Source organism: Cnephaeus nilssonii, assembly GCF_951640355.1.
Source record: "Cnephaeus nilssonii genome assembly, chromosome: 7".
Taxonomy (NCBI): Eukaryota; Metazoa; Chordata; class Mammalia; order Chiroptera; family Vespertilionidae; genus Cnephaeus; species Cnephaeus nilssonii.
In genome coordinates, this window is record NC_137078.1 from 22017351 (window position 1) to 22305708 (window position 288358).

The window sequence follows — 288358 nt, forward strand, 5'->3', positions numbered from 1 at the left end:
ACGTGGTGGGGGACATTTTAATTGGCTAATACTTGTGAAGTTCTTAGAAGTGTCTGGCACAAAGTAAGTTCCACATACAAGTTAGGGGGGAAATAGCAGCCAGATGTGAGGTCCCCCTCCAATTATCTTGGAACCTGTAAACTCCCGAGGGGCCTGTAGGGGCAAGAGGGGCTCCAAAGTGGGCTGAATTCCCAGCTAAACTGTGGGAAGTGGTTGAAGTTTGATGGGGAAAACAAATGTTAATGTAACTTTTTCTTGCACCCGAGTTCTCAGACCACTGCTCTTTAGGGTCCATTGGCACGCTCCAAAGCAATTACATCCATTCCAGGAAAAGTGGTACTGGAGGAAAACCCGGATTAAAGAAAAAGAAAGATGCGGGATTTTAAGAGTCGCCAGTCCTCGGAGCCCTGAAGCTGTTCCCCACGGGCACGGGTAAGGACCTCGGCACCAGCGCTCGGGTTTGGTGGGCTCGCCCGGGAACCCAATGAACCATCGCTGGAAATTGCTGTTCCAGGGAAAGCCCCAGCATTTGAAATGCTCTGTCCTGATTTGTGCGATCCAGCTGCAGGCTCAAGAGGGAAATAGGTAGTAATTCACGACATCACGACTTATCTGGGAAGCTCACAGAGACCAGGCACGGCGCTGTCTCCTCCCTCGCTCCGCCGTCACCCAAACACAGAAAAGCAAAGAAACAAACGTTAATGATGAACAAGACCCGGGACCGGCGCCCACCGCTCCGGAGCCCGGCCAGGTCTGAGTCTCAGGCAGGGGCCGCTGCAGCCCGCGCCGTTGGGTCGCCCCGCCCCGCCCCGCCCCACCGCCCCGCCCCTGCGCCCGGGCGCCGCCGCCGCCGCCGCTTCCTGCAGGTGCGTGTCCGCGGGCCGAGGCCCCGGGGCCTCTCTCAGCTCCGGCCCGGGTCCCGCCGACTGCGCTCCTCCTAGTGCGCAGCTCCCGGTGCGGACCCGGGACGGGGTCGGAGCGCGCATGCGCAGCCCAGTCTCTTCCCTCCCTCTCCCACCCGCACCCCCACCCCCGCGTTCGGGGCTCCCGGCGTCGGCGGTTGGGCGGGGGAGGACGGGCGGGTGCGGGGAGGGGAGCGGCCCGGCCTCTGCGGGAGGGCCTAGAGGCTCCTCGGCCCGCTGTCTTCTGGCCCCGCACTGGGGCAGCTGCTGCACGAGAGACCAGGGAGGGGGCAGGAAGCCAGGCTGGAAAGTCACGCGGCCCGAGCAGGTGGGCCGGTGGGCCGCTGTGAGGGGGGCCCGGGAGCCCCTGCGCGGAGCGCCCCCGCTGAGTGGTCACCCGGTCCCCGCAGCGTCCGGGTGGCAGAGGCTGGGGGCCTGGGGCCGGGCGGTGGCTGTGGGCCTGGGAGGAGGGGTCGGACTCGGGACAGCGTTTAGGGTGCAGCTGTCAGGACGGGGACCAGCCTGGCTGCGGGGTGTGAGGTGTGAGAGGGGGAGAAGCCGGGGCCGAGGAGGGTGATGCCCTAGGCTTGGCGGGCTGAAGGTCTGGGGACCGCTCGGAGCTTGGCCCTGTGGGTGGGAGCCGTCTGTCTGGAGCCCGGGGAGGAGGGGCATGAGAGAGTTAGGTGGAAAACCAGGCGAGGGTGTCCCCTGGAAGCCAGGAGGAGCAGGAGGAGAGGTGAGCAAATGGGTCGGAGACGGGACTTAATCAAGGGTTGACCTGGTGGAGGTCCCCAGTGACCTTGACGGGAGCACGTGGTGGAGGAGGGAGGGGGATGAGTCTGCCAGTGTTGATAGCCTAGGACTGGTGCGTTGCATAAATTTAGCTCGTGGGCGTTCAAAAAGTATTTATTGAACGCCTGTGTAAATTCTTGGAGTTCCTTTGCAATATACTTATCATGTACTTTAATTTTTTTGTGTGAATTTTTCTCTTGCATTCCTGATCTAGCCTTTCATTTATTATATTTTTCAGAATTAGTAGGTTGCCCCGTTTTTTTCACAGGGAACATACATTTTTCTTTTTTTTCTAATTCCATAGGTGAGTTTCAGGTTTCACCAGAAAGCCTGGTTACACTGGGGACTGCCATTTAGACTAATGTCAGTGTTTGGGAGCCTGTACCGCCTCCAGAAAGCTGGTTTGATGAATGAGTTTATTGCCTCCCCTGAGGCTCGCTTCTCCCCCTGAAGATATAATCAAGGCAGAATAATTGGTAGTTTCACCCAGGGCAGTTTTCACCCGGAGGGTTTCTGAAGGGGATAACCTGAGTTCTCCATTGCCCTGTGGCCTTTCCCTTTTCTTCTGGGGACTTGCTTTTACACTTGAACAGGGCTGTGAGCGTGTGGAAGGTAGAACCACTGCCCACCCTGACTCCCCCCAGGAAAGCAGATACATGTTGGCACACAGACAATAAATACTTTGTGGTAGCATCTTTAAAATAGCCTTGTGATCTCAGCATTTCCGATCTTGGAAATAAATTTCTGGTGGCACTGACCAGAAAAGATGTGAACATTTTATTTTCATTCTCTACTTTGCTTTCACATTTACTGAGAAATTTGCAGACCATCTTGTAAATTATCGGGAAATTTGGCAAAACAATTCCCACATTTATTTAAAAAAAAAACACACACATGTGAAATGTTGACTAATAAAACTGGTAGTAGAATGGATTTTGTAACCTGGGAGACCAAAATTTTCTCACTGGCTCATTATGTCAGCTATACATCAGATTTTCAGTAATAATTAGTATGATAAAAGATTTGAAATTTAAAAATACACACTTAGAAAGAGTATTTTTTATACAGTTCTTGAGTGTGTGTATACATGTGTGTGTATAATACATATATGTCATTAAACATAATTCACATGAGAACTAAAGCTGTCTTTACAAAATATTTGCTGATTGCATTGCTTAGGCAAAGGATCTAGAAGCTAGTGATTTTTTGGAAATGTTAAAACATGAGCAAGTAAATTTTTTTTCTATTTTTTTTACTTTGAGTGGAGTGCTATGGTGAAAGTAATTATTACTTAATAATAAAAACATTTGAGTAAAGAAACTTAGATGAAAAATAGTAACATTTTACCCAGATAATACAAGTCCTGATGTTGTCAATCCTACAATTAAAAATTCCTTAATAGCCCTGACCGGTTTGGCTCAGTGGATAGAGCGACGGCCTTCGGACTGAAGGGTCCCAGGTTCGATTCCGGTCAAGGGCATGTACCTTGGTTGCAGGCACATCCCCAGTAGGAGGTGTGCAGGAGGCAGCTGATCGATGTTTCTCTCTCATCGATGTTTCTAACTCTCTCTCCCTCTCCCTTCCTCTCTGTAAAAAAAAAATAATAATAAAAATAAATAAAAATAAAAATTCCTTAATAATCTCTGTTTGACAACTCAACAAATTCAAACTCATGTTCACAGTAGAATGAAGACTTGTCTTCATTGCACAGCTATTCAGCAGATGACCCATCCTTAGATCCTCATGTAGAAGAGTTATAGCAGCAGAGTCAACTGTTTTATGTTGCTGCCTCTGTCCTTGTAAGAGCGTCCACACCTGTAGTGAATTTTTATAAGAATTTATTTGAGCCCAAACTGATGACATTGCCAGAAAGCAAGTTCTCAAATTCTCTGGAGAATGAGATTTGCAGTTTCTTTTTTTTCTTTTTATTTATTGATTCTAGACACAGAGGGGGGAGAGAGAAGCATTGATTTGTTGCTTCACTTATTTATACATTTACTGGTTGATTCTTATATGTACCCTAACTGGGGATTTGAACCCACAACCTTGGTATATGGGGATGATGCTCTAACCAACTGAGCTATCCAGTCAGGGCCTGAAGTGTCATTTTTTTTTTAATCTTTACCCCAGGATATGTTTTTATTGATATTTTTAGAGAGAGGAAGGAAGAGAGAGATAGAAACTTTGATGTGAGAGAGAAAAATCGACTGGTTGCCTCCTGTATGCACCCCTCAAGGATCAAACCTGCAACCTTTTGGTGTATGGGATGACTCTCCAACCGCCTGAGCCACCTGGCCAGGGCTGCAGTTTCTTTTATGTATTGAAATTAAAGGAAGATTACATGAACAAGATTATATGCTTTCTTGAGGGTGATTATGCTTATTTCAAAGGTGTGTTAACCTAGATGCACAAAAACAATGGACAAGTCTTGTTTAAGGCAGAGATAAGCCTCTTACTAAAAAGTTATATGTCTGCAGTGTGACTACCCACCATCACCTGCCTAGTTAGAAATTTATGATGATCAGATCATCCTGTGAGGCTACTTTCCTAGAACCCATTTTTCATCCATACCTCTGTTGATTGGATTTTAATTTTTATCCTCACCAGAGGATATTTTTTCCATTGATTTTTTTAAGTGGTTATCAGTTTCCTCAATTTTTTAAAATATATTTTTAATTTCAGAGAGGAAGGGAGAGGGAAAGAGAGACAGAAACATCAATGATGAGAGATAATCACCTCCTGCACGCCCCACACTGGGGATCGAGCCTGCAACCTGGCATGTTTCCCGACCGGGAATTGAACCATGACCTTCTAGTTCATAGATCGATGCTCAACCACTGAGCCACATCAGCTGGGCCATTGATTTTTTTTTAGAGAGTGGAAGGGGGTGGGCAGGAGAGAGAGACATCGATGTGAGAGAAACACATCCATTAGTTGCTTCCTGCACATGTCCTGATTGGGGCTGGGGATGAACCTGCAACCCAGGTATGTGCTCTTGACCGGGAATTAAGCCTACAACCCTTTGGTGCACAGGCTGACACTCTAACCACTGAGCACACCAGCCAGGGCATTGTTGATTGGATTTTAAATCTTTAGGTTCTTTAAATATATATATCTAGTATACTAGTATATATATACACATTTCAGAGGGAGAGGGAGAGATAGAAACATCAATGATGAGAGAAAATCATTGATTGGCTGCCTCCTGCTTGGCCCCCACTGGGGATCAAGCCCGCAACTCGGACTTGTGCCCTAACTGACCGGTAGGTTAGCTTGCTGCTGGGGTCCATGGTTCGATTCCTGGTTCATAGCTCCATGCTCAACCACTGAGCCACATCAGCTGGGCTTGAGGATCTTTTAATCCTTCTTTTTCTTTTGGTTATTTCTCCATTGATATTTAAAGAGAATGGAAGGGAGAGAGAGAGAGATAGACCGAAACATCAATGTGAGAGAGACACATCGATTGGTTGCCTCTAGCACAGCCCTGACTGGGGCTGGGGATGGAGTCTGCAACAGAGGTACATGCCCTTGACCAGAATTGAATCCATGACTCTTCAGTCCATGGGCCCACACTCAATCCACTGAGCCAAACTAGCTAGCCCTAAATTCTTTTTTAAACAATTTATCTTTACTGTTGAAAGTAATACAGATGTACCCTTTTTCCTCCCCACTTACCCCTTCCAGCCCCACCCCACCCCCAGGCCTTCACCACACTATTGTCTGTTTCCATGGGTGATGCATATCCTATATAATAAAAGCCTAATATGCTAAGTGTCCAGTCGTCTGGTCTTCCGTTCAACCAATCAAAGCATAATATGCTAATGATATGCTAAGGCTGCTCAACTGCTTGCTATGATATGCACTGATCACCAGGGGGCAGACAGTTGACTGGTCAACCAGTCGCTATGACGTGTACTGACCACCAGGAGTCAGACGCTCTGACCAGTAGGTTAGCTTGCTGCTGGGGTCCAGCTGATCCGGACTGAGCGAGACGGGCCGGACACACCCTGGAGCCCTCCCACAGTCCCTCCCCAGCTGGCCAACCTCCCGCATCCCTCCCCGGCTCCGATCATGCACTAATGGGGTCCCTTGGCCTGGCCTGTGCCCTCTCACAATCCGGGGCCACTCAGGGGATGTGGGAGAGCTGGTTTCGGCCCAACGGCAAGACCAGTTGCTATGATGCACACTGACCACCAGGGGGCAGACGCTTAACTCAGAGCTGCCCCCTGGTGGTCCGTGTGCTCCCACAGGGGGTGCACCACTCAGCCAGAAGCTGGCTCACAGCTCACGGCTGGCAGTGCTAAGGATGTCCAACTGCCAGCTTAGTCCCGCTCTCCCCCCCCCCCCCCCCCCCGCCCCGGGAAGCGGGCCTAAGCCATCAGTCGGACATCCCCTGAAGGTTCCCGGACTGCAAGAGGGCACGGGCTGGGCTGAGGGACCCCCCCATCCCGAGTGCACAAATTTTGTGCACTGGGCCTCTAGTATGTATATAAGTTCTTTGGTTAATCTCTCCCCATCTCACCCCCTCACCTCTGACTTCCCTCTGAGGTTTGACGGTCTGTTTCATGCTTCTATGTCTGTGGATCTATTTTGTTCATCGGTTTATTTTGTTCTTTAGATTCCACATATGAGTGAGATCATGTTGTACTAGTCTTTCTCTGACTGGCTTATTTTGTTTAGCATAATGCTTTCCTGGTCCCTCTGTGCTGTCTCAGAGGGTAAGAAATCCTTCTTTAAATTCCTAATGACTTAAAATCCTACCTTCATGTCTGCCCTCGCCAGTGTGGCTCAGCTGGTTAGTCGTTGTCCCAACCGCTGAAAGGTTGCCAGTTCCATGCCCGGGGCATATTCCCTGGGTTGTGGCTCCATCCCCCATAGGGGACATGCAGGAAGCACCTGATCAACGCTTTGTACTCACACTGATGTTTTGGGCTCGCTCTCTCCCTCTCCCTTTCTCTCTCTAAAAATCAATTAAAAAGCCCCCAGTGTGGCTCTGTTGCTTGAGCATAGTCTCATGAACCAAGAGGTCACCAGTTAGGCCTGGCTGATGTTGCTCAGTGGTTGAGTGTTGACCTATAAAGCAGGAGGTCAGAGTTCAATTCCAGGTCTGGGCAAATGCCCAGGTTGTGGGCTCAATCTCCAGTGTGAGGCATGTAGGAGGCAGCCAATTGATGTTTTTCTCCCTCTCCCTTCCTCTCTCTAAAAAAATAACACATTTAAAATATCAATAAAATATTTTTAAATGTAATTTTAAAAACAAAAAAATCCTACCTTCATGTCTGAGAAAAAAATATGACAATATTCAGGAGTTATTCAGAATTCTTTTACCATAAATGGGAATGTTTCCTAACATTTAAAATTAACAGAAGAAAAAAAAATTCTAGATCAAATTAATGTCTCCTAATTAAAATATTAGAAAGCAATAGTGGAATCAAACATCTTTGGGAGAAATAACTAAAGACATATATTAAGCTCAAAATGATAACGTAGTAACTTCATGCAACATGTAAGGAGCTTTTAGTAAGTTAGACAGTATTGAGTAATCTTCACAGTTTTCAAGATGTACACGTTTAACAATATCATCTATGACAATATCTTAAAGCCTCAAATGGATCTGAGAAAACTGCTTTTCTTATTTTTTAATGTAACTTTATTGTTGAAAGTATTACAGATGTCCCCTTTTTTCCCCATTGACCCACTTCATCCCACTCCACACATCCCCTCCCCAGGCCTTCCCAGCACTAGTGGGAGGGGCTATGGGCTATGCGTACATGTTCTTTGGGAAAACGTATGCATGTAAGTTCTTTGGGGAAAAAACCCTTTTCTTGATAATTATTGAAGCTAAGTGATAGAACAATAACTCCTATTTTTGTAGATATTTAAATTTTTCCATAATTAAAAAAATAAACTATAGTAACACCTTACTTATCCATTACTAAGGTATTCCAATAATTAATTTTTGCAAACAAATTGAAGCTTACCATAAGTTTGCCATGCCCCTGCTGGTTGAAAATCATGCCAAGCCGTTTTCTCCCATGGGCTGGTTTTCATGATGGTCGGGCATTTCATTGTTCGAGTCTACAAGCTGCTCACCACTGGGGCCTTCCTGGCGATGGCGTCTGAATCTGCCCACCTTCCCCACTGGTAACCAGTCAGCCAAGGGCCTTTTCTGGCTCTGACCTACATTCTCTGAGTAAATGATTCTGGGCAGCCAGAGGCTCTTGTCCCCTGAAGTGTTCTGGAAACCAACACTACCCCATTTTTCTCTTTGGTATTCCAATCTTCTCTTTCAGTTTTTGTTGTGTGTTTTTTTACAGCAGAGACAGATTACAATGAAAATTTGTTGACATGCTTTCTTCTTGTCATTAAGTGAGGTTTATTGAAATACAATTTATATACTATAAAAATCATCCTTTTTTATTATAAAGTTCTATGAGATTTGAAAAACAAGCACAAAAGACAGAATTTTTCATTGCTTTTTTTTATTGATTAAGGTATTACATATGTGTCCTTATCCCCCCATTACCCCCCCAAACCCCCCCCCCCCACTCATGCCCTCACCCCCCTGGTGTCTGTGTCCTTTTGTTTAGGCTTATATGCATGCATTCAAGTCCTTTGGTTGCTGTCTCTCCCTTACCCCCACCCTCCCCTACCTTCCCTCTGAGGTTTGATGGTCTGATCGATGCTTCTCTGTCTCTGGATCTGATTTTGTTCATCAGTTTGTGTTGTTCATTATATTCCACAAATGAATGAGATCATGTGATATTTATCTTTCTCTGACTGGCTTATTTTGCTTAGGATAATGCTCTCTAGTTCCATCCATGCTGTTGCAAATGGTAAGAATTCCTTCTTTTTTATTCCAATGTGTATCAGTAGATGTACCACAGTTTTTTAATCCACTCATCTGCTGATGGGCACTTAGGCTGTTTCCAAATCTTAGCTATGGTAAATTGTGCTGCTATGAACATAGGGGTGCATATATCCTTTCTGATTGGTGTTTCTGATTTCTTGGGATATATTCCTAGAAGTGGGATCACTGGGTCAAATGGGAATTCCATTTTTAGTTTTTTGAGGAAACTCCATACTGTTCTCCACAGTGGCTGCACCAGTCTGCATTCCCACCAGCAGTGCACGAGGGTTCCTTTTTCTCTGCATCCTCGCCAACACTTGTCATTTGTTGATTTATTGATGATAGCCATTTGGACAGGTGTGTGAGATGGTACCGCATTGTCATTTTGATTTGCATCTCTCGGATGATTAGTGACTTTGAGCATGTTTTCATGTCTCTTGGCCTTCCTTATGTCCTCTTTTGAAAAGTATTGAGGTCCATTGCCCATTTTTTCATTGGTTTGTTTATCTTCCTTTTGTTAAGTTGTATGAGTTCCCTGTAAATGTTGGAGATTAAATCCTTATCAGTGACAACACTGGCAAATATGTTCTCCCATGCAGTGGGCTTTCTTGTTGTTTTGTTGAAGGTTTCTTTTGCTGTGCAGAAGCTTTTTATTTTGATGTAGTCCCATTTGTTTATTTTCTCTTTAGTTTCCATTATCCTAGGAGCAGTATCGGTGAAGATATTTCTTCGGCATATATCTGAGATTTTGCTGCCTGTGGATTCCTCTGTTTTTATGGTTTCCCTTCTTATGTTTAAGTCCTTTATCCATTTTGAGTTTATTTTTGTATATGGTGTAAGTTGGTGGTCTAGTTTCTTTTTTTTTGCATGTATCTGTCCAATTTTCCCAACACCATTTATTGAAGAGACTGTCTTGAGTCCATTGTATGTTCTTGCCTCCTTTGTTTAATATTAATTGAGCATAGTCAATTTCTGGGTTCTCTATTCTATTCCATTGGTCTATATGTCTGTTCTTGTGCCAGTACCAGGAAGTTTTGAGAACAGTGGCTTTGTAATACCGCTTGATATCTGGTATTGAGATTCCCCCTACTTTGTTCTTCTTTGTCAGGATTGCTGCAGCTATTTGGGGTCTTTTTTTATTCCAGATGAATCTTTGGAGCGTTCGTTCGAGGTCTGTGAAATATGCCGTTGGTATTTTAATGGGGAGTGCATTGAATCTGTAGATTGCTTTGGGTAGTATGGACATTTTAATGATGTTGATTCTACCAGTTCATGAACACGGTATGTTCTTCCATCTGTTTATGTCTTCCTCTATCTCTTTTTTCAGTGTCCTGTAGCTTTCCAAGTACAGTTCTTTTACCTCCTTAGTTAAGTTTGTTCCTAGGTATCTTAATTTTTTTGGTGCGATGGTAAATGGAATTGCTTTTTTAATCTCTCTTTCTGTAAGTTCGCTATTGGTGTATAAAAATGCCATAGATTTCTTGGCATTAATTTTGTATCCTGCTACATTGCCGAATTCATTTATTAAGTCTAATAATTTTTTGATGGAGTCTTTAGGGTTTTCTATGTACAGTATCATGTCATCTGTGAATAATGACAGCTTTACATCTTCTTTTGCAATTTGGATGCCTTTTATTTCTCCTTGTCTAATTGCTATTGCTAGCACTTCTAATACTATGTCGAACAGGAGTGGTGAAAGTGGGCATCCCTGTCTTGTTTCTGTTCTTAGGTGAAATGGTTTTAGTTTTTGCCTATTGAGTATGATGTTGGCTGTAGGTTTGTCATCTAAGGCTTTTATTATGTTGAGGTATGATCCCTCTATTCCCCTTTTGCTGAGGGTTTTTATCAAGAAAGGGTGTTGGATTTTGTCAAATGCTTTTTCTGCATCAATTGATATGACTATGTGATTTTTATCTCTCACTTTGTTTATGTGATGTATCACATTTATTGATTTGCGGATATTGTACCAGCCTTGCATCCCCGAGATAAATCCTACATGGTGTATGATCTTTCAGATGTAATGCTGGATCCGATTTGCTAGAATTTTGTTGAGGATTTTGGCATCTACGTTCATGAGGGATATTGGCCTGTAATTCTCTTTCATTGTGTTGTCTTTATCTGGTTTTGGTATTAGGGTAATGCTGGCTTCATAGAAAGAGCTTGGAAGTGTGCTTTCCTCTTGTATTTTTTGGAATACTCTGAGGAGGATAGATTTTAGTTCTTCTTTGAATGTTTGGTAAAACTCCCCTGTGAAGCCGTCTGGCCCCAGGCTTTTGTTTGCTGGAAGCTTTTTGATGACTGCTTCAATTTCCTCCATAGTTATTGATTATTGAGATTTTTAGATTCTTCCTGATTGAGTTTTGGAAGGTTGGATTTTTCTAGGAATATGTTCATTTCCACTAGGTTGTCTAGTTTGTTGGAATAGAGTTGTTCATAGTATTTTTTTAACAATCCTTTGTATTTCAATGGGGTCTGTTGTTATTTTGCCTCTTTCATTTCTGATTTTGTTTATTTGTGTCCTCTCTCTTTGCTACTTGGTGAGCCTGGCTAGAGGTTCATCAATCTTGTTTATCCTTTCAAAGAACCAGCTCTTGGTTTCATTGATCATTTGTATTGTTTTTTTGTTTTGTTTTGTTTTGGTCTCCATGTCATTTCTTTCTGCTCTGATCTTTATTATCTCCTTCCTTCTGCTCACTCTGGGCTTTTCTTGTTGCTCTCTTTTTAATTCTTTAAGTTGTAGAGTTAGATGATTTATTACCATTTTTTTCTTGTTTTTTGAGGTAGGCCTATAAAGCTATAAACTTCCCTCTCGGGACTGCCTTCACTGTGTCCTATAGATTTTGGATTGTTGTGTTTTCATTGTCATTCATTTCCAGGATGTTTTTAATTTCTTCTTTGATCTCTTTGGTAACCCAATCATTGTTTAATAGCATGCTATTCAGCTTCCAGGTGTTTGAATTTTTTTATTGGTTTTATTATAGTTTATCCTATATAACAAAAGCGTAATATGCAAATTGACCAAACTGTGGAACCACGGGTTGGTGGGGGGGCATGGCTGGCAAGCAGGCAGTGCCAGGCCAGCCAAGGCATGTGCCAGCAAGCAGAGGGGATGGCGATTGGAGGGTGGCAGTGACCAGTGGCTGTGGAGGGGTGGTCAGGGGAGCAGGGCTAGCCACTCGCAGCCAGTGTCTCCCCTGATTGGCCAGCCAGTCACCTCCCACAGAAGGAGGCCAGTGGATAGAGCATCGGCCTGTAGACTGAAAAGGTCTCCTATGGGGAGTGGGCCTAAGCCGTCAGTCAGACATCCCCTGAGGGCTCCCAGACTGTGAGAGGGTGCAGGCCTGGCTGAGGGACACCCTCAAGTGCACGAATTTTCATGCACCAGGCCTCTAGTTTCTAATATTATGCCACTGTGGTCTGAGAAGATGCTTGATATGATTTCAATCTTCTTGAATTTGGAGAGACTTTGCCTGTGACCCATTGTGTGATCTATCTTTGAAAATGTCCCATGTACACTTGAGAAGAATGTATATTCCGTGGCTTTGGGGTGAAATGTTCAGAAGATGTCAATTAATTCCATCTGATTTAGTGAGTCATTTTAGGATTGCTGTTTCTTTGCTGATTTTTTGTCTAGAGGATTTATCCAGTGATGTCAGTGGGGTATTAAAGTCCCCTACTATGATTGTATTGTTGTCAGTCTCTCCCTTGATATCTTCCAGGAGTTTATTTTATGTATTTGGTTGCTCCTGCATTGGGTGCATATGTTTACCAGGGTTATATCCTCTTGTATCGATCCCTTTAGTATTATGAAGTGGACTTCCTTATCTCTTGTTATGGCCTTCACTTTGAGGTCTATTTTGTCAGATATAAGTATTGCTACCCCAGCTTTTTTTTTCATATCCATTTGCCTGAAAGATATTTTTCCATCCCTTCACTTTCAATCTGTGTGAGTCCCTTGTTCTGCGGTAGGTCTCTTGTAGACAGCATATATATGGGTCATTTTTTTTTTATCCATTCAGCAACTCAATGTCTTTTGATTGGAACATTTAGTCTGTTTATGTTTGATGTTATTATTGATAGGTAATTGTTTGTAGCCATTTTTATTTTTTGTGCCTGTGTTCCTTATTCCCTTTTTATTTCTTCTTTTTACACCAGTCCCTTTAGCATTTCTTGCATTGCTGACTTGGTAGTGATAAACTCCCTTAGCCTTTTTTTGTCTGTGAAGCTCCTTATTTCCCCTTCTATTTTGAATGATAGCTTTGCTGGATAGAGTATTCTTGGATTTAGTCCTTTGCTTTGCATCACTTTGTAAATTTCCTTCCATTCCTTTCTGACCTGATGTGTTTCTGTTGAGAAATTATTTGGTAATCTAATGGGAGATCCCTTTTAGGTAACTTTCTGTCTCTCTCTTGCAGCCTTTAAGATTCTCTCTTTGTCCTGAAAGTTTGCCATCGTAATTACGATGCATCTTGTTGTGGGTCTTTCCAGGTTCATCTTGTTTGGGACTCTGTGCTTGTGTGACTTTTTTCTTCTCCACATTAGGGCAGTTTTCTGACAATATTTCTTCAAATAGGTTTTCTAATCCTTGTTCCTCTTCCTGTCATTCTGGCACCCCTATTTTTCATTGCTTTAAAAAAGTTCCTTGGGCCTCCTTGCCTCCTCCCTCCCCAGGATCCTGAAAACCACAGATGTGATTTCTGTACTTACAGTTTTGCCTTTTCAGAATATCATATAAATGGGAAGCATTTAAAATCTTGCTCCTGGCATATGTCATCAGTTTGGCTCACATAAACTCTTATAAATATTTATTCTCTACAGGTTTGGATATTTCTTACCTTGACATTATACACTGGAAAGGGCATGGTGATGAAATTGACAAAAGGGTGCAAATGTAAACGTGGTTGGAAGAGACTTCTCTAAGGAAATGATATTTAAGCTGAGATGTAATGCATGGAAAGGGCCAAGGGAAGAATATAATGGCAAAAAGAAAATAAGGTACAGAGGACCTGAGCAGAGACTAAATAAGGGTGTGGTAGGCAACACATTGAATGCAGAAACAGATTTGAGAAGTGAGTTATATTCTATTTAACCCTACATTAAAGAGATTTGCAGAAATGTAATCAATACCACTCCTTTAAGTACATTTTTGTTATTGTTGAAAATATAGGGTTTTTTAAAATAAAAATATGTAATGGGTTAAAAAAACATCTCAATGGTCAAACATGTAGCCTTTCACTTCGTATAATGCTTATCTTTCTTTTTTTAAAGAAAACTTTCTTTTGAAATATTTTTAGGTTTATAGAAATGTTGCAAATATAGTACACAGAGTTCCCATATACTATTTACCCAACTTCCCCTAAGGCTAATATCTGACATAATTGTAGGACAGTGGTCTGAACTAGGACATTTACATCTTATACAGTACTATTAACTAATTTTAAGACTTCATTCAAATTTTGTCAGTTCTCTCACTAAAGATCTTTTCCAAGTTTTGAATCCAATCTAGGATATCACATTGCATTTAGTTGTCCTGTCTCTTCAGTCTCCAACCTGGGACAAGTCCCCAGTCTTTATCTTTCATAACCATGATAATGTTTTTAAAGAGTATTAGCCAGTTTTGCTATAGAATGACCCTAAATTGGGATTTTTCTGATGCTTTCTCTTTTTAAAAAAATATATTTTATTGATTTTTTTACAGAGAGGAAGGGAGAGGGATAGAAAGTTAGAAACATCGATGAGAGAGAAACATCGATCAGCTGCCTCCTGCACACCTCCTGCTAGGGATGTGCCCGCAACCAAGGTACATGCCCCTTGACCAGAATCGAACCCGGGACCTTTCAGTCCACAGGCTGACGCTCTATCCACTGAGCCAAACTGGTTAGGGCTGATGCTTTCTTATAATTAAATTGAGCTAATGCATTTTGGGGGGAAAATACAACACAAATGATGTTTGCATTTCTCATTGCATCCTACCAGGAGCGTACATGAAGTCAGTGTCTTATTACTGGGGGATTGACTTTGACTACTTGGTTAAGATAGTGTCTGCCAGGCCTTTTCACTGCAGGTTACTATTATCTAATACTTTAAAAATTCATCCATGTTGTTTTACGTATGAGCAGTTGGTTCTTTTATTGTTGAACAATATTTCATTGCATGGATAGACCACAATTTGTTTATCCATTTATACACTGATGGACATTTGATTTTCTTCCAGTTTTTGGCCTGGCTCTATCTCATAGGCCTTGTTGTTCTCCTATTAAACATAAATAATTTCACAGAACACCAACATCAGACAAGGCTACCCTGTGACTTTGGTGAATTTGGACAAAAATAAAATAGCTCCATAATGTCTAAACCTAGATTAAAACAAGAACATGTCTAAACCACAAAAATGACAAGACATTCTCCTGTTCTGGCTAATACCAGGGCCTGCTGTATTGACTAATCATAGCTCTAGCCTCACTTCACTCCTTTCACCTTTTAGATAAGATTCAGTAAAATATTCAATCAAGGTATCCTTTTTGCTGACAGCATCCAATCCAGAATAAAGCCTCACTCCTTTGAGCCCTCCCCCACCTTAGCTAACACAAGCCCAAATTCTACAAGAAATCCTTTCTGACACGGTTACTGAGATGCCCTGCAGTTCTTCATGGTTGCTTTTCTCTCCTTGCAACTTGTTCAACTACAAACGTGTTCCTAGTCTTTTGCTGCAAAGCATTGACAATGCAAACAATACATAAACACATATATTGAAAATCCTTGCTTCCACTCTTGTCTACATATATTCTATTTCTCATCCCACCCCCAATTTTTTTTACTAATATCCTGGTAATTCTTCCATTAAGAAATATATAAATGGAAATAAGTACTGTGGTATATACTCACATTCCCTTCCCTTTCTCTCACACAACTTTGCACCTGACTTTTCCCCCACATCGTTATATTTTGGAGATCTCTATCAGATTAGAGAGAATATCTTTATTCTGCTTTTTTTTTTTTCTTTCCAATTTTTTTTATTAAGGTATTATATGTGTACATATCTTACCATTGCCCCCCCCACCCCACTCCCATATATGCCCTCACCCCCCAGAGTTTTGCGTCCATTGGTTATGCTTATATGCATGCATACAAATCCTTTGATTGATCTCTTATCTCCCCCATCTCTCCCTAACCTTCCCCCTGTAATTTGACAGTCTGTTTGATGCTTTACTGTCTCTGTATCTATCTTTTTGTTCCATTTTATAATGTTCTTTATTATCCATAAATGAGTGAGATCATGTGGTATTTTTCTTTCATTGACTGACTTATTTCACTTAACATAATGTTCTCCAATTCCATCCAACTTGCTGCAAATGATGAGAATTTCTTCTTTTTTATGGCAGCATAGTATTCCATTGTGTAGATGTACCACAGTTTTCTGATCCAGTCATCTGCTGACGGGCACCTAGGCTGTTTCCAAATCTTAGCTATGGTGAATTGTGCTGCTATGAACATAGGGGTGCATATATCCTTTCTGATTGGTGTTTCTAGTTTCTTCGGATATATTCCCAGGAGTGGGATTACTGGGTCAAATGGGAGTTCCATTTTCAGTTTTTTGAGGAAACTCCATACTGTTCTCCACAGTGGCTGCACCAGTCTGCATTCCCACCAGCAGTGCACGAGGGTTCCTTTTTCTCTGCATCCTCGCCAACACTTGTCGTTTGTTGATTTGTTGATGATAGCCATTCTGACAGGTGTAAGATGGTACCGCATTGTTGTTTTGATTTGCATCTCTCGGATAATTAGTGACGTTGAGCATGTTTTCATGTGTCTCTTGGCCTTCCTTCTGTCTTCTTTTGAAAAGATTCTATTTAGGTCTGTTGCCCATTTTTTTATTGGATCATTTATCTTCCTTTTATTAAGTTGCATAAGCTGCCTGTAGATGTTGGAGATTAAACCTTTATCAGTGATGCCATTTGCAAATATGTTCTCCCATGTAGTGGGCCTTCTTGTTGTTTTGTTGATGGTTTCTTTTGCTGTGAAAAAGCTTTTTATTTTTATGTAGTCCCAATTGTTAATTTTCTCTTTAGCTTCCACTGCCCTAGGAGCAGTGTCAGTGAAGAATTTCTTTTGGCATATGTCTGAGATTTTGCTGCCTGTGGATTGCTCTAGTATTTTTATGGTTTCCCGTCTTATGTTTAAGTCCTGTATCCATTTTGAGTTTATTTTTGTGTATGGCGTAAGTTGGTGATCAAGCTTCATTTTTTTGCATGTATCTGTCCAATTTTCCCAACACCATTTATTGAAGAGACTGTCTTGAGTCCATTGTATGTTCATGCCTCCTTTGTCAAATATTAATTGAGCATAGTGGTTTGGGTCAATATCTGGATTCTCTATTCTGTTCCATTGATCTATATGTCTGTTCTTGTGCCAGTACCAGGCTGTTTTGAGAACAGTGGCTTTGTAATACAGCTTGAAATCTGGTATTGAGATCCCTCCTACTTTATTCTTCTTTCTCAGGATTGCTGTGGCTATTCGGGGTCTTATTTTATTCCAGATGAATTTTTGGAGAGTTCTTTCAAGGTCTGTGAAATATGCCGTTGGTATTTTAATGGGGAGTGCATTGAATCTATAGATTGCTTTGGGTAGTATGGACATTTTAATGATGTTGATTCTACCAATCCATGAACATGGTATGTTCTTCCATCTGTTTACGTCTTCCTCTATCTCTTTTTTCAGTGTCCTGTAGTTTTCCGTGTATAGGTCTTTTACCTCCTTAGTTAAGTTTATTCCTAGGTATCTTAATTTTTTTGGCGCGATGGTAAATGGGATTGCCTTTTTAGTCTCTCTGTCTGTAAGTTCACTATTGGTGTATAGAAAGGCCATAGATTTCTTGGCGTTAATTTTGTATCCTGCTACATTGCCGAATTCCTTTATTAAGTCTATTAGTTTTTTGACGGAGTCTTTTGGATTTTTTATGTACAATATCATGTCGTCTGCAAATAAAGACAGCTTTACTTGTTCTTTTCCAATTTGGATGCCTTTTATTTCTTCTTCTTGTCTAATTGCAATGGCTAATACTTCCAGTACTATGTTGAACAGGAGTGGTGAGAGTGGGCATCCCTGTCTTGTTCCTGTTCTTAGGGGAAATGTTTTTAGTTTTTGTCCATTGAGTATGATGTTTGCTGTGGGTTTATCATATATAGCTTGTATTATGTTGAGGTATGAGCCTTTTATTCCCATCTTGTTGAGAGTTTTTATCAAGAAAGGGTGTTGGATTTTGTCAAATGCTTTTTCTGCATCAATTGATATGACTATGTGATTTTTATCTTTCAATTTGTTTATGTGATGTATCACGTTTATTGATTTGCGGATATTGTACCATCCTTGCATTCCTGGGATAAATCCTACTTGGTCATGGTGTATGATCTTTCTGATGTACTGCTGCAGCCGATTTGCTAGAATTTTGTTGAGAATTTTGGCATCTATGTTCATGAGGGATATTGGTCTGTAATTCTCTTTCATTGTGTTGTCTTTATCTGGTTTTGGTATTAGGGTGATGCTGGCTTCATAGAAGGAGCTTGGAAGTGTTCCTTCCACTTGAATTTTTTGGAATAGTCTGAGGAGGATAGGTTTTAGTTCTTCCTTGAATATTTGGTAAAACTCTCCTGTGAAGCCATCAGGCCCCGGGCTTTTGTTTGCCGGAAGTTTTTTGATGACTGCTTCAATTTCGTCCATAGTTATTGGCCTATTGAGCTGTTTAGATTCTTCTTGATTGATTTTTGGAAGGTTATATTTTTCTAGGAATATGTCCATTTCCTCCAGGTTGTCCAGTTTGTTGGAATAGAGTTGTTCGTAGTATTTTGTAACAATCCTTTGTATCTCAGCAGGGTCTGTTGTTATTTCACCTCTTTCATTTCTGATTTTGTTTATTTGGGTCCTCTCTCTTTGCTTCTTGGTGAGCCTGGCTAGAGGTCCATCAATCTTGTTTATCCTTTCAAAGAACCAGCTCTTGGTTTTGTTGATCTTATGTATTGTTTCTTTGGTCTCTATGTCATTTATCTCCGCTCTGATCTTTGTTATTTCCTTCCTTCTGGTTACACTGGGCTTTTCTTGCTGCGCTTTTTCTAGCTCTTTGAGTTGTAGGGTTAAGTAATTTATTACCATTGTTTCTTGTTTTTTGCAATAGGCTTGTAGAGCTATGAACTTCCCTCTCAAGACTGCTTTCGCTGTGTCCCATAGATTTTGGATTGTTGTGTTTTCATTGTCATTTGTTGCCATGATGTTTTTTATTTCTTCCTTGATCTCTCTGGTGACCCAGTCCTTGTTTAATAGCATGCTGTTTAGTCTCCATGTGTTTGATTTCTTTGGATTGTATTTATTGTAGTTGATTTCCAGTTTTATGCCACTGTGATCTGAGAAGATGCTTGATATAATTTCTATCTTCTTGAATTTGAAGAGACTTTGCCTGTGACCCAGCATATGGTCTATCTTTGAAAATGACCCATGTGCACTTGAGAAGAATGTATATTCTGTGGCTTTGGGGTGAAATGTTCTGAAGATGTCAATTAATTCCATCTGGTCTAGTGAGTCATTTAAGATTGCTGTTTCTTTGCTGATTTTTTGTTTAGAGGATTTGTCCAGTGGTGATAGTGGGGTATTAAAGTCTCCCACTATGATTGTATTGCTATTAATCTCTCCCTTGATATCCTCCAGGAGTTTTTTTATGTATTTGGGTGCTCCTATATTGGGAGCGTATATGTTTACCAGAATTATTTCTTCTTGTTGGATTTCTCCCTTTAGTATTATGAAGTGGCCTTCCTTATCTCTTGTTATGGCATTTACTTTGAGGTCTATTTTGTCAGATATAAGTATTGCTACCCCTGCTTTTTTTTCATTTCCATTTGCCTGAAAGATATTTTTCCATCCCTTCACTTTCAATCTGTGTGAGTCTCTTGTTCTGAGGTGGGTCTCTTGTAGACAGCATATACATGGGTCGTCTTTTTTTATCCATTCAGCTACTCGATGTCTTTTGATTGGAGCATTTAGTCCGTTTACATTTAAAGTTATTACGGAAAGGTATTTGTTTGCAGTCATATCTATTTTTGTGTCTGTATTCCTTCTTACCTGTTTATTTCTTCTTTTTACAGTATTCCCTTTAGCAATTCTTGCATTGCTGGTTTGGTGGTGATAAACTCCCTGAGGCTTTTTTTGTCTGTAAAGCTCCTGATTTCCCCTTCAATTTTGATTGATAGTCTTGCTGGATATAGTATTCTTGGATTCAGTCCTTTGCTTTGCAACACTTTGTATACCTCCTTCCATTCACTTCTAGCTTGTTGTGTTTCTGATGAGTGATCATTTGACAATCTGATGGGTGTTCCTTTGTAGGTAACTCTCTGTCTCTCTCTTGCCGCCTTTAGGATTCTCTCTTTATCATTTATATTTGCCATTGAAATTATGACATGTCTTGGTGTGGGTCTTTTGGGGTTGATCCTGCTTGGGACTCTCTTTACTTGCGTAACTTTTATCTTTCCCATATCTGGGAAGTTTTCTGTCATTATTTCTTCAAATAGATTTTCTAGTCCCTGCTGCTCTTCTTGTCCTTCTGGCAGCCCTATTATACGCATGTTACTTCGTTTCATGTTGTCCCGAAGCTCCCTTAGGCTTTCCTCCTGCTTTTTAATTTTTTTCTCCAATTGCTGTTCAGCTTGAGCTTGTTTCTGTACCTGATCTTCTAACTCACTAATTCGGTCCTCTGCTTCTTGTAGTCTACTGTTGAAACTTTCCATGGTGTTTTTGGTTGTAGCTATATCACTTTTCATTTCTTCCTGATTCTTGCATAAGTTGTTGATTTTCTCATCCATCCGTTGTATAAATTCCACGACCATTACTCTGAACTCCTTTTCGGTCATGTTGCAAGCTTCAGTTTCACTAATTTCCTTTCTTGGCGACTCCACATTTTCTTTCCTCTGTGAGATATTTCGTTTCCCCATTCTGGCTATTACCAGAAAGCTCAAGTTTCCGTTTGCGTGGACCTGGGCTGTGTGCTGTGGGGACTTCGCTCCACCCGAGTTTCACTGGAGAGCTCTGACACTAGGACGTGTGGCTGCCTTTGGTTGGTGGGAACCAGACTTGCCCAGGGTCAGTGTCCCCAGTGTTCTGTGTGGTCTCGTGTGCACACTTGGAATCAGGGGCCCTGTCTGCACCACACTGTTGGTATGCGCCGAAAATGAGATCCTTAGGATGTGCCAGGAGTCAGAGTTTCCCTGTGTCTGCACCAAGACTCGAGTGTCAAAGTCTCTGTTGCCTTGTGAGGTTTCTCGTTGAGAATCAGGGTCCCTGTGTGTGCATGCACCAACAATTGGGGTCGCTGGCTCTTAGTGTGAATGCGCTGTGAGTCAGGGATCCCAGGCAGCTGTGTCCGGCGTGCCAAATTCCCTGAAGTGGAGCTGCGTCCTGTGTGTGCTCTCTCTACTGAGCCAAACCGGCTAGAGCGCACATTCTTAAAATCCTGAAGGTGAGCTGACTCCGTGGTGCACTCTCCCAAAGTCCCTGAAGGGGGGCGGAGTCCGTCCTGCACGCCAACTTCCCCGAAGGGAAGCCCTTCTGTGCACGCTCTACGATTCCCAGAAGGGGGAGCTGTGACCCGCAAGCCAAATTCCCCAAAGGGGAGCCCTCTGTGCGCACTGACAGATTTCCCCGACAGGGAGCTGCTTCTGTCCAGTGCTGCGCCAAATTCCCTAGTGGGGAGCGCGTCCCTGCGCAAAGCTCGGCAGCTTGGTCGAGGGGCGGGTCTATCAGTTACTATGGCGCTCTCGGTGCGCCTGTGAGCGCTCAGCAGCTTGGGGGAGGGGCGGGTCTATCAGTTACTATGGCGCTCGCGCGCCTGCTGGGAGTGGGGTAGGCTCTTTGACTCACGGAATTCTGCTGAGAAGTCTGGATTCTTGTTTGTTGGTCTGAAGCTGTGATAGCAGTTCTCTGTGCCCAGTGGCTGCAGGGTCCTGGTTTTTGTCATAAGCCAGGATCCGCGTCTCAGGCAGCTCTGTTTCCCAAGATGGCGTGGTCTCCGCGTCCGCACCAGCCGCTGAGAAGTGTCCGCTTTGTGCGCGGGGCTGCGCCGTCTAGGACTGCCCAGTTAGGGAGCCCCTTGGAAGACGTGCAGAATCTAACTGACCCTAGCTCACACACACACACACACCACACACGTCTACACTCTCCTCTATGGGTTCCTCACTCGCACTCTCTCCCTACCTTCCTGCCGGTCGCCATCTTTTCCTCTCAGCTCGGTCCATGGATTTTTTCTATTCTGCTTTTTTAAAAATGTGAAATTTGAATATTGGAATGACTTATGGAATTAAATAATCTGATTTGGCACTAACAGGTTTTTGAACCTCATCTTCCAAACATTTATTTCTAATCTCTGTGCCTATCTTCTGCTCTGCTGAAACCAACACTTACTTTGAAAGCCAATAAACTGTCTGCTTATAAATACTGCATCAACCAACAAATCACATTTAATTAGACTTTGTTCATTTGTGTTTTAAAAAATTTTAGTGAAATACACAAAGTTTGCTACCTTAACCATTTTTATGGGTACAGTTCAATAGTGTTAAGTACATTCACTTATAACCCATCTCCAGAACTCTTGTAAAACTGAAATCCTATATTCATTAGTAATTTTAAAACTTTTATAGTTTACAGACAGTAAAATTAACCTTTTTTAATGTTGAGTTTTATGGGCTTTGACAGGCACAATCCTGTAACTACCACCATAATCAAGATATAGAACAATTCCATTGCCTTATAAAGCCCTCATGGCCCTTTGTGTATTCAGTCTTCCCTGCTAGGGCAACCATGGATATGTTTTCTATCTCCATGGTTTTGTCTAGTCTAGAATGTCATGTAAGTAGAATCATACATAAATTCTTTTATATAGTAGCCATGTTGTACATTGTGAATGTGCCATTATGTCATCCCTTGCAGATGGACATTTAGGTTATTTCTAGTCTCTTGCTGTTAATCACAATAGTCTAAAGAACATCCCTGTAGACATGTCATTTTGGATGTATGTGAGTCTGACTGTTGTAAAAATGTTCAGACTTAGAATTACTAGGTCAAAGGGAAATTGCATTTATAATTTTGATAGGTTGTTTTCCAAAAGGATTGTAAAGTTTTAGAAAATGTTATTTTTCCTTTAATCCTGAGTTCTTCCAACAGTTTGACCTGGTTAGATAGCAGTCAGCTCTGCCAGTACCATTTTTTTTTTTTTTGCCAGTACCATTTTGATGTCATTGATCCAAATATTGTCTTTCTCTGTGTCTCCTTTTCTTTTATAAAATTTCTCAGTAATAGATATTTACTAAATGTGCTTTAAGACACAAGTTTTTTGACATGATGTCACTTTTATCCTGTTTATTGTCATAAAAATATTTTTCTGCTTCAGTTCTCAGAATTTACATTCCTACAGAACAGTATTTTAACCAAAAAATGAGAGGCCAATGGTTTTCACACCTTTTTAAAAGGAGCTGAACCTGTGTTTCAAATGAATTCTCACATCTAATCTTTTCTCAAGCTTCTAAGGCAGGTTCTCACATTTGAGCATCAGAATCACTTGGACACAAATGTGGGCCCCCATCCCCAAAGTGTCTGATTCGTGGGCCTGGGGTGGAGCCCAAGACTTTGCATTTCTAATAAAATATCAGGTGGTTCTGGGGAACCACACATGCGAACCACTGCTCCAGGGCACATAGGTGCTCTTGAGAACCAATTGAAAACAGCTGAATACCATGAAGATCTGACACTAAAAATTATTATAAAGGCCTTCATATATAATATATGTGTATATATATATATATATATATATATATATATATATATATATATAATGTATATTTGTGAAATACAAGTATTTTCTGATTGTTTCTATTTGTTTTTGTGATTTTTCTAAAGTCCATCTCAAGAATTAATACTATAAAGAAAACCTGATGGGACTTCTCCAGATTGTCCCCAGCCGATTAATTTCCCAACTGTATTGTGGATTGAAGTCTCCAGTTGCCACAGGAACCAAGATTTGCCTAACAATGGCTCGTCCAAGTTCAAGTAGGTCTTTCTTAGCCTGCCATCTCCTCATCTCTAATGGAATTTGAAGTACCTGAAAGTTCCTACACTTTGAAGGGAATGTTTATATTGAAGTGGGTGCTGGGCAAGATTTTGGAGGAGGCCATTCTGTCCTTTTCTCCTTAGGCAAGCCCCTTCCAAGACAGGTCAGAGATGATCTCTTAACAGTTAAGGTAAGTCCATTTAAGACTTCGTTGCTTCTCATAAAATATTTGCACTTAAGCCTTTCACACATGATTTGTATTTTAAACCCTTCATCTCTTTGCAGGGGAGAAAAGCTGATGATTGTCCTACAGGGTAATATCAGATTAAATTTTTTACTGGACAGAAATGATTTGTATCTCTAACCAAACACAGGTTTGGCTGCCTGCAGCAACCAAAGCCAAACTTGTAAGACAGGTGCTGGTGAGAAGGAAAGAGGTTTATTCAAGTGCCAGCAACCTGAGAAGATGGGGGACTCTCATCCCAAAGATCATCTTAACATCTCAGTGCAGGCAGAGGTCTTTATTAGGAGGGAGAGGGAAAGCAGAACAAAGGAATCAGGGGTAGGTGGGATTGAAAGTTCTCTATATGTAAGTAAGCACAGTCCATTCCCAATGATTATCTTAAAGCTGGTCAAGTGGAGGTCATTCTTATGGTTGAGAGTAAGCAAGTCTCCTGGAGCCAGAATGTCCTTCCCTGAAGCTAGTTCCTATAATATGCTCAAAAGGCTGTTAGCAATTTATGGCAGGCATGACAAACCTGGCCTTTGTTTTAAGGCATACATCCTCTTCCCTGATTTGGGAAAAATTATATGTTGTTTAATCAAGAAGGTTATTTTGTTGATTAGCATAAGATTTCATGTATTCTCTGTAAATCTCTACCTGACAAAAACCTACAAGTTAACATATCTAGGCCCTTCTTCTGTAATGGGTATAGAGTTTAACAGATTTATATAATAAATGATCCCTTGGTGGGCCTGTTAAGCAGTTCTTCAATGTGGCATTGAAAGGCCAAGTTGAACTCTTTTTGCCTCATTTTCAACTTTTGGATAACTTTTTCTAATACTGCAAGTCTGCTGAATTGTAATAATACCTCCTTACATTTTTCCCAATCTCAGGAACAATAAAGAGCCCAAATAACCCAGTTCCACTCAGCGGTCCAACCCCTTGGTGTTCACAGCTATGCAGGACAGGCTGCTAGAGGCTGTGGTGGGAGCCAGAAGCATGTGCTTGACAAAAAGTGGGCCACCTGGGTCTGAAACTACAAAACATGCTGGTGTGTTTTCCTTTAGCAGTTAGGAAATGTTGTCTATAATAAGATTTCACACAGCTTTAATATTATTATAGTTTACATTTTGTTTTCCAAAAACCAAACCTGAGTTGACTCTTTTATCTGTTTCTAGAAATTGCTTAAAGTGGTACCTTAGTAGAAGTCACTCTGACCTGGGAATCTATTCAACAGAAGGATGACAGACTTTACATTTGAGGTAGAAAAGGCATTCAGAGCGGGGGAAAGTTTTATGGGTGAACTTTGAAGTCCTTAAATATGTTTGTATGGTTCAACCCAGGAGTTATATAAATAGTTCCAAGATGTAGTTAGCATCTTGTTCTCTCAGGGGAGAGATAGATCCACTCAGATTAGATATTTTTTTCAGACATATTCTTGGTTGGACAGCTTTAGCAGGCCTTATTTTTCACATCAGTCTATTTCTGAAAGGGATGTGAGGGTAGGCAGAGTGTTAACATGGCTGGCAGGTAGTTGGGCTGGTTATACCTAAAGGCAACAGTGTGCCTGAACCATCTTCATTCCTTTGAGCCTTGCTGCGGGAAAAGTGATCCCAGAGAGCTCCAGGAATGTGGCCGGAAGGGAGCTGGAGCCTCTGCTTTTCTGTTTCTGAAACCAGTTCCATCTCTTAGTGTGTGCTCAGTCAGCCCAAGGGTTAACCTTGGTTGCTGTTGGAAGACCAGAAAGTACACTCCATCAGCTGTGGAACTCACTTCCATTTTTGCTGAACTTTTCTATTAGCACAGGTTGGCCACTCCTAGATGTCTGCTTTTGGCCCAGGCCAGCCCCAGGCAATGCTGGTCTGGCACTTGCTTTTCCAGGTAGAGAGCAGAGAGGGAGTCTCACTTCTCCCTGAAGTTTATGCTCAGCTCTGAACGGCTTATCTTTGTTCTGCTGGAGCTACAGCACTTATCCCTCGCATGAGGGCCTAACACAGTGATGGGCAACCTTTTGAGCTTGGTGTGTCAAACTTCGCCAAAAAACTGAGCATAACTCTGGTAGTGTGTCACTTTGAGGAAAAAACTAACTCCAAGACTCTAGTCGCAAATGTTTCATCCTCAGGAGCAGCAAATGTTTCATCCTCGGCATGCAGCCACGTGTCATCAGAAATGGCTATGCGTGTCAGTGCTGACACGCGTGTCATAGGTTCGCCATCACTGGCCTAACACTTACCCCTCCCAGAGGGCCTGCAGAGCCGCAGTGTCTGGGAGAGAAGGGTGTTGCTCTCAGCCATATGCTGGGTCCTGACCTAATCTCTGCCACCTAAGAAACACAGTGGCACTGTCAAGTCTGGCTCCTTGTTCTTATCCTGGGATGAGGACATTCTCTTCAGGGGCAAACTCATCTTGTGACCCATGTAAAGTGCTTGGCACAGCCTGGGGTGCAGTGAGCCCTCACTCAGTAATGGCTACTGCCTGTGTTGGTCTGAGATCAGGGTAGAATGCCTGGAGATGCAGAGCAAGGCCTTTGATCTGGAGGGCAAGCCATGGTCTGTGACTATGATTACCTGCTGCCATGTTATTCTCTATGATCGATTCCCTTTTGTTACCCCAAGTCTCTGATGACATCTTGTTGAAAAGTCTAGCTCTTATTTGAGCCATAAAGGAGAAAGTCATGTGTCTAGGTTTAGGGTACAGCATTTGTTCACAGGGTAGGAGCCCTCATCCTGACCTTTGGTAGTGATGCTGAAAGAAGGTAGAATTAGCAAGATCCGCAAAGGGACGAGAAGTTGGAGTGGAAGGGAAAGCTTTGGGGTTCGATGGGCCTGAGGTCACTCCACGCGTGCGTGCGCACGCGCACACACACACACACACACAGCTTGTCTTTACTTTCATGAAGGAAGTTGCATTCCTATCCATTAATCTTCATAGCAGCCCTGTTCTGGGGAGGACAGTATTGTGCACATTAAATTGCCAAGGGAGCCCAGGATAGCAGAAGGTCAGTGATTCACAAAAGATCTCACACATGGGTGTAGGTGGAGCTGAGATTCAGAGCCAGTGCTGTGTGCCTGAAGGCCCTGCTTCTTTCTTGTACATTCACACATCAAGGGCATGGATAGCATTTTCATGAAACAGGAATGATTTTTATTTGAGTATCTTAAAGTATAATTTCACACAAGGTCAAGTTTCAAAATATAGATATCTCCTGCTTTTCCAAAGTTTGCTCTACACCAGTGGTTGCCAACCGGTGGTCCGCGGACCACTGGTGGTCCGTGAGGTCCGAAAGGTTGGCGATCGCTGCTCTACACCACTTTACTATTACAAAAACCTAACTTAGTATCTGTTTTCCCTAACCAAAAGAAAAACTGAAGAGGATTTTGCATTGAAAAAAAGGTTTAAAACAAAAATAGCATTCAGCATTAGTCTTGCAGCAAGTTACAGAGACAGGGCACACCCGAGCAGCGAGAGTGGCCCCCCAAGCTCCTTCTCTGGAAGCTACATTCAGCATCAAGCGCTACAGCTTTGAACTGTGCCTGTGAGCATCTGTGCTTTATCTCCATTTATTTTGTGCATCCATTAGCAAAACGTGCCCTAAGGTAGTTGCTTCTCTGCTTTATGCAAGTTTTCATAAGAAACACTACTTTCAGAGAGCAGGGGAAACCTAGGCAGATGATTGGTATGGGATATAAATATCCAAATGGTGCACTGGATTGATAAAGATTTTATTCTCTCTTTAGGTATGGCTGATTTTCGGAAACTTTTTGCAAAAGCAAACCACATAGTCATCATTTCAGGGGCTGGCATTAGTGCTGAAAGTGGGATTCCAACTTTCAGAGGAGCCGGAGGTTATTGGAGGAAGTGGCAAGCGCAGGTTAGTAGTGTTCCCAGAATATTAAGAGGCTGTTCTGAATGGAGCCATAACAGAGTTTGACTCAGAACCTAGTGATGGCTGAAACCCAGAGAGCAAACTTTTGAAATTGGCAGTGACTCTTGTCCTGTTCATTTTGGCATCGACACAATGTCCATATGATTAAGATCTGTGATTTAAGCAAAGCCACTTCCCTTATTTTTTAGGAATGTATAATTTACATTTTTTCAGATAAAAAAAAGTAGAATCAGAAAACCTTGATTAGCATAATTCATTACTATAGATATTGAAATTAAGTATTACACATTTTTATTTTTATTTTAAAAAAATATATTTTTATTGATTTCAGAGAGGAAGTGAGAGGGAGAGAGAAATAGAAACATCAATGATGAGAGAGAATCATGGATCGGCTGCCTCCTGCACACCCCCACACTAGGGACCGAGCCTGCAACCCGGGCATGTGCCCTTGGCCGGAATCGAACCCGGGACCCTTCAGTCCACAGGCCGACGCTCTGTCCACTGAGCCACACCAGCCAGGGCAAGTATTACACATTTTTAAAGTTTCTGTGAACTTTTCATATTAACACTAAACTTGAATTCTTGAAGGCCTAGAGCTTAATGTTCAAAACTTTATATGAAGGCCATTAGAAATTAAGTTCTTTGGGGGTGTGGATTTTTTAAAAAATTTTTATTGAGGTATATTAGCCATACAATAAAATTCACCAATTTTAAGTATACAATTCAATAACTTCTAACAGGTGTATACAGAGTGTAGCTACCACCCCATCACATGTGGAACATTTCTGTGCCCCGGATTATTCCCTCAAGGCCCTTTGCAGTCAGTCTCCTCTGCTCCCCTGGCAATCCCTAATTTTGGAGGGCAGGGAATTTTGTCTGTTTCATTCATTCCTCCTTCCCCAGCTCTGAGAACTCTGGAACAATGTAGGTGCTTAATAGATGTTTGTTGGTTGAATGAAGGCAATCATAAATAATTACTTCAATACATGACTTCCAAATTTAGCAGGTGATTTCTTATTGAGTGAAGGGTTAATGAACCTGCCCTTCTTTCCTGAATGAAAGGTTTCAGGATGGCAAATGTTTAGGACAAGCATGTTAAACTCAAGGCCCGCGGGCTGCATGCTGCCCACAACGAATATTTTTGTGGCCCAGCCAATATAATGGTATGTAAGAAATGTTTTAGTTTTATTTATTTTTATTATTTTTTAAAAATATATATTTTATTGATTTTTTTACAGAGAGGAAGGGAGAGGGATAGAGAGCTAGAAACATCGATGAGAGAGAAACATCAATCAGCTGCCTCCTGCACACCCCCCACAGGGGATGTGCCTGCAACCAAGGTATATGCCCTTGACTGGAATCGAACCTGGGACCCTTCAGTCTGCAGGCCAACACTCTATCCACTGAGCCAAACCGGTCAGGGCTGTAAGAAACGTTTTAATAAAGATTTCATAACTTAATTTTTACAATATCCTGTTATACATAATTATTAATAATGAACTACAACATTTGCTAATGACTGATTTCTATAATTGTGTTGCATTCATTTCCCTTACGCGACTTACGCGCCTTACGCACAGGTGCACCATTTCTCTCCACTAATACTAGCAGCAAATATTTTAGCAGTCGATTGCCACGTCATTAGTCTTGTACTGACTTGCTTGGTGTGTGCAACAGGAAATATTTCACTTTCAGAGAACAAGAAAAATAGGTTTATTTGCGTTATGCTTATTAATTTGTGCAATTATTCAGTGTCTGGTAAGTTAATGTTCAAGAAAAAATATTAATTTTTATTAAAATGTTCTATTATTTTATGTTAACAATTACTCATTTATTTCAGCCCTTTGTATTCAGCATGTCTCTATGGAAATAAACCTATGTTTCTATTAAAATTGAAGCTTTTGTTTTTTTGTGGCCCACATAATCTTAAACCTTGTTTACTTGACCCAAGTTAGCCTTTGAGTTTGACATGCTTGGTTAGGATGTTCTGTCACCTCTCCACTGCCCTCCAGGCAAAGCCTGGGGATGTAGACATGGCATCATCACCTTAAAGGTGAAGGAGGGGAGAAGGAAGAGCGAGGACCATTAAGGTCCCACAAGAAGAGGAGCCACAGAGAACATCCCCTGATTTAGAGAATCAGGGGATGGGGCTCAGGTGGTGTCAGGAGGAACTACAGAGGGTGGCCAGTCAGGTCAGAGCAGCTGAGTTTGTGGGGAAGCAACAGATTATGTTTGACTCCAGCTGTGTTCCCAGGACATATACAGGGTGGAGCACAAAGTAGGCTTACAGTTGTGAGTTCCCAAAGCACAGTTTATTCTTGTTTTGTTAATTAATTACTATAAATCCACTTTGCCCACCCCTGTATATCCAGGCCACTTGTGCTGTAAGTAGAGGGCTGGAAGGAAGGAAGTACAGGGTTGAAATGGATAGATAATCCACAGCATAGAAGATCCACGCCCCAAATGAAGGCTGACATGGCTACCAGGCAGATAGGGACCTTTACAGTAAAATAAAATGCATGATGCCACCACTGCCCCACTGAGCTACAGAATACTTTGGTCATTGCCAAGGTCCCCTTGTCTATTTCCTGTCAGCTTCCAGCCCTAGACAACTACTTCTCTGCTGACTGTTCACTGTACATGAGATTTGTCTGTCCTAGAAGAGGCATTGCACCTAAAATATATATTTTTATATGTCTTGTTAATATAATGTGTATGGTGAGTGTGTAACTATAAGTGATAAAAACTGAGTTTCTCAAGTATGGCCATTATACCTCAATTGGACATTTTACATTTCACTTTTTTTCCTGGTCAAGTGATATTGACTCATACATTTTGGAGCTCCAACCTAAATTATCTTCTTGCATATTACTTTACTTCATGTTCATAACTTCCTTGAGTGTCAAATGGGACAGGTTGTATTTTCTCTGAGCTATAACTGGGGAAATTAAAACGATTTCTCCAAGGTCCCTTGTTAGTCCCAGGATTGGGACACAGGCTGGTGCTCAGGCCCTTGCCCTGTGTCTGCCGCACTGCACGAACCGAAGCAGCCGTGTGCCAGCTTGCACCCTCCAAAGCTGCCTGCCCATTGTAGGAAAGAGGGGCCTGCCAGTGTTTGCCGCCACTGCCCCTCGCACCCCAGGGTTCCGTCCGCGCCCCCGCTGCCTGTGCTCTGGAAGGAGCATGAGCGCTCTTTCCCTCCCTGACTCCTGCCTCCTCTCACCCCCAGACCCTGGCCACTCCTGAGGCCTTTGCCCAAAACCCGTCCCTGGTGTGGGAGTTCTACCACTACCGGCGGGAAGTCATACAGCGCGTGAAGCCAAACCCCGGGCACCTCGCCATCGCTGAGTGTGAGGCCCGGCTGCGTGAGCAGGGCCGCCGGGTCATGGTCATCACCCAAAACATCGATGAGCTGCACCGCAAGGCTGGTACCAAGAACCTTCTGGAAATCCATGGTGAGAACCCCCAGCCTCACACGGGGAGGGGAACTAGACTTGAAAGCATATGTCCTGCCATTTTACACCTGGACTCACTAAAACAGAATCTGCATGTTGACAACACACCCAGGTGTCTGGTGTGCGCCTGTTACACCGTGAAAGCGCTAGTCTGCACAGCTGCGTGCACGCCCCTCCCTGAGCAGCTCTTGAGGGGCTTGTGCTAGAGACAACTGCCCAGCTGGGCTGAAGGGAACCAGGAGGGGTGGGCCGTTGAGCAGGTGGCTTTAGCAGGATCTGGCATGGGGGATCTTGGCATTCCTGGGGTATCTATTTACTTTCTCTTTGTCCCAGTTGGTTCTGTCTACTGAGGCTGTGCTTCTGCTAAGCCCTGCCGCCTGTAGGGAGCTACCGCTCAGACACCTGCACTGAAGCAAGCCCACCAAGTTGTGACACACATAGGTTTTGTCTTAGGTCCCTCTGGCTTTCCCTCTCTTCCCTGACGACAGCCTCCTTTCCCCTCTTGTCTTCTTACTCCTTTCCCCTCTTTGCTCTCACCAAAAAAATCTAATAACCCATTCATACAAGAGCATCAATGGGCAAGCAAGGATTTTTTTTTCCCGAGGACATTTGCATTTAAGAGCTTACAAAACTTTAATTCCAAGGGATACATTTCTAATAGTGGCATTTCCAGGAACAGTGAGCCAATGGGGATGGTGCTTGTGCGTGTACGCCGTGAGGTTGCCCATTTTTGCCTAAGCTTATGGTCACCCTGATAACGAGAGGTGAGCATTGTTCGCTTGGATCCCATCCCTCTTTTGTGTCCTAACAGTGTCAGCCACCTACTCACCGAAAGTCTTTGGCACCTTCTTCTGTTGGACCTGGGATACTTTCCACATGGCTCTTCTTGTGTCTGTGCTGTGTCGGATTGTAGGCTGGCACTTGCCATGTAGAATGTATAAAATCGAAATCCAGTTACTTTAAGCATTAAATAAGATAATATATACATATTTGTTGGGACGTTTTTGGTTGCAAGTGATGAGAACTCCCTTCACATTCAGGTAAAAACAAAAGGAAGCCCTTTCTTTCATCAAATTGAAGATGCAACATGTTTTTAATGTGATACTTAGAGAGAAAATAATCTGCCCAAACCATGATGTTTTATTACCCCTTAGAATTCACTGTTTTATACATATAGGAAGGGCTTGTTAAAACTTATTTAGATGCACATTTTTAGAAACTATCACTCTAATGCATAAGGAAAACAAAACATGGGTAAAATAGAGTGGCTAAGTATTCCTTCTGAATGATTTCTGAAGGTCTCCGAGGAGGCGGGGACTGTTTCCCACAGTGTGTGGGGTCGCTGATGCAGCATTTCCTCAAAGGGGATCCTCTCTTGTCTCTGGGTTTCCCTCCCAAACTGCTGACACACATTCTGCAGGTTTGACGTTGGGCCTTTCTTGATCTTCCCGAAAGGTGTCAGTGGGAGGGTTCTAGATAACAACCAGGACTCCTTTTTCTTCCCCAAATGGACCTTACATGGTTTGTTGGCTGAAATATGCAGAGGCTGCGTTTGTCCAGTCAGGACACATGTCGGTCACTGTGTAATCCTTCAACAAGTCTGCGCACGTGCTGGCCGGCAACCACGTCACATCCGTCACGTGGCCAGTGGCAGTGCAGGACGCGTCTGAACTTCAGAGATGTTTATGGGAAATAGCCATGCTAAAACTGACACAATAGGTACATTGGCTGGCAACACTGAGGAGCCCTGGGAGAAGCTGACGTCAGCTGCAGGCTCACTGTCTCTCTCCCTGCCTCTCGGCCTCTCCTTCCCTCAGCTTTGCTCATTCTGAGTTACGTTACCTCTCCCTCTGTAGTTGATTGCCTACATGTGCCAGCAAAGGTAACATCTGGCAGCTCCAGGCTCACTCTAGCTTAGCTCTCTCCTCAGAAAATAAACCTCGGGGAGCCTTGCTTAGGTCACTTACCTGCTTTTTAACCAAACACTATCGCTAGAGGGGTGGGGTACTGGGATTGGGCCAGTCCGAAACGTGTATCCAAGCTTGTATTTTAGGATGTGATTGACAACTTCATCAGCTTGGCATGGGATAGAGGAGAGATGGGTCCTCAACAAAGTGACACTGGACAATGGAACAGTGTGTTTCTACCACAGTGTGTGTGTGTGTGACATGCTCATCACAGCACTGGGCAGATGACAACATATAGTGAATTGTGGTCACTATTATTGGGTGAGCTCAATAAATGGTTGCTAGTTCTAGCAGTTATTTTCTTCATTTATTAGTTGATTAATTATTGATTGATCTGGTTTGAGATAAAATATTCAAGTTTTATTAATTTAAAATTAAGATTTGTAAACACATCCCAAGCTACTGAACCTTTATCAATCATGTACTTAGTAAATCATGCCCTTAGTTGGTTGGCTTCATCTACCCTATTGATCAGTTCAGGTCTACCTGAGCATCACTCCGAGAAATGTGAGAGCTCCTTAGTCATGAATGATTATTTCATCTGTCTCTCTTCCCTCTAGAGTACAAAGTCCAGGAGGGCAGATGCTCCTGGCTTGTTCAATAGTACTGCATTCCTTTACATTTCCCATGAGACCTAGGGTAGGCCCATTTGTTAAAATGAACATATAAAATCTAAGTGATTTTGTACCCTTTTGGACATGGAGACAGTTGCTCTTGATGATATTATTTCTGGTCTTGCTTGACTTATGTTTTTCAGGTAGCATATTCAAAACTCAATGTACCTCTTGTGGGGTTGTGGCTGAGAATTACAAGAGTCCAATTTGTGAAGCTTTTGCAGGAAAAGGGTAATTATGCTGTACTACAGAATAAGTGTGTGTTGTTTTCTCTTCTGAATTGAACATAAATGTAAGGAAATGAAACATTAATCTAAGATTTGCATGGATATTTATAAGAAATAGGATCCAATACATTATACCATATTATGAAAGAAATATTTTGCTCACAATTTATATTAAGTGAAAACCACAGAATCTAACTCTATACAGTCTGATCCCAACTTTGTATTTTTTTTAATCCTCACCCAAGAAATGAGGTTATTTTTCCATTGATTTTAGAGAGTGGAAGGGAGGAGGGAAGATGAGAGAGAGAGTGAGGGAAAAGAGAGAGAGGGAAATAGCAACGTGACAGAGAGATATCGATTGGTTGTCTCCCACATGTGCCCAGCAGGGTGGGGATCAAACCTGCAGCCCAGGTACAAGCACTTGAGTGCCCTTAATAAGGAATGGAACATGTGACCCTCGGTTCTCAGGCCCACACTCTAACCACTGAGCCATGCCAGTCAGGGCCCAACTTTGTATTTAAGCTCTCTCTCTCTCTCTCTCTCTCTCTCTCTCTCTCTCTCTCTCTCTCTTTCTCTCCATGTTGATATATTTGTGTATAGATAACAGACCTAAAGAAAACACAGCAAAATTTTAACAGTGATTATAAGGAGTGGTGGAATGATAGGTAATTCTGATTTCTGCTTTATATCTTTTTGAATTTTTCTATGATGAATGTGTATTATTATTATAGTTAGGGAAATTAAGAGTAGACTCAGAATATTGAGAAAAATTCTACCTGATCATTTTAAATCAGTATAAAGTATACAAGAAATATCCTATATAATAAAGAGGTAATATGCAAATTGACTGTCACGCACTCGCACAAGATGGCTGCCCCCATGTGGTCACAAGATGGCCGCCACAAGATGGCCGGCAAGGGAGGGCAGTTGTGGGCGACCAGGCCTGCAGGGGAGGGAAGTTGGGGGGGGGGCAGGCCTGCAGGGGAGGGCAGTTGGGGGCAACCAGGCCGGCAGGGGAGGACAGTTAGAGGTGACCGGGCCTACAGTGAGGGCAGTTGTGGGCGACCAGGCCAGCAGGGGAGGGCAGTTAGAGGTGATCAGGCTGGCAGGGGAGGGCAGTTAGAGGCAACCAGGCCTGCAGGGGAGGGCAGTTGGGGGCAATCTGGCTGGCAGGGGAGCAGTTAGGCATCGATCAGGCTGGCAGGGGAGTGGTTAGGGGGTGATTAGGCTGGCAGACAGAAGCGGTTAGGGGCAATCAGGCAGGCAGGCAGGCGAGCGGTTGGGAGCCAGCAGTCCTGGATTGTGAGAGGGATGTCCTACTGCCAGTTTAGGCCCGATCCCACAATCTGGGATCCTGAGGGGTCCCAGATTGGAGAGGGTGCAGGCTGGGATTAGGGACCCCCCCCCCCCATGCATGAATTTCATTCACTGGGCCTCTAGTATTAACATAATGTCATTGAAGAAAATTCAAATGATAACATATAAAATGTAAGTCACAAAACTCCCCCGTTAGCGCATATGGCTGCTCTACCTCCTCCCCGAATACAAATTCCCTCTTGTGGTAAAACCACTAGTAATTATTTGGTGTCCATTCTTTGAGTAGCTCATGTATTCATTAGGAGTTTTGTACCATATCCTGCCAAGCAAATATACATACTTATTGGGTTATGTTATTCCTTTGTTCTTTGATAATACTAATGACATTTTTTCTTTTCTAATATTGTTTGTTCAGTGCTCCAGAACCTGAAACGCAAGATGCCAGAATCCCAATGGAGAAACTTCCCCGGTGGGTAAAATCTTTAATCTATACTTGGTGTTCCAGGTTGCAAGAAAAGTAAGAATCAAAATCCAAGTTCATTAGGTGAGATGCCTCTTAAATTCTCAAATGTAAATACCAGCCCTGCCCTATGGGGCTAAGGGCAGAAGTGCAGAGGATGAACCAAACCTGTGGAAAGAGAACTGCTGCTTTCCAACCCTTCTTGCTTTTCATTAGTTACTGTCATCTTCATCCTCCTCCTCCTCCTCAGTGTTATTAATCCAGGTTTATGGAGACAGTAAAAGTTCTTGCAAAGATGAAATTATAGGACCAAAACGTTGTAGATTTTAAAAAAAAAACCTAGAAATATTTTTGTCAAGTTTTCAAAGCCAGATATTAAAATAGCACTTCCAAAAGTGTTTCAGAGAGCACTCTATCCCTGTGATGTTCATAGGCATTGCTTGAAAAAAAGATGTTATGTGCTCAGATCACACTAGATTAAACCAAGTCAGAGTATGTTTGCTTTACTGTAGGACTTCTCAGAGCATTTCATATGCTAAAGTACATTGTTACTCTCTAAAAAGTGGTTATAATATGCTAATATTTCACTGGTTTATTTGACCACAGAACGCTTTTTATTTTTCTTAATAAGGCTTTTCATTACTAAATGCTAAAGTTTCTATCTGAAAGAACAGGGAATCCTGAGGGGTTCCTGAGTATGACAATAATATGATGAAAATTATGTTTGGGCGAGGATATTTTAGAAGGTAGAATAAAATGACTAAGAGAGAGTGGGAAGGAAATGGTGACAGATTTCTAGTAATTGATACTGGAGAACTTGGTTATAGACAGCACCAGAGAGACGCGAATCTCGGAGAAAATAAAAGGAGGTCATTGATGAAATTAGGGGATGATTGGGGTGTTTGAGACAAATCTTAGTCCAGTGTGTCCTCCCAAGCCTGGGTCACTGAGCAGAGTCGTGCCCTTGAGTGTGATGAAGTCACTATGAAAGAGAAAACTGTTTAAGAAAGAGAAGACAAGCTTGGCTGAAACACATTTGTCTCTAAATCAACCCAATGCATTCAGACAAAATAGGAACTTTATAAGGCAGTTAAAGTTAGTGCTTCATATTCAGGACAAGGTCCTATGGGCTGGGAGGGCAGGGATGGTGATCAGAGGATGAGGTGACCTATCTAGCAGACTGGATTTGGGGCAGCCCCTTGTCTTCCTCCGACCCGCCTGGGCAGACCTTCGGGCAAGGCTCAGGGTTGAGTTAAGGATGATGTTTTCACAGGTGTGAAGAGGCAGGGTGCGGGGGCCTGCTGCGACCTTATGTCGTGTGGTTTGGAGAAAACCTGGACTCTGCCATTCTGGAGGAGGTTGACAGAGAGCTGGCCCTCTGTGACTTATGTCTAGTGGTAGGTTTTGTTCTTCCCTGATTGTGGGGATTTTCTGAAACCCCAGGACTGGGGTGGAGATTAATGTTGTTCCTTCCCCTCTCTCCCTTCTCCCTCCCTCTGTCCCTTCCTCCCTTCTTGCTTTCCTTCCTTCTTTCCTTCTCTTAAGATGTGTTTTGAGAGTTGTGGTGTTCTACAGAAAAACTAAAAAACAGTGAATAAGAATTTATTTTAAAATACAAAACAATGCAAGACCATGTCTTTGGCTTCTCAAATCCTTTTCTCCCACAAAACAAATATCATAAAAAGAGCATGTTATTGGTTCTAATTTTTAAAATAATACATGCGCATTATTAAATTTAATTGAGAAAACACAAAAAGAGGAAATTAAAAATCTGATAATTCTACCATCCAAAAATAATTCGTTAGCATTTTAGTATGATTTCTTCTAGACCAGGGATGAGCAGACTGTGGCCTATGGGCCAAATCTGACCTGCCACCTGTCTTTGTAAATAAAGTTTTATTGGAACACAGCCATGCCCTTTCTTCTTTGTATAGTCTATAGTTACTTTCACACTACATTAGCAGAGCTGAATGTTTGCAACAGAGACCATATGGCCTATAAAACCTAAAAAAAAAACCCAACAGCACTATTTGGCCTTTTACAGAAAAAGTTTGCATACCCCTGGTCTAGACATTTCCATATACAGATGTACACATATTGATTAAAAATGGGTTCATATTCCCAAAACACTAATTAGAAAGAATATACGCACCCTATGTTCATTGCAGCCTTATTTAAAATAGTGAAGATATGGAAGCAACCCAAGTGCTCATCAATAGATGAGTGGATAAAAAAGATGTACATATATACAATGGATTACTACTCAGTCATGAAAAGAATGAAATCTTACCATTTGTGACAACATGGATGGACCTAGAGGGTATTGTGCTAAGTGAAATAAGTCAGACAGAGAAAAACAAATACCATATGATTTCACTTACATGTGGAATCTAAAGAACAAAATAAATGAACAAAAAAATTGAAACAGACTCAGAGATACAGAGAACAGACTGATGGTTGTCAGAGGGGAGGAGGTTAGGGGACTGGGTGAAAAAGGTGAAGGAATTGAGAAGTACTAATTGGAAGTTATGAAACAGTCCTGGGGATGTAAATTATAGCTTAGGGAGTCTAGTCAATAATAATAAAAGCTTAATATGCTAATTAGACCAGACGACCTTCCCGACAAAGCTGCAGTGATGGGGGCCAAGCCCCTTGCACGAATTTCATGCATCGGGCCTCTAGTATTGCAGTAATTATGTATGATGTTAGGTGGGTACTGGAAATACTGAGGGAAGCACTTTGTAAAGTATATGATAGTTAACTACTATGCTGTATACCTGAAACCAATATAAAATAACATTGATGTAAATGGTAATTTAAAAAAATTTTTTAAATGGGTCTATATATGTTTTGTTTTAAAACTATTTTATTCATGTAGCAATTCACTTAGCATATTCCATGTCAGTACATCATCTTTTAATTGGCTATGCGGTGTTCTGGTGTATGTTTTTAACCAATTCTCTACTGTTGGACATTCAGGCTGTTTCAAATTTTGATATTTTAAACAACATTATGGTGAATAGCCTCAGACATAACTCTTTAAAAAATGTATTGATTAATTTTTAGGGAGAGAGAGAGAAACATTGATATGATATTCCACTTATTTATGCATTAATTGGTTGCTTCTTTTATGTGTCCTGTCGGTGGATCGAACCTGCAACCTTGGCATACCAGGATGATGCTGTAACCAACTAAGATACCTTGCCAGGGCCTCAGACATAACTTTTAACATGCTCATCAAATTATTGTCTTAGGACAAATTTTTTAGAAATTGAATTAACTGGACAAAGGGTAGGCATATTTCAAATTTTCCTTAACACTTCTTTAAAAGCAGAGCCACTTTCTCATGGATGCGTACTCCTTCAGTCAGTATTTACTGAGTGCATCCGAAGTTGAGTATAGGGTCAGTGGCTAGGTGAAAAAAGCTGGTTTTCCCCCAATCACCCTTGCCCCCCGCCCAAAACCTCAGTACTTGAGTTCTGGCTAAGAAAGAATTCAGAGTGAAGACTCAAATACAAGCAAAAGTTTATTTACAAAGTCACAGAGGTAGAGGAAGTGAGTCAGGGAAGAAATAAGCCAGCTAGTCTTCCCATTCTTGTAAAGAATATTTATAAAACTATATCCATAGGGGATAACCTGAAAGAATATACATCAAATTGTGAACAGTGGTTATCTTGGGGTAGTAGGGTTATGAATGATATGTCTTTATTTAAAGGATCATGGATTATTTACATCACTTCAAAGAGCAGAAACAAAAATAAAACTAACCCCAAAAGGTGATGAGTCATTTCGTTGCCACTCTCTCCATTTGCACAACCCTCCTTTTCATAACACATCTTTCTGAGTTCCAGTGATCAGCCAAAAAGATGCCTCCTAACTCCTGATTTGTCCCTTAAATCCTCTGCATTTATCTCATCCAGCTTAGTCCCCCTCGCGCCCCCCCCCCCCCCCCCACACACACACACACCTGCAACCTTATGTGAGATTTTCTAAAAAAAATGTTTCTTCTCGCATAGTGTGGTCATTTGTCTGTTTCCATCTGTTTGCTTTGTAGGTGGGAACTTCCTCCTTGGTTTATCCTGCTGCCATGTTTGCCCCCCAGGTGTCTGCCAGGGGTGTGCCAGTGGCCGAATTTAACATGGAAACCACTCAAGCCACAAACAAATTCAGGTACAGGGATCACCAGGGTGGGAAATGGGAGGCATTGAGCAGGTTTGGACATGGTCATCTAAAGACATTTTATCTATTGTTATGTTCTAATTTTAAAAAAAAAAAGACACTGAATTTGTGTTTTATTTGGTCTGTCGTTGCTTTTTTGGAAGAACAAAATATAGTTAAATGTAGACTAAGGTGGCTGTCTTTTTACAAGGGGTTTGCCATAAGACTTTAATTTTTTCACATTTTGAAAGCTTTCTTTGATTCCTTTGGCTTGGCTTTCATTTGCCTTTTTAAGTAGATTTAGTGATGGCAGGCATTTGGATGTAGGTGAGCTGAACAAATGCTGAGCAGTAAGCCTTGGAGATACCAGCCAGAACTTCTTCCCACTGCTCTCACGGTGAGGCTGCTACACACGTCTCTGGTCTAATTGCCAAGACCATTTGTACTTGTGGCTTTATTATGATACTGATTCTGTTTCCCACGTTTGTGTGGAAAGAGTAGATAGATCATCATAGTATACATTTTTAGCCCCATTCATGTCTTCACCTTTTTTCCTTTCTTGTTTCACCCCTGCTTTTTTTGTCTTCACTTTTAATTTAGTTTATATCTTATTGTCAGTCTGCTTAATTCCTTTCTCGAATGAGATACAATAGAAATAACTAATAAACAAGCATAAATAAACACAATTCTAAAACACCACTGAAACTCTTGTCATTACTTCAATCAGTGGTTTTCAAACTCGGCTACATATTTTTAGAATACTGATGAGTTGATACCACCCATGCCATTCTGATATAATATCTTCTCCAGATATTTTTAATCAGCTACAGCCTGCAGGTGTCCTCAATCCATACTTCTTCATTTTTGTGTAAGTGGTAGGAACTAGAAAGACATCCTTTTTTTAAAAAAAATCACCTTCTATGTAAAACTTATACTCTGAAAACTATAGAATGCTATCAAAAGAAGTAAAGAAAACCTAAATATACAGAAGGACATCCATATATATGGATTGGGCAACTTAATATTATGAAGGTGGCAATAATCCCCAAATTGATTTGCAGATTCACCCATTCTCTATCAAAATTGCTTCTGGCTTCTTTGCTGAACTGACAAGGTGATCCTAAAATTTATATGAAAATGCAAGGGACCCAAAAAGCCAGAACAAAGAGAAGAATGAAGTTGGATAACTTATACTTCCCAATTACAAAACTTACTACAAAGTTACCGTTTTCAAGATAGTGTGGTACTGACATAAGGGTAGACATACAGACCAGTGGAATAGAATTGATAGTCCAGAAAAAAACCCTCACATTTATGGCCAATTGACTTTTGAAAAAGTATGAAGACAAAGCAGTAATGGAAAGAATAGTCTTTTTAACAAATGGTGCTAGAGAAGCTGGATAGCCACATGGAAAAGATTGGAATTGGACCCCTTCACACCATATACAAAAAATAACTGACATGGATCAGAGGCCTAAATATAAGAGCTACAAATATATAAAATTCTTAAAAGAAAATGCAGGAGTAAATATTTGTGACCTTTCATTTGTCAAAGCCTTTTATATGACATAAAAATCACAGGTAACATAAGAAAAAATGGATAAATTATTGCTTCTAGGCCTTTTGGCTAAGATCAAGTGTGGAAAAATGGATACATTGGACTTTATCAAAATTAAAAACTTCTTTACTTCAATGGACACCATCAATAAAGAGAAAAAGACAACCTACAGAATGGGAGAAAATATTTGCAAGTCTAATATTTGATAAGGAATGAGTTCCAGAATATATAAAGAATTCTCACAACTCAATAATAAAAAAACAAACAATCCAATTAAAAAGTGGGTCAAAGATTCAAATAGACAGTTTTCCAAATATATACATATGGTCAGTAAACACATTGAAAACATGCTGAACATCATTAATCATTACGGAAATGTAAATTAAAACCACAAGATACCACTTAACAAACTCTAGTATGGCTCTGCAGAAGTCCCTTCTTATCCATAGGGGATATATTCCAAGACCCTCCAGTGGATGCCTGAAATCACAGATAGCACTGAACCTTATATATACTGTGTTTTCCTATGCATACATAGCTATGATAAAGTTTAATTTATAAATTAGGCACAATAAGAGATTAACAGCAATAACTAATAAAATAGAATACTTACAACAATCCTAATATGTAAAAAGCCAGGGGCCATCACAACCGAAACAACCAGATGGACAACTGAACAGCAGGCTGCGTGGGGCGACAAGGCCGGCAGGGGGGTTAGTGAGGGACGACCAAATGACTGAACAGCAGGCTGAGTGGGGTGACCAGGTTGGCGGGGGGAGGGGCAGTTGGTGGCGACCAGGCTGGTGGGGGGGGGCAGTTGGGGCAACCAAGCCAGCAGGGGTACAGTTGGGGGCAACTAGGCCAGCAGGGGGGGGGGGGGGGACAGTGAGGGGTGAACAAGCCGGCAGGGGGAGCAGTTAGGGGTGACCAGGTTGGCAGAGGGGGGCAGTTGAGGGCGACCAGGATGGCAGAGGGGCAGTTAGGTGTGACCAGGCCAGTGGGGGGGGGCGGTTAGTTGGGGGTGATCAGGCCAGCAGGGGAGGAAGTTGGGGGTGGTCAGGCTGGTAGGCAGAGGTGGTCAGGGGTGATCAGGCTGGCAGGGGGGCAGTTAGGGGCGATCAGGCAGGCAGGCAGATGACCATTTAGGAGCCAGCAGTCCGGATTATGAGAGGGATGTCCAACTGCCGGTTTAGGGGATCGGGCCTAAACCGGCAGTTGGACATCTCCCAAGGGGTCCTGGATTGGAGACGGTGCATTCTGGGCTGAGGGGACCCCCCACCCATGCACAAATTTCATGTACCAGGCCTCTAGTATCCTATCTAATAAGAAGGGAATATGCTAATTGACCCTCACGCCATCGCAAAGATGGTGGTGCCCACAGCCAATAAGGAGCAAATATGGTAATTGACTGCCCCACCCTCAAAAATGGCAGTGCCCACAGCCAATAAGGGGGGAATATGCTAATTGACTGCCCCCCCAAAGATGGCGGCACCCACAGCCAATAAGGAGGGGATATGCTAATTGACTGCCACACCCTCAAAGATGGCAGCACCCATAGCCACAAGATGGCGACGCCCAGTCTCCTCATCCCTGTCGGGGCAGCAGGAGCGCAGCAAGGCAAGCCTCGGATGGTGGTTACCCAGCCACCCAGGGCCAGCCCAAGACTCAGGTAATCAGGGCCGGCTGAGGCTTGCACTACCGGCAGTGGCAGCAGCAGAGGTGTGATGGGGCGTTGCCTTCCCCTGATTGCCAGGTTGCCTCCTGCCCCTGAGGGCTCCTTGACTGTGAGAGGGGGCAGGCTGGCCTGAGGGACTCCCCCTCTAGTGTATGAATTTTCATGCACCGGGCCTCTAGTATTGTAATAAAAGTGATGTGAATAAAAAAGTATGCAGTTACTCAAAGAAGGGAGTTGTTAGGATTCTTTGTAGCTTGTCCTGGGAAAATACGTTTCCTACTCACTCTACAGCTTTATCTGTGTCTCTTATTCCCATCTGAGGGATGGCAGGGCTGATTTTCACTGGCCAAGCTCAGTATTACCTTTTCAATGTCAATTGTAATTCTTAGTTTTTGGTTTTTATAGATGGATGTACTTGGGAGAACTGGGCTACATAAACCCTGACATGAAAAGAATTTCATATGGCATGGCCCCTCAGATTTTGGACCTCCTTCCAAGTTACATGCTAAAATGCCATAGTAATATCTTATTTCATTGTCTGTTAACTGACAATTCTGTCAGACCCTCTTTCCATTTTATTGAAAGCAAGGATGAAAAGGCCCTATTTGAATAAGGATGTGATATCCAGACTTCAGAAAGCATTTGTTTTCTTTATTCCACACCAATATTTCAAATGTCTCTTTAGTTAGCACCCCATAGGTTTTCACACTCTGGGCTAAGACACCATCTAAGATTTGGGGTGAGTGAGGGGTGCAGCCTGCCTTTGTGAAGTGGGGGAAGGGTGAAGTGAAAAGGGGCACTTGAGAGTCACTTTCTTAGGAAGGAGACCATGTGGGATTGAGGATGTGGAAATTCCCTAAAAGCTCTTCGTACCTTGGAGGCTATAATTCTTGGACAGTCCTCAAGGGACTATGACCACTATGCTGGGGAGGAGCTTTCTAGCGGCCAGTGTTCAGCACACTGAGCATGGCAGGAGTGGAAATGCCACTTGGTCAGGGATGCCCATTAGTGGCACTTTGTGACATGAACAGTATTTAAGGGTAAGGCATTAACGATTTGTGTTGCAGCCAAATTGGTAATATGATGAATTACATTGAGCAAATGCTTTTTTCATTTTTAATTGTGCTCAGTTGGTTTTCCTATTAATAATACACTACAAAACCCTGCTATTTTTCTGCCCTAAGTGTTTTCTCTTGAAGGAAGCAGAAATCATTGATTTTTCTTCCTCCTCTTTGCTCTTTCTCTTTTCTTTTCTTTTTCTTTTTTTTCTCCTTTCTGACTACAAGTCAGAGCTAGTTGTGAAATGGTTGGTTTGAGAGGCCTGTTGACGCAGCTAAAATCCTGTGGTCTGTATGGTGCATGAAGTTATTTTTCTCTTTTCCTTAGTACATATGAATGCTGTTTTAATGTAGTATGTAGATATCATAAAACTTAAAACTTTCATTATGGCCCTGTAGCTCAGTTGGTTAGATAGTTATCCCAATTCACCAAGGTTTCGGGTTCAATCTCCGGTCAGGGCACATACAAGAAACAACCAACGAATGCATGAATAAGTGGAACAACAAATCAATGTTTCTCTCTCTCTCTCTCTCTCTCTCTCTCTCTCTCTCTCTCTCTCTCTCTCTTCTCTCAAATCAAATAAAAACAACCTTTTATGAGTTTGGCAATATAATCATGAAATATATTTTACAATCATATCTCCCTCTGCTCTTTAAAATAAAATTCTTATTTATACCACCGAAATACTAGGCATTTCATTTCCTAAATTTTCTTGATCACAAGGACCAACCCATGGTGAAATGTCTATATCTTGAGTTGTCAGAAACTAGATGAAAGAAGTGGGCACAAAAGCTCATAATGCCACATTTGTGAGAATTTGGATTTACTTTGGGTAAAATTAAGAAATGTGTGACTTGCTGAAGGAGTATGTTGGTTTAGCTCCTAACTGCTGTGTTTGTCCTTCTGTTTCAGGTTTCATTTCCAGGGGCTCTGTGGTAGGACCCTTCCTGAAGCCCTGGCTCCTCATGAAACTGAGACGGTTTCTTAATTGTCCTGGGGAAGGAAGAGACTGTAGTACATCTAAGTACCAGGCCACAAACAGATGACACACAGTCTTGTGGATGGGGAGCTGAGTATTGGAAGATCTAAAAATATTCTCTGATTTCCTGGCTGGAATCCAACCTGTTGATAAGTGGTAGGGGCCTTAGAGGTAACAGTAGCAAATATAGTTACAAGAAGTCAGAGAACTGTAAAGTTAATGCATGTTATTTGGTTTGAACTTAAACATAACATACCTTGATCCTCTGATGTGTTTGGTTGGTTATTGAGGGGGGAAATTCTAATTAGATTGTCTTAAAAATGTAATTATCCCAATCGTATTTTTGCTATTTGGCAAAGATAGAAGTAGACAGGTAAAACATTGCTATTTCTGATTTTTATACAAATTTTGGTGGAAAATAAAATCACTCTTTACAGGAGGTAATATATGGTATACAGATGTGACCCTGAGAGATATCTTTGTTGAGGATTTTTTCTTTTCCGTGTTTACCTTGTTTGGCTGCTTTACCTCAAAGTATGTGGGATCGCCTAGAACAGGAACTCAAGAAGGAAAAGTAGCAACAAGGTGGAAAATCAGGATGAGGCCCCCACCCAAAAATGGCACAAATATATAGATTCCAAAGGTATTCACAACTGACTACAATGTGGTACTAGCCTTTTTAAAAAATATATGTTTTTATTGATTTCAGATAGAGAAAGGGAGAGGGAGAGAGATAGAAATATCAGTTGGCTGCCTCTGCATGTCCCCTACTGGGGGACATGTGCCCTGACCAGAATGGAACCTGCAACCTTCTGGTGTATGAGATGATACTCAACCAACTGAGCCACACCGGCTGGGCAGTACTAGCCTTCTTAGCAGCCAAGGAGGAAAGGAAGAGGTGATGGTTGACTATTTCTTGATATTGTAAACACAGAAGCCAAGCTTTCCCAGACACTGAATTCTGGAGGGAGTGTTTTCAATAGGACTTTACCTCAGAGTAAAGTAGCAGGAACATAGCGCTCATCCTCAGGCCCCACACTAATATAGTACCCAGAGCCCAGGGAATGCCTGCTTGCTCTCAGGCAAGCATCAGAGGCCTGACTGGGAGCAGTGGCCTTTAGTAAACAGTGTAGGAAGGTCATACATAACAATGGCCCTTGGATCAGCTGGCCCCCTTGGTGATTACACAGTCTCATCACCTCAGCCCCTTAGAAGAATTGATTTAATGTTATATCCTTGACTTTTGTGGAAATAGATGACAAGACACTATCACACAAAACTTTGTACTGCATTTGCACGCCATCCTATCTAATAAAAGAGTAATATGCAAATTGACTGTACCTCCACTACACCCACAAGCCACGCCCACAAAGCCAATCAGGAGCGGATATGCAAATAAACCCAACCAAGATGGCTGCGGCCACGGAGAGCAGGAGGGAGGCTTGGGTTTCCCCGGCAATGGAGGAAGCCAAGCTTTCCGCCTGCTCTTGCCGGCCTAGGCCTCCACTCAATGCTACAAAGTTTCAATGATAGAAGATAAATAAATCCCAACAAAAATGGCGGCAGCCACGGAGCTGGAGAGAGCAGGAGGCTAGGGTTGCCCCCAGCGATGGAGGAAGCCAAGATTCTGCAGCCCTGGCTGGCCTAGGCCTCCACTCCAGGCTACAAATTTATTTATCTTCAATTATAGAAGATAAATAAATCCCAACAGAAATGGCTGCCACCACGGAGCAAGCAGAAGGCTTGGCTCCGCTCAAGGCTACAAAGTTTCAATTGTAGAAGATAAAAAAATCCCAGATACCAGGGCCTCCGCTTGGGTTACCAGGGGGCGTGGCCGGCCTGCAAACCACCACAGGCCTCTCGCCCAGGCTGCCCCACGCCCCAAGGGAACCCCCACCTTGATCTGGGACACCCTTCAGGGCAAACCAGCTGGCCCCCACCCATGCACCAGGCCTCTATCCTATCTAATAAAAGAGCAATATGCAAATTGACCATCACTCCAACACACAAGATGGCTGCCCCCATGTGGTCAAAGATCCTGCCCCCATGTGGACACAAGATGGCCACCACAAGATGGCCATCAGGGTAGGGCAGTTGGGAGGGACCAAGCCTGCAAGGGAGGGCAGTTGGGGGCGATCAAACCTGCAGGGGAGGTCAGTTAGGGGTGACTAGGCCGGCAGAGGAGGGAAGTTGGGGGCAACTGGGCCTGCAGGGAAGGGCAGCTGGGGGCAAACAGCCTGGCAGGGGAGCAGTTAGGCATCAATCATGCTGGCAGGGGAGTGGTTAGGGGGTGATCAGGCTAGCAGGCAGAAACAGTTAGGGGCAATCAGGAAGGCAGGCAGGCAGGCGAGCAGTTGGGAGCCAGCAGTCCTGGATTGTGAGAGGGATCCCAGATTGGAGAGTGTGCAGGCTGGGCTGAGGGACACCCCTCCCCCCACCCCGTGCACGAATTTCATGCACCGGGCCTCTAGTTTATATATATAAAACCCTAATATGCAAATAGACCGAACAGCGGAACAACAGAACAACTGGTGGCTATGACATGCGCTGACCACCAGGGGGCACGCACAGAACATGGTGGCCATCGGCAGCAGGTGGCAGAGTGCAGAACATGGTGGGTGTCGGCCACGGCAGGATGGTGAATCAGGTGAGCGGGGGCGCCAGACCAAGGCAGGGCGCCGGTCGCTGTCATCGGGGTGAGCCTCTGGTGGTTACTGAAAATTCTTTGCTCCTGTGTGCCGTGGTCCCGCCCTGGCACTCGCACCTGCTGCCGGAGCCGCCACTCGCACCGTCACCGTCAGCCCATCCCCACTCTGCTGGGCACCGTCAGCGGGTGCGAGCAGCGGCTGCTGGCCCCGATCACTCCTCAGGGCTTCTCCACCTCCCCTTGCTCCTGAGGGGCGATTAGGGCAGCAGCTGCCGCTCGCACCCATTGACGGCGTTGGCCCCACTTGCACCCGCTGCTGGTGCCAGCCCCAATCGCTCCACGACATCAGCGGGTGCAAGCAGGGCCGGTGCCATCAGCACATGGGAGCGGTGGTGCCGGCAGAGGGGATCCGGGGGCTGCGGTGGGAGGGGCCAGGCAGGGGTGCAGAGGATGGGCCGAGACCCGCCCCTGTGCTCACCGCAGCCTTGCGGCTCACAGTTCAAGGTGCACGAATTAATGCACTGGGCCCCTAGTACCTTTTAATAAATCCCAGGCTCTTAGCATAAGAGGAATGTTCATAGCCTACAAGGTATCTGAAGGGCCAGCCTTTAGGGTTCACTTCACACTTGACACGAGTGGCTCAAGGCATATAGACTGAAGGGACTTGTAATCCTTATAATGTAGTTTTTGCACATAAAACACAATTGTTCTCTTTTAATAAGTTTGTTGTTGGGTTTCTCTGTTACTTTAAACATTTTCCTAGTGTTAGCAGTGATGGAAGTCAGTATGCTGTCTCAGAGAGTCTGATTATATTTTTAATTTCTATCTGCCCAAGGCCCAGATATTTCAGTACTGTTCTTTGCAACTCCTCTCAAATTGGGCTTTGGTACCAGCATCTTTGTGTGTGTGTTTTATCATTTCTGTTCATGTTTTGGTTTTATTAGAGAAAATGAAAGGAGAATTGAAAATAAAAATGTGAGGTAGAAATTATTCAATTTAGTATTATTGAATGTCTACCACATGATAGGCATTAGAAATATAATTAGTAAGACGTGGGCCTTGCCCTCAAGGACTTGCCAGAATGTTGGGACAACTGTCATGTGCACTATTATTCAATGTAGAAACTGCAGTAATAGAAATTTGTTCAAGATTCAGATGAAAACGTAGTTAAAGATGGGCAGAGTGGGGATTGGTAGATGTTAAGGTCTTTGACTTTTAAAGGAAGTCAGCCCTGGCCTGTGTTTCAGGTATAAATAGTTCCACGTGGGGGAGTGTGTACCATAAAGGGAACAGCACGTACAAATGGATGGCAAGTGTGAAACTTTGGTTTGATCGGAGAATGATAGATGACTCACTTAGTGTTGTAGAATGGGTGGGAGAAGATAAACACAGGTCAAAAGGGCCATGCATATTCCAAAAAATTGAATATACTTAGGAGGACAAAGAAATAGTACTAGGGTTGCATTCACTAAGTGCAGGGTGGCATTCTTTCACTGGATTCAGGATTTGGGATGGGATGGCCATTGTTCAAGGTCCTGGGATTGCACCAGGGAGTCAGGTGGGCTCCCTACTCGCTCACAGAGCTTACATTTAAATGGGGGGTGAGGGGCAGCGTCCGGTAATAAACTGGGAAGTTGTCAGTGATGAACACAGGACAGAGGCATGGACAGACTGGTGGAGGAGCTGGTGGTCGGGCAGCCTGATAAACGGCGGCCAAAGTCGCCTAGCACACGTTTGGTGCCGGGCACTGATTTAATCCGGTGTCTGTCAACTCCTCGGTGACAGCAGGTCCTGCCGCTATAGCGCATTTCTTCCCTTTGAAAGGCCACTTCTTGGGCGGGTGCGGAGTGAAGGGAGTCAAATCTACAAACACTGGTTAACTGGATCGACCAAGAGAATCCTGGTGCTGAAAGAGCGGTGATGGGACCCTGGGGCTTGCGGTCACCGAGTTCCTGGGCACGGGGTGGCGTGACCCGCGCCAGCCCGCCTCGAGGGGGCGGGGACTCAGCCAAACCTGCTCTCAGCCCCCCAGCCTGGAAGGCAGCACGACGTCTGCCCGCTCCCTCGGGCGCCTCGGCAGCGGCGAGGAGGGAATTCTGCAGCCTCGAGCGCCCAGCCTCAGGGCCGAGCGGAAGGAAACGCCCCCAGCTTTCCTGAGGTCACGCCCTTCCCCGCCCTGCGCATGCGCCTCCACTCGCTGTGGGGCTTCAGAACGTGCAGGGAGCGACTAAACCTGTGTCGCTTGTTCTTCGCGTCACGCTCGGCTTGCGGGCTGCTACTTCCGGGTCAGAGGTCGGACGGTCCGGCGCGACTTAGGCCATGGTGCAGCTCCGACCGCGCGCGTCCCGCGCTCCGGTGTCGGCGTCGGCGATGGTGGACGAGGGCCAGCCCGCCTCGGAGGAGGCGGAGCACGGCCTGCTGCTCGGGCAGCCCAGCAGCGGCGCGGCCGCCGAGCCCTTGGAGGAAGACGGGGACGGGGATGACGAGCTGGACGACGAGGCCCCGGAGGAACTGACTTTCGCCAGCGCCCAGGCGGAAGCGAGGGAAGAGGAGCGGCGAGTTCGGGAGACGGCGCGCAGGTTTGGAGCGCACGGCGGGGCCGGGGAACCGTCCCTCCCGCCCCACTGCCTCTCCTCGCGCTGACTGGTCTCCCTTTCTCTCAGGGACAAAACACTCCTGAAGGAGAAGAGGAAGCGACGCGAGGAGCTGTTCATTGAACAAAAGGTTAGGGTTGCAGGGAGGCATCTCCTTTTGTAAAAGAACCCGGCTTGGGGTAGAATTTCCGTGTTTGTTGCAAAACTGGTAGGGTATGGAGGTGGAGGAAAAGTCCTAATGTTTCTGCAGACATCGGTGAAAGCAAAGATGCTCGTACTCTTTGCTGCCCACCTCTTAAAAGTGGGAGTGGGGAGAGTTGTGAATTGGAAATCCTACGGTTAAAAACCAGCCCTGACATTCAGCTCGCCGTGACATCTGTCACTTCTCAGCGGAGGTAGTCGGTCCCTGGGTTGCTGTTGGACTTAAATGAGGTGCTTTGGAAACTCAGGGCTGTGCAGACGGTGACTGCTCTGCTGTCGGGTGTTTGGCAGGTTGGCCACAGAGAACTGACTCCAGAAGGACGTGACTTAACTGCTTTCAGGGTCCACAGTGATTTGGGCCCCCTTTCCAGTCTTCACCAGGTCTTCCAAAGAATGTCGATTGGGTTCTGAGCTTTGTGACCGCAGTTTGCCCACAGCTTAGACAGTGGAGGCAGGGGTCAGCCTAAATCCGTTATTGGCCTAGGTCAGGATATGAGGCAGTCCCTAAGCCTGTAACTTCAGAAGCAACCCAGGTATATTGTCATGTACCTCACTCTATTCTTTTAAAATGTCTTTAAGAAAAGGAAACTCCTTCCAGACACTGTTCTAGAGAAGTTAACTACAGCTTCACAGACAAAGTAAGTAATGGATCTTGTTATATTACTTGCTTACATACACCCATCTTTGACATACATATTGGAGCATTTATTTGAATCCACAAAATTAAAGAAATAATTAAACAGTAAAGCTTAAATTTACACAGATTTTTTAACTTGGTGGGAAAGATGAAAGTATTTTACCTCTTTTCAGTCTTTCACCATTTCTTTTTGTTCATTCCCACTGCCAACTCGAGCTTCTGAGTTCCTAATCCCAGAGTATTTATTAAACAATAGTTGTGCATCTGTATTGTACGGGGCAGGGCGGATGGTGAATAAAACAAGCGCCTTGAAATTTATTTTAGTGGAGTAGCAGACATTTACCTGCAGGCTCCTCCTAAAACTCAACTTGTCCCATACTTGCCTTACCTGCCACCAACCTGTCCTTCCTCCTTGTTCTCCATTTCACTTAGCAGCTTTGCCATCCACTGAATGTTTTAAGCAAATGTTATAGTCATCCTCTTCCTCATCTATCCCATGAAATCAATCAAACCTTACTCAGTTTTAACTTTTAAATATTTGTTTTTCTCTTATCTCCCTTAATGCTTAGACCCATGTCTTTGACCTGGTTTTCAAATGTCCTGTAGAACTTTTCCAGTTACTCAGATCTTGAATACATTAAACATAAAAACAAATGTATTTGGTAGCAGATTCCCCTTTTATCCTTTAAAACCAAACTCCAGTGTCACCTCTCATTCTCTCACTCCACCCTCCCCATGACTTCCTCCTTGTAGCTTTTGTACTGTGTATGGTTCAGGCATCTCATATTGTTTTGTCATTTTTCAGACCAGATTCCTTGAGCCTAGTCCGTCTCCCTGCTTGTCTCTTGTGCTTGAACTGAATTGATCCTTTGTGACTTCTACAAATAAAGAGGCAGGCCTACCACTTTCCACTTTGTATTTCACCTTTCACTTTACCTCCAATCTGCTTCTTTGAAGCCTGTTGATATGCTTTCAAATTTTAAATTCGGAGAAGATACTCCCATCCAATATATACAAGTTTGTTGATTGGGAGTTGGTGGCCATGAATTTAGGGGGTGACTTGCTTTCCAAAACTGATTAAGGATCCTGAGTCAAAACTGAGTGTGGTGGTAATGAAAGGGGGTATCTTATTTGTAAAATCAGATTTAACTGTGTAACGAGTTGAGTAATCTTTGCTGTCTGCCATTACAATCAGTGTTTCTGTGTTCTCCCTTAGCATAAAGAAATCACCAGGAAAGTTAAAAGAAGGTATGAACTATTCTAATTTAAATAACTTCTCATGTAAGTGTCAAGAGTATTTGTAGTCCAATGTTACTGGGAATAGGAATGGCTGGCCAAGTTTAGTTTGGGCCTGTTGCCTTATTTCTTACAAATTGGTGTGAGTAGATATTTAACAGTGAACTCCAGGAAATGTTCTTAATTTATTTTTACGTAAGTGCTAACTAGAAATAAAACTCGGTTTTTAAATTTTTTAGATAATTTGCAGAAGAAAAATGAAGAACGTGAAAAAGGAAATGAGTCCAAGAAAGCTAAAGAAAAAGTACAGTCTATTGGGTAAGAAGAGTCTTTTTTTTATGTAGGATATAAAGGTAACTTTTTGAGAAAAGTGTTGGCTTATGTGGGAAATACTTTAATTAGTAGCAGTTTCAGATTGAATCCTCTGGGAAAACCAATTGTAATACTTATATAAAAACAAAATATTTGCTCTTACTAAAGTGTGAATAAAAACAAAATATTTGCTTACTAAAATGTAGGTATTAGCCTATTTATTATAAAATAGCCTTGGAATTTATTTTTTATTCTATGCATTTTGTTTTCACTTTTTGAGACAACTAAGAAAAATACTTGAAGCATGTTATCAACCTCATTAATTTTGACTTTTTGTTTTGACTACCAGCCAGAATAAAAGCTACTTGGCTCTAAGGCTAAAAGATCAAGATCTGAGAGATTCAAGGCAACAAGCAGCCAAAGCCTTCATACAAAATTCTTTGTATGGTCCAGGAACCAACAGAACTACTGGTAATTTCCTTACGGGCTGTTTTTCTCACTTTATATTGCAAGTAAACAAAGAAATGATAAATAATTCTCTTTTCTAGTAAATAAGTTCCTGTCTCTTAACAATAAGAGGTTACCAGTGAAAAAGGCCGCAGCCCAGTTTTTGAATAATGGTTGGGGTAAGGTCCAGCTTTATTTTCTTCAGTTTTATATATTGAATAATATTTTTAAGGAAATAGTAAATACTCAAGTATGAATTACATTTTTTTCTTATAACGGCTTCTATATTAGTATTTTTAAGTTGCTTCTGGAAAATAGGTCAGTATAGTATGTATGTATATCTGACATAAAATCTAATTTAATAGACCTAATTTTAGTATTTGTATTCATATAGGTCTATATCAGGGGTCCTCAAATTTTTTAAACGGGGGGCCAGTTCACTGTCCCTCAGACCGTTGGAGGGCTGGACTATAGTTTAAAAAAAAACTATGAACAAATTTCTATGCACACTGCACATATCTTATTTTGAAGTAAAAAAACAAAACGGCAAAAACACCCGCATGTGGCCCGCGGGCCGTAGTTTGAGGACACCTGGTCTATATTATAGAGAATCTTGAAAAAATTTTAATTCTTTCTTGGGAATTTTATATCTATAGTATTCTTACTGCACAAACTTTCTATTCTAGGAACCCAGAAAAAACAGAATGCCAAGAGGTTTAAAAGACGGTGGATGGTCAGAAAGATGAAAACTTCTAAGAAGTAAATCAAAGCTAAATGAAGAGTGAGAACTTTGTATGTATGGAACTTACAGTTATTTAGTTTAGAAGATTAATTTAAAATTAATAAATGTAATAAAAATCTAATAAATCATTTTAAAGGATTTACAAAAGTCATAAATCTATTTGGGGAAATAGTCCATCACATTTCATCCTTCTGGAATACAATTGTGCCTTTAGTCTTTGAGGGTCCTGGGAGAAATAGCAATTTAAAAGGAATTGTCTTTCTTTTTATAAATATTTATCCATTTAATTGAATACAAATGATGCTGCTAATGGCACCTCTTCCCAGTCCACAGTGTGGGTGTGTTGTGGCAGGAATGGCAGGGAGGAGGAGGAGAAATGGCTATCCAGGAAGTCTTTCTAACTGCAGCTCTCAGATGCCTTAGAGTCTCAGATGTTTTGGTGCTACTGATGAGAATTTGATTCACAAAATATACAATGAGAAAGAGTAGTAGTAGCTATGAAAATACAATATCTTAAGTATAGATGAATACCTACTTTTCTTAAAGATTCAAACCTCAGTGTACAAAATAATAGTCAACCGAAGTATATGGTCATCCTCTTGAACAGCTGTTTAAATTTTACTTTTAACTGGTTTGGGGGTTTGCTTTACTGTCAAGTAACGTGTCTTTATTGTGATTATGAAAATAAGGACATTAATTTTCCCCTTTCTTTCTGTGTCACCCACATTATCAGGTTTGAACCTAATACAGGGAGGCTAGTAAACTGAACAGTTTTAGGTTATAGAATTCAGACTTCCAGTAAAAATTCTTCATTAAGCTCTAATTTTATATTAATCATAAGAAATATGTAAGTACCTAATATATAAACTCAGTTGACAATAATATCTGTAGAAGTAAATTTTTAATGGCTGGTTAATTATATCACTACATTTTTATTGCAATATAGTACTCATTTAAGCACTTAAAAATGGAAGGTGTACAAAGATTAAATTAAGACACAGTAAATTGACTAAATATTTGGTTTTTATATAAATAAAGGTCATAACCACACCGTTGACATATAATACTGTTATAATACAAGTTAAACTTGTGAGTCTACAACAGAATTCGTTGGTAGTTAAACAGGAAACAAAGTTGAAAAGACCATGTTAAAACAAAACTACTGGGACTAACAGGTCGGGATTGTAAGTAGCAACAAACATATTCACTCAGCTCCTGAGTATTTCAAGTTTTACAGTACACATTAAAAATGATTTCTTCCATCAACACTATAAATTCAAACTGTCAGATGTTTATGCATTTTGCAAGTTACACTGATTGAATGCTTATATGGGAGTGGGGGTCGGAACATCTCCCAATTTGAAATTTACATCACCCACATGCTAACACAACACAACTTGTTCCATTTCCTTCCCCCCCTCGCCCCCCAACAAAGAAGGCAGGATTTTTTGGTTTCTTTTAGGTAATTGTTTTAAAGGATTTGTGATGATAAATTTGAACGTCTGAGATTCAGTAATATTTAACTCTTAGACAACTAAGAGATTAAAGATGGAAAATAATTTCTCCTAACACTAAGTTAGAAAATCATTTGCATCATGCTGTAAACTAGGAAGCAATGTAAAGCGACAAAAACCTGTCCCCAGTACATAATTAAAAAAATCTAAATTTCAAATCAGCAGACCTGGTCTACTTCCATGTTGACTATATGCCACAATATAAGTGTGAACTCCTTGAAAGCATAGCTAATGTAGGTAGTCTTCCACTGTGGCAAATGCACAGGATCCAATTCCTGACCGAGCCATCAGTCCTAAACATTGTGTGGCCTGTCCCATTGCTAGGGCGAGTGGAGGTTGCTTTGGCAGATTGTGGGTTTCTGAGGAAAAATGATTAAAAATGAAAATAGCAATTAGCAAGACATTTTTAAAAACTCATATTTTAAGGGAAATATTGCATTATTTACAAAATTATCAATGCATATATCACTCTTAACTATCAAAGGTAGTTTCTAAGCAAATGATTAATACCTTAGAAATACTACTCTGACGAGGTCATATGGTACTAGGTATTAAACTATAAGGAAAATTCTTGCAGAATTAGACTTTTAAAGCCTTAACTACTCTAAATCTTCTACTTCCATATTAAATATGATGGGGAAAATATTTTTTGGCTGCAATTTTAATGGGGGCATAAGGAATATTTAGTATTTCTCTTCTATCTGACTAAGCTAGCAAAAGGTACCAGGGTTTCAGTAAGTTTCATTGATGGGTTCTTTTTCTGGGGATAGAACACAACTGAGGCTGCCTAACTGTTCCCAGAGCATATTAGTAAATGATATTTGGGTTGGTAAGGAGCAAGGGGTGATGGTCACCATGAGAGACGATAGAGCAAAATTACTTAAAATTTTGGAGGGGTAATTTACAATTCATAGTTCAAACATTTTAACTATCAATAAAATATTCAGGGTCCTACATACCAGAAATTTGTCAGACAGTTATAGTACAAATAATAACATTTGTTCTATGCCAGAAATGAAAAAAAGTGAACGAATGATGCAAGTGGCCAAACTTATAGAAGCTGGTACTTTTTCCTTGTGAGTAGATGAATTTTAAATTTGTATAGATTCCCAATTAATAAAATTAATGATCCATTAACAAAGGGCAAAAACAGTGATAAATGACTGCTAAGGCTCCGTAAGACTTAATTTAAAGGTTGTAATTTCAGAGAAAGAAAAGTTCTAGAAGGAGTGAAGCAAAAATAATGAAGCAAGTTCAGGATTTAAAGTACAAGAGGAAAGAAGGTATAATTAAGAATATAAGAATAAGACTATGCCAAGAAAGATACACAGATTGGTGAGAAGGTGTAGTTTGAAAAGTGGTCTTTGGGTTAAGATTACTAAAATACTGGCTATCCTGTGGCAAGAGGCTATTTAGCTAAATTTTGATAGTGATAAACCTTTTTTTTTTTTTTTTGCCAACTCTACACAGGGTTGACTTTATAATTTTAAATAATTCTGCCTTAATTTGAATTAATTCCTTTCAAAAATATCTCCTGAAGGTTTTCAGGGAAATAACCTCGTTGAAAGGTAAATATCTAGAGGTACTTTATTACAATTTTATTTGGCCAAGTGAGGCACCTGGTTATAAGCATTCAAAAAAATGTTTTAGTCCGGCCACCAGTATGGCTCATAGCTGATCATTTACCTATGAACCAGGAAGTCATGGTTTGATTCCTGGTCAAGACACATGCCCAGGTTGCAGTCCCCAGTGAGGGGCGTGCAGGAGGCAGCCAACAGATGATTCTCTCTCATCATTGATGTTTCTATCTCTATCTCCCTCTCCCCTTTCTCTTAAATCAACAAAAACATTAAAAAAAATTTTTTTTGGATACAAAATTTGCAAGAATTACATACAATTAATATAACTTCAAGCACTAGTTTATAGATTACACTAGAGACTCGGTGCATGAAATTCATGCACTCTGGGGGGGGGGGTCCCCTCAGCCCAGTCTGCGCCCTCTCACAGTCCAAGAGCCCTTGGGGGATGTCCTACTGACAGCTTAGGCCCACTTCCCATGGTTGGACATCCTTAGCGCTGCTGCAGAGGCAGGAGAGGCTCCCACCACTGCTGCTGGGCTCACCAGCCATGCCCGGCTTCTGGCGGAGCGACGCTCCCCCTATGGGAGCACACTGACCACCAAGGGGCAGCTCCTGTATTGAGCGTCTGCCCCCAGTGGTCAGTGCACGTCATAGTGGCCTGTCGTTCTGCCATTTGGTCTACTTGCATATTAGCCTTTTATTATATAGGACTAGTAGCCCGTTTGCACGAAGATTCGTGCAATAGACCTTCATTCACCTGGCTGCCTGCACCAGTTTTCTGCCGGCACTGGGGACCCAGGCCTTGGCTGTGGCCACCGCCTTCTGCCTTTTTCAGGGTCGGGGCTTGGCCCCGGGCAGTGGCCTTGGGCTCAGCCACACCCAACATCCCTGCTAAGGATCGCAGGAGCCGAACCCCAGTGGTTTCCTGCGATCGATGCAGGCTCCCCGCTGGTGCCCAAGGCCGGGAAAGCCTCGGGCGGCTTTCCCGGCCTTGGGCTCCACCACACCCCAACGTCCCTGCAACGGTTTCCTGGTGGGCGTGGTTGGTGGGCATGGCTCGGTTGGTGGGCGTGGCTTGGGCGTAGCGAAGGTGCGGTCAATTTGCATATTTGTCTATTATAAGGTAAGATAATTTAGTATTTATAGATATGCAGACACCTCCGCTACAGTTTAATAATCTTATTAAATTTAAGCACTATTTGTGGGCAAACCTACATAATATGTAGTACAATATATAAGAATACATAATATATTGGATAATGGTCCCAAGTAATTTACTATTTTAAAATTTAATCCCCTTGAAGAACACAAGATATAGAAAACTTTTAAGAAAACTGGTTACTTTTCAAATTTTTCCAGGTTTGAGTGGTACCTAAATGCAAAGCAATGATAGGGCTTCATGATTACTGATAATGTAACTTAAAAAAAATACAAGTATAGCAAACCATAGTATAGCAAACCATAATTTGCCCTACAATCCCAGCACTGCTACTAAGCTATTTTTTTTTTTTTACTAGCAGAGCTACACGAATTTCATGACCAAAGAAATTACAACACAATTTAACAATGCAAAGAAAACTCACATCATTTACTATATACAAATTCTAAATTTAAGAAAAACTACAACACAAAGATATTACTCTTATTCTAAAACTTTAGTATGAGACCTTAACACAATGAGTTAAAAATGAATTTTATAAGGAAAAAAAAAAAAGAACAGATTAAGGCTCAAATATGAATACTTTTATTTGCTTGCTTTATATTCTGGCCATATGAGGGGAATTAGAGAGTCAGGTGAAAAATCACTCTTATCTGAACTACCTTTGAAAAGTATTGCCCAGAAATTAAAACTTAGCTTTACATAATTAACTCTATAGAATTTAAATATAAATGCACAAAATGTACAGTTACATAATTCATAGAAAAAGAGTATGTGTTCAACATATGAACACTATAATCATAATCTGTGGTGAGCTGGCTCATAGGAATGGCAATCCACCAGGGAAACAGCAAATTCCAATTTTTCACTTAATGCTCACCCCTGGCTAAGCTTAAATTGCTGTTCTCTTCCTCACACACTTTTTATTTGGGAAGGGCATGTAGTTGAATATGCTTAACTTTAATGCAACTATAATCTGACACAGGGTTAGTAGTGACAGGGCGTTTCCAAGTCACCTGGAAGCCCCTTTGTGCCTGTATCTGAAGCATGGTGGGAGCTGGAAAATGGGTGGCTCAGGCCAGAAATATTTACGTACACAAAAATTTCTAATTTCCAAACTTCCCAATTACCATTGATATGAATTTGACATAAAAAGGATGCACCCCAATGTACTGTTTTTATTCCATTTGAATCCATTTAATCTGGAACTAAAATAATGGAGGAAGGTTACTATATTCTAAGGTAATCTTAATTTTAAAATGTAGAGAACCTTTCCCTTATGATTTTACTAAAATATAAAATGCCAACACAAATACCACCTCAAATATTCAAAGTATCTAGTTGGAGTTGTGCTTTTTAGCTTCACTTACCTAATATTGCACTGTTAAGAGCCGAGCATACAGGTTCTCTCTGAATTGGGTCAAGCTGATTTCCAACAGGGCTGTTCCAAGGATCTGAATAAGCTAGTAAACTGAATGCATCCTGTTAAAAACAGCAATTTGGTTTTTAGTTCAAATAGTTCAACTACTATGCTCACCACGGTTACAAATTGAGACACTGGTAAAATACAGCTTTCAGGCACTATACTACTGTGACATTTAAACCCATTTACTAGATTATGAAGCAAAGCCTGATTTTTCATTTTTTTCATTCTTTTTGTGAACACATTCTCATTATCTTCCCCCGATCTCTACAATACATACAGAGCAGGAACAAATACTACAAATTTAAAGAACGGATTCCTGTGAAATGGGCTAATACTGGTTAAGTTAAAGAGGAAGACAAGCATTCAGATACTTTACAATTTATTACGACTGATATGAATTTGACATAAAAAGGATAGGGTCCACCTATATCCAACCATCCTCAAGTCACCCCTCCTCCTAAAGTAGCTGACACATCATAGTCTTTTCAAATGACGTTTTTAATGGGAGGCACATACACAGTGGTTTCAGACATTGGCATCAATCACCAGCCTGCATCATTAGTGTAGCCTTTAGCAATTAACGACCTAAGTGTGTTTCATCATTTGTGTAATGGGGATTATAAGAGGTCATACTTCACAATGAGCTAAATGAAATTAGCAATGTCGGTTCATTCTAATCTTTCGATAAATTATGTATTATTATTTTGCCAAAGGGAATACCCTAATCTGGAGTAATATTATAATAGAGGTACAGATATAGTTAGATACAGGGCACCTTCCCAATTCAGAACACATACATGGAGAGGTGCTGAGGAAACTGTAAATCAGTGAATTCAGTAACAACTTTCAAAATGCTGACTCTGGAAGTGTGGATGACAGATTCCTAAAGATGATTATCTCCTAGGTTCAGACAGCTCCAGCATTCCTCTCGGTATCTTATTAGTGTTCTGGGATAGCAGAGGTAGGGGAAAGGCTTCCTGGACAACTGTATTCTTACCCTTTCTTATCCAAACTGGCCTACATATTGTGGAAATAGGGGAATAATTGTCCATAAAGCAAAGCTGTGCCATCAGTCTGCGGCTACCAGACAGGGAATACATGTGTCTCTAAACAAACATGTGGGTCCCCACTGTCGTTATTGCTAAGTATTTCACATCAGACTTCTCACCCCGATTATTATGAAAGTTCTCTGAAGATAAAAAAAATTATTTTACTATTTTGAATCCCCTGCAGTTACTGATATAGGGAAGAAGCGTCACACACCTGGTGATCACAAGACCTGCTTTTTAAAGTTTAAAGGTATTTTATGCATCCCACAAAGCTACTTAGGTTGTATTTCCTGAATGCCCCCAATCCTAATTTATTGATGGAAAGAATATTAATATTCTATATCCGATAAAGCTAACTCTAATCAATCACTTTACTTCTAAAGACTGAGCTTTGCTCAAGCCTTAATTTACCCCACAACTATCTAATGAGGTACCATCCCCAAAGTACGGATAAATTTTAAAAGATATACTAAAGAACTGTCCAGGAAGTAATTCGTACATAAAAATTTTAAGCACAAAACTATCCTCTTGGGTCTATATATGTGGACATGCTACCAAAAAAGGTAAAATGTTCCAAATCTCAAATCAGGACCATTTTTCTGTTTTCACTTTCTAGTATTTAAAACAAAAACACAATGATAATGATGGTAGTAACTTATGCACTAACTTTGTATGAGGCAATGTTTTAAGCACTAATTTGGATCATCTTATCTAATCCTCACAAAAACCTTATGAGGTGGATACTATAATGTCCATCATACAGGGATGCAAATTGAGGCAGTAAGAAGTTAAGATCACACAGCTAGTACTGTACTTCTTTTAGTAAGAGAAGTCCCTTTTAATTTTCAATATAAATTTTAAGAGGAAAAATGTCCAAAATTCTCCCCTATTGTTTTCAGTACAATTAAAACAAATATTTATTGGACACAGCAGACAGACAACTGAGGACACACGGATCACCAGGACCTTGTCACTGTTTCAAGGATTCACATAGTTTTGTGGAAAAAACACATAAATAAATAACACAGCATATTGCTTATTAACGTACAGTGTATTGTGTCACATGATGCAATCACAGAAATAGGCTCAAGCTACATGGACACAGGCTGAGCGAAAGGAGAAAAAGGCATGGTTGGAACCATGGGTAAGGGGTTAAATCCTTAAATGCCTCTAAAAACACTAAAAAGCTTGAATTTTTTGGCCAATAAGGCAATGGAGTTTTAAATACAGGAGTGGTATAGATTAGACTTGATTACAGAAGAATCACACAGCAACACTATGAAACACAGTTTAGAAGTAGAGTGAAGCTGTAACCAAGAAAACTAACAAAACCTTAAAAAATAAAAAGGTTAACAGCATCAAGTTCCCAATAGTAAATACCTAGCACCATATCTTCCTTTACAAAGGGAATGAAATCAACAAAGCAACTTCTAAGTTTAAAACCCTGTTATAAAACTTTATTGGTGATGGTAACCAAAGACATTATGAGTTACTTTTTATTTTAAAAATATTACATCAGTATGAATAATTTCTGAGGGAAATGTGACTTCATTTAGGTAGGATTCTGAAACTACTAATATTTGCCTTAAAATCTATAGCAGTTTATAAAGAGTGAGTCTAAATGGCTCTACTGCTTCAGTTACTGGAGTAAAAGCCCTTCTGGCTGGGCTGCTCATGCACATTCGACTCTCCACACTGCCTATAGCAGTGCCTGGCCACACTGCGTAAGTTCAATCAACAGCTGCTGACCAAAGTTAGGCAGTTCCCAGGGAGCCTCTGGCAGACTTAGGCAGGTATGAACAAAAAGACAACAGGGAAAGAGGAAAGGAAGACGGACAAAACTAGAAAACAGGTCAAGGGAAACGACTACTGCAGGGACTCCCTGCCATTTCACCACAGGTGGGCTACTCGAATGGACTGCAATGTGCCAGTTACTCCACAACTGAGGGGAAGCAAACATTGTACACGTGCACCTTATCATAAAGCATTTTAGGTAATCTTACCTTTGACTTTACCCAAACCATTCTATATATATATGATTCAGAAGTTTATACAAAACCAGAAAAAAAAAATAACCCCCTACATCACATGTGATCTGAAATGAAGAATAAAAAGAAGTAAATTCTAAATATTTTCAACTACAGCAAAAACATTTACTCTTCAAGTTGCTTCAAGTCCTCCAGCCTTGTTCTTTAGGTACTTAAATGTAAGGTTACTTACTCTTTCCTATCTAGGTCAAAAAAAAGTTAGGGGCATGGGAGGAAAGCAGCTCAGAATATAAAGGAAGTCTCTTAAAGCAGTTGGCATTTGCTTAGAAGTCAAGAGATGCAAAATCAAAGCCATCTACATTCTTTAGATGAAGATGAATTACACTTTCACATAATATATAATCAAGGAATATTTTTGAGAATAGGCCATGTAATGCCATTTTCTGAGCTTCATGCAAATTGGAATCAAGGACAGTAAGCTGACTGAGTGAAATCTTAAATTTTCAAAGATTGTGTGCAGAAATCACACATTCCTTCATCATGCTCAATTAGCATAAAGTTTTAGCAAGAAAACAGTGACCTGCTCTAAAAAAAGTCTATGAATTCTTAGAATTATCTCATATTCCCAAATATCCACTCAAACAACAGTTCTTAAAGTATAGTCCAGGGACACGTGGGTCCAAGGCCCTCTCAGAAGGTTTTGTGAAGTCAAAACTATTTTCATAGTAACACTGACATACTACTTTCATTTTTCTCATTCTCTCAAAACTACATAGTGGAGGTAAGTATGAGAATCCAGCTCATCTTGATTAAAATTAACATTAAAAAGACTTGTGAAAATGTAAAGCAATGCCATGCTTCTCATTTTTTCCCCATTTGGGGGAAAAGTTTTTTTTTCCACAAAAATATTTAATTAATGGATTTACTGTTATTTCTAATGAATTGTTTTTAGTTTTAGTTCTAATTTCTAGTATAGTAAAATCAATAAACTCTTTGAGAATCTTTAATAGTTTCTTAAGGTGTCTAGACACCAGAAAGGTTGAGAACCTCGGTATCTAGCAAAATAATTTCCTAAATGGATGACTTCAGCTATCTTAAACTTAAAGGCCAAGAAATAAGTTTCTTCTTGCCACTCGATATGAGAAAAGGTTCTACGAAGTTGATAGTGATGAAAATACCCAATCTTGAAAAATCAGTTATACTTCTCAATGAATTCAATCTCAATTGAATAAACATTCATTGAATACCTAGGTTTTATATGCATAAGATATATTTAAAAGGGGAGGAGTTAAGGAAAGACCTAGCCCAGTGGTCGGCAAACGGCGGCTCTGTTGACTGATGAGTTTGCCGACCACTGCCTTAGAGAAAAACACTTAGAAAACATTTTAATAATGTACTAATGTCTTTAAACTTCTGGGTAAGGGTAATGCCTTACGCAGTGGTCGGCAAACTCATTAGTCAACAGAGCGGCAAACCGCGGCTCACGAGCCGCAGTTTGCCAACCACTGACCTAGCCTGACTTCAAAGAACTCATAAACTTATAGGGCAAATGTGGACAGCTATTTTCCTAACAGTATATGAATGTCTGATTTGACTTTTTAAACAAAAAATAGCTGCCCATGTGGCTCAGTGGTTGAGAGTTGACCTATGAATTAGGAGGTCATGGTTTGGTTCCTAGTCAAGGCACCTGCTCGGGATGCAGCTCAATCCCCAGTGGGAGGCATGAAGGAGGCAGCCAATCAGTGATTCTCTCTCATCATTGATGTTTCTATTTCTCTCTCCCTTCCTCTCTGAAATCAATACAAATTATTTATTTTAAAAAGGATGTTTAAAAATAAAAACAGCTTAAATCACATAACCTACCAATTATCTTTTAAACTTTTTTTTAAAGAGCTGATGATCACTATTAGAATAGCAGTTTGCTATCCAGTAGATGAAGTACTAAGTATAGTGACTACACCTCTCTTCACACCTCAGATACCGAAAATACAAGAGTGCATACCTTTAACTGGAGATGTATATAGGTGTCTCCTTAACCCATCCTAGATCAAGCAGATATGTAGGTGCATGATTTTTGCTGACTTTATGCTATATTCAGTGCTACTAGGTGTTGCTACTGGTGCACTCTCAGTTTCAGTCAGGAGCCTTGCCCTTTGCTACTACGTACATTACACCCAAGCAGCACAACATGAATCTCTCCTTTGTTTTTTGAACTTTCAAAACATTCAGGAGAAAATGTTTATAACTTACCACCTCTGAGCCCAACCTGATACCACTGTAATAACCTGGTTATTAATAACTGGAAAGAAACAAAGAGAAGGCTAGATAATGTAGGCATGCCATTTGTACAGCTTTGCCAGGAAGCTGTAGCTTAACACTCTCCAGGTCTGAGTGATGTGGGAAGGTACTTGTCTGTCAATCACACCGGGGAACAAGCCATAGGTCAGAATAGGCATGGCCACTGCAAGTGTGGGAAGATTTGGTATTCATTAAACTGCTAAACAAAGGAATTCCTGCCTTTGTTTGGCTCTGTTGGCCCTCCTGCTCTATTGGGACTCTTGTTGCAGGGGGCATGCTCCCCTGCATTCTCCCACATGGCCCACACAATGGACTAATGGATTACAATCAGCCTGATGCACTGCTGCACTCAACTCCACCATGGAACAGAAACTTTGGACACTGGTTTTGCTTCTAGCTCTGCTGAACCTCCAGCTGCATATTTTCCGAGACTGGTTTAAGGGAAATGGGACTTTGCAAACCAAAGGATACAATAACACACAAATAAACCTTTCAATATATCTCATTCTCCCGTGCGTCTTAGAAAATTATTTTTCTCAAGATACGAGAACGCCACTCCCACTAGCAACGGAGAAATTCCACCCTATAACAAACCTAACGCAGGATAAAAAAAAAATACAATGGCTAGGTTAATATTTCATAGACTTACAGAGCTCGTAGGACTTTTTTGAGTATGAAAAAGCTTTTAAAGGAATAACATCTCCACAGCTAATTACAATCCCGACTTAAGGTAGGAGAAAACTCCCAACTTCAATGATACACAAAATTGTGCCTAACTTACTAAATTGTTTAAGTTGTATCCATCTTACTAGCTATCATAAATGTCAATCTAAAAAAGACCTGAAAATGTATTAACTAGATGACCCAAATCCTTCACCAATCATCATCAAAATGAAAACCATGTATTAGACTTTCAATTTGCTGCAACTCTGAGCAATGTTTACTAAAATAAAAATACCTCAAATTTACAGTTTTATCAGCATACTCACATTTTCCCTAACTTGCCAGTTTTATAGCTGAGAAAACACTAAGAAAAGTAAGTTGACAAAGTGCACACAATGCTGACAGGTTGCACAAGTGGGGATTGAATCCATACTTTTTACTTGAACTCCAGTGCTATTTCCAGTAGAGCAGAACTGCCCAAACACATAGAACACTTTCACTCTCAAATAGGAAGCCAGGGAGGAGTTCATGTGCAACAAGAATTATTTTGCTAGATACCGAGGTTCTAGCTCTGTTCAGTGTGTTACAAAACTACAATTTAGTTCCTTTGATGCATTTATATTTTACAGGGGAAAACAAATGTACCTTCAGCATTTTTTTATTTGCTGTGTTCTTGCCACATTCTCTCCTCAGCTGTTCACTCATTGCTTGTAGCTCTCTTCCAAAGTGAATCATTCTTTCTATGGCGGCTTGACTTCCTCCACACAACTGGCGTCTTAACTGACTCGAATCAACTTCTGTAACCAAAACAAGTATTTTACTACCTTAGTGAATGAAGTGCAATGGAGAAATGAACATAAATTGTTTATAACATTTTATATGTTTAATTTAGTAACTATTACCTAATGTTTTTCTCTAAATATGCAGATTAATTTAATATGAAACTTTGCAGCTAAAAGGTACGTTTTATCTAGGTCTCAAGAGTCTAGGATCCAATATCTAGCATGCAGTTGAAAGTCAGGTGACAACCTTTCTCAGTGTTAGGATGTACCTATATGTCAAGGGAAATTTTATAAAAAGTTAAGCACAAGTCTCTAAAACTACAATAAGCAACATTAAGAAAAAAAGAAAAAGTTAGTAACTGCCTGTCAGGCTACTTTAACTGCCATAGAATAGAGACAGAATTAAATGATTCCTGGATGCTAAGAGAGGCAAAAAAATTCCAATAAAAACACAAAAGATACCATATTTTACTAATAAAAAAGGGTTAGTTATGCTAAGAATACTACTTTTAGAAAATAATTTTATGGTATATATTTTGGTTGACAATAATCAATGATTAATAATGTAACCATTTAAATTACTAATACATGTGATCACAAATGATTATGATGATAACATGTAATAAGCACTTTGTTCTATTAGCTTTTCACAGATTAGCTCATTTAACTGTCACAATGATCTATGAGGCAGTTATTATAATTCCCATTTTACAGATGAAGAAACCGAGGCACAGAGCTCTTAAGTAATTTGTCCAAGGTTACACAGCTAGTAAGTGGCAGTTGCAGAATTTGAATCCAGGTAATTTGGCTGTATAACTCCTGCTCTTAATCACTATGCTCAAATTACTCCGAATTTTAAGGTTGCTGATTATCTGATAAAATAAAACTAGGCTGCCTTTTTAATCATACTCCTTGCTTGAAGAAAGGATTTATACAGAATACATAATTCCCAACAACAAGGTAGTTGTATAAATAATAAAATAATAACTACATTTATAAAGTAGTTTCTTATATATACCCATAACAATTTGAAAAAATACCGTTTAACCTCAAAATACTGAGAAGTCTAATGTTGGCCATGGAATTCTGACAAAGAAGAATTTATAAGCTTTAGTAATGTTCACTTTCCAGTTGATGGGAAAGTTTGCTGATGATTTAACTTTACAATACAATTTACTACACAAGTGGTCAAGAAAGTAAAATTAAGCATGACATTTAATTTAGGGGGAAGAGGAGGTGGAGTCACACTTAAGTACCTACTAAGTGCCAGGCACTAAACTATGAATAGTCACATATATTCACATTAAATAAATTTAAGAAATTCTGTTTGATTAGAATTTATAAAAGCATCTCTACCCATTTGGCCTTTACTGGCTATAGTAAAATAAGTATAAAACCTTTCTATATTTCCAACCTTAAATATCCTCTAAAGCAGCGGTCGCCAACCTTTCAGACCTCACGCACTGCCAGTGATCCAGGGACCACTGGTTGGCGACCACTGCTCTAAAGGATATTTAACACTAAGTTGGTACCACTGCACTAATGACAGCGCTAAAGTTGAGCCCAAACAGACAGTTCAGCGAAGAAAACTCTGTAGCATTTAACTTCAGAAAGTACTATAAAGTAACTCTGCTCTGTCTAGCAACCCACTCTCACAAGAAAGTTTAAGAGAAGTAATGTGTATTGTCAAATCCAATGGCACATACATCTATCTTTAAATTTGATTTATGCTCATCAGCTGTAAATCAGTACGAGTAAAAACATAACCTTGTAGTCATCATTTTTTATTAAAAATGTAAGAAATATCACTGCAGACCCATTTCGGTGTCACAATCTTCCATTTCGTGGTCATGTTTAGAGCTACCATTTAGGAAACCATTGGATGAAGTTTCTCCAACTCCATTGGAGTAGTGATCTGTTTCCATGTCTACATCATTACTGAAAACGAAAAAACAAACCTAATTTTAGAAATCGCATACTTGCAGTTTAGTTTAAAATAAATTACTACTCAACTTCAAAGTAGGTATTTAGTTAAGTCTTGAATATATTCAAAGCCAAATATATAGCTGACTTTTAACAAAGTTGTACTCCTGGAGATAGGGGAAATAAAATACACGTACTAAAAGTATTGCCAAATCTTAATTTTAAAAATGTTGATTTGGATATTTAGGGTGTTTTCAATTTTCACTCATTTTATATTTACTGAATGAATAACTATGTGCCAATAACTACATTTGGACATACTATAGTAGTCAATGTAGGACCTTCAGATTCATCCGCACAGTAAGCAACAATAAATACCTAATCTTTAAGAATCGCCTATGAAGATCTAGGTAACGATTACACAGCCCAAAAGGCAACACTTGATGAAAATTTAGGAAATATTTAAATAAAAATGACCTTTTCTATTAAAAAAAAAAAGCAAGGGATATTCATTTCTTAGAAAAACCAACAACATTGAATGCAGATGAACAAAAGGCACTCTACGCATAATGCCACCAGAGATGGTTAACACCTTGCGTGACTTGTGTGTGTGGTTTAAGTACCATGTGTGTGGTATGCACACTTCTATCAGTATAACCTATTTGGTGAAAAGACAGAGATCTAGAAAGAAGGTGGCCATTGCCTTAGGACTCTTTCATGAGTCAGAAAAGCTGTGTATTATATTGGTGACCTTTGAGAATTGTTTAAAAAAATTAACATTAAAAATAATGTTTAGTAGAAATCCTTAAGGGCATAGCTTTTGGTGATCTTAAAAATATACTAAACCATTTTTTAAAAAAACAATTCAATATACTATTTGAGAGGAATTCTTTCATTCAATACACATTCAAGAGCCTCTGAGCCATGTTCTCCATGTTCCATGTTAGGTGCTAAGGATATAATGAAACTGCCTCTGCCCTGTAGGAACAAACTACCTGTTAAAAGCTAATAAAGTTGTTCTATTGCAGAGGACTATTACTATGATAAAAGTTAATTGCAAGGAGTGACACAACATGTGGTGGGGATATAAATCAAGGCAAAAATCCTGGAAGAAGTAACGTGAACTTGAGTTTTAACTAGAACAGACATTAGCATGGAGAGGAGACTTTCAAATAGAGGGAAGTATAATGGAAAAAGCACAAGTATGGAAGTCACAAATCCTGGGAAGTAGTCTGAGTTCTGCAACTTACTAGCTACTAATTATTGACCTTAAAAAAAAAAAGCCCACGCATTTACTTTTTTGGTATTCAGCTCTACATCTGTAAAATGGTTTTCATAGTTAATACCATTTTTGCCTACTACACAATACTGTTGCAAGGAAAATCATTATCAACTATAAAATAACTGTTACTGTTGAACAGTTTAAGGGGATTTAAAAGCTTACTTTCTTATACTGAACACAAGGGAGAATGCTGTGTCATCAACCCCTTATGTTATGTTTCCTTCCCTGAACTCAGGTAGTAATAGGTCCCTTTAGCAACTTCCTGCCATGAGGATAGTATTTAAGAGAAAAACTCACCAACTGATTGCAATCCTGATTGCAAAAAAATGGCAGAACTCTATCAATGATAAGTACTAAAATTACCTTTTAAAATTCCCATACATAATTTTTACTACTAAATATTCTAATTTTATGTTTTTAGTATGTCATCTCTACTGTCAAAGAATACCCAGACCTCCTCAGCAAAAGGTAGTTATTTTTTCTACTGTTCTCATATGACTTCTGTGGACCTCCATTAAAACCTGTACCACACACCATTACTTCAGTAAATTTTGGTCACTTGTGAAGGATAACCTGGAGATTCTGATAAATTGCCAAATTTGCAAATACAGATTTTTACATATATTCCTTTTTCTGGAGTCATATTTCCATTAAGACTCCTTGCTAAAAATTAGGTTCTCTCTCCTTTGATAAAATCTGCACTGATGAACAATTCCCCCAAAATGCAGTGTGACCAATCAATTCATGTTATAAGACCAAACCAGCATCAAATTGTAAAATCTATCCATTATTTTTTTGTTATTGTTTAAATTGATTTTAGAACAAGAGGAAGGGAAAGGGGGCGGGGGGTGGGGGGAGAGAAACATCCATCAGTTGCCTCCTGTACGCACTCCAAATGGGGATTGAACCCACAACCTGGACATGTGACCAGATCAGGAATCAAACCAGCAACCTTTCAGTGCACAGGATAATGCTCAACAAACTGAGACACACCGGCCAAGGTCATTATAATTATTTTTAAAATGTTATGAGTTCTAAACCAAATTGAGATTCAAATGCTATATGATTTGGGCAGGCTGAATTCATAAGATTTTGCTTTCACACACTAGTATTGAATTCAGGTAATTACATTTCAGGAACTTTTAAAAGATTTCATGAACATTAAACCTGAGTATGTCATAATATAGTGATACTAGAGGCCTGGTGCACGGCATTCATGCACTGGAGGAAGAAGAGCGGGGACAACACACACCTCAGCCCGGCCTACGCCCTTTCACAGTCTAGGAGCCCTCGGGGGATGTCCGACTGCAGCTTAGGCCTGCTCCCCGCCAGGAGCGCAGTAACCAGGGGGGGCGGGGGGAGCTCCTGCGTTGAGCCTCTGCCCCCTGGTGGTCAGTGCACATAATAGTGAGCAGTCGTTCTGCCGTTCAGTTGATTTGCATATTACCCTTTTATTATATAGGATAGTCTTCTTTTCTCTCAAAGCTCTTCCTGCCTAGCAAAATGGCTAATATCCAATAGGTCCTCAATACTACCCTCATGCTCTATGTTCTAAATCAGTGGTCGCCAACCTTTCGGACCTCACGGACCACCAGTTGGCAACCGCTGCGCCAAAGGTTTCCTTAAACCAGCAGTTGCCAACGTTTTGGACCTCACGGACCACCAGTGGTCTGCAGACCATCAGTTGGAGACCACTGTTCTAAATAACTTAACCACATCTGCTATAATCAAGCAACGTAAAGAAAGGCTATCAAATAAGAGTGTTTTTTTTTTAAATTAGTTAATTGAAAGTCAGTAAACATTCCACATACATTTACAGCAAAAAAATATACACAGAGAGGAAAAATAGTTGTAAACGTATCATATGTTAATACTAGAGGTTAAATGCAATACTTTGACTTAACGTGGAAACATAACAAATAGCATGTGTGTGATCACCTGTATAGGTCTGTGACGGCAGGAAGAGTAGACTGCAGAGCCCTACATTTGTCCTTATAACCTCACTATAAGGGCAAAGGAATGGAGAGAAATAAGAAGGAACAAAGGAAGGAGCCTATGTGCATACTGAGAGACGGAAAAGCTTTGGGAAACTTATTCCCTTAACCTTTTATTCTCTGGGGGCTTGGGAACTCCTAGACCTCCATTATTAGCCATATAACTCAAATTTTCCAAATCATTAAACATGATAACCTGAATTAGGCTGCTTATAGTAACGTAAAAGCTAGAGAAATCACTTACCTGGTGAAGTTATTAACTTGCTGTGATCTTGACATGTTTATACTGTTCAGTTCTGGTACATTCAAATTAGTTGACTGGTGTTTACTATGGCAATATGATTGATGTGCTTTATTTGATATTACACCATTACTACAATTTTCAAAACCTAGAAAAAAAGAAGAAAAAGATAGGTCTTGAAAATAGAAACAAACGTTTATTATTAGGTTGTAAATAATATACCCATATTCTGACTTTTGTATTTAAAATATAGGACTATTTAAATAGTAAACAAACAGTTAACTTCTTTGCAAAGATATATGTACACTTAATTGTGAGCTATAATTATCATCTCTTCTAACATTTATTGAAGGCTTCATTATGGATCAGTCCCCCATGAGGGCAGTGTTATCATCACCCCCATTTTATTGAGGCTAAGAATTTGTCCAAGTCTGAAGTGACTGTATATGATATTCAAGAGGGGAAGCAGCTAAGGATACAAACATGAGAATCATCTGCACTGTACAGGATGGGATATAAAAAGAGAGCTATATGCTGATTGAGAAAAAGCAAAGTTGTTACTCTATGAAAGAAAAGAAAACAGCACTTGACTTCTGTTTTATAAAGTTAAATGAACTGAGGAAGATAACACCATGGGGAAAACAGAATGAAAGAGACAAGCAAAGAAGGAAGACTAAGGAGGATCAGAAATAAACTTGTAGAAATCATCATAAAAACTAAGAAAGGAGAGAATTCTAATCAAGAGAACACCAAAAGCCCTGGAGAATAAGGCTGGTGAGCAGAAAAACAAAACCAAAACCGGGGGGGGGTTGAGGAGTGGAGGTGGTGGTGGTGGTGGTGGTGGTGGTGGTGGTGGTGAACAGGAGAAAATGAACTGGGCTTGGTTGAGAAAGAATAAGATAGATAGCAGACAGCCCAGCTAGATTTGGTGATTGGTGGCATAAGACATCACAGACACATCACTACCTTTAAATTTAAACTTCATGAAAACATGTAATTATGTTTTCATTACCAAATATCTATGATTTAATTTCTAGAGACAACTCAAACATTAGCGTTTGTTTACAAAGATATGCTATAATAACTTATCCTCAGAAATAGCTCTTCAAGTTACTTCCTGGTACTAAAAACACATGCATCTGATCCACCTATAGTTCTTCTTCCAGAGTATCTTTTTTTTTTTAAACATGTTTTTATTGATTTTATTTTATTTTATATATATATATATATATATATATATATATATGTATTTTATTGATTTCTTACAGAGAGGAAGGGAGAGGGATAGAGAGCTAGAAACATCGATGAGAGAGAAACATCGACCAGCTGCCTCCTGCACACCCCCCACCGGGGATGTGCCGGCAACCAATGTACATGCCCTTGACCGGAATCGAACCTGGGACCTTTCAGTCCGCAGACCGACGCTCTATCCACTGAGCCAAACCGGTTTCGGCTCTTCCAGAGTATCTTGAGATCAAGTATACACATGTGCAAAACTGCTACAGAAGTGTCTAGATTTTTAAAAATTTTATTGTGGTTCAAAAATATAAAGAAGGGAAAAAATATAAAGATAATATCATAAGATTGAATCTCACCAGAAAAATGTGCAGCACTTCCTTTGCCTGATGCTAAATTGTGGATATTCATTCCATGGCTGGGGCTCATACTTGGACTACTAAAAGGTCGAGGGCTAACAGGATAACTGTCTTGAGATTTTGGACTCCGGCCTCCCAAACACCGTACTTCACTATCTGTACCATTCACCATTTCTATAAACTGACGCACTCTAAAAAAAGAAAAAAGATTTACTTAGATAATCTTCAAATAGCCATTTATTTAATAGCAACAGATTTCTGAAAGGAGATAATTTAATAACTTGTATTTATCAATAACTTTGGCCTTAAGATAGTATGCTAAAAGCACTAAGTATGATTTTACATACTATACTGGTTAGAATATTTTTAAATTTTCCAGAAAAATAGACTATATGCAAAAGCTGTATGTCCTTTAATCAAAATTTACTAAGAAAATGAAAGCTTATCTATAGCTATAATAAAATCAAAATGGACTACCTTTTTAGCCCCCAAATAATTTAATCAAAATAATATTTGCACTTGGTAGCAAATCAAACTGTATATAAGAACACGACGGAATTCTAACAGATATTTCATCACCCCTATTCATAGCAGCATTATTCACAATATCCAACTGTGGGAGCAACTCAAATGTGTAAAGATGGATGAGTGAATAAACAAAATGTGGTATATGCATACAATGGAATATCATTCAGCCTGCAAAAGGAAGGAAATTCTGACAGATGCTACAACACAGATTAACTTTGAGGACATTATGCTAAGGGAAATAAGCCAGTTAACAAAGAACAAATACTTCATGATTCCATTTATATGAGCACAGGGTAGTCAAATTCAAATTCGGAAAACAGAACGTTAGTTGTCAGGAGGGAGGGAGAGGAGAAATGGGGAGTTAATGTTTAATGGGTACCAAGTTTTAGTTAGAAAGGTTCTGGAGATGGACAGCTGGCACTGATTACAAAACAATGTGAATGTACTTAATACTACTGAACTGTAAATGTAAAAATGGCAAATTTTTGTTATGCATATTTATCACAATTTTTTAAAATGCCACAGACTTACTATGAGTTGCTTTGCAGATAGATTCCCATCTTCTAAGTAAGATTTTCACATTTGGAAACACAGAGATAGAATGACAGAAGACCAAACAAAAGATGCCATCTGTTTATACTCCTCAACACAAGTATTTTTGTAACTGTTACTTAAATGTGCTGTATTACAAAATTTTATGTCAATATTTGAAAGAAGGTTAAACAAAAATTAAAACATGGAAATTATTTTGGTTACATATAACACACATATATAATAAACATAGCATATTTTATTAAACAAACTCACTTCAATGTGAAAAGAAGATTAGGATTTCTTTCAAGTAAACTTGGGTATAACTGTTGTGTTGTTTCAATGGCTTCTCCCATTCTTCCTGCTAACACCAATTTCTGAATTCCTATTTAGAAAAAAAGAGCAAAAGATTAATTTTTTAAGAGTAGAAACACTATCATATAAGTAATATAGGAAAAATATCTGTTAATCAATACTGAAGTAATAAAAACTAAAGTAAAGAAGACGGCCCTGGTCAGTGTGGCTCAGATGGTTGGGTGTTGTCCCATGCACTAAAAGGTTGCCGGTTTGATTCCCGGTAAGGGTGCACACCAGGGTTTTGGCTCAATCTCTGGTAGGGGGCATGGAGGAGGCAGTCCATTGATGTTTTGCTTTCACACCGATATTTCTCTCTCTCTCTCTCTCTCCCCTCTCCCCCATCCCTCGTTCTCTAAAAAAATCAATTAAAAAATCTTAAAAAAAGATGGCTATTTTTATGGCATACATGGTGTGTTGATGGGTTCATGCACATATATTAATCTCCAAACTTATCAAATTACATTCACTAAATATGTACAGCTTTTAATGTCAACCATACCTCAATAAAGTGTTTTTTAAAAAGACCATAGGAAAGTCAAAGAAATAATACTCAAAACGTCTTATCAAATATAATCATTTAATTTTATATCTTTACTGTTGAAAGTAATTATGATAACCTTTTGAACCAGTACTAAAAGAATGCTAGACTTAGTAAGATCTGAATTCAACAGATACTCATTGAGCATTCCTTGTGTCAGGTATTTGTTATATTAGATGATGAGGATACAAAGAATATGTGATCATTTCCTGTTCACAAGAGCTTATTATATAGTGAGACAAAGCATACAGTAGCTACAATACAATGTAGTCAATGATATTATAGCAGTTTGACCTATAAAAAATTCTTCTTTTCATCCATCATGATTTTGTCCATGTTTTGTTTTTATGCCTATACTCTCATCAAGTTATACCCTTCCTGATGGATATACCAATTTTATGATGACTAACTATGGTACAGTTATCATGCTGACTTACCTTTGTAAGAACAGGCCACACTGCTCTGGCTAAAAGCACTAGAACCTAAGCAATAAAGGCTTAAGATAAAAACTATCTTAAATTTAGATAGCAATTAAATGCAAAGGTATTTATCTTTCACATATTACCTCCACTAACATCTAATTATGGGGCAATTTTACTAATAAATAAAACCATTTTATTAAATGTTTATTTCCTGGAAGGTCAATAAAACATTTTTTTTAAATGGTACACATTCTTACAATATGTCTCCAAAATTATATCTTTCTACATCCAAAATGCTAGCAAAGTCCTATGTGAATTTTTAAAAGGTAATCTTAAAAAATATCAATAAAAATAAATTTCAGAGGCATCAATTTTAAAATTTATTTTAACAAATTTATAAAAGTCGATATAACCAAACCTATAATCTGAAAACAAGTGTTAGCCATGCACCATAAGTCCTTACTTTGTCTATTCTTAATGGAAGCTAATTCTTCTAGAACGGTCTGGTCTGTAGATCTGGCAAAGGCCTCTGCTGTGGCACAGTACCCATGGTGAACTAAATAAGATGAAACCATTCTTAAAAAAAGAAGAACACAACTTTTAGTCAAGAGAATACATGCTTCATACTACAATTTACATAAACAAGGTCTACTCTGGTGTTACAAAACTAACCTATTCCCTTGAAATAATTAAGGCTTTAATGACCTCAAGTTTAAAGTTCAAAAAATAATTTTGTTCTTTCACGTAGTATTTCCAAAAAGATAACTGCAAATGCTATGTTGAGACTACTGTCCCTAAAAATAAGTATTATTAGAGAATCAAGGACACCCCATTTTCTCCAGGTCCTTTACAATTGTTTCCCATCCTTATATTCAATCCTACTCACCATAATTCCTGTTTCACGTTTATCACAACTTATCCCAATAAAGTGTTGTCATTTTGTAAAATAAAACAAATGTAAAATAACAGATTAACTCCTTGTATTCTGGACTTCAACCCCTTTCTTTATCTATTAGTTACAGTAGATGGATCACAAAAGTTGTGAACACAAGAAGTACTAAAGTGAACTTGGATAATCCTCCAGGAAAAAAGTCTATGAAGGTGACAATACTAATCAGCCTTCTAATCTAAATCAATTGGTATGGCTATGCACCAGGAGATTAATTATTCAAATGTGATTTTTATGTAAGTGACACTCTTCCAAAGAACAGGTTTATTTTTAATAAGCCACCAAGTGGCCAAAACATGTATTTACATTTAACCACAAACAGAAAAACTGCTGGCTAAACAGTATTAACCCAGATAGTCAATAAAGCCAAATATTCAACTTGAAACCTGCCTTCATCTGGACTACTAAAGACCTGCTAGAAAATGGTAGGAAGAAGCAGTGGTTCAGGGAAGCGGGACTGACCAGAGGGCATTTAAAAAAACAGAATTTTCATTTTATTTCATCTAATGCAAATTATTTTAAGAGGCAGAACCTTTGAAAATAAACTTTCCAGGAGGTCATGGTGAGTGTCTATTTTGTGAATGGGGTTGGTTGGGGTGGGGGCCCTCACACAACTCTGGCTGTAGGATAAGATGATGTTTTCTCTGCTACTATCCTGCCATGATGCTCAGTGGTGACCATTTTAAAGCATTAAAGGGCAGTGACCCCAGGAAAGCAACTTATCCTAGCTCTAATTCATGGCAACTATGAGATTCTGGGTCAAAGTTCACTATTCTTTCAACTGCAGGACAAAAGTACTAGTGCAGATTCTGCAATACCTGATGATAATTGCTCTAGTGAAGAAGCATGCTTTCAGAATCATCAACATATCTTCCAATCATTATCTCCTCCAAAAGGTACACACAAAAACCTTTATTAGATTTTTCAATTTCAGCCTGTTCAAAGCAATTATAAAGACGTTTAAGATGAACTGTGTCAGATTGATGGTATCTGAAAGAATTCGTCATTTTCTTTGGTTATAGTAGTGAAAATGACTAAACTTACTGGTGTTTATTTCATTTTTAAGTTTATACTATTTCAAGCTTTATGAGCTACCATTTAGTACTACTGATATCTGGTGTCATCTTGAGCCTTTCAGCAAAGGTACAGTCTAAAAAGGTGATTGTCATAGGAATTATATTTTCCTGATTTCCATAATGAAATTCTACTTTTTCATAAAAAGTAACCTAATAAAACAAACTGCAATTTTTTGGTAAAAAATGAGTTGTGAGAAAGGTTATTCATTTTACAGTACTTTTATTGACACCCAGTGTGTACTCTGCTGCTTCCCGCCCTCCCCTGCTGCTATTACTGGATCATAAGTATTTGTCCTGAATGTAGGATCCTAACTCCACCTTCACTGTTCCTTGGCTTCATTTCCTTTATCTCCTTTTAAATGTCTAATAATACCACATACAAGCAAATGGCATTAAAATAACCATAAGATTTTTAAAAATTTCTTAAGCCAGAAGTTTTTGGTCAGATTTTTCTATTTAGAATAGAAGCAATTAGAACCTTCCTAAATCTACATGATAAAAAATATTTAGCAAAACAGGGATAATAGTAAACAAAAATAGCTGACATTATTCTTACAGAATAACCCATTCACTAGAAAAATGTAGCCAAATCCTGAAAAGTGAAATATACATATTAAGTCTGTATTCCAGTATATAAACTATCATTATTTTGATGCTTATTCTTATTGGGTAATAATTCTTTTCCCCCCATAAATATTTAAACTACTGAACAACATAGTCAAATTCATATTTAAAAAATTATCCTGAATTATGCAATCTAAATTATCTTTCTGAATTTATATTTTGCACTGGCACTATTATTAGTTGAATGATGTAACCTATGGAAATCATTAAATCCTATTACTAATGATAGAAAATGAATGACCCCAACCTAAGTGATCTAGTGTCACTTTATTTCTTCCATCAAATTAATAAGTCAGACTAACATACTTTTCTGTAATTTCAAATCAAACATTATTTTTAATTGTTCAAATAGAGTAAGTTATTTTTATAGAGATTAAAATATTACTTTGTACCAAAAGAATAACATCCTATATAATAAAAACCTAATATACTACTAAGTGTCCAATCATTAAACCAGTCGCTATGACATGCACTGACCACCAGGAGGCAGACGCTCCGACCAGTAAGTTAGCTTGCTGCTGGGGTTCAGGCGATCAGGACTGGGCAAGATGGGCCGGACATGCCCTGTAGCCCTCCTGCGGTCCCTCCCCAGTCCTGATGTGCACCGATGGGGTTCCTCAGCCTGTCCTGCGCCCTCTCACAATCTGGGACCCCTTGGGGGATGTCGGAGAGCTGGTTTCAGCCCGATCCCCACAGGCCAGACCGAGGGACCCCACCGATGCATGAATCCGTGCACTGGGCATATAGTAGTTTATAAAAAAGTACTTTTGTATAATATCCATTCAAATTTCTTCACTTACTTTTGTATCATGGTCTGCCATTCTCCTTCTCGATCTCCAATAGGAAACCGGTCTATCTGTGCCTGTATTTTGGTTCTCCACTCCCGCATGTAGTCTTCTATATCAAACACAAAAGGATGTTGCCCAAAATTGGCATCAACGACCTCTCCTGGTGTCTGGAGCCCAACAGTCGGATATAAATTTGGCTGTAAAACAACACATTTCGCTAAGCATCTCTCCCTTTTATGTTCAAGACATTCATTCTTTCAAATGCTGTCTCTTTAAAATAACAGAACTACCAATTTTCTTAATCCAAAACTAGTAGAGGAAGACTAAAAGCAAATACTCTAAAATACAATCTATACCAGATGGGAAAATCTCATTTCTTGTAATCTAATCAGGGAGGAAGAAGAAAAAAAAAAAAAAGAAAGGAAGAGAGGAAGGGAGGGGAACCTCAGTAACCTATTTTATTTGTTCAGAGACCACATGAAAACAAACTTTTAATAAATAGTAAGTTGCTCTTAAGAATATGTCATATAGGTGCTGGCCAGTGTGGCTCAGTTGGTTGGAATAGTGTCCCATACACTGAAAGGTCTTGGTTTCAATTCCGGACCCAGGTCCAGGCCCATGCGAAAGCAACTGATTATTTCTCTCTCACATTGATGTCTCCTCCCCGCCCCCACCCCCCCCAAAAAAAGAAAAAAGAAATCAATGAATATGTCCTTGGGTGAGGATTTTAAAAAATGAAAGTCATATACTAGTTACAGAGATTCAAGTATAAACACATAACTCAGGTTTATCCTTTTATATATGATATATGTGATGCATTTCTAGAAATGAATGTGAAAGCTAGTTACCACAGAAGTACAATCCTAACTAGGCAAGTGCTATTTTAAGTTTACTAATTTTACTTATTTGTCTATTTGGGATGCCTTTATAAAAGGATGGTTATAAGCAAAACACAGTCCCATTAAGAGTGGGGATTCTCTATATAAAAATAAAAAACTCAAATGCACATATTTCAAGAGAGGAAAAGGATAAATTTAAAATTCATAAAGAAATGCATTTAGATATACTCCAAGATTTTGAGGCTAATCAATTTAATAGCTTCAAGTATACAAAAAAGATAAAATAAAATCAAAGTCCTTCTTTTGGCTCTATCACTAGTTGTTACATCTAAAGGGAGAATAAGTTACTGAATGTCTATTAAATGGCTATGATTAATCATTATAATAATCCTGTGAAAGAATTACTACTGTTTACAATTACAAAACGACAGAGGTTGAGACTCGGGCAAATTTTCTACACTATGGCAGAGATGAGATTGGAATAGGTTTATCTGACACCAAATCGAAGTCCAATTTTTCTTCATAAAACTCCAAATCCTACTTCATCTTCATTCTCTCTATGTCTTATTTCTTTGCTTTGATTATCACAAATATTTTCTGAACAAAACTATGTAAAGATGATTAGGGCATAATTTGTGTATAAGATGCTTAAACAGATTTCACAGTAAAAAGCTAGAAGAATGTACTTAAAAACAACTTAGCAACCAAATCAGAAACAAGAATACTGTGTTAAAATACTGAGAAATATAGTTGCATCGAGTTAAGGGAGGAAATGATAATGCAATGCACAAAAATGCACTGACTCTTAATAATCAACAAAACTAGCAAGTTACTAGAATTTTAAGCCAAACACAAGTCAAATATTTACTACGACCTTCCCATTCCACCAATGAGAAAACAGACCTAAAGAGTTTAAGGAATTTATCCAATAGAACACCACTTATTAATGACACACATACAGGGGAAAAACCCTTATCTCTCTACTTCGAGCACAGTATTCTTCCCACTAAAACCCATTACAAAATTATGATGTGTTTTAGAACAAAAGTATATAAAGCCAAGGCTCTTAATAAGGATATAAATAGAATAAAAGCAAAAGACTCTTAATAAGGATATAAATAGAATAAAAAGCAATCCTATTCATTAAGCAGAATTTATAATGCTAATATTCAGCAACGTCCAAACAGAGATGCTTTTAAAATGGTTTGCTAATCTTAATTTTTCTTAACAAATTCAGGAAAAGAACTCAGATCAGTACTACAAAAGAAAATCAGCACTCATGAATACTCTGATAAAAAATGTGCCATACAAAGGTTTCAGTAATAGTGTGAACAACAACTACAACAACAAAATTGGGGGGAAAAAACCAAAAACATTTTAGGTTAAAAAAAAAAGTTTCAAACTTCCCTGTGACAAAACCTGCCATAAAGATCAAGAAAAATAAACTTTACACAACAAACATCTGCCACACATGTGAGAAAGGATCATTATTTCAAACATAAAAAATTCTCTGCCGAAACCGGTTTGGCTCAGTGGATAGAGCATCGGCCTGCAGACTGGAAGGTCCCAGGTTCGATTCTGGTCAAGGGCATATGCCTTGGTTGTGGGCACATCCCCAGTGGGGGGTGTGCAGGAGGCAGCTGGTCGATGTTTCTCTCTCATCGACCTTTCTAGCTCTCTATCCCTCTCCCTTCCTCCCTGTAAAAATCAATAAAAATATATTTTTAAAAAAATGCTCATAATACAGGTAGACAAAGATTACTAGTGCAATGACAATAAAGACACTTCATTCAATTTAAAAAAAATGCAAACAAAAACAAGTTGATTATTTTTTTGCACATCAGATTAAGATTTAAGACTGAGAATACCCAGTATTGATGAAAGTTGAGAAAATAAGCCCTCTCTTCTACTGTACACAGAAATGTAAACTGATCTTTTAAGAAGAAATTTTGGCAAAATCTATTAAAATTGACAAAGCAATTTCACTTGTAACAATTTAATCCTACAGAAAAACAAACATATGCAAGGATATATGTCCTATAACATTGTTTGTAATTGCAAATAAAAAATTAAAAAGAATGTCCATTTATAGGACATTCAGCAAAACCCAGACTCCATAATTATGATATGCTATCATTTTACGTCTAAAAAATAACACTGCCCATTAAATTCTGACAGACCACAGATCCTAAGATGCAGCCCCATTTCATAAATGTTAAATTACAAAATTAAGCAAAATAAGTAAAAAAATGTGTACACTGACAAAGATGCCCAATATATATTACTAAATGAAGAAAGCAAGCTATAGAAGAGTGCATAAACTATAACCCCATCTTTCCTTTAAACATTTATACAATGGACATACTGGTTAACATAAGTTTAGAAACAGATTTGAAAGGATATATATATACCCAAGTTAATACAGTCATCATATTTAAAGAGGCTAGCACATTTGTGTATTTCTAAACATTTCTATTATTTGGATGCTAAAACTATATATTACTTTTGTAATCAGAAAGTGATAAAACACTGAAAATTTGTTAAAGTCAGGTGGGCTCAATGAAAAGTAACTAAGTTTTAATACCATTTACTCGACCTTAAAACTAAACAATTTTGAGGACAAGGAATTAAGGACATAGCATTTAACTGGTAAACTATAAATTTAAAAAGTATAATAGAAATTTTAAATTGCAAGATTATAGGTTTCTAAAAGTAGAATATAACAATGCAATGGTTTTTAGTTTAGTCAGAATTGTACAGCCATCGTCATTATCAAATTTTACATTTTCATCCCTCCAAAAAAGTAACCCATACCCATTCACAGTCACTCCCCATTCCTCATCACTGTATCTCAGATGACCATCAATCTACTTTCTGATCCTACAGATTTGCCTGTCCTGGACATTTTATATAAGCAGATTTATACAATGTGTGTCTTTTGTGACTGGCTTCTTTCATTTAGCATAATGTTTCGATGTCCATCCAGGTTGTAGCATGTATCTGAATTATGGATTTATTTAAAACAATGTTTCCCAGGAAACTGTTTCTCAAAAAAAACACACAAAAATCACTCCTGCCCATGCAGAATTAGACAAAGTTAGAATAATTTAAGTCTCTAAGATAATAGAAAAATAGATCTCATTTCTATTGCCTTAGGAAAAAATAGATACTATTCAAAAGCTAAATATACACAATAAAATCATATTCTCAATAGCATAAGCTTTGTTTATTTCATTTAAAATGTTTTTTCTATGAAAATAAAAGCAAACAATGTATCTATAAAAAGATTTCAAGTCAGCCTAAGGAACTGGTAAACTGGATTATTTTAAATGAGACCTGCTTCTATAACAAAAGAACTTTACTTAATCCCATACTGAATTAGTTTATAAATAGACATTTCTCAATCTGGTGAGGTGAACTGGGGAAGAAACATTATTCTGAAGTAGATCTAAGGTTTTCAAGCTGTATAAACACCCTATGCTCCATGATAACTCTAATACAGTCTAGGTTAACTTTTTGTTCTGTAAATACACATACTCTCTACCAGGGTTTAATGCTACAACTAAAGAGTGAGAGATCACAGGTATAAAACATATACATATACTTGTTTGGTGATCCCTTTAAGAGAAGACTCTTTCCTCCCTTTTTTAAGTAGAAGAATGGTGTGTTGCATGTGTAAGTCCCAGAAGATCTCAGTCATAAAAATAAAGAACTCTCCAAATCACAATCACCATAACCACCACTTGACTCACTGTAACAAACTGAGTATCACCACTGGTTAATTATAGACAAGGCAAAACATAACTGAGGATTCTAAAGTGGGACAAAAAGTAGTTAGAAGGTAACATAAAAACATGTCCACAACCAGCTAAGCCTTTTCCAAATAAATGATCACCATCTACCAATGAGAAGAAACAAAAAAATCTGCTCACTCTGAGAAGTTGATTTTACTTTAGTGCCACACAAAAAGAGAGAAAAAAAAATCCATCTAGTAAGTCTTTTAACCAATTCCAAATGAAACTTACAAAACCTTTGCAATGGTTCTGAACATCAACCTACCTACCATTACCCACACCTACCCTCGACCACCCCTCCCTCCTACCCACTTCACCACAGATGCTCTTCTTTTTTAACCCTTGTAGGGAGGACAAGCTTAGAGAGAGGGAGAGAGATGGGGAGAGGGGGAGAGAAAGGGATCAAACCAGCAACCATTTGGTATATGGGACGACACTCCAACCAACTGAGCTACCCAGACAGGGCCTCAGGTCCAAGATCTTGAAGTCAGATACTGTTTCTCATATTTTCACATCTAATTCATCAGAAAATGCTCTTGGCTCACAGTGGGTTTTTTAAAAATATTTTATTTACTTTTATGCATACTCTTGAATCCATCTGGAACTTACTGTGGTATAAATATAAAACAAAACCCTAAGATTATATATATTTTAAAATAAACACTTTTTCCATCACTACTTATTAAATAATGCTTCTTAAAATAAATAAATAATGCTTCTTGGTGGGCAATTTTGATCTGTAGACTCTGGATTTTCTTGGATAGCAATGTATTTTCTATAGCTTTGATTTCTTCTGTTTTTGTAGGATTTTCTTGAGGAATATTAATAATCTATACCTTAGATGTCTATTCTCTGCCTCTGAGTATCCTGTCATCTCAAAACACCTCTGAAACTGGAATGTGTCTTATAATCGATGGCACCCTACATCTGGCCAGGCAGCTGTTATGATGAAACTGTCACTGCCTGCACAGATGTGAATTTGTTAAAAAATGAGCTCACAAAAAATCTTTGACTTGATTATTTTTCCTGATGAAACATCTGGATAACTGCAATCCTAAGACATTTTAGTCAACTAGCCAACTAAAAAAGAAATACAAGAGTCCTAGCTATTGTCAGAAAACCTGTGGTTAATACTTTCTGGCAATATTAAGAAAGTGAGAGCAACAAAACCTGTACAATGCAAGCAGAAGCTTGGAAGAAAATACCAGACATAATGGAGAACTCTTAAGAAATATTCTTGATGGCATAGAAGACAACATCATGTAGAAAACCACAGACATCAACTCTAAAAAAGTGTTCTAAGAACTTGGACACTGAACATAATAAGTTTGGGGAACACTTTAGTCAATTTATATTGCTATTTCATCATTTTTAGGCATACAAGTAATATTGATTAAAAGTATGTTAGCCGAAACCGGTTTGGCTCAGTGGATAGAGCGTCGGCCTGCAGACTGAAAGGTCCCAGGTTCGATTCCGGTCAAGGGCATGTACCTTAGTTGTGGGCACATCCCCAGTAGGGGGTGTGCAGGAGGCAGCTGATCGATGTTTCTCTCTTATCGATGTTTCTAACTTTCTCTCCCTCTCCCTTCCTCTCTGTAAAAAATCAATAAAATATATATTTTTTAAAAATATGTTAAATACCCTCAAAGATCAAAGGGTAAATGTAAAATAAAAGTTCAAAGTGATAAGAAAGCATCTATAGCCGAAACCGGTTTGGCTCAGTGGATACGGCGTCGGTCTGCGGACTGGAAGGTCCCAGGTTCGATTCCGGTCAAGGGCATGTACATTGGTTGCGGGCACATCCCCCGGTGGGGGGTGTGCAGGAGGCAGCTGGTCGGTGTCTCTCTCTCATCGATGTTTCTGGCTCTCTGTCCCTCTCCCTTCCTCTCTGTGAAAAATCAATAAAATATATTTTTAAAAAAAGAAAGAAAGAAAGAAAGAAAGAAAGAAAGAAAGAAAGAAAGAAAGAAAGAAAGCATCTATATATACATAAAAGCCTAGTGACGGGAATGGTGGAACAACCGGGCGCTATGACGTGCACTGCAGTGGCCAACCGACCCGATCCATGCCCCGATCGGCCCCCCACAACCTCCCATGGCCCTTGCCCCCAGACACCCCCCCCCCCAACCCCAATCGGGGATGGGGACGGCCAGCAAACTGCCCAGGGCCTCTCCCCCTAGCCGTCCCCGTCCCTGATGGGCCCCCCCACCCCGATTGGGGGCAGGGCCAGCTGGACCCCACCCATGCATGAATTTGTGCACCAGGCCTCTAGTTGAATCATAGTTTGCTAGTTTTCCCCTCCTAGTGTTATATGTGATGCATATATTACAACTAGAGACCCGGTACACAGATTCATGCACTGGTGGGGTCCCTTGGCCTGGCCTGCGAGGATCAGGCTGAAACCAGCAGTCCGACATCCCCTGAAGGGTCCCAGTTGTGAGAGGGTGCAGGCCAGGCCGAGGGACCCCACTGGAGCAAGATTCTGTGCACCGGGCCTCTAGTATGTATATAAGATCTTTGGTTAATCTCTTCCCACCCTCCCTGCTTCCCTCTGAGATTCATCAGTCTGTTCCATGTTTCCATGCCTGTGCATTGAGAGTCTGCCCCCTGGTGGTCAGTGCTCATCATAGCTACTGGTCGAACAGTCACTTAGGCATACACACACACACACACACACACACACACGAGGCCCAGTGCACAAAATTCGTGCATTGGGGGAGAGGAGTCCCTCAGCCTGGCCTGCACCTTTTCCAATCCAGGACCCCTTGGGGGATATCTGACTGCCAGACATCCCTCTCACAATCTGGGACCAGTGGCTCCTAACCACTCACCTGCCTGCCTGATCGCCCCTAACTGCCTCTGCCCCGCCACCGTGGCTTTGACCAGAAGGATGTCCAGATGACATCCGGTCTAATTAGCATATTACCCTTTTATTAGTATAGATAGACTGATAGAGCCTTAGATTTGGTAAATAAGGTATTTAGAATCACACTTCTCACACCTCACCTGAATTTCTGTAATAGCCCCTCTCAAGTTTGTTTGCCTCTACCCTTACTCTCCCCCCTCCTTTCCGAAGCCTATCTTAATTTTTCCATTCAGCAGCCAGCGATCCTTTAAAAACTAAAGTTGTATCATGATAATTAAAAAACTCTGCAATGTCTCTGTATTTCATTCAGAGTAAATGCTTAAGTCCTTACAATGGCCCCTCAAGATCCAGATAATCTAGCCAATCCCCACCCCCATCATTATCTCTGACTCATCATCTACTATTCTCTGCCTTTCTCATGTCTCTCTACCTCACTTCATGCTATTCTTCAAACATACCAGACATGCTCCTGCTTCGGTACCATTCCCCTAACTGTTCCCTTTGCCTGGAACATTCTTGATCTATATATCCATTTAGTTATCCCCCTTCTTCAAAAGCCTCTGCTCAAATTTTACCTTGAGCAAAGGTGAGCAATAGTATATCCTGTGTTCTGTGTTTGGTACTAGCATGCTCTCTTTTTTCTCTTTATTTGAAAAGTGCTTACAACCTTTTAAAATGTTATAATTTACTTATTTTTAATGTATTGTTTATTCTCTAACTTCTCCAGCTTGAGTATTCTAAGAGGACAGAGACCTTACCTATTTTCTTGACTGATATATCCAAGCACAGAACCTGCCACACAGTAGGCATGCAATACACACTAAATTTAAAAATGACTAGAAAAAAAAGGATGTGAGGGAGAGGAATCAAGATGGCGGCATAGGTAAACACCTGAACTTGCTGCCTCGCACAACCACTTCAAAACTACAACTAAAAGACAAAACGGATATCATCCAGAACCACGGGAAGGCTGGCTGAGTGCAATTTATACAACTAGAAGGAAAGAGAAAAGCACACTGAGACTGGGAGGAGGTGCAGAGCTGCGGAAATGAAGTGCGGAGGTACAGAGGCATGCAGAAAAGGGCTGGCAACTGAGTACACTTGTCTTTTTCAATCGGGAGGGAGATACAAGCTCCTGACTGCTCTGAACTCCAGTTCTGGGCGAGGCTCTGGGGACACAGACTCATACGGGGAGAAACTGGACTGTCTGGCATCCGGCCAGAACACGAGGGCGGCTTTCTCTCAGAGGTGCTTGCAGTGATCATTGTTCCTGCACGGTGCTGTGGGACACAGAGTCCTGGGGACCTCTTGGGGCAGGGCTGACGGTCAGCCATTGCTGTTTGCTCCGCCCTAGTGATTCCCTGAGACCCCGCTCCACCCAATTTACAACCCCACCCAAGCTGTGCGCAGAGGCTTTTGCATATGAATAGCCTGGCCTTTTGCAATCTAAAACCTAACATACTGCAGCTGGATCAGAGAGCCCCAGAGCCTCCAAAAGAAGGCCCAAAGCTGGACAGCAGCTTGCATTGCTTCATAGCTGGGCCTCATCTGGACACCTCCAAACCCCAAACAAAGAGGAGGAATCTGCAGATCTCTCCGTAGCTCCTGCTGGGTGGCTTCAGGCAGTGGCTAACTTTGCACCTCCTTGGAGATCCAAGAGTCAGTGTACCCAGTGGTCAGAGTGAGACATTCCAGATTACAACTTTTCACATCCATAAGAGACACACTCAGGGGAAAGACTCAGTGAGCACCAAAGCCCCAATGAAGCAAGTCCTGCCCCATAAGGGTGTAAGTTCTCCCATGGTAGATACAACTGATCCTAACAGCCAATTGGCCTGGAGGTCAATTCCTCCCAGTGATACCAACAGCAATCAAGGCTTAACTACAATTAAGACTGTACACACAGACCACAAAGGGGTGCACCAAGAGTGTCCACCTGAGGTAATTAGGGAGGCTGAGCCACTGGGCCCTATAGGACACCTAGCACACAAAGATACTCTATCAACACAGGGAAGCAGCCAAAATGCGGAGACAAAGAAACGGGTCACAAATGAAAGAAATGGAGGAAAGCAAACTACTGGATATAGAGTTCAAAACCACGGTTATAAGGTTACTCAAGAATCTTCTAGAATCCTCCAAGAAATTTAGTGAGACCCTCAAGGATATGAAAAAGGACCAACTGGTCCTGGATATGAAATTAAGCATACACTGACTGAAATAAAGAATAATATACAGAGATTCAACAGCAGACTAGAGGATCCCAAGAATAAAGTCAAAGATTTGAAATACAAAGAAGCAAAAAACACCAAACCGGAAAAGCAAAAAGAAAAAATAATTAAAAAATATGAAGATAGTGTAAGGAGCCTCTGGGACAATTTCAAGTGTACCAACATCCGAATTTTTGGGGTGCCAGAAGAGAGATAGCAAGATATTAAAAACTTATTTGAAGAAATAATGACAGAAAACTTCGCCCAACCTGGTGAAAGAAATAGACTTACAAGTCAAGGAAGCACAGAGAACCCCAAACAAGAGGAATCCAAAGAGCACCACACCAAGACACATCATAATTAAAATGCCAAGGGCAAAAGACAAAGAGAGAATATTAAAAGCAGCAAGAGAAAAACAGTTAATTACCTACAAAGGAGTAGGTACCCATAAGACTGTCAGCTGATTTCTCAACAGAAACTATGCAGGCCAGAAGGGAGTGGCAAGAAATATTCAAAGTGATAAATAGCAAGAACCTACAACCAAGATTACTCTACCCAGCAAAGCTATCATTCAGAATTGAAGGTCAGATAAAGAACTTCACAGGTAAGAAAAAGCTAAAGGAGTTCATCACCACCAAACCAGTATTGTATGAAATGCTGAAGGGTATTCTTTGAGAAGAGGAAGAAGAAGAAAAAGGTAAAGATAAAAATTATGAACAACAAAGTGACAACAAATACATATCTATCAACAAATGAATCTAAAAATCAAGTGAATAAAAAATCTGATGAATAGAATAAACTTGTGAATATAATAAAATCAGGGGCATAGAAAGGGAGTGGACTGACAATTCTCGGGGGGAAAGGGGTGTGGGAAGAGACTGGACAAAAATTGTACACCTATGAATGACAGTGGGGGGAGGAGGTAAAGGCAGAGGGTGGGTTGGGAACCAGGTGGAGGGGAACTATGGGGGAAAAAATAGGAACAATTGTGATAATCTGAACAATAAAGATTTATTTTTAAAAAAGACTAGAATTGCTATACAAGCACTTGCTAAAAAGTACGATACCAAAGAAACATATTTCAAATAAACACAGTGACATTAAAAGTATATTTTAATAATAAATTCTGATTTATTTTTTAGCTATAACAAAGTTCCTTTGTGCAACGGTGTGCAGTGAAATTTGGAGCTTAATTTCTGAAGGTCCACACCAATGGTGACTAGAGAAATATCTCTATACTATGCACAGCCTATAAATTGATGTCAGTAAGAATGCATTCTAAACCAATTTAGTACTAGTTTCTTTATACTTTGTTTAATTAAAAATGCAAAACTGCTTTAAAAAACAACAACACACATGTCTTACCGGTAGGTCAGTGAAAGCAATACCTGAAGGGGAAAAAAAAGGTGGCATTAGAAGCTGTTTTGCAAAGGCAGACTATGGTGACAAGCTAAATTTCTAATTAAAATGAAGAAAAAGAATGGCAAAGGCAGAAAAGAAAAAAATTAAAAATCCAAATATAAAATAACGAGTGATTTTTTTCTTAATAACACTAACAGGTCTAACTGAATGCTGACCCTTTTTCAAGATCACACACCAATTTTATTTTGGGGGTCCTGCTATTGACTCCAGGATTTTTAAAATGATTTTAGATATGTCTTCAAAGCTATGTTAGACATCATGTAAGAAAGTCAGTTATAAAATAATCATTTGAATTTTGACCAATATCCAAGATGCTTTATCCAACTTTATCATTTAATCTTCCTCACTTAGATTTAGCTTTTAAGTAATTTTGGAAGGGAAAGATTTTATGTTGCACTAAAAAGGTAAACAATGGAAAATACAGTATGTTTGTCCTTTAAAAAAAATAAAATTCCTTATAAAAGAATATTCTTGAATAACCTTTGATTACTCTGAAAAAAAATTTCTCTTTCAAAGGATAAAGATGTAAACAGTTGAGAATTTCTCTTGAATGTCCTCTGACAGTTATTTCAAGTTATGTTCCAGATACACATAAACAATGATAATATTATTGGAATAAGACTCTTAACATCCCAAAGTGGTTATTTAATAATCTCCCTTAAAATATTAAAATATATTACTTAGCTGAAAATAAGATAATAAACCAAATGTTCCTACAGCACCTTATTCATATGTTTAAAAAACTTGAGTTCTAGAATAATGGCAGCGGGTGATGTTGGTGAATGGGTTAATATAAAACCTTCCAGTCTAAACGCACATTAAAACAAATTGGAAGACCATACCAGCAATACCCCTACAGTGCTGATCACCATAGAAAAAGTGAGGGCATTTCTGTTAAATTATCTTCCCACTTGAGATTCTTTAACTACATAATTGTACTGTACCATCAGAAAACTGACCCTATAAATGAAAGTACTAAAGTTAAGAGATAAACTGACCATAAATCTTTACTATATATGTTTTTAAAAAAATGTGTAAAAACAGCGCTTTGTAGTTAAAGTCCTTTTTAGAACTAGTAAATTAATGCCCTGACACTCGGGTGAAATAATCTGATTACTTTTAGCTTCATTCATAGAAAAGCAAAATAACTGTGGGCCAAACAACTATGAAAATTTATTCTAAAAATTTCAGAAAACTTTTACAGAAAACAATAAAGAATAAATATTTCAATAAAATATTACCATACATAATTGCCATTTTCATAAAAGCCTAATGAATTATTTTTCTCAAAGATTATCTATTTACAACAAAACTGCCAAATTTACATTCTTTTGGTTAAAAATTTCTTTTTACTATTAATTACTGAAATCACTCTTTACTATACACTCTCATGAAAACTCCAACTTAATTTCATAGATTAACACTTTTGACCACTGCCAAATATAGCTATCTAAGCCTATAAATAGTGAGACCACAAAAAGATGCCAGTTTAATAAGTTGGTATAATTACTTAAATACACCATAAGCAAGTTTTTTATATTTCTAATTTCCTAATTTGTCAAGATGCTTTTTGAAAAGTGATCCTTCAATTGATGAATGATACTCATTAAAACTAAGTAAAAAAATTTCAAATTACATTAACCTAAATATTGAAATATTTCTCCTTTTAATTTGTTTCTCAAATAAAAACCTTTCCATTTCTCCTTTTATAGTAAATACATATTTTAAAAACCTTCATGAGACAGAAATTAAAGATGTTATCAGCTTTTGGGTAAAAATTATCCACTTTGGGAAGTACTACAAGGAACAGTAACTGAATAATACTTTATCTTCTAGGTGTTAGACTCTGGACCAGAGGTAAGCACAATTCTCCTATAAAGAGCCAGAAAGTAAATATTTTCTTCTCCTTAGGCCATATGGTCTCTGTTACAACTACTCAATTCTGCCACCGCGGCAGGAAGGCAGCCATACACAGTGCATAAAAATGGATGTGGCTGCATTCCAATAAAACTTTAGAAAAACAGACAGGAGACAGATTTGGCACATCTAAAGAAATTTGGTTCTAAAGAAATAACTTTGCTCACCAATGTTTTACCAACTGCATCCCTGGCACCTTGCCCAGAGTGTGGCAAGCAATGATAATAAACATTTACTGAGCACTCACTTTGTGTCAGGCAATCAGTTAAGAATTGCACATGCATCATTTCAGTTTAGTCTAACAACCTTAATAAGGTAGGCATCATAGTGATCCTATTTTACAAACTGAAGCACAGAAATGTGTTAAGTAACTTGCATAAGGTCACATGGCCTAAACCAGGAGACAAAATCAGGCAACTAAAGAAACCACATTAACCACTATATACTGCTTCTCTATGTGCTTAATAAATATTTATTAATTTATAAATAATGTCAAATGTTTCAAATTTACTTAAAAAGTTGAATGTAATTCAATCATTATGTACCCTTTAAAAAATATCTCACGTTTTAAAAACAGTTTTCTTATTCAGGAGATTTAAATATCTGTAAAAATCTAACAGAAAAATAAAAACACAAAATCACCTCTTCCCATCTTTCAAAATAAAATTTCTTCTCTGGAATAAAGTTTAAAAAACTGTAAAAAGACTGATTTAATTTTAAAATATGCCTTTTGCATTTCTGAACCAAAAGTCATACCTAAGAGAGAATTTCTCCTGGTTTAAGATATTAAATATCTTTAGCAGCCAAGACACCTAAGACTATGCCAGTTAACTGCTTTGATAAGTCAAAGCCAGAATAGTAACAACGAATAAATTGAAGGAGCTGTATCCTTACAGAAACCAGTTAGCCATAACAATCAAATTATAAATACACAAAAAATTTGCATGGCATCCTTAACATTCTTATACTGATAAGAATACTTGACCTTTGAATAAAACAGGGGTTTGGGACACTGACCCCTGTGCAGTTAAAAATCCACATATAACTTTTGACTCCCCCCAAACGCTTAACTACTAATAGCCTACTGTTGACCACTACTCTTACCAATAAACAGTTGATTAACACATACTTTGTACATCATATGTATTATATCCTGTATTCTTACAATAAAGCTAGAGAAAAGAAAATGTTATTAAGAAAATCATAAGGAAGATAAAATACATTTACAGTACTGTATGTATTTACTGAAAAAAATCCATATACAAGTGGATTCAAACATGTTCTATGATGAACTGTGTATAAGGATCTTTTGTGGACTTGAGACAATTTTTAAGTCAGATAACACAGGGCTTCAGAATCAATATTAATAATCAGAAGGAAATATTTTAAGCCAAATATTAATATGAAGACACTAACTTTATATTAAGAATATGTTGAGACACTAATAAAAAATAACTATTACTAATACACTTAGAAATTTAGAATTTTTCTCTGAAATGAAAGAATAGTTTTTGTATTAAAGAATATATATTACATGTCTAAGGAAGCATACTATTTGCAGTCTAATTTTTAAATACTGTTTATAAGTAAATTGAAATTTCTGCCTTCTGGGGTTACTCAGTTTTTGACTCCTTTCACTTTATCTCATCAGAAATAATTTGCTATGAATCAAGTCTATTTCAAACAGTAAAAGTAATGTGAAACCTTTATATTTTTAAAACACTAATCTTGCTACCCTTTATGCTTTCCATAATGAGAAAAAAAAAACAAAACACAAAAAACCCTAAAAGAACTGCTATGAAATGGGAGTGTAACAACCATATATAATTTTAAATTTGAAGTATTATGAGTTCATATTTAACTAAAAACCCTAATTTTCTATTAGTATTACAATGAATAGGTATCTTCATGTTTTCATTAATCTATTTATTTCTTAGTCACCTACCTGTCTTTCATTCTTAGAAGTGTTGCTGTTATCTGCTTGTTTTAATTCTGATCCCTTTTGCAGAACTTATAGTCACCATCCTTTATCAATCTTTGTTAGCAGGCATGACCTTTTATGTGTCAGTGCCCTTCATTTGGTTGGTAGCATCAAGCTTTTCCTTTATTTTACCCCCATGCTGGACTAAAAACTGACAGCCCTTTTTCTTAGCACCTGTTAACCTAGAGAATTGAATCACACTGTGAAGGGCTTTATTCAAAGCAAAGCAGAAAACACTTAACACTTCTATTATTACAATAAATATCTGAGCATAGGAATTATTTTTAGTTATTCCTGTACATGTGATACAATGTGCCTGCACAGAATACAATTTTTCACCATTTTGTCAACTTTCACCTGGAAGGAACAAAGAACTAGCTTCCAGAGGCATCTACTTATAAAGAAGACTATCATAATGCAAGTACGATAATAACAATACTTGGTTATTTTACATGCAATACATTATCTTAGTACCTAAACTATGTCCATTCTTGGTGTAGAAGCAGGTATTGTTGATAAGGTTAACACAACAGCCAATGACATCACCAGTCGTAAAAGTTGGTCCATAAGGTTGTCCCGTTCCAGAAGAACAAAATGAATGTCCATCATCCCCATGATAACCATATGAATGTTTATCCCAGCCTAAAGAGAAAGTTCCAGTATATTTACAATGAAATGAAAAGTTCCACTGTGCTACAATTTATTCACAAAGATTATGGGAAAATAAGCAAGAAGAGTACAACAGATAATACAGAAATAAAATTCCCAAATGTACATTTAAATTCTCAACAATTACACGACAATTTCTTTATTAAAATACAGTTTATAGCCCGCTGGGCAAGACTCAGTGGGTTGAGCATGACCTATGAAACAGGAGGTCACGGTTCGGTTCCTGATCAGGGAACAAGCCCTGGTTGCGGGCTTCATCCCCAGTGGGGGGGCCATGCAGGAGGCAGCCGATCAACAATTCTCTCTCATCATTGATGTTTCTCTCTCCCTTTCCCTTCCTCTCTGAAATCAGTAAAAAAAAAATAAAATAAAGTAATACACACACACACACACACACACACACACACACACACACACTATTTATAACATTAAGGAAAATGAACTCAGCACACAGAATACAAAAACATGTATTAAACTGAGAGGACACCAACAAAAAAAAAAAGAAAAAAGCAAGACACATTTTCCATGCATATTTCCTTTGGTAATACACCAAAAGGAATTTTGGTTTGATTTGATTTACACACACATGCACAAATATACACACACACAGTTTAATATAAAATAGAAGAGTTTTCTACTTTGCTTTCTAGTTTCAAAAAGTTTACCCCAAAATTAATTTTAAACATTAGTAAATAGAACACCAGAAATATAATCATCTGATTAATAATGGTTCTGAGAAACAGTCTGACATATGAATTCACACCTTCCTTAATTTACTTTTAACATCAGGCCTACATTATGAGAATATTAACTGAAATATAAACAACTGAAAATGGGTTAAAAGCCAAGAATATGTTGGGTAGCAAACAGAGCTAACCACATTAAAATGTTTAAAGTTGGTATGACTATGTACTGGAAGTTAAAAATACAAAAGAAAACAACAACAAAAGGCAAAAAACAACCAAAAAATGCATGGTATATATGTATTAAATTATGCCAAATAGCAAAGAAATTTCAATTTATTTTAACTCAGTTTCTACTTTGAACTCATAGTATAGGTGATTAAAAATACAGAAAATCAATATACTTTACTATTTCAAGTTATTAATGGAAAGTTTTAGCCACAAAGAGCTATGAGACTATACAATATAGTTCAATTACAACTGTACCTGGTAGTCTATTCATGTTCACACCTTGAGCAGACAGACCAATTCCCATGTAACTGTTAAAAAAAAAATAGAAAGGAAGAAAAGCAGGTTATTATAGTCATATTATGTATAAATAACCAATACAAAGTTGAAATTCATACGGTAGCTAAAAAAGTTATTGCAATTCTTTAAATAGCAAAAAGGGAAAAATTAAGCAGCACTAAAACTCAGATCACAGCAAATTCCAATAATCATTCATAAACACACCCAAAGTATCCTATACAATAAAAGCCTAATATGCTAACTGTCCGACCGTTTGTTTGACTGTTCAACCAGTCGCTATGATGTGCACTGACCACCTGGGGGCAGATGCTCCGACCAGGTTAGCTTCCTGTTGGGTCCCGCTGATTGGGACTGGGCAAGACAGGCCAACAAGCCCTGGAGCCATCCCGTGGTCCCTCCCCGATCTGGACTGGGCAAGACAGGCCAGACATGCCCTGGATGAATCTGTGCACCACGCAGGTTTCGGCCCGATCCCCGCAGTCCAGGCCGAGGGACCCCACCGTTGGTGCACGACTCTAGTTGGTAATAATTATGCACTCTATTAAACAGAGAGGACTCCTACAAAAAAAAAAAAAAAAAAAAAAAAGACGTCCATGCAATAAAAATCTTTCCAATTTATCTACACATATTTAGGATTTAGACTTCTAACAAAAAGTACTGAGGAGCTTATGAAAGAAAAAAAGAAATCCTATATAATAAAAGCGTATTATGCAAACTATCCCCTCGACTGGGAGTTGCCCAGGAGTTCTACCAGGGGGGCAGATCTGGCTGGGGGAAGGGAGGGAGGCCCTGGCCTGCAGCTGGCAGCTGATAGGGACCCTACCAGTGCACAAATTTCATACACTGGGCCTCTAATGTTAAATAAGAAACAAATGGGGCCCAGCTGGTGTGGTTGAGTGTCAGTTCATGAACCAGGAGGTCAAGGTTCTATTACTAGTCAGACCACATGCCGGGGTTTCGGGCTCAATCCCCAGTAGGGGGTGTGCAGGAGGCAGCTGATCAATGTTTCTCTCTCATCAATGTTTCTTCTACCCCTCTCCTTTCCTCTCTCTAAAAGCAATTAAATTGTTTTAAAAGAAACAAGTGTTTCGAAAGGACACAGTAAAAATCCAGACCATACAACAATACAAAACAACAGATACATACTTGGAAAAAATGTCAATTTCATATAAAAACATCTGAAATCCTTAATAAAATTACACTAAAAAGTATAATCTGTAGAGTATCTATATATCTGTTTTTGAAAAGTGTCTTGGCAAATTGACAAAACTCACCTAAACATAAGACTCTTAATTATTAGTTTTTGAAACTAGAAGAAAATTATCTCTACAAAAGAAATACAAGAGAAGATAATCATTAAGGTATGCAATTAATTTTTAAAGTGGTATAAAATATTAATAAAACCTGATAAAGATAGTTCAAAAGAGAAAAGTCTAAAGCAATATACTTGTCAGTACTGATGCAAAAAGAAAACCTAATAAAAGAGCATCTGAATCCAATTTGTTAAAAAGCTAATTGACTGTGATTGTATCAAGACTTAAAATGGCATTTAACAAATTTCAGGTATGATTCCTAATAAAAACTCAAATAAAGTAAGAATAAAAGTAAACTACTTAAGTATGACACACTTTTTCCCCAAATATATTCAGAGCAAGCAAAATATTCAACAGTGAAACACTTTCCATTAAAATCAGAAACATGGAGCTACCTACAATGGTTAAACACTGTTTTTGAACAATATTTTCAGATAATTCAATAAAATTAGAACCTTAAGTGACCTCTAAAATATTAAAATATAAAATTACCTTCATTTTTAGTTGCTGTTATTCTGTACACAATATCTACTAAACTCTGAATATTCACTGACATCTCACAAGAAAATACGAAATCCAGAAAATAGTGGAATTAAATATATAAAAGTACAGAAAGGGAAGTGGGAGATCCTTGCCAATACAGGGTGTTATATTCACAGAAATAACCTTCAAGAATGGAAATAAAATAAAAACATTTTCAGATAAAACAAAAATAATAGAATGTGTTACTAGCACACCCGCACTAAGAAAAATGCCAAAGTAAGTCTGCCAAATTGAAATGAAATGACATCAGATAGTTGGACTTTCAGAAAGTAATAAAGAGCACTGGAAATAACTCACACATGGGTACGTAATAAAAGATTGATTTCACTCTTAATTTTCTTAAAACATATCACTCTTCAAAGCAAAACAACATGTACTATACAGTTTATAAGACATGTAGATGTAATACATATGACAACTACAGCAAAAACAAGAGGGAGCCAATGAACCTATATAATTGGAAGTTTCTACATTTTATGTGAAATGATACAACATTCTCAGCAGATTATGAAAACAGGCATATATAATACAATATCCAGAGCAAACACTAAAAAACTTCAAAAAGATATAGTTAAAAAGCCACTAGGTAAATTAAGATGGAATTCTAGAAATATATCAAAATAATAATCCTAATATATAAAAACTGATTTCTGGGTCCATCAACCAGAAGTCAGTCCTGCAGTCAGTGCTGGGTTGCCATGGCAACCCAGCACTGACTGCTGTGGCTGCAGGCTTGGTGACTCAGCACTGACTGCCAAGAGTGCTGCGAATCAGGCCTGGAGAGAGGCCTGAAGAGAGAAGCAGGGTCTGATCCGTAGCCTGTGTGGCAGCTATTGATCAGCACTTGCCTCTCTCTTTCTCTCCAGGCTGGGCCAGCAGCCACGCCTCCATTTCTCTCCAGGCCTCCACCAGGGCTGCTGATCAGCCCCACCTTTATGATCAGGCCCTGTTCATAGGCCCAGAGATGCTGACTGGCATAGAAACCGACCAATCAGAACCAAATCTGGGTCAACTGTGAGGAGCCAATGACTGCCTAGGAGGTGGAGCTTTTGACACTGAGTGGCATAGAAACGAACCAAATTGGCCAGCAGAGGAGGGCAATTGGGGGCGAGATCAGGCCTGCAGGGGAGGGCAGTTGGGGCCGAGATCAGGCTGGTAGGGGAGGGCAGTTAGGGGCGATCAGGCCGGCAGGGGAGAGCAGTTGGGGGCGAGATCAGGCCAGCAGGGGAGGGCAGTTGGGGGTGATCAGGCCGGCAGCGGAGGGCAGTTGGGAGCGAGATCAGGCTGGCAGAGGAGGGCAATTAGGGGTGAACAGGCAGGCAGAGGCAGTTGGGGGCGATCAGGTTGGCAGGGAAGGACAGTTGGGGGTGAGATCAGGCCAGCAGGGGAGGGAAGTTGGGGGCGAGATCAGGCTGGCAGGGGAGGACAGTTAGGGGTGATCAGGCAGGCAGAGGCAGTTGGGGGCGAGATCAAGCCGGCAGGGGAGAGCAGTTGGGGGCGAGATCAGGAGGGGAGGGCAGTTAGGGGCAATCAGGCAGGCAGGCAGAGAGGTTAGGGGTGATCAGGCAGGCAGGCAGAGAGGTTAGGGGTAATCAGGCAGGCAGGCAGGTGAGCGGTTAGGAGCCAGCGGTACCATATTGCGAGAAGGATGTCTGACTGCCGGTTTAGGCCCCATCCCCCAAGGGGTCCCCGATTGGAGAGGGTGCATGCTGGGCTGAGGGAACCCCTCCTCTGTGCATGAATTTCGTGCACCGGGCCACTAGTCTATATTAATAAAAGGCCCGTGGCTGTCACGCCATCACGACCAAATGAGCAGCGGCTATTGCAGCGGGCGGGGCGTGAGCTACTAGCGGCAGAGAGCTATGAGCAGCGGAGGGCAGAGGGCTACAAGCGGCAGAGGGCAGGGCGTGAGCTATGAGTGGCAATGGGTGGGGTGGCCAGCTGAGGCAAGTGGAAGCGAGCTACTTGCGCATGAAATCATGTGTGCTGGGCCTCTAATAATATATAAATATCAGGTAGCATTTAACCCAGGAATGCTAGGTTGATTTAACAAACATGAATCAATGTATTTTACTTAATTAGGCAAAAACACGTATGATCATTTAAATCGTTGCAGGAAAAAATTATTTAACAGAATTCAACACCCATTCACAATAAAAATTCTTAGCAAACTAGAAATCAAGGGAACTTCCTCAACCTACATTTACAAAAAACGTGCAGCTAGCATATTTAATAGTAAAATATTGAATGTTATTCCCCTAAGAATAAGACAAGAATGCCATCTGTCACTACTTATATTCAAAATTGTACTGCAAATCTTAGCCATTTCAATAACACAATAAAGAGAAATAAAAGGCATAAATAATAAAAAGGAAGATATAAAACAAACTTTATCTGTAGGAGAAATGTTCATTTATAAATTTATTTAAAAAGCCCTAAGGAACCTACAAACTTATCAGAATTAAATGAATTTAACAAGGTTGCAGGATGCAAGGTTACTATTGTACTTGTATATACTAAAGCAAACACTCGGAAAAGGAAATTAAAAAAACACATACATGTACAGTAACACCAGAAAATATAAAACACTTCAGAACTGAACATAAGACATGCAATACCTTTACTAAAAATTACCAAACATTGCTAAGGGGAATTTTAAAAGATTTAAATAAATGGAGAAATATATAATGTGTAGAGACTGAAAGACTCAGTATTATTTAGGCTGCAATTCTCTTCAAATTGATCTTTAGAATCAATGCAATCCAAATCATAATCATACTAGGAGGTTTTGACCAGGGCCAGTCATAGGCTGATTCCAATATTTATTATAGAAATGTACAGGATCTAAAATATTTTTTAAAAAAACTTAATAAATAATATAGTTGTAGGACTTAACACAGAATGACCTCAAGATTTAGCATAAAACAGAGTAATCAACAAAGTGTAGCACTGGCATAAGGATCAACAAATAGATCAATGGACTGAATTAAGAGCCCAAAAAAGAGACCCATAATTATATAGTCACTTAATGTTATATAATAGGTGCCAAATAAAAAGGATATTGTTCCTCTAAAAAAAGTGATAGAATCAATATCCACATAGGAAAAAAAAAAGAATATTAATCGCTAACTCACACAAAACACAAGCAACTGAAGATAGATCATAGTCCTGAATATTTAAGTTAAAATGATAAAACTTCTAACCTGGGCCAGTGTTGGCCAATAGTTGGAGCATCAGCCCACGAAACCAAAGGGTTGTGGTTTGATTCCTGGTCAAGGGCATAATCCTGGGTTATGGGTTCACTCCCTACCCCTCTTGGTTGAGGTGCATGTGGGAGGCAACTGTCAATGTGTCTCTTTCACATAAATGTTTCTTTCTCTCTCTCTCTCTTTCTCTCTCTCCTCCCCTCCCCTCCTTCCCTTCCACTCTCTCTGAAAAGCAATGGGGAAAATATCCTTCAGGTGAGGAGTAACAAAACAAACCAAAAAAAATATGACAAAACTTCTAAAGATAACCTAATCAAATGGAGATAAAGCAAAGATTTATTAGACCACAGAAAACAAGAACTACAAAATAATAAACTCATAAATTAGACTTTACCAAAACCAAGAACTTCTGCTCACGACATAAGATAATCCAATATTTTTAAATGGACAAGAGATCTGACTAGACAATCTACAAAGTAAGATACTGCAAATAACCAAGCAGCATATAAAATTGCTCTATACACAATTAATCAACAGGGAAATGCAAATTAAAAACACATTGAGATACCACTATACACTCAGCAGAATGTTTAAAATTTAAAGGATTGACAACATCAGTATTGCTAAGAATATGATACAATAAGAACTTCCGTATATTGTTGGTGGACATTTTAAATAGTACCACTTCTCTACAATAATGTCTGGCAGTTTTTCATAAAAACTAACATGTACATACCCCAAGACCCAGCAATTCCACTCATAAAGAGAAAAGAAAGCACATATGCAACTTAAAGATGTGTACAAATATGTTCATAGCAGCTTTATTCACAATAGGTAAAATTCTAAAACAGCTGGGTATCTATCAATAAATTAATGGATACACAAGTTGTGGGACATTCTATTCAGAAATAAAATGGAGACCGAGTCCCCCCTCACACAAACCGCAGACACCATCTTTCTTATGTGGGACACTCAACTGCTAAGCATCAGCCTGGGGGAAAACAACAGCCCCATCCTCTGAACTACCTCTCCTACCTCCCTGTAGAACTCGTGCCAAGCTGAGGAGTCAGTGCCTGGGCCAGGGTGTAGAGGTCTGGGCAGACTCAGGCGGTGTCAGTGACTAAGTTGTACAGCAAACATGTCAAACTTGTGGCCGGCGGGCTGTGAGTTTGACATGCTTGTATACAGCTTTGGGGAGGGGACCATCCCCCCTATTTTCTCATGAACCAAATTGGCAAATCAACCCTCACAGATCTTCTAACCCCACCTTCCCCACTCCTAATGGTTCCACCCTGCCGAAAATAGGCTCCTGGCAGAATGTGGGACAGACTGAATTGTGTGTCTCTAGGATGGGGGAAATTTTTCCCTCACACACCTGACCAGTGAAAAGCTCTCCCCCTCCCTTCACATGCCAAATCTTGATCTGTTTGGGCCTGATAAACTCTGCTGGTCTCACCCTTCATAACTCTGGGAGACCCCACTCCACCACAATGGTCTGGAGGCACCTCATAGGTGGCATCTAGAATTGGTGTACCCTGGAGCTTTTGCTTAGTGGCCTCAGAACCAGCACTGTCACTCACTGGGTATGAACCTGTATCAATCTGGTAAATATCACTCACCTCTACCTGGTGACTCACTGAGAGCCTACCTCATGCAACTTGAGTAAAGCCAGGGACTCTTTCATTGACTGAGCCTAACAGGCAGCCAGCAGGCAGAGGCAGGCGGAGGTGGATTTGCAAGTGTCTTGGGACTTTTGCTGACCTGCTCTCAGGCCAGTACTGGTAAAAGCTGGCCTTGGTGCACAACTTGGTCCTTCCCAGAGCAGAGGAAGCCAAAAACTTTGGATTGCTTTGCAGCCCTAAACAGGTTGCCCAGGGCCAGTTATAGGCACCATGTGACATTGGCCTGCACCAGAGTCCCTCCCAAGAAGGCCCAGAACCAACACACCCAGTGGCCAGCTTCAGACAATACCAGAGCAAGAATCTAACTAGTTTCACAAAAGACATATCCAACGGGAGATCTAGGCAGGCACCAGACCCCACTGAGGCAAATTCTGCTTCACATGGACGGCATCATCACAGCAGCTTGTAACACTGTGGTCGGGGTTGATCCTCAGTCAAACAGCCTGAGGGTTGACCACATGCACAAGTGGGACAATAGCAATCAAGACTCAACTACAAAAGGAGAGCCTACATAACCCATACAACGGACATTCCTGGAGCACCAACCTCAGGTGAGCAAGACTGGGCCACTGGATCCAACAGGACACCTACTACATAAGGCCATCCTACCAAGACTGGGAGTCATGGCAGATCTACCTAATACAAAGAAACAAGCACAAACAGGTAGCCAAAATGGGGACACAAGATAACATACCCCAAAATGTTATGATGTAAGAACAGGAGAAATCTATAGAAAAAGAGCTAAATGAAATGGAGGCAAGCAATGTATCAGATATAGAATTGAAAAATATGGTTCTAAAGATACTCAAGGAACTTAGTGAGAACTATAACAGCATGAAAAAAGACAACGAACCCATAAAATTGAATCAGTCAGAAAAGAAGAATACAACATCTGAAATGAAGAATACACCAGAAGGAATAAACCAAAGGTTAGAAGTAGAGGATCAAATCAGCAATTTGGAAGACACAGTAGAAAAAAACACAATCAGAGCAGGAAAAATAATAATAGTTTAAGAAACCTTTGGAGTAACATAACAACATCTGCATCATAGGGGTACCAGAAGGAGAAAAGAGAGAGAAAGGGACCGAGAACCTATTTCATTAAATGACTAAAAACTTACCTAACCTGGTGAAGGAAAAAGACACACAAGTCCAAGTAGCACAGAGTCCCAAACAAGATGGGTGGCCTCAGGCAGGGGTTGACTTAGCACCTCCTTGGAGATCCAAGAACCAGTGCACCCAGTGGTCAAAGTGAGACCACACCAGATTACAACTCTTCAGATCCATTAAGAGACACACTCAGGGGGCAGACTCAGTGAGCACCAAAGCCCTACTGAAGCAAGTCCTGCCCCATAAGGGTGTCTCCAACACAGCAGGGTGTCTCCAATACAGAAGTTCTCTCATTGTAGACACAGCTGGCCCTCACAGCCAATTGGTCTGGAGGTCAATTCCTCCCAGTGATATCAACATCAATCAAGGCTTAACTACAACAAGACTGTGCACACAGTCCACAAAGGGGTGCACCAAGAATGTCCACCTCGGGTAACAGGGGAGGCTGAGCCACTGGGCCCTATAGGACACCTAGCACACAAAGCCACTCTATCAACACAGGGAAGCAGCCAAAATGTGAAGACAAAGAAACAGGCCACAAATGACAAAAATGGAGAAAAGCAAACTACTGGATATAGAGTTCAAAATCACGGTTATAAGGTTTTTCAAGAATTTTCTAGAAACTGCCAATAAATTTAGTGAGACCCTTGAGGATATGAAAAGGGACCAACTAGAAATTAAGCATACACTGACTAAAATAAACAATAATATACAGAGATCCAACAGCAGACTAGAGGATCGCAAGAATCAAGTCAAAGATTTGAAATACGAAGAAGCAAAAAACACCCAATCGGAAAAGCAAAAAGAAAAAAGCATCCAAAAATTTGAAGATAGTGTAAGGAGCCTCTGGGACAACTTCAAGCATACCAACATCCGAATTATAGGGGTACCAGAAGAAGAGAGAGGGCAAGATATTGAAAACCTATTTGAAGAAATAATGACAGAAAACTTCCCCCACCTGGTGAAAGAAATAGACTTACAAGTCCAGGAAGCACAGAGAACCCCAAACAAAAGGAATCCAAAGAGGACCACACCAAGACACATCATAATTAAAATGCCAAGGGCAAAAGACAAAAAGAGAATATTAAAAGCAGCAAGAGAAAAACAGTTACCTACAAAGGAGTAGGTACCCGTAAGACGTCAGCTGATTTCTCAATAGAAACTATGCAGGCCAGAAGGGAGTGGCAAGAAATATTCAAAATTATGAATAGCAAGAACCTACAACCAAGATTACTCTACCCAGCAAAGCTATCATTTAGAACTGAAGGTCAGATAAAGAGCTTCACAGATAAGAACAAGCTAAAGGAGTTCATCACCGCCAAACCAGTATAATATGAAATGCTGAAGGGTATTCTTTAAGAAGCGGAAGAAGAAAAAGGTAAAGATAAAAATTATGAACAACAAAGTGACAACAAATACATATCTTTCAACAAGTGAATCTAAAAATCAAATGAATAAAAAATCTGATGAACAGAATAAACTGGTGAATGGAATAGAATCAGGGGCATGGAAAGGGAGTGGACTGACAATTCTCGGGAGAGAAGGGGGTGTGGGAGGTGCAGGGAGAGACTGGACAAAAATCGAATACCTATGGATGAGGACAATGGGGGGGGTAAGGGCATGGGGTGGGGTGGGAACCAGGTGGAGGGGAGCTATGGGGAGAAAAATAGGAACAACTGTAATAATCTGAACAATACTTATTTAAAAAAATCAGTAAGATAGGGATGTCACTTTCACCCTCTTATTCAACATAGTACTGGAAATCCTAGCCACAGCAATAAGACAAGAAATAAAAGGCATCCAAATTGGAAAGAAATAAAGTAGGATTTTCATTATTTGCAGATGACATACTGTATATAGAGAACTCTAATGATTCCACACAAAAAAAACTTTAGAATTAATAATTTAGTAAAGTAGCAGGGCACAAATAAATATCCAGAAATCAGTTGCATTTTTAGACACCAATAATGAACTATCAGAAAGGGAAACTAAGAAAACAATCCCATTTATGACTGCGTCACAAATAAAATACCTAGGAATAAATTTAAGCAAGGAGATAAAAGACCTGTACTCAGAAAAGTATAAGGCACTGAAACACTAAACTGCAGAAGATGCAAATAAGTGGAAACATATAACATGTTCATGGATAGGAAGAACAACATTAAAATGTTCATACTTCCCAAAACAATCTATAGATGCAGCACAATTCCTATCAAGATACCAATGGCATATTTCACAGACTAGAATATTTCAAAAATCTATATGAACACACAAAAGACCCCAAAAAGCCATAACTATCTTGAGATAGAAGAATAAAGTTGGAGGCACATGCTATCTGACATCAAACTGTACTACAAGGCCATTATTAATCAAAACAGCATGGTACTGGCATAAAAAAACAGACATATAGATAAATGGAACAGAATAAAGAGCCCAGAAATAAACCTACACCTTTACAGTCAATTGATATTTGACATAAGAGGCAAGAACATACAATGGGTAAAGACTGTCTATTCAATAAATACTATTGGGAAAATTGGACAGGTCCATGCAAAAAAATGAAACTCGGCCATTAACTTACACCATACACAGGAATAAACTCAAACTGGATAAAAGACTTAAAGGTCATACTCAAAACCATAAAAATCCTACAAGAAAACATAGGCAGTAAAATGTCTGACATTTCTCTTAGCAATATTTTTTCTGATACATCTCCTCAGGCAAGGGAAGCAAAAATAAAAATTAACTAATAGGACTATATCAAACTAAAAAGGTTTTGCACAACAAAGAAAACCATCAACAAAACGAAAAGACAACCCAATGAATGGAAGGGGTTTATATCCAAAATTTATAAAGAACGTATACAAGTTAAAACAAAAAACAAACAAACAATCCAAGACAAACGACCTGAATAGACACTTCCCCAAAGAGCACATACAGATGGCTAATAGACATATGAAAAGATACTCAACATCACTTATCATCAGAGAAATGCCAATTAAAACCACATGTGATATCAGCTCACACCTGTCAGAATCGCTATCATCAATAAGCCATCAAACAACAAGTGTTGGCAAGGATTCAAAGAAAAGACAACCCTCGTGCACTGTTGGTGGGAATGCAGATTGCTCCAGCCACTGAGGAAAGTAGTATGGAGTTACCTCAAAAAGTTAAAAATGGAACAACCTTATGACCTAGTGATTTCACTTCTGGGATCAAAGAAACCCAAAACACGAATTCAAAAGAATAGATGCACCCTTACATTCATTGCAGCATTATTTACAATAGCCAAGATTTAGAAGCAGCCCAAGTGCTCATCAGTAGGTGAGTGGATAAAAAAGCTGTGGTACATTTACACAATGGACTACTACTTGACCATAAAAAAGAAGGAAATCTTACACTTTGCAATAGCGTGGATGAACCTGGAGAGTACTATGTTAAGGGAAATAAGCCAGTCAGAGAAAGGCAAGTACCATATGATTCCTCTCATATGATGAATCTAATGAACAAAATAAACAAACAAAATAGAAATAGACTCATAGATACAGAGAACAGATTGTCAGCTGTCAAAGGGAGGGGTGGTTGTGAAAAAGATGAAGGGATTAAGAAAAAAACAAAACAAACCTCAGACACAGACAAGAGTATGGCGATTACCAGAGGAAAAGGGGGATGGGTGGAGGTAGAAGAGGGTAAAAGGAGAATAAATGGTGATGGAAGGAGACTTACCTTGTGGTGGTGAACACACAATACAATACACTGATGATGTATTAAAGAAGTGTACACCTGAAACTTATATAATTTTATTAAACAACTATAGGCCCAGTGCACAAAATTCGTACACGGGTGGGGGTGGGGGGGAAGGGAAGGTGTCCCTCAGCCCAGCCTGCACCCTCTCCAATCTGGGACCCCTCGAAGGATGTCCTACTGCCAGTTTACAGGGATCAGGCCTAAACCGGCAATCAGACATCCCTCTCGCAATCCGGGACCTCTGGCGCCTAACCACTTGCCTCCCTGCCTGCCGGATTGCCCCTAACTGCCTCTGCCTCGGCCCCCACCACGTGGCTTTGTCCGAAAGACGTCCGGTCTATTAGCATATTACCCTTTTATTAGTATAGATGTCACCCCAATAAATTCAATTAAAATAAGAAATAAAAAAGTGAATTACTGATACATGCAATATGGATGATCTAAAAAATGTTATAGTGAATCATATGATTCCTTTCATATTAAGTTGTAAAATCAGACAAAATGAGAAGCTAAAGACAGAGCCTCACTGGAAAATAGCACAAGGGAACATTTCTGAGGATGATAGTATTGTTCTATATTTTGACAGGAGTTTCGATTTCACAGGTCTAAGTATCTGCAAAAGTCACCAAGTAGTACACTTAAAATTTGTGTATTTCGCTGTACATAAATATTAAAAGAGTGAACAATATAGAATTCTAATTAATATGTATACTGCAGCCCAGCTGGCGTGGCTCAGTGGTTGAGTGTCAACCTATGAACCAGAAGGTCATGGTTTGATTCCCGGTCAGGGCCCATGCCCAGGTTGCGGACTCAATCCCCAGTGGAGGGCGTGCAGGAAGCAGCCAATCAATGATTCTTTCTCATTGCTGATGTTTCTCTCTCTCTCTCCTTCTACCTTCCTCTCTGAAATCAATAAAAATATATTAAAAAATAAAATAAAATATACATAATGCAGTGATTTGGTGTGAAGTCTATTTGAAATGCATCAAAAAGTAAGATGGACCAATGAATGGATAGATATGAGGTAAAGCAATTAGTTTTGCTATATCACAACATTTAAGTTCCTTAAAATCACCATGCTAAACAAAATCATGCAATAAATAAATCTACAGTGTTTATGGGGAAAAATAGGGTTAAGAACAGTGTTCCAAAACTTCACCAGTAACACAAACACACACAAAAGTTAAGAACCCAATTTAAACTCAAAATTCAATAAAAAGTTTTACACAAGTTGTTAAAAAGAATACTACAATAAACATGGCATATTACACTGAAAAAGATCTGAAGTTTACTTGGGGAAGTGGGTGACATAAAGATTACAGCTTGTAAATTATTTCAAAGTGGTGGAAAGAAAGTTATCTGAGAAGGGAAAAATTGTAACACCGGATATGCATGGGTGTGGCTTATAACACAGTGAACCAAGATAGCTGGTAGATGTTTGAGCTGTTGCATGACATATAAAAACACGCTCAAATTCAACAAGAGGGAAGGAGTGACAAGATTTAAGCACATGCACAATAAATTTATTATTGTGGTACTATGTGTTTAAAAAAGGAAATGGTCGTGGATACTTTTCAGAACAATATGTCAATACATAATTTCAAATTATACATTTATTAGCATTGTTAAGTAGATAACAGTTGTACCAAATATCCAACAACAGAACTAAGAGGACTAGATTAGTTTAATTCCTATTATAGATAGGAATTAGGTTACTATTACTACTTTATATTGTTAATGCTATGTACTAGTAACCTAATTAAATTACCAACAGATTTCTCACCAGAAATCATGAAAGCCAGAAGGCAGAGGCATGAAAAATGAATATAAAGCAATAATTATAACTCTCTGGGCTTGAACTGTATAAAGCTACACTTTTATGACAATACCATAAAGGAGACGGAAGAAAATGGAGATAATATGGACCAAAGTTTAATATGCTATTAAAATCAAGTTGATATTATTAATCTAAATTATATTAAGTTATTATCTCAGTAACCCTCCAGAGCAACCACTAAGAAAAACTCACAACTTGAAATGAGTTTCCCTAAGACCAGCAATCCAACTCTTAGACATCTACCCAGGAGAAATGAAAATAAATCCACACAAAACTATTACACGAATGTTTGTGAAAACATTATTCATAATAGGCAAAAAAAGTGTTTCTACCTACTGATGAATGGATAAACAAAATGTTATATATATCCTTACAATGGGATATTATTTTGCAACAATGGGGAAAAGATTATTGATAAATGCTATAGCATGAATGAACCTTGAAAACATGCAAAGATAAATAAGTAAAAAACAAAAATGGTCACAAATTGCATGATTCCCTTTATATGAAATATCCAGTATAAGAAACTCTATAAAAACAAAATAGGTAAGTGGTCGCCTAAGACTGGGAGAAGTGACTGCTAATGGGGATAGGATTTCTTTTTCAGGTGATGAAAATGTTCTAAAATTAAACAGTGGTAAGGGTTGTGCAACTCTGATACACTAAAAACTAACCAAAGTATGTTTTTAAGTGTAAATTTTTATGGTATGTGAATTATGTCTCAATGAAACTCATTGTCAAAACATAAACAAGAGGACTTCTGATTTCAGCTCCAATATGTAAAGAGCTTGATATTTGTCACTTATCCTCAAAACAAGGAAAAAAGTGAACAAACTGAAAATCAACAACTCTTCTTAGAGTCATCAGAAAACTGAGTTCACAAAGCAAAAAGCCTCCAGGAAAATTGAAAAGAATCAGATTGGGCTTGCCAGGAGCAGGAGCCTCTGAAGACGGTAACTGGTAGGAATATTTTAAAGATATTTGTGTAAGTAAGCTAGCTTGAGCTTTAAAATCCTTCCCCCCCCCCTTTTTTTAATATATTTTTATTTATTTCAGAGAGGGAGAGGGAGAGATAGAAACATCAATGATGAGAATCACTGATCAGATGCCTCCTGCACACTCCACATTGGGGATCAAACCTGCAACTTGGGCAAGTGCCTTGACTGGGAATCGAACCATGACCTCCTAGTTCATAGGTTGATGCTTACCACTGAGCCACGCCACCTAGGCAAAATCTTTCCCATCTTAAAGAAGCCTCCACATATTCATGAGTTTTACCTTGGGAACTCCACCAGATTATTTTCAGAAAAAAAAATTCCTTCCAGTTTTGGGCTGGGGGAGAGGTAAAGTGGATATGCCCAGAGCAATCAGTTCTCCTTAACAAAGACTTGCCTCCAAGGGAAACTACTGTATTAGAGCCTTGTCTGACCTAGAGTAAGGACAATTAGACAACTCCAGTCCCAGCTAGCCTTCCCGACTTAAAAGTAAGGGGGGAAAATACTAAAACTTCTCTGAAGATCATAACCTGGTCCACTACAACAATTGAGATTTATAGAACACATGTCCATTCCCCAGTACCTTATCACCACATCAACAAGGTTCCAGGATAAAAACAGATGACAAGTGAGAGAGCTGCAAGACACAGACTGTAAGGAGTTTCTAGGGAAACCCTAAAACAACCAGAAAGACGAGGAAACGAGAGGAAAATCAAGCCTCTAACACATACAAACAATACAAACACACCTAGCAAACATTAAACATGGCATAAATACAAGCCAGATAACTATTTACCTGAGTTCCTATCTACATTAATAAAAGAGTAAGATGCAAATTGACCATACCTTCGAGACGCCCACCAGCCAATCAGGAGTGAGTATGCAAATTAACCCAACAAAGATGGCGGGTTAATTTGCATACGCAGGCACCAAGTGGCCAGGGGCGGGGCAGGACGCTTGCATCATCGCCATGGCGACGATTCAGGCGTTTCGCACCACCCCAGCCACTCTGGGCCTCTGGGCAGTGTGGGAAGGTGGAAAGGCAGCTCCGAGCCGGAGCAGAAAGGCGGCTCCAGGCTGGAGCAGAAAGGCGGCTCCGGCCGGAGTGAATGTGGTGCCAGCAGCCAGGGTCAGGAAGGCCCATTCTTGCATGAATCTTCGTGCATTGGGCCTCTAGTTATATAATAAATCATATAGTATTCAACAAAAAATTACATTGCATGACAAAAAACAAGACAAATTATATTCTAAAGAGACAAAGCAAGCATCAAAACCAAAATCATATACAGCAGATATTTTGGAATTATCAAAACTAAGAATTTAAGATAACTGTTAATTTATATGCTATTGGCTATAAGAATCAAAGCAAAATGCTAGAAATCAAAACCACTAACACAAATCAAACATGCTTTCGATGGGCTAAACACAACTGAGGAGAGACAGTAAGTCAGCGTGCAGCTATGTCAATGGAAAGGTCCCAAACTGAAATGCCAAATAAAGGGGGGAAAGAATATATAAAACCTATGGAACAACTATAAGGGGTGTAACATACAAATAATGGGAATACTAGAAGGAGGAGAGAAACTGAAGTTAATTACAGATACCAAATCAAAATTCCAGAAAACCCAGAGAACACAAAAGAGGTTAAATAGAAAACATCAACACCTAGGCTTATAATATTCAAATTGCAAAAGTCAAACAGAAAATCCTGAAATAAGCTGAAGGACACACATACAACAAACAAACAAACACACCTTACTTATATGAAAGAAGAGGAAGAATTATGTCAGACTTCTCTTTAGAAACCATGCAAGCAAAAAAAAAAAAAAAAGACTGGAGTGAATTATCTGAGTATTGAAATAAAAAAACTACCAATCTATAATTAGATATCCAGGAAAATTTTCCTTCAAAAGTTAAGAAGAAATAGACTTTATCAGATAAACAAAAACTGAGTGAATTTGTTGCCAATAGACCTGCCTTACAAGAAGTATTAAAAGTTCTTCCGAGAAAAGAAAAAGACATATATGAGAAACTCAGTTCTACATAAAGAAAGGAAGAGGTTCCATTGGCATAACTGCATGATGACTGATAAAATAAAGATAAAATCTTTTAATTTTCTTATTCTGAATTGAGCTCAGATAATTGTTTAAAAAATAACAGTAACAATCAATGTTAGTTTACTAATATGTGAAATGAATAAGAGCAATATTATAAAGGACAGAAGGAAGAAGTTGGTTATAATACTATATAATAAAAGCATAGTATGCAAATTGTCCCCTCAACCGGAGTTCTTCTGGGAGTTCGACGAGGGGGCAGGCTGGCCAGGGAAAGGGAGGGAGGCCCCAGCCCAGTGGCAGCAGGTGGCCAGGGGGAGGGAAGGAGGCTCTGGCACTGGCAGGCAGCCGGGGGAAGGAAGGAAGGCCCCGGCCAGCGGTGGCAGGGGGAAGGGAAAGAGTACCCAGCTGGCAGCCGGCAGCTGCTAGGGACCCTAACAGTGCACGAATTTCATGCACTGGGCCTCTAGACTGTTATAAAGCACCTACATTGCCTCTAAAGTGGTAAAGTATTATTTGAAAATAGACTTGTATTAGTTGAAATTGGTCTATCGCAAACTCCAGGGCAATGACCAATAAAATTTAAAAATAAGTATAACTGATATATTAAGATAGAAGAGAAAATGCAATTATAAAGTGCTCAATTAAAACCAGAGAAGGAAGAAAACAAGATTAAAAAAGGAAAAGCATCAAGGAACAAATGCAATGAATAGAGAATAGTTTCAAATAGGGTTGATAACAACCCAACTATAAACAACAGCCACTTTGAATCAAAAAGGTTTAAAACACCAATTAAATGAAACTGAAAGAGTGGATAAAAAACAAGCCTCAGATATATGTTGTCTACAAGAAGTCAACTTTAAATATAAAGATACAGATAAAAGTAAAGGGATGGAGAAAGGCACACCATGCTAACACTAATCAAAAGAAAGCTGGACTAGCTATACTAATTTCAAACAAATCAGACTTCAGAACAAGGAAAATTATCAGGGATAAAGAGATTTACTTAATAATAAAAGGTCAAATCTCGAAGATAACACAACAATCCTTAATATTTATGTGCCTTATAACGAAGTGTCAAAAGATGTGAGGCAAAAACTGATAGAATTTTAAGGAGTAACAGTTACATCCACTATTATAACTGGAGACACCAAAAAACCTGCATCATTATCTCCCAGACAAAGCAGGAAGAAAACTAGCAAGAATACAGGCAAACTCAATAGCATTATCAATTAACTGGATTTCATGAAATTTATAGAATACTTCATCCAACAGCAGCAGAATACACATTATTCTCAAGCTCACAAAAATATTCACCAAGATGGACCACCGCATTCTGGGTCACAAGACAAATCTTAAGATATTTTAAAAATTGAAATAATACAAAATATGCTCAGACCACAATTGAATTAAACCAAAAATCAAAAAAAGATGGCTAGAAAATACCAAAGGAATATTACAAAACAAAACATAAACAACTATAGACCAGTATCTCTCTTGAACATAAATGTAAAAAATCCACAACAAAGCATATCAAATCCAACAATGTACAAAAAGAAGTACACACTACAACCAAGTGGGATTTATCTCACACATGCAAAGCTGGTTCAAATTTAAAAATCAATTAATATAATTTATTTCATCAACAGGCCAAAGAAGAAAAATCCTGATTATAATAATAGAAGCAGGAAAAGCACTTGACAAAGTCTAACACGCTTATTCATGATTAAAACTCTGAGTAAAGTAGAAATAGAGGGAAACTTTCTCATCTTAACAAAGAACATCTACAGAAAACTTACAGTTAACATCATACTTAATGGTGAGAAACTAGATACTTTTCCTGGGAACAAAGAAAAGATGTCTCTTCTCACCCCTCCTATTCAACACCATAATGGAAGTCCTAGTAACTCAAGGAGACAAGAAAAATAAATAAAAGAATTACAGATTGCAAAGGAAGAAATAAAACTGTCTGATTTTTGCAGCTGATAAGAATGTCTATGTAGAAAATTCCAAAGAACTGACAAAGCGCTCTTGGAACTAATAAGGGATTATATAGCAAGTTTGTAGGATACAAGGTTAATTTGAAAAAGTCAATCACTAGTGGAATTGTGCACCCTACACCTGAATAATTTTGTTAACCAGTGTCACCCCAATAAATTCAACAGGAAGTGTGTGTGTGTGGGGGAGAGTCAATCACTACATATTAGTAATGAGCAATCTGAATTTGAAATTTAAAAAATTGTGTCATTTACATTAGCACCATGAAAAAGGAAAAAGGTATATTGTTAACAAAATATGTACAAGATTTATATGATGAAACTATAAAACTGATTTAAAAAGTGAAGAACTAAATAAATGGAGAGAGATTCCACATTTGTGAACAAGATAACTCAATACGGTTAAGATGTTGGTTTGATCTGCTGATACAACATAATCCCAATCAAATCCCAAGCAAGCTATTTTATGGATATCAACAAGCTGTTCTAAAGTTTATATGAAAAAAAATAAAAGATCCAAAATAGCAAACACAATGCTAAAGAAAAATAAAGCTGAAGAACTGACACTACCCAACTTCAAGCATACATACTATAAATCTACAGTATTTAAAGACCACATTTAGAAAAAAAATAGACAAATAGATCAATGAAACAGAACAGAAAGCCCAGAAATAGACACACAAAAATATAGTTAACTGATTTTTGACAAAGGAGCAAAGCCTATTCAATGGAGAAAAGAATTTTCAATAGATGGTATTGAACAAATAGACATCTACTTGAAAAAGTGAGTATAGACAGAGACCTTATTACATCGCTCACAAAAATTAACTCAAAATGAACTAGAGACCTAAATAGAAAACTCAAAATTATAAAATGTTTAAAAAAATTTTAGGTAACCTTAGATTCAGCTATGACTTTTTAGATACAAAACGGAAAGCAAGATCTGTGAAAAAAAAAAAATGGAAAGTTGGACTTCATTAAAATTAAAAACTTCTGCTCTTCAAGACAGTTGAGAGAATGAAACCTACCCATATATTGCGAGAAAATATTTGCACAATAACTAAAAAGTGGACAAAAAATCTGAACAGATACTTCAGCAAAGAAGATCTACAAAATGGCAAATAAGCACATGAAAAGATGCTTAAGTATCCTATGTCATTAGGGAATTGGCAAATTAAAACAATGATAAAATACCACTACAAACCTATTATAATGGTTTTTTAAAAGAATAAAAAACCTGACATACCAATTATTAGTGAGGAGCAACAGAAATTTTCATTAATTGCTGGTAAGAATGCAAAATGGTAAAGCCACTTTGGAAGACAGTTAGCAGTTTCTTATAAAGTTAAACAGAGTCTTGCCATATGACCCAGCAATCATGCTTCTAGGTATTTACTCAAGTGAGCTGAAGACATGTTCACACAAAAACCTGCACATGAATGTTTATGGGAGCTTCACTCATAACTGTCAAAAACTAGAAATAACCAAGATGTTCCTCAATAGGATAAAACAGTGGTACATCCATACAATGGTGTATTACTCTCTGATAAAAAGGATCTATCAAGGCATGACGGAACACAGAAATCTTAAATGCATATTGCCAAGTGAAAGAAACCAGTCTAAAAAGGTTACATACTATATAATTCCAATTATCAAATTATGGAGGCAGTACAAAACATCAGTGGTTACTAGTTTGAAGATGAAGGGTAGAGGGAAATGGGGAGAGGGAGGAATAGGTGGACCATAGAGGATTTTTAGGGCAATGAAACCATTCTGTATGAAACTATAATAGCAGATACATGACATTTGGCATATGCCAAAACCCACAATACTACTCAACACACAGTGAACCATAATGTAATCTATGGACTTTTGTCATAAATTTGGTATCAATATTGGTCCAAAAATTATAAAAATGTACCATACTAATGCAGGATATAAATAGGGGAAACTGTGGGGGAGAAGGATATACAGGAGCTCTCTGTACTATTTAATTTTTCTAGAAATCCAAACTCATGATCAACATAATCTGGAAACAACCCAGTCCTTCAACTGGTGAGGGGATAAAGAAATTGTGGTACATCCTTACAATGGATACTACTCAGTAATGAAAAGCAATAAACTACTGGTACAAGCATCAACATGTATTAATCTCAAATGTATAATGCTAAATTTAAAAAGTCAGTCTCAAAAGGTTACATACTAGAAAGATCCTTTTATATGTCAGTTTTGAAAAAGAAAAGCTTTAGGGAAGAAGAATGTGGTTGTCAGAAGTGACAAGTGTAGGAAAAATTAATGAAGGGGCATTCCCTTTTAGGAAACTTAGGGGAGTGAGAAATTATTTTGTAACTTGATTGTGGTGGTGGTTGCAGGACTCTATGCATTAGTCAAAACTCATAGAATCAGACAAACAAAAAAGGTGAACTTTATGTTAATTTAAAATAAATTTTAAAAAAGGAATACTCCAATAAAAATGTCACACATCAAAGTAAACATGAAAAATATGTGACCTCACTAGTAATCAAAGAAATTCTACTCAAAATGGCAAACCAGCCTGGCTGGTGTGGCTCACTGATTGAGCATCAACCCATCCACCAAGAAGTCACCAGTTCAATTCCCGGTCAGGACACATGCCCGGGGTGCAGGCTTGATCCCCAGTAGGGGGCATGAAAGAGGCAATCGATGATGTTTCTCTCTCATCAATGTTTCTATCTCTCCCTCTAAATCAATAAAAACATTTTTTTTAAAAACTAGCAAACCATTTTTCACTTAATATAGCCCAAAGAAAGTAACCATGGATATATGCAAAACTTATCTACAAGAACATTTAATACAGTGTTGTTTATGTTATATAAAAACCAGGGCTAGAAACCAAGATGGCGGCATAGGTTAAACACCTAACATACAGCCTGGCACAACAATTTCAAAAATACAACTAAAAGTCAAAACGGACATCATCCAGAACCACAGGAAAGCTGGCTGACTGAAATGCCCACAACTAGAAGGAAAGAGAAAACCACAGGGAAAATCAGAGGAGCCGTAAAAGCCTGAGGTATGGAGACACGGGCGGAGACACTAGCGCGCGCGTGCGGGGAGGACGGAGCCGGAGAGGAAGGGGCGGCTGACGGCCTGGCTGGCATTCTCTAGCAGGAAGGAGATAAAAGCTCCAGATTGCGCTGAACCCCAGCTCCGACTGCACTGAACCCCAGCTCCGGGCGAAACCCTGGGAAGCCAGGCTCATGCTGGGGGACTCTGGGCTGTGGGGCAGAGGCACAGAGGAGCGGCGAAAGGCAGAGCTCCGGAGGTGCGCGCATGAATGCGCGCAGAGGACAGACTGTTGCCTGTGCCGCTGAATTGCCCTAGTGGGAAGGAGACAAAAGCTCCGGACCGTGCTGAACCCCAGTTGCGACTGTACTGAACCCCAGTTCGGGGCAAGACCCTGGAAAGCCAGGCTTATACTGGGGGAATCTGGGCTGTAAGGCGGAAATGCAGAGAAGCGGCAAAAGGCAGAGCACCGGAGGCGCACACGGAAATGCGCGCAGAGGAAAGTCTGTTGACTGTGCCGCTGAATCGCCCTGGTAGGAAAGAGACAAAGGAGCCAGACTGCGGTGAGCCCCAGTTCCGACTACACGGAAACCCAGTTCTGGGCGAGAATCTGGGAATGCAGATTCATTGGGGGAGAGACTAGACTGTTTGGCAGCCGGCGAAACTCCAGGGCGCTTTTTTCTCAGAGGTGTTTGCAGGGAGTACAGAGGAACACTGAGACACAGGAACCTCATAGGGCGGGGCTGACGGGAAGCCAAGGCTGTAGGCTCCACCCTGAAACTCCGCCCCATCCAAGCTGAGCACAGAGGCTTTTACAATTTTGCAAGTCTAGTTGAATAAGGCTGTCTCCCGGCATAGACACAGCTGATCCTCACAGCCAATTGGACTGGAGGTCAAATCCTCTCAGTGTACCAACAGCAATCAAGGCTGAACAACACCAAGACTTTGCACTCAACCTACAAAGGGGGGTATCAAGAGCGACCACCTAGGGAGACTGGGGAAGCTGAGCTATAGGGAGGCAGCCAAAACATGAAGAAACCGAGGCAGGTCACGAATAGAAGGGATGAAGGAAGGTAATCTAATGGACGACACAGTGTTCAGAACCACATTTATAGGGTTACTTGGGAATCTTCAGGAGGACCAAGATGGCAGCATAGGGCAGACGCCTGGTTGTTGCCTACCACAACAATTTTGAAACTACAACTGGAAAACAGAGCAGACACCATCCAGAACGATGGCCGGAGGAGATGCTGAGAGGGAGATGACCGATGGGAGTTGGGATCGGGAAGACGAGGCCCAGCTGGGTCCCGGATCCAGGTGCGCTTGCCCGGCGACTGGTCGCCGCTGCAGACCCGAGTGCCGCCGCAGCGACCTTGGACCAGCCCACCGCCGCGCACCGGGCGCACCGGAGCTTCGCCGAACCCGCCGCCCAGCGAGTTCCGCGGCAGCCGCCCCAGAGCTTTGAGAAAATAGCCGAAGGAATTGCTGAGAGGGAATTGACAGACAGGAATTGGGATCAAGAAGACGAAGCCCCGCTGGATCCCGGGTCTGGGTGAGGCCGTGCGCCCCCAGGTCCGGGCGAGGCCGCGTACCCCTGCGTCCGGGTGAAGCTGGATCCTGGGTTCGGGTGAGGCCGTGAGCCCCTGGGTCCCGGAGATGCCACGCGCCCCGGGGTCCGGGTGAAGCCATGCGCTCCTGGATCCGGGTGAGGCTGGGTCCCGGGTCCGGGTGAGGCCGTGCGCCCCCGGGTCAGGGCGAGACCGTGCGCCCCTGGGTCTGAGAGAGGCCAAGCGCCCCGGGGTCTGGGTGAGGCCACGCGCACCTGGGTCCTGGGGAAGCTGGATCCCGGGTCCAGGTGAGGCCGTGCGCTCCTGGATCTGGGTGAGGATGGGTCCCGGGTCCGGGTGAGGCCGCGCCCCTGGGTCCGGGTGTAGCTGGATCCCGGGTCCGGGTGAGGCCATGCGCCCCTGGGTCCGGGTGAGGCTGGGTCCCGGGTCCGGGTGAGGACACGCGCCCCTGGGTCCGGGTGTAGCTGGATCCCAGGTCCGGGTGAGGCCATGCGCCCCTGGGTCCAGGTGAGGCCACGCACCCCTGGGTCCAGGTGAGGCCATGCGCCCCTGGGTCCAGGTGAGGCCACGCGTCCCTGGGTCCGGGAGAGGCCACGCACCCCTGGGTCCAGGTGAGGCCACGCGCCCCTGGGTCCGGGTGTAGCTGGACCCCGGGTCCGGGTGATGCCATGCGCCCCTGGATCCGGGTAAGGCTGGGTCCCGGGTCTGGGTGAGGCCGTGCCCCTGGGTCCAGGAGAGGCCACGTGCCCCTGGGTCCGGGTGAGGCCATGCGCCCCTGGGTCCGGGTATAGCTGGATCCCGGGTCCAGGTGAGGCTGTGCGCCTCTGGATCCGGGTGAGGCTGGGTCCCGGGTCCGGGTGAGGCCACGCGTCCCAGGGTCCGGGTGAAGCTGGATCCCGGGTCCAGGTGAGGCCATGCGCCTCTGGATCCGGGTGAGGCTGGGTCCCGGGTCTGGGTGAGGCCGCGCCCCTGGGTCCGGGAGAGGCCACGCGTCCGTGTCCGGATGAGGCCACGCGCCCCAGGGTCCGGGTGAAGCTGGATCCCTGGTCCAGGTGAGGCCGTGCGCCCCTGGATCCGGGTGAGGCTGGGTCCCGGGTCCGGGTGAGGCCACGCGCCCCTGGGTCCGGGTGAGGCTGGATCCCGGGACCAGGTGAGGCCATGCATACCTGGGTCCAGGTGAGGCCACGCGCCCCGGGGCCTGGGTGATGCTGGGTCCCAGGTCCGGGTGAGGCCGCGCGCCCCTGAGTCCGGGTGAAGCCGCGCCCCTGGGCCCGGGCGAGACCAAACCAGAGGGAGTCGGACCTGCATTACCACCATTTGTCCACCATCCAGAGCTGAAAAGTCAGTGCCGATATGTACACATAAGGAACTGGTGGACATTGAAATCGGGTCTCAAAAGAACTGTTGGTCCAGAAAGAAACTTACTACAGACTGATTCATTTGCCTGTCAGCATAACTATTATTGCTTGTCTCACATTCGGTTCTTATAAGTATATTTCTAGTAACACATGATCTCACTCATCTAGGGGAAATGATGAACAACATAGACTGATGAACAAGAACAGACCCAGAAACAAGGAGGCATCTATCGGACTGTTGGGCCTCAGAGGGATGGTCGGGGTAGGGGGGAGAGATCAACCAAAGGACTTGTGTGCATGCATACAAGCCTAACCAATGGTTGGGGACAACAGGGGGGTGGGGGCATCCGTGGGGAGGGGTGGGGATGGGAATGGGGGGATGAGGACAAATATGTGACACCTTAATCAATAAAGAAATTAAAAAAAAAAAACAGGGCTAGCCTATATGTGGAATAGTAAATCACTGTACATGCATATATTTAAATTATGTGGCACTTCGGCCCCCATCTTAAGAAGTCTCCACGCAGGCCCAGTCCACTATGCAAACTGAAGGGCTACAAGAAGAGAGAGCCCTGCAACTGAGAAGCCATCAAACTTTAGCCAGGCCCTGCTAGAACCCCCAAAGCTTTAAAAACAAAACAAACCTTCATGGTAATTATAAGTACTGCTATAAAAATAGTATTTAATAAATTGTAAAGATAAAAGATTATAACGAGGAAAGCATGTGGTAAAATATCTTGTGCATTTGTTAGAAATATAAACTGACAATGTTTTCCAAAAGGATAATATGGAAGGTAGATATAAAATAATTCAATTTTTAGCAATTTCAAAAAGACTGGTAAGCTAGACATTTTTATCCTAGCTCACAAAATAGGATTGGTTAGCTTTTAATTTACAAGAGAATTCATTTAACCAGTACCTTATTTGAAACTCAAGCGGTTTTATGACTATGATTACTTAACACATTTATAAATTTTAGAAATAAAGAAAATTTCAAATTATACTAAATGTTAGCTTCTCAGTAAGCATTCATCTAAAGGGCATAATGGTCATCTATCTAACTCCTTAATTGATCTTTTATTTTAAAAATTCAAATTCTGAATAATTTCTTCATGTAACTCAAGATACAAGAGGGATCTTTTTGTCTTACAGGGCTTAAATTACTTAATATCTTTTTAAATAATCCTTTATTTCTGTGGAATGCCGTCATGAATACAATGACATGACACATAAATTAAGAGTACCAAAAGAGCCCAGCTTGTGTGGGTCAGAGGTTGAGCACTGACCCAAGAACCAGAAGGTCATCTGCTCGATTCCCAGTCAGGGCACATGGTGGGGTTGCAGGCTCCATCCCCAGTAGGGGGTGTGCAGGAGGCAGCTGATCAATGATTCTCATCATTCATGTTTCTATCTCTCTTTCTCTCTCAACTTTCTTCTCTCTAAAAGTAATAAAAACATATTTTTTAAAGTACCAAGAGATAATTATTGCTATAAGATACACTGATCTCTCTCTCTCTCTCTCTTTCTCTCTCTCTCTCTCTCTCTCTCTCTATATATATATATATATATATATATATATACACATATATATGTATATATATATATACATATATATATATATATATATTTGTGTGTGTGTGTATATATACATATACATATATATACATATATACAAACACACACACACACTAGTGGCCCAGTGCACGAAATTCGTGCACGGAGGGGGGGGGTGTTGTCCCTCAGCCTGGCCTGCACCATCTCCAATCTGGGACCCCTCGAAGGATGTCCTACTGCTGGATTACAGGGATCGGGCCTAAACCGGCAGTCAGACATCCCTCTCGCAATCCGGGACTGCTGGTTCCTCACTGCTCACCTGCCTGCCTGCCTGATTGCCCCTAACCACTCTGCCTGCCGGCCTGCTCACCCCCAACTGCCCCCCGCTGCCGACCTGCTCGCCCCCAAATGCCCCACCGCCAGCCTGATCACCCCCAACTTCCCTCTGTGCCAGTGTGCTCGCCCCAACTGCCCCCCCCCTGCTGGCCTGCTCGCTCCCACCTTTCCTCCCCACTAGTCTGCTCATCCCCAACTGCCCCCCCTGCTGGTCTGCTCACTCCAAACTGCACCCCCCGCTGTCCTGATCACCCCCAACTGACCCCCACTGACAGCCTGCTTGCCCCCAACTGGCTCCCCTGATGGTCGGCTCACCCCCAACTGCCCCCCCGTTGGCCTGATCACCCTCAACTGCCCCCCCCCCCACAGCCTGATCACCCACAACTGCCGTCCCATCCTGGCCTGATCACCCACAACTGCCCTCCCCTCTTGGCCTCTAACCGCCTCTACCTCGGCCCCGCCACTATGGCTTTGTCCAGAAGAACGTCCGAAAGGTCTCCTAGAAGGTCTCCCAGTCTAATTAGCATATTACCCTTTTATTAGTATAGAGGACTGGTGCACGGGTGGGGGCCGCCTGGTTTGCCCCGAATGGTTTCCTGAATCTAGGGTGGGGGTTCCCTTGGGGCATGGGGTGGCCTGGGCGAGGAGCCTGTGGTGGTTTATAGGCTGGCCACACCCCCATGGGGTGAGGGTCCCCACTGGGGGGGCATGGCCAGCCTCGGTGAGGGGCTGATGGCTGTTTGCAGGCTGACCAAGACACCAGCGGGGACCCTCACCCCATGGGGGTGTGGCCAGCCTGGGTAAGGGGCTGAGGGCCATTTTCAGGCTGGCCACACCGCCCGGCAACCCAGGCTCCCAGCTCCTCCTTTTTTTTTTTTTCCAGCCACTTTCAGCGGCGGCCAAAGCAGGTGGGAAGCTTGGCTTCCTCTGTCGCCAGGGGCAACCCAAGCCTCCTGCTCACTCCAGCTCCATGGCCACCGCCATCTTTGTTGGGTTAATTTGCATACTCACTCCTGATTGGCTGGTGGGTGTAGCGGAGGGACGGTCAATTTGCATGTTGCTCTTTTATTAGTGTAGATACACACACACACACACACACACACACACAATAGATGCCCGATGCCCAAAGATTCGTGCAAGAATGGGCCTTCCTTTCCCTGGCTGCTGGCACCACCTTCGCTCCGGCCGAAGGCGCCTTTCTGCCTTCACTCCAGCCCAGACGTCCGGAGCGGCTGGGGCGGTGTGAAACGCCTGCGTCCTGCCCCACCCCCTAGGTGCCTGCGTGTGCAAATTAACCCTCCATCTTTGATGGGTTAATTTGCATACTCACTCCTGATTGGCTGGTGGGCATCGCGAAGGTACGGGCAATTTGCATCTTTCTCTTTTATTAGTGTAGATCACTTTGAGTCCAGTATTTCCTCCACAAACATCTTCACCACACAACTAATTGGCCATAAGGCAGTTTTTCCATAAAAGATAAAATTCCTGGTTGACAGATTGGTTTACATGTGATAGACTTAATGTATTTAAGCTAGCTATCAGTTTGGTTTTATATCTCCACTTAAGTTCTCGCAGTATTCCCATTTTTATATTATATAAATCTCAGCCCTCATAATGATCTATACAGTGACAAGAATAGACCTGGGGGTATAAAATAGTGGGTAACAACCAAGTATAAAGCCAGACTGCAAAGCTACATGTAAAGCCAAATGCATACTATACTACAAAATGGTAACATAACAATTTGCAAATCATTTGTAAATCCTTTGGTGACCACATCATTCTTCCCACCTATCAAACTAAAAGTTTACCAAGCTATGGCAAATATAAAAGAAGTGACGTTTTGATTTGCATGTCTCAGATTATTAGTGACTTTGAGCATGTTTTCATATGTCTCTTGGCCTTCCTTATGTCCTCTTTCGAAAAGTATCTATTTTTGTCTGTTGCCCATTTTTTGATTGGGCTGTTAATCTTCCTTTTGTTAAGTTGTATGAGTTCCCTGTAAATGTTGGAGATTAATCCCTTATCAGTGATACTGGTAACATTGGCAAACATGTTCTCCCATGCAGTGGGCTTTCTTGTTGTTTTGTTTATGGTTTCCTTTGCTGTACAGAAGCTTTTTATTTTGATGTAGTCTGATTTGTTTATTTTCTCTTTAGTTTCCATTGCCCTAGGAGCTGTATCGGTGAAGATATTGCTTCGGCATATGTCTTGAGATTTTGCTGCCTGTGAATTCCTCTAATATTTTTATGGTTTCCCATCTTATATTTAAGTCCTTTATCCATTTTGAGTTTATTTTTGTGTATGGTGTAAGTTGGTGGTCTAGTTTCATGTTTTTGCATGTATCTGTCCAATTTTCCCCAACATATCTGACAAGGGTTTAACATGTTAAGCGCCAAGCCTGTTTTGTCTTCCTTTCCATTTCAGTCACCGGTGACTGACATGGCACTTACCGTGTTAATCTCCAAAATCTATAGGGAACTCATACAACTTAACAAAAGGAAGCTAAACAATCCAATCAAAAAATGGGCAAATAAACTTAAAAGATGCTTTTCAAAATAGGACATACAGAAGGCTAAGAGACATATGAAAACATGCTCAAAGTCACTAATCATCTGAGAGATGCAAATCAAAATGACAATGAAGTACCAACTCACACCTGTCAGAATGGATATCATCAACAAATCAACAAATGACAAGTGCTGACGAGGATATGAACAAAAAGGAACCCTCGTGCACTGCTGGTGGGAATGCAGACTGGTGCAGCCACTGTGGAAGACAGTATAGAGTTTCCTCAAAAAACTAAAAATGGAACTCCCATTTGACCCAGTGATCCCACTTCTAGGAATATATCCCAAGAAATCAGAAAGACCAATCAGAAAGGATATATGCACCCCTATGTTCATAGTGGTACAATTTACAATAGCTAAGATTTGGAAACAGCCTAAGTGCCCATTAGCAGATGAGTGGATTAAAACCCGGTGGTACATTTACACAATGGAATACTATGCTGCTGTAAAAAAGAAGGAATTCTTACCATTTGCAACAGCACAGATGGAACTGGAGAGCATTATGCTAAGCGAAATAAGCCAGTCAGAGAAAGATAAATATCACATGATCTCAGTCATTTGTGGAATATAATGAACATCAACTGATGAACAAAAACAGATCCAGAGACAAAGAAGCATCGATCAGACCGTCAAACCTCAGAGGAAAGGTAGGGGAGGGTGGGGGTATGGGGGAGAGTTCAACCAAAGGACTTGTATGCATGCATATGAGCCTAACCAATGGACACAGACACCAGGGGGGTGAGGGCATGAGTGGGGGGTGTGGGGGGAAATGGAGGGGTAAGGACACATATGTAATACCTTAATCAATAAAGAAAAAAAACACACAACAAAAGAAGTGACTACTAATTCATGTGTTGGATAGCATTATCAATTCTTTGGTTGACCCCTCTCCCAATGAAAGAAGAAATTTTAGCAAAACAGAAAAAGTGTGATGTTGAATGAGACAAATCAACAAGCAAAAAAAAAAAAAAAAAAATGTGTACTATGATCAAAAGATTTCCAAGACAATGTATTTACATTTTTTGCAATAAAGTCTTTTTAACTCTGACAGTAATTTTCAAATTTGATTGTCTTTTTTAACATTCCTTTTTTATTCTTACACCCATTTCTTCTTTATGTGGAAGAGGGAACATATAACTGTTCAATCAAACATTGAAAGTGGACTGCTGATATATACCAAACAGTGATTCACATTTAACTAAACCAAAAACATTTCATCAGAGTTGCAGATGCTCCTGTAAAAATATTTCAAACAGGTTTTTAAAATATGCATATTTCAGGGTTAAAAGAAAAAAGCAATCACTAACCAAAAAACTTTAAGAACTTATAAAGTAAACCAAAAGAAAGCAATTGTCTAGAGAACTAAGGTTAGGAAAGATCACGAACACATCAGAAATATGACAAAGTAAGAAGATAAAACTTTACCAGACCACTGTACTAGTAATGTATTTTATTTGCTGTATTTTATATGATATTTAGACATCTTAAAAAGCTTTATGGCCAGTGAGAGACTGCTCATCCCAAGGCTAGCCTTTTCTTTAAAAAATAAAATAGCAAAGGACTTGGCCAGAAACATCTCTCTCATATACAAGCCAACCAATTCCAAGTCAACAGCCCCAGCCATCTCCTTATCTACCTCACAGACAGATGCACACAAGCCAGTATTTCCCTTGCCCAGGGTCAGGTACCAGACAATTAGAGACCACTCCTATAGCCCAAACCCCACTGGAATTATTAAAACACTAGAGGCCCAGTACACAAATTCGTGCACAGGTGGGGTCCCTCAGCCTGGCCGACGATCAGGGCCGAATGGGGCCGATTGGGGCCGGCTGGCCAGCCGGGGAGGGACCACGGGAGGTTGGCCGGCCGGGGAAGGGCCGCAGGAGGACTCCACAGCTTGTCCAGCCCGTCTCGCCCAGTCCTGATCAGGGCTGATAGGGCTGGCCAGCAGGGGAGGGACTGCAAGAGGTTGGCCGGCCGGGGACAGACCACAAGAGGGCTTCAGGGAATGTCCAGCCCATCTCACCCAGTCCTAATCGGCTGGACCCCAGCAGCAAGCTAACCTACCAGTTGGAGCGTCTGTCCCCTGGTGGTCAGTGCGCATCATAGCAACTGGTTGAACAGTCAGACACTTAGCATATTAGGCTTTTATTATGTAGGATGCCAAACCTAAACTGTTTACCCTGTCCTGCCTTGCTTTTCCCTTGGGAACCCCAAAAACACTGGCCTAGGCCTCCCTCTCATTCCTGTCTTCTGCCACCTGTCCAAAGCCTTATGCTTTCCCTGTGACACTGAGTGGCATTCATGACCCCTGTGAGTATAACAAACTTCCTTCCTAGTCTCATTCTTATTTCCTCCTGGCCACAACAACTTTATCATATCACATCCAACATGTGCATTCATAGAACAGCCACTGTTAGTATACAAAATTCAAGAATATGCATATCCAAGGAGAAACCAAGATGGCGGCATAGATAAACACCTAAACTGCTGCCTCGCACAACAATATCAAAACTACAACTAAAAGACAAAATGAACATCATTCAGAACCATAGGAAAGCTGGCTGAGTGGAAATTCTACAACTAGAAGGAAAGAGAAAAGCACACAGAGACTCAGAGGAGCTCCAAAAGGCTGAGGTATGAAGATGCACGCACGGAGAGGACTGGTGGCTGAGTGCCTGGCTGGCTTTCTCTAGCGGGAGGGAGACGGAAGCTCCCGACTGCACTGAACCCCAGTTCCAACTGCACTGAACCCCATTTCCGGGCGAAACCCTGGGGACCCAGACTCATACGGGGGGAATCTGGACTGTCAGGAAAAGAGAAAAGCACACGGAAACTCAGGGGAGCCGCGAAAGGCAGAGGTCTGGAGGCGCGCGCGCAAGTGCGCGCATAGAGGACTGACTGCTGCGTGCGCCGCTGGCTTTTTCTAGCGGGAGGGAGACGAAGTTCCCGACTGTGCTGAACTCCAGTTGCGGGCGAGAATCTGGGAGCCCAGACTCATTTGGGGAGAAACTGGACTGTCTGGCAGCAGGCGAAACTCGAGGGCGGCTTTCTCTCAGAGGTGCTTGCAGCGATTACCGAGGGGCACTGAGACCCAGGGGCCTCATAGGGCAGGGCTGACGGGAAGCCAAGGCTGTCTGCTCTGCCCTGAGACTCCGCCCCATCCAAGCTGAGCACAGAGGCTTTTGCACTTTTGCAAGTCTCATCTCATAAGGGTGTCTCCAGCACAGAAGTTCTCCCAGCATAGACACAGCTGATCCTCACAGCCAATTGGCCTGGAGGTCAATTCCTCCCACTGATACCAACAACAATCAAAACTGAACTACAACAAGGCGGTGCACACAGTCCACAAAGGGGTGCACCAAGAGTGTCCACCTCAGGTAACTGGGGAGGTTGAGCCACTGGGCCCTATAGGACACCTAGCACACAAAGCCACCCTACCAACTCAGGGAAGCAGCGAGAATGCGGAGACAAAGAAACAGATCACAAACGAAAGAAATGGAGGAAAGCAAACGACTGGATATAGAGTTCAAAACCATGGTTATAAAGTTTTTCAAGAATTTCCTAGAAAAGGCCGATAAATTTTAGCGAGACCCTTGAGGATATGAAAAAGGACCAACTAGAAATTAAGCATACACTGACTGATATAAAAAATATTATACAGAGACCTAACAGCAGACTAGAGGATCGCAAGAATCAAGTCAAAGATTTGAAATACAAAGAAGCAAAAAACACTAACTGGAAAAGCAAAAAGAAAAAAGAATCCAAAAATTTGAAGATAGTGTAAGGAACCTCTAGGACAACTTCAAGCGTACCAACATCCGAACTATGGGGGTGCCAGAAAAAAAGAGAGAGCGCAAGATACTGAAACCTATTTGAAGAAATAATGACTGAAAACTTCCCCCACCTAGTGAAAGAAACAGACTTACAAGTCCAGGAAGCGCACAGAACCCCAAACAAAAGGAATCCAAAGAGGACCACACCAAGACACATCATAATTAAAATGCCAAGATCAAAAGACAAAGAGAGAATATTAAAAGCAGCAAGAGAAAAACAGTTAATTACCTTCAAGGGAGCACCCATACGATTGTCAGCTGATTTCTCAACAGAAACTATGCAGGCCAGACGGGAATGGCAAGAAATATTCAAAGTGATGAATAGCAAGAAACTACAACCAAGATTACTCTACCCAGCAAAGCTATCATTCAGAATTGAAGGTCAGATAAAGAGCTTCACAGGTAAGAAAAAGCTAAAGGAGTTCATCAACACCAAACCAGTATTATATGAAATGCTGAAAGGTGTTCTTTAAGAAGAGGAGGAAGAAGAAAAAGGTAAAGATAAAAATTATGAACAACAAATACATATCTATCAACAAGTGAATCTAAAAATCAAGTGAATTAAAAATATGATGAACAGAATAAACTGGTGAATATAATAGAATCAGGGGCATGGAAAGGGAGTGTACTGACAATTCTCAGGGGGAAAAGGGTGTGGGGGGTGCGGGAAAAGACTGGACAAAAATCGTAGACCTATGGATGAGGACAGTGGGGGAGGGGGAGGTAAGGGCAAGGGGTGGGGTGGGAACCGGGTGGAGGGGAGCTATGGGGGGAAAAAAGAGGAACAATTGTAATAATCTGAACAATGAAGATTAAATTTTAAAAAAAGAATAAGCATATCCAAAATATTACAAAGTACTAATTATCTGAGCCAACAGAATTGAGGTAAATAATTTACAATGGAAGTAACAGAAAATGAAAATTCTTTTTTTCAATACTACTATTCGAACCTAGAACATTTTGATTTCTTGTCTGTGACACAAAATTTCGTTACAATTCTAATTCTATGCTGACAGCAAAGCAGCCACTTATCTCTCCCTATACTGCACCTGCCCGCATTCCTCCCAAAGCAGAAGGATCACAGAAAACAAAAATTGACAAGCTCTACTTCTTGCATCTAGAAAGTCCACAACAATATGCATCAAACCGTCAGTTCCACAATTCTCCCATTACCTCTCAAGGAGTATATAAATACAAAATACTAAAATGGACTTCAAGTACCTATTCATTTATCTTGCCTTTTAAGTAATAATTAAGATAATAAAACTCTAAGGTCAACAAAAGCACACTACTAGGGTGAGAGTTCCTCTAAAAACTCTTTGTCAAATAATCTCATCTGTAGTTAGTAACAACAAATAAACATAACTTGGTTTCCTGACTTTTCAAAGTAGCTTGTTATAGTGTTAAATATAGTGTAAAAAAAAGAACTTATCACATTACACATATAAAACAAATCCTACTTTTCACCTCATAGGCACTAATTTATGACTCTAATAAAATAAAATTTTTATTTAATAAAATTCTACACATTGCAATAATCCGTATTTAAAATCCTTTTATTTTTCATCATGTCCCTACAAAATTAATGAACAATGAATAGCAGCAATTCCAAATCATACAAATAAGTTAGCAAGAAACTGCTTCAAATTTCAACTATAAATTTTACAGGTGCTTTCCATCATACTTAGTGACATATACCTATAAAACTATGAAGATTGAGATGTATTTCACTGTTTGGTTTTCAGCAATATTTTTCTTCACAAGTGTTATAACTTAAAATATAATTAGATCTTAAAGCCTTTTTCATAGGAAGTCTCCAATTTTTAATTTAAATAAGTGGGAAAATAGTGTTTTTATTTGCATCATGTAAGAACTAAAAGTTATATCAAAAATAAAGACAAACTAAATGCAACACAAGAGTGGAACAAACCTCACAAGAAAAAACAGAATGGAGGAAATTTTTAAAATAAACAAATAAAGAAGAAAAGAAAAAGATTTTGTGAGCAAATGATATAGAAGTTAGGCAAAGAAGATCTAACTCACATTTGGAGACCACCCCCAACCCCACTCCCTCCCCAAAAGAAACCTTTGTAATGAAACAGGACAAATACTGAAAACTCATAAAAGAAAAATTTTCTGAAATAAAAGACTTAGCCCTATTATTTAAGGCCATACATGAAGGTTAATGACAAGACATACTCAAGTAATGGTACTTTTTAAAAAAAAGGAAAAATCTTTTCAGCATGTAAGCAAAATACCCAGTTTCATGTAAGAGGAAAAGCGTAAGACTTTGACAATACTTCATATCCAAGTCCATGGAGCTCACAAGAAAATGTAAGGCATGGATTTTATACCCAATCGAACCTTCAAATGTAACGGTGTAATGGTGACAAACAAGTTATGAACCAAAAAGGACTGAAATAATATTGTCTCCCATGAGCTCTTCCTGAGCTCTCTGGTTAAAGAGTGAGCTTCAGACAACCAAAATACACCAAGAGAAGTTTTGGGACAAGATCTGGTGGTGATGTTGAACATATTGAATTTAGAACTAACATTAAATGATGAGGTAAGAGATGTTCTTTTACAACAGATAGATATAATACAATTAACAAAATGGAGACGGGGAGACTTTACCAAAAAAAGAATGAAATATTGATAGACTGGACTACCTAAAATGAATCTCAAATGCATCAAATTAAGTGAAAAAACACCATACTTAAACGGTTACATTTATGTGACATTTCCATTTATATGACATTGTGGTTTCAAAGGGAAAAACTATAGAAATAGAAAACAAATAAGTGGTTGCCAGGAGTTAGGGGTGGGAGGAGGATTTCATTACAAAAGGGCAACAAAAGGGGATTTTGGGAGGTGAGGGAACTGTTCCACATCTTGACTGTGGTAGTTATTACATGATTGTATTTTACTTGTCAAAACTCACAGAACTATACACGCCATCCCAAAAAAGTGAATTTTACTGCATGTAAATCAATAATAAATTTTTAAATGCCAAAAATATAGATACCAGGGAAGAGGGAAGGGAATGTGAAGAGGTTGTTACTGCTCACAAAAAGAGAATATCTTAAAAGGAGGGGCCTGCAGGTATTAGTATAAAAGTAACTTTCTAAACGTAAAAATATACTAACCTCTAAAATAGCAAAGAAAATAAACTATGTTATAAAAAAACACACACAAAATTCAAAAGTGACAAAAATGTTTAAAATTTTGTTATAATGTTATGGTCATAAGGAAACCCCTCTAATGTGGAAATGATTATTGCGTGAAATGTTTGCTGTGTGGAGACCCCAATACTCTGTAACTTCCAAAACGTTATAAACATGGTGAACACCCCACTATCTTGATGTAAACGCCCTAAGCCCTTAAAGTGTAAACGCCCTGCTCCTAGCATAAGGCACACTTGATAAAGACACAAGTTGTTTACTCCCGGCTATATAAGCACCAGACCTTCTTCAGTCAACGTCTCCTGCCTGATAACAGGAGAACTCTGCGTCGCTCCATCAGACGAGCCTCTGACTGACTGCTCTGCTGTGCGAGCCTGAACCAACTGCAGCCGCCTGTCTGTCTCCGTCTTCATCGTCGTCCGTCTTTCGGTGTGCATCACCGGGTGGCCTTTGCCGGAGCCTAGGACCCACTAGGAATAGGTAAATAAACCTTGTGTGATTGCATACTAATTCTGTCTTAGGTGTTCATGTGTTCCGGTTCGGCTCAACTGTCTAGACATTGAAGTACCATGGGATAGGCCGTTATTGCTGACCCCTGGTCACCTGCGTATGTCCCACTAAATCTAGGCAGATAATTAATTAATTGGGACATAACTGGAACAAGTTTCCTCTATGGCCCTGACCGGTTTGGCTCAGTGGATAGAGCATCAGCCTGCGGACTGAGGGGTCCCAGGTTCAATTCCGGTCAAGTGCATGTACCTTGGTTGCGGGCACATCCCCAGTAGGGTGGTGTGCAGGAGGCAGCTGATCAATGTTTCTCTCTCATCGATGTTTCTAACTCTCTACCCCTCTCCCTTCCTCTCTGTAAAAAATCAATAAGATAAATAAAAAATAAAAGAATACCCCTCTTAAAAAAAATTTCCTCTGTTCAGAAGCTAACCACTTCCCCTATCTATAAAAGCAACTAGTGTCACCAGTTATCTGATACACGTTCAGAGTTTTCTGTGGCAATATTTACTTATATTTTCAAAAGGAAATAATAGAAAGATAAACCAAGAACTGTATGATGCCATTTTTAAACCATTTCAGAAATGGCAAACTATAGAAACAGAAAACCAATCAGCAATTGCCAGGGGCTGGAGATAGGGCAGAACTGTCTATAAAGGGGAATGGAGGGGTATTTGAGGGGTGGGGGTAATGAAACTGTTCTATATATTGATTGTGGTGGTAGTGAAATGACCATACACATCTGTCAAAACTCACAGAACTACACGCTAAAAATGATAAATGATAAATTTTGCTATATTTAAAATATAACTAATTTTACAATTGGGGAAAAAAAGAGAGGGGGAAAAAACCTGACAACGAAGAGATAAGCCTGAAAAATTAGAAAGGAGTTTATCTTCATGAAAGACCCTAAGAAGCTGTAATAATAGAACTAGCTCAAACTGGCCCTATCCTGTTTCTAACAAGATACTGAGTTCTTTTTCAGAGACAACAAAACAAAACCACAAGTCATTCTCGAGAAGCCCGAGTATAGGAATTTTGACCTCCAATCACACCCAGAGGTTGTCCACCCAACCTCCACCAAAAGCAAAGCCTGAAGGCTTGCAGAAGTAAAGTCTCCATTGTCCAGAAAATCCGTTGCCTGAAGTCCCTACCTTATCTCATATGAATGACCCAAAGCCCTTCTACAGAAACCTGCCTTCAGCACTTGTGCATACCAGCCTGTTCCCTTTAACCGCTTAAATCTCACCCCAAGCCTGGATGAGGGAGACAGATTTTAGCTCTGCCTCCTGTCTCCTTACCAATTTACCGCTCAATAAAGCTTTTTTCTTTTCTTAAAATCTGGTGCCATAGTATTGGCTTCTACCTTTGTCAGGGAGTGAGCCCTTGCTTGGTAACAAAGTTTTAGATTCTATCCTCAAAGCAACAGGTGTACTAAATGATTTCAAGAAGGGGACAGTCACAATTCAATTTCGTATTAAAAAGAACACTAACAACAATCCTACATAATAAAAAGGCAATATGCAAATTGCATCACTCTGCTACGCCCACGATTGGGCCGGCTGGAGGCGTGGGGGGCGGGACTCAGGGTGGCCGATTGGCTGGCGGTAGGAGCGGGGGGCGGGGACTCGCGAGTCCCCGCGCCCCGCTCCTACCGCCAGACTAAACGGCCTACCGCCAGACTAAACGGCCGACGCTGTGGAAGACGCTGGTGGTGGCCGATTGCGTGGCTGCTGGCAGCAGTTTTCCGCCAGCAGCAGTTTTCCTCTGGCCACCCGCCGATCGGAGCGCCTCCTGGATCGGAGTTCCTCTCGGGGTGGCCGATCGCGATGGCGGGAGGCGCTCTGATCGGCGGGTGGTCAGAGGAAAACTGCTGCTGGCGGAAAACTGGTGCCGGCAGCCAGGTGAAAGTCTATTGCACGAAACTTCGTGCAACGGGTTTCTAGTTATAGAATGAAATAAGAAAACAGAGAGCCCTAGCCGGTTTGGCTCAGTGGATAGAGCATGAGCCTGCGGATCGAAAGGTCCCAGGTTCGATTCTGGTCAAGGGCACATACCTTGACTGCAGGCTCCTCCTCAGCCCAGGCCCTGATCGGGGTACCTGAAGGAAGCAACTAAATGATATGTTTCTTTCACACTGATATTTTTCTCTGTCTAAAAATGGATGGAAAAATATCCTTGGGTATTTTTAAAAAAAAGAAAAAGAAGAACAGGGAGCAACTAGGAAACCAATGAACCAACAACCTCAGGAATTTAGGGGATAAATTACCAAGACCTGATTAAGGTAGAGGCTTCAGAGATGGACAAAGATAGTAAAACCAAGAAGTTCCTCGACTTTCTAGCACTAGGTGAAACAACTAACCAAGCTAGCATTGAGAAAAAGATTTTAGACAAGCTAAATTTAAGTGCCTGTGGAGTATTCAAATGCTAACATCTGGTTAGATATTGGTCCAGAGCTCAGGGGAACAGCCTGAGATGTAGTTTAGATTTGAAATTCATCAGGGTATTTGCAGTCATGAAAATATAAAGTCAAGATCATGGCAAAGGTAGACTATGTAGTGTGAAAGGAAAAGAGAACCCTGGAAATCATCCTGCACAACACCAGCATTATGGGGTTAAGGATATAATTTGAGTACAAAAAGAACTGGCTTACTAAATATGCAGCAGTAGGGTTAGAAATTATTACAATCGTGCCTATTTGAACTTGGCTCTCTCAACTCAGAAAGATACAGTGTAAGAAAAGGCCTGGAAAAATTACTCACTATCTCTATTATTTAACTAGAGGCCCAGTGGACTGGAGGGGGGTCCCTCAGCCCGGCCTGCCCTCTCTCACAGTGCGGGAGCCCTCAGGGGCAGAAGGCGACCCGGCGATCAGGGGAAGGCGACACCCCATCACACCTCTGCTGCTGCCACTGCCAGCAGCACAAGCTCGGTCAGCCCTGGTTACCTGAGCCTGGGGCGGCCCTGGGCGGCTGGGCAGCTGCCATTCGAGGTTTGCCTGCACCTTGGGCAGGCCCTGGGCAGCTGGGGGGCTGAGAGGACTGGATGCCGCCATCTTTGAGGGCGGGGCAGTCAATTAGCATATTCCCTCCTTATTGGCTGTGGGTGCCGCCATCTTTGTGATGGCATGAGGGTCAATAAGCATATTTCCTCTTTATTAGATAGGATTCCAATTCTTCATTTTAATGACAAACCTACCAGAGAAACTTGGTTAATATAAACATTATTAATTAAAACAAAAATAATTACCCAAGAATAGCAAACAATTTTTCTCACCACAATTTACACTTACCCATCTCTTCCCTTGCTGACAATTTTTACTTCGAAATAATAAATCCCACAGGCTGCTGGTATTGGATGTGTGGCACGAACTGATGCTGCATCTTTCGGGGTTTTGCCATGACCTTCATAAAAAACAGAAAGGAAAAAAAAAATCAAATGAGATATCCAAATGAGAATCTTAACAAATAATTCAGGAACAAATATGGTTTATAGAATAATATATACATTTCTGCGTCCATGAGTACAAGTAATTAAAGACTTACTGGTCATCACAATTAATCCAATATGCAAAACAGGCCAAGCTAGTCATGGAACTCTTCACACAGTAGTAGTTCCAATAAAATTTCAGAATCTAAACCACTGAACCTAGCAGTCCTTTAGGAAACTTAAAGTATTTTAGGGTAGACTGTATTTTTAAGAGAAGAAAAAAAAAGGTTGCATTTGAAGAACATGATGAGAATATGATCTTAATTTTATTAATCTAAATTTGCGTATCATTTATAAAATTTATAAACAATACTATTTTGCAAAATGGCCTGCTTTTTAAAAAAGAAGCATCTGGCCCTAGCCAGTTTGGCTCAGTGGATAGAGCGTTGGCCTATGGACTGAAGGGTCCCAGGTTTGATTCTGGTCAAGGGCACATGCCTGGGATGCAGACTCGATCCCCAGTGGGGGGCGTGCAGGAGGCAGCCGATCAATGATTCTCTCTTATCATTGGTGTTTCTCTCTCTCTCTCCCTCTCCCTTCCTCTCCGATATCAATAAAAAAAAAATTTTTTAAAAGAAGCATCTGTATCACCGAGTATATTTTTAAATGCAATTTTACAATTAGATTGAATTGGCAAAAGAGCATTCTTAAAGAATTTACAATTTTGTTCTGTGACATATCATGTATCCTATATAAATGCTGACCTATAAATTTCTTTGATCAATTACAGCATGAGAAATATCTAGTCTCTAGTTGTATTTTCTTTCTTTTTTAAAAAAAAAGAAAGAAATATAACCCCATACCATTGCTGACATCTTAGAAAATCTGTTAGGTAATAGCTTTAAACATCTTAAGTTAGCTATCCCTCAATTTTGATCCCAGAAGGTGTCTGTCCTTCACTCATAATCACCTCCCTTGTCCCTTGCCCAAGACACAATTAACCTTGAAAGCTAGCTTGTGCAAAATAAGCCCATAAAACCACAGAATATGAATAAAGACAGAAGCTGAAATAGCTGGTCAAAAAGCACTCGAAGAGAGTGAGTGAGACCAGTCTCCACAATCCCCAAAAAGACTGTATGAGAAACAATACTCTAAAATCATTATTCAGATGTTCTAGTTAGATATGTTCCACAAAATACAAACTTATGCCATTAATCTCTTTTTTAAATATATTTTCATTGATTTCAGAGAGAAAGGGAGAGGGACAGAGAGATAGAAACATCAATGATGAGAGAGAATCACTGATCGGCTGCCTCCTGCACGCCCCCTACTGGGGATGAGCCTGCAACCCAGACATGTGCCCTGACCGCGAATCGAACCATGACCTCCTGGTTCATAGGTCCAGGCTCAACCACTGAGCCACGCCAGCTGGGCTAACCTTTCAGTCATACTATAACAATACCTTCATGGGGAGCAGAATTCCCCACCTCAAATTTACGATTGTTTTAAAACTAAAAAACTTAACTCACAAATTATAACTTAGCCCTATAATAACCATCACAAACCAATGAGATCATATCTTCCCTTACCATGCATTTCATCAAATTACCAATGTACATCCTACCGTTAAACAGTTAAGTTTACAGTTGTAATGCAAATTAGCCGATGTTGACATAGCCTGAAAGAAATTGTTGAACTCCACAGCTCCTTTCTATTACCATGAAAACGTATGTCCATAGACATCTTAAGTATATATGGTGTTGTGTTATGAACAGAAATAGATGACCACTGGCAGGTGATAAGCTTGGCTAAGAGCATAAAAGTGGAAGCAGCAACACACAGACAAAAACATATGTAAGTAATAGATTTACCCTGAGCTAAGCAGGAAAAAACAAGTAACAGCACAAATCTGCAGAATGACACCAGTGACTTTTTAAAAATAGATATTTAGTAAGTTACGGTTTTAGCAAAACATCTTCTCAGTAAAAATATGTTAAAAATAGTTGATTTGCCTGGGAAAAGATCAGGTAAATTAAATACATTAAAAAAACTTAGTTAAAAATAAATCCAAAGAAAACCCTAATTAACCTTGGGGTCCTAAATTAACTAGCTTTTATATTTGTTTTTTGGGGTTTTTTTTGGAAGGGAAATGATCAAAACTTTTAGAGATAAGATAATCTCAAGGCGCCCTAACTGGTTTGGCTCAGTGGACAGAGCGTCGGCCTGCGGACTCAAGGGTCCCAGGTTTGATTCCGATCAAGGGCATGTACTGTACCTTGGTTGTGGGCACATCCCCAGTAGGAGGTGTGCAGGAGGCAGCTGATTGATGTTTCTCTCTCATCAATGTTTCTAACTCTCCCTTCCTCTCTGTCAAAAAATCAATAAAATATATATATTTTTTAAAAAGATAATCTCAAGGCATACTTAGTAATAATAATAACTGGTAATTTATTATTTACACTTGCCATGCAAATTAGCCCATGTTCACATACATTTAATACTGTGTGAAAGGCACTGGTTCTAAGAGCATTATATTTATTAACTTATTTAGCATTCAAAAAAACTTATTAAGTAGATACTATTTATTTTTATTTTAAAAACTAGAGGCCCGGTGCACAACATTCATGCACTCAGGGGGTCCCTTAGCCCGGCCTACACCTCTCGCAGTCCAGGAGCTCTTGGGGGATGTCTGACTGCCATGGAGGCAGGAGAGGCTCCCGCCACCACCACTGTGCTCGCCAGCCATGAGCCTTGCTTCTGGCTAAGTGGCGCTCCCCCTGTGGGAGCACACTGACCACCAGGGGGCAGCTCCTGCATTGAGCATCTGCCCCTGGTGGTCAGTGCGCATCATAGCGACCGGTCGTTCCGCCATTTGGTCTATTTGCGTATTAGCCTTTTATTATATAGGATGAGGAAACTAAGGGAAAATAAAGAAACGTGCTCAAGGTTAAACTGCTGTGTGAGAATTCCAAACCAGGATTTGTGCTGGGATTTAAATTCAAGAAGCCTGATCCAGTGCAGCTCTGAACCCATAGGAAGGATTTAGTTACAAATGAGCATTCTGGGATCACTTCACATGTATTCCCATCTCCTATCCTTGCTACTTCTTTGGAAAAAGAGATAGAAAATATTTAGGGTAAACAATCTCTCAAAGCATTATGTGCTTTTCTATAGCTTTTTCTCATCCAACATCTGTGAAATAGGTATTATTTAACCTCATTTTTTAAAATGAAAAAATTCTTAGAGATTATATAACCTTGTCCCAAATTAGTAGACTCATATTAAATCCATGTATGAATTAAAATCCCCTACATTTTTTTCCATTATGCAAAAATAACTGTAAAAAACTACACGATCATAAATCTTCATTATGCTCTATTAAGACATTATAGAAAAATTCTGTAAATATTTAAATATTTAGGAAAAGTTTAGATGTAAGATTAAAAGGATTCATGTTGGGAGGCTGGGTGAAAAAGGTGAAGGGATTAGGCAAAAACAACAACAACAAAAACCACCACCTCATAGACAATAGCATGGTGATCAGCAGAGGGAAAGAGGATGGGGCAGGCAGAAGAGGGTAAAAGGAGGATAAATGGTGATGGAAGGAGACTTGACATGGGATGCTAAACACACAATATAGTAACAGATGTATTGTAGAATTGTACACCTGAACCTATGTAATTTTATTAACCAATGTCACCCCAATAAATTCAATTTTAAAAATAATACATTTTTATTGATTTCAGAGAGGAAGGGAGAAGGGGAGAGAGAGAGAGAAACATCAATGATCAGAGAGAATCATTGATTGGCTGCCTCCTGCATGCCCCACACTGGGGATCAAGCCCGCAACCTGGACATGTGCCCTTGGCTGGAATCAAACCTGTGACCCTTCAGTCCACAGGCCGGCGCTGTAACCACTGAGCCAAACTGGCTAAGGCTAAATTCAATTTAAAAAAAAAGGATTCATACTATTTCTTAGGTGAGACTACTATTATCAGACTGAAGGGCCTACTTCTAATAATGTTCATCAGCAGGAATTTTATTACCTAAAATTCTGTGGTGACCAAAATACAACCTTACACTGCCAAAGTGTAAACTTTTAAAAACACAAAGTCTTCACTACTGAGCATTTTCTATATGGTTCAAGCAAAAAATATATTTACTGCTTCAAAACTCTAAGGCTAGTAAAGTTAGTTCTTTCTATTAAATCTGTTGACTAGTTTCGTTGAAATGGAAAGGGTCTGAATAAAGTCCATCCTACCCCCCTCCATTCGCCAACATGCTACCAAGTGTCTTTCTGAAAATATAAATTTGCCTTCCTTGTACCACTATCCCTCAATACAATTAAAATTCCTTCTTAAGAGCCTCCTGTTAAACCTAGGAAAAAGATAAACTTCCAGAAAGCCTTGTTCGAGCTCCCCTTCCCCCTGCATTTTCTATCTCCTTTCTGCTCCAGCTACATTCACCAGGCCAGTCTTTGCCACAAGCAATTCCCTCTAACTAGAAAGCTCTCCCCCCCTTCCTTCTCAGCCTGGGTAGGTCCTATTCTTCCTTCAGATCTTAGCTCAAACTGTACTTCCTCAATTACTCTTTCTCTAACCTCTCTGACTTGTTCTAATTTCCTTTTTATATGCCCCTCATAGTAACACATATCTTTCCCATACATTAACATACTTAACAGTTATATGCGATTATTTTACATTTTTGAATTTTAATTCCTGAACATTTTTTGCATTTTAATTCCTACTGACATCCACCCTAACTTCAATCATTCCTCCTGGAGCCACAATGATCTCCTCAAATAATTCCAACTCGGAAATATTAAATTTTCATAAAGTCTGTTCTGCTACAAAACACATTTCTTGAATACAAATTAGCTGATATGCACTTGATAAATGTGGGAATGATGTCAGCATAAGAAAAAGTCATCTAGTTCATAACACAGCTTTCCCCAGTACATTAATGAATGAAAGAGAAAAGTTTAGCATGTACAAAAGGCCCTAGGTCAGTGGTCGACAAACCACGGCCCGCGAGACACATGCGGCTCTTTGGCCCCTTGAGTGTGGCTCTTCCACAAAATACCATGTGCGGGCGTACATGTACAGTGCGGTTGAAACTTCGTGGCCCATGCGCAGAAGTCGGTTTTCGGCTCTCAAAAGAAATTTCAATCGTTGTACTGTTCATTTGGCTCTGTTGACTAATGAGTTTGCCAATCACTGCCCTAGGTCAATGAAGACTGGGATTCCTACAGAAGTGCATTCCTATAATGTCCAATGCTTAGTGGCTTCAGGAACTACTTACACTTGCCACTATATGAAACCATCTGGGGAAAATCCAAGTGCAGTGCAGATCAAAAGGTGCTACGATATTTCCTCTTTGGTTATATCTGTATGGACTCAAACATCTCAGGCATATTTACTTTATGCTTTGGGTTATAATTTCATACTACTTTATTTTGTTGCTCAAACTGCTCCCCCTTAGGCTATTGGGAGTGTTTTTCAGTTGGCTCCTCTGGCACTCTGACATACTTCCATGATGTGTCCTTACTTGTTTATTACTCTCTGGCACCACAAGATGCTAATATAGTTCCTGCCCCTCTCCTAGAATGAGGGTTCTCCAAGGAGCCCTGGCAAATGGCATTAGAACCCAGCTCTAGGTATTAGTGTGCTAGTTGTTATGGAAGTACTAAAGGCCCGGTGGACTGATTTGTGCACACAGAAAGGAAATTAATTAGAAGAAATATTTTAGAGGCTGGGGAGGGACCGTGTGGAAGGGCTCCAGGGCATGTTAGGCCCATCTTGCCCAGTCCCAATCAGCTGGACCCAGCAGCAAGCTAACCTACCGGTCAGAGTATCTGCCCCCTTGTGGTCAGTGTGCATCATAGAGACTGGTTGAACGGTCGGTCACTTAGCATATTAGGCTTTTATTATATGGGATTATTACTTTCAGGTGCCCTTGTTGACAAGAGCAAGAAAATATGTGTTTGTATACTAAACCCCTGCATATACACATATCTGTATTTCCATGTTATCATTTATGTCAATATTAAACTAAACATGAGTTCATGGTGATATCTCCAACTCTAATCATCACATGGATCACTCCTCCCCGCTCTGCTTTTTATCCATAAAATTCAACTCCAATGGTAAGAAACCTAGCTCCCATCATCTGCCATCCTTGATTTACTTGTTCAATTCTAGAATAAGTATATAGCAGTAACAGAATTGTTAACTCATATCCCCGAGGAATATGACTTTATCAAGAGTTCAGTGCACACCTAGTTTTTGGGGTTTTTTTTTTTTTTTAAATGTATTTTTATTGATTTCAGAGAGGAAGCGGGGGGAGAGAGAGAGAAACATCAATGATGAGAATGAATCACTGATTGGCTGCCTTCTGCACATCCCCTACTGGAGATCGTGCCCGCAACCCGGGCATGTGGCCTTGACTGGAATCAAACCTGGGACCCTTTAGTCCGCAGGCCAATGCTCTATCCACTGAGCCAAACCAGCTAGGGCTCACCTAGTTTCTTTTACCTTTAGTTTTACAGACTCCACTGATTTCCTAAGTTATTTAGGTCAGTACCTTTCCCCTCCCCTTCTCCAGGCTGTTTCATACGTTTGTAAAAGATTATGTGATCACATTCTGCATTCTATCCTGGGATTTTCCCCCCTTCTTCTAAATGATTTTTTAATTTGCATCCATTAAGGTTCATTTTTCATGCTGTAAAATTCTATGAGTTTGATAAATAAATACAGTGTCAGGTATCCACAATTACCTATCACACAGAATACTTTAACTGATCTAAAAAATCCCCTGTACTTTGCTATTCCCACCCTCTCTTTCTTCCTTCAAAGCCCCTATCAACTAGTCATCTTTTTACTACGTCTATGGTTTTGTCTTTTCCAGAATGTCATATAATTGAAATCACACAGTATGTAATCTTTTCAGTCCGGCTTCTTTCAGTCAGCAATATGCACTTAAGATCCATGTGTCTTTGCATGGATGGGTAGCTCATTTCTTTTTATCACTGAACTAGAGGCCCAGTGCACAAAATTCGTTCACAGGGGGTGGGGGTCCCCTCAGCCCATCATACAACCTCTCCAATCCAGGACTCCTCGGGGGATGTCCGACTGCCGGTTTAGGCCCGATCCCGGGGATTGAGCCTAAACTGGCAGTCGGACATCCCTCTCACAATCCGGGACCACTGGCTCCTAACTGTTCACCTGCCTGATCACCCATAATGGCCTCTGCCTCCCTGCCTAGTCACCCCTAACTGCCCCCCTGCCAGCTTGATCACCCCTAACCGCCTCTGCCTGCTGGCCTGATCTCCTCTAACTGCCCCCTGCTGTCGGCCTGGCCGCCCCCAACTCCCCCCCACCGCCTACCTGGTTGCCCCCAACTGCCCCCCCTCTGCCAGCCTGGTCACCCCTCACTGCCCACCCTGCCGGCCTAGTCGCCCCACGCAGCCTGCTGTTCAGTCGTTGTGTGAGGGCGTCCCAACCAATTTGCATACTACCCTTTTATTAGTATAGATAGTATTTTATTGTATGGATATACCACCGTTTATCCATTCACCTACAGAAAAGCATCTTCGTTGCTTGTTTTGGGCAATTATGAGAAAACCTTCTATGAACATTCATGTGCAGGTGTTTGTGTGGGCATAAGTTTTCAAATCAGTTGGGTAAATAGCAAGGAGCTGAACTGATGGATCATATGGTAAAACTATGTTTAGCTTTGTTAGAAACTGCCAAACCATCTTCCAAAGTGGTAATATCACTTGGCATTCCCACCAGCAATGTCTCAGAGTTCCTGTTGCTCTGCATCCTCACCAACAATTAGCACTGTCAGGTCTTCTTTGGATTTTAGCCATTCTAATAGCTAAAGGTATGTATTTCCTGTTTTAAAAAATGGGGGATGAAAAAAACTAAATCCCGAATCAGATTTTTATTTTTGATTAGAGCTGTTGAGTGCTCACATCTCTAAGAAGGAAGCCCAAACCCTGAGGCTTAAGGATATGAAGGATCAGCAGCCAGTGTGATATTGGGCACAAATGCCAGTGGAAATTTAACTGGGCTTGTATTTTATTAGGACTATTATTTTTGTAGTCTCTGGTTACAAAGTTCCACAGGTTTTAAGTGGTCTGCACAGCCCTCTTTTTCTCATAAGCCCTGCTACTTTTAGAGTGCAATTTTGTGGAAAACATGGGGTTTTCTCCAGTAACACATTTTTGGCATTACAGCAGAAATGCCTATACTTTCCCCTAGGACACACCATCCTATCATCTTCCATTTCTAAAGACTTCACTTCTATACTTTCCAACATCAAAGGAATTCCAATTCCCTGGACCCTTTCTTGGTTTGTTTTTATCTTCATTTTTCCTCCCCCAGGATGGGCTTACATGGTAATCACTTAAAAGCTCCCAAATAGCCTTGATTTTCCTCAGATGCCTATCCTTCCATCACACCCAACCAGCAAAAAAACCACAGCCTTAGATCAATACTATAATCTCCCTTCCCTAACTCCTGCACTGAGCATTTGGCCTCTGAATAAAGTCCAACAATCTTGCAAAGACCCACTCTTAGGAAGTCAGCTGGGCTCTCCCACTGCTATCAACAACACACTCAGAAATCTTTAGTTTGTTCCCTATTCCCTTTCATATCTAGCCCACATTTTCACCTTTCACTTTAAGCCCTCTACTCAAACTCAGTGAGCACACTACCTTGCCTACTTTTATCATAAAACAGGACTTAAAAGGGACTTCACCATGATATATGGTCATGGGTTCTATCCTCTACTTTGCTATTACAAATTGGTCTGTATCCATAACATTCTTCACCTCTTCCACTATTATCAGAGTGAATAGCATGCACTCCTCTTCAAGACTAACCATCCTGTGCTCCTGAACTACTTTCCTCCCTCTTGCCTACAGCCTTCCAAGTTATATTTTTATCCTTTCTCTCCTTACTTTCCTTCTCAATCTATAAGAACACAGTCTCAAAAAATGTATACACTTTTCATAAAATGCATGGTGGGGCAAAAGTAGGTTTATAAGAGTTTTCTAATACGTTAACTAATAAATAATAATACAAGAATAAACTCTGTTTTGCAGACTCACTACTATAAACCTACTTTTGCCCCACCCTGTATATGCTCCTGTGGTATAAATCACTGTCAATAATGCACTAAAGGTTGGTGGTGAGCATAATGAACTTTTAAAAAAATTTTTTTAATGTAATAAAAACCGGTACAGTTACTAATTATTTGTTAAAATGTGTTAAATTTTGTATACATTTATTGGGATGCCATACCTTGGACTGACATCTTACTCTTATCTAACTTATGTCACTTCAGTTTTATCTACACAGACAAACTAAAACGCAACTTACTTAGAAATGATACAGTAGTCTCTAACAGTACTTTCTAAAGGGGATTTTAGGGATAATTTTGGATTATGTGGATTTTCATTTTACATGCTGACATTAGAAGCTAACTGCCAGGTACAATGTAACTCCACTATTAGCCAGTCATTAAAACAAAAACAAAAACCTGATTTAACCTCAATCCTCCTTCAGGCACTCCCTAACCCCTTTCCTCATCTATATTTCTCAAGAGTAATCTATATTCACTTTCTCTCTGCTTGGTCCCTTCTGTTTATTCTGATTTTTGCCCCCATCACTCAATTCAAACTGTTCTCCCTGAGATCACAATGATCTAATTTCCAAATTCAGTGGAAATTTTTCTGTGCCTATTTCACTAAACCTATCTGTTGCATTTGACACTAAAGAGCACTTCATTTCTGATACTCCTTTGCTCAGCTTCTGTGACACCACACTCCTCTTTCCAGGTCCCTCTTAACTATTCCTTCTTGGGATCCATCCAGTCTTTTCATGTTCGTGTTGTTCAGGGTTCCATCTTTGGCCTACTGCTCTTCTCACTTCACTTACTCTCTCATACACTCCCAGAGTTCCAACTACCACGAGGTGACTCCCAAATCTGTTTTGACCTAGATCTCTCCCAAGCTCCAGGCAATAATGGTCCCTGCCAATCTGCCTCACACACTTCCCTACTGAAAGAAGTAGAGTCCAGACCAGGGGTCCTCAAACTTTTTAAACAGGGGGCCAGTTCACTGTCCCTCAGACCGTTGGAGGGCCGGACTATAGTTTAAAAAAACAACTATGAACAAATTCCTATGCATACTGCTAGGTCGGCTGTTAAGGACAGGCAGCAGTGGCAAAAACACCCGGCGGGCCGGATAAATGTCCTCGGCGGCCCGCATGTGGCCCGCGGGCCGCAGTTTGAGGACCCCTGGTCCAGACCATCCTTGTGCCAGGAGGATGTTTTATATATCACTAGAAACCCGGTGCACGAAATTCGTGCACAGCGGGGGGTTGTCCCTCAGCCCAGCCTGTACCCTCTCCAATCTGGGACTCCTGGAGGGATGTCCGACTGCCCGTTTAGGCCCGATCCTGGTGGGATCGGGCCTAAACGGGCAGTCGGACATCCCTCTCACAATCCAGGACTGCTGGCTCCCAACTGTTTGCCTACCTGCCTTCCTGATTGCCCCTAACTGCTTCTGCCTGCCAGCCTGATCACCCCCTAACCACTCCACTGCCAGCCTGGTTGATGCTTAACTGCTCCCCTGCCAGCCTGTTTGCCCCCAACTTCCCTCCTCTGCCAGCCTGGTCACCCCTAACTACCCTCTCCTGCAGGGTTGATCACCTCCAACTGCCCTCCCTTGCAAGCCTGGTCCCTCTCAACTGCCCTCCCTTGCAGGCCTGGTCCCTCACAACTGCCCTCCCTTGCAGGCCGGGTGCCTCCCAACTGCCCTCTCCTGCTGGCCATCTTGTGGTGGCCATCTTGTGTCCACATGGGGGCAGGATCTTTGACCACATGGGGGCAGCTATATTGTGTGTTGCAGTGATGATCAATCTGTATATTACTCTTTTATTAGATAGGATAGAGGCCTGGTACAGGGGTGGGGGCCAGCTGGTTTGCCCTGAAGGGTGTCCCAGATCAGGGTGGGGGTTCCCTTGGGGCGTCGGGCGGCCTGAGCGAGGGGCCTGTGGTGGTTTGCAGGCCGGCCACGCCCCCTGGCAACCCAATCGGAGGCCCGGGTACCTGGAATTTATTTTCCTTCTACAATTGAAACTTTGTAGCCTTGAGCGGAGCCAAGCCTGCTGCTCCCTCCGGGGTGGCAGCCATTTCTGTGGCAGTTAATTCACCTTCTACAATTGAAACTTTGTTGCCTTAAGCGGATGAGCCCGGCCACGGTGTACGGAAAGCTTTGCTTCCCCTGTTGCCGCCGGCAACCCTGGCCTGCTCTCTCAAGCTCCATTCTGCCGCCATTTGTTTGAATTTGTTTACCTTCTATAATTGAAACTTTGTAGCTTGAGTGGAGGCTTAGGCCTGCAACGGCTATGGAAAGCTTGGCTTGCTCTGTTACCTGGGAAACCTTGCTCTCTGTGGCTGTAGCCATCTTGGATGGGGTTAATTTGCATACTCGCCCTGATTGGTTGGTGGGCGTGGCTTGGCTGGTGGATGTGGCTTATGTAGCAGAGTGATGGTTAATTTGCATATTACCATTTTATTAGAGAGGATTACTACCCTCACTCCCCTACAGCTGATTCAACACAGGTCAGCACCTGACATGAAAGTCACCAATTCACACCACTTGCATATAAGGAAAAGCTCTGCCCAATTAAGAATGATGACAATTAGCAAGGCCAACTTGGTAAGTCTCTCAGGAATTTGAAATAGGAAGGAAAGAATAAGTCAAGAGGAAAAAAAGAGAAGTAAGAAAACCAGAAACTAGTGACTGCAGCTCAGTCACTTTAGCAGGAGAATAAAGTAAAAAACCATGAACTCCAGCTGTTGTGATTACTGGAGCCACCTTAACCCCAGAAGACCTGTTCTTTGTGTAAGGCTTGCTTCTTTGGCTTTTTCTGGTTTCCATGAAGTCGTCGACCCTGCTAGCGGTTCTCAACCTGTGGGACAGGTTGAGAACCACTGCTGTAGAGCCTAAGACCATCGGAAAACACAGATATTTACATTACGATTCATTAACAGTAGCAAAATTAGTTATCAAGTAGCAACGAAAATAATTTTATGGTTGGGGGTCACCACAACATGAGGAACTGTATTAAAGGGTCGCGGCATTAGAAAGGTTGAGAACCACTGCCTTAACCAGAATTGAACCTGTGACCCTTGAGTCCGCAGGCCGACGCTCTATCCACTGAGCCAAACCGGTTAGGGCATAAGGTTCCCATTTTTACTTATCTTCAAATATATTGTAACTAGAGGCCCGATGCATGAAAATTCATGCAGGAGTAGGCCTTCCTTCCCTGGCTGCCGGCACCGGCTTCTCTCCTCTGGCCACCAGCAGGCACCCGGGACCTGAGCTGGCTTCCACTGGGCCGCCCGCAGGCACCCAGGACCCAGGCTGGCTTTCCCCAGGCTGCCCACAGGCACCCGGGACCCCAGCTGGCTTCCCCCAGGCTGCCCACAGGCACCAGGGATCCGGCTGGCTTCCCTCCAGCCCCAGCTTTGTCAGGAAGGACGTCCGGAATGATGTCCGGTCTAATTAGCATATTACCCTTTTATTATTATAGATACTTCTTACAATCATTATTTGATTCATGGTTCCTTGCAAGAACCTAAGAGTCAGAAACCCAGCCATCAACTTTCTCTCTCCATCATCCCATCATATCCTGTCAGTGTTACTTTAAAACATTACAACTATGTTTGCTTTTCTCCACCCCTACCACTGATCAAGTTCAGATACTTATTTCTTATGTGGTCTGCTGCAATGGTCTCCTAAATGGGTTTGTTATATCCAATATTGTATCCGTTGAATCTATCTTCCAATTATTGTATAATCTGACAAAAATGAAAATATGAACCAGCCACTTCCTATTTAAAATCCTTTGATGATTCACCTCCTACAGAATAAGATCTAAGCTCAATAAGATATTCTATAAGGCCTCTCACAATCTTTTTCCAGCTGCTCCTTGTTGCACACTTAAATTTCAATCACCCAAAACTGCTTGTAGTTCCAAACATATACAAGAATTCTCTCTGCCTTTTTAGTTGTAATACTAGCCCCTCCTCTTCCCCTGTAGACTACTTATCTTTTAAGACTGACCACTAGCCTCATCTCCTCTAAAAGCTGTCCCTGACACCAACTTCATCCCTTCCAATGTCAGCCTGAGTAGAGCTTCTCCTGCCCTCCAAAGTGTGCTCTTTATAACACTTCCTTTACTACATCATGTACTTGGAACTTTTTGAATAAAAAGACAGTATTGCATGCACCTTTGAGTGCCCAGAACCTTGCACAATGTAAACAAACATTCACTAAAAGGTTGCTGAATAAATGAAAGAATAAGTAAATAGAGATCAAGGCATATACACAAACTAGAGGCCCAGTGCACAGATTCGTGCACCAGTGGGGTCCCTCAGCCTGGCCTGCGCCCTCTCACAATCCAGAACCCCTTGGGGGATGTCAAACTGCCGGTTTGAGCCCGATCCCCGCAGATCAGGCCAAAACTGGCAGTCCAACATCCCCCAGGGGATGTAGTAGTGTGCAAAGTGGCAGGCGGCCGGGGAGAAGCCCAAGCTGGGGTCAGGCGCTGCACCCGCTTATCCCAGCCCCACAGAACCTGCCTCTGCCGCCGCTTGGTAGCGCTGCCATGAAGGCAGGAGAGGCTCGCTCCAGCGCAGCTGCACTTGCCAGCCGTGAGCCCAGCATCTGGCGCCCATTGGTCAGCTGAGCGTCGCTCCCACTGTGGGAGTGCACTGACCACCAGGGGGCAGCTCCTGTATTGAGCCTCTGCCCCCTGGTGGTCAGTGCGCGTCATAGCAACTGGTCAAGCAGTCGACCGGTTGCGTAGGGTTTTATATATATGGACTAAAGGCCCGATGCACGAGAATTCGAGCAAGAGTAGGCCTTCCTTCCTTCGGCTGCCGGCACCAGCTTCCCTCTTCCCGCCGCCCACAGGCACCTGGGACCCGGGCTGGCTTCCCCTGGGCCACCCACAGACACCCGGGACCCTGGCTGGCTTCGCTCGGGCTGCCCGCAGGCACCCGGGACCAGGGCTGGCTTCCCCCGGGCCCCAGCTTCATCAGGAAGGACGTCCAGAATGACATCCAGTCTAATTAGCCTATTACCCTTTAATTATTATAGATTGTCTAGCAAGGTATCTGCTAAACAGCAACTGCTCAATGAATTATCATTACTATTGTCTATTTTACTGCAAATATGATTATTAAACTCACTTGATTCTTTCAATTGTCAACAGGTATTTTTAAAGCTAAATTTCCCAAAAATTTGGCAAAGGGACCCCTGGGAAATGCTCAGTTTTGTTTTTAAATTCCTTGACTTTTGAGGAGCAATTTTATATCACCCCCATAATTCTTATAGGACATTTGTATTGGCAGGCAAGCAAATATTTATTGAGATATTTGTTCAACCTTAAGAAGTGAAAGAAATCAGATAAGCAATTAAACTTAGGTCTAATGGCAGTTGATATTGAGGGGGAGGGGAATTAGGCATACCAAAAGCTCAACCTATTTGGTTAGATACTGTTAATAATGCTTTAAAATAAAAATGCAATCCACTATTTCATTGCTTCCTACCATTCCCAACTTACACTTATCTTCTAAGCTGCCCTAAATTAGCATAATCAAGGTGTCTGGACTTTTCTATGGCATTAGTGTGATCCAGGTAACACTTTTCTGCAGAAATAGTTTTAATGTCAACTATTCTTCAAAAAGTTCTAAATGTGATCAATGAATTTACTTGAGATACTTAAAAAATCTCATACAAATTGAAATAGGCAATTCGGTATAGTGGAAAGAGCTACATTTAGAATCTGTGAAAATTAGTTTTCAATCCTGGCTTAACTGTGACTGGCAAAAATCTAACCTCTAAGTGCTCCCACTTTCTCAGATCTAAAATGAGAATTCCACCACCTTGTCTAAATCTACTTCTATCAAAATGCTTTATAAAATATCCCAAGAGTGATAACCTCACACATATAAAAATGAAATCTGTAACTGAAAACATTTCTGGTAATCAAATCCATTGTCAAATTCATGAAAATGCTTTAACTTGGAATAGTTATCATAATAATTTAAGTCTAAACTTGTCATATTTGTATTTATTCAAAGCTGACAACTGTAAAAAGGAAAGAAACATGCCTGAGTATTTCAAGAGTTGGTGTGAGACTGCTAAGCAAAAGGTTTTGTTGTGTTATTTTTTTTTTTAATTTTTAACATACAGAATACACACCTTATTTCTCTGCAATCCAAACAACTTTGTCTATTTGGCTGGCATTGTTTAATACTAATCCCTTCAGATCATTCAAGGAACCACACACTGCGACCAAAAACAGTAATTCCAACTTTCTAGAAGAATAAACTCTTAAAAACTGAATGTGGTCAGAGCAAAAGAAACCAAGATATTTCTATTTCAAAGGTAAGGACAGCCCTATCTGGTTTCACTCAGTGGATAGAGCGTCAGCCTACAGACTAATGGGTCCCAGGTTCGATTCCGGTCAAGGGCACATGCCTGAATTGCAGGCACGATCCCCAATAGAGGGCATGCGGGGGGAGGGGGAGGCAGACGATTAATGGTTCTCTCTCATCATTGATGTTTCCATCTCTCTCTCCCTCTCTTCTTCTCTGAAATCAATAAAAATATATATTTTTTTAAAAGGTAAGGATAATTCTCATTCTGGAAAATAATTATCAATCCTTTAAAATTCTGTAATATGCAAAAATATTATGTCAAATGAGTCTCAAAATGCTTAGGTAAAAACAATGCAGCATAATAATAGGTTAAATAAAATTAACTCTGCTTATTTGGGGACTTCAAAGTTTTACTTACCCACTACCTTATTACACTTCCCCTTTTCTCCCTTCCCTTATTACTGGGACAGAGTTGCCTAGTACTTTTGGTGTGATCCACTCAGAAGGCACACAGAAAAACAACAGGAAGAAAAACACCCAACACATTAAAATAACAAGACAAGAGGAAGAGGCAGTAGAAGGGGAAAAAAGAGACTGTGTTTGCATCAAGGGGGAAGGGAGAGACAAAGGGGAGATAGAAGAAAGGGACAAGAGAGCAAAAGGATGACAACAAAATCTGTTCTTCCGGAAATAATGGTTTATGATTATAAAAGAGTGAAGTTTCCAGAAAGTGAATCTTAGTATTACACAACAGAAAGTAATAGAGGCCAACAGGAAAAATAATTGAGACAGCAGTGTCATAAATATTCCAAACGCCAACCAATTTCACACAAGCATGTACTTTTCTCTGACCTAAATCATCAATTTTATGTAAAAAGAGTTAGTAAAACTAATCAAACCATGTTACAGTGCTAAATAAACTGTAATCATGAATCTTAGATATCATGGAAATTCAGAGCTGGAAATTTCCTTCCCAACCATCAGCTCAACTCCCTCCTCAGGCAGAGAAAGAAACTGATGCCCTGTTTTGTAACATGCCTAAAATCACAAATGATTGCAGAACTCAGGAAAGCTAGAACTCTTTGTTCAATCTTCCATATCTTCTGCTTCTGATTTTCGTAAGTTAATTATTAACCATCAACCATACATTTTAAAAGTTTGTCAAGTCTAACAAAAAGCTTTCTAGCGGCCAGATCAGAAGTAAACACCTCATAACATAGCACTGTCCACACAAATTAAAACACAAAATTAAACAATAGCCTTGACAGGGTATTAACAAAATGTCCAGACTCAAGAAAAAACAAAAGTCCAATATTCTGAAATTTTCAGCCATTTAAATTAAGAAGCATATGGGAAGCTTTTCTCTGGGTCTATTAATAAAAAGAAGAAATATTCAACAAGGCCTATTTTTGTACGTGGTTCTATGCAGCCAAATCATTTGGTAGATTTGTCTCCATTCTCCTTTATGATTAAATAGTAACTTATTTGTCAAGGTTCTCCTTAAATTTCAGTTCTGTATACTTTATTTAGCCACCACAATTGTTTATTCCCTCTCTATCCATGTCACTAGGACCTGATTAAAACCCTCCCTTTGTAGCCAATCAAAATGAGGCTGCTTTGAATGTAAAAGCTCCAGATTCGGGTTTGGGGCCTAAAAAACTGGATTTGTTTCCAGACAAATATATTGGATTGTTCCTCATCGCCATCCCACCCCATCCCACCACACACACACAAGTAAACTTGATGCATGCTATTAATTTGTGCTACTATTTTAAAATTCCCATGGCAACTTACGTTATATAAAAGTGATCTGCATGAAGCTTTGTTTTAATATAGCAGACACAGATGAGGGAAGAGGGAGAGAAGCACAAGCCTAAGGCTTTTAAAAAAAAAAACTGCAGGTGTTAAAACCCAAGCCAATTTTCTTTAAAATACTAAATAACATTTTTAAAAATCCTTGTTTTCAACCAGACTTCACCTAATGACAACCCGTACATATCCGGCATTTCCAATCAGCAGCGGTGGATTTCTGCTCCCGGAAGAAAACGCGGACTCCCGAGATCTCACCTCTCTTACCCTCCCCAGTTGCCCTCAGGAAGACACACGGATGGCAAACTTGAGCCCCTTTTCCGTTTGTCCCCCCTAATCTCTGGCCTGATTTTCGACAAGATCCTCCACTGATTACTCCTCCCCCTCTGCACCCCTGCACTCCCGTAGACATTACACCTCGGCATCGCGCCCGTCTCCCCCCCCCCCCCCCCCCGGGTAAGAAGAGAACGCCCGACCCACGCCACCTGGAGAACAATGTAACCCAACTCCGAGCCCCTGGATTCCTCCGTCCAAGCCCCAAGATTTATCTCCAAGGGGAATCGGAAAGCGAGCTGTGCCCGGTCAGGCTGGCTTCCCTCAAGGCGTCCCGCTCCGAGCCGAGGATGACCGCTCCACGACGCCGAGGAGCAGGTTACTCACCTTCCCGGCCCCGGCCCCGGGCCCTCGCACCTCTCACCACGACCCCATCCCGCCCTCGGAGCAGCGGCGCGGCGGCGAGACCCGCCGAGGGCGCCCGGACCCGGGAGGGAGGGAGGCGAGCGGGCGGGCGGGGGCGCGGGGGCGGGCCGAGGGGCGGCGGCGGGACCCTCCGGTCAGCCCCGCCGCAGGACGCACGCCCTACCTTTGTAGTGCACCCGCAGGTTGTTCTGCGACAGGCCGATGTAGCTGAACTTGTCCTTGGGGCTCCAGGACCGCGGCAGCGGCGTCTCCTGCTCGTCCACGGCCGGGTAGAGGCGCTTCAGCCGCCGCTGCAGCTCCTTCTCCTGCTCGTTCAGGGCCGAGTCCCCGTGCGGGAAGGGCGCCGCGGCGCTGCTGCCCGCCAGGGCCGGGCCCGGGGCTGGGGCGCCTCCGGCCGGGCCCGGGCCCGCAGCGAGACCCGGCGGCGCGCTGGCGGCGGCGGAGGCCGAGGCGGGCGGCGGGGGCGGCGGGGGCGGCGGGGCCGCGGTGGCCGGGGGCGGCGGCGGCGGCGGCGGCGGGTGCAGGAGCAGGGCGGCCGCCGCGGCCCCCAAGCCGCCGCCGCCACCCGCGCCGCCCCCGGGCGAGCCGGCGGGCGAGGAGCCGGCGCTGACGGCCGGGGGCGCGGGCAGGACGACTCCGGAGACCGGGGCCACGGCCGCCGGCGGTGGCGGCGGCAGCTGCTGCTGTTGCTGCGGCGGCGGTGGCGGCGGCTGCCCGGACATCCCGGCCGCGACTCAGCCCGCGGCCACCTCCACCTCTTCTCTCCTTCCTCCTCCGCTTCCCGGGGGCGCTGTCGCTGCGGCCGCCGGCACCAGGCGCCCTGTCCGCCCGCCCCGGAAGCAGGCGGCGGGCCGCGCGCCCGGGGAGAGCGCGACGGTTGGGGGTCGGAGCCGGGTGGGCGGCGGGCCCGGGAGGCCGAGAGAACGTTGGCGGAGCGCGGGCGGGCCGGGGCGAGGGACGGGGCGAGGCGAGGCGAGGCGAGACGGAGCGCGGGCGGGAGGGCGCGGAGGCTGCCGCTGCGGCCGCTGCTCTCGCGGCTGTTTCCCGGCGGGCGGGCCGGGCCGGCGCGAGACGCTGCGCGCGGGCGGCGCTGGGCGAGGGGGCGGCACCGAGCGCGAGCGGCGCGGGGGGCGGGGAAGCGCCGGCGGCGGGGCCCGGGCGGCGGGATGGGGGCGCGGCCCGAACGGCGGAGCCCGCTCCCCGGCCCCCGCAGGCGGCTCGCGGACGGGGCGCGGGGTCCCGGGGGGGAGGTCCCCGCCCCCTCCGCCGAGCTCGCCGCCTCCCCTCTCCCCCTCCCCCCCGCCCCCCGCGGTATCTCCTCCTACTTTACTTCTTTTTGTTGTCGTCGCCCCACCTCCCCACCGTGGGGTTCCCGCTGGAGCGGCAGGGCTGCGGCTCGCCCAGGCGAAAGTAATCGAGCCCCGCTGGGGCCTCCAGAGCGCTCGGGCTCGGGGACCCCCAAGCAGGGACCCCCAATCAGGTCCCCGAGGTGAGCAGTCAGGAGAGTGCCCACGGGTTCCCCAGGACAGGTTCCCGTGGGCCTCCCTGGGTACGAACCTACTTCACAGTATTTATCACCTTAACGTTACCATTAGGGGAGTGGAAACCTTTTCTGGAGGCAGGCTCCCACTTAAAATAGTGAGCATTATATTAATTAATTTTATGAGGCCCTAACGTGAACGGATAGCGGTGGAAGGTGTAACAGGTATAGTACAAAAGCCGGGCACGGCTGCAAAGAGAGCAGTTAGAAGACAAGGTCTTAGTGTGTACGTTAGGAAGGGCTTCTAGAGACATCAAAACGTTTTATAGACTCATTAATTTCCATAACAGGCCTCTTTAGGTAGCAAAGAATTATGCTCATTTAAAAAAATATATTTTTATTGATTTCAGAGTGGAAGAGAGCGAAACATCAATGATGAGAGAGAATCATTGATCCGCTGCCCTCCACTGGGGATGGAGCCCACAACCCCAGCATGTGCCCCAACCGACCAGGAATTGAACTGCGACCTCCTGGTTCATAGGTAGCTGCTCAACCATTGAGCCATGCCAGCCCGGCTATGCTCATTTTTAAAACAAGGAAATAGTCACTGAGGTCAGCAGAGTCAAAAATAGGACTTCCTACTTTGCAGTTCCCAATCGAGTGCTTTGCATGGTCCCCTAATTTGGCACAAGCTGTCAAGTGTTGCTCTCTGACCCATCCTAGAATTACTATTTTGTTTTCACCACTTCCCTTTATGTTATCCTTTCCTTAGTGGACAAAATTGGACTTTACATGTATAAACTACGTGACATAAATTCTGGTATTTTGTTTGCTTCCAAAGATATTATCATGGTAGTTGACCAAATAAGCAAGGAACAGTTTGCTGGATAGAGAATTCTTTATTTTGTCTTGATGAGGGTAGGTAAACGGTGATTTAACTGAAGGCCCTCAATGTCTGGCCAGAACTGATAGCCACTTAGTCTAATTTCTCTCTCAATTACCCAGACAACTAGATCCCCAGTTGTTCTTTAATAAAAATATTTGATCTATTGTTTGATGACTTTTTCAAGTCATTGCACTTTAAATGTTGCCATTGTATTTAACTTGTTCTAAAACTTTCATTTATATTACAGTGACAATGAGTCAAATGTAAGCCAATCTCTGTTTAATGTTGACTAGCCAAGGTAGAATAAATGGGCTCCAAGCCTCACTCACACGTTCTCAAAGTTCTCATCAAGGTTTTATTTGTGAAGGTGTACTTTTTTTCCTGTAAGCACACTTGGAAACCAGGTAGGACTTTACATATCCTGGGAATGGTTGAGAAAATAAAAGTATCTGACATTTTGTTGGAAGCTTTTTATAGGAGTGACTGGTTTTCTCCAAACAAGCAATCTCAAGAAATTAATGATTTCAGTTTCGGGGAGGATGCTGTGAAATGGGCACTTATACTGAAGGGGGCAGAGAACATTGATAATGTCATTTTAGAAAGCTACCTATTTTGTAATATTTATAAAGAGATATGAAGGTGTTCATGCCTATTGACTTTTTTTCTACCAAAAACTCAAAACCAAGTAACAACATCTAAAATGTGGAAGAAATTTAGGCCTAAACATGTTCAACAGGAAGTATTGATGGATGAAATATGAAAGCAGACGAAATGCTCAGCATGAAGGGACTAGTTGAAGAAAGCATCATATACCCTTCTCAATGGAATTAGGACTGCAGGAGCACATACTAGTATATAGTCCTTTTTTTTTTTTTAATGCCTCCCCTCTGGACAGAGAAATTGCCAAAAGAATGAGGCCAAAAATTAGAAAAAGACACTTTTTCCTCTTGACTTAGTCAGTGGAGACTGGGCTCAATTGCAGATCCACTCCTGCCAGGCCTCTTGCACAGACACAGGCTGAAATAAGTACTAGATGGCCTCTTTAAAAATGGTTTTGAAGACATGGAAAAGTGATGTGGATGTGCTACATGGAACAGGGCTACACCATAATTATACTTTGCCAAAACTGTTACTAAAAAGACATGAAGGAAAATCCCAAACTGTTTTATAATGGACAATTGCAATACATAATTAAAAGTAACTTTTTTATTACAAAATATTAAACTTGTACATAGAGATAAAAATAATAAAAATGCATTATCCTTGAACTTCACTTTGTACCTGTGTTTTCATCTTTACCATGGATTGCTATAATAGCGATATATATATATATATCTGCTGAGGTTCTCAGTAGCCAACAATAAGCAGCAGGAACTTATTGGAAAGATATGTATGGCTCTCAGAATTGAGCAGAAGGCTGGAAAACTAGCCCACATTCAGGGAAGAGGATAATACAAGGGTATAAATACCAGTAGGCAGGGATCTTGTGACCATCTTTGAAAGCTGTCTATCACCGAGTCGGTGCAACTTTTGGTGAACCCAGAAAGACTGCATTGCTACACACAAGTCAAATATAGCTCTAGACCAGGGACTGGCAAACTTTCTGTAATGGGTCAGTAGGAAATATTTTAGGCTCTATAGGCCATATGGTCACAACTACTCAACTTTGCCATTGTAGATGAAAAGTAGCCATAGAGGATCCGTAAACCAATTAATGAGGCTGTATTCCAATAAAACTTTATCACACACACACACAAAGGCAGCAGGCTAAATTTGGCCCACAGGCTATACTTTGTAATCCCTAGACTAGACCATTTTATCAATAGTCCTTATAAACTATCCTCAACACTAAATGACAAGACCAAGTCACTGACAATGAAATTCCAGGAGTTGATAAGTTTATTACCAACAGTGCATGTTGTACCCTAGAGTCCCAGACAAACCTATGCCATATGTGAATGGAATCTGGATATTTTGGCAGCTGTTGTGTGGTAAATTGAAATGCATGGCAAACAGCCGAACAATGCTAAGCAACTACAGCGGGATAAAGTCCAAATTGTAAGTAGTGCTCTGTCAGCATTTATTAAGCACCTATTATGTATGGAATCCTGTTTAAAGTTCTGGGCATGGAGTAAGCAAAAGAGGGATTACAAAGATGAAGAAGGCAGTATGGAACCTATTCCTGCAGTGAACAGAGTAGAGTTGGAGAGGCAAACTTGGTACACATGAATTAAAGCAGGGTTTCTCAAGCCTGAACATGGGGATTTGCTGAGTGGGACCTGAGATTCTGCATTCCTAACAGGATTCCTGGTGATGCCGCTGCTGCTGGACCATCCTTTGACTAGCAAGGCAAGCATGGCCGGCCGTGAGTTTGACATGCTTGGAGGCCAGGTAGACAAGAGTCTAATGAGGGGAGGACTTCTCATGTTATCTTGGCCAGACTGGGAAGGTGGTGCTGGCTATACCCACAAAACCAAGATATAGTAGTTCAGGGGCTTAGGGTTCAAAGTGAAAAGAATCTGTAGAATCACCTGGGATAATACAAGTGCATTATTCCATATTCATGTGTGAATGAAATGGTTACAGTTCAGTGTTCATTAATATATGTTAAAAACAAAAGTTATTACATTTTTAGGACAATTTTATTAACATGCTCTAGAACAGTGAGACCCACAGGTTGAGAACCGCTAGCAGGGTCGCCTAAGACCATCAGAAAACACAGATATTTACATTACGATTCATTAACAGTAGCAAAATTACAGTTATGAAGTAGCAACGAAAATAATTTTATGGTTGGGGGTCACCACAACATGAGGAACTGTATTAAAGGGTTGAGAACCACTGCTCTAGAAGAATTTGCACAAAAATTGCAATATTGGCTTAAAGAATCTGAGCTAACAATTATTTAACAAATTAGTCTACTGTCAATCTCCTGATTCTCCTCTCTATTTTCCCTTCTCCTTTTTCTTTTTCCTTTCCTTTTTCTAGTCCATTAGAAACTCATTTGTCAAAACTCACGTTTTTTTTCATATTGATTTTTATGTTCCCTCTTTCTTGTTTTCTTACAGCAATATGAAAAGTTGCATTCAAAATGGAGTAGCAACAGGGCGCAGATGGCAGAAGCTCACTTCCTCTGCACCATCTCCCTCAGTGTTGCAGGGCAGGCATGGGAAGGTTCTCAATGGAATCATGGAATGTGAAGGATGCCCCAGAATTCCCTGAGTTCCACACAATGCCACCTGCTGTCCTAGGAAATGGCCATGGGTTCAGTGCATTCTATAGCCTTCAGGCAGTCAAAGTCCTGGTTGTTTCAGTGTATTCAGACCATTGTAACAAACTACCATAGACTGGGTGGTTTATAAACAACAGTTATTACTCACAGACCTGGAGGCTGGGAAGTCCAAAATCAAGCAAGGTACAGCAGATCCAGTGTCTGTGAGAACCAGCTTCCTGGTTCCTAGATGGCCATCTTCTCACTGGGGTCTCTCTGGAGTCTCTTTCACAAGGCACTAATCCCATTCGTGGGGGCTCTACCCTCATGACCTAATCACCTCCCCCAAAGCCCCACTTCCTAATACCATCACAATGGGAATTAGGTTTCTACATATGAATTCGGGGGCTGGAGGGGGGGGGGGGGCGGGGAGGTGGGTGGGGGGGGGGAGAAAGACACAAACTTTCAGTCTAGCAACATTAGGGAAGAGATGAGAAAAGGGATGATAAAGATAAAAATAGGGGGGGAAAAGGAGAGGAAAAACAAAAAAAGACGTGTCCTTAAAGGACAATGATAAGTAGTTCCCCAAAATGCCAGATATCATTGTGGGCTATATAAATTGCCTACTCACTGGGGGTTTAACCCCTATTCCTGAGATGTAGGCTGCATTTTAGGCATGATTTATCGAGTACCTACTATATGCAATACACAGATTGAGATTCTGCATTCCTAACGGAATACAGGGCTAGATAGCAGGTAGACATTAAAAAATAAAATAAAAGTGGAACCTCAGGTCCTTGCCCTAAAGGAGTATACGGTTTTGTGGGAAGAACATTATTTACACAACCAATTTTTCAAGGTAGATTGTGAAAAGTGCTACAATAGAGACAAGAACCCACGGCTATTTTTCTGATATTCCAGGAAAAGTAATTCTCCAGTCTAAACCCATTGTTATAAGTAAAATGAATTAGTTGTTCAATTTACATTTCTTTGTACCTAGTTTATAGCATGGAGATATACACATAATCATGATGGTCCTCAAAGAAGGTGCAAGGCCTAATTTGCAATCTAAGTAAATATTTTTAAAAACAATTTAGTGAAACAATTCATTTCACAATTCACTATTTCTTTCATCGTGGCTACATGATTTATGTTTGGTTATTAATATTTTAGACATTTTTGTTTGTTTTCCTTATGTACCTTTCAAGATATGCAAGGAAAAAGATGCTTAGCAATATGTGAGGCTTTTTCAAACTGTCATATTACAAAACATCTATATCTTAAAAAGCAACTGTTTCAAAAACTTCCTTAGTATTTTTCTGCTTTCATCTGCAATTAGTTTATCTTACAAATATTTAACTTAGAAATAGATATCAATTATTTAAAGAGGAGTGGCATTGGCTATGGAATTCCTGGTCTGTTTCCCAATATCATCAACATTCTCAATCCCTCATATGTGCTTTATGCCACTGTTCATCAGAAATCTTCTCATAGATAATCGAGTTTTGGCATTCTTAAGAAACCAAAGACATTTCTATAGCACAATATGCCACCCCATAATATTCCATAAGTATAATGAAAATCTACATGATTAGAGAACAAAGCCACACTGACATGGGGGAGGGGGATTGGGTGGTTGGCTAGGCTACTCGTTGACCAAGTGCATATTTCCATTCAGTGCACTAACCTCATCACACATGAGCTGCTATTTGTGCTTGGCAAAATTATGAACCCAAATGATGACAACTTCTGGCCTCCTTCTAAAGAGTCTAGACTGGGTATTCAATGTGAGTATAAGTGTACAAGTACTGCCCTGATCAGATTCTTCAATTGTGCACATCCCCCTTTATCTTAGTGTGGTTGTATAAGCACACACAAGTGGTAGACCCAAAAATAGCTCCCCAAATATCCACCTGTGAACCTGTGAATGTCATCTAATTTGAGAAGAAGGTCTTTGCAAATTCGATTAAATTAAATATTTCAAAATGAGATAATCCTGAGTTATCCTGGTGTGCCAAAGCCAATGGCAAGTATCCTTATAAAGAGAGGCAGAGGAAGATTTGAGACAGACAGATGAGGAGAAGGCACACACACAGAGGACCATGTGAAGGTAGAGCAGGGAGAGAGGCAGCCACAAGCCAAGGAGTGCCAACAGCCACTGGAAGCTGGAAGAAGCAAAGAATGGATTCTCCCCCATAGAACTGGAGGAAGTGGGACCCTGCCAGCACCTTGATCTCAAACTTCTGACCTCCAGAATGATGAAGAGAATAAATTGTTGTTGTAAGCCACCAAATCTGTGGCAGCCACAGAATATTAATGCACACATATACTTCAAACATTTTTAGATCATGGGCAGGGGGAAAGTTGTATAAAGTTGTTTCTATGTATTGTGGAAGCAAGAGTAATACATTAGCACATGTCCTTCATCAAATTGCAATGCTTTTTCTTTGAATGTACTTTTTTGTAAGATTCAGAGCTCATGAGTCATGTAAATTATATACATAAATCTAGGTTTATTACTTATCTTCATAATTCTCTCTCTCTCTCTCTCTCTCTCTCTCTCTCTCTCTCTCTCTCTCTCTCTCTCTCGGTTCTGGCCACAGCTCAGTAAAGGAAGGAGTTACAAGCACCCTGATTTGATGGAAAAATAATTATTTCATTGGGGTATGCATTGAAATTGCTCTTCCATTGAGCAGAAGCCATAAATGCCATAAAACTGCCTTAAGGACATTATTATAGGGTCACCTTGGCTTCCACAGCTCAGGGCGGTTACTTTTTAACCATTACATACCTAATGACATGTGTATTATGCTTGAACAACCATTTAAAAATCTCCCCCATGAGGATAACTTTGTAGGACGGGTCAGGTACCTCACAGCAGGTTTCCTAGCAGCAGAGCCTGAGATGGGGTTTCTGATGCAAGTGATTTTTTTTTTTTTTGAAAGAACATCTCCTCACCCTGGCCAGTGTGGCTCAGTTGTCCCGTGCACTGAAAGGTCTCGGGTTTGATTCCCATTCAGGGCATATATCCAGGTTGCAGGTTCGATCCCCGGTTGGGGTGCATGAGGGAGGCAACAGATCAATGTTTTTCTCTCTCTTCCCTTCTCAAAAAAAAAAATCATTTTTTTTTAAAGAGCATCCTCTCAAGTGTAATCCATAGGGAATAAGGGGAGCAAGATAGTGCAAAGGAGAAAGCCAGGTAAAGATGAGGGTTCAGTGAAGTCTGACTTAAGCCTGCCCACACAGGGAGCCTGGAGTGTATGGCACTGCAGCATTGTCTCAGCTTAGGCAGGAGTCCAGGACTTTATAACCGGTATTAGTCATTCATTAGCTTAGACCACCTGCCTCCCTCGGGGAGCACAATATCTTGGGCATCTCTGGGGAAGGAGGCTCCCTTCAGGCAAGAGCAATTCTCTGGAAAAAGGTGTGGCAGGAGCCATTGGCAACCAACACAGCAGCCTGAGAGGGTGCACGGACAGGTAATGGGAAATGCTCTGGGCACCAATAGCAACTAGGGATGCCTGGGCTCGGCTCTAAATGGCATTTCTAATCACACAGCTGATCATTTCAGTGAATACCTCTGCCATAAGAGAACTCTGAAAGAAAAAAAATGTTTGCATTACTGAAGAGTGTTGGAATTTTACAAGTCTTGTAAATCATATTATGGAGATATGATCAGCAAATACTTTCAAATTTTCACAGGGATACTCTGGGAAGAGTGTCCTTTGTAAAGAGTCTTTTGTTAGCATGCATGTGTACGCAGGAACACAGTCATACGTTTGGCTGTGCTGCGGTGCTCAGAGCTGACCTCCATCCTGTTCATTTTCATGGTCTGTATGTCTTTTCCACTCTCTATCAGCCCCATGAACATCTGTCTGTGTTGGTATGGTTTAGTCTGTAAGGTTACAGCAGGTACAGGTCATATCTATTTATTGTTCTTTATGTAACATGTTGCACAATTACCTGCTTAACTACTGCTTCCTTTTGATGATGCAGTGTAGATACCTGATTGTTTGCTTTTTGATGATGGCAGTGATGTACAAATAATTGCCCAGGCTTTAAACATATGCAGGAGCAGGACATGCACATTCAGATACCTCTTCCTAGATAGGTAATGTAAAAGAGTGAACCAGATTAAGTATAGATAAAATAACAGAGAGCTGTGGGAGCTGTAAAAGACTGGAGAGTGTAAAGGAATTCAAATCAGGATGTTTGAAACACTACACGGACCAAACAAATACTTCTGTAGGTCAGATGTGGCTAATGGGTCACCAGATAGTGGCCTGGAGGCTGGTCTGAACGCAGAGCTGGAAATGCAGGCCAATCACAGATGTCCTGAGTGTGCTCTGCGGCCTTACATCTCTGCCTGGCTCACTGAGGACCCGAAGCTGTTATTATTTGCCTCTGCCCACAGTGGGTGGTTGGAAGCAGCAGATTTTTTTCGGTCACACTGCTCGGCCTGTAGAACCAGACCCAGAGCTCTTGAGATACTTCCTGGCTTGCCAGGGAAATCTGTGTCTTAGGTGCCCCATTATTTAACACAACCACGAGAAACACCTTAAAACCCATTTCCTATTCTAGTGCCCTACATCTAGTAGGCACTCCTTAAATACTGCTTGATGCTACGAACACATGAATTTCGTAATGCTTGAGTCCAAGTCTTTATAACCCGCCCTATGGTTTTCATTCTAAGAATGTTGCTTTTCACAGTTTGATTATGATGCCAAGATTACGTGTATGAATAGTGTGTTGACAAGGATGTGGAGAAGTCAGAATCTTCACATGCTGCTGGTGGGAATGCAAAGTGGGACAGCCACTGTGAAAAACAGTATGGTGGCTCCTCAAAAAATTAAACATAGGTTTACCATATGACCCTCCATCCCTACTCCTCTGCATATTCCCAAGAGGAATGGAAACATGTCCACATAGAAACTTGTACACAAATATTCATAGATTGTTATCAGTAATAGTCAAAAGGTGGAAACAATCCAAATGTCTACCAATGGATGAATGGATAAATAAAATGTATATATCCACACAATGGAATAGCACTCCCCAATAAAAAGGAATGAAATACTGATACAGGCTACAACATGGCTGAACCTTCATGATTCATTTATATGAAATGTGCAGAGTAGGCCAATCCGTAGAGACAGAAAATAAATTAGTGGTTGCCAGGAGCTGAGGGGAGGAGGGAATGGGTGTTGACTGCTAATAGTGCAGGGCTTCTTTCTGAAGTGATGAAAATGTTCTAAAATTCATTGTGATGATGGCTGCGCAACTTTTAAATATACTAAAAACCATTCAACTGCATACTTTAAATGGGTGACTTATGTGGTATGTGACTTATATCTCAACATAGCTGTTATTTAAAAAAAATGATTATATGTGCCCTGAAGGTTTGTGTCATAGCCACCAAATACTGTGTACATGAATCTACTACAGTACAACTTTCAATGCTTTGCTCACTGTGGGGTACATAGTAGATGTTTGTTGAATGAATGTTAAACAGATTTCTAAAAAACTAGAATATTCCATGAATTAAGGTGGGAGAGTTTGGTCATTTTAACTGTCTAAATTTCTGAAAAATATTCTGAAAATCTATGGATTTTCTTTCCTACCAGAAAGAACCTAGCATAAAATATGGCATTTGACATGTTCTCAATAAAAAGCAGTTCCTTTCTTCTTTTTTAGAAATAGGTTTAAAATCTATTATTCCACTTTCTTTACTTAGTATCAACTTTATAGGCTTTATAATGGATCATCAATGGAAATAGAAGTAGCAACTCAAAAAGACCAATATTATTTGTGTTCAACAGTGGGAGTTACACTCAGCTAAGAAATGGCTTCTTGAATTTTATGTTTTGAATAAATGGACTAGAGGCTCTCAAACTTTTAAGAGTGCATCAGATTCACCTGAAGGATAAGTCCAGGTTGGGACCCAAGCATTTACATTTCCACAAATTCCTTGGTAATGCTGATTCTTCCAGTCTGGGTAGGACTACTCTGAGAAACACTGGACTCAAAGTTACAGGAAAGTTAGAAATAAAGTACAAAGAACTTTTATTTTACTGAGCCATTTGAGAATAAGTTGCTGACATAATGCCCATCACATTCTAATATTTTAGTGTGGAATTCCTAAAAAGATAGTCTTCTGTGTAACCAGAGTATGACCATCATGATCATGAAAGGAACACTGATGCATTGCTGCCATCTAATCTTCACACTCTACTCAAATTTCACAAATTGCCCCAATAACATTGTTTATAGCCAAAAGATCCAGCTCAAAACCATGCATCACATTAGGTTGTCATGTTTCCATCGCCATGGCACAGTTTCTCGTCTCCCCTTGACTTCCATGACCCTGACCCTTGAAGATCACAGGCCAGCTATTTTTTAGAGTGACCCCAAATTGGATTTGTCTGATATTTTCTCATGTTACACATCTTGGGCAGGAAGCCTAATATATAAAAAGCCAGGGGCCATCACAACCTAAATGACCAGATGGACGCCCAAACAGCAGGCTGCATGGGGCGACCAGGCCAGCAGGGGGGGCAGTGAGGGACGACCAAATGACTGAACATCAGGCTGCGTGGGGTGACCAGGCCAGCAGGGGGGGCAGTTGGGGGCAACTAGGCCGGCGGGGGGGGGGGGGGGGCAGTTGGGGGTGACCAGGCCGGCAGCGGGGGCAGTTAAGATAAATTTGATGGGTCTCAGCATGGCGGGAGGGAGCTCCGGGCCCCAGCCAGAGTGCAGCGGAACTCTGGGTCTTGCGCAATCAGGGGCATGGCCGGCCTTCAAACCGGACCCTGACAGAAGGAAGGAGGGAGCCCCAATCCTCGCAGAATCAGCCATTGGACAGTTTGCTGTCAGCAGCCTGCCAGCCAGGAATCCCATTCACCTGCACCCCGGACCCTAAAATATTTCCTCTAATTAATTCCCTTTTAATGTGCATGAATTTCGTGCACCAGGCCACTAGTGTTACATAAATATCTCTGTGTTCTTCTCAGTGCATCTGATCAGGTGCTGCGTGATTGTAATGTCTCCCATTAATGACAATGCTAACCTTGATCATTTAATAAAGGTGACATCTGCCAGGCTAATCCACTATGAAGTTACTCCTTTGCCTCTGTGATTAATACATCTTTTATACAGAAGTATTTTGAAATAATCTAAATATCTAATTTCTTACCAAACTTTCAATTTATTCATTTGATTATTTATTTATATCTCTACTAGAGGCCTGGTGCACGAAATTCGTGCACTGGCATTAGGGGGGGGTGGGCGGCGGTTCAGCCTGGCCTGCACCCTCTTGGGGAAATGTTCGCCTAAGCCGGCAGGTGGACATCCCTTTTGCAGTCTGGGATCCCTCGCTCCTTACTGCCCACCTACTCGCTGCTCCTTAGTGCTCCTGCGGAGGTGGGAGAGGCTCCCACCACCTCCGTTGCACTCACAAGCCATGAGCCTGGCTTCTAGCTGAGCGGCGCTTCCCCTGTGGGAGCACACGGACCACCAGGGGGCAGCTCCCTCGTTGAGCGTCTGCCCCCTTGTCGTCAGTGCGCATCATAGTGACTGGTCGTTCTGAAAGTTCCGCTGTAAGGGTCACTTGGGCTTTTATTATATAGATGGGCTCATGGTTTCCTATTTTATTCAATAAATTTATAATCCACTACTGTAATAATTTATTTTAATGCTGAAATCATCCCAAATTTGGCTTATGGGAGCCCTTTTAATCTGGGTTTCTATGTCCTTTTGGCATGTGCCCATCATTCTTTGAGCACTTCCTTGTTTTCTGGCACAACAAAATGTTCTAGATTCATTTTATACTTTTCATGCTACAGCCTTGGACTTAGACATTTCTCTAAGAAGTTGAGGTTCCTTTTAGCTGAAAATGACATTTGAAACCCAGATCTGGGGACCAAATGTGCTTATTGCTATTGGAGTGTTGCTGCCCTTAAGCCTTCTCAGTGAGAGCTAAGGTATATATATATATTACATATATTTCTGGGTAACAAATTACCACAAATTTAGTAGCTTAAGACAACACATTTGTTTTCTTACGGTTTTTGAGGTCAGGAGTCCTGGCGTGTATTCGCTGGCTCCCCAGCTTCAGGCTCTCACAAAGTATCAGCAGGGGCTGTGGTTTTATCTCCAGGCTCAGCTGGGACAAGACCCCCTTCCAAGCTCAGGTGGAGGGAGAATTCAGTTCCTTGGGGATTTGTTGGACTGAGGGCCTCCTTCTCTCACTGGCTGTTGGCTGGAGGCTGCCCTCAGTTCCTTGCCATGTGGGCCTCTCCAGAGGGCAATTCACAACATAGCAGCTGGCTTCACCAACGCCACCAGGGAGAGTGTCTCCAAGCAAGACAGACATACAATCTTATGTAACATAATACAGAAATGACATCCTACTATCTTTGATGTATATTCTGTTATATACCAGGTGTACTGGTTAATAATGGTGAAAACACAATAATTTCTAGAGAAACATCAAAAGTGCTTTATTCAAAGCAATGTCCATCGCTAGCTACATATTTCCCCCATCTTTCAGGTAATTGGTGGATACTGTCCCAATAGAACTTTTCTTGTTGAGGCAAACCATTCAGAGACCCAATTTTCCACTTCTTCATAATTTTGAAGTGCTGCTCAGAAAGTGCGTCTGCCATTGATCAGAACAAGTGGTAATCTGAAGGAGCAAGGTCTGGTGAATACGGCGGGTGGGTTAATACTTCCCAGGCAAGATCTTTAACGTGTCTTTAACTGGTTTTGAAGTGTGTGCTGGTGCGTTATCATGAAGCAAAATTACTTTGCCATGTCTTCTCGCACATTCTGGTCGTTTCACGATCAAAGCGTGGTTCAAATTGATTCTTTGTTGTTGGTAGCGATCAGTATTAATGGTTTCACTTGGTTTTAGAAGCTCATAATACACTACACCTTCCTGATCCCACCAAACACAGAGCATTGACTTCTTTCTGAAGCGATTTGGCCTTGCAGTTGATGTTGATGGTTGACCTGGATCAACTCATGATTTTGTGCGTTTGAGATTCTCAAAATAAATCCACTTTTCATCGCCAGTCACAATTTGATACAAAAAAGACTTTCTTTCGTGCCGTTGAAGCAACATTTTACTGATGACTTTTCGGTTTTCCATTTGTCTTTCGTTCAGTTGATGTGGCACCCATTTTCCTTCCTTTAAAATCTTTCCCATTGCTTGTAAACTATCAGAAATTGTTTGCTGAGCAACGTTTAATTGTTCTGCAAGTTGTTTTTGAGTTTGACATGCATATTCATCCAATAATGCTTGTAATTGTTGGTATTCAAACTTTTTCGGTTGACCTGGACGTTCTTTGTCTTTCACATCGAAATCATCATTTTTGGGGAAAACCAAGATGGCGGCATAGGTTAAACACCTAACCTACAGCCGGGCACAACAATATCAAAAACACAACTAAAAGTCAAAACGGACATCATCCAGAACCACAGGAAAGCTGGCTGACTGAAATGCCCACAATTAGAAGGAAAAAGAAAACCACAAGGAAAATCAGAGAAGCCGTAAAAGCTTGAGGTATGGAGACACAGGCGGAGACACGAGCCCGCGAGCGTGCGGGGAAGACGGAGCCGGAGAGGAAGGGGCGGCTGACGGCCTGGCTGGCGTTCTCTGGCGGGAAGGAGATAAAAGCGCCAGATTGTGCTGAACCCCAGCTCCGACTGCACTGAACCCCATTTCCCGGCGAAACCCTGGGAAGCCGGGCTCATGCTGGGGGAGTCTGAGCTGTGGGACGGAGACACAGAGGAGCTGCGCCGGAGCCGCGCACGGGAATGCGCGCAGAGGAGGGTCTGTTGCCTGTGCCGCTGGATTGCCCTAGCGGGAAGGAGACAAAAGCTCCGGACTATGCTGAACCCCCAGTTCCAACTGCACTGAACCCCAGTTCCGGGAAAGACCCGGGAAGCCAGGCTCATACTGGGGAAAACTGGGCTGTGGGGCAGAGATGCAGAGAGGCGGCGAAGAACAGAGCACCGGAGGCGTGCAGGGGATTGTGCGCGGAGGATGGGCTGTTGACTGTGCCGCTGAGTCGCCCTGGAGGGAAGGAGACAAAAGCGCCAGACTGAGGTGAGCCCCAATTCTGACTACACGGAAACCCAGTTCCGGGAGAGAATCTGGGAATCCAGATTCATTGGGGGAGAGACTAGACTGTTTGGCAGCGCGCGAAACTCCAGGGCACTTTTCTCTCAGAGGTGTTTGCTGAGAGTACGGAGGGACACAGGAACCTCATAGGGCGGGGCTGACAGGAAGCCAAGGCGGTAGGCTCCGCCCTGTAACTCCGCCCCATCCAAGCTGAACACAGAGGCTTTTACAATTTTGCAAGTCTAGTTGAATGGGGCTGTCTCCCGGCATAGACACAGCTGATCCTCACAGCCAATTGGGCCGGAGGTCACATCCTCCCAGTGTACCAACAGCAATCAAGGCTTAACAACACCAAGACTTTGCACTCAGCCCACAAAGGGGGATATCAAGAGCGACCACCTAGGGAGATTGGGGAAGCTGAGCGATAGGGAGGCAGCCAAAAGGGGAAGGCACCGAAACAGGTCACGAATATAAGGGATGCTGTAATTCCTGCTGAGGGGCCACAGGCAGTAGCTGACCTACACTCCATTGGAGACCCAGAAATGAGGGCATCTAGTGGTCGGTGTGAGATGACACCAGACTTCGACCACTCCCATAAGGGACACATTCAAGAGGCAGACGCAGTGAGCGCCGAAGCCTTGCTGCACCAAGACCCGGCACATAGGCGTGTCTTCCGCACAGCAACTCTTCCTTTATAGACACAGAGGGTCCGCACGGCCAATAGGCCTGGAGGACAATTCCTCCCAGTGACACCAACAACAATCAAGACTTAACTATACAAACAAGGACCAAGATGGAGGCATAGGGCAGAAGCCTGATTGCTGCCTACCACAACGGTTTTGAGACTACAACGGGAGAGCAGAGCAGACACCATCCAGAACCACCGGAGGGCTAACTGAGCGGATGCTATACAACTAGAATAAAAGAGAGGGGTACGCGGGATGAAGCTGATGCCGGTGACCCAAAGACCACACTTTAAAAACTACGGCTCAGGCGACACAATGGTGGCCTGGAACGTGCTCAGTGCAGTTCCCCCAGCAGTCTCCGGCTGAGGGGAAGGCTTCACTCGCTGCCGAGCACGGACAGACGAGCCCCTGGGAGACATGGGGCGGGAGACTACGCGCTTGCTGACCTCCGAGTCCTTCAAGAATCTCAACACCCCGGAAGCGGCCAGGTGCGCATGCTCGGCGACCGGCCACCGCTGCAGACCCAAGGGCCGACGCAGCCACCCCGGACCAGCCCGCCGCCGCGCACCGGGCACACCGGAGCTTCGCCGAGCCCGCCGCCCAACGAGTTCTGCGGTGGCTGCCCTGGAACTCTGAGAAAATGGCCGAAGGAATTGCTGAGAGGGAATTGACCAATAGGAATTGGGATCAAGAAGACGAAACCCCGCTGGGTCCCGGATCCGGGTGAAGCCGCGTGCCCCTGGGTATGGGTGAGGCTGGGAACTGGGTCAGGGTGAGGCTGGGCCCCGGGTCCGGGTGAGGCCACGTGCCCCTGGGTCCGGGCGAGGCCATGCGCCCCTGGGTCCGGGTGAGGCTGAATCCTGGGTCCGGGCGAGGCCGCGGGCCCCTGGAGCCGGGTGAGCCCTGGGCCCCGGGTCCGGGCGAGGCCGCGGGCCCCTGGAGCCGGGTGAGCCCTGGGCCCCGGGTCGGGGCGAGGCCGCGGGCCCCTGGAGCCGGGTGAGCCCTGGGCCCCGGGTCCGGGCGAGGCCGCGGGCCCCTGGAGCCGGGTGAGCCCTGGGCCCCGGGTCCGGGCGAGGCCGCGGGCCCCTGGAGCCGGGTGAGCCCTGGGCCCCGGGTCCGGGCGAGGCCGCGGGCCCCTGGAGCCGGGTGAGCCCTGGGCCCCGGGTCCGGGCGAGGCCGCGGGCCCCTGGATCCGGGTGAAGCAGTGCCCCTGGGTCCGGGCGAGGCCGTGGGCCCCTGGATCCGGGTGAAGCAGTGCCCCTGGGTCCAGCCGAGACCAAACCAGAGGGAGTCGGACCTGCATTACCACCATTTGTCCACCATCCAGAGCTGAGGGGTCAGTGCCGACATGTACTCATAGGGAACCGGTGGACATTGATATTGGGTCTCAAAAGAACTGTTGGTCCAGAAAGAAACTCACTACAGACTGATTCATTTGCCTGTCAGCATAACTATTTTTGCTCGTCGCACATTCAATTCTTATAAGTATATCTATAGTGACACATGATTTCGCTCATCTAGGGGAAATGATGAACAACATAGACTGATGAACAAGAACAGAACCAGAAACAAGGAGGCATCGATCGGACTATCGGGCCTCAGAGGGAGGATAGGGGAGGGTGGGGGGAGGGGGGAGAGATCAACCAAAGGTCTTGTGTGCATGCATATGAGCCTAACCAATGCTTAAGTTCAACAGAGGGTTGGGGCATCCAAGGGGAGGGGGGTGGGATGGGAATGGGGGGATGAGGACAAATATGTGACACCTTAATCAATAAAGAAATTTAAAAAAAAAAAAAAAAAAAAGAAATCATCATTTTTAAAGCATTTAAACCAGCGTTCACAAGTATCTTGAGATGGAGCATGTTCACCATAAGCTTCCCGAAGTATACGATAACTTTTTATTAAAAATAAAGTAATGATTTAAAACTTCCCGCAAATGCTCTCTCTTTTTTTTTTTTTTTGGCATGAAATTCGACATTTTTAAGCGTAAAAATATCTATGATGTTAACACCTTCAGAAAATTTGACATATGAAGTTTTGAAGCTTGCTGTCAATACAACAAAATAGCATACATATCAAATCGCATATATATTGACATATGTGTAACTCCATCTATTGAAAAAAATCTGCATTGTTAACCAGTACACCTAGTAGAAGCAAGGGGAGGGAAATACTATACACAAGGGCATGAATACCAGGAGATGTGGGGTGGTGGGGGCCATCTTGGGAGTGTCTTACTGCACCTCTCCAAGTGGCAGAGGCATGGGACACCCAGGCTTCCCAAAGTGAGTAATTGGGGGCCATCACTGAGTCTGTCTGCTATCATACACATTTGCACATGTGCATCTGTTTATATTTCTATCCTCTATCTTATCTATCTGTCATCTTTCATTTTTCTATCCTGGTTTATACAAATCATGGTTGATACAAATACATCTAATTCCAACCCAACACCTCAGAGCCCATATTTCTTCCTTTCCATATTTGTGACTCCCTTCTATGACAGTGGGAAAACCTCTTCTATTTATTCATTTTATCCATTTCCTATCCTTGCTGCCACCCCTCCCCTCTTACAGATGCTTTTGTCTCTGCTCAGACTCTAAAGTCCATGTCAGGCCCCGGTCACGAGGATGTCTCAGACTCTGACACACTCAGAGCCGCCTGAGTGTGGATGCCCTCACCCTCATGGGCTCAGGGCCCTCCACCTTGCTGGGGTTCTGACACACCGCAGCTAACCCTCTCTCGCCACAACATTAATGTCCACCTCACTCTGCCCTGTCTCAGACCTTAGGGCTAAATCATCTGGAAAGAAGGGGAGGTAAAGGAAGGAAAAGAGCACATTTCTCTTTAATGATTCCATTATTTTCCGCCTTAAATACAATTCTCCTTCCCTCTCCCCAAAGATGGGAGAATAGGTACAAAATATTCCCTGAACAGATGGTGTAAAATGGCAGTGGCTATTCTGTGAATTTGCAGCCTGCTAGTTGGAGTTGGAGGAACTTTCATGTGTGAAGCAGCAAAAGAAATATAGAGGAAGGACAAAGGGAAACATGCAGCACAGGCTTTATTTTTCCTCTGTGCTTTGCTTGAGCTCATCTATTTTCCACTCTGAAATGCCCACTTTTCTGTTCTTTACATTAGTTTGATTTCTCACTTCACATAAGGGCCAGCTCCTGAGGCTCCTTCTTCCACAGAAGTCCCTCACTAACCTTAACCCAACCATTTATTCCCCTTTAAACCTCTAATCCATAGACAAGTCTTTGTGACCACATTCTAATGCTGGATTCTCTATGACCTTGTGTCAATCTCTAGCTCTTTTATGTATATACATCTTTTTTCCTGAACTAGATCGTAAGTTCCTTAAATATATACTTCATGCCCTGGCCATGTGGCTCAGTTGGCTGGAGCATTGTCCTATACACCAAAAGATTACGGGTTCAATTCCAGTCAGGGCACATACCCAGGTTGTAGGTTTGATTCCTGGTCAGGACACATACGGGTGGCAACTGATCCGTGTTTCTCTCGCACATTGATGTTTCTTTCTCTCTAAAAATGAGAGAGAGAGAGAGAGAGAGAGAGAGAGAGAGAGAGAGAGAGAGAGAGAGAAAGTCAATGAAAACATCATCCTTACGGGAGGATTAAAATATATATATTTCATTGTGTCTCTAATATGTTTGTTGAGTGATTAAAACCAGCCACTCTTTGTGGCGACATGATATTGAAGAGGAGAGGGAACCTTTTCAGATGGGTGGCCACTAGCTATTTCGTCTCTTGTTCTCTTGTTTAGTTCAGTCTCTTGACTGAAGGCAAGCATAGCATTGAAATGTTCTGTGAATGTGTACTGAATTATAATTTAGCACATACAGTTACCCCGACCTCCCCAGGGTACACGAACCCCAGAAGCCACGTGCATCACATGCCACCGACCCCAGATGGATGGTCAGGGACATGTAAATAGAACTGGAGGAACAGCTTTATTTCTACCCCTGTTTTTCTGGACCCTGTACATAATACAAGCCCCATACTTTAGAGGAGTCTCACTGAATGTGGATGCCCAATTATATTTACAAACCATTGAAAGAGTAGTACCAAAGTGTGAGTTAAGAAAGGCAGCATCTTTTGCCTCAATAAGAAAACAGTAATTTCCTAGCATGACATGTGTCCTCAGTCTTTTATTGTGTCCCAGACATGGGGTTAAGGGAGTTGCTTCTCATGGATCCCTCAGGGCTGTTTAGTGGACTGGGCTACACGTGATTTAAATTTCAGACGTCTCTATAACAGCAAATCAGAAGTTTGTTTGTCTTATAATAAAATTCCTGGTAACTGTGTAGGGGTGTAGTCAGCATCACAGAAATGTTAACGAGTTTGACCCAAGGCACTAAAAAGCATCAGACCTGGAAAATCTTTGCTTTCTGTCCAGTAAACCTTCCAAGAGCCCTTGTGAATACTATCATTATTTTTTTTTTCTTGTTGTGTCCATGATGAGTAATAAGATAGTGCCTTTGGGCTGTACGTCGTATTTTAAGAGATATTATCAATAAGCTTCCCCTAAACCCCCCTGATCTAAAACCCAGTGGAAACAGACCCAACGCATAACATCACACAATCACAACCTGCAGTGCGCCGGTCCCACCAGCGCTGGGGGGGAACAGCTCCAGTCCCACTCCGCTGAGCATGGCTCCTTTAAGGGGTGGAAGCAGGGAAGAATGCATGCGGGCGGCCAAAACAACATGTGAGCCTGGCGAGGAGGATCCCGAACCGAGCACGTGAAGAGAGAGCTGCAAAACGTAAACAGTGCTCTTGCTTCTTGGCAAAAACAAGAGACAAAGGACATCTCGTAGGAGAAAGGAAAGGAATTTTCAGATGGGACAGTGAGAGCCATTTTTAGAAGATATTCTCCCCCCACACCCCCTCCCCTCCCCCCCGACAAACTTAAACATGTTTTGCTTTTTGAAAAATAGAACATTCCAGTTGAGTTCTAGAAAGTAATTGGATACACATGTGCACACACACAACACACACCACGTGCCCATTGGGTGGCCAGGGAATATCTGATCACACGAATGGAGCATGTTGACTTGTTCTGTATGACAGGGATCACAGTGCTGCCTCTGAGCGTTCTTGTTCCTTCCGCAGCGCTGAAGGGAGGGAAGGCTGCAGTGTTTCAGGATAGGATCAGCTCCATAAGGAACTGTTTCTGAAGGTTCTCCTAGTCCTTTGTTTGCATAACTATCGTTCGAAATCAACAAAGTCTCCTGATGGGAAAGAGACCGGTTGAAAAAGGAGGCTGGACAATGGCAGGCAGTATAAATCCACTCAAACACACAGGCTGCTGAAAACGTTCCCTAGCTGAGAAACAGTAACAATGAGAAGCTTTGCTCGAGGCAGGTTCTGTGATGAATTCTTTTGTTTAGCAATATTTTGGGACGTTTCTGAATCTTCAGTTATCCGGCTTGCTTCATTTAAAAGTCTTTCCTGTATTAAAAACCCCGGAAATGATTGCTTTTCCATGACCAGACTAGTAGGTCGTGGGAAGGGCGGGGACTGTGGGGCCACACCTAACTAGAACCCGCTTCTGCCCCTAACTAAGAGCAGGGAGTCGTTTTGCCTCTGATCTTAAGTTGCTACATCTGCAAAATGGGGGTCAGTTGTCCAACCTCACAGAATAGTCTGCAGTACTCAGTACAGGGCTGGCCCAGGCTGGGTACACAAGGAATGAAAGTGACAGTGGTTTTGGTTAATTAGAGTCAGAAGCCTACAGAGGTTGCACATCACAGAAGGTCAGCAACTCAGACCTAACTTCTGCCCGGGCCATGGAGAGGGGCGACCTCCGGCTCTATGGATTCAGGATGTAAAGCGTGGATTGTGCAGGAAGGCCATTGAGAAAACATGTCCTTCGAAATCCACTGGAAACATGAGAGGACACATGTTGTATGATTCCACTTATACAAGGGACCCAGAAGAGGCAAACTCATGGAGACAGGAGGTAGAACAGAGGTTACCAGGGGAGTTATGCTTTAATGAGTACAGGGCTTCAGTTTGGGATAATGGAAAAATTATTGAAATGAATAGTGGTGATGGTTGCGCAACAGTGTAAATGTATGTAATGTCACTGAATGGTGAAAATGGCAAATTTTATGTTATGTATATTTTACCACAATTTAAAAACTAAAACAATCCATTGGAATGAAGCAAATCAAGATATATCCAACTGTGGAATACTATGCAGCTGTTAGAAAGAATGCAGTAGATTTTATTCTATGGACACAGAAAGATACCCAGGATATATTGTTAAGTGAAAAAAACCATATGTGTAGTCTAATGCCAGTTGTGTGTTTTTTCTGCTTGAGGTGCTTTATACATTTACTAGTAGCCCATTTGCAGGAAAAATCCTGCAAGCGGCCGCTGCGGCCGCATGCGCTGCCGCTGCCACCACTGTTGCGGCCGCCGCGCCTGCACCCACACACCGCTGCCACCCGCCCCGCTCCGCCCCACTCCGCCCTGCCCCGCCCCGCCCAGGCTTTCCCTCTGGCAGCCATCTTGCTTTCTGCTTTTCCTCCGTCTTCCTTCTAAGTTGTCTTCAGTCTTCACTCCTCCCTCCCTCAGCGTATGCAAATTAACCGCCATCTTTGTTGTGTAATTTGCATACTCGCCCTGATTGGCTGGTGGGCGTGGGTTTGGATGGTGGGCGTGGCTTGGGCGTAGTGAAGGTGCGGTCAATTTGCATATTACTATTTTATTAGGTAGGATTAATGAATCTTATTTCACAACACCCTTATATACGTACTATTAACATTACCCCATTTTATAGATGAAGAAACTAAGAGGTTGAGTTTCTTGCCCAAGGACACTCATCAGCTATCTGGCTCCCAAAGTCTGAGTTCTAAACTCTGCAGCATCGGTTTCCCCTGGAACATTTAGATCTGTGATTCTCTGGCCCCGCCCCAGACGCACTGGATCGGAATCTGAACAAGGTCCCCAGCAGATTCTTGTGCACATGGGTGGCTGGGAAGACTGAAGTCCAAACCACTATGAAATACTTAAAGCCAGATTTATAAGAGTAGTACCAAATACTAATATATGCATAGAAAAACTTTACTTGAAATTGTGTGGACATTTTTTAAAAACTGAGCAGTTTATTCTAGAAATTGGACCCCCCAAATTTTTTATTCAATTGCCCATGAACTGGGTTTATATCCAGTCTTATCATTGGCTTAAGAATTATTCCATCAGAAGTTTAAAAATGTTTTTCTCTTGAATCTCCTGCCTTATTTAACAGCATACTAAAACTTTATTAACCTAAACTCAATTATGAATTGTAATACATTCATTTGAAATATGGTGAAGTCTTGGGATAATTAAAGAAGAAATTATTTAGTAAATAAATTGACAGGCTAAATAAATAAAGCCAGACCCCGTTTTTAAATTTTAAAGATTTTTATACGTTAATTATTCCTGACTGCAAATGAGACATTAACATTCAAAAGAAACATGACAGTGTTTCTTAATACATATTCTGATAGTACTTAACTTAATTGGTTAAGTGTAGCTTAATGTACTAGAACTAATTTTCTTAGGAATAATCCATATTCTTTCAAGTAGTGTAAATTCTACTACCTTCCCAACTGGGCTGAATTAATGAGGTTTTATCTTACCATGTGCTGAATAATATTATGTAGTTATCATGAGTTTGATTAAACTGTGAAGTTTCACTCACTGAGACATCTCTATGCCCCAGTTTCTCCATCTGTAAAATGGGTACATTAAGGGCTACCAGCAGAGTCACCACCTGTGGTTGGGCAGGTTTTGTGAACTGCACAGTTTTAGGGGGCACTGGTCACAACCTGCACTACTGTGAGCCACTGCTCTGCGTGGAGGGTTCCTGAGAGTATCACATGAGTTAATATACACAGAGCTGGTGGAACTGTGCCCAGTGGAGAATAAGCACTGTTTGTGCTTGATCATTTTAACTGAATAGGTCTTGATTCAAAGAAGTATTGCCCTCAAATAAATACTGTGATGAACAACAAGCAAAACGAATTGGGAGAGAGTGATGTGCTTTCCTCAATCAAAATCAATTGATTTAGTAAGCAATTATTACATCTTTCCATTCAGAAAGTCAGAAACCCTGCCATAATACAAGATGGACATAACGTTTCTGCCTTCAGGGGGCCCAGAATGTAGTGACAGACACACAAATACAACTTGCTAGAGAGGTGGTGGTACTTAGGTGTATGGCTCTGGGGCCACACAAACTCCAAGTCCCAACTCTGCCATCACCAGCTTCCCCTCAGCATAACCTCTTTACACCCAACCTTCTTTGTCAGTATAGTAGGGAGAATTATGACGGTATCACAGAGCTGTCAGGAGGGTGAAGGGAGACAAAGCGCGCCAGTACTTCCTGTTAATTTAGGCAACAGTCAACTTTCAGGATGTTCTTGGTTGCTCACCTGCTTATGATCTCATCCACAGCATCATTATCAGACAGGCAACCGCCTTCTCTTTCCACTTTGCCTTCCCCTTCCTCACGTGCCCACTTCTTTCCAGAGGCCACTTATGCCCATCACTGTGCTGTTGCTGCTTTTCTCCCACCTGACCTTTTCTCTCTAGCATTTATTCTAAACTCTTAAGTGGAACACAGTGCAACCTCCTTAAACCAAGGCCTTGGAGAAAGGCCAAGAGAGATGGAAGTCTAGTTAAATCACTTGCCAGCACTCAGCCTCTGCTCTTTAGGGTTAGCAAAATGACAATGGTTCTGTCTTCATGCTGTAAAATGTGGGTTTGTCCTCATTAAGTCCTCAGAGTACAAATTTTCTCACATGGAAAAAATATGCCCTAGGATTTTCTTTGTTTCATGTGTGGTTATTCCTTGCTTCTGATCTTGAAAGTAGAAATATTAATTGTTGCCATACTTAGTAATTTTAAAAAGTGGGATCTGTAAAAAAAATAAAAATGTTTATTTGTTCATTAAATGAGTCTACTGAACAGCCAGCTGCGTGTTAGACGTCAAAGAGAGCTGTGGTAGAGACTGGTCCTCGAGGAATTTACGAGGAAGTGTCAGTTATACCCACACACCCAGAGGGTTTGATTCATTCAAGGCACCACAGGCAGGAACTGAAGGCCTACAAGTTTTCCCAGGAACTATGAAAATGTTTGAGTCCTGAAAAAAAAAAAATTAGGTCCAAAACATGAAAAGAAAATGACAATATCAAATACATGAGTCATTGAATGTCTACAAAATGTAACTTTATGTCAACCACATCCAAATTTGTTATTTATGAAAAGTTACCCAGACTGTGGGGGCTAATCTGTTCCACACCTCTCCCATCTCCTGGAGGATGCGTGAGAGCAGTCCTGAAATAGGGCTGCTGTAACCAAGTGTCACAGTCTGAGTGGCTTAAACAACAGGAATTAATTATCTCTATAAATTCTGGAGGCCAGAAGTCCCAAATCAAGGTCTTGGTAGGATTTGTTCCTTCTGAGGGCTGTGGGGGTGACTTCCACACTTCTCCCCTAGCTTTATGTGGCTCACAGGCAATCTCTGGCATTTCTTGACTTGTGTCTCTGTGTCCAAATTTACCCCTTTTTGTTAAGATCACCAGCCCTACTGGATTAGGGACCCACCCTACTCCAGGATGACCTCATTCTAATGGAACTAATTACAGACACAACACCTTTCCCCCAAATAGGTCACTTTCTGAAGTTAGGACTTCAACATATGAATTTTGAGGGACACATTTACCCCATAACTGGGTGAAGAAGTGATGGGAGGAAGGCCAGAGCAGAAAGCCAGGGAAGCACATGGGAAAGCTTTGCAGAGACCAGAGAACTCAGGGCTGTTCCGGGAACAGAAACAGGAGGGCCAGATGCGGCTGGGGTGGGTGCAAGGCAGATGACAAAGTATTTAGTAAACCAAATATGAATGTATTCTAAAGGCCAGGATTTCTCAATGTGATATTTAAAAAAACAAAACAACAATGAAACAATCCTTATGAGCCTCTGCCTTCCTTTGCCCTCCTCTTACCAAACTCCCCTCATCCCAAGATCCTGCCTGAGAGCTAACTAAGAAAAGACAAAGTCTAAAGGTTTAGGGAGCACCCTGGATCACAGGTTTGTTCCTGGCACAGTCCAGGTGAGAATCCAAGGAAGTGACTGTTCAAGTGGCTTCTGTCTACACCAGGCTATTTTTATTAGTCTCATTTAGCAGGTAATTCTTTGTTTTGTGGTTTCTTAGATCATAATTCTTTGAGTTCATTTTTTAAAAGTAGAATTCTGCAATTCTAAATGAAGTAATCTAGTCAACCTATATTTAAATGTTTTATGAAGATAGTGTAGACTGGTAATCAGGCATAGGAGAAAAGCTGAAATTATGTTTCTGTGTCGATTTTCTCCAAGCACCTCCACGTCAGGAACTATATTATTTCTATATTCTATATTATTCCTGTGTCCCACTGCTAATACCGAAACAGAGACCCACCCCCTTCCTCAGCTCAGGAGGCCTGTTCTGGGTTGGATGTTCTGTAGTGCCCAGGAGGGGGCGCTGTGGACACAGCTTCAAGACCCCAGGCTGGGCACTATAAACCTTTTTCAGACCAAGAAGTTAATAGCCTATAATAATGTCCAGGAGGCTGACTGTTGCTGAAAAAAACTCCGTGGTATGCCTCAAACCTAGGAACAACCCTGCTCGAAATAGAACAGCCAAATGTGTATCAGAAAGTATCCTTTTAAAAAAGACACAATCCAGAAGCCACAAGAAAAAAAATGGACAGATGTGACTATATTTAAAAAATTGTAAACCTCGCCCTGGCCAGTTTTGCTCAGTGGTTAGAGATTGGCCTGGGGCCTGAAGGGTAGCAGGTTCGGTTCCAGTTGCAGGCTCCATCCCTGGCCCTGGTCAGGGCTCATGTGGGAGGCAACCAATTGATGTTTCTCTCTGTCTCTCCCTCTCCCTTCCACTCTCTAAAAAGCAATGGGGAAAAAATATCCTTGGGTGAGGAATAACAAAAAACAAACATATCTATATATATAAAAAGCCAGTGACTGTAACGCCGTAACAACCAGAACGACCGGTCACAATGACACCCACTGCAGCCAGTGAACTGGCCCAATTGGGGGCGGGGCCCGCCGGGCAATTGCCTGTGGCCCCTCCCCCCAGCCAGTCCAGCCCTGATCAGACTCTCCCACCCCAATCAAGAGCAGGGCAGCCGGCCAACCCCCCCGCAGCCCCTCCCCCTGCCGGCCCCACCCTTAATTGCACCTCCCACCCCAACAGGGAGTGGGGCCAGCCAGCCAACCTCCTGCAGCCCCTCCCCCCAGCCGGCCCCGCCCCTGATGGGCCGCCACCACCCCGATTGGCCTGCAGCTCCTCCCCCTAGCTGGCCCTGCCCCTGATTGCCCTCCCTACCCCAATAGGGGGCGGGGCCAGCTGGCCAATCTCCTGCAGCACTCCCCCGCACCTGGCCCCACCCCAGACCGGCCCCCCCACTCCAATCAGGGGTGGGGCCGGCCAGCCCAACGCCCATAGCCCCTCCTCACAGCCGGCCCCACCCCCGATAAGCCCCCACCACCCCGATCAGCTCATGGCCCCTTCCCCCAGGCAGCTCTGCCCCCAATCGGCCCCACACACACCAATCGGGGGTGGGGCTGGCCAGCCAACCTCCCACGGTCCCTGCCCCGGCTGCTGACCCCTGATCACCCCCCACACTCCATTTGGGGGCAGGGCTGGCCGGCCCACAGCCTCTCCCCACAGCTGGCCCTGCCCCCAATCGGCCCCCCCCAACCCCAATCGGGGCGGGGCCCACTGGCCAACCTCCCGTTATCTCCTCCTGACAGGCCTGGCCCCTATCCTCCCCAAGTGGGGCCGGGCTGGCTGGACCCCACTAGTGCACGAATTTGTGCACTGGGCCTCTAGTATATATATAAAACAAAAGACATTTTTAAAAGTTAAAAGACATATGATAGATATTACAAGCCCTTTAGGAAATGGAACCTGGTGAATATACAATGAATTGTAAAATATTTTAATGTGTAACTTTTTCAACTGTGAAACTATGACTATTGGTTTTTTGATGAAAATAACTGCTGATAAAGTAAAAAAAAAAAAGGCATATGATAGGCTAGAGTAAAATATTTACATCTTATATATTAGTCTAAGGTTTAGTATCCTAAATACATACAAAGAACCAGTGAGGAAAAACTCAAAACTCAAAAGGAAAAGAGTCAAAGATGAACAAATAATTCATAGGTTAGCAATACAGATGGTTTACAGACAATCAAAGGGCTTGCCAGTGATCCAAGTAATAATAATAAAACAGCAATGAGTAACTATTTTGCTTACTGGATTGTCAAAAATCCAGTGTTGGTAAAGGTGGGGGTCAAAGGGCACTTCAGGGGAAAGTGTAACTTGGTTTATTTCTGGAGAGCAATTGGCAGCATCTATCAAAATTTAAAAAGTAAAAATGCTTGTACCCAGAAAGTCCAATTCCAGAAATGTTTTTAAATATGTTTTTATGGATATAGAGAGAAAGTGAGAAGGAGAGATAGAAACATCAACACTGATTGGTTGCCTCCTGCATGCCCCTTATTGGGGATCAAGCTTGAAACCCAGGCATGTGCTCTGACCGGGAATTGAACTGGTGACCTCTTGATGCATGGGCTGATGCTCCATCACTGAGCCACACGAGCTGGGCCAGTTCCAGAAATTGACTTCAATAATGACACAGCTAACCTTAACTAAACACTTAAAATGTGTCTGTTCCTATGCCGGATTTCTTTCATAAAATGGCCTGTTGTGTGTGGGCCTATATCTCCATTTTCCAGAAAGAGAAACTGAGGCTTAGGGAAGTTAAGTTTTTGCAGCTACTAATTAGTGAAGCCAGGATTTAAATCCAGGCAGTCTGATTTCAGAGCCCATACATATAATCACTACCTTTAACATGTTTCACACATGTGCATGAGAGGATATACAGGGTGTCCCAAAAATGTATACACACTTTAACAGCTGATAGCTCAATTTTGAAAATGAAATGTATTTTAATAAACACTGCCGTTATAATTAGTTGAAGTGTGTGTATACATTTTTGAGGACACCCTCTATATAGCATTATTATAATATAGAGACTAAATCTAAAATTGTCAGATTAGGAGGAAGGTTCAGTAAGTAAGTTATGGCCTACCATGGGATACTAGGCAGCAAGTAGGTGCTTTTGTTTGTACTGACAGGGAAACTACTCATGCCATATAATTGAGTGGGAAAAAGCAAGTTGTGAAAATCATGAGTAGTATAATTGATGACTTAAAAAAAACCCTAAAAAATGAAACGTGTGTATGCAAAAAAGGATACACACCAAATTGTTTACAGTGGTTATTCCTTTGGTGTGGAAGTGGGGAGACATTCACTTCTTTACTTTAAATATGTATCATTTAGATCTCTTTACCTAGTAAGTAATGAAAAGCTTAGCTCAAAGGAACTTAAGTACAAAAGGGGAACTTTTGCTCACATACAGGAAGGTCAGAGGTCTGCTATGATTTGGCAACTTCATAACGTCTTCAAGGAGTTGGTTTCTTTCCATCTCTCTTCTCAACCTTCTGTTGGGTCAGCTGCATTCTTTTTTTTTTTAATTTTATTTTTCAATTACAGTTTACATTTAGTATTATTTTGTATTAATTTCAGGTGTACAGCATAGTCGTTAGACAATCAAAAACTTTACAATGTAGTCCCCCCAATATTTCAAGCACACACCTGCACTGTTCACAGTTATTACAATACTAGAGGCCCGGTGCATGAAATTCATGCATGGGTAGGGTCCCTAGGCCTGGTCGGTGATCAGGGCCGATCTGTGGGGCAACCGGTGGGGCGATCCGGGGGCCCCTGCTGCCATCCACCTTGGCTGGCCTGGGGCCTGTGGGCTGGGGGCAGCTCCTGCATTGAGCGTCTGCCCCCTGGTGGTCAATGCGTGTCATAGTGATCGGTCGTTCTGCTGGTCAATCTGCTGTTTGGTCAATTTGCATATTAGGCTTTTATTATATAGGATTATTGACTAGATTCCTTATGCTGTAATCCCCTAGGACTATTTTGTGACTACCAAGTTGTAGTTCTTAATCCCTTCACCCAGCCCCCCCAACTCCCCTCCCTCTGGCAATGATCAGTTTGTTCTCTGTATCTATGAGTCTGTTCTATTTTGTTTATTTTGCTCTTTAGATTCCACATATAAATGAAATCATATGGCATTTGTCTTTCTCTGATTATTAATTTCACTTAGCATAATACCCTCTAGATCCATCCATATTATCACAAAGGGTAAGATTTCATTCTTTTCATGGCTGAATAATATTCCATTGTATATGTGTACCACATCTTTTTTTATCCATTCGTCTATTGATGGGCACCCCCTTTGCTTCCATATCTTGGCTATTGTAAATGATGCTGTAATGAACATAGGGGTGAATATATTCTTTCAAATTAGTGTTTTGGGTTTCTTAGGATATATGCCCAGAAGTGGAATTGCTGAGTCATAAGGCAGTTCCATTTTTAATTTTTTGAGGATCCTCCACACTGTTTTCCATAGTGGCTGCACCAATCTGCATTCCTATCAACAGTGCACAAGGGTTCCCTTTTCTCCACATCCTCATCAACACTTGTTCTTTGTTGATGACAGCCAATCTGACAGGTGTGAGGTGATATCTCATTTCGGTTTTAATTTGCACTTCTCTGATGATTAGAGATGTTGAACATCTTTTCATATGTCTCTTGGCCATCTATATGTCCTCTTTGGAGAAGTATTTATTCAGATCCTCTGCCCACTTTTTAAATTGGAATGTTTGTTTTTCGTGTTGAGTTGTATGGATTCTTTATCACTTTTGGGTATTAATCCCTTATCAGATGTATCATTGATGAATATCTTCTTTCATTCAGTAGGTTGTCTTTTTGTTTTGTTGATGGCTAACTTTGCTGTGCAAAACATTTTTAGTTTGATGTAGTCTCATTTGATTATTTTTTCTTTTCTTTCCCTTGTGCAAGGAGATATGTTAGAAAAAAATATTGCTAGAGAGAAAAAAGATGGCGACCGGCAGGAAGGTAGGGAGAGAGAGAGTGTGAGTGAGGAACCCATAAAGGAGAGTGTAGAAGTGTGTGGTGTGTGTGTGTGTATGAGATAGGGTCAGTTAGATTCTGCAGGTCTTCCAAGGGGCTCCCTAACAGGGCAGCCCTAGACGGCGGAGCCCTGCGCACAAAGCAGACACTTCTCGGCGGCTGGTGCGGACGCGGAGACCACGCCATCTTGAGAAACAGAGCTGCCTGAGACTCGGGTCCTGGCTTCTGACACAAACCAGGACCCTGCAGCCACTGGGGACAGAGAACTGCTATCACAGCTTCAGACCAACAATCAACAAGAATCCAGACTTCCCCGCAGATTTCCGTGAGTCAAAGAGCCTATCCCCCTCCTCGCAGGCGCGCAGATAGCGCCAAAGTAACTGATAGACCCGCCCCTCTCCCAAGCTGCTGAGCGCCCACAGGCGCGCGGAAAGCGCCAAAGTAACTGATAGACCCGCCCCTCGCCCAAGCTGCCAAGCTTGGCGCAGGGACGCGCTCCCCCGTAGGGAATTTGGCGTGCGCACATGCGCGTGGGACAGAAGCAGCTCCCCGTCGGGGAAATCTGTCAGTGCGCACAGAGGGCTCCCCTTCGGGGAATTTGGGGGAATTTGGCTCGCGGGTCACAGCTCCCCCTTCGGGGATTCTTAAAAGCGTGCACAGAGGGGCTTCCCTTTGGGGAATTTGGCTCGCAGGACGGACTCCGCCCCCCCTCCGGGACTCGGAGAGTGCACTGAGCCAGCTCATCTTCAGGATTTTAAGAATGTGCGCTCTAGCCGGTTTGGCTCTGTAGAGAGAGCACACACAGGACGCAGCTCCACTTCAGGGAATTTGGCACGCCGGAAACAGCTGCCTAGGATCCCTGACTCACAGCGCATTCACACTAAGAGCCAGCGACCCCAATTGTTGGTGCGTGCACACACAGGGACCCTGATTCTCAACGAGAAACCGCACAAGGCAACAGAGACTTTGACACTCGAGTCTTGGTGCAGACACAGGGAAACTCTGACTCCTGGCACATGCTAAGGATCTCATTTTCGGCACATACCAACAGTGTGGTGCAGACAGGGCCCCTGATTCTAAATGTGCACACGAGACCACACGGAACACTGGGGACACTGATCCTGGGCAAGTCTGGTTCCCACCAACCAAAGGCAGCCACACGTCCTAGTGTCAGAGCACTTCAGTGAAACTAGGGTGGAGCGAAGTCCCCACAGCACACGGCCCAGGTCCACGCAAACGGAAGCTTGAGCTTTCTGGTAATAGCCAGAATGGGGAAACGAAATAACTCACAGAGGAAAGAAAATGTGGAGTCGCCAAGAAAGGAAATTAGTGAAACTGAAGCTTGCAACATGACCGAAAAGGAGTTCAGAGTAATGGTCATGGAATTTATACATTGGATGGATGAGAAAATCAACAACTTATGCAAGAATCAGAAAGAAATGAAAAGTGATATAGCTACAATCAAAAACACCATGGAAAGTTTCAACAGTAGACTACAAGAAGCAGAGGACCGAATTAGTGAGTTAGAAGATCAGGTACAGAAACAAGCTCAATCTGAACAGCAATTGGAGAAAAAAATTAAAAAGCAGGAGGAAAGCCTAAGGGAGCTTCAGGACAACATGAAACGAAGTAACATGCGTATAATAGGGCTGCCAGAAGGACAAGAAGAGTAGCAGGGATTAGAAAATCTATTCGAAGAAATAATGACAGAAAACTTCCCGGATATGGGAAAGATAAAAGTTACGCAAGTACGGAGAGTCCCAAGCAGGATCAACCCCAAAAGACCCACACCAAGACATGTCATAATTTCAATGGCAAATATAAATGATAAAGAGAGAATCCTAAAGGCGGCAAGAGAGAGACAGAGAGTTACCTACAAAGGAACACCCATCAGATTGTCAAATGATTACTCAACAGAAACACAACAAGCTAGAAGTGAATGGAAGGAGGTATACAAAGTGTTGCAAAGCAAAGGACTGAATCCAAGAATACTATATCCAGCAAGACTATCAATCAAGATTGAAGGGGAAATCAGGAGCTTTGCAGACAAAAAAGCCTCAGGGAGTTTATCACCACCAAACCAGCAATGCAAAAATTGCTAAAGGGAATACTGTAAAAAGAAGAAATAAACAGGTAAGAAGGAATACAGACACAAAAATAGATATGACTACAAACAAATACCTTTCAGTAATAACTTTAAATGTAAACGGACTAAATGCTCCAATCAAAAGACATCGAGTAGCTGAATGGATAAAAAAACACGACCCATATATATGCTGTCTACAAGAGACCCACCTCAGAACAAGAGACTCACACAGATTGAAAGTGAAGGGATGGAAAAATATCTTTCAGGCAAATGGAAATGAAAAAAAAGCTGGGGTAGCAATACTTATATCTGACAAAATAGACCTCAAAGTAAATGCCATAACAAGAGATAAGGAAGGCCACTTCATAATACTAAAGGGAGAAATCCAACAAGAAGACATAATTCTGGTAAACATATACGCTCCCAATATAGGAGCACCCAAATACATAAAAAAACTCCTGGAGGATATCAAGGGAGAGATTAATAGCAATACAATCATAGTAGGAGACTTTAATACCCCACTATCACCACTGGACAAATCCTCTAAACAAAAAATCAGCAAAGAAACAGCAATCCTAAATGACTCACTAGACCAAATGGAATTAATTGACATCTTCAGAACATTTCACCCCAAAGCCACAGAATATACATTCTTCTCAAGTGCACATGGGTCATTTTCAAAGATAGACCATATGCTGGGTCACAGGCAAAGTCTCTTCAAATTCAAGAAGATAGAAATTATATCAAGCATCTTCTCAGATCACAGTGGCATAAAACTGGAAATCAACTGCAATAAATACAATCCAAAGAAATCAAACACATGGAGACTAAACAGCATGCTATTAAACAAGGACTGGGTCACCAGAGAGATCAAGGAAGAAATAAAAAACATCATGGCAACAAATGACAATGAAAACACAACAATCCAAAATCTATGGGACACAGCGAAAGCAGTCTTGAGAGGGAAGTTCATAGCTCTACAAGCCTATTGCAAAAAACAAGAAACAATGGTAATAAATTACTTAACCCTACAACTCAAAGAGCTAGAAAAAGAGCAGCAAGAAAAGCCCAGTGTAACCAGAAGGAAGGAAATAACAAAGATCAGAGCGGAGATAAATGACATAGAGACCAAAGAAACAATACATAAGATCAACAAAACCAAGAGCTGGTTCTTTGAAAGGATAAACAAGATTGATGGACCTCTAGCCAGGCTCACCAAGAAGCAAAGAGAGAGGACCCAAATAAACAAAATCAGAAATGAAAGAGGTGAAATAACAACAGACCCCGCTGAGATACAAAGGATTGTTACAAAATACTACGAACAACTCTATTCCAACAAACTGGACAACCTGGAGGAAATGGACATATTCCTAGAAAAATATAACCTTCCAAAAATCAATCAAGAAGAATCTAAACAGCTCAATAGGCCAATAACTATGGACGAAATTGAAGCAGTCATCAAAAAGCTTCCGGCAAACAAAAGCCCGGGGCCTGATGGCTTCACAGGAGAGTTTTACCAAACATTCAAGGAAAAACTAAAACCTATCCTCCTCAGACTATTCCAAAAAATTCAAGTGGAAGGAACACTTCCAAGCTCCTTCTATGAAGCCAGCATCACCCTAATACCAAAACCAGATAAAGACAACACAATGAAAGAGAATTACAGACCAATATCCCTCATGAACATAGATGCCAAAATCCTCAACAAAATTCTAGCAAATCGGCTCCAGCAGTACATCAGAAAGATCATACACCATGACCAAGTAGGATTTATCCCAGAAATGCAAGGATGGTACAATATCCGCAAATCAATAAACGTGATACATCACATAAACAAATTGAAAGATAAAAATCACATAGTCATATCAATTGATGCAGAAAAAGCATTTGACAAAATCCAACACCCTTTCTTGATAAAAACTCTCAACAAGGTGGGAATAGATGGCTCATACCTCAACATAATAAAAGCTATATATGATAAACCCACAGCAAACATCATACTCAATGGACAAAAACTAAAAACATTTCCCCTAAGAACAGGAACAAGACAGGGATGCCCACTCTCACCACTCCTGTTTGACATAGTACTGGAAGTATTAGCCATTGCAATTAGACAAGAAGAAGAAATAAAAGGCATCCAAATTGGAAAAGAACAAGTAAAGCTGTCTTTATTTGCAGACGACATGATATTGTACATAAAAAAATCCGAAAGACTCCGTCAAAAAACTAATAGACTTAATAAATGAATTCGGCAATGTAGCAGGATACAAAATTAACGCCAAGAAATCTATGGCCTTTCTATACACCAATAGTGAACTTACAGACAGAGAGACTAAAAAGGCAATCCCATTTACCATCGCACCAAAAAAATTAAGATACCTAGGAATAAACTTAACTAAGGAGGTAAAAGACCTATACGCGGAAAACTACAGGACACTGAAAAAAGAGATAGAGGAAGACGTAAACAGATGGAAGAACATACCATGTTCATGGATTGGTAGAATCAACATCATTAAAATGTCCATACTACCCAAAGCAATCTATAGATTCAATGCACTCCCCATTAAAATACCAACGTCATATTTCACAGACCTTGAAAGAACTCTCCAAAAATTCATCTGGAATAAAAAAAGACCCCGAATAGCCACAGCAATCCTGAGAAAGAAGAATAAAGTAGGAGGGATCTCAATACCAGATTTCAAGCTGTATTACAAAGCCACTGTTCTCAAAACAGCCTGGTACTGGCACAAGAACAGACATATAGATCAATGGAACAGAATAGAGAATCCAGATATTGACCCAAACCACTATGCTCAATTAATATTTGACAAAGGAGGCATGAACATACAATGGAATAAAGACAGTCTCTTCAATAAATGGTGTTGGGAAAATTGGGCAGATACATGCAAAAAAATGAAGCTTGATCACCAACTTACGCCATACACAAAAATAAACTCAAAATGGATACAGGACTTAAACATAAGACGGGAAACCATAAAAATACTAGAGCAATCCACAGGCAGCAAAATCTCAGACATATGCCAAAAGAAATTCTTCACTGACACTGCCCCTAGTGCAATGGAAGCTAAAGAGAAAATTAACAAATGGGACTACATAAAAATAAAAAGCTTTTTCACAGCAAAAGAAACCATCAACAAAACAACAAGAAGGCCCACTGCATGGGAGAACATATTTGCAAATGGCATCACTGATAAAGGTTTAATCTCCAACATCTACAGGCAGCTTACACAACTTAATAAAAGGAAGATAAATGATCCAATAAAAAAATGGGCAACAGACCTAAATAGAATCTTTTCAAAAGAAGACAGAAGGAAGGCCAAGAGACACATGAAAACATGCTCAACGTCACTAATTATCCGAGAGATGCAAATCAAAACAACAATGAGGTACCATCTCACACCTGTCAGAATGGCTATCATCAACAAATCAACAAACGACAAGTGTTGGCGAGGATGCGGAGAAAAAGGAACCCTCGTGCACTGCTGGTGGGAATGCAGACTGGTGCAGCCACTGTGGAGAACAGTATGGAGTTTCCTCAAAAAACTGAAAATGGAACTCCCATTTGACCCAGTAATCCCACTCCTGGGAATATATCCAAAGAAACTAGAAACACCAATTAGAAAGAATATATGCACCCCTATGTTCATAGCAGCACAATTCACCATAGCTAAGATTTGGAAACAGCCTAGGTGCCCGTCAGCAGATGACTGGATCAGAAAACTGTGGTACATCTACACAATGGAATACTATGCTGCCATAAAAAAGAAGGAATTCTCATCATTTGCAGCAACCTGGGAGGAATTGGAGAACATTATGTTAAGTGAAATAAGTCAGTCAATGAAAGAAAAATACCACATGATCTCACTCATTTATGGATAATAAAGAACATTATAAACTTGAACAAAAAGATAGATACAGAGACAGTAAACCATCAAACAGACTGTCAAATTACAAGGGGAAGGTTAGGGAGAGGTGGGGGAGATAAGAGATCAATCAAAGGACTTGAATGCATGCATATAAGCATAACCAATGGATGCAAAACTCTGGGGGGTGGGGCATATATGGGAGTGGGGTGGGGGGGGCAATGGTAAGATATGTACTCATATAATACCTTATTAAAAAAATTGGGGAAAAATATTGCTAAAAGAAATATCAGAGATTTATTATCTATGTTTTCTTCTGTGAGTTTTATGGTTTTGAATCTTACATTTAAGTCTTTAATTCATTTTGAGATTATTTTTACACATGGTGTAAGAAGGTGGTATAGTTTCATTTTTTTTTTGCATGAATCTATCTAATTTTCCCCAACACCATTTATTGAATAGACTATCTTTACCCTATTGTATCTTCTTGCCTCCTTTGTCATATATTCATTTACCATATAGGAGTGGGTTTATTTCTGAGTTCTCTATTCTGTTGCATTGATTTACTTATCTGTTTTTTATACCAGTATGTCTCATGCTGTTTTGATTACTATGGCCTTGTGGTATAGTTTGATATCAGGTAGCATAAAAACTCCAATTTTGTTCTTTTTTTCCTTCAGATTGCTGTGGTTATTTGATCTCTTTTGTGGTCCCATGTAAATTTTTGGAATATTTGTTCTAGTTCTGTGAAAAATGTCATTGGTATTTTAATAGAAATTACATTGATTGGTTTGGTAGTACGGACATTTTATTTTATTTTTTTTTGTAGTACGGACATTTTAATGATGTTAGTTTTTCCTATCCATGAGCATGGTATATGCTTCCATTTATTTGTACCTTTTTCAGTTTATTTCTTTAATGTCTTACAATTTTTTTTTTTTAGTACAGGTCTTCTAAAAGAATGTATATTCTGTTTTGGGGTGAAATGCTCTGAAAATATCAATTGAAGTTATCTGGTTTAGTGTGTCTTCTAAGACCAGTGTTTCCATGTTGATTTTCTGTTTGGAAGATTCTATCCATTTATCTTACTGGGGGTGTTAAAGTCCCCCACTATGATCTCTCCATTTTTTGTCAATAAAGATTTGCTTTATATATTTAGGTGCTGTGTGCAAAAATGTTTATAAGGGTTATATCCTCTTGTTGGGCTGATCCCTTTATCATTTTGTAATGTCCTTCTGTGTCTTTTATTATAGCCTTTGTTTTAAAGTCTATTTTGTCAGATATAACAGCCTTTTTCATTTTTATTTTCATGAAATATTTTCTTTCATATTTTTACTTTCAGGTTCTGAGGTGGGTCTCTTGTACAGTGCATATATATGGGTCTTGGTTTCTTATCCATTCAGCTACCCATTGTCTTTTGATTGGTACAGTTAACCCATACATTTAAAGTGAATATTGATAGGTACGTATTTATGGCCATTTTTTCTGTTGATTTTTAAAGAGAGTAAAGGGATAGAGGGAGAGGGAGAGAGAGAGCGAGAGAGAAACATTGATGTGAGAGAGACACATTGATTTGGTGCCTCCTGCACTCTCCCTGACTGGGGCAATGGATCCAGTCTGCAAGCCAGGTACATGCCTGTGACTGGAAATTGAACCTGAGACCCTTCAGTGCACAGGCCAATGCTCTAAGCACTGAGCAACACTGGCCGGGGTTATTGCCATTTTATTATACACTAGTAGCCCGTTTGCACGAAGATTCGTGCAATAGACCTTCATTCACCTTCCTGCCTGCACCAGTTTTCTGCCGGCACCGGGACCCAGGCCTTGGCTGTGGCCACCGCCTTCTGCCTTCTTTCAGGGTCGGGGCTTGGCCCCGGGCGGTGGCCTTGGGCTCCGCCGCACCCAACATCCCTGCTAAGGATCACAGGAGCCGACCCCCAGTGGTTTCCTGCGATCCGTGCAGGCTCCCCGCTGGTGCCCAAGGCCGGGAAAGCCTCCGCCCGAGGCTCTGGTGCCCAAGGCTGGGAAAGCCTCCGCCCCGAGGCTTTCCCGGCCTTGGGCTCCGCCACACCCCAATGTCCCTGCAACGGTTTCCTGGTGGGCGTGGCTCGGTGGGCATGGCTTGGTTGGTGGGCGTGGCTTGGGCGTAGCGAAGGTGCAGTCAATTTGTATATTTGTCTATTATAAGGTAAGATACTAGAGGCCTGGTGCATGAAAATTCATGCACTCAGGGGGGTGTCCCCTTCAGCCTGGCCCTCTTGCAGTCCAGAACCCCTCAGGGGATGTCCACCTGCCAGCTTAGGCCCCCTCCCTGGGGGATCGGGCCTAAGCTGGTAGTCAGACATCCCTCTGGCAGCCCGGGAGCCCTCAGGGATTGTCTGACTGATGGCTTAGGCCCGCTCCTCACTGACATCTTTAGCACTGCCACAGTGGTGGGAGAGGCTCCCGCCACCGCCTCTGCGCTCTTAGCCATCAGCCCAGCTTGTGGCTGAGCGGAGCTCCCCCTGTGGGAGTGCACTGACCACCAGGGGGGCAGCTCCTGCATTGAGAGTCTGCCCCCTGGTGGTCAGTGCACATCATAGCGACCAATCATTCTGCCAATAGGGTCAAATTTCATATTACCCTTTTATTATATAGGATTTCTGTTTCTTGTTTTTTCTCTTTCTTAAAGAAGTCCCTTTAACATTTTATGTAATACTGGTTTGGGAAACTCTTTATTTCCTCTTCAATTCGAAATTATAGCCTTGTTGGGTAGAGTAGTCTTGGTTGTAGGTCCTTGCTTTTCATCACTTTGAATGTTTCATGCCAATCCCTTCTAGCCTGAAATGTTTCTGCTAATAAATCAGTGTCAGTTGAATCTTAGGTAAGATTCCCTCATGGTAGCAAAAAAAAGTTGCATCAGTTCCAGGCTTTATGTATACACCCCCATGGTCTCCAGAAGCAGAGAAGTGCTTGTGTCTCATAATTCTCAGCAAAAGACTTCAGATTTAGTATTGAATGGTCCATCCCTGAATGAGCCCTTGTGGCCAGAAGAATGGCAAGTGCTCATTGGCTTGGACCTATATACTCTAAATAAATCATGGTGGGAAGAAGGCCTGCTTAAACCTAGATCAAATCAGCGTGTCCCCTGGAGCTGGAAGTGGGGTAGTTACCATGAAAATCAATTATGGTGGGAAATGGGTGGAATGTTTGTTGAGGAAACAACACTACAATACACTTACGCATTATTTAAAATTTCTGCCAATTTTCTAGACACCAAAGCATCCAATATTTTGGTAATTTTAAAATACAAGAATGGACCTTCTTTTAAGAAAAGAAAGTGTATTGCACATATTCAATTTTCATAAATGCCTTCCTTTGTTTCTCAAGTTCAAATATGTAGATGAACTTCTTGTATCAAGGGGGGACATGTAAAAGATGCAATTTAATTTGATGTAGAGGGACAGGTGCTGGACTGAGAATTAAGAGGCCTGGACTCAAATTCCAGCTCGGTCAGTAACAGCAAGATCATAGGAAAGTCACAGAGGTGCTCTGGGCTCAGTTCTTCATCAACAAATGATAGTGCTGGATTAGACACCTTTAAGGTCCCTTCTTTTTATGTGTGTGTATGTTAATCCTTAATCCTCACCCGAGGATATTTTCCCATTGATTTTTATAGAGAGTGGAAGGGAAAGGGAGAGACAGAGAGAAGGAAACACCAATGTGGAACACATTGATTTGTTGCCTCCCTAACGCACTCCGACCAGGGCCAGGGATCGAGCCTACAACCAAGGTATGTGCCCTTGACCAAAATGAACACAAGACCCTTCAGTCTACAGGCCAATGCTCTATCCACTGAGCAAAACCTGCTAGGGCAAGGTCCCTTCTGTCTCTACTATTCCTTTTTTGTTTGTTTGTTTATAAGATTCTTCTATTATCTATGTATCTATGTATCTATGTATCTATCTATCTATCTATCTATCTATCATCTATTCATTTATTTATGTTAATACTAGAGGCCTGGTGCACGAAATTCATGCACTTGGGGGGGAGTCCCTCAGCCCCGCCTGCACCCTCTCAGTCTGGGAGTCCTTGGGGGTTGTCTGACTGATGACTTAGGCCTGCTCCCCTAACTGCCTAAGGGAGTGGGCCTAAGCCAGCAGTAGGACATCCTTAGCACTACTGTGGAGGTGGGAGAGGCTCCCGCCACTGCCGATGCACTCACCAGTCATGAGCCCAGCTTCTGGCTGAGCAGCACTCCCCCTGTGGGGGCACACTGACTAGCAGGGGGCAGCTCCTTCATTGAGCGTCTGCCCCCTGGTGGTCAGTACATGTCATAGTGACCAGTTGTTCCACCGTTTGGTCTATTTGCATATTAGCCTTTTATTATATAGGATTTTTGGTAAAATACATATGCATAAGATAAAAATATTCTAACAATAAAAAAAGCTACACAGTGAAAAAATAAGTTTCTACCCACCTTTGCCTCTCAGCACTCTAGTTTCTGCCCCACCCTAATCACTCTTAACAGTCTATTGCATATGCATATATTTTCCCTATGCCTTATTAATACAAGTAGTAACATACTACACTTGTATTCTCCATTCTGCCTTTCTCATATAATCATTTAAAATTGGACCTACTGGGTCAGAACATATGTGCATTTAAATTTTGATTGATATTTAAATTGTCCACCCAGAAGGATGATGCTTATTTCTTCAATACCTTTTCAACACCTTATGTTATCACTCATTTTTGTTATTCTGCAAGATGAAAAAAAAACACCTCTCATTGTGGTTTTTCTTTGCATTTCTTTTATCGTGTATGAGGCTAAGAATTTTAATGTGTTTAAAAGCCATCGACATTTGTTATTTTGTAAATCATCTGTTCACATACTTTGCCCTTTTTCTTTTGCACAAGTACAATTTTTCTTAGAATGCACAAAGTGGGGCATCCTTAATGCCCTTCTCTTGGAAAGATGGAACTTAAAGGACATCACTATTTATTTAGGCTCTTGGGTTACAGGTGGGTGTTGCAGTGTCCGCCTTGGTGAAATGGCCCAGGGAGAACGCACAGATTGAGAGGAGAAAACCACACAGAATAGAAGTGCTCACCTAAGAATGGCCTTTACATTGGAAAGGATTTAAAACAACAGCAACACACAAAGAAACAAACAAAAAAAAAAAAACAAAGAATATGTCCTGGGGACCATCGGGCCCATGAGGCCTGAAGTATTTCCTATCTGGCCCTTTATAGAAAACGTCTTCTGATCTCTGGAAGGTATGAAGAGAAAAGAAGAGGCAGAGACAGTGCAGTTCCGGAGGCAGGATGAGACAGATCGATTGGAGTCTCAGAAGTGAGGAGTTGCAAGTTCTATTAGGTTAGAGGTTTAACAGTGTTGACTTTGGCCAAAAGTTCAGGTAAGATGAATACTTAGAGTGCTTTGGAATAGGCAGTGAGGAAGTAGGTCACTATGACCTTCGGTAGAGCAGATTTGGGGGAGTGTTGATACACAGGCTTTTGAGTCACAGGAAAGAAAGAAGAAGAAGAAGAAAAAAAAAACACAGAGGAAGGGAAGAAAAACAGAGAAAAAGGGAGGACGGGAGGGATGGGTAGAAAGCCTGGACATAAAACATGAGTGCTTAGTAGAGTTAATTGAAAAAAAAACTGGCATGACTTCTTTAAGACAAATAATCATTATGAATACAAATATTGTTCCCTTCTTTAAAGCACACCTTGAGGTCATTCCGACCTAAGCTATGGATTCCCTTTTCCAATCTTACTCTATCAGAAAGTACATCCCTAATGGACATAAAAGTGGGAGTGTTAGAACTGGGAGGGACCTTGGGTACGAGCTAATTCATCCCGGATGAATTGATCCTGGTGAGGCAGCTTAAGCTCTGAGAGGAAAAGTGACATGGCCAGGTCACACCATGCACCACGCAGGAGCCAGAACGCTGGATTTTAATTCTAGTTCTTTCTATGCTCTATGGCTGCCATTTTTATCTTCTTTGACAGTCCAATAACATCTTGCTAGCATCTACTACATGCTCCATAACTCTTTCCAAATACTATACATTTACTCCTAGACATTATATTTCATTCTTTTTCAAACTTCTTTTTGAAAAATCCTCCTGCGTTTTTGTAAAATCAGCATTATCGAGGTATTCTTTTTTGGTGTGGTAAATATGCAAAACACCAATTTTACCATTTTAACATTTTTAAGTATACAGTCTATGGCATTAAATACATTTACATTATTCTTTTAAACATTCACATTAAATGCTATTCATTGCCACCACAAAAAATATGAACTTTTTCATCTTCCCCAATTGAAAATCTGTGCTCATCAAACAATGGTTGAGGTATAATTTACATGCAATAAAATCCCTATATTTTTTAAATCTATTTTTGTTGACTTCAGAGGGAAGGGAGAGGGAGAGGGAGATAGAAACATCAATGAAGAGAAAGTATCATTGGTCGGCTGCCTCCTGCACGCCCCTTACAGGGGATAGAATCCACAACCCCGGGCATGTGCCCTGATGGGGAATTGAACCATGACCTCAACCACTGAGCAACACTGGCCAGGCAAAAATCCCTATTTTAAGCATACACTTTTTTTGGATTTTGAGAAATGTATATTCTTCAGTAATCACTACCATAATCAAAAGATACAGCATTTCTGTCACCACAAAACATTCCCTCACGGTCCTTTGCAGTCAGTTCCCAAACTCCACCTGTGACCTCTGAGCTAGATTTGTGCTTGCTCAAAGCACACACTTTTGCTATCCGGAGGTAAAAAAAACATACTTCATTGTGGTTTTACTTTGCCTTTAAAAAATTGTGTATGAGAGTGAGCATTATAGATTATTTTCCCCTTTTCTAGAATTTCCTAAAAATGTGATCAGATATTATATACTCTGGTATTTGGCTCCTTTCACCCAGTTTAATGTTTTTGAAATTTACCCCTGCTATATACTATATATTACCAGTAATTTGTTCCTTTTTATTGCTGAATAGTATTCCATTATATGGCTATTCCAAAATTTGCTTATCTACTCATCTGCTGACAGACATTTTGGTTATTTTCAGTTTTGTATTATTTCTGTTATTATGAATAAAACTTCTATAAACACTCATGTACAAGTCCTTGTACGGATATATGTTTTCATTTCTCTTGGGTAAAAAACTAGGAATAGAATTGCAGGGTCATATGGTTGAATAACTTTATAAGAAATCACCAAACTGTTTTCCAACATGGTTGTTCTTGTTTTGTATTTCCACCAGCAGTGTATGAGAGTCTTATTGCTCTACATCCTTGCCAACACTTGGTGGTGTTAGTTTTTAAGATTTTAACCTCTCTAGTGGATATCTAGTGGTATCTTATTCTGGTTTTAATTTGCATTTTTCTGATGAATAAGAAACGGTGAGTGCCCTAACTGGTTTGGGTCATTGGCTAGGGCATCGGCCTGCGGACTGAAGTGTCCCAGGTTCGATTCCGGTCAAGGGCATGTACCTTGGTTGCGGCCACATCCCCAGTAGAGAGTGTGCAGGAAGCAGCTGAATCGATGTTTCTCTCTCATCGATGTTTCTAACTCTCTATCCCTCTCCCTTCCTCTTTGTAAAAAAATCAATAAAAAATATATTTAAAACAACAACAACAAAAAATGGTGAGCATTTTTCATTTGTTTATTAGTCAGTTGTAAATCTTATTTTGTAAAATGTTTGCTTAACTCTTTTGCCCATTTTTAAAAATTAGGTTTTTGTATTATTATTATTGATTTGTAAGAGTTGTTTATACATCTGGATATGAATCCTTTGTCAGATATATATGAATATCAGGAGTTAAAATTTGTCTAATTTACAATTTTTATTGTGTTTTTGTGTTCCCTCTAAGAAATATTTGCCTAATCTAATATTGTGAATACTTTTTTTCAATCTTTTTTTTTTGAGAAATATTATAGTATTGACTTTTAGATATAGGTCTCTGATTATTTCATGTACTTTTAGGATATGGTGTGAGGTACAATTCAAGGCTCATTTTTCCATGTGGATATCCAATTGTTCCACCACATTTTATTGTAAAGATACCCTTATCTCATTGAATTACCTTGGCACTTTGTCAAAAAGCAATTGGCTATATATGAGAAGATCTATTTCTGCACTCTCTACTATATCCTATTAATCTCTACATCTGTTCTTATACCAATACCACACTGTCTTAATTACTGTAGCTTTATGTAGCTCTGTAGTTAGAACTGAAATCAGTTACTGCAATTTCTCAAACTTGGTTCTTTTAAAAATTTTTTGACACTTCTATGTCCTTTTCAATACCATATAGATTTTAGAATGAGCTTGTTAATTTCTTCAAAAATGTGTACTGAAATTTTGATAGGTATTACATTGAATCTATAGATAAAAAATTTTTTTCATTTAAAATCATCACTCAGAATTTGCTGACTTGTGCATGAGCGCTTGTATCCTTGTGTGTTCTGAGATTTTTTTTTTATTTTTTATTGCAAGCTCATATCTCTTGGAAATCTATCTCTGATAATTCTTTGAGGCCAGAATTTAAAATGTGCTTTTTAGAGGAGATTTGTCTTTGCTTTTCCCAGCCATAAATTACTACCCTGGCCTACATTGAACAAAATTCCAGGTATAGATTTTTTTAAAAAATTCTTTATGGTTTAAAGCATTACATATGTCTCATTTTTCCCCCATTGACCTCTCCCCAGCCATTCCCACTCCCCATTACATGAAATCACCTCCCTACTGTCTGTGTCCATGGAATATGCTCATATGTATGCATACAAGTCCTTTGGTTGCTTTCTTATCTCTCCCCATCCCCCACCTTCCCTCTGAGGTTGGACGATCTGTTTGATGCTTCTATTTCTGTCTCTGGATCTATTTCTGTTCATCAGTTTATGTTGTTCATTATATTCCACAAATGAGTGAGATCATGTGATATTTATCTTTCTCCATCTGGCTTATTTCATTTAGCATAATGCTCTCCAGGTCCATCCATGCTGTTGCAAAGGTAAAAGTTCCTTTTTTTTACAGCCCCATAGTATTCCACTGGGTAGATGTACCACGGTTTTTTAATCCACTCATCTGCTGAAGGGCACTTAGGCTATTTCCAAATCTTAGCTATTGTTAATTGTGCTGCTTTGAACATAGGGGTGCATATATCCTTTCTGATTGTTGTTTCTGATTCCTTGGGATATATTTCTAGAAGTGGGATCACTGGGTCAAATGGCAGTTCCATTTTTAGTTTTTTGAGGAAACTCCATACTGTTTTCCACAGTGGCTGCACCAGTCTGTATTCCCACCAGCAGTGCACGAGGGTTCCTTTTTCTCCATACCCTTGCCAGCACTTGTCGTTTGTTGATTTGTTGATTTGTTGATGATAGCCATTTTGACAGCTGTGAGATGGTACCTCATTGTCGCTTTGATTTGCATCTCTCGTAAACTTAGTGACTTTGAGCATTTTTTTACATGTCTCTTGGCCTTCTCTATGTTCTCTTTCAAAAAGCATCTTTTAAGGTCATTTGCCCATGTTTTGATTGGATTGTTTAGCTTCCTTTTGTTATGTGGTATGAGTTCCCTATAGATTTTGGAGATTAAACCCTTGTCAGATATAACATTGGCAAATAAGTTCTCCCATAGATTGGGCTTTCTTTTTATTTTGTTTTATTTTGATGTAGTCCCATTTGTTTATTCTCTCTTTAGTTTCCATCGTCCCAAGAGATGTTTCGATAAAGATATTGCTACGATATATGTCTGATATTTTGCTGTCTATGGATTCTTCTAAGATTTTTATGGTTTCCGTCTTACATTTAAGTCTTTTATCCATTTTGATTTTATTTTTGTGTATGGTGTAAGTTGGTGATCTGGTTTCATTTTTTTGCATGTATCTGTCCAATTTTCCCAACACCATTTATTGAAGAGACTGTCTTGACTTCATTGTATGCTCTTGCCTTCTTTGTCAAACATTAATTGAGCATAATGGCTTGAGTCGATTTCTGGGTTCTCTGTTCTGCTCCATTTGTCTATATGTCTGTTCTTGTGCCAGTACGAGGCAGTTTTGAGAACAGTGGCTTTGTAATATAGCTTGATATCTGGTACTATGATTTCTCCAACTTTGTTCTTCTTTCTCAGGATTGCTGCTGCTATTCAGGGTCTTTTTGTATATATGAATTTTTGGAGAGTTTGTTCTAGGTCTGTGAAATATGCTATTGGTATTTTAATGGGGATTGCATTAAATCTATAGATTGCTTTGGGTAGTATAAACATTTTAATTATGTTGATTCTACCCATCCATGAACATGGTTTGTGTCTTCCATTTGTTTATGTTTTTCTCTATCTCTTTTTTCAATATCCTGTAGTTTGCTGAGTACAGGTTTTTTACCTCCTTAGTTAAGTTTACTCCTAGGTATCTTAATTTTTTTGTTGCAATGGTAAATGGGATTGTTTTTTAGTTTCTCTTTCCATGAGTTCATATCTATATATATATAAAAGCCCAGCAACCAGGATGGTGGAAAGGCCAGAACAACTGGAATTACTGGCGGCTATGATGTGCACTGCAGCAGCCAACCAGCCTGATCTGGACCCCAATCGGACCCCAACACCCTGATTGGGAGTGGGGCTGGCCGGCCAATGGCCCGTGACCCCACCCCTGGCTGGCCTTGCCCCTGATAGGCCTCCCCTCATCCCACGCTGGCCCAGCTCAATGGGCCCCCATGGGGGCAGGACAGCCAGATCCCACATGTGCACGAATTTGTGCACCAGGCCTCTAGTTGGTGTATAAAAAAGCCATAGATTTCTGGGTGTTAATTTTGTATCCTGCTACCTTGCCAAATTCATTTATTAAGTCTAGTAATTTTTTGATGGAGTCTTTAGGGTTTTCTATGTACAATATAATGTCATCTGCAAATAATGACAGTTTGACTACTTCTTTTCCAATTTGGATGCCTTTTATTTTTTCTTCTTGTCTGATTGCTATGACTAACACTTCCAGTACTATGTCAAACAGGAGTGGTGAAAGTGGGCATTCCTGTTCTTAGGGGAAATGGTTTTAGTTTTTGCCCATTGAGTATGATGTTGGCTGTAGGTTTGTCTTATAAGGCTTTTATTATGTTGAGGTATAATCCCTCTATTCTCACTTTGCTGAGAGTTTTTATCAGGAATGGGTGTTGGATTTTGTTAAGTGCCTTTTCTGTATCAATTGATATGATTATGCGATTTTTGTCTCTCAATTTGTTTATGTGTTGTATCACGTTTATTGATTTGTGGATATTGTACCATCCTTGCATCCCTTGAATAAATCCCACTTGGTCATGGTGTTGCTAGAATTTTGTTGAAGATTTTAGCATCTATGTTCATCAGAGATATTGGCCTGTAATTCTCTTTCTTTGTGGTGTCTTTATCTGGTTTTGGTATTAGGGTAAAGCTGGCTTCATAGGAAGAGCTTGGAAGTGTGCCTTCTTCTTGAATTATTTGGAGTAGTCTAAGGAGGATATGTTTTCATTCTTCTTTGAATGTTTGGTAAAACTCCCCTGTGAAGCTGTCCAGATGAGGGCTTTTGTTTGGTGGAAGTTTTTTGATTACTGCTTCAATTTCATTGGTAGTTATTGGCCTATTCAGGTTTTTTTTTTTTTTATTCTTCCTCATTGAGTTTTGGAAGATTGTATTTTTCTAAGAATATGTCCATTTCATCTAGGTTGTCCAGTTTGTTGGAGTAGAGTTGTTTGTAGTATTTTTTAAAACAGTCCTTTGTATGTCTGTGGGGTTGGTTGTTACTTCACCTTTTTCATTTCTGATTTTGTTTATTTGGGTCCTCTCTCTTTGTTTCTTGGTGAGCCTGGCTAGAGGTTCATCAATCTTGTTTATCCTTTCAAAGAACCAGCTCTTGGTTTTATTTATTTTTTGGTCTCTATGTCATTTATTTCCACTCTAATCTTTATTATTTCCTTCCTTCTGCTTACTCTGGGCTTTTCTTGTTGCTCTCTTTCTAATTCTTTAAGTTGTAGGGTTAGATCATTTATTACCATTTTTTCTTGTTTTTTGAGGTAGACCTGTAGAGCTATGAACTCCCCTTTCAGGACTGCTTTCACTGTGTCCCATAGATTTTAGATTGTTGTGTTTTCATTATCATTTGTTTCCAGGAAGCTTTTTATTTCTTCTTTGATCTCTTTGGTAACCCAATCATTGTTTAATAGCAGGCTATTTTGCCTCTGAGTGTTTGATTTTAGGTATGCATTTTTGGAGGACCATGTAGTATGAATTACAACTCTAAACCCATGTAACAGTGAATTTATAAGTCTAGTTTATTCTCTTAGCTTAGGTCAGGTTTCCCCAGAAACAGACCCTGAGACCTGATTTGAGTGCAAATAGTTTATTTTGGCAGTGATCTCAGGTCACCCAGTAGGGAAGTAAGATAAGAAAAGGAATGGGATAGGTACATTTATGAGGAGAAGGTTACTATTGGATAACTGGGGTCCAATTTATCTAATTGATAAATTAGACAAAATTTAACTTCTGATATTCATATACATCTGACAAAGGACTCATATTCAGATGTATAAACAACTCTTACAAAACTCCCCTAAAGGTGGTACAGAATATACACTGGATTTGTGATGTGAGTGGTGAGAAAAATGGGGTATTTCTCTACCAATTCCTAATCATTATTGGTTGAAGACTGCTCCCCCCCCCAGAGCAGTAGCTCCCTACCTTCCAGCCTACCCAGCATGCAGATGGATCAGGCTCCTGAAGCCAGTGAGAGTCCTCAGGCAGACAGTCATACTCACTTTCACAAAAAGAGATTTCCCTCTTAGGTTCCTTGTCATCCAGAAAATTCAAGTAGTGACTCTAACACTAACATGCTTCTCTGCCTCATCTGTGCTTCTGTGATGGTTAATTTTACGTATGTATCAAGTTGACTAGGCCACGGGGTGCCAAGATATGTGGTCAAACATTCTGTGTGTCTGTAAGGGTGTTTCTGGATGGGATTAACATTTGAGTCAGTAGACTGGGTAGAGCAGATAACGCTCCCAATTTGGTTTGTCCTTATCCAACCAGTTGAAGATGTGCATAGAACATAGAGGCTGACTATTCTGTCAGTAAGAGGGATCTATTCCTGTCTGACTGCCTTGAGCTGGGACACTGGTCTGTTCCTGCCTCTTGACTCAAACTGCGTCTCAAGCCTGCCAGTTTTGTGACTGGAACTTACACCATGGCTCTCCTGAGTCTCCAGGATGCTGACTGCAGGTCTTGGGACTTCTCAGCCTCCATAACTTTGTGAACCAATTCCTTATAACAATTCTGTTTAAGTATATACAAGGTAGGGCAAGTAGGTTTACAGTTATTCATGTGGAAAATAATATAACAATTAATAAGTAATAATGCAAGAATAAACTCTGTGTTTTTCCTACTCATAACTGTAAACCTACTTTTGCTCACCTCTGTATATAATATAATCTGTTTTTTTGGGAGAACCCTGACTAATATAGCTCCCACAGTAGAAGCTGAATATGAGCCTCCTAGTTTTAATTTCCTTTCCCATCTGTGAGAGCTATGAATGGCTTTTCCTTAAGTTATCTATGGAGTAAATACATGACAGAAACAGTTTTGCTCATGGCCCAAGGTCTGTTGAATTCTATATCTAGGAAAGAATGTTCCTCCATTGAGCATAGCCCTTGTTTTATTCTTTAAGAACTATAAGTCCCCCTTGCACGGAGCAGGGAAACTGTATGCCCTCCCCTGTCCTCCATATTTTTCAGGAATCATAAAAACCCAAAGAAGTGTTTAATAGCTTCTCTTTTTGTTATTGTAGCATGATGGTGCCCAATCTGATCATTTTGTTTTTTTTCAATTTTCCCATGGATATCAGGGTGAGGAGGATTGATCAGCTTGTGTCATAATACCTATGTGAAAAAATTCAGGTGTTAGAATTGTTTTAAATTAGGCCAACTCAGAGAGGACAGTCCTAATGAACTAAAATGGGAATTTATTTAGAAGATAGAACAACTGAGTTTATATCCTTTATTATAAAAATTGGAGACAATCAGCAACAGACTTGTTTTGATTCATCTTTTAAAAAAAAACAACAAACAAATTAACCATAAAAATAGATAATAGGTTCACAATATTCACCACTGATGATATGTGGAGATGTGCTTTTGTGTGGCATTGCTAGACAAAGCAGGTGTGAAGGGTAGAGGGAGGTGCTTGATAATGATAAGTGAATTTTAGAACAGGTATGGAGGAGGGGCAACAGAAACAGGTAGGAAATGGGTGCCTACTTGTAGAAATTTTACTACATCCATCTGCCCTCTTCAGTTTTTAACACAGTGAGTTTTCTGTATAGATTGAATGGGCAATTCCCGTACCTCATGGACCCCTAGACAAGTGCTTCTCACACTACAGTGCATATGAACCACCTGGGTACCTTGTAAAATACAGATTCTGACTCTGGTGGGGCCTGAGATTCTGCATTTCTCACAACCTCCCAAAGGACCACATGTTAAATAGTAATGCCCTAGAGAAATACTTACTCTACAGCTCTCACTTAGCTGTCTCAAATCCCACCATTAACACTACACTGCTTCCTAAGGTGAGATATTATCATTAGTCATCAAGATATTGATGTGAATTTGTTAATCAGATCTTTGTTGATTAGGTAGCAAACATTTACAAGCAAGGAATCATTTTCAACCAGAAAGTACTTTAATATTGAAAAACTATTTTAGCTGAATCCCATTTTACATCACAGAAGTTCACACCTGCAGGAATGGAAAAGGAACCATCTAATCTAATAATAGACAAATATGCAAATTGACCGCACCTTCGCTATGCCCAAGCCACGCCCACCAGCCAAGCCACACCCATCAACCAATCAGGACGAGTATGCAAATCACCCCAACAAAGATGGCGGCTACTTTGCATATCAAGACAGCGTCAAAGAACCCAAGAGCTGCAGAAGGGAGTAAAGCTTCAGAGAAGCAAGCAAGCCGGGGGGAGGAGAAGGGAGGAGCGAAGGCAGGGCCGGGGGTGAAGGGAAAAGCAGGCGGGCTGGCGGAGAAGGCGGGGCGGGCAACAAGGGAGGAGCGGAGGTGGGGTAGAGTGCAGCAGGAAATCCTATTGCAGGATTTTTCCTGCAACGGGAACACTAGTGATATAATATTGAACCTCAGTGCCCCAGACATACAAAAGGTAGTAGTGCCTCTTGTTTTGTTGCTGAACTATAATCCAGGAATTGGAGGCTTTACGAGGAGAATGGGGTGGAAAGTGAAACAGGAAACAATAAGGATATTGTATTGAGATTTGTGCCAGATGCTGTGTACAGCGTGTGATATGTTGTGCTGTCCAGTCTCTAAAACAACCTTGAAATAGGTTCTATCGTCATCCTCATTTACATTCTGGGATACTGAGGCTTAGAGGGGCTCTATAAATTCCCTAAAGTGACTTAGCTAGTAAGTTGCAGCCTTCTTTGTTCCCAGAGACCATCCTTAAATGTAATTTATTTACTCATTCATTCATTTGTTCATTCATTCATCCATTCAACAAATATTTATTTCTGTTCCTGGCAGGCTCGAATATGTTGGATTACAGTAATGGTTAAAGAGAGTTTGTGTCCTTACACGAGGCTCACCCAGAGGAAAGTGCTGCCTAACTGGCACTGTTGAAGGACTGTAGGAAGGAGGTTTCTGGCATCTACCAGTGTAATAGCCTCAGGAGCAAGGGTGAAACTTCTTAATTCCTCATTAACTGCAAGGATGTCTTCACCTGTTTTTCTACCTGTGGATGGCATTGCTCCAACAAAATACGCAAAGGATGGCTTGGTGGCAGCTGGCATTTTGTCACTGGGCCCAACCCCTAAAGTGGTAGCAAACAGTGGCTGTGGTCCTAGTGAGCGAAGGCAGTCTATGGTCCCTGGCATTCAAGGAAGTAGCCTCAGGACCACAAATCTGAACCATGGAAAGTCTTTGGCTAGTAGAGTCTGAAGTGTCTTAGCCATGCTTGTCATTTGGGAGAATAAAAACTTGGTAGTCTGGCCAGTGTTGCTCAGTGGTTGAGCATGAACCTATGAACCAGGAGGTCAGGGCACATGCCCGGATTGCAGGCTTGATCCTCAGTGTGAGGCATGCAGGAGGCAGCCGATCAATGATTCTCTGTCATCATTGATGTTTCTCTCTCTCTCTCTCTAAAAAAATAAAAAAATAAAAATAAAAATAAAAAGTAAAGAAAAACATGGTAAAAATTCAGCAGACCTGTGAAAGTTGGGTGCTGTGTTTTGTTTCTGAGTTCGGGCATTCTAGTGATTGTCCTGATTATGGTGAGGGCAGACCCACAGCACTGACAGGGAGCTGCGGAAGGTGTCACCCTAACCTCTGGCCGTTTCTCTCTCACCCTTCCCCAATCCAGTCGAATATTTGAAATAGTCAATGATGTGGGACCTTGAGAAATCTTTCCATGTGTTCATTCTCTGCTGGTACTTTAGTCAGAACCTCATGAAAATATGTCACCTAAAATCCTACATAGGAAGGTCTCCATGAACAATGGGAAGTTTTAAGGGCAACTTCTACACCAATCAAAGTGCTTCTCAGCACAGGAAAAAATAACTTGTAATTATGTATGGCAACAGATGTTAACTAGACTTATTGTGCTGATCATTTTGCTATATATACAAATGTTGAATCATTATGTTGTAAAATTGAAATGAATGTAATGTTGTATGTTAATTATCCTACCTAATAAAAGAGTAATATGCAAATTAACCACCACTCTGCTACACCCACAAGCCATGCCCAGCAGCCACGCCCACCAGCCAATCAGGAGCAAATATGCAAATAAACCCAACCAAGATGGCTACTTCCACAGAGAGTAGGAGGGAGGCTTGGGTTTCCCTGGCAATGGAGGAAGTCAAGCTTTCTGCCTGCCCTTGCCGGCCTAGGCCTCCACTCAAGGCTACAAAGTTTCAATGATAGAAGGTAAATAAATCCTAACAGAAATGGCCGCAGCCACGGAGCTGGAAAGAGCAGGAGGCTAGGGTTGCCCCCGGTGATGGAGGAAGCCAAACTTCTGCAGCCCTGGCCTGCCTTGGCCTCTGCTTAAGGATACAAAGTTTCAATGATAGAAGATACATAAATCCAAACAGAAATGGTGGCAGCCACGGAGCTGGAAAGAGCAGGAGGCTAGGGTTGCCCCCAGCAATGGAGAAAGCCAAGCTTTCCGCACAACCCGGCCGGCCCAGGCCTCTGCTTAAGGCTACAAAGTTTCAATTATAGAAGATACATAAGTCTCAACAGAAATGGCTGCCGCCACGGAGCAAGCAGAAGGCTTAGCTCCACTCCAGGCTACAAAGTTTCAATTGTAGAAGATAAATAAACCCCAGATACCAGGGTCTCCACTTGGGTCGCCAGGGGGCGTGGCCGGCCTGCAAACCACCACAGGCCCCTCGCCCAGGCTGCCCCATGCCCCAGGGAACCCACACCCTGTTCCAGGACATCCTTCAGGGCAAACCAGCTGGCCCCCATCCGTGCACCAGGCCTCTATCCTATCAAATAAAAGAGTAATATGCAGATTGACCATCACTCCAACACACAAGATGGCTGCCCCCATGTGGTTAAAGATCCTGCCCCCATGTGGACACAAGATGGCCACCACAAGATGGCCAGCAGGGGAGGACTGTTGGGAGGGATCAAGCCTGCAGGGGAGGGCAGTTAGGGGTGACCAAGTTGGCAGAGGAGGGAAGTTGGGGGCAACCAGGCCTGCAGGAAAGGGCAGTTGGGAGGGACCCAGGCCTGCAGGGGAGAGCAGTTGGGGTGGACCAGGCCTGCAGGGGAGGGCAGTTAGGGGTGACCAGGCCTGCAGGGGAGGGCAGTTAGGGGCAAACAGGCTGGCAGGGGAGCAGTTAGGCATCAATCAAGCTGGCAGGGGAGTGGTTAGGGGTTGATCAGGCTGGCAGGCAGAAGCGGTTAGGGGCAATCAGGAAGGCAGGCAAGCAGTTGGGAGCCAGCAGTCCTGGATTGTGAGAAGGATGTCTGATTGCCCATATAGGCCTGATCCCATGCAGTCGGACATCCCTCGAGGGGTCCCAGATTGGAGAGGGTGCAGGCTGGGCTGAGGGACACCCCCCCCCAGTGCACGAATTTCGTGCACCGGGCCTCTAGTACCTTAATAAAAAAAAAAGAAAAAACCCAAAGGGCTTCTCAATGATTATTTGGAATATTTTGCTGCAGGAAAACCTTTTGTGATCACTGTTTAATCAGGAGAGTGAGAAGTTTCCTTAACACATTTCCCGCAGCATAGCTAGAGAGCAGGTGAGCATCTTTTCAGGAACCGGATGTAGTGCTGCTGAGACGTTCTATCTCATAAACAGGTGGGACTGACTCAGAGGGGCAGCTGGAGACAGAGGGGAGCAACTGGAGATGGCGGTGTGTGAACAGGTGTGTGTTGGGGGCTTGCATTAGTCCAAGAGGAACCAGGAAATCAGACTCAGCACAAGGTGAGAGGAGAACTGGGACGGCAGGTGCACCAAAGCCAAGAAATGGAGGCGCTTGGTGCCACTCTGTACGACAGAAAGAGAAGCGAAAGAAGGGGGAAGTCAGGAGGCTTTTCCTCTGTCCCCTGGGGTCCTGGAGCTGGGACGTGACGACCAGGTCAGTGCCTTGGCATTCTTCCCTCCCTGTCGTCTGACATTGATTGATCCACTTCTTCATTCAACAAATATTTATCAAACACCTACAACTTGCCAGGCATTCTTCCAGGCTCTGGGAATACAACAGATAACAAGGCAGACTCCCTGCCCTCGTGGCAAGGAGGAGGTCAGCCAGTAAGCAAATAAACATGTGAAAAGGTCATCAGAGACCATGGCGAACCATAAAGCAAGGTAGGAGGGTTGGTGATGGTGTGGCCTGGGTGGACTTGCTATTTGTATAGAGTGCTCAGGAATGCTGTCTCTGATGATGGGAGACCTAGAGGAAGGGAGGGGTGGGTTCTGCAGACCTCCTTAGCAAGAGTACTTTGAACAGTGCTTTACGGTCCTTAAGCATAGGAGGCCTGGAAAAGCCAGAAGCTTATGTTACCATGGGCTTTAGCATCCACACAATTGGCATAACTCACAGAGCATTTGTAATGGCCTCAATGATATCTTATTTAATGAGATGTTGACTTTTTTTGTCCTCACCTAAGGATATGCTTATTGACTTGAGAGAGAGAGAGAGAGAGAGAGAGAGAGAGAGATCCGTTGCCTCCCAATAGCACCTGAACCCCCAGCCTAGGTATGTGGCCTGACCAGGAATCGTCCCATAACCTTTTGGTGTATGGGATGACTTTCCAACCTGGGCTCTTTCCCCCACCCCCTTTTTATTGTATTCTAAGGTTATGCCAGAAGAAATATTTGTACCTTTCAAATTAATTGACCCCACACTGAACTCAAGTGGAATGAAGCTGGCTGGGGGGTTTCCTACCAAGTGACATTTCAGATGAGACCTGGAGGATGAGTTAAGAGTCAGCCAGGGCCTAGTTGGTTTGGCTCAGTGGATAGAGCATCGGCCTGTGGACCAAAAAGTTCAGGGTTTGATTCCGGTCAAGGGCACATGCACAGGTTGCGGGCTTGACCCCTAGCCGGGGGCATGCAGGAGGCAGCCAATCAATGATTCTCTTTCATCATTGATGTTTCTTCTGTCTAACTCTCCCTCTCCCTTCCTCTCTGAAGTCAATAAAATTATTAAATAAATAAATAATAATAAAAAGTGTGAGGGTTAGGGGTGGGGGTTAGGGCCAAGTAGTCCAAGCATAAGGAACACCATGTGAAAGCACCTGAGGTGGTATGCTCATCATGTCACTGTCAAGGTGATACTCCACAGCCTTTAATCTCCAAGCTCAGGATGGATACCGTCTCCTTAGTGCTAGCCAGTGCCGGTAGCCCCATGCACCCCGCAGACATCACACACATCTTCTGTGCCCCTACCCCATGCTGCTCTCAGGGTTCTGTTTATATTAAACTAGTGGCCCAGTGCATGAATTCGTGCCCAATGAAAGGAAATTAATTAGAAGAAGTATTTTAATGTCGCTATTCGCCCTTTCTCTATCATAGAAGTGTCAACCAAATTCACAATTGACAATGACAGACTGAAACACATGTGTGATTGGTGAGAGCTTTATAGGTATCGTGCATGCGCACGTCCACTTAGCCTTTTATAGATATAGATAAACTTGCTTAATTAGACCTGCTCTCTGATGTAGCTAAACTTTTTCCAGCCCAGTGAAGCACCCCAACTTCTCTTTCAGATAATTGTCAGCAAAACAGCAGTAAATATCAACAGGAAGCAGATTATTATTGTAGATCATGCAGGGAGAACAAAGGGTAAATTTTTTATTTTATTTTATTTTATTGATTTTTTACAGAGAGGAAGAGAGAGGGATAGAGAACCAGAAACATCGATGAGAGAGAAACATTGATCAGCTGCCTCTTGCACACCCCCTACTGGGGATGTGCCCGCAACCAAGGTACATGCCCTTGACCGGAATCGAACCTGGGGACCTTGAGTTCGCAGGCCGACGCTCTATCCACTGAGCCAAACCGGTTTCAGCAAGGGTAAAATATTTAACTGCAGCAGTGTTTGACTATATTCTGCACAGTGAGAAAACCTGAAGTCAGTTTCAAGGTCCATCATTTCTTACTTCTTTTCAGTCAGGTCAAGTTTCTAAACTTTCTAAATCTCCGTTTTCCAGCTAATGAAAAGAAAATAGGATTCCATTGAGTCTTCTATCTACCTTCTACTCCAGGACTTCTGTGAGGATCAATTGAGATGAGGCACAGAAAAGCACTTCACAGACATTTGGTTAAAGTGTGAAATGTTTGCACCTGGCTATAAAGCAAGTTGTGTTCCTGGGCTGAAGAAACTGCAAGGAGGCTAGTCGTTGCTAGGGAGAGGAAGCTGGGCATTGCTATGTGACGTCATTACCTGGTGCCCACAGCCACCGTTTCCAGGCCTGGCTGGGCTGTGGGCCGCATGTTGCGCCATGGGGTCTCAGCAGTGTTGGCTGTGATTTGGTGGGGTGTTGCTCTGGGGTGGTGGCAGGGCCTGTGGGAGAGTTGCTTTATGGGCGCTAGGTCCATGGTGCCAATTCTCTGTGTGCTTCAGGGCAGCTCCTGCATTGAATGTCTGCCCCCTAGTGGTCAGTGCATGTCATAGCGACAGGTCGGACACTTAGCATATTAGCCTTTTATATATAGAGAGGATGCTCCCTTAATTTTTAATGCCTTCCTAAAACCTTGAAACTACTGCTTGTGGCTCCTGCTGTGGGCCCTGAGGGCAGCCGACTTTCTGGCCCTGAATTCCCATTTCCTCACTTCATTTGCCAGGCACAGCCAGGCTTATTCAGTGACATCTGGAAAATAAGGTTCCTGCTCCATGTTTCAGCTTTTAAAAATTACATGCCGTTCTACAATCTCGCAGTCATATTTTGATGGCCTTGGGTTTTAAGAAAAGTTTAGTATTCTTTGAGGAAAATATGAGGTTATATTTAGTTTTATACTAGATGTAGCAGAGAACCAAAAGTGTAATTATAGGTGTACCCAGTTTTTGGAAAAACTGATACATGAAAATTCTCTAAAGATGGTGATATTTGGAGAGGATTTTTCACATTAAATACATCACCACTGCCCTGCCTGGTGTTTCTCAGTGGTTAGAGCATTGGCTGGCCCACATATCAAAGGGCTGTGGATTTATGTATGTTTTTTTAAAAATATATTTTTATTGATTTCAGAGAGGAAGGGAGAGGGAGGTAGAAACATCAATGACAAGAGACAATCATTGATTGGCTGCCTCCTGCACGCCCCTTCTGGGAACCAATCCCACAACCCAGGCATGTGCCCTTGACTGGAATCGAACCCAGGACTCTTAGGTCCACAGGCCGACGCTCTATCCACTGAGCCAAACCAGCTAGGGCTGAAGGCTCATGGATTTGATTACCAGTCCAGGGCATGTATCTGGGCTGCAGTCCTGGTCAGGGTATGTGTGGGAGGCAACCAATGATGTGTTTTTCTCACATCAATGTTTCTCTCTCTCTCTCTCTCTCTCTCTCTCTCTCTCTCTCTCTCTCCCTCCCCCCCCACCCCCACCCTCCACCCCCTGCTTCCTCCCTTCCACTCTCTCTTAAAAAAAAAAAATCCATGGAAAAAATATCCTTGGGTGAGGATTCACAATAGCAACAAAAGTTTAAGTTTCCAGGCTAGTTAGAACAAGAATAGAATTGTTTCCTCATGCTTCAGCCTTCATAACATTAATAATTTTAGCAGCCTAGTTAAAGAGACTCCATTTTATACATTCCCTATCCACACTCTTTCCTTCCATGATCTGGCCCCTGGACACCTCTGAGCCCATTTTCTGTCACTCTTCTCCAACCACACCAGCATGTGGTGAGAAGATGGTGAGAGGCACCACCCATCACCCTTCAGGGATTGAGATACTGCTGGCTGACAGTCCTCAGGAACTGAGAATGGCCTCCCCAACATCTCATCCCACCCTTTTCCCATGGCAGCCACAGCTGAATGACTAGCGGGTACAAGGGCCCAGCCCCCTCCCTCGCGTGGGACAGCTCTGAAGGGCATCCAATCTTCAGCACTTCCCCTGGACTGTCTGGGGCACTTGTTGGGACTGTATCCTGGCTCATCCTCTGCCCAGTCTTGCTTCCTTCCACTCTAATTCCTTCTACAGGTTGATCCCAAGAGCACACCCTAATAAACATCTCCCGTGCTAATCGCCACCTCAGAAACTGTTTCCTGGGGAACCCAACCTGGGAAACAACGCTCTTTGCTTTTCCTCCAATGCCCCTCAAGCACCCTTTTCCTCAGGGTTTTTGTAATTGCTGTTCCTTCTGCTTATAAGGCTCTTCTCTGAGATAGTCACATAGTTTACTCCCTCACGTTTCAAAGTCTCTGCTCAAATGTCCCAGAGCCAGTGGTCCTTCCTGACTACCTGTGTGAACTAGCAGGTACCACCATCACCACATTGCTATCAGCCTTACTCAGCTGAATTGTTTTCTACAGTATTTATCATCATTTGATACATACTTCCTTGTTTATTTGTTTAACTGTCTCTTGCTATACTATCCCCCTAAGGGCAGGGAATGCATCTATTTTGTTCACTGCCATTTCCATGGTAACCAGACGAGTGCCTGACACATAGTAGAGACTCAGCACCAAGTCAGGCTGGTACTGGTCATGCTCTGACCTGATGCCAGTCATTGGCCATTGACAAAGTCCTTGCAACGGAAGTCCTGCCTGTAGGCTTTCATCTTGACCTGCCGATCCCTTGGATTCTGAGGCAATGCCTTCCTGGTTTCTATCCTCCATGACAAAGGGTCTGTCTGCCTTGTTAGTTCCTCCTCAGTTTTTCTAGAGATTGCAGTCCTGCTCCTATAGCGCAGTTCCTATTTACCTGCTATTAGATGAGCAGAAATCCCACCTCTCACAACCCAGATGTCATTGTATTGTTAATTACCAGACTCCCCTGCCTCCTAATCCAAGTCCTCATTCTCATCAATGTCCACCCATGGTCTGGTCAGCCTACCTGTCCATGTCCAAACTATGAGCCACACCTCTTACCTTCAGCACCAAGGAGGGCATTGACAGGCAGTGGCACCGCTGTAGGGAAGGAAGGGCCTGAGTGTGTACCCCAGCTCTGTCATTTACAGGGGTACACCCTTGGGCAAGTCTTTCACTTCCCTGTGCTCTAGCTTCCTCCCTTGGGAAGTGCAATCATTGATGTCAGCCTCTCCCAGCGGCTGCCAACAGCACATGGGGACGTATGGAAGTGTCTGTGCAAAGCTGGCGCTCTGCAAATTTCTCCTGACTCTACCGAAATCCTCTGAAACATCTGCCCTAGTGTGTTCAGTGTGGTAACACCATGTCCTCAGCAGGAAACGCTGAGACTGGGTAGCTCTGTGTGCCAAATAGAATATTTCCCACGGGAAAATATTCAGCATTACATGAAGTTCCATGATAATTTCAAACACATTGGAACAATACAACAATAACCTGTGCAGCCAAATATATTGTCAGCCAAGTACATACGAGGTCAGGGCATTCTCTCATGTACGGGGAAGCACAGCTTCACCCCAAAAAGGTAGCCTTGAGTAGACAGGTGGCACTGAAGCATAATGATTTCGCTCTCCCATTCACACATTTGCCAGATTTAATGGAAACATTTATACTTAAACCTTGCCAAATTCCCAGAAACTTTTCCAGTTCTCATTATTATGTTATTCGAAGGAAGGGAGCAATTGCTTCCGTGGTAGGATGTGGTATATTTAATAGAGTGCTGAAAGCAAGTTCAACACAAATGACCAATGTCGGCAGGTTGCACAAGTCTAGAGTTATTTCTGTGCAGGGCAATGTTTTCCTCCCTCTCGAGTTGGCTAATGATTTCCAGGGACTAGAACTCTGTCCAGTGCAATCCAGTTAGCCCACGTTGAACACAGGGTCACTGAGGGGAGCTGGGCCCACTCTGTCTTAGCGGACTCCCAGTAAAGATGGAAACGGGGATGCGATTGGGATGTTCATTTGTAATTTGTGCTCTCGGTGTGGAAGTGGGTCATCAGCTCAGCAAAGAGAGTCTAAGAATACACAGTAAGGTCACCACAATATCTGGAGTCTGAGCTAGCATCTCTTCGGGAATTAACACCCGTGTGGACACATGATGAACGTGTTTAATATTCTTCCACGTGGCCAGGTATGGAGCTCCCCTGGCCGACCTGGCCGAGCTGTTTCGTGCTGGCTTGGCAGGCAGCTCCAGGCATGTCATGCATGTGCCGAGCTCTCTGCAGTCCGCGCTGCTCTCCCCGCCAGCTTGCCTTTTCTCTGAGACTCTGCCAGGAGGAGTGTGTTTAAGTCATCGTTGGTTACTATTGAGTCTGAGAGACACAGTCTCAGTCTCTCTCCTCAGCACACGTGATCCACTGCGGTGGACAGTTTCCGAGAAGGCAGTCAGGTTCCTTGTTCCTGTCCAGCTCTTGTGGTTCAGAGGCTCCCAGTTTCCTCCTGGGAAGCTGAGTGCCGGAGTCCGGGGGGCATGTGAGCCAGCAAGTGTTTTCCAGGAGAAGCCTTATATATAGACTCCAGGCATACAGACTCTGGGTTTCATTTTCTAAAAAGTATGAAATGCTGATGGTACGAAGGAAAAATTAAACAGGACACAGGGAAGAGTAAGTCTCCCTCAGCCCACTGACTGCCTCCCCCACTACCCGCCCTGGTTCCCTTCCCCAGAAGCAACTGCTGTGACTAACATTTTGTGTCCTTCCAGACAGTCTACACATACAAGAGGAGCTTTGGTTTTTGAAATGCATTTTCATATGTTCAGCTGAAGTGGTTCATAAGACGCCTTTTCAAACAACTCTCCACCATAACATAACTTTGGAACACACACAACACACACACTCACACGGACATACACGTGTGCACACACAGCCATTCTCTTAAGCATAAAGCAGAGGGGAAATGATGCAACAGAGAGTGACTAGATATATTCCAGTGAGCTGCAGTGGTTAGTGGGTTCTCAGATGGTTCCAGAAAGCTTTTTATACAGAAATAGCTCAGTGAGAACACCCCAGCCTACCCAGCCCACGGAACCAATCCCAGGAACTTGTCTTTGTGCAATCTTCCCCGTGAAGCTCAAGTCTAAACACATCGGAGCTTGGCAGGCCACATGGTTACCTTAGCCGACAGACAAAATACTCTGGTTCCTCAGACTCTGCTGGCTTTTCCCCTCTGAGCCCGTGGAGTCTTCTTGTAGATTGCACCTGCTCCTTCTCCACCCCGAACAACATGCAGAAACGGAAAGCCCCCAAGTTTCTCTTAGTCATGCAGTTGACTAAAAACCCAACTTTCAGACTCTAAAGAAGAGGGAAAATCCAGTAAGTATAAAGCTAAGATACATACATACATATTTGGCAGAAATAAGAAAAATCATCCTATCTATGAGGCTGTTCTGAAACTAAGTGGGTGCATAGTGTTTTGCAAATTGGGAAGGCCTGTTTATCTTCAGAATAGAGGTGGCTGATGGGAGTGATACTGAGTAATCTGATAAGTTGTTGGTCTAGAGACTTTTTTCATAATTGAAATGTGATTGAGGACATTGAAGGACTAGCATTTACCTAAGTACTGACACAGAATAAAAGCTGTTATAATTATTTGTAAAATCAGCCAATTTACAGGAAACTGACTTTAAAAAAAATCGCTTATCAAAAGCCAACATTGTAATATAGGAGCCACAATGCAACCAGTAGAAAAGGAGCATTTCCATTGAACAGCAGATGTACTGGGGAGTGTGGGCTTCACTCCTGGTTCAGGAGTAAGTATGGCTTTGGGGACCCTGGAAAGATCACACTCCAAGAAAATATTGCCTAACCTGGCTAGTGAGTTGCCTGAAAATCCTTTCTGGTTGAGAAAGCCTTACATTTCTCAATAACAGATAAAGTGTAATAAGCAAAAGCCCCTGAAAAGAACAGCAATAATAATAATAGAGGCCCGGTGCATGAAATTCATGCACGGGTAGGGTCCCTAGGCCTGGCTGGCTATCAGGGCCGATCTGTGGGGTGACCTGCAGGGTGATGGGGGGGTCACTGGTACCTGCCTTGGCTGGTCTGGTGCTGCCCCCTTGCTGGCCCTGCCTCTCCCCCCGCCCCCCACCGCCTCTGGTCACTTCCCTCTGTGGGGCGACTGGCAGGGCGATCAGGGGCCCCTGCTGGCACTCGCCTTGGCTGGCCTGGGGCCTGTGGGCTGGGTGCAGAACTTGTTAGGAAGGCAAATTCTCAGGCTCTTCCCTGGACTCAGCAGATCAGAAACTCTGGGGCTGAGGCCCAAGCATCTGTGGATTAATAAGTCCTTCAGGCAATTTGACGCATGCTCACGTTTGAGAACCACTGGTCTATATACCAATCATGTCATCCTGTCCCTACTTTGCTAGTAATTGGTTTAGGAACCCAGGCCTAGGCCAATCAGCACACAGCATCCCCTGATGTGCTATTTGTTCGTGGTGCAGGGAGTGGCTCTCTCTGTCCTGCTGGCAGCCACTCTGACTCTGGAAGAGCCTTAAGATGCAGCTGACACTGAGGATGGAAGGCAAAGTTGCCGAAAGAACCTGTGTTCCTGACACCAGGGTTCAATCAGTCTGTCCCACCTTTGAACTTCTGATTACCTGGGTCAATAAGTTTCCTTAATGGTTAAACCCCTTGTGTTGGCTTTTCGGTTACTTGCAGCTGACAGCACACTACCAGGTGGGGTTAGCGTGATTACCTGTATTTGACATAGGAGAGAGGTGGTCGTTCACAGTGGTTCAGCAGCAGAGCTAGGATTGGAACCCAGGTCTCTGTTGTCAAGGCCCGCCTTCAAAACAAAACCATAAAAGGGCCAGGTGCGCCCCTTTCCTGAGAGCAGAGGGTTTTGTATGTATTTTTGGCGGGTTAGGGTACTGAGACTACAGGAAGGCAGTGGGCATTGACAGAGGAAGGATACCAAGGAATGAGGAAAAGGTTCAGAGAGAGGAGGGAGGATGTGTACAAGACAGATAATTCCTGCTGAATTCTATTCAGGGCTGGTCTATGCTCTGGTATTTCTTATGTCCTTAAATTGAATGATGTCCTTTCTCCTCTCTTTCCCCCCAAACAGATGGACATATGATGTTGTTTTGCAAGAACAACACTGGATGAGTGTAAAGCTAGTGTTCTTTTGAGGAGTAGGCTTCTTAGTCCAAGTAGTTCTATAAACTGCATCCACCCACACCAACTCCAAAGACACTCTGTAATTACAAAAGGAATAGTCTGGAAGATTCCACTTGTCAAGCAGCTAAAATGTAGCAGCAGCAGACCTTGCACAAGAGACAGATGCACAGCATGAATTCAGGATTTTTCTAACCCTGGGGATCCCTAGGCTCTGGAGCCCCTCAGTGGATGCCAACATTTGAGGGGGCTCTTGCCTCTGTTCCCCCGCACCACCGTCTCCATGGCAGGTGTGTTTCATCCTCTCCCACCACAATCCTGCCTCCTCTGTTCCCCCTCCCAGGGTGATGTGGCTGATTTTAACCTGTCGTCTGAAACCCAGTGTAGGGAAGTCTTGAGGTGGCTCTGGCTAAAGGACGCTTCAGGGAAAACACGAAACAAGGCTTCAAACAAGGTGATAACTCCTCTCTCCAACACTCACCCAGAGTTTCAAGTAAGGGCAGGTTACCCCCTCCAACAATTCTGATGAAGGACTTTCTCCTATTTGAAACAGACTGCTCTGGGAAACTGATAAGCATTTATCAAAGTCTTTGCTGTGTGCAGAGCATTATTTAAGCCCTGGGAAAGGACCCGGGTTAGGGGACAACCCTTCCAACAATGCTTAGAAACAACTATAAAACAACAAGTCAGTAAGTAGACAATGACACTCATAATAAGATGAGCTAACACAAAATTGTTTCTAGGTACTGGGTGTTTACACTAATTTAATCCTCATATTGACATAGGTATTGTTTTCATTCCCATTTTACTGATGAGGAAACGGAGGCACTAAGAGGTTAAGTCATTTGCCCAAGGTCACACAGGATTCTAACCAAGGCAGCCTGGCTCGGGGGGTCATGCTCCTAACCAGCCACAGCATACTAACAGGGAGGGACACAGAGAAGATGGGGTTGATAGACAGCTTTCTGGGGGAGTTAAGTTTTAATTTTTAATCCTCACCCAAGGATATGTGTGTTTGTGTATGTGTGTGCCTGTGTGTGTGTGTGCGTGCGTGTGTGTGTGTGTGTGTTTAATTGATTTTAGAGAGAGGAAAGGAGAGGGGAGAGAAAAACATCAATGTGAGAGAAACATCCTGCACGAGTGCTGACCAGGTTGAACCCATAACCTGGGTATGTGTCCTGACGGGGATTTGAACCTGTGACCTTTTGGGTTTACGGGAGGACGCTCCAAACAAATGAGGCACACCAGCCAGGGCAGGAATTCTTTTGATAAATTACGAGGAGTCAGGGCAATGTTGGGGGTGAATGGGAATGAGTTAGATTAACTAATTATATTATTTTTAATGACTGCAATGAGCATTCTTTAATGGGAGGCCTTTTCCATAAATGCTTAAATTTTATCATTCCACTAGAGGCCCAGTGCACAAAATTCATGCACAGGTAGGGTCCCTAGTTGCTGCTGGCTGCTGGCCACGGCCTCCCTTCCCTGGGTGCCGGCTGCCGGCTGGGGCCATCCTTCATTCCGCACCTCCCCCTGGTGGTCAGCGCACGTCACAGCAAGCGATCGAACTCCTGATTGGTCCAACTCCAGAGGGGACACTTTGCATATTAGGCTTTTATATGTATAGGTAAGTACTGGCTATTGGGGCCCTGCTTGCTCTGAGTTCCAATATTGAAGTGCTTTAGAATGAGAGTAGTGGATCTGGAAAGGACGATAAAATCACCTGGTTCACCTCCTTATTTTATAGACAAGGAAACCTACGCTCAAAGAGCTTCTGTGGTGCCCAGACCAGCACACCCCAGACTCCTGATTGTCAGTGTAGGGCCTTTCCTCCCCCAATGCCCCTTATGTGACCTCCTGAATGCAGCAGCCTGAGTTGGACTGGGCCTGGGACGAGAGGAGAACAGTTGGACAAGCGTTTCTCAGATGCTACTGGAGGTCTAAGATGGTCAAAGTTGGGGGATTCTGAGGCACACCTGGCTTACCTATGTTGGCTGGGTCAGCCCAGAGTTAGGGATATGGAGAGGGACTCAGCGAGGTCCTGTCAGAGGGCTTCTGTGGAGTGGACTGGTCTGGGCTCTCTGATGGCTAACCTCTGGGCCTTCCTGCCTGTTACAGTGCCCCCTAGTGTCCCCACGCTGACTCACTCCCTAGAAGAGGTCCTGTGGTCAGGATGGGTGGCTCTGCCTGCCTTGGCCGCCACAAGCACAATACTGGCCACTGTGTTAGATTATAAAAAAGATAGGTTTCCTCTTTTTTTGCTAACCTATATTACTTTTAATGACTGCAACGAGCCTTCTTTAATGGGAGGTCTTTTTCATAAGAGAGATAGAAACATTGATGAGAGAGAAACATAATCAATCGGCTGCCTCCTGCACACTCACACTTTTCCCCCACTAGGGATCAAGTCCATAACCTGGGCATGTGCCCTGACCAGATGTGCCCTGACCGGGAATTGAACCAGTGACCTCTTGGTTCCTGGGTCAATGTTCAACTGCTGAGCCACACTGGCTGGGCTCAACATCAATCTTTTTATATAAAGACTTCCAAATAAATATGAACATTCACAATCATCTGGAATTTATATGAGGGCTGGCGGGGTCCAGCACTTGAGAGCTCATGCTGATTTCCTGTAGGCTATCTTATTCCTGCAATACCTACTACTATCTATACCCTAGGGCCTAGGGCCTAGGCGTTCGAAGGGTTATGTTCTTTTGCTAAAATCCTGCATCTTTCCCTGGACATGTGTCTGTCTGGGTACTCTGGAGTGGTTGCTAAGGAGCATACTAAGGGAAATTTAGTTGTTTGGGTGGTAATATAAGCCATACTACTAGTAGCTACTAGTAAATATTCCCCTTTGCTACCTGTCTTGCTCTAGGTGGACTTGTGACCTAGTCCTGGCCCAAGACATAAGAGGATTTCCGTGGGAGGGGAACAGCATTCTCCCTGATTAAAAGGAGACATCTGAAAAGAGCTTTTTTCCACCACTTTTTGCTTTGGATGCTGCCATGTGAGGTGTGAGGGCGTGCTGCCTGGAGCTGTGGTAGCAATATCGTGATTAGGTTGGTGACCAAGGCTGAAGCTGAAAGCTAACAAATAGAGGAAGGTAAAAATGCAAAAGATGAAAAGAGATGGCTTCTTAAAAGCAATACTGAGCTGCCAACCCAACCCTGAGGATCACTTATTTCTAGACTCAAGTAAGAATTGAAGTCATTGGGCACAAGCACTGTTTGTTTTGTTACTTGCAGTTGAAAGCAGCCAATTGACACAGATGCAATGAAAACGTGCACAAGTGCTCGCATGGGTTCAAAGTGTCTTGATCTCTGGCTTCCATCTCTTCCCCACAGTCTTACCACTGAGGTTTTCACAGATAGCAATTCTGGAAGTTTGAGAGAGACAGTGCCTGCTACAGCATTGGCTTGGGTTGCTGTGAGGTTCGTCCAAACCATAAATTACTGTAAAATTAAAGAGAAATGGTAAAAAAGTACTTCTATGTTAGGCAGACACCGACTTTCATGTCAGAAGGGACAAGACACTGCCAAGCAGCTGTCTTTTCTCCTGGGAGAATGGGTGTTGTCCAATCTAAATGGCTGAGGAGGGAAGTTTTGGAAAAAAAAAAAAACTCTCAAGACAGTAACTTCAGAAATGACACACTACCCTGAAACGGAGTAGCTTCCTGGGCTTTAATATTACACTGACCTGAAACTTCAAAACCATAAGGCACTGATTGGGGTTTACTGAGAGTATGCGCGCGCACACACACACACACACACACACACACACGTTAAACTGAAAAGTTAGGACCCTGTAAAATGCCCAAGTATTTCAACTTCTTATTCCTCAGTGTTGGCCTAAAAACATTTATCTGCATATCTGTATGTACAAAACAAGCTTAGTATTCTCTCGTTAAGGGCACAAAGCTCGGACCTGTGAGGTTGACAGAGGCTCTATGACCCCTCTCCCGTTTCCCAGTTTGATCTTTGTGTGAAAACTGCAGTTAAGGTAAGGTAGGGTCCCTAGCGGCTGCATGGCGAAGCTCTGCTGTGGAACGCCAGAGGTTGATTCCAGAGAGAATGCAGCTTCTAGACATTTTATTTGGAAACCAAAGCCTCAAGGCAAAAGAAACGTTTTTGAGTTGGTCCGCACACCACAGCTCTGAGTGGGATCCAGGTGAGAAATGTGGATGATCTTCTAAAATATCCATGGCACACCATTTTAAACACAGACTGAGTTTGCAAATCATTTAGGGCCTTTGAGAAACTTAACAGCTCACCCTCAAATCTACTTTGTTTATTTGACTCTAATTTTGGTAGAAGAGTTCTGGTTTAGAGAAAATGAAATGTATTTAAAATTAATTTCCAGGCTATTTGCCATTTATCTGCCTTGTCAAGGTGTTCCTCCAGAGTAGATGTTTATTACTCCAAACATCAGCCAGGGCAGGCTGGCTGAAGAGCAGACTCTCTAGGGTTGGGACATTTGCTCACAGGTCCTCAGGGAAGAAGCCTGCAAGGAACGGATCCGTCTAGGGACCCCTGTGCTGGCTGCTAGTTTGCTTTGGATACTTCTTCCAGGCTTTTTCAAAGTGGAACTCTAACCGTGAGGTTGCAGGGCACCTGCTGGCTGTGTCCAGCTCTCCATACTTGAAGTTGGACTGAGAACTGGGCCTGCTTGGAGAAAAGGGAGCGGTAAGGGGTACGGAGAAGTGATGGCGTTTTGGATTTTTTCTTCCTGAACTTTGATCACGTAAGTCAAAAAAGCATTGCCTTTTTGCTCAAGCTGGTTCAATTTAGGTTCTATCATTTGCAACCTGAATCCTCAGCTGTTTTTAAAAACTTGTGTATATACCCCACTTCCCCTCAAACAAGTCAAATATTTTCCACGAACATGCTAAAAGAATTTTGAAAAATAAAGTTATTTTGTAAATCAAATATTTACTTTCAAATTTGTTTTACGCAAATTCAAATTTTTAGGTACTAGGTTTTCTTATAATACTTCAGTGTTATATACAATGGGAAGGAATAACAATTGAAATGCAGTGTAGGCGAAATTCTAGTGTTCAGATTCAATTTGAACAAATAGAAAAGTGTGTTAGTCACACAGAGAGAATTAAATATTTTATTTTAGATGATAAAAATGTTATACCCACTCTAATATATCATAAAGGATAACTGAATATTTGCATAAGTAATGAAAGGGTTAAGAAATTATTTGGGTTATAATCAGAGGAACATAATAAGCGTAAATCTGCAGAAGGGTATTTTCCAAATAAATTCCAATAAAAGGCTAAATATTCTCAAACATTTTATATATATTATTTCTGATTAACATGTTTTTCCTGTAGTGTCAGAAAAAACACAACAAATTTGGTAAATGTATAAGTCAGCTTTCTGAGTTCTCTAGTGCCATCTGTTTATCTGTTCAGAACACAGCACATGAGGGTAGGGGAAGAGAAACACTAGGGTGAGGGGAGAGGAATGCCTGATGCTGCTGACACAGTTAACTAACAAGCGGTGAGGCTGGAGGAGACCAGAACGAAGTGGACCATGTCACTGAGTGGGGCTGCGAAGGGAAAGCAGAGCTGAGCCCAAGAAAGTCCAGTCAGGATCATGTTTACAGTGGCTCAGGGTCTTGGTTTTTAATGTGTTCAGAGACAAATTCCATCAAGATGTGTGGTTTTCCGTCATCAAGCCTTTCTTCCTGAATTTGTGACTTCTCAACTGAGGCACTTGGCATACTTAAGGGAAAAAATGAATACATTCAGATTCAGTTTTGTCAGATATTAAGCTAGAAAACCAAAAAATTCGTGTTTCCTGTAAGAACTGCACACACAAACAGGTTTTGCTTATTAATGGGGCAGGTAAGAAGAGGAAGTGGAGTTTAGGTCTTTCAAAAAGACAAAGGGAGAGGAGACAGTAGGAATGCAGAGGAGCCCTTAGGAATGGAGCAATTAATACAAGGAAACAGTTTCCATCTGTGATGTTCTGCTTCAGGCAGCTGTACCTTAGGCACCTGTGCTTGAGAGGTATGCTTCAGGATCTACCTGTGGTTAATTTCCCGAGGGCTAGACACAGATTTTCTGAAGCCTTGCCAGGCATCTGCCCCCTTTCTGAGTGCGAATGCTTCATGTCCTAAAGTGATCTGAATCCTGCCAAGCCAAGCGGGCCCAGGAAGTTGTCGCATGTTGTCCCGTTATGGCATGCTTCCACTCTTCTGAATATCTGGGCCAGCAGTGGGAAGGGGACACCTGTATGTTTGGCTCATATGCGTTTCAAGTAGAATACACTTGACTAAATAAAGGGAACATCATCCCGCACCCTCCCAACCTCCACATCAGCACACAATCCCTCCATCAAAAGGAGAGCTCATTGTTCCCAAGGCGGAGGGGTAAGAGGCTGCTCTGTACTGCGTAAGACTCTACAGCAAAATCAACGGTCCAAATTAGGTGACAGGCTGATGCAGCCCACTATCAGCAGTAGGAATGTCATTTGGACCAGCAGTCGCCAACCGGTGGTCCGCAGATCGCTGGTGGTCCATGAGGTCCGAAAGGTTGGCGACCGCTGATCTGGACTACTTTTGGCAGGTGAAAGAATGCCACCCCACTGAATGTCACCTTAAAAATATTTTATCAGAATATAAGGCCACTTCACTGCTTGTAACCTGTACAAGTTAATGTTTGCTTTGAAACAGAATTACATACAATACTTGCTCCCTCGGGTGCTCTTTATTTTGGAGGAGTGTCCGTACTCCAAGCCTTTTCTATAAGCTCTACGAACCAAAGTTATGAAGTAGCTGCCAACGTGGTCTTAATGGGATGTCATTTCCTTGAGTCTTTACCACTTAAGGCAATTGCTAAATGTGCACCATTTTCTGGGGATCCTTCTCTGAAAGGGAATATATTGATAAAATATTTTATGGAGCAGTTAAGATGGTTTTAAATCTAGCTGAAAAGATTAAGTTGTTATTCACTTTGAAATGCAAAAGTACTTGATTGATTTTCTGACTTATTTGGAATTCAGAATCTTTGTGTTACACAAATGTTTTTAAAAAAAGGCAATGGCTTACACTTTCCGAAGTTTAGAAATGCCATCCACAGGACAATAGGTGACTTTTTTTTTACGTGTGGTTGGAACAGTGATAGTGGGTATTCATTCTACCAGTTTGGTCAGGTGGTCTCATCGTGGCTTCTCCACTGGACCAGATTATGTACGTCTGCCTGTGGAGGTCAGCAAAGATCCCACCAATGTCATCTGTTCTAAAATGCCCATTTTCTCCTACCTGCCAGTCATTCCAATAAGATGCCTTTGAGAAGGTGCTTTCTCAAAATAACCCATTTTATCTAGGAATTTATTTATTTTAAATATAGAGGTAAGGTAGATACGAGAATATTTTTAATAACCAAAGAAATCAACCTAAGTTCAGATGCTATCTGGCATGACAGTTTTCTAATTTTGAAAGCCTATGATCTGAGCTTGTAAGGAGTTATTCCTAAAAGTGAATACACTCTCTAAGTATCCAGATGCTGCCACAGACCGCCTCCCTTGTATAAAAGGCAGAAGGCGAGAAGGAAGCAGACCCCATCCCACACGCTGAAGGAGACGTCCACGCTGAGAATCAGCACGTTTTCCAGGCAGGCACAGTGGAGTATGAGCACAGCTCTCCCATCAGGAGGGAGGGGAAGAAGGGCCCAGGGAGAGAGGGAGGGAGAGAAGCCCACAAGTACAAGAGTCCCCATCACAATGACAACACCTCACAAGAGTTTCTAGTCAGAAGGCACATAAAAATACCCATAACAGTAAGTCACTGAGACAATGGAAATTGAAAGAAAAAACCCTCATTTGGATGTAAAGCACAGCTGTTTCATTAGGGATGCTGATGCTAATGTCAGGGCAGGTGAAGCGGATAAGGTGCTCTGGGTTTACTTTCAGTGATTCTTCAGCACTCAGTAAAGCCAACGTGCCTTTTAAACGGAAACCCCAAGTCCTCTGTGTGACAGAAGATTTACAATGGTAGTTACACAAGTATTTACTGTTGCTATGTCCCATAGGTTAGGCCGAGTTCACCGATCCAGCTGAGTGGAGTCTTCCGTGTTTTGTCCACCGCCACTCAGCATTATAAAGTCAGCCAAACAGAAACAAGTAAAGGAGAAATTATGAAATTCCTGACTTCTTTGCCTTGGTTATAGGTTCATAATTTGCATAAAATAAGTAATATGCTTTAAGTAAAAATAGGCATTAAAAGTTGAAACAAGGGGTAGGAGAGCACAACAATCTGGTATTCTCAAGGCAAAACAATAGAGATTTCTTTAAATATACACTTTATTATATCCACAGGCGATAAAATCCCAGAGCTACTGTTAGGCATGTAAATACAGACCCTGTAAGAAAAAATAGTTAAGCACAGTATTAGTTATTTTAATAGTGACTTGAGGGAACATCTCTTTATTAAGAAAACATATCCACCTATCTACCAAGGGGGAAAAACACACTAAGAAACTTCTTCACTGATGTGCCACATTCCATGAGACACCTGCCCATAAAAAAACCCCACACCTTGAAATCATCTTCTTCCAAGTACAAATGTATCCAATAATCAAGAGAACTTTCAATATGAGTTTAGAATCACAATGTCTGTGGTCACAGCATATGTAGATATACTGGAAGGGACACAGACTTAGTTTTATGAGCAAAATGTCACTTCTTAATACTATTGTAGCTTTAAAATATTGATGAACCCAACATACTAAATTTGAGTTAAAATAATGGCTAATTTTTTTGTACATGAAGCTTTATTCCCTGTTTTGTCTCAAAAATTGCAAATAACTCCTTATGAGGAAGGTCACCAATAGAAGCAGAAAGATCACAACTTAAAAGCTTTTCGTTCTATCTGTCCAATATTCCATCTTGAATTCCATTTAAAAATTTTTAAATAACTGTAATTCAATGATAGTATCTTATCAGATTTAAGATTACATTTTTACTTCTAAGAAAAAATTGCCAATTGTAATATGATACTGTCTATTGGAAATTATAAGAAGTTTGACAAATTCAGAGATATTAAAATATGAAAAAATGTGTTAGAATCAATGAAATGCAATATCTACCCAACTTATTTTATAAAATTTATTTATTTTATTTTCAGCTTGTTTCAATTACCTAGATGTAAAACAGCTTACCTGCTAAATATTTAATATTATCAAGCTTGTGTGACTCGAGCATGGTTTTGAGGCCAGCAACCTCAGTGTCTATCTTCCTGTCTGTCTGAGTGACGGCCCGATCTTGCTGGGCATGCTTTTAAAACAAAGAGATTTGCAGCATTATACCACTTGGGATATACCGTCCCCTCTGCTGTCAGTCCTGAGAGTTCCTGCCCACCCAGGTGCAGTCAAGGGGACCTGGGGTAAGATTAAGGAGACTTGGGCTTTAGTCTTAGTTCTACTATCCTCATGCTATGTTGCGTTGGTCAGGGCCTTTAATATACTTAGGCCTGTTTCTTTCTGTTTGAAAAAAGGAAGAAAAAAAAAAAAATACCATTAGTCCTGCCTCCACACAGGCTATTTAGAGAATCCAGTGTGATAATCTACGTAAAAAAGCTTTTGTACGTTATAATTGCTCTGCAAGTAATGTTAACATTATGAAGCCAGTCTGTTCTTAATGGCAATACGTATGTTCCGCTCTTCTGAGTTCCCCTTAATGAAAAGCATACAAAAATGCTTTAAAAAACGCCCTGACTGGTTTGGCTCAGTGGATAGAGCGTCAGCCTGCGGACTGAAAGGTCCCAGGTTCGATTCCGGTCAAGGGCATGTACCTTGGTTGCGGGCACATCCCCGGTGGGGGGTGTGCAGGAGGCAGCTGATCGATGTTTCTCTCTCATCGATGTTTCTAACTCTCTATCCCTCTCCCTTCCTCTCTGTAAAAAATCAATAAAATACCTTTAAAAAAAAATGAAATGAATCTTGGATAATTTAAAAGCAACAGTGCTTACCTTGACACTGTTTCTATTCACTTTTTTTAAAGTTTTCTTCTTTTATAGTTCAAATACCAAGTGTTTTATTATTATGAGGCTTGGCTATACCGAAGGCCTATTTTTGTGTTTTTTCCCCTCAAATATAACAGTCAAACTAGATACATAATTACCCCCAAAGGATGGTGAGTTTGGCTGATGTTATAAAGGGGTTGTCACACATCACTAATGCATCAAAGCACTAGAAATGCTTTACTAAAAATTCTAGGGCAGGTAAGTAGTGCCCTATAGAAAACAATTCAGGTAACAAATAAAAAAACAAGAGCCTGGATGAACAAAAAGTATTCCAGAGGAATATTCCAATATTCTCTCATGGAAGTCTCTTGTGGGTTTCAGAGGTCCCAAGTAATATAGGATGGAAAAGAAGTAAACGCATGCCATAAATTAAAAACATAATTTAAAAATCCATTCTTTATTATTCTTAAATCACTGAGATTTAAACTTTTATTATGATAATCAAGTATTTGGTTAAGTGCAAAAAAATCCTACGACACTCCACTTCCAGGTATATGCTAAAAAAAACTGAAAACAGGGACCCAGCAGATATTTGTATCCCCATGTTTACAGCGGCATCATTCACAACAGCCACCAGAGGAAGCAACCCAACTGTCCAGAGACAAGATAATCAAATGTGGTGTATCCACCTAATCACTGTTCAACTGTAAAAAGGACAGGATGGAGCTAGAGGACAGTATGCTAAATGAAAACAAGCCAGTCACAAAAGGACAAATACCGTATAATCCCACTCCTATGAGGTACCTACATTAGTCAAATTCATAGACAGAAAGTAGGATAGTGGTAGTCAGGGGCTGGGGGGCAGTTATTGTTTAATGGGGAGAATTTCAGTTTTTCAAGATGAAAAGAGTTCTGTATATGGATGGTAGTGATGGTTGCATAATAATGTGAACGTACTTAATAACATCCACTTAAAAATGGTTAAAATGGCCCTAACCGGTTTGGCTCAGTGGATAGAGCGTCGGCCTGCGGACTCAAGGGTCCCATGTTCAATTCCGGTCAAGGGCATGTACCTTGGTTGCGGGCACATACCGAGTAGAGAGTGTGCAGGAGGCAGCTCAGCGGATCGATGTTTCTCTCTCATCGATGTTTCTAACTCTCTATCCCTCTCCCTTCCTCTCTGTAAAAAAATCAATAAAATATATATATTTAAAAATGGTATTGTTTATGTGTATTTTACCACAATTTTAAAAATCCTATGATACTAAACCTGCACAGTTTCCTATAACACATCACTACAAGTAGCAGTAACCATGCACAGGATGAAGCAGAGATGAATAAAGTGACCAAGAAAAGTCGGTCTCATTTCTTACCAATGCCACCATTTCTGTCTTCATTTCCAGCAGCTTCCTTTCATTTAATGAATACTGAAACAAACATATCACATAGGTCAGATCCTGATTTCTTTCTTTCTCTCTCCTCCTCCACTAGTGTCTCAGATATTCTGGTCTTACTACTTCCAAGAATATGTAACACCAGAAACTGCCTCCAGCAGAAAGGAGCCTACGTGACCCTTTCTTTCCTTTAGATCTATTTTTTGAGGTTTCTTATTTATATTCACTCATCACTCCAGTATCTGGACTCCCTTTTGTCAGCCTTCACCTTTCTCTCTCTGTTTTTCTCTTTTCATTTCTTAGCTGTGGTGTCTCTAGGTCCCTCCCACTCCCATACCGGCACTCTGGGGACCAATTTAGATGGATGCGGAGTTATACGCTTTTTGGCTTTGACAGGATAGAGTTGAAAAAGTAGGGAATAATTCCAATAAAAATTGCCCCTGGGACTACAATAGCATTGCTTGTAAATAAAAAAAAAAAAAAAAGAAAGAAAAGAAAAAGAAGGAAGAAGAAGATGAAGAAGAAAAAGCCCCCAAACCTCAAACTAAGGACTAGTCATAGTACCAAATAATGCTCATCTCTGTCTTTAAATGCCAGGGCTTCAGACCAGGAGAGAGCTATGCATCTGATCACCACCACCAGGCAGGGGGGACTGGATTTTCTTCATACCTTCAAATTCTGGCCTTCAGTAAGTCAATATTGATTCAGCCACAAGAGAAAAGAAAAGCCTACATATCTTGATATTGCCATGATTTTTAAAATAAGTCCCATCTTTTTGTATCCCAAAACAGTTTACTTGCCATACTACATTTGAAACTGGCTGTAAATATCACCCCAGTTAATGTTATTGGCACAATATTACAACTTTATTAAACAAGGGAATGAGAGGGTCAAATAACTCATCTTCATCAATGCATGTTAAATACATACTAGCTGCATAATATTACGTTATTGTCCTGCACTTCAGAGTAATCTAAGTTTAGGATTACCAAGAACAACTTCTCAGCTAGGTCAGTAAATCATATAAACTCACTTTAATCCAGGCTCACATCCCATATTTCCCAATCTTCTAGGTATATTTCTTCCCAGCTTGGTTAACAACAGGCATCTTCTTAAATCAAGTGAATTCAGCCCTGGCCGGGTAGATCAGTTGGTTAGAGCACTGTCCCCATATGCCAAGGTTGCGGGTGTGATCCCCAGTAAGGGCATTTACAAGAATCAATCAATGTAGGCATAAATAAATGGAACAACAAATCTATGTTTCTCCCCTCCCTCTAAAATAAATAAACAAATAAACAAAATTTTTAACAAAGTGAATTCAGAAAATTTGTTAGGTACACAAACCATAAGACAAAGATAGCCAAAAGAGTTTCTCCTCTTCCAGATATAGTCATATGCTAGTGATCACTAAATATTTTAGTGTTACTAAGTGATTTAATCGTCATGGTTGAAAAACGTTTTAAGACTAGAAAGACAGGTAACAGGAACAGAATAATTATTTGATTTAACAAAGTTTAGCTTAACTATTGAATCCATATCCAGTTCCAAAATATAGTGAAACACTTGTTTGTGTTTCAATGTTAGTTTCATTTATCAGTGTAACATATTTTAGTTGAAAGCAAATTGTGAAAAATGAGAATACAACGAACAATTGTGAGTACTTGGTTTCTGCATGTGTATCCAATTCTATGTTAGTGAAAAATACTTTATATGCCCTTTCTCATTATGCCAAGAATAAAAAAGTTATCTTCCGAATGTTATTAAATTCAAATAAAGACTGAATAAGAAGATAGATGGGTTAAAAATCAGAGGCAACCCAACTCATAAAGATTAAAATATACAACTTATTGCCCCCATGTTCATAGCAGCATTTACAATACCAAGGTATGGAAGCAACCTAAGAGCCCACTGATGGGTGAATGGATAAAGAAAATTTGAGGTATATAGTATATATCTCAAATGAAATATTGTCATAAAAAAGAAGAAAATATTGCTATTGCAACAACATGGATGAACCTTGGGAGCATTATGCTAAGTGAACTAAGTCAGACAGAGAAACAAATACTGTATAATCTCACATGTGGAATCTGAAAAACACAAGAAACCTTGGGAGCTCAGAGATACTGAGAACAGATTAATGGTGGCCAGAGGTGAGGGATGGAGGGTGAGCAAAATGGGTGGAGTCAAAAGGTACAAATGTGCAGTTAAAAGATGAGTCCTGGGGATGTAATATACCACATGGCAACTGGAGTTAATAATACTGTGCTGTATATTAGAAAGTTGCTATGAGAGTTAATCTGAAAAGTTCTTATAACAAGAAAAAATTTCTTAACTATGTAATATGGTGATGGATATTAACTAGACTTACTGTGTTGATCATTTTGCAATATATACAAATGTCAAATCATTATGTTGTACACCTGAAACTAATATATGTCAATTACACCTCAGTTAAAAAAAAAGATTACTGCGAAAGCTCTGAGGGAAAAAATATCGTATTTATATGCATTATCTTTGAAAAAGCGAGGGCAACAGAGCTGTATTTCCAGTTTTCTTAGTTTATCTATTTGGTAACAAATGTGCAGCACTAACTTTCTTAATTAAAAGTTTCAATTTAACATAACTTACTCATTTAGAATTTGCATTTCAAAATAATACAGTAAAGTCATTACAATTTCTCTAAGAAAAAGACAAGAGGGAAATATTCTTTAAATCTTGAATTATGGTATAAAATTTAATATCATTTACTATCAAGTCAAGATTGAGTTTAATTTCTTTATTAATATCTAAGTGATACATAATTTAGTATCTCTGAAACAAAAAGGATTCAAACTTATTTGACCAATATTTTAATTTTAAAGGTTTTTTTGTGTGTGTGTGGTTGTTGTTTTGTTTTTTAGAGAGAGGAAGGCAGAAAGAGAGAGAGAGAGAGAGAGAGAGAGAAAGAAACATTGATTGGTTGCCTCCCATACACTCCCTGACCAGGGATCAAACCTGCAACCTAGGTATGTGCCCTGACCAGGAGTCAAATCACCACCTCTTCTGTGTATGGGACGATGCTCCAACCAACTGAGTAAGCCACATCGGCCAGGGCAACATTTTAATTTTAATGTTACTTATGAAAGCATCAGATTTAAGCCCTAATCCAAAATATAATTAAAATAAAGAAAAAAAACTGTGTCTTAATAATGATATACAGGTAAATATTTAATAGTACTTGTGACCTGTATATAAACTTAGACTTGACCAAGCATTCCATCCAGCAAAGAATTTAATTCATACTCTATTTTTAATAAGGGAACATACCAATTCTTTTACTCTGCTCTTTTCTAGATTGAAGTCTAATTTGGAGTCTGTTCGGACCTTGACCACTTCATCCTAGTAGGAGGGCAAACAACAAAGAAAGAAAAAAATCCAAAGTAAGAAATTCAAACCCACCGAGTGTGTGAAGCCTGTGGAAGCTGCCTCCACTCTTCTAGGTAAGGGGTCAGCCCAGGGGCTCAGAGCTGGGAACCAGTGATTGGGGAGACTCTGGCCAACCCACATCTGGAGTCAGCCCTGCCTTGGGACTTTCCAGTTATATACAGAAATAATTCCCTTTTATGTTTAAGAGTGAGTCACTGTTGTTTTTTATCTCAAACTTCCCAAGATAATATCCTGTGGGATTTATGATTAAAGCTGTTTCTTGGACAACTTTGGAAAGCAGAGATGGATTCATAGAAGTAAAATATTACATTCTTATTTAAATACAGCCTTCTTTATGACACTCATCAAAATATTTTCTTCTTTCACATCAATGTCCTTGCCATTTTAAAAAATCAAACTGACACAGTGCTAATCCTTTTAAAATCACATGTAATTCTCTAAAGACATGTGAGAACCCTTCAAAGAGAATATAAGGGTTCCACTTGGCTACTTTAGAGAATTTCTTATTTAAAAAGGACTTAATTCCTTCCAGAACACAATTTTCTTAATGAATCTGGTTACACACATCAGTAATTTATTCATTGGCTGTGTTTTTAGCTAAATCTTTCAATGTGTACCTTTGAGGCATATCACACAAACATTTAACATAGAATTAAGTTTTTAAGAACATATAAAGTATTTCTAACATTATATTTATTATTAAGCTTAGGTAATTATAAGGAAGCAAATAGGAATGAGGATCTTACCATTATTTGTTGTTTTAACTGATGTAGTTCAAGTTTTATTTTCTAAAAACACATTAAAAAGAAACAAATCAACAATATGTTTAGGTTAGAAGAAAAAGAAAACTTAGTAATAAACTAATATTAGAACAGGTACTTATGCACAAGGTCTTCCCTCATTCAATGCGAAGTTGCTACATTCAGAATACAACCTTAGCTGAAGAGTCTCCATAGGAGAAGTGATTACTTGTCATGCCAGGATGGTGCAATTTTTTTTTAACATACACATTTGCCTTCAGAGACCTTGCTTTATTGAATACCTCTTTTAAATTTTTTTTTTAACTAAATGCCCTCAAACAGCTGACTTGAAGAATAATTCTGGGAGTTTCAGACTTTATCGTTCTCTGGCAAAAGAAAGCATCTTTGCTAGAACGTTTCTTGCAAGACTAAGACTAACAAACTGGTAATAAATGAGCTTCCTTTATGGGATTCCGATAGGACTAACAACACAAAGAAGATGTAAAGACAGCATTTATTTAAACGCTGATCCCATGTCACACTTTAAGAAACTAAGGGCTATTTTATAGCTGCATTTATTCATAATAACCAAACACTGGAAATAATTCTAATATGCATAATAGTATATTCATATGATACCACAGACAATGAAAAATAATGACCTACTGCTGCAAGACACACTGAAGATCCCATCAGTTCAAGTTCTAGAATGGGCAAAACTAGTCAACGGTGACAGAATCCAAGACAATGGCCACCTCTGGGGTGCTGGTAATGTTCTACTCTGACTGGTACTGCACACTTTGTGACGATTCATCAAGATGTACTCTTACTTGTGCACTTCCGTTTATGTACATTATATCTCAATGTCTGAATATGAAGCATTTTATAAAGGTAAGTGGCTGTTTAGGTTTACCTCATTTTCTGCTCTGAGGGCTGAAAATTCACTCTTCTCCAAAATAATCATATCTTTTTTCACGTTAGAAATCTGAGACATTATTTGCTGAAGAGTGATCTCCTAGGAAAAGGAAAACAAAACATATAACCTCATGTAGTCTAGGAAGTCCACCTCCTATGGTTTCTACCTGGTATCATCTTAATGAGAAACTAGACGAATATGGACACAAGAAAAGAAGTTTCTCTCTTCCAAAATGAGAAAAGGAAAAGAATAAAAACTCAAGTCCAGTATCATCACCAAGTGGATTACAGTTAAAAGGGTGGCAGTCTGAGGACCACTGGCTCAAAAACACACTGCTATAATTTTGGCCACACCTCCATTTATTAAAGTACTAGCGGCCCGGTGCACGGAATTCATGCACTCAGGGGGAGGTCCCTCAGGTTGGCCTGTGCCCTCTTGCAGTCCAAGAGGCGTCGGGGGATGTCCAACTGACGGCTTAGGCCCACTCCCCACGTGAGCCTGGCTTCTGGCTGAGCGGTGCTCCCCTTGTGGGAGCACACTGACCACCAGGGGGCAGCTTTTGCATTGAGCGTCTGCCCCCTGGTGGTCAGTGCGCGTCATAGCGACCGGTCATTCCGCTGTCAGGCCGAAACCGGCACTCCAACATCCCCTGAGGGTCCTGGATTGTGAGAGGGCACAGGCCAGGCCAAGGGACACCACCGGTGCACGATCAGGGCTGGGGAGGGACGCAGGAGGTTGGCCAGCCAGAGAGGGACCGCGGGAGGGCTCCAGGGCATGTCCAGACTGTCTCGCTCAGTCCCGATCGGCCGGACCTCAGCAGCAAGCTAACCTACCGGTCGGAGCGTCTGCCCCCTGGTGGTCAGTGCACATCATAGTGAGTGGTTGAGCAACCTTAGCATATCATTAGCATATTATGCTTTGATTGGTTGAATGGAAGACCGGACGACTGGACATTTAACATATTAGGCTTTTATTATATAGGACTAGAGGCCCGGTGCATGAAATTCATGCACGGAGGGGGGTCTGTCCCTCAGCCCAGCCTGTACCCTCTCCAATCTGGGATCCCTCGAGGAATGTCCGACTGCCCAGTGGGATTGGGCCTAAATGGGCAGTTGGTTATCCCTCTCACAATCCAGGACTGCTGGCTCCCAACTGCTTGCCTGCCTGCCTGCCTTCCTGATTGCCCCTAACCGCTTCTGCCTGCCAGCCTGATCACCCCCTAACCACTCTGCTGCCAGCCTGATTGATGCCTAATTGCTCCCCTGCCAGCCTGTTTGCCCCCAACTTCCCTCCTCTGCCTGCCCGGTCACCCCTAACTGCCCTCCCCTGCAGGGTTGATCGCCTCCAACTTCCCTCCCTTGCAGGCCGGGTGCCTCCCAACTGCCCTCTCCTGCTGGCCATCTTGTGGTGGCCATCTTGTGTCCACATGGGGGCAGGATCTTTGACCACATGGGGGCAGCTATATTGTGTGTTGCAGTGATGACCAATCTGCATATTACTCTTTTATTAGATAGGATAGAGGCCTGGTGCAGGAGTGGGGGCCAGCTGGTTTGCCCTGAAGGGTGTCCCAGATAAGGGTGGGGGTTCCCTTGGGGCATGGGGCAGCCTGAGCAAGGGGCCTGTGGTGGTTTGCAGGCCAGCCACGCCCCCTGGCGACCCAAGCGGAGGCACTGGTATCTGGACTTTATTTACCTTCTACCAATTGAAACTTTGTAGCCTGGAGCGGAGCCAAGCCTCCTGCATGCTCCACCAGCAGCCATTTCTGTTTGAGTTAATTCACCTTCTATAATTGAAACTTTATAGCCTTAAGCAGAGGCCTGAGCCCGGCCAGGGTGTGCGGAAAGCTTTGCTTTCTCCGTTACCGCGGGCAACCCTGGCCTGGTCTCTCCAGCTCCGTGGCTGCCGCCATTCTGTTTGAATTTGTTTACCTTCTATAATTGAAACTTTGTAGCTTGAGTGGAGGCTTAGGCCTGTCAAGGGCAGGTGGAAAGCTTGTTTCCCTCTGTTGCCTAGGAAACCTTGCTCTCGGTGGCTGTAGCTATCTTGGTTCGGTTTATTTGCATACTCGCCCTGATTGGCTGGTGGGCGTGGCTTGGGTGTAGTGGAGGTATGGTCAATTTGCATATTTGTCTATTATTATATAGGATGGCGAACTGAAACAGTTTTCAAGCAGAGAGACTTTTCAAGCATAGTGAATTTCTAGCATAATGATTTGATTCTACAAAAGTTTACTAAATAGCTTTGAGTAAATACTTTTTATGCCACTGCAATAATTAGCCTCTCAACTATGATAAAAATTAACTACATGCTTTTCAATAGGACATTATCCAAAAACATATATTATAAGTGACATCTTCCCTTTAGATTTCAAATTTGCAAAAGTGCCCTGACAAAGCTAACCTGTTGCATCTTGGTGACCATGTCTTTGTAGATGATATCCATGTTGGCATCCGTGATCTTCACCAATGCTGATACAATGATTTCTGCTTGTTGAGTAGTAAACCCTAAGCAAACACACAAAGACAATCACACTCAGGAGACTCTAGTGTCAAAGGAAAGCCTTCGTAGAAAGGGAGACAACACAAAGTTATACATGGAGCAAATGTCTGAATTCGAGAAGCAGGTGGAAAGCGGATGAGGCAGGCGGATGAGGAGACTACAGTCACAGGCTATTATGTGTCTGTCATCTGGACAAGTATGACACATCTGAGTGTTTCCTCATGTGAAATGAGCATTTGGGCTAACTGCTCTCTAACGCCCTTCCGCACTGTCAAAAACCATGTTTTCATGCCGATACCGGTTTGGCTCAGTGGATAGAGCGTCGGCCTGCGGACTCAGGGGTCCCGGGTTCGATTCCGGTCGGGGGCATGTGCCTTGGTTGCGGGCACATCCCCAGTGGGGGGTGTGTAGGAGGCGGCCGATCGGTGTTTCTCTCTCATCGATGTTTCTAGCTCTCTGTCCCTCTCTCTTCCTCTCTGTAGAAAATCAATAAAATATATAAAAAACAAACAAAAAAAACCCCATGTTTTCAGAAAATGTCCAACAACATAGGGGATGCCTGTCATGCAAGGTCAAATGAAAAAAAGCAAGACTCAATATTATAGATACAATTTATCACTTTTGTGATTTAACAAAAATTCTAGATAATTTTTATTTTCTTCAATGTATGTGACTTCCTTGATTTTAAAATGTATATATTTAGCAAAAATAATTTACTTACATAGAAAAGCTCATTTGTTTTATATCTAGCATAAATCAAATTATTGACAATGGAAATTATAATTTTGCTGTTAATTAAATGTTCAAAGATAATGTTAAAATAAATTCTTTCGTTTTTCCTCCACAGTTCTCTTCAGTCACTAGTGATAGGGGCCCATACTGGAAAATATATATATATACTTTGATACTCAAGAAATGATGCTGAATTGAATTATATAAAGATTCAACTCAGTAGTATTACTGTTTTTAATAACTTTAGATAGTAATTTATATTTCACATTGGAAATGCTAATAAAATGTTTAAAACCAAGCCCCTGGAAAGTAATTCTTTCTATTAAATATGTCCATCTATAAGAATTTCAGAAGAATCTATTGATTCTCTCTTTTTTAATCCTCACCCGAGGATATTTTTCCATTGATTTTAGATAGAGTGGAAAAGAGAGAGAAAAAGGCAGAACTATCGTATGTGAAAGAAACACATCGATTGGTTGCCTCCTGCAACCAAGGTAACATGCCCTTGTCAGGAATCAAACCTGGGACCCTTTGGTCTGCAGGGTGACGCTCTCTCCACTGAGCCAAATTGGCTAGGGCTCTATTGATTCTTATAATTAATTAATGGCACATTTGTTTGAATAAAGTTATAGCTGATATAATATGGATGAGATTAAGCATGAGACCATAATAAAAAAAAACAAGGCACAGCCCAGGTGGTATGTGCCTCAGTGGTTGAGCACTGACCTATGAACCAAGATGTCACAGTTTGGTTCCCAGTCAGGGCACATGCCAGGGTTGAGTGCTCAATGCCCAGGAGGGGGTGTGCAGGAGGCAGCTGATCAATGTTTCTCATCATTGATGTTTCTATTTCTCTGTCTTTCTCCCTTTCTCTCTGATATAAGTAAAAAAATCTATTTATTTTTAATCCAATTAAAAAATGGGCAAAGGATCTAAATAGACACTTCTCCAAAGAGAACATACAGATGGTCAAGAGACATGAAAAAATGCTCAAAGTCACTGATCATCAGAGACATGCAAATAAAAATGACAATGAGGTATCACCTCACATCTGTCAGAATGGCTACCATCAACAAATGACAAGTGCTGGCGAGGATGCAGAGAAAAAGGAACCCTCGTGTACTGCTGGTGGGAATGCAGACTTGTGCAGCCACTGTGGAAAACAGTATGGAGTTTCCTCAAAAAATTAAAAATGCAATTCCCACTTGACCCAGTAATCCCACTTCTAGGAATATATCCCAAGAAATGAGAAACACCTATCAGAAAGAATATATGTACTCCTATGTTCACAGGAGCACAATTTATAATAGCTAAGATTTGGAAATAGCCTAAGTGCCCATCAGCAGATGAGTGGATTAAAAACTGTGGTACATCTATACCATGGAATACTATGCTGCTGTAAAAAAGAAAGAACTCTTATCATTTGCAACAGCATGGAGGGACAGTATCATGCTAAGTGAAATAAGTCAGTTCAGAAAAAGACAAGTACCACGTGATCGCACTCATATGTGGAATCTAAGTAACAAAATATACTGATGAACAGAGTGGATACAGAGACATGGAAGCATGGAACAGAGTGTGGAATCTTGGAGGGAAGGTGGGGAGGTTGGGTGGGTGGGAGGAACCAAAGACCTTGTATGCATATATGCATATGCATAACCCATGGCCACAGACAATAGGGTGCTGAAGGCCTGGAGTGGGGTGTCGGGGGGCAGGCTGAAGGAAGTCAATGGGGGATAAAGGGGGACATATGTAATACTTTAAACAATACAGAATAATTTTTAAAAAGAATGTTGATGGGGAAAAAAATAAAAAGCACTTAAAATAAAATAAAAATATATTAAACAACACAAAACAAGGCACAGACTTAAAGGCGACAAAAAAGACCTTCAAACATGAGGGTCCTAGCTGGTGTGGCTCAGAGCATCACCCCATACACTAAAAGGTGGCAAGTTCGATTCCCAGTCAGGGCACATACCCAGGTTACTGGTTGGGGCATGTGCAGGAGGCAACCAATAGGTGTTTCTCTCTCTCCCTTCCGCTCTAAAATCAATAAAGTTCTAAAAAACAATTTAAGAAAAGAAGATCAACTCCCTTTACTTCATCCAAAATCCTTTAGCTTTCAATGTGTAGATCATGCACATCTGGAAAAATAACACAAAAGGTTGACCCACCAAAGTGTTAAACTGGGATTCGGAATAGTTTTTCATGTTTCTTTTCTGTCTTCCTAATTTTTGAAAATAAACATGTCTTTTGCAATTTTTAAAACTTTAAGAAAAGTTCAGAGCTAAACATAATGAGATCTGGCAATTATGAAGAAAATAAAAATAGAGACTGGAAAATACTTTCGTTGATAATAAAAAGCAAATAAACTCCAAAGCCTTAAAATTTAACAAGCACCTGTGGAAGGTGAAAGGGAATAAGGAAAAGCAGAAGCCTGGAAACCTGCTGAGTTATCAGATACAAATTATTTTTTGTAGGAATGAGAGAACTAGACACATCAGGGTTAGTGAGATTATAGGCAAAGCAAGTTTTATTAATCGGGAGACATAACTGAAGAAAAAAGGATAAAGGAGGGAATATTCCTTGAAGGGTTCTTCCTGGCCTCACCCTAACCCAGACAACTTACACATCCATCACTGATCTCAGCATGGTCATACCCTACACACACTTCAGTGGGGTCTTCCCATCGCTGGTCTTGAAATATGCAAATATTCATGGGCCAAGGTTTGAAACCAAGAAAAGCAGAAAGTACATATACCAAAACATCATATTTTTAACATATGCAATTTCTGTCTAAGTAAACAAATTTTGAAAGAGGGAGAGGGGCAATAAATCCCACCTCTCGTTGGGAGGAAGGATTGGTGGCCATCTAGAGTCCACTGCAGTTACCTTGCATTGTTCCACGTAACAAAATCACCGATGCTCCCTTAATGCCATCAAATACCTAGTGGATACTGAAATGTCCCCATTGTCTCTAATATCTCTTTTTACAATTGGTTACTTTGAATACAAACACAAAGCCCCCTGCCCAAAAAAATAGAATAAGAAAAAAACTAGGAAGACTGCTGTTCATCAAGATAATTTTAGATGGTCCTCTTCTCACTTCCACTTTTCTTTTTGGCCAATCAATGAAAGAAGTTTTCGGTGAAAACGGCCTATTATTTCAAGTTTGAGAAGAAAATGGTTGCCAAAATTATTATACAGCATTTGACATTTTTTCCAGAGTACACTTAAGTACATTATTTCATTTAATATTTAAAAGGCTCTTTGGGAAAAAAAATAGAGAAAAAAAAGTAAAAGGTTCTTTGGAGCCCAGCTGGTGTGGCTCAGTGGTTGAGCCCACGCACCAAGAGGTCACGGGTTCAGGGCACATGCCCGGGTTGTGGGCTTGATCCCTGGTAGGGGGCATGCAGGAAGCAGCTGATCAATGTTTCTCTCTCATAGATGTTTCCAACTCTCTTTAAAATCACTTAAAAACATATATTTTTTAAAAAGGTTCTTTGGAATTCTTATTATGCCCAAGCCATCAGAGCTTCTAACTGCCCATAGAAACACAATTCATTCCATCACCTTGACCTGGGCATGTGTAGTACATCTACAGAGGGCAGCTTTTCACATTCAATCATGCACACTGGGTAAATAACTATACAATAAAGTAAAAGCACATATATTTATTTCCAAGGCATAACCTATGATATATGAGTTTCTGATTTTGAGAATATATGTGTCACAGTACTGGTGTATTTGTCTTGATAAGATTAAATATAAGAATGTTATCTATATATTAAGTGCACTTTCAACAAAATTCAGAGCAATCTTTTACATTAATGAACGCAAGAGCAGTAAGGGAAAATGTTAGATGGAATATTTTTTAAAAAGAACACAATGTGTTGATATCAATAACTACTGCTCAGCAACATTTTAATTTCATAAAAATTGTAAAAGCACACAAGATGCAGTAATAAAACATCACTTTTGTGCTTCAGATAGTCATCATAAGAACCACTCCTGAGTTTTGCTGACTTGTGTCTAACTTTTTATCTTTAACGCTGTACTTCTGGAGTGATGTTAAAAGAATATGCTTCACTTGGACAGACTGTGTGAGAAAATTTCTATTGTACTGATGAAGCAAAAATGTCCTTCAACAGAAAATGAGGACTTAAGAAATGGAGACTGACCAAAAGATTACTTGTAGATTTAAAAGTCAAAGAGAAATAAGAGAAATTAGATGAAACCATAAGAGAAGTCATAATTTATTGTGTTCTTCTATGGCACTGAGTGACCAAAGAAAGAGGATTACCATTTTCTTCGAGTAAACACACTAAGGCATGGGTGTCAAAGTAGAGCTTCCTACTCCCAGAGGAGGTGAAATCTCCGCGTTTGTGCTTCAACTGTAGGCACCCAGCAGAGAGGCTTAGCTCTAGAACAGAAAGGACAATAAAGTTCAAAACAGACATAATGGTAAACAAAAGCAACTCAGCAACATGAAAAAATCAGTCATACCTCAAAAGCCTGTTTGTTTTTTCATGAGAGCTTTATTGAGCTATAATTCACATACTACTATACAACTCACCCATTTCAAGTATACAATTTGATTGTTTTTATTATATAATAGAGACCTAGTGCACGAATTCGTGCATGGGAGGGGTCCCTCAGCCTGGCCTGCGATTGGGGCCAATCGGGCCATCTCGCCCAGTCCCGATCTGGGCCAGCCAGCTTGGGGGAGTGACTGTGGGAGGTTGGCCCGCTGCGGGAGGTTGACTGTGGGAGCATACTGACCGGTCAACCGATTGTTCGGTCATAACGGTCACTTAGGCTTTTATATATATAGATACAGAGTTATGCAAGCATCCCCACAATCAACTTTAAAACACTGTCATCATCCCCCAAAGAAGCCCTATACCCAAACTCCCAACACCCCCACTCCCAGGCAAACACTGATTTACTTTCTGTCTCCGTGGATTTGCCTACTCTGGATACTGCATATGAACAGAATCATAAGATATGTGGTATTCTATACTGGTTTCTTTCACCTAGCATGGTGTTTTCAAAGTTCATTCACCTTGTAGTATGTGTCAGTACTATGTTTCTTTTTATTGTCAAACACTATTCCATTGTATAAATATACCAATTTTATTTAACCTATTCATTAGTTGAAGGACACTTGAGTTGTTTCTTCTTGGCTATTGTGAATGCTGCTGCTATGAACATTGGTATATAAGTTTTTGTGTAAACTTGTTTTCAGTTCTCTTGGGTACATATTTAGGAGTGGAGCTGCTACACCATACAGTAACTTTGTTAAACCTTCTGAGGTTATGCCAGACTGTTTTCCAAAGTGGCTGCACCTTTTCACATTCCCAACAGCCATGTATGAGGGTTCCAATTTCTACACATCCTCAACACTTGACATTATCTTTTTTATTATAGTCATCTTAGCGGGTGTAAAGTGGTATCTCATTGTAGTTTTGATTTGCATTTCCCTAATGGCTAATGATGTTGAGCATATTTCAATGTGCTTATTGGACATTTGTATATTTTCTTTGGAGAAATTTCTATTCAGACCCTTTGCCTATTAAAAAAATTGGGTTATCTTTTTTATTGCTGAGTTGTAAGAGTTCTTTATATATTTTAGATACATGTTCCGTATTATATATATGATTTCATATATTCTCTCCCATTCTGTGAGCTGTCTTTCACTTTCTTTGTAGTGCTTTTTAAAGCACAAAAGTTTTATGTTAATGATGCCCAATTTATTTTTTTTTTCTTTTCTTTTTTTTTTGGCCATGCTAATCTTCTCTGTATCGTCCCAATTTTAGTATATGTGCTGCCGAAGCGAGCACTATTTTTTTTTTCTTTTTGTTCCTTGTGCTTTTGGTGTCATATCTAAGAAACTATTAGTTAATTCAAGTACACAAAGATTTACATCTATGTTTCCTTCTAATTATTTTACAATTTTAGCTCTTACATTTAGGTCTCTGATCCATTTGAGTTAATATCTGTATATGTTGTGAGATGGGAGTTCAACTTCATTCTTTTGAACGATGTGGGTGTCCAGTTGTCCCAGCACTATTTTCTCCCTTAAATTGTCCTGTGACTCTGGTAAAAAAAAAAAATCAATGGACTATAATGTGAGGGCTTATCTCTGGGTCTTCCATTCTATCCCACTGATCTATACTAGAATGTCTGTTCTTATGCCAGTGCCACATTTTCTTGATTACTGTGTAGTAAGTTTCAACATCAGGAAGTGAATCCTCTAACTCTGTTCTTTTTCAAGACTGCTTTTGGCTATTCTGAGTCCCTTGCATTTCCATATGAATTTTAGGGTCAGTTTTTCAATTTCTGCAAAGAAGGCACCTGGAACTTTGATAGAAATTGTGTTAAATCTGTAGATAAATTTGGGGGAGTACTGACATCTTAACAATATTAAAGTCTTCCAATCCACAGCCCATGGAATGTTTTTCTATTTATTTATGTCTTTAATTTCTTTAATAATGTTATATAGGTTTCAGAGTACAAATTTTATGTTCTTTTGTTAAATTTAGCACTAAGTGTTTTATTCTTTTTGATGCTACTATAAAGGGAATTCTTTTTTAGATTTTTCAGATTGTTCCTTGCTAGTGTATAGAAATAAAACTGATTTTTGTATATTTTAAAAATATATTGACCTTGTATCTTGCTGAACTTATTAGCTCCAATCGTTTTTTAGTGAATTCCTTAGAGTTTTCTATGTACAAGGTCGTCACCTGTGATTTACTTCTTCCTTTACAATCAATGCTTTTACATTTTCTTGCCTAACTGCCCTGGTTAGAAATTCTAGTACAATGTTAAATGGAATGATGAGAGCAGACATCCTTGCTCCTGACCTTAGAGGGGAAGCATTCTGTCTTTCCCCATTAAGTATGCTAGCCATGGGTTTTTCACAGATGCCCTTTATCAGGTGAGGCAGTTCCCTCCTAGTCCTAATTTGTCAAGTGGTCTTTTTCTTTTTAAATCATGAAGGGGTGCTAAATTTTTTCAAATTCCTTTTCTTTGTCTTTTGAAATGGTCATGTGGTTTCTCTCCTTTATTTGGTTAATAAGGTGCATTACATAAATTGATTTTCAGATACAAAATGAACTTGGTATTCTTGAGACAAAACCCCATCTGGTCATGATGTATACTCCTGCTATGTATTGCCAGATTTGGTCTGCTAGTATATATTTTTTTAAATCCTTATTTACAAGAGACATTGATCTGTCATTTTCTTTCCCTGTGATGTCTTTGCAAAAGCCCGTTTTTGGAGAGATGAATTCTAACAATTTGTATATTACCATTTTTACGAATTTCTGTGCACCTAACCACAGATCCAACCCATTTTGTATACTTATTTCAAGGTGCTCATTTGAAGGAGGTGGCATAGTAATGGCTTCCTGGCTTTTGTATTTCATGAACCACAATAATAGTTTTGTTGTTTTTTTTAATGGAACAATTGCAGTGTCAATTTATAATTTTGCCAAAAAGGACATTTACGTAATAGCTCCTTACTATTATAATCATACTAAAAAAGACATTTTGATAGCAAAGGAAAAAAAACACACAGATGGACAACATAAAATAAAAATCCTTCATTAAATGTAATAAACACAGATATGTAATTCTTGCTACATATTTGTTCTTACTTTTCAGTGATGCCAGGTGTTGTAGAAGAGTGGTAGAAGAGAGAACAGTCATCTACTAACTCAAAGTTCAAAGTTTTCTCAGTAGATCTCCTAAATGACCAGAAAGATACTTCAGCTAATCAACTCCTATTCTCAGCCTTACACACTCTAACAGAAATTGCAAAGTAAGCAAAAAGATGACATGGACAGCACCCCACGGATCTGATTCTTCTCTGTAAGCCTAGAACAGTGGTTCCCAACTTACTGGAGACTTGGAATGAGTATGATTGCTGTGGTCATAGTCAGCATCAAGTAAGATCAAGAGATCCAATAATCACTCTGTAGCACAGAGTTTGCAGACTGACAAAATATAAAATGCAACAATTGTCTATCTGTGTTTAATGGTTAAAAGGGGCCCTTAGATTCAAAGAATCACTAGCCAGCCTATACTATAAAGTCCTTAGCAAAGCACACAAAGCCTGTGCCAATTTGGCCCCCACTTACCTTTTCCGCTTTCTTCTAGCCACCTAAGCTATTCTGTTTCCTGAACTTTCTTTCATACTTTGGTATCCCATCCTGAAGCTTGGTTTGCTCCCCTTTCTCAACTGGTAAATTTTAAGCACCTTCTTTACCCCCCCTTCATTTAATCTGACAACTTCCTAAGTCTTCATTATGTTCTGGTTATGATTGTACAGTGTATAGTTCTCTCTGCCAACCCCACCCAGGTCAGGGAGCAGCCTTTACTGCGCCCTTATCTCTGTTCTCAGCTCAGTACAGATGGCTCTATCACAGCACTTGTTCTACTGCTTCCATATCTGTGTCATCGGTTAGTCCACAACCCCAAGAGCAGCCAATCTTAGTCATTTTTGTATTGTCAGCATCTAGCAGAGGGCCTGCCATACTGCAGGCCAACAACATTATTAAAAACAAACATTCAGTTGTATGATTTCTAAGATCTGGATCGTGAGACTGTCTAGAAAGAAAATTTGAGATCAACTCCTTTCTCCTCTTAACCTATCGTCTTCCCTTTTTACATAAACAAGTACCTCTTTTTTGTTCCCTTTTTTTCTATTTTTAAAGGGAGGTGGAGAATCACACCGTGACTCTGAAGGTCCACTCAGAAATGACACCTACCCCTTCTATTCATATTTCATTGGCCAAATCAAGTCACAAAGATGGGAAGGAGAACCCAAAACATTCAGTGGACAGCTCGACGTTACCCCTTTTCTTAATCATCTTGTATCATAGACCCCACCCTGCTTTAATGCTCTTCATTGCACTGCTCCCTACTGGATATTATATTTACTTGTTTATTGTTTGCCATCTCCTCCTAGATCTAAAGCTCTGCAAGGTCAGGGTGTGCCTGGTTTTGTTCACTATGTACCTGCAGCACTAAGGACAGTGCTTGGTATACAATAGGCACTCAAATAACTTGTAGTCACATTGGTCAGTAGTAACACGAACAGTTAATATCTAAAGGTACTTACCATGTGCCCCACAATGTGCTAAATGTGCTGTTCATGCAGTAACTCACTTGATCCTCAGCTCAATCCTATGTGGGATATAGGTCTATTATGACCTCATTTTCCATACAAGAAATATAAGACTCTGGGAGGTTGAGACACTTGCCCAAAGTCACACTGCCAGTGAGTGGGCTCAGCCAGTCTTTTGACCTCTGAGAAGCCCTGCTGGGCCCAGCCACTTATGATTAGGGGGCAGAGTCAGAATGTCTATGCACGCAGCTGAGTGTCCACCACATGTGGGGACAGGGCTTGGGAGCCTGCTCAGAAGACAGAGTAACAATGGCAAAAATAATAAGGTTGTCACCAAATATTAGGTGACAGATACCTTGCTGAAGGAGGCACATCTGATTATATGCTCACAAAAATCACAGGAGCAAGTGTTGCTCTTTGCCTCTGGTCTTCCTTTTTCACATAAATGAGTATCTCTTTTTTCATTCTTTATCTCCAGTCCTGGACAAAAAGTGGTCTCATGAGAAGAGAACCTGAATATCTGCTGACACAAAACAGACCTAGCTCTAAAAACACTGGGTGGGTGAATGAATGAATGCACCTCTCAAGGGGCTCTCTACAGGCCACCCCATCCATCATAGAACTGTTCAGGACTGTAATGGGTTAGGGAGCTTGAAAACATTGGAGTCTAGAAGCTGGCTTATGAAGAGTGACGGGATTAGTCTACTCCCCATTTCCTTGTTTCTAATAACAAAATAATATGCCGCCCCCCCCCCAATAAAACAAAGCATCATTACTATTTTCTAAGCAAGAGCCGATTCCAACTTAGATACTGCCAATTTTTTTTTCCAAAAAAGTATTGGAATTTATTTCAATTGCAAGCTTATTTCAAAAAAATATTGTCATCTGAGAAGTGGAGAAAAGAGCTGGCCACTTCCCAGTTGGCCGTCCAACCCCAGCTGACAGAAGGTGAATGCCAGTTTGCTTTCTGTCAAAGGGTAACAGCAATACTCAGACATCCAGAACACCTCTGACTCACTTTTCCTCTTTTATTGTGATAACAAAACAGGGCCCAAGAACTATAAATTACTACTTATAACCAGGAAGCAAGTAAACTGAGCTATGTTAAAGTGTAATATGAAATTCTCCTTTGGGGGACCTTCAGTATATCAAAAGGATATTAAAAAACACACAAAAGAAGCCCAAAGTTACCCTTGACCAGAGGAGGGAACCAAGTACAAATTTCCTACCTGTAATATCCTTAAGTCTAAGTAGCCCTACTTAGAACCTTTGGCACCAAACAAACCATTAGGCTGAAGACAAAGGAACAAAACTCTCCTTTACTCATGGGCAATGGGCATACATGATTCCTTAACTGTCTTGGCTGTGTTTCCCCACAGTATTTAAGAATCCATCCACACTGTGAAGAATGACATAATCTGAGACTAAAACAACATTACTACCTTGCTCGTCAGAAAACTGATGAGAAAGAACACTCTCTCCTTTGCCCCATAATCTTGCGTTTTTAGAGGAAAATAAATCACAAGTTTCCAGCTTGTCAAAAAAGAGCACCAAAAGGCAAAGTACAGAAATAAAGTTCAAAGCCATCTCTAACTCAAAATCACTGCAGGACACTGACAGAGTTCATTCACTACTCATTCGCCAACCTCTGTAGGCCAAGCTTGGTTCACTTTGTTGCTCTACCAATCAGTTTCTTCCCCAGCCAAAGGTATTCTTAAATTTTAGATGCAGCCAACATTTACTGGGTGTTTCTATTGGGGGAGGTGGGTGTGGGGGCTACCAGAGTGGTTACTGATGGAAAAGTATAGTCTCCCAAAGTGATATTTTGGCCAAGTGTGCTAATTAACATGACCCAAAATGATGACATTTTAATCAACAATTTGCTACCTAGCAAATTGAACCTGTTTAGATTGCCTTAATCTCATGTAGGGCAGGGACTGCTCTCATCCCCTTCAAGTATTTAGCCACCTTCTCAATGAAACCTATTCTGATGATGCTATTAAATTCGTAACTGGAGGCCCATCTCACTTCCTAACCCTTACCACCTCTATTTTTCCTATAGTATTTATCCATTATGTACATATAAATATCATATGTGCATATGTAAATTGTATATGTATACAAAAGTTATATCTATATCTATTTAAACATGTGTGTATCATCTCCTCTGCTAGAATTAAGCTCCAAGAAGTGTGGACGAAAGGGGCCACATGCTAACCTGACAAGTTCAGGGAAGGCCTGCATGGTGGTCTTGCAAACTCAAGAGACCTAAAGTAACCACAAAGGATGGTCTGAAATTAAACTTTAACTAAAAGCAATTATGGTGGGTAGTTGCGTCCTAGGCTGGTATCTTCACTGACAAGGTCAGCCTTTATCTTAACTGAGCCGATCTGTCTTTTTGCATCTATAAAACATACCCTTGAAATGTCTGGGTAACTTGTAACTTCCCTTTTTCTGGACCCCTTGAGGCACAACCTAATGTGCCTGGACTCCAGGACAGATACCACAAATTCCTTCACTGTTATGTTAATTGTTCCTGCACCCACCTGAGTATGTGTCTATCATTTTACCTTTTACCCTGCTTTGCTTTCTCCCGCCTCTCTAGTCTATCACCAATGGATTTCATGTAACCCACCTAGGTCCTTTTCCTTTGATTGCAATGTATAAATACAGATGTAGCCCGCCATTCTCTGGAGCATTATCTCAATTCGTTGAGGTCCTGCTTCCTAGCATATGTCAACAGTTTGGCTCAAATAAACTCACAAAAATTCTTTACAGGTTTCAATGTTGTTGTTTTTACGTTAACAGAAAGAAGGCGTTTTGTTGACTGATAGATCCCAAGTATCTAGGAAAGTACCAGGCACAGAATAGGAGCTAGTGCTTAATTGAAGGAAACAAGGAACCCATTAGAGTTTAAACTTAAATTGTAAAGCAGTCCCTTCATTTCCCAGAGCTCCGCTTCTCAAACGTGCAAGCCTTCCGCACACCCTTCATCAGAGGTGCTGGCAAAACAGCAACCTGTACGCTAGCGCCCACGTGGTAGCTCTGCACGGGAGCGTGCACAAACTCACTGCCCCCGCACGCACCACCTCCCCGCAGCCCATTTCAATTTTGCGCCCAAACCCTTGGGCAGGCATTCCGAGTAATTCAGGTCTTAGCTGGCCAAGTCCTGGATACCGAGGACCAGGAGGGCGGGGCCAGACAGGACTTCCTCCCCACGCCCTAGGAGCCTGGTGACCTCAAGTGACCCGACCTCTGGGTCTCCTGGCCTTCTCCCCGGGAGGTCAAAGCCAAAGCTCCTCCCCGCCCCGCTGTCCCAGCCGCACCGGGCGAGCCCCCTCTCCTCCGACCGCCTGACCCTACCTCTCCGGGTGGAAGCGAGGGCGGGCACTCGGCCATGGCACTGGTGGAGGGGGCCTGCGGCACAGGCGACGCCTGGGACGAGGCCGGGCTGGCACCTCCACGCGCAGCAGCGCCCGGCTGGGGGAGCCGCGGGCCCCAGGCGCGGGCGCTCCCGGTCTCCCAGCGGTCGGCGCGGGGCGGCGGCGGCCAGGCGCGGGACCGGCACCTGCACCAGGAGGAACAGCGCCGAGGCACGTGACGCGACGCGGGCCCCGGGGGCGCCGGGGCCCAGCGCCTCCAGACCTTCCGCGAGCGCGGACAGGCAGCGGCGCGCCGGAGCGCCGCCGGGGCTTCCGCAGCGACCGGCAAGTGAGAAGAGCAGAAACCGCCGGCGGTCCGGCGGGCGCTTCGGCCCCTCTCCCGAGACGGAGCCGCCGTCCATCCCGGAGGCTGTCACTGGCCCGGGCGCGCGCGCATGGCGTCCGCGCGCGGCGCCGGTCACGGGCGGCTCCGGCCCGACTCCGCTGGCAGGACGCTGTGCCGCGGCGCCGGGGGCCCTTTCAGCCGGGCGGGCGGGGCTCCGGGCGCGCGCCTGGGGCGGGCGGGGCGGGGCGGGGGGCGGGGCTGGTCTCCGTTTCCGCGCGGGAGGCGGGCCCCGCCCCGCTGAGTAAGGCAACCCAGGGAAGTGGGGTGGGGCTGCGGGCGTTCCTGGAACCAGAATGAGCCTGTGCGGCATGGTTTGCATATTTATTACACTGGTGTCCCCACCGAGAAATTGACCACGCTGGTGCCCTTCAGACTTGGGTGAAAAGTCCCTGCATCGCCAGGCTGCCCTCGATTTTACCCTCCCCGTTCGAAGTCCCCCAGAGTATGGCGCGAGGATGCATTTTAAGGAATTATTAACAGGGCCAACGGAAGGACCTGTACATTGTCAATACATTTAAAGGCTAAACGTTCAGCGCTTTTATTTCCGGATTAGTGCATCATAGAAATGAGAAAGCCTCAATCTGGGAATTTAAAACGCGGGGCAAGTCTGTTGAATGCGACCCACTGGTACAATAAAAGGATATCTGAAACTAGTGGTGCTCAGTTCAGTGAACGTCCTCAAAGCCTGCCGAACCTATCTCAGTTACTGGTCCATTGTGCGAACTCAATAGACGTTCCTTGAGCGAATGAATGACATGCACAAGGCACTAGGCTAGGAGATAAGAAAAATGAGGTTGTTCTTGACCTTCACAAGTTGTTTTCTTATACACCCTTAAGTATACACATGCATGAGCCATAAGAGACCTACAAAGTGCTCTCTTTGATAAGATAGAAAGTGCATATGCTTGTGGAAGGGATGTAAATGGCTATCAAATTACAAAGAATTAAAAAATATTAAGGTGCAAATAGACACGTTCATGAAAGGTTAGTAGAGCCCTAGCCGGTGCGGGAGGCAACCAATCAATGTGTCTCTCTCTGTCTTTTCCCCTCCCTTCCACTCTCTCTAAAAATCAATGGAAATTGCTCAACATGAACATATAGGTTTCAAGTGTGGGTTTCTGTTACAATATCTGTATACTAGAGGCCCTTTGCAGGAAGATTCCTGCAATAGGGCTTCCTGCTGTGGTCTCCGCCGCCCCGCCTGCTTCCCTCCCTTCTCCCCCACCCCACTTGCTTGCTTCTCCACAGCTTCGCTCCCTTCTGCAGCACTTGGCTTCTTTTTTTTTTAAATTTCTTTATTGATTAAGGTATCACATATTTGTCCTCATCCCTCCATTCCCAGCCCACACCCCTGTTGTCCTTAACCGCTAGTTAGGCTCATATGCTTGCACACAAGTCCTTTGGTTGATCTCTCCCCTTTACCCTCCCCCTCCCCTCCCCCTGAGGCCCGACAGTCTGATTGATCCATGTCTCCTTGTTTCTGGGTCTGTTCTTGTTTATCAGTCTATGTTGTTCATTATTTCCCCTAGATGAGTGAGATCATGTGCTATTAGAAATACACTTATAAGAACCGAAAATGAGATAAGCAATAATGGTTATGCTGACAGGCAAATGAATCAGTCTGTAGTGAGTTTCTTTCTGGGCCAACAGTTCTTTTGAGACCCAATTTCAATGTCACACAGTTCCTTATGTGTACATGTCAGCCATGACATTTCAGTTCTGGATGGTGGACAAATGGTGGTAATGCTGGTCTGACCCTCTCTGGTTTGGTCCTCGCTTGGCTTCTTTCTACGCTGTCTTCAGTCTTCGCTGTGTGCCTGGATATGCAAATTAACCGCCATCTTGGTTGGGTTAATTTGCATACTCGCCCTGATTGGCCGGTGGGTGTGGCTTATGGGCGTAGCGAAGGTATGGTCAATTTGCATATGGGCTTAGCGAAGGTATGGTCAATTTGCATGTTTCTCTTTTATTAGATAGGATTGCACCATGTGCCCACCACCCAAAGTCAAATCTCCTGTCACCATACATTAGGCCCTCCTTCTCCCCCACCCCCTTCCCTCTGGCAACCACCACATTGCTGTCTGTATCCACAAGTTTCAGTTTTATATCCCACATATGAGAGAAATCATATGGTTCTTCTGACCCATATGCTTTTTCTAACTGACTTATTTCACTGAGCATAATATTCTCAAGGTCCATCCATGTTGTTGCAAATGGCGGTATTTCATCTATTCCCATGGCTGAGTAGTATCCATTGTGTATATGTACCACATCTTCTTTATTTAGTCCTCTATCACAGGACACTTTGGTTGTTTCCATGTCTTGGCCACTGTGAATAATGCTGCAATGAACATAGGGGTACACATACTTATATGAATACATGATTTTGAGTTTTTTGGGTATATACCCAGAGAGGGATTGCTGGGTTGTATGGTAGCTCTATTCTCAATTTTTTGAGGAATTGCCCAACTGCTTTCCAGTGGTTTTACCAGTCTACATTCCCACCAGCAGTGAATGAAGGTTCCCTTTTTTCCCACAAGCTCTCCAACACTTGCTATTGCTTGTCTTTTTTATAATGGCCACTATAACAGGGGTAAGGTGGTATCCCCTTGTAGTTTTGATTTGCATTTCCCTAATTTCTAGTGAGGTTGAACATCTTTTCATATATCTATTGGCTGTTCGTATGTCTTCTTGGGAGAGGTGTAGTTTCAGGTCCTCTGCCCACTTTTTGGTTGGATTGTTTGTTTGGTGTTGAGTTTTATGAGTTCTTTATATACTTTGGGAATAAACCTTTGTCGGAGCTACTATTTGCAAATATCATCTCCCATCTGGTTGGCTGCCTCTTTGCTTTGTTGTCAGTTTCTTTTTCTGTGCAGAAGCTTTTTAGTTTTATATAGTCCCACTCATTTATTTTTGCCTTTACTTCCCTTGCCTTTGGGGTGAAGTTCATAAAATGTTCTCTATGACCAAGGTCCATAAATTTGTTACCTATCTTTTATTCTATTAGGTCTAATGTTTTAGGTCTAATGTTTAGGTCTTTGATGCATTTTGAATTAAGTTTTGTACATGGGGACAAACTGTAATCCAGTTTCATTTGCATGTGGCTTTCTAGTTTTCTCTGCACCATTTATTGAAGAGACTATCTTTATTCCATTGTGTGTTTCTGGTTCCTTTGTCAAAAATTATCTGTCCATATACATGTGGTTTTATAGAGGATGTCCAACTGCAGCTTAGGGCCGCTCCCTGCTCCTCTTCAGGAGGTGAACAGCGGCCGATCTATACTAATGTCACCCCAATAAATTTAATAAATAAATAAATAAATTAGCCTGCTAAAAACTAATGGAAAAATATCTTCAGGTGAAGATTGACAACAACAAAAAAGGTTAGTAGGAATTATACATTTGTAGAACTAATAGGGAAACAATTTAGTAATATGTATCAACAGTTTTTCCTGTTCATAAATTTTGCTCAAGCCCCCCAACTCTGAAAGTTTAACCTAAGGGAATAACCCAAAACATTAACATATGGACTTGTCATTTTTATACATGGAAATATTGAATTGGTAATTTCATATGAATCAACCTAATATACTAAGATATTTATTGTATTATAATTTATGATTGTGACAAAGTGGGGAAAATCTAATGTCTATCATTAGAGGAATGGTTAAATAAACTATAGCACAAACTTTATTAATGATAGCCCTTTGTAATTTTAGAAAGTTGAGATAAAATTTGCATATAATAAAAATCCACAGATTTTACTTCAACTTGATGACTTTTAACAATTGTATATACTCATGTAACCACCACCCAAATAAGATATAGAACATTTTTATCACTTCACAAAAGTTCCTTTGTGCTCCTTTCATCCTACATAATAAAAGGCTAATAAGCAAATCAACCGAACGGTGAAACGACTGGTCGCTATGAGACACACTGACCACCAGGGGGCAGACGCTCAATGCAGGAGCTGCGCCCTGGTGGTCAGTGCACTCCCACAGGGGGAGTGCTACTCAGCCAGAAGCCCTGAGCCGGGATCATGGCTGGCGAGTGCAGTGGTGGTGGTGGGAGCCTCTCCCGCCTCTGTAGCAGCCCAAAGGGTGTCCAACTGCCCCTGAGGGCTCCCGGACTGTGAGAGGGCACAGGCCAGGCTGAGGGACCTGCCTGCAAGTGCACGAATCTCGTGCACCGGGCCTCTAGTTTTTAAATAATCCCCTCGCACAAACAACCATTTTCTGATTTCAGTCACCACAGATTAGTTTTGTCTGTTCTTGAACTTCATATAAATGAAATCAAGTATTGCCTTGAGTTTGACTTCCTCCTGCCTTGTGTCTGTCTTCAATATAATATCTGTGAGGTGCATCCATATTATTGTTTCAGGAATTATTCTTTTTTATTATTGAGTAGCATTTTGCTGTTTAACTATTCCATAACTTAGTCATCCATTCTCCTATTGATGGCATTTGGTTTCTAGTTTTTGGTTATTATGAACTAGAGGCCCAGTGCATGAATTTGTGCACCAGTATTGTCCCTTGGCCTGGCCTGTAGGATCGGGCTGAAACTGGCTCCCTGACATCCCCTGAGGGGTCCCGGATTGTGAGAGGGTGCAGGCCAGGCCAAGGGACCCCACCGGTGCACGATCAGGGCCAGAGAGAGACCCAGGAGGCTGGCCAGCCAGGGAGGGACTGCAGGAGGGCTCCAGGGCATGTCCGACCCATCTCACTCAGTCCCGATCAGCCAGACCCCAGCAGCAAGCTAACCTACCGGTCAGAGCGTCTGCCCCCTGGTGGTCAGTGCACATGATAGCGAGCAGTTGAGTAGCCTTAGCATATCATTACATATTACGCTTTGTTTGGTTGAATGACTGACCAGTCGACCAAACATTTAGCATATTAGGCTTTTGTTATCCTATCAAATAAAAGCGTGATATGCAAATTGACCAAATGGTGGAATGACTGGTTGGTCGGGGACAGGGCTGACGAGCAGGCAGCACCAGGTCAGCCAAGATGCATGCCAGCAGGCAGAGGGAGGGGAATGCGATCGGGATTGGGGGTGGCAACGACCAGCGGCAGCAGAGGGGCAGTTGGCAGCGTGGGGCCGGCCGCTTGCTGGCAGGGTCATTCCTTGATCGGCCGCTGTTTGCCTCCTGCAGAGGAGCAGGGAGCGGCCCTAAGCTGCAGTTGGACATCCTCTGAGGGCTCCCAGACTGTGAGAGGGCACAGGCTGGGCTGAGGGACACCCCCTTCCGCCGCGAGTGCACATATTTTTGTGCACCAGGCCTCTAGTATAGGATAAGGCTGTTATGAACATTCTTGTATAAGTCTTGGTATGGACACATGTTATCTATCCCTTGTATTGTAGTATTGTGATAATAATAAAATAAAAATTTTGGGTATTGCTGATCCAAACAACCCAAGAACTTTTATTACCTTTTATAAATTCAAAGATTTTTCACCATGTGTGAAAATTTACTTTTTCCATGGTAGGAAAAACTAAGTTTTATATTATAAAATATATTCATATTATATATATTAAAATGCACATTTATGAATATGTATAATAATCCTATATAATAAAAGGCTAATATGCAAATTGTCCCCTCAACTGGGAGTTTGACCGGGAGTTCAACTGGGAGTTCCGCCAGGGGGTGGGGCTGGCTGGCCAACTGCCCACGGCTCCTCCCCCTGGCTGGCTCTGCCCCTGATCGGCCCTGATCAGGGCAGGCTGGCCAGACCCCACCTGTGCATGAATTCATGCACCAGGCCTCTAGTATACATATATTTACACACAAATATTTATATACTATATATTATATAAAGGGATTATCAATTTGTTCAGAATTAAAATTCTTTAATATAGTATCTCATTTGCTTGGAATGGGATTTGAAGCAAATCTCAAGATTGAAGCCATAGGTAAAACATGTATTTTAAACACTGTAAAAATTATTAGATACTTCTGTCACTCACTAACTGTGTTGTTGCTAAAGCAATTGAGATTCTGGACTAGGTGGTATTTGCTGTCATTCTCTTAAGCCTGCTTCTATGCCTCTATTGTATTTAGTCTACCATAGACCTATCTATGACACTTGGAAAACTCCAGATCACTCAAGTTAATAGAGTTCTCATATTAATATAATTCCAACAGTTGGACCATCTTCCTGAGAAACAAAATCAAGAAATGGTTCCTTGATAATCTGTTTGTGTCCTTCTTAAAATATAGATCTTTTGAAGTTTGGATGTATCTATACACTAAACTCACTTGAACTATTTGAAAATATTTTGAGTTGCATAAGCAATGAAAGAAAAATATGGAGGTTCTTTAATTTACCTAATTCATAATTTTCTTAAGTTTGGCTCAAGCATTTGATAATTTAATTTTCCTAAGTTTGGCTCAAGCGCTTGATGATTTAATTTTGCATTTTAAATCCAAAAGCTGCTCTTGTGGAAGAGATGTAAATGGCTATCACATTATACACTGAGTGGCCAGATTATTATGATCTCTGAGCACATAATAACCTGGCCACTCAGTATATGTGTGTGTGTGTGTGTGTGTGTGTGTGTGTGTGTGTGTGTGTATGTGTATATATTAGAGGCCCGGTGCATGAATTCGTGCATGGGTGGGGTCTGGCCAGCCTGACCAGCGGGAGGGGACATGGGTGGTTGGCCTGCCTGTCTGCTGGTCGAACTCCTGGTCGAGGGGACAATTTGCATATTAGCCTTTTATTATATAGGATATACACTGAGTGGCCAGATTATTATGCATTCAGAGATCATAATAATCTGGCCACTCAGTCTATCTATCTATCTATCTATCTATCTATCTATCTATCTATCTATAAAAGATAGCTCTCTGTTGGCCGTGTGGTGAATAGATTGTTGTGGGAAGCAGGAAGACTAGCTTGGAGGATAATGCAGTAATCTAGGGGAGAGATGATGGTGTCTAGAACTAGTCAGGTAACAGCAGATGTAATGAGAAATGATCAGACTTTGGATGTATTTTGATGGTAGAAGCAACAAAATTTGCTGCTGGCTTTGTTTGGGTGAGTGCTGTGAGAGAAAGAAGGAAGTCAAGGTTGACTCTAAGGTTAGAAAAACTAGGATGGAGTTGCTTTCTTCTTCTTTTTTTTTTTCAATCCTCACCCAAGGATATTGTTTTCCATTGATCTTTAGAGAGAGAGTGGAAGGAAGGGAGGAAGGGGAGTGAGAAACATTTATGTGAGAGAAATACATTGACTGGTTGCCTCCTGCACGTTCCCCAACCAGGATCAGAGATGGAACCTGCAACTGAGGCTCGTACCCTTTATCAGGAATCCAACCTTTGACCCTTCAGTCTGCGGGCTGACACTAACCACTGAGCAACCCACCAGGGCTGGATGGAGTTGTTTTTTATTGAGATGGGGCTGATGGTGAGAGTGTTATTGTCGTAATTAGCTAGTTTGTTAATATTTATTAATAATAGGAAGAGAGCAAAGGGGAGGCCAGACATAAGCATGGTCATCTGGGTAGCTTCATCAGAAAGCTACAGCTTCATGCTCCCCAGGGAACCACTGGTCCATTCCCTGAAGATCACTGGGGGAAGGGATCCAACAAAGGGGGAGATGGGCACATGCCAGTGAAGTCAGGATGATATAGGGAGGGTGCTTGTCTGTCAGTTTAGCCTGCAGAACAATGGGTTGGCTAGGGGATGGACTCAGTGCAAGCCTGGGAAATCTTGGAAGGTTAAAATTTCTAACCAAAGAGTTCCCTCCTTCCTGATTCCCTCTTACTCTTGATCACTTGTTCCCTCTTGCTCTTGCTTACTCCATGACCTGCATTCACCTGTGCATTCACGTGTTTTCTCTCTATAGCCATGTGGCATTAAGCAGATGCAGGACCTATGGTCATGGACGCCACATGCAGGATGCTGGACTGGACTGGACTTTAATATGGAACAGAAATTCTGGGTAGTGGCCTTAATTCTGGCCCTGCTGAAGACAATATTGGACTTCTTCCATGACGAGACAGACAGAGATGGGACCTTGGAAGGGAACCCCCTTAATTTTACATCATCAATAAAGCTTTCCATGAACCCCAACCTCCTGTGAGGGCCTCAGAAAATCTTTTCCTCATGGCACCCCAAGAACTACACTTCCACCGATAACAGGAGGAGCAGGTTTGGAGTAGGGCAGGGATAGCAGTTTGTTTCTGGATATGCTGAGTTTATGATGAATTCAAGTGGAGATGGTGTGCAAGCAGGTGGATTTGAATTTGGTTTTCAAGGGAGAGGTCTGGGTTGGCAGCATGCCTTTTAACATTACAAGCCTGGGTGAGATGGCCAAGGGATTGAATGCAGACAGAGCAGAGAGGAGGTCTCAGCTCTGGGGCATGCCAGCTAGTGAAGAAAACTTAGCAAAAGCAGTCCCTGAGGTGGACAGAGAACAAGAAGGGAGTGGTTAGAAAGTGTCAAGGAGGGAGAGAGCAAATGGGTCAAAAGATCCCCATAGATCAAGTAGGAGGAGGACTGAGAATTAACCATTGACAAGCATGAAAGGCATTAGTGAGATTGACAAGAACCCTTTTTGATGGAAGAGCAGAGGAAAGCCAGATTGGAGTGGGTTTTAAAAGAGTGGGAGGAGAAAAGTTGGAGAAAAATTGTAGTAAAACTTTCTAAGAGTTCTACTGTAAAGAGCACAGAGATGTGAGGTGAAAGACGGAGGGGTAAGTGGTATAGAAATGAGCTTAAATTAAAAAAAAATTTTTTTTTATTGATTTCAGAGAGGAAGGGAGAGGCAGAGATTGGGAATCGAACCTTGACCTCCTGCTTTATAGATCAGCACTCAACCACTGAGCCACGCTGACAGGGCTTAACATTTTTTTTAATGTGAGTAATTACAGTATGTTTGTATGTTAATGAGAATAATCCTCTAGAGAGGAAAAATATTGCAGCTGCAAGAGTGAGATGGGACCAATGCTGGACCGATACATTTGGGTAGGGGAGAGGATCCCCCTGGCACACAGGAGGAGTGGTCACCCTCAAGTTCATTCACAACAAGAGGAGAGAACCGGTGCAACCTTTATAATGCAGGTAGGTTGGTACTTGTGGTGGGAACAGGAGGAAATTCTCTGATTCTTCTATTTTTCAGTAAAACAGGAAACTAAGGTCATTTATTTGGGAGGGAGGTTTTAGAAGTTTGAAAAGAGAAATAATAAGGTGTGAAAGGTTCATTTGGTGGAAAAGAAATACCTGGGTGGGTCCCAGTATACAAAATTTTACTTCATTGGATGATCACAACCATTGTTTGTCATTTTAAAATCCAGATTGATGGTATGTCCAGAAGCTATATATTTCTGAAATATCGAAATGAATAACCACCATGTCTAACAGTCCCATATGGTAGCAAGTTGATATCCCCATTTTTTTTCTATTTTACTAGGCAGTGAGATGGGAAATAGAGAAGGGTCAAACTCCACACAATTACAGTTGTTTTAGTGAGAAAAGGAAGATATGAGTTAGAGGGATACAGAATAACAATTTTAAAAAGTTATCTTTCCTGTGGACAGTTCAAGGTAAAAGCATTCCTATACCACCAAAATACCACTAAGAAGATCCAATATTTGATTATATCTAGTGTTTGGTCTTTCAAAAGGATTTTTCTTTTTCTATTACTATTATTCCATTATTAGGAACACGTTCCTTAAACATAATTTTTCACATTTATCACTCAATGTTATAAAGAACACACAAATGTTGTAAAGTAATATAATTGTATTGCTCACTCAATAGTTTTTTTTTTAAATTCACAAGTGTTAACTTTTCATTACTATGTTGTTGTATAAGGAGATGAAGAATTTTATTCAACAGAACCTTGTCATGAGAGAAGAATATTATTTATCAAAAAACTGGGTGGCGAGTAGGATTTGACCAGGAGGGAGGAGCTTCTAGGCAAAGAGAGGAGCACAGAGGAGGTGAAAGGAAAGGTGATTGAGAGTAAGAAAAAGATGCATGAAGCAATTATGGAATTTGAAAGAATTACAAAAAAGAAGAAATGGAAGCTCCTTATTATTCTTGAAATGGTAAAAAGTAACACCTGAAATTATTTTCAATTACTTTTGTTTTTATTTTAAATTTGAATCTGAAACTGAATTCTGTGTGTTCAGGGCTCTGACTCACATTTATCACTCAATGTTATGATAAATAAAGCCAATACTTTAAAGTAAAGTAACTGTTGCTCACTCATCAGCTTTTAAAAAGCAAAGCTGTTAATTTATTATTTCTATATTGTTGTATAAGGAATGAGGAGTTTCATTTACCAGGAAATCTCATTTAAAATTATAATGAAGCCTCATTTGTCATTCTGTGCCTTTAACTGCTACAGTATTGTGTTTCTCAAACTAAGGGATATTCTTTAGTATAGTGATTTATTTTTCTGTTTTGAGTTGGGAAATAGTCATTTTTGTGTGATATAGATGAATTTATTTTTACGTATATTCAAACTTTAAAAAATATATATATATATATATATATATATATATATATATATATATATATATTATTGATTTCAGAGTGGAAGAGCGATAAAAAACAATGATGACAGAGAATCATTGATTGCCTGCCTCCTGCACTCCCCTCACTGGGGATGGAGCCCACAACATGCACGGGTATTGAATTTGTGACCTCCAGGTTCATAGGTTGGCGTTCAACCACTGAGCCACACAGGCCGGGTCAAACTTGTTTTTATGATTAGTATTACCATTTCTATTACCAGTAGCATAAATGCCTTCTTTTAGTGGCTTGTAATATGTTTAGAAAAAGAATAGACTTTACTTTGCTGGTGCATTTTTTCCCCTTAATCAACATTATGTTTACAATAGGCGGCAGTAATATTTATCTTTTCTATAATTTAAAGAACTATATGGAATCTGACATAATTATTGTTCTTTGGGAATATAATCTGTATGGACATAAAGTAGTTACGTAACTATAATTATTTGATACTGGTGAATCTGGAAAACATGTTTCCTTTCAAATTTGATTATGTTTTGTCTTGATAAAATGACATTTTTGGCAGTTGCTCACCAAAGGAGCTCTCTGTGAAATATCCTCTGTAGGCATTAAGTCTGTATTAAATGAAGCATCCCATCTAATGAACTTCAGGAATTTTGGAGTTGGTGGGAAGAAGAGGGAAGAACACTAGCCCTTTTCCAGATGGAGGGTCCAACTGTGGCCAGAATTGCCGGCACTGCACTGGCAGGCAGACAGGTGCCATCTGTGGAGGCAGTTCAGCTCTGGCCTGTACCCAAGAGACCAACACCAGTGCCATAGTTCCCTGTGAAACTAGAAAGCTACTTTAAAACCTTTTTCTGTTCTTTCAAAGACAATGACTTTGATTATACATGGGAAAATATACATTTATAAAACTGAGAAATTATGTGATAAATTTTCACTTAAACATAAGGGTTAAAAGTCTAAGTTCACCTGGCTGGCGTAGCTCAGTGGTTGAGCGTCAATCTATGAACCCAGAGGTCACGGTTCAATTCCCAGTCAGGGCACATGCCTGGGTTGCAGGCTCCATCCCCAGTAAGGAGCCTGCAGGAGGCACCCAATCAATGATTCTCTCTCATCATTGATGTTTCTATCTCTCTCCCTCTCCCTTCTTTCTGAAATCAATAAAAATATATTTAAAAAATAAACAAAAAACCCCGGTAAGTTCTACGGCCAGGCTGCCTGAGTTTAAGGCCTGGTTCTATTACTTACTAGTCCTGTGACTCTAGGTAGGTTACCCTATGCTTCTGTTCCTCAGTTTCCCCATCTGCAGAAATGGGGATGATAACAGTATTTATCTCAAGGCTGGGTAAACTAAATTAAGTTATGTAGGTAAAGCACTTAGAGCACATAGTGAGTATCCAGTAAATGCTATTGTTATTTCATCATCATCATTTAAATAATGGGCTCCTTTATGTTTGAAATATTTCATTATCCTAATATATAAAAAGCCAGGGGACATCACGACCTAAACGACCAGATGGAAGACCGAACAACAGGCTGCGTAGGGTGACCAGGCCGGCAGGGGGTTTAGTGAGGGACGACCAAATGACTGAACAGCAGGCTGCGTGGGGCGACCAGGTTGGCAGGGGGGTTAGTGAGGGACAACCAAATGACTGAACAAGCAGGCTGCATGGGGCGACTAGGCTGGCAAGAGGGGAAGTTGGGGGCAACCAGGCTTGCGGGGGTGGGGGGGGCTGTTGGGGGCAACCAGGCTGGCAGGGGGGCAGTTGGGGGTGACCAGGCCAGCAGGGGGGCAGTTGGGGGAGACCAGGTTGGCAGGGGGGCAGTTGGGGGCAACCAGGCTGGCAGAAGGGGGCAGTTGGGGGAGACCAGGTTGGCAGGGGGGGCAGTTGGGGGTGACCAGGCTGGCAGAGGGGGGAAGTTGGGGGTGACCAGGCCAGTGGGGCGGCAGTTAGAGGCAACCAGGTCGGTGGGGAGGGGTCAGTTGGGGGCAACCAGGCCGGTGGGGGGCAGCAGTTGGAGGCAATCAGGCTGGCAGGCAGAGGCAGTTAGGGGTGATCAGGCTGGTGGGGGGCAGTTAGGGGTGATCAGGCAGGCAGGCAGGTGAGCAGTTAGGAGCCAGCAGTCCCGGATTGTGAGAGGGATGTTCGACTGCTTGTTTAGGTCCGATCCCCGGGATTGGGCCTAAACTGGCAGTTGGACATCCCCCCGAGGGGTCCTGGATTAGAGAGGATGCAGGCTGGGCTGAGGGGATCCCCCTTACCGCCCACCCCCCCATGCACGAATTTCATGCACCGGGCCTCTAGCGTGGTATAAATGAAGGATCACTGACCTTGGATTCAGAATAAATGGGTTTTCATCCCACTTTTACCATTATTCCTATGACATGCCTTGAGCACGTTGTTAACCTCTCTGGGCCTGAGCTTCCCACCTATAAAATAGGATATAATGATATCTAAATACTCTTTCAAAACAAATATTATTTGCCTCTTTTTATGATTTCTGCTAAAACTTTGAGATGCCTTAAAAAAAACTATCCTAGGACTGAACCTGCAATGGTAATGTGTACATATTTACTCACAAACACACACACTCACACACACCTTCTTGTGGGATTTACTTTGCACATTCCTAGGCTGATGCAGAACCAATGAGCAAAATAGAAATTGTATGAACTCTTTTTCAGGTCACAGGGATACCACACTGAAGAAAATAACTAGTTTTTTGTTTTTTTTTTCCCCCTAATTCACCATTTAAAAAATTTAACAGCATTAAAAAAACAAAAAAAAACTAGCATGAAACATACAGGTTTTGGAAAAAATGACCATCATAGTATGGGTTCTTCTGAAAGTTGAGCCTGAATCAAAGACTAGAAAGAGGGGTAATTCTAGGAAACAAGAAAAGAGTGGAGAGAGGTAGACCAGAAAAGAGGTGAGTTATTCAGGTGATGGGGGTTTAATTCCACTTGCATGAGCAGGGGGTACAGGCAGCCTCCCAGATCTCTGTGTAAGATGAGACTGTAGGGCACTATCCACTACCAGATCTTTTGTCCTCCGCTGATTGAGGGTCACCTTAAGAGCGCTAGTTTTTATGAGGGCCAAGTGGACTCCTGAGAGATCAGAGAAGGGCTTGAGGCAGGACATGGAGACTGAAGGTGAACACTTGGGGTGAATGCCATAGGTCTGAGTCCACTCCAGCAAGAACTGTCTACTGCAGTGGTGACTAAAACCAGAGCTGAGTCAAGGGACACAGGGCATCAAAAGAGGCTGCTGCAATTTCTCATGAACATGGGTACCTGATGTCTCATTCTGTTTGGACACACACTTTTTCTTGAGCTTCTTTCCATCATTATGGGGGGAGTGCCTGCAAGGAATGGGACCAGATGGGCCATGTGTGAAGCTCAGGGATGTCTGGATGTCTGTGGCGGAAACTGATAATGAAAAGAAACAGTTTTAACAATTTGGATGCAGTTATTTCAATATGGAGGTAAGGAAATGGGATAGGCTTAGCGATGGGGTGAGGCTCAGGGTGAGGGGTGTCAGTGTTGTTTATTTGAAATATTAATAAGCCGTAAAAATGGGAGTTCTTCATTTTGATGCATATCTTTGGCACAATTGACAAACAGCTGGTAAAAATGTCTTCCTCTCACCCTCCACGTTAAAATGGCCCATTCGGATCAGCAGTATAAGCTCATCCCATCTAGTTGGATGTAAAAGAATGAAAATGTAAGTGGGTTTTGGAGCAGGTAATATTTATGCTAATGTCTGTACTTAAAACACAGATTCCAGGAGAGACATATTTAGGTGATATATCATTCCTGCTCTGTAACTACGAAGGGGGCAATCAATATTTTGACACAACCATTTTGACAATGATAATTTGTTGCATGATAAAAATGTCATTCGGCTTTTAAAAATTACCAAATGGCGTGCTTAACAGATACAGCCACCTCTCCTGGACACCATCCCATCTTTTGACTCTCATCCTTCATTCCCTTTCTTTAAAAAAACATTGTATTTTAAAATTTATATCTTCATTTATGGATTTTCAAAAATTTAAAACTTGTGATAAAAATACATATATTATAAAATTTACCATCTTAATGATTTTTAAGTGTATGAGTCAGTGACATTAAGTACATTCACATTGTTGTGCAACCAGCACCACCCTCCACTCCATTATTCATTAAACAATAACTCCCTTTAGCCCATGGCAACCACCATTCTACTTTCTGTGTATGAATTTGACTACTCTAGTTACTCATTTAAGTAGAATCACAGTATATGTCCTTTTGTGACTGGCTTATTTCACTCAGCATATCATCCTTGAGGTTTATCCATGTAGTAGCATGTATCAGAATTTCCTTCCATTTCAGGGCTAATAATATTCCATTATATGCGTATGTCATATTTGTTTATTAATTCATCTGTTGCTGGACACTTGTGTTGCTTTCCCCTCTGGCTGTTATGAATAATGCTGCTAGGAACATGGGTGTACAAATATCTCTTTAAGATCCCGCTTTAAACTCTTTTGGGTATATGCCCAGTAGTGGAATTTCTGGATCTTACCATAACTCTATTTTTAATTTTTTTGAGGAACTGCCATATAATTTTCCACAGCGGCTGCACCATTTTACAGTCCACCAACAATGTACAAAGGTTCCAATTTCTCACATCCTCACCAACACTTATTTTGCATGTTGTTGATAGTAGTCATGCTATGGGGTGTGAGGTGTTCCTTCCGTCTTCACTGGTACAGGTTGTGAGGGCCCCAGTTCCTGGGGATCAGTTGCCTGGGAGAGCTTCTGGGCAAAGGAAGCCCGTAGCTCTTGGCAGTGGTTAAAGAAACAGAGCACAGGATATATTGAGCTAGAAAAAGCATCACCATGAAGGAGTTAATTGGGATCCCAGAAAATGGTTTCATCACAGCCACTTATTGTGCTTTACTAGACTCGCTAAGGATAAAGGGAAAACAAGCCCTGTTAAGTGATGGTGCCGTGGTGGATATGAAGGGAAGCTCGTACTTCTGTTTTGATCCAGAAGTCCAGCAAGCAGTAACAGGTAGTGAAGAGAGACCGGGGAAGAACAGCTGTGGGGCAGTTAAAGTTGCGGAGTTTTACTTTGGTGAAATGCTTCTTGGAACAAGCCCACCTCGAATTCTCATTACTGCTCACCAGGGAGCCTTGAGGCAGCAAAAGAAAAATGTCCCAGGCGGTGTTATCCAGGGTGAGGTCTTGGGGCTCAGCCAGCACCATTGGCTTCTGCTTTCATTTTTTTTTCTTTGCTTCTGAGGGTGATTCCAGGCACTTTTTAACCTCCTGTCTATACTTCCAAGGTTTGTTTCCCCCCAAGTCTCCACATTTGTTTTACCAACAATCATTGGACACAAGTTTATGGCACCCATTTGGAGCGGTTAGGACGGAGCTTCACACCAATGTTTGTGAATGAGGGGGCTTGAACATAGGCAACAGGGATGTGACGTGTTTGCTGTGGCAACAACCTAAGGGGGCACTTTTGCACAAAGAAAAGACCTTGAGATGACACAGCAAGAAAGCAGCTATCCACAGAAGGGTGAGGCCTCAGAAGAAACCAACCCTACTGACAACTTGCTCTGGGACTTCAGCCTCCAGAACTGTGGGAACATAGGGTGTCCCCCCAAAATGTATACTCATACTTTGTATACTCATACATTTCATTTTCAAAATTGAGCTGTTAGCTGTTAAAGTGTCTATACCTTTTTGGGGGGACACCCTGCATTTCTGTAAGCCCCCCAGTCTGTGGTACTTTGTTGTGGCAGCCAGAGCAGACTAACACAGTCACTTTGTCTTGGTGAGGCAGAGATGGAGGAAAAACCGGTTTGTCGTGTGTGTGTGTGTGTGTGTGTGAGAGAGAGAGAGAGAGAGAGAGAGAGAGAGAGAGAGAGAGAGAGAATGGTGAAGGTGAGAGCAGGATTTTCTTTTCTTTGGAGAACAGAATTAATGAGCAGTGACTATGTCTTCCCTCTGCCCTTCCTGTGAAGAGGGGAGTGTTCATATGTCTGCCCCATCCCATCCAAGGAATTAATAAGCACTCTTTTTAGAAGTTGGGGTCCCCCAGAGAATGAAGGTGGGGGAGAGCTTAGCATGCTGCGTGGGTGGGAGGGACTTGGCCATAGGCAAGGGCACATGGAGGGCAGGGCAGGGTGAGTATTGTTCCCCTCTGGTTGTCACAGAGAAGCTGTTATCCCAGTGGAAATTCTGGCATTTCTTGTGGAACAGGATCTCTGCTAGACTGGGGTGCCAGCAGGGACTCTCAGGTCCCCAAATTGCTCCAACCCCTTTGCAGTCCCTGGAGAAATGCCACTGGCACCAGAGGCCCACCCTTGGCTCATTAGGCAACAGCACCTGCCAGTCACCAGCGTCTGGGACCCGCAGGAAGGGATGTGGGACCAGGTGAGTTGTGGTGCAGGTGAGGCACAGGCGAGGGCAGGAGTCCCGCCCTGCTATGGGAGAGGGGCTCCACCTGGGTAGTGACCCCAAATGACACATGGATGAAGCTAGTTTACTGACCTAGACTGAAATTACCTGAAGTTCTGAAATGCTGTTAATTATTAGCTTTCAAATTCTTCCTCTCTGGCTCCTAGGGCATGGAAGGGGAGAGTGGGTGCAGTTCCACAAAGCAAAGTCACTATTACTGAGAAAGCTAAAACCTCCCCTCATTTGTTCTGAGTGAGCTGAGAATCCGGTATCCTGAGAATCCTTAAAGAGTTGGTTCAAAGACCACCATTGGATAATAGCTATTGTGTAAGCAATACTTCTAGATTCTGGATTCCAGGACTAATACAAAATAAAGCTGTTGTAACTATGTTAACACCAGAAAACTAGACCTTATGGCAGAAAGCATTCCTAGACATGAAAAGGATCACTTCATCATGATAAACATTAAATTTACCAGAAAGAAATAACAACACTTGTGTGCACTTTATTACAAAGCCTTTAATACACAAAGAAAAAAAAACATTAGGAGAAATAGACAAATCTACCTTCCTAGTGAGATATTTTAACACACTCTTTATTGAAGATCAAAAGATGGTAAATCAATAAGGACATGGAAGATTTCAAAAATACTACTAACAATATTATAGTATAACATTATAAACCCTTGCATCTAAAAATTAAAGAATATATATTTTTAATGAGAACACATGGGGCATGTAAAAAATCAACCATGAGTGGGCCACAAAGTCCATCTTGACAAATTTCAAGATCATATTTTTTTTTACCACAGTGAAATTAAGTTAGAAATCAACAGGAAAACTAAAAATTCTAATTAGTTTAGATTTTTTTAAAAACACATTTCTAAATACCTCAAGGATCAAAGATAATACTACACATTAAAATGTAATGGATGGCCCTAGCTGGTTTAGCTCAGTGGATAGAGCATCCGCCTGTGGACTGAAGGGTCCCAGATTCAATTCTGATCAAGGGCACATGCCCGGGTTGCAGGCTCGATCCCCAGTAGGGCAAGTGCAGGAGGCAGCTGATCAATGATTCTCTCTCATCATTGATGTTTCTCTCTCTCCTTTCCTCTCTGAAATCAATTAAAAAAAAAAAAGTAATGGATGACCCTGGCCAGTGTGGCTCAGTTGGTTGGGTATTGGCCTGTACACCAAAAGGTTGCTGGCTCTATCCCAGGTAGGGGGCATGCATGGGGCCACTGATTGATGTTTCACTCTCACATTGATATTTCTCTCTTTCTCTCTCTCAGCCTTCCTCTCTCTAAAAAACAAACAAAAGAACACAAAATATTTTTAAAAAACCTTAATAGATGTAGCTAAAGAGGTATTTCATGACAAATTTTTAGTCTTAAAAAGAAAAGCTAGTCCAGCTGGTGGGGCTCAGTGGTTGAATGTTGACCTATGAGCCAAGAGGTCATGGTTTGATTCACAGTTGGAGCAGATGACTGGGTTTCGGGCTTGATCGCCATTGAGGTTTGCAGGAGGCAGTCAATCAATGATTCTCTCTCATCATTAATGTTTCTATCTCTTCCTCTCCCTTCCTCTCTGAAATCAATAAAAATATATTTTAAAAAAAAGAAGGAACTCTGACCCTTTATGAAAAAAGAAAAAGAAAAAAAAGAAAACCAAAAATTCAGGAAGGAAAAATTCAGGAAAGACAAAAAAAAAAAAAAAAAAAAAAAAAGAAAGAAAAGAAAAGAAAGAAAGAAATACTAGTAGAAAATGAAGAAACAATAAGGAATATTAACAAAGCTGATTTATTGAAAAGACAAATTTCTGGGAATGATAAATAAAATGAAATGTGCAATCAGACACATGGTAAAAAAAAAATTGCAAAACATCAAAGACAATGCAAAATTATTAAAGTAGGTAGAGAGGAATCAGAAGAAACACTGATTATGTAACAAAGAACAAAATTAGACCCATAATGGAGGTACCAAGAGCAAAACAGAAACCAGAAAAGAAGGAAACTGTATTTAGTGCTGAAGGAGCATAGTTATCAACCTGTAATCATGCTAGTAATCCATGGCGTGATATCACGCGCAGTAGGCCGCCCGCCACTTCTGCGGGAGCCGGCAGGAACCGCAGCACGCCGCTGGGAGCTGCGCTGCTTCCACGGGAGCTGGGAGGGACCCACGCCGATTCCGCAGGAGGCGGGCTCGCCGTCTCCTCTCCGGGCCTGTGCTCAGCCACAGAGGCTGTGGGGCAGTCCCCCGGTCCCTGTCCGTGTCTGCTCTGGCTATGGGGGCCAGCCCGAGCTGGGTACAGCGACGAAGCAAGCATTCCGCCAAGCTGCTCATGCTGCCTGCTCTCAGCGGCTGCCCCCCCCCCCCCACCCCATGACTGGGGGACTCCGGCGGGGCTGAGAGGATTGGGCGCCAACCTTTTGTGGCTATGGGTGCTGGCATCTTTGTGACGGAGTGATGGTTAATTTGCATATTACCCTTTTATTAGATAGGATACTGAGCAAAATTGTTCTCCAGGAAGAAGGCTGACATATAGACAATTCTGATAAATAAACAGAGTTTATCACCAACATATCTTCACTAAGGGAATTTCTAAAAGATACACCTCAAGAATATGGAGAACCAACTCAGAAGGAAGAGCTGAGGTGCTTATCTGGGTCCTTTTGACATGTTATCACAGAACTTAAAACAACTCTCTGAAATGCTGTATATATTTTTTATTCATTTGGTTTTTGTCTCCTCCTCCCCTTATCTCCCACCAAATCCCATAGAATATAAATTCCAGAAGGGTAGAGATTCCCAGGGAATAATACATAGAGTCCCTCAATAAATATTTCTGGGGATGACAGTGTATTCACATCCTAAGGAGGCCTTTACCCTCATAGAAAGATTTAAGTGATAAAATAAAAGCATTTTTTAAACTTTTCTTCTTATCCAAAGTTATTACAGGATTAGCTCCCCAACCTGCTGACTGTGTCTGATTCACAGGACAAGTCTGGCCCTGGCAACACTGCTCCTTTGTTTTTTTTTAATTTTTAAAATTTTTTTCTTAATCCCCACTTGGGGATATTTTTCCATTGATTTTTAGAAAGAGTGGGAGGGAGAGGTAGAAACAGAGAGAAACATCGGTGTGAGAGAGACACACCCATTGGCTGCCTCCAGCACACACCCTGACCAGGGCTGGGAACCTGCACCCAAAGCACGTGCCCTTGACCGGAATCAGTCCGCGGGCCGACACTCTATCCACGAAGTCAAACCGGCTATGGCCGAAACCAGTTTGGCTCAGTGGATAGAGCGTCGGTCTGCGGACTGAAAGGTCCCAGGTTCGATTCCGGTCAAGGGCATGTACATTGGTTGCGGGCACATCCCCGGTGGGGGGTGTGCAGGAGGCAGCTGGTCGATGTATCTCTCTCATCAATGTTTCTAGCTCTCTATCCCTCTCCCTTTCTCTCTGTGAAAAATCAATAATATATATATATATATATATATATTAAAAAAAAAACCGGCTATGGCAACACTGCTCCTTTAGTCACAGTCACAGAAGGCCCCCTCACCACAAATAGCACTACCATTTATTCTCTGTCAGGGAGAGGCTCTGATTTGGCTTGTTGTAGGAGAGGCTTTTAAAGACAAAGGTTCAGCCAAAACCGGTTTGGCTCAGTGGATAGAGCGTCGGTCTGCGGACTGAAAGGTCCCAGGTTCGATTCCGGTCAAGGGCATGTACCTTGGTTGCGGGCACATCCCCAGTAGGGGGTGTGCAGGAGGCAGCTGATCGATGTTTCTAACTCTCTATCCCTCTCCCTTCCTCTCTGTAAAAAATCAATAAAATATATTCAAAAAAATAAAGACAAAGGTTCAGGATCCTTGCTAGTTGGGGATTAATTAAAATTGAGATAATGCATTTCTGATTGGGTCACTATTTTCGCTCCTCAAAGTATAGTTTATACGGTAACAGGTGTTTCCCTGGCTTCCCACTTGAATATTCATAGTAGTAGTGGAAAACAGTAACAAACAATGATTTGGAGACTCTGAGCAGTCCAGCTACTTCTGGCTGGCAATGCCTTAAAATTCGTCCTTAAATGTGAGCGGATGTGCCTGACCCATGTGGCTCCGTGGTTGAGCATCGACCTATGAACAAGGAGGTCAGGGCACATGCCCGGGTTGCAGCTTGATCCCAGTAAGGGACGTGTAGGAGACAGCCAATCAATGATTCTCTCTCATCATTGATGTTTCTCTCTCTCCCTCTTACTTCCTCCCTGAAAGCAATAAAAATGTATTTAAAAAAATAAATAAAAGGGAGTTTATGTGTGTGTATGTGTGAGTGTGAACATGTAGGTCATGTGTGTGAATGGGTGGGTGGATGGGCCTGTGGGGTATGTGTGTATGAGTATGTATGAACGTGTGTGTGTGTGTGTGTGTGTGTGTGTGTGTGTGTGTGAGCATGTGATTTTTTGGGACACTTTATGACTGCCTCTCCTTCCTGGCACCATATGGCCCCTGGTGCTCAGGTCACTGTGGAGACTGTACCCCGTCTCCCTGTCCTTCTGTAGCCACTGCTAACAAGTTGGCCACATGTCTTCCCCTCTGGAAGCTTTCTTCTTCGGCTAACTGCATGTGACCCCGCACTGCTGCCCCTGCCCCCGACTTTTAATCTCACTCCTGCCACTGACTTCATTTCTCAGGGAGCTGCCAGTAAGAATCCCTCTAGTCCAACCCAGCTGCCTGCTGATGGGCTGCCTCCTTCCCCTCCCCTCCCCTTCCCTCTCCCTCTCCCTCTCCCTCCCCCTCTCCCTTCCCCTCTCCCTCCCCCTCTCCTTCCCCCTCCCTCTCTCTCTTCTGTTCTGGCCTCTTTAGGAAGCTGCTCTACTCCCTCACTGCTGGTCTTTTCCTCTCCGTTCGGGAATGATCTAATCACCTCTTTTCAAAAACACTGCGACTCCACACAACAATGTACGAGTAGTCTCAACACAATAGTGGTTTCCATTCTATAAATTACATTTTTATGACTGATATAAATATTTCCCTCATTTGTAACTTCGAACTTGAGCTGCTTAAAACAAGAAGCTTATACTTGGTAAATGAAACACTTTTCTCTTCTGGAGCATTACTTTTTGTCATTTATAAATCCCCGTGGACACATTGTCCTCCCTATCATTAGGGAGCAGAGGATGTTCAGCTTTTCAAAACAATACTCACTAGTTTCATAATTTTGCTTGTTCTTTTCTCTTCTTAATTGCTATTTGGATTTTCTCCAAAATGTTAATGTTCATCTCCAATTAAAATGTGCCAAAAGCATGGCCACATGTCTTCCCCTCTGGAAGCTTTCTTGGAGCAAAGTTAACTCACTTCATAATTGAGTAAGTTCTCATCTAACTCCAGATTTGGCTGGGAGAACTGTGAAAGGAAAAGTCAACCATCAAACACTAAGAAGGACATTTTATAAGGAATACAGTAGTACATTTTAAAATTGGGGCTCACGGTCCTATGTGTAACACAGTGTCTCTCAAACTTTGAATTAGATGGAAAGCGGTTTAATAAGGTGCAAATCTAGGCCCACCTCATGCGAAATTAGAATCTTCAGGGAGTAGGGTCCATACAAGTCTAAGAATTGCTGCTACAAAGTGTAAATTGCTGAAAACAAAAAGCCTGTTGCTATAGAGTGGTGATCTTGAGATTGAATTGGTAGCAAATTGAGTTATTTTATTCACTGCAATACGGCAAGGAAAGAAAGGAGACTAATAATTAGTGAGCATGAACCTCGCGGAGCCTGCCTTTGCACTTGCTATTTCATTTACCTGGAAATCATCTTTCTCCTGCTCATCACTCAGTGCCAGATAAATGTGCCCTTGTCAGAGAAGTCTTTCATGATGGTTTTATCTAAAGAAGCAAGCCCTATTCTCACTCGCACTTTCTATTATCTCCCTCCGTTTTGTTATAGTCTGAAATTATCTTATTTATAGGCTTATAGACAGACACCTGTCTCCCTTTCATGGAATCTATCTCCTGAATTCTCAAGCCTAGGACAGTACCTGGCACATACAAGTACTTAAAAGTGAATGAATGAATAAGTACGTATTGTAGGTTTAGCATATACACCAAACTTTAATAAACACTAATCGCCACAGCCACCCAGTAGGGTAGGTGCTACTCTCTGTTTCACAGATGAGGAAACTGAGGCTCAGAGAAAAAAAACACCTGATTGCCCTAAACTCACATGGTTGATAGTTTGTGGTATTGGAATTTGAAGCCAGGTCTGCTTGACCTCAGAGTTCATGCTTTTTCTCATAGCATTAGATATTGTTCCAAGTGAACAGAGATGTAAATTATTTCCTCATAGTCAAGGCAATTATATCTCAGTGGGGTGACATATTTGTGAGCACATATCAAATGGGCCAGGTTTGGATCTGATGATGGCAGTTAATGGGGTAATGGTTAACCCTGTGCTGTACGCCTTTCCCTGGGACGGGTGCCACCATCCACCTAGTTTTCCAAAGGACTCTTCCCTTTGCTTTACCACCGATGGTCAATAAATCACAATGTCTTCTTATTTCTGCCTCTTTGTTGTGGCTCAGATTGGAAGGGTTCTCTATGTCCTCACAGCAATTTCCCAACTCAACTGATGTACTGCAAGAGCTTCGTCATTCATCCGCTCCAATCCATCCTCCATCTTCCACCTAATCCATTTCAGATGTTTCTCTGAAGAACACATTTTATTTCATCCCTTTGCTTTAAACCCTTCCATACCTCACCACAGCTTTTCATGTAAGGTCCATAGTCCTGGGATGGCCCCTCCCTGTGTACTCCCTCAGCTTCCTCTCTTACGACTTCATCCCCTCTCACCCTACCTTCCACCCTTCTGTTAGTTAATATGCCATCAATTCTCACTTCCTTACTTTTGCACATGCTGGTCTTTATTCTTAGATTATTCCTTCCCCTCTCAGCCTAATATCTCCTGCTCATCCAGAAGCCCTCCGTGACCACCCACGTCTAATTAAGTGCCCACATCTGTACTTTCATGATGCCCTCACTGTTCACCTTGTATCATTGCCCTTACCATATTATCATGATTACTTTTTTGTTTATATTCTTTAAGAGGACATTATGCCTGACAGAGAGAAGGTGATTAATATTATTATTATTTTGGTGGATGACACGAGTACACTGCTAGTTATGATGATGGAATTACAGGCAGGAATGGGAAACCTATTTGACAGATATAGGCCTGGTTGTCTGCATTAATCTGCTCAGGCTGCCCTAACAAAATACCACAGACTGGGTGACTTAAACAACAGGGATTTATTTGCTCATGGTTCTGGAGGCTGAAAGTCCAAGATCAAGTGTTAACATTTTAGGTTCTTTTTCGGTGTCTCTTCTGGGCTTGCAGATGGCGGCCTTCTTTGCTGTGTTCTCACATGGCCTTTGTTCTCTGTATGTAATTCTCTGGTGTCTCTTTTGCTTCTTATACGGACACAAGTCCTATTGAACTAGGACCTACTCACATGACCTTTTTAAAAAATATATATTTTATTGATTTTTTACAGAGAGGAAGGGAGAGGAATAGAGAGTTAGAAACATCGATGAGAGAGAAACATTGATCAGCTGCCTCCTGCACACCCCCTACTGGGGATGTGCCCGCAACCAAGGTACATGCCCTTGACCAGAATCGAACCTGGGACCCTTCAGTCCACAGGCCGATGCTCTATCCACTGAGCCAAACCAGTTAGGGCTCACATGACCTTTTTTTTTTTTTTTTTTTAACATTAATCGCCTCTTTAACACCCCAACTCCAAATAGAGTTGCATTCTAAGGTACTGAGGGTTAGGACTTCAACATAGAAATTTGGGGGGGGGGGGCGGGCGGGCACAGTTCAGTCTGTAGCATTCTTTTATCTCAATTTGGGACAATCTAAAGGGCTGTTCCAGTTCCAGCGCTCTTTGAAGGATGTGCTGAGGCGTCGGTCACAATTGCATTGCAAAGCAGTTTTCCTTTTGCCTATTTCCTGCCTTCCTCATTTTTTTTTCTGGGTGCATCTCCTGAGAGCACTTGCAGATGAACCAACTTCATGCCCCTCTGTGTTAGAGTCTATTTCCAGTGAGTCTTTCTATAAGACATGTAGCTACTTATTTCATGTTATAGGCCATATAGCTACTTATTTCATCTGCATATTCTCATCTCCGCTTCAGCATTACTTACACTAAGTGTGACTGAAAATCTTATCCATTTAAGCACCATTTATAAAAAAAAAGGTGTGCTAATATTACTAGTCTGAAGGATGATATTTGTATAATCCTTAATAGTTGAAAAGCCACAGAGCAAAGACTATCAGGTGAAGTTTCAACCACTGTGACCCATTTTATAAACCTGTTTTCTGTTTCTTTCCGTTTATTTTGGAGTTATCATGTTGCTAATAATGTGTGGAGCCTACTTTGAACTTTAGAGCTTCCTTTCCAGCAGGCTGCCTGTTTTGTTGACCTTAACTACAGACCTAGTAACCAACACTTTCGAGACAAGAGGGATTATATCTGACTGGTGCTTGCATTGTAGATGGCAGAGTAGCGTGGGATATTTAGGAAATTGTTTAATTAATTCGAGACATACATTTATTCTTCCCCTTCCCCTTGAGGATTTTCTAAAAAGTACGGAAAGAAGGTAACAGTCAATACATCTAAAAAAAAAAAAATCAAAATTCTTACCATGTTCCCAGGCGGACTATAGATCTGTGTTTGTTTGGGTAGTCATGGAAACCTCTTGCTTCTCAGGCACTTGCCCTTCCTTGCTTTCCCTCCAGGTAGAAATTTGGTTCTTAGAGGGCTGTCAGCTATTTGTGATGAGGCATTAGCTAATCACAGCCAGGAATTTGTATAGTTTTATGGTCACTGAAATTATAAATTCAGTTTTGGATTGACAAACTGCTAAATGTGGCTTCAGCCAAAGGATACTTACTAAAGTTAAAAACTTATGAAAACTTAGCAATAACTAAAGTAATCTAAATCACACAATTAACTAGCATCTAAAAAGTAGAGCTGTCCTCCTCCCAACAAAGAAATTCCTAGGACCAGATGCTTTTACTGGTGAATTCTTCCAAATATTTAAAGAATTAACACCAATCCTTCTCAAACTCTCTCCCCCCCCCTGCCCCCCCCAAAAAAAATCAAAGAAGAGGAAACACTCCCAACCTCATTTTATGGGGCCAGTGTTACCTGATACCAAGTTAGATAAGGACACTACAAGAAAATTACAAGCCAATATATCTGATGAATACAGATGCAAAAATTCTCAACAATATACTAGCAAACCAAATTTAGTAGCACATTAAAAGGATCATACACCATTATCAAATGGGACTTATTCCTGGAATTCAAGGATGGTTCAATACATGCAAATAAGTAAGTATAATAAAAAACATTAGTAAAATATAAGATAAAAATTATATAATTATTTCAATAGATACAGAAAAAACATTTGACAAATTTAACATCCTTTCATGATAAAAACTCTCAACAAATTAAGTATAGAAGGAACATACCTCAACATAATAAAGGTCACCTATGACAAACTCACAGTTACATCATACTTAATGGTGAAAGGTTGAAAGCTTTACCTTTAAGATGAGAAACAAGACAAGGATTCCCACTCTCACCATTCCTATTCAACATAGAACTGAGAATCCTACCCAGGGCAATCAGGCAAGAAAAAGAAATAAAAGTCATCCAAATCAGAAAGGAAGGAGTAAAATTGTATCTTTCTGGTGATGACATGATCTTAATACAGTCATCTCTTTATACCCAATGCATTCTATATCCATGGCCTCAACCAATCACAGATTGAAATATGTGAAAAAAAAAGTTACGTTGCTGATGTGTATACTATGTAGTTAGGTCTACAATGGTTGCCTCTGTATTGAACATGTACAGACTTTTTCCCCTTGTCATTATTCTCTAAACAATACATAATGACAACTATTTACTTTGCATTAGGTATTATAAGTAATCTAAAGATGATTTAAAGTATATGAGAGGGTGTACATAGGTTATATGCAAATACTACATCATTTTATATAAGGGTTTTGGATTTTGGTATTTGAGGGATGGCTGCATATACAATACCTTAAATAGTCAGCAAAAGAACTCTTAAAACTAATAAACAAATTCAGTCAAGTTGCAGAATACAAAATAGACATACAAAATTATAACCAACAGCAGACTCTCTGAAACATAAATAGAACATAAATAAAACACAGATTCAATGCAACCCCTAGATTCAAAGCAACCCCTACCAAAGTTCCAAAAGAATTTTCACAGGCATAGAAAAAAAACCTGTATAGAACCCCAAAAGACCACAAATAGCCAAAGAAATGTTGAGAAAGGACAAAGCTGGAAGAATCACATGCCTTGGTTTCAAACTATACCACAAAGTTATAGTACTCAAAACAATATGATTCCAAAATAAAAACAGAAACAGACCAATGGAACAGAATCAAGAACCCAGAAATAAACCTCTGCATGTAACTCAGTCAACTAATATTTGACAAGGGAGCTAAGAATACCCAGTGGGGGAAAGGATAGTCTCTTCAATAAATGGTGTTGGTAATACTCGGTATTCACATGCAAAAGAATGAAACTGAACCACTGTTACACTCTTCACAAAATATAACTCAAAATGGATTAAGGGCTTAAATGTAAGACCTGAAACAATAAAACTCCTAGAAGAAAACATCTGGTAAAAGCTCCTTTACATCAGTCTTGGCAATAATTTTTTGGCTATGACACTAAAAGCACAAGCAACAAAAACAAACATAAACAAGCAGAACTACATCAAGCTAAAAAGCTTCTGTGCAGCAAAGGAAACTATAAACAAAATAAAAAAGCACCCTATGGAATGGAAGAAAATATTTGTAAAACCATATATCTGACAAGAGGTTAATATCCAAAATATATAGGGAATACATAAACTCAATAGCAAAAACCATGGTAATCCAATTCAAAATGAGCCAAAGAGCTGAATAGACATTTGTCCAGAGAAGATATACTAATTTTTTAGGAATACTTTTGGTTGCAAGTAATGTACTAACTAACAGTTGCTGAAGCTATAAAGCCTTATTTATCCTAACAGGAAATTTGGGGACAGGCACTTTCAAGTTTGCTGCAGCAGCTCAACACCGTCTTCAAGGACACCTAAGAACTCCTTACTATCATTCTGCTGTTATCTTAATTGTGTTGCTTTCTCATGCTAAGGTTGCTGCTTCATGGTTCCAGATAATACAACAGCTCCAGATAGTGTGACTACCTTTGAAGATAGGAAGCAGTGGATAAAGGGGGAAGGGCAAGGTGGCAAATGTCTTTCTTCTTATGAGTGGTCCATTATCAGGTTGATATTCTCTATTCCCCCAAGGAGATTTCTCTTACAAACCTTTGACCAGAACTGGGCTGTTTACCTATCCTGGCTGTAAGGTAGGTTGGCAAAGCAAGTTTCTGAGGTTTTCATGCTCTATAGTTTGAGGTAGGTAAGGCACAAACAGGCAGGGGATAATTTTGAAGTAAGCAACCAACAGCAACTGTTACAGTGGGGGTGTTGGGCAAAGAAAAACAAGTAAGTTTACCTTTCCCCTTTGCTGATTATATATTACTAGAGGCCAGTGCATGAAAATTCATGCACTGGAGGGGGGGGGGTCCCTCAGCCCGGCCTGCCCCTCTCACAGTCCATGAGCCCTCAGGGGTGGGAGGTGACCCAGCGATCAGGGGAAGGCGACACCCCATCACACCTCTGCTGCTGCCACTGCCAGCAGCGCAAGCCTCGGCTGGCCCTCGTTACCTGAGCCTCGGGCTGCCCTGAGCGGCTGGGGGGCTGAGAGGACTGGGGGACTCCAAATGCAGGTGTGCGGCAAAGCTGGGCCTGCCTGGGGATGGGCCTGGCCTTGCTGTATGCCTGCTGCCCCGGCAGGGCTGAGGGGACCAGGTGCTGCCATCTTGTGGCTGTAGGCACCGCCATCTTTGAGGGTGGGGCAGTCAATTAGCATATTCTCTCCTTATTGGCTGTGGGCACTGCCAGCTTTGAGACGGCGTGAGGGTCAATTAGCATATTCCCTCTTTATTAGATAGAATGCTTCAATTAAGGGGCTGTGTGGTAGGCAGTTATACATGAGCAGAGCAAGGACAATGAGCCAGGTACAGAAGGTTACCAGGCTGGAAAGCCCCAGGTGCCTAGCAACAGACAATTGTAGGGTGGGGCCTCTCTTCCAGGGTGACCTTTCCTCTCCTAGTGTATTTCTGGTCATGCAATTAGGACCCCCTGACCTTTCCTCGTTAGAGATAACATTTAGGCCTCAGTTGTATTTCAGTTACAGGCCCAGAAAAGCAGCAAAACCAGAGCAGTGACCCAAAGACTGACCTCAGGATCAGCTGCATTGACTAATGACCCCCTGCCCTGGTGCTGACCAATCAATCAGTGGAGACCTAGACCCTGAAAGGACACACTTGGAAAGCTGTTGAATATTGTATTAGGATCTTCCCCTGGCACCTCCCCTAAAATCTCCACCCTTAAAACCCTTAGGACGGAGGACCCAACATGCTCTCCCTCCCAGGAACAGTTCTGTCCCTTCCCCTCCAACTCCGTCCTCCGCCACCTCCCACTCATGCAGGTGCATTACCATTACCTTCCTCACTCCCAAGCTCCTAGGGCCCTTCCTTTACCTCTATAACTTGTTTTCTAAGCCCATTCCTTCTAGGAATTACTTTTTAAAAAAAACATATTTTATTGATTTTTTACAGAGAGGAAGAGAGAGGGATAGAGAGTTAGAAACATCGATGAGAGAGAAACATCTATCAGCTGCCTTCTGCACACCCCCTACTGGGGATGTGCCTGCAACCAAGGTACATGCCCTTGACCGGAATCGAACCTGGGACCTTTCAGTCTGCAGGCCGACATTCTATCCACTGAGCCAAACCTGTTAGGGCAGGAATTACTTTTTTTTTATCTCTGTGATTTTATAAATAAACTAGAAGCCCGGTGCACAAAATTCGTGCACGGCGGGGGGTTGTCCCTCAGCCCAGCCTGTACCCTCTCCAATCTGGGACTCCTGGAGGGATGTCCGACTGCCCGTTTAGGCCTGATCCCGGTAGGATCAGGCCTAAACGGGCAGTCGGACATCCCTCTCACAATCCAGGACTGCTGGCTCCCAACTGCTTGCCTGCCTGCCTTCCTGATTGCCCCTAACTGTTCTGCCTGCCAGCCTGATCACCCCCTAACCACTCCGCTGCCAGCCTGGTTGATGCTTAACTGCTCCCCTGCCAGCCTGTTTGCCCCCAACTTCCCTCCTCTGCCAGCCTGGTCACCCCTAACTGCCCTCTCCTGCAGGGTTGATCACCTCCAACTGCCCTCCCTTGCAGGCCTGGTCCCTCTCAACTGCCCTCCCTTGCAGGCCGGGTGCCTCCCAACTGCCCTCCCCTTCTGGCCATCTTGTAGTGGCCATCTTGTGTCCACATGGGGGCAGGATCTTTGACCACATGGGGGCAGCTATATTGTGTGTTGCAGTGATGATCAATCTGTATATTACTCTTTTATTAGATAAGATAGAGGCCTGGTGCACGGGTGGGGGCCAGCTGGTTTGCCCTGAAGGGTGTCCCAGATCAGGGTGGGGTTCCCTTGGGGCATGGGGCGGCCTGAGCGAGGGGCCTGTGGTGGTTTGCAGGCCGGCCACGCCCCCTGGCAACCCAAGCAGAGGCCCTGGTATCTGGAATTTATTTTCCTTCTACAATTGAAACTTTGTAGCCTTAAGCGGGTGAGCCCAGCCAGGGTGTGCGGAAAGCTTTGCTTCCCCTGTTGCCACCGGCAACCCTGGCCTGCTCTCTCAAGCTCCATTCTGCCGCCATTTGTTTGAATTTGTTTACCTTCTATAATTGAAACTTTGTAGCTTGAGTGGAGGCTTAGGCCTGCAACGGCTATGGAAAGCTTGGCTTGCTCTGTTACCTGGGAAACCTTGCTTTCTGTGGCTGTAGCCATCTTGGTTTGGGTTAATTTGCATACTCGCCCTGATTGGCTGGTGGGCGTGGCTTGGCTGGTGGTCATGGCTTATGTATTGGTGTGATGGTTAATTTGCATATTACCATTTTATTAGAGAGGATGGCCAGTGTCATGGCAGCTCCTGCATTGAGCATCTGCCCCCTGGTGGTCATTGCTCATCATAGCTACCAGTTGGAGGGAAGGACAGACACTTAGCCTTTTATATATATAGATGTTCTCTTACAGTTTGGGTCTTGCCCCTGAATTCTTTCCTAGTGTGGACGAAAGGGGCCACATGCTAACCTGACAAGCTCAGGGAAGGCCTGCATGGTGGTCTTGCAAACTCAGAGACCTAAAGTAACCACAAAGGATGGTCTAAAATTAAACTTTAACTATAAGCAGTTATGGTGGGTAGTTGTGTCCTAGGTGGTATCTTTATTGACAAGGTCAGCCTTTATCTTAACTGAGCCTATCTTCTTTTTGCATCTACTAATACGATAACATATCCTTGAAATGTCTGGGTAACTTGTAACTTCCCTTTTTCCGGACCCCTTGGGGCACAACCTGATGTGCCTGGGCGCCAGGACAGATACCACAAATTACTTCATTGTTTTTGTTATCATGTTAATTGTTGACTGTTAACTATCCGGCACCCACCTAAGTATGTGTCTATCATTTTACTTTTTATCCAATCCCAGGGGTTTCCCGCTTTGCTTTCTCCTGCTTCTCTAGTCTATCACCAATGGATTTCATGTAAGCCACCTACATCCCCTCCTTTGATTGTAATGTATAAAAATAGATGAAAGACCGCCATTCTCTGGAGCATTATCTCAATCCGTTGAGGTTCTGCTTCCCAGCAATTGTCAACAGTTTGGCTCAAATAAACTCACAAAAATTCTTTACAGGGTTGAATGTTTTTATGTTAACACTAGCCAGAACCCAAGGACGGAGGTTGCTGAACCCAGGTCCAGTCTGACCGCATGGGTCTAACATCTTGTGCTGTCCCCGCCACGTACAACCGTTGGAGAAATAAGGATTTATTTTAAACTGCAGTTTAGGTTATACCTTTAGGATTAAAATGTTTACACTTATTATATTTTAGGCATATGCCATAAGCAAATCATACATACTTTCCCCTGATAACAAAAAATGCTGAAAGCAATATCTCATTTGTTCGCTTCCTGGTATTTAATTATACTCATAAAAGTCAACTTCCAGGCAGGGTGCAAATGAGAAAATATAGCCACCTCATGTTCTTCATGTCTGACCTCCTATTCCATTCTTCTAAGTGCTGTCCAGATATGAACAACAACTTGAGAAAAGAGGGTGCTAGGTTCAGGCTTCTTGGAAGAAAGATAACCTACACTTTGGGGTGGCCACACTGATTAGGGCTGCATATTTTGGGAGAAGTGCTTTCCTCTTCATATGAAGGGAGATGGGATATTCAAGTCAAGCCAAGTCAAGTTGAGTCAAGTCAACATATTTTGAGCCCTTGCTATGTGCCAGTACCAGGTACCCTAATTCCAAGATGGGAAAAAAGTTCAGTGTTCTCTGGAAAAGCTCACTATCTTAGGGCTCTTATCCATTTCCAAGGAGGCATTAGCAATGCTGCGGCAGAACTGGGCTGAACTCTGGTACCTGCTCCTCCCTCCTCCCCAGCCTAACTTTGAGCAGAAAACCCTCGTGGAGAAAAAAGGAGGTTGTGACCTGCTGGGGGAAGAAATGGGAGTCAGGAAGAGGAAGTTTGCCTTTAACAATTTGGGACAACTTGAACACACCTCTTTTTTTTTTTCTTTCTTTTTTTTTTTTTTTTTTTGGTTGTTAATTCTTACCTGAGGATATTTTTTCCCATTGATTTTTAAAAAAATATATTTTATTGATTTTTTACAGAGAGGAAGAGAGAGGGATAGAGAGTTAGAAACATCGATGAGAGAGAATCATCGATCAGCTGCCTCTTGCACACCCCCTTCTGGGGATGTGCCCGCAACCAAGGTACATGCCCTTGACCGGAATCGAACCTGGGATCTTTCAGTCTGCAGGCCGACGCTCTATCCACTGAGCCAAACTGGTCTCGGCTCCCATTGATTTTTTCAGAGAGAGTAGAAGGGACCGGGAGAGACACATCAACTGGCTGCCTCCTGCAAGCCCCTGACTGGGGCCGGGGATGGAGCCTGCAGCTGAACGTATGTGCCCTTGACTGGAATCAAACCCGGGACCCTTCAGTCCACGGGCCGACACTGTAACCACTGAGCAAAACTGGCTAGGGCACACCTCTTTCTCCTTTTTCCCTGCTCTATGGCCTTGGGTGGTTCACGCCGTTTCCCCTTGTGGGACAAACAGCAGCATCTGTCCTGTGCTGTGGACATTGGGTAGTGATAACATCAGGGCGGCAGTGGAGCTGCCACTGAGCATTCTTTCCTCTTCCTTTCCCACTGTAATAGGTGATTACACCCATTTTACCTTGCTGACCAATGCCTGGGGCAGAGAATTAAAAGCTTACCTGAGGGTCTGGGTCAAGTGTGTATGTGTAGGGCTCGTGGTCAAATTCCTTATGAAACAGGGGACTTTTTGCTGTGACCTAGGCCACATACTTTCCCTCCTTAAATCTAATAAGAACGAAACCTACTAGAGCCTGAACTTGGGCTCCTCCCACAGATACACATTTCTAGCCAACATGGGGGAAGGGGGCAATGAACTCCCAGGGGAAAATGAACTCACAGACACCTGAGGGGCACAACCCAATGAAAGAGAGACAATGAGCTAAGCAAGCTGCCCTTGTAGTGGAGATAACTGCTGCTCACCAAATGTCTCTGTGCTCATCTGTCATGTTCCAGCCTTCCTTGCAGTTGGGTAAAGGCCCTGTGTCTTGTTCTGGCTAATGGGATATGAGTTCTCCATTATTTATTTATTTGTTTGTTTGTTTGTTTATTTATTTATTTATTTATTTGCTATTATTTTGTGACTTAGAATGAAGAACTCCAAAATGGTGAAGTTGCAATGTAGAAGCAGCTTGAGTCATAGCTAAAGAAAAGTAAGGAATGGATGTTTGCCTGTGAGTGAGAGATAAAGCTTTGGTTGTGTTAGCCATTGAAATTTCCAGGATTACTTGTTATTGCAGGATATCCTATGCTATCCTGACTATTATGCCACTGTAGGAGTTGGAAATAATCAAATAGATCAATAGGAAGAGCTGACATCAAAGGATCAAAAAGTGATGTCACTATGAACGCTTGGCCTCCACAAGCCAGTTATCCCTGTTTGTAACTTTTCTGAGAGCTCCTGCTTAAAACCCAAAAGGTCTACTAGAAGGATCAGGAGGCCCCACTTTCACAATCTAAGACAGAGGATATTTGTAACATGATAAAGGAGAATATACTGATTATATTTTGTTAAAAAGGGTAAAATATCAAACTCAAGAGCCTGGTCAGTGTGGCTCAGTGGTTGAGCGTTGACCTCTGACCCAGGAGGTCATGGTTCGATTCCTGGTCAGGCCAGGCAGGAGGCAGCTGATCAATGTTTCTATCACTCCCTCTCCTTTCCTTTTTGAAATCAATAAAAATATTTAAAAATTTTAAATAAAAGATATATATATATATATATATATATATATCAAACTCAAAAGATAGGACACATAATAGAAAGCATATAGTTGAAGAGAGAATTAGTGAACTGTCATATCAGATCCAGAAGACTCCCAGAAGGCAAATTACAGTGCAGGTAGGAAACTAAAGGGAAAAATTGAATAAAATAAGACAGTGGCAATACCAATAATTAATGATAATGAACTATGTATTGAGGACTATAAGTAATTCAAATCTGTATCTGAGTTTAAAGAAATAGAAAAAAAAGTAAAGTAAATATATGATTGGCATAAAGAGATCTGGGTTCTGGCACGTCAGACAAATCATTCAACCCTTTGAAGCCTCACTTCCCTAACCTACTAAATCTTAAAGAGAAGAAGCCAGACTACCTGGAACTGACTCCTAGCTCAGTCACTACCTTGATCAACTTTCTTATGCTCTTTATATGTTCATTTATTTATTTATATATATGTCAATTAAAGGTAATGGTATCAATCTGATAGGTTCCTGAAACACAGTAGGTACTTCCAATTCCCTTTAATCTAGGAAAATTCTAAGTCTAAAATTCAGATTCTAGTTTAACATAGTTGTTTATAAGTGAAAAAGTTAAAAATGGAGAGAATAAATAACGGCCCGAAAGAATATCCCCTGAGTAAATGTCTGAATTGTGATAGGAACTCTACTCTCCTGCCATTGGACTGTCTGTCCCTCTCACAGTTGCTCATGTGCGATACTAAGCTTAATCATTAGAAGAATGGATATCCTTTTTGTGGGAGCCCCTTTCACATCCCGCATGGTCCAGGTTTCCGGTTCAGGGTTCGGGTTCTGGAGAAGGCCGCACACAAATGAAAGAGACTAGAGAAATATTAATTTGGGAATATTGGGGGCCAGGCGGGAGCCCACCTCTAGTGGGAGGACTACCGCCTTGCTTTGGCCTTGCTCTCCCTTTTATTGAGACTATGGGATACACCCGTAGCCCTTAGGCAGGTAATTCCAGTAACAGGCAGATTATCTTCTCAGGAAGGATTTACATGATTATTTGGTGGGCAAGTTGCCTCAGTTACCATTGTCTCAATTAGATAGGGAGTGGTTGGCTCTGACCTTTCAGAGCTTCAAGGTTGACAAGCCTTCCACATCTTTCTATTAGTGAGACAATGATCGGTTTCCGGCACCTTTGTGGGAATTTAATTTTTTATAAGTGATTCAATTTCTTATTTAGCCTAATTTCACAGTTATTGAGTGAAGAATTTGGTAGTTTGCTCCAAAGCACCAGGAGAGTTAGGGGCAGGAGTAGGATTCGAATGGACCTGAGGGTGGAGTGAAAGAAAAAAATGTGAATACATTTATATGCCAGGTCAGTCATATGAGTGTTGCTATATTTAATGTTCCATCAAGAGCAATAATTTCATTTTCCATTATAAATGTAGTAAATATTAATTAGAAAATTGGAAAATATGAAAATGTGTAAGGCCTGGTTCAATGGTTGAGCTTTGACCTATAAATCAGGAGGTCACGGTTCAATTCCTGGTCAGGGCACATGCTCAGGTTGTGGGCTCAATCCCCAGTAGAGGGCAGGCAGGAGGTAGCTGATCAATGATTCTTTCTCATCATTGATGTTTCTATATCCTTTTCCCTTCCTCTCTGAGATCAATAAAAATATGTTAAAAAAAGGAAAGAAAATGTGTAAGGAAGAAAAATAAACAAGAGTTTTACTTTCTAAACAACATTATTCTTAGCCTCTGGTAAATTTCTTTCTAGTTTACTTTCTATTGAGAAATATTACTGTACACCTTTGAATATATAATTTTATATCTTGCCATTTCCCCTTAACATCTATAATAATAAAAGGGTAATATGCTAATTAGACTGGATGTCCTCCGGACGACCTTCTGGATGAAGTCAGGGCTGTGAGGGAAGCCTGGGTCCCAGGTGCCTGCCAGTGCTGGAGGGAAGCCTGGGTCCCACGTGCCAGAGGGAAGCCAGTGCTGGCAGCTGGGGAAAGGAAGGCCTACTCTTGCATGAA

At 41.8% G+C, this 288358-nt stretch overlaps 4 protein-coding genes across 10 annotated transcripts; 2 read left to right on the plus strand and 2 right to left on the minus strand.

The window, feature by feature from the left end:
• Window positions 1-407: 407 nt before the first annotated feature.
• Window positions 408-45462, plus strand: SIRT5 (sirtuin 5). 6 transcript variants are annotated; one of them, XM_079776429.1, is made up of 9 exons: window positions 408-432; window positions 23473-23622; window positions 27584-27717; window positions 30962-31187; window positions 33912-33999; window positions 35728-35781; window positions 37046-37169; window positions 39827-39942; window positions 45135-45462. In XM_079776429.1, exons 2-9 carry the CDS (start codon window positions 23508-23510, stop codon window positions 45208-45210), a joined length of 933 nt encoding a protein of 310 aa, XP_079632555.1. In that variant the 5' UTR covers window positions 408-432; window positions 23473-23507; the 3' UTR covers window positions 45211-45462. The 6 variants fall into 6 exon arrangements, with proteins under 6 accessions (XP_079632555.1, XP_079632554.1, XP_079632552.1 ...); XM_079776428.1 differs by lacking the exon at window positions 408-432 and adding an exon at window positions 791-866; XM_079776426.1 differs by lacking the exon at window positions 408-432 and adding an exon at window positions 995-1230.
• A 4591-nt stretch (window positions 45463-50053) lies between these two features.
• NOL7 (nucleolar protein 7) lies at window positions 50054-54163 on the plus strand. The gene is made up of 8 exons (XM_079776260.1): window positions 50054-50427; window positions 50512-50572; window positions 51223-51281; window positions 52497-52528; window positions 52756-52834; window positions 53178-53299; window positions 53377-53454; window positions 53962-54163. Exons 1-8 carry the CDS (start codon window positions 50168-50170, stop codon window positions 54036-54038), a joined length of 768 nt encoding a protein of 255 aa, XP_079632386.1. The 5' UTR covers window positions 50054-50167; the 3' UTR covers window positions 54039-54163.
• Window positions 54164-54925: 762 nt separating this feature from the next.
• RANBP9 (RAN binding protein 9) lies at window positions 54926-155201 on the minus strand. Its single transcript, XM_079776259.1, has 14 exons — window positions 154236-155201; window positions 135963-136074; window positions 96189-96241; window positions 94825-94992; window positions 90396-90418; window positions 79337-79521; window positions 76351-76463; window positions 74847-74955; window positions 73512-73702; window positions 71920-72064; window positions 68293-68414; window positions 66340-66491; window positions 59641-59752; window positions 54926-55890 (listed from the first exon to the last, which is right to left on the minus strand). The coding sequence occupies exons 1-14, from the start codon at window positions 154792-154794 to the stop codon at window positions 55760-55762; spliced, it is 2175 nt and encodes a 724-aa protein (XP_079632385.1). The 5' UTR covers window positions 154795-155201; the 3' UTR covers window positions 54926-55759.
• Window positions 155202-224204: 69003 nt separating this feature from the next.
• MCUR1 (mitochondrial calcium uniporter regulator 1) lies at window positions 224205-251945 on the minus strand. 2 transcript variants are annotated; one of them, XM_079776591.1, is made up of 9 exons: window positions 251403-251945; window positions 243210-243329; window positions 238076-238179; window positions 235673-235774; window positions 234766-234807; window positions 233900-233971; window positions 230573-230626; window positions 228397-228511; window positions 224205-227598 (listed from the first exon to the last, which is right to left on the minus strand). In XM_079776591.1, the coding sequence occupies exons 1-9, from the start codon at window positions 251821-251823 to the stop codon at window positions 227543-227545; spliced, it is 1086 nt and encodes a 361-aa protein (XP_079632717.1). In that variant the 5' UTR covers window positions 251824-251945; the 3' UTR covers window positions 224205-227542. The 2 variants fall into 2 exon arrangements, with proteins under 2 accessions (XP_079632717.1, XP_079632718.1); XM_079776592.1 differs by lacking the exons at window positions 224205-227598; window positions 228397-228511 and adding an exon at window positions 228518-228717.
• Window positions 251946-288358: the final 36413 nt, after the last annotated feature.

What these genes read in the sequence shown, in the direction of transcription:
- NOL7 (XM_079776260.1), top strand. Translation starts at nt 50,168, where the DNA reads ATGGTGCAGCTCCGACCGCGCGCGTCCCGCGCTCCGGTGTCGGCGTCG. An exon ending in AGCTGTTCATTGAACAAAAG is followed by an intron (nt 50,573 to 51,222) that starts GTTAGGGTTGCA and finishes AATGTCTTTAAG; the next exon opens with AAAAGGAAACTCCTTCCAGA. An exon ending in AGGAACCAACAGAACTACTG is followed by an intron (nt 53,300 to 53,376) that starts GTAATTTCCTTA and finishes TCTCTTTTCTAG; the next exon opens with TAAATAAGTTCCTGTCTCTT.
- MCUR1 (XM_079776591.1), bottom strand. Translation starts at nt 251,823, where the DNA reads ATGGACGGCGGCTCCGTCTCGGGAGAGGGGCCGAAGCGCCCGCCGGAC. An exon ending in GTGTTTACTCGAAGAAAATG is followed by an intron (nt 238,180 to 243,209) that starts GTAATCCTCTTT and finishes GTGTTTGCTTAG; the next exon opens with GGTTTACTACTCAACAAGCA. An exon ending in TAATATTAAATATTTAGCAG is followed by an intron (nt 227,599 to 228,396) that starts GTAAGCTGTTTT and finishes TTTTTCTTACAG; the next exon opens with GGTCTGTATTTACATGCCTA.
- RANBP9 (XM_079776259.1), bottom strand. Translation starts at nt 154,794, where the DNA reads ATGTCCGGGCAGCCGCCGCCACCGCCGCCGCAGCAACAGCAGCAGCTG. An exon ending in AGATTGTGACACCGAAATGG is followed by an intron (nt 66,492 to 68,292) that starts GTCTGCAGTGAT and finishes TTTTGGTTACAG; the next exon opens with AAGTTGATTCGAGTCAGTTA. An exon ending in CAAATAAAAAAATGCTGAAG is followed by an intron (nt 59,753 to 66,339) that starts GTACATTTGTTT and finishes TGTTTTTAACAG; the next exon opens with GATGCATTCAGTTTACTAGC.
- SIRT5 (XM_079776429.1), top strand. Translation starts at nt 23,508, where the DNA reads ATGGGACTTCTCCAGATTGTCCCCAGCCGATTAATTTCCCAACTGTAT. An exon ending in TCTGTGACTTATGTCTAGTG is followed by an intron (nt 37,170 to 39,826) that starts GTAGGTTTTGTT and finishes TTTGCTTTGTAG; the next exon opens with GTGGGAACTTCCTCCTTGGT. An exon ending in CAAGCCACAAACAAATTCAG is followed by an intron (nt 39,943 to 45,134) that starts GTACAGGGATCA and finishes CTTCTGTTTCAG; the next exon opens with GTTTCATTTCCAGGGGCTCT.